General features: G+C 43.4%; 7 protein-coding genes and 1 long non-coding RNA gene across 16 annotated transcripts in view; 3 read left to right on the top strand and 5 right to left on the bottom strand.

Annotated features, from left to right (window-relative positions):
* Nucleotides 1-2,025, bottom strand: part of ltc4s (leukotriene C4 synthase) — a 5,199-nt gene extending 3,174 nt beyond the window's left edge. Inside the window, exon 1 of one of the 2 annotated variants that reach the window (XM_026184623.1) lies at nt 1,845-2,025. In XM_026184623.1, the coding sequence (XP_026040408.1) occupies nt 1,845-1,902 (58 nt within the window). In that variant the 5' untranslated portion in view covers nt 1,903-2,025. The remainder of the gene's footprint in view (nt 1-1,844) is intronic. The other variant, XM_026184631.1, reaches the window with a different exon arrangement.
* Nucleotides 2,026-10,618: 8,593 nt separating this feature from the next.
* On the top strand, nt 10,619-13,450 carry LOC113031998 (uncharacterized). Its single transcript, XR_003273835.1, has 2 exons — nt 10,619-10,743; nt 12,815-13,450. It is a non-coding gene; the product is annotated as an uncharacterized LOC113031998 (long non-coding RNA).
* An 843-nt stretch (nt 13,451-14,293) lies between these two features.
* On the bottom strand, nt 14,294-28,947 carry maml1 (mastermind-like transcriptional coactivator 1). Of its 2 annotated transcripts, none has more exons than XM_026184596.1 (6): nt 28,577-28,947; nt 27,523-27,999; nt 19,922-21,205; nt 18,482-18,706; nt 18,190-18,301; nt 14,294-16,754 (listed from the first exon to the last, which is right to left on the bottom strand). In XM_026184596.1, the coding sequence occupies exons 2-6, from the start codon at nt 27,847-27,849 to the stop codon at nt 15,769-15,771; spliced, it is 2,934 nt and encodes a 977-aa protein (XP_026040381.1). In that variant the 5' UTR covers nt 27,850-27,999; nt 28,577-28,947; the 3' UTR covers nt 14,294-15,768. The 2 variants fall into 2 exon arrangements, with proteins under 2 accessions (XP_026040381.1, XP_026040388.1); XM_026184603.1 differs by having other exon boundaries at nt 27,523-27,817.
* Nucleotides 28,948-30,005: 1,058 nt separating this feature from the next.
* Nucleotides 30,006-48,427, bottom strand: canx (calnexin). Its single transcript, XM_026184585.1, has 15 exons — nt 48,334-48,427; nt 43,892-44,116; nt 42,927-43,000; nt 42,434-42,492; nt 42,119-42,260; nt 41,918-41,999; nt 41,460-41,652; nt 41,116-41,305; nt 40,255-40,368; nt 39,909-40,065; nt 39,603-39,818; nt 38,735-38,854; nt 36,625-36,751; nt 36,468-36,541; nt 30,006-32,921 (listed from the first exon to the last, which is right to left on the bottom strand). The coding sequence occupies exons 2-15, from the start codon at nt 44,111-44,113 to the stop codon at nt 32,862-32,864; spliced, it is 1,830 nt and encodes a 609-aa protein (XP_026040370.1). The 5' UTR covers nt 44,114-44,116; nt 48,334-48,427; the 3' UTR covers nt 30,006-32,861.
* A 15,265-nt stretch (nt 48,428-63,692) lies between these two features.
* On the bottom strand, nt 63,693-189,613 carry mgat4b (alpha-1,3-mannosyl-glycoprotein 4-beta-N-acetylglucosaminyltransferase B). The gene is made up of 15 exons (XM_026184560.1): nt 189,289-189,613; nt 119,450-119,629; nt 117,942-118,085; nt 115,907-116,040; nt 109,985-110,031; nt 108,872-108,985; nt 101,238-101,313; nt 97,301-97,415; nt 84,701-84,831; nt 83,467-83,574; nt 76,995-77,188; nt 76,815-76,893; nt 72,686-72,773; nt 67,889-68,001; nt 63,693-66,735 (listed from the first exon to the last, which is right to left on the bottom strand). Exons 1-15 carry the CDS (start codon nt 189,383-189,385, stop codon nt 66,712-66,714), a joined length of 1,644 nt encoding a protein of 547 aa, XP_026040345.1. The 5' UTR covers nt 189,386-189,613; the 3' UTR covers nt 63,693-66,711.
* An 11,052-nt stretch (nt 189,614-200,665) lies between these two features.
* dgkq (diacylglycerol kinase theta) lies at nt 200,666-228,413 on the top strand. 2 transcript variants are annotated; one of them, XM_026184536.1, is made up of 23 exons: nt 200,666-201,981; nt 206,360-206,439; nt 210,593-210,692; nt 210,785-210,870; nt 212,474-212,599; nt 213,737-213,890; nt 215,233-215,310; nt 215,467-215,558; nt 216,428-216,642; nt 216,997-217,087; nt 217,247-217,301; nt 218,448-218,509; nt 220,055-220,205; nt 220,427-220,465; nt 221,917-222,032; nt 222,260-222,411; nt 223,507-223,655; nt 223,783-223,961; nt 224,848-224,948; nt 225,155-225,301; nt 225,381-225,492; nt 225,572-225,724; nt 227,965-228,413. In XM_026184536.1, exons 1-23 carry the CDS (start codon nt 201,756-201,758, stop codon nt 228,061-228,063), a joined length of 2,763 nt encoding a protein of 920 aa, XP_026040321.1. In that variant the 5' UTR covers nt 200,666-201,755; the 3' UTR covers nt 228,064-228,413. The 2 variants fall into 2 exon arrangements, with proteins under 2 accessions (XP_026040321.1, XP_026040330.1); XM_026184545.1 differs by having other exon boundaries at nt 200,667-201,981; nt 222,263-222,411.
* A 9,668-nt stretch (nt 228,414-238,081) lies between these two features.
* On the top strand, nt 238,082-267,956 carry nfkb1 (nuclear factor of kappa light polypeptide gene enhancer in B-cells 1). Of its 3 annotated transcripts, none has more exons than XM_026184523.1 (24): nt 238,082-238,365; nt 241,963-242,009; nt 243,413-243,488; nt 245,799-245,839; nt 246,992-247,090; nt 256,645-256,796; nt 256,874-257,037; nt 257,123-257,281; nt 259,550-259,654; nt 260,440-260,531; nt 260,616-260,754; nt 261,140-261,268; nt 261,371-261,490; nt 261,874-262,035; nt 262,264-262,405; nt 262,494-262,608; nt 262,690-262,891; nt 263,375-263,544; nt 264,688-264,790; nt 264,954-265,099; nt 265,177-265,246; nt 265,388-265,551; nt 265,681-265,807; nt 267,802-267,956. In XM_026184523.1, the coding sequence occupies exons 2-24, from the start codon at nt 241,971-241,973 to the stop codon at nt 267,894-267,896; spliced, it is 2,811 nt and encodes a 936-aa protein (XP_026040308.1). In that variant the 5' UTR covers nt 238,082-238,365; nt 241,963-241,970; the 3' UTR covers nt 267,897-267,956. The 3 variants fall into 3 exon arrangements, with proteins under 3 accessions (XP_026040308.1, XP_026040290.1, XP_026040299.1); XM_026184505.1 differs by having other exon boundaries at nt 243,413-243,503; XM_026184514.1 differs by lacking the exon at nt 238,082-238,365 and adding an exon at nt 238,375-238,546 and having other exon boundaries at nt 243,413-243,503.
* Nucleotides 267,957-270,528: 2,572 nt separating this feature from the next.
* LOC113031928 (ubiquitin-conjugating enzyme E2 2-like) lies at nt 270,529-277,256 on the bottom strand. Of its 4 annotated transcripts, XR_003273824.1 has the most exons (9): nt 276,885-277,256; nt 273,458-273,521; nt 273,338-273,369; nt 272,981-273,058; nt 272,748-272,853; nt 271,653-271,746; nt 271,492-271,542; nt 271,333-271,387; nt 270,529-270,983 (listed from the first exon to the last, which is right to left on the bottom strand). XR_003273824.1 is itself a non-coding variant. In XM_026184481.1 (8 exons), exons 1-7 carry the CDS (start codon nt 276,906-276,908, stop codon nt 271,494-271,496), a joined length of 447 nt encoding a protein of 148 aa, XP_026040266.1. In that variant the 5' UTR covers nt 276,909-277,254; the 3' UTR covers nt 270,529-270,983; nt 271,492-271,493. The 4 variants fall into 4 exon arrangements, 3 of the variants coding, with proteins under 3 accessions (XP_026040266.1, XP_026040279.1, XP_026040278.1); XM_026184481.1 differs by lacking the exon at nt 271,333-271,387 and having other exon boundaries at nt 276,885-277,254; XM_026184494.1 differs by lacking the exons at nt 271,333-271,387; nt 276,885-277,256 and adding an exon at nt 273,992-274,071.
* Between the last annotated feature and the right edge of the window lie 11,102 nt (nt 277,257-288,358).

Below are 288,358 nucleotides of genomic sequence, written 5' to 3'. Positions count from 1 at the left end.
AACCTTACCCTAACCCTGACTCAAGCCTTCGTAGGCGAGACCTCAATGTGAGTGTGTAAACAAATTTGTGTCCCCACAACAATAAGTAATACATGACCACATACACTGACACCCACACAGCAATATTGGTATGGCAGGGATCAGGCCCACACAATGTGCTTACACATGGCCCACATATCGCAATGAATAACGGCCCTTTGGTGGCCCAGACCTGGTTTGCCAGAGGTAATCCACACATGGGCCAGCACAAGGCCAGTTTCAGACACCCTGGTCGTCCTGTGCTGGCCCATGTGTGGATTACCTCTGGCAAACCTGATCTAGGCCACCAAAGGGCCGTTATTCATTGCGATATGTGGGCCATCTGTAGGTGGTGTACAGCCACGGGCCAGTTGTAGACACACTGCTGGCCCTGTGCTGGCCCAGAACGGTTTCAGCTCTGGCCCCAGATGTCAGCATAATGTGTACCTTAATCAAGCCATGCAATAACAACAACAACATGTGCCAGAACATGCAAAACAGTGCAAAAGTAACATGCCGAAACTCTGTTCAGACAGTGAATGGACTGATTTTTATGTAGCGCTTTTCTACTCTCCCAGATTACGCAAAGTGCCGGCTTGATACCAGATCCTGGCCAGACCTGCTTGCTATGTAGGCACTAACACACACACAGACACAGTTACTTTACCAACTGACCCCTGAGCTCCTAAGTGTCCCTCAAACCTCATTCAGGGATCCACTCCTCTACTTCACTGTCACTCCCTGAATGCTCACTGTCCTCACTTTCTGAGGACAGAAAGTGCACACTCCCTTGGTTTCCTTGCATAAAAAGTTTTTGCATCCATGTCCTGTAATTATGAGTAGATTGTAAAGTAAAAAATATTGACTATGATCACATAAATGCACACAAACACATCTCTACACACATATCCAAATGCATTATATTGCCTGAAAAAAAAAATTGGGCTAACTGCGCAGTGTTGCCTTGAGGCAACGAATGAAAATGAACAGTTTTACAGTATAAATAAATTTTAAAAAGTAGAACAAACAATCAAATATGCTTCTTAACATATTCATGCACATACAAGTATTTTTAATATATATTTATTTCACTATAAACATGTAAAATTGTGATCTTTATCTTGCCTCCTAATGGAGATGTCTCTCATGTAGTGCAGCTTGCAGAAAGGAGCCCTTCCCCCCCCCCTTCCCCAATCAAAGTCACACCACCTTCAACTCCACATTTTATTGGAAAGAGATGTGCCTGGTAGCATTGTTTGGGGGGGGGGGGGGGGAAGTTGTTGTTTTTTTTGAAGGGCCACCGTAAGGCATGAAAATGTGGTTTGTTGCCTCAGGGCAACGCTATGCAGTAGAGGGTTAATGCCACACCCTCAAGTACAGATATCCGGAAATTTTACTTTAGTAAAGTAACGAAGTACAAATACTTCGTTACTTCCCACCTCTGGTGTACGCTGACATGCAAACACAGGAATTCAAACTGCTTTAAATACCACAAACATAAAACACGTGTAAACAGAATTCAGGAAATAAGAAGGCGTAAAACAGTAACCGAGCTATAGTGGAAAAGAAAAAGATTCAAGCATCATGACCGGTTAAATCACCGTGTTTAACTTTTTTGTGCATTTATAATTTTAAAACTGACGAGGTCTGAAGACGGCCTCGACTATGAAAACAGCACCAGCTGAGCCGTTTCTCGAGTCTGCAGGCTGGAACAATTTAAAACGGTCATAAACATACAAAACGATGTAAAACTAAACAGGAAGGAGAAAACAACGTTTAGAATGATCATTTAATCCCAGTAAGAAGTCGTGTCACAAAAAGCTTACCTTGCTCCAGGACGCCCAGCAGTGTCACGGCGCCGAGCCCGACCAGCTCCTCCATCATTTACAGAGTCAGACAGGTGAGACCGACACACACCTGGTCTGCGAGGACAGGTGTAATGCCAAGTAGTTCGTCTCGATAGAATTTATCTGCGTCGGGAGCGCGCACTGGGCAGGGAGAGCGGACCCAGTCGACTCCGCCTCCATTCCAACCACACCAGACCTGGAAGTAGCGACGTTTTACTTTAGTGAACAGGTGAGTGTCGTTACATTACAGTTCAGTTTGTGGGTTACAAGAGAGGGAGGGATTATTTTGGGCTTGACTCCATCTTCGAGCATCCACAGCAGACTCAACATATTCATGTTCTCATCTATAAATGCAGACACTGTTTACTGACATCAGGTTTCTTATTTCATTCCACACTGCCAGAATTATTTACACATCTTTAAGATTATGATTAGTTACTGCTCTTGATCTTTACCTTTTTAAGTCCCCCCCCCCCCACACACACACACACACACACACGGTTGTAACAGACTGACCCTGCCACAGTCGGTTCCCTGTGTCCAAATCATGGAGAAACAGTGTCCACCATTCTTGATTTTTAACTCAAACGCTTCTTATGGCTTCTTAATTTTGGAGGTTTTAGCAGTTTTGATTCCCAGTTAGCTACACAATTGGAAGTAAAATGTCATCTCTGAACAGATGGCTATGGAAAATATTTTACAGTTCATCTTTAAAAGGGACAATGTCTCTTTTGTATCATTTACAAAAACAAAAACACCAACATTTGATTTTGTTACAGCCTTAACATTTCCCTTTTAACAGTTTAAATTAACTGTAGTCATTAGCTGCAGTAATAAGTATTTTCACAGGGCATTTGTTTTTTTCTACAGATGACCTGACCAACCTCTGTCACTAAAAAGAGAAAAAACAAAAAGACAAAAACAAAAAAGAAAACTCATGACACTGATGACAGCTGGGTAAACTTAAAACTGTTGTCAGGCGGTTACAAGAAATCCCTGGAAATTCAAGGCTGACCCTTTAAAAAAACAAAAACAAAAACAAAAAACCCAAAACAAACAAAAGGAAAAAAAACAGATTCAGTGTGACAGGTGTGTCCGCGATGGTTCCACCAGCTCTGTGTGGAAAGCGCAGCTTTCTGCTGTTGGTACATCAAAGAGTAATGCCACAAATTGGCTGGAAGTAGGTGACAAGCAAGGAGTTTAAATAAAAGTCTAATTATTTCATATTTAAGTAAACATAACCTAACCAAGAAAAAGATGATCAAAAGGTTGATGTCAGGTGGAGTGGAAGAGCAGTTCATCTGGGCCAGTTTTTAATAGCCTGCAAGACACAAGTGACCTGCATTAGCTAACACTCGACCCCCCCCCCCCTTCATAAAAATCAATATCACTTCCTGACGATACATTCTCCGGCTCTGATAATATAGACAGTAAACTGCTCAAAGTTGCAGCCAAGTTTGTGTCCCTTCCTATATGTCACATATTTAATAGATCTTTGGCATGCAGCTTATTTCCGTTGCAGTGGAAAGAATCGAAAATAATTCCCAATAATTCCCATATTTTTTGGGAACGCAGGCATCTGTTTAACCCTTGTATGGTGTTCGGGTCTGTGAGACCCGTGTTCATTTTTCTTCAAAAGAAAAATCAAACAATTAATTATTTTTTCACGTGTAAATGTGTTGTGTCTTTCCACTCACTCAACTTGATTATAACTGATTTATTTATAACATTTTATATAAAAGAAAAACGAGAAGCACATTAATTCATAAATGTGATCTAACAAAGGTAAAGGGAAAAAATTAACCATGTTTGCTGTTCATATGTCTTGTAATTGGGATGAAGTAAACATCTGTTGAGTAATTTAACATAAAATTGTTTGATAGTGTTAATTTGGAAAGCCAAAACTCTAGCGGGTCCACCAGACCCATGAACACTGGCTGAGTAACAAAAATACGAACACCACACAAGGGTTAAAGCAAATGGATTTAATTTTAACAAGTCAGGGGTGAAACTGTTCACCTCCAACTTGTTTTATTCCATACGTCATCCATCTGTGCTTGGTGCCAAGGCTGAGATAAACGAGGAGTTATCTCATAAAGAGGAACAAACAGTACTCCAAGAACAGACAAAGCCCAGCAGAAACCTTGAGGAGGAGCTCCATCTGCCCCCACCCGGGAAGAGCCTCAGAAAGGAGAGACATCTGAGGCAAGAAGAGGGGTCCCTATTTGCCTCCAACTCTCTCAACAACACCAACGACCAGGACCAGGGACCACGATCTTCCCCAGTCCCCCAAACCCCTGACAGGCCATCACCCCCATCACCCCCCCTCCCTTTCTCCCTCCTCCCCACATGATGGAGCGGGTCAATGCTGGGCTCAGATCTACCCCCCGGCCCAATCCCTTTTTGTCCCCCATAAACCCCCCACCAGAGCAGCCAAAGGTTCACCATCGAGCCCCGCCCTCAACAGAGCAATCGAAGTCACATTGCCCAGCCTCGCCCCCCTTAGTTCCTCCTTACCACCTTCATGCTCTGTCTCCGCAGTCTGATGTGTGAAGGGTCAGGGCTGCGAGGATTATGGCTGGAGGAGGAGGGGTTGCTGTCTTATTTAATGAATCATTTCAATGTAAGCAGCTATCTCCTGGAAGTTTTCAGTCTTTTGAATATGTGGCTTTACAGCTGAAGGCCCCATCCAAAGTTGTGTTTCTTAATGTTTACAGGCCTCCCAAATACTGCACAGACTTTTTTAATGACCTCAGTGAACTGCTGTCTGTGATCTGTGTTGATTTCGACTGTGTAATTATTGCTGGGGATTTTAACATCCATGTGGACAACCCTCAGGACAAAGGGACTAAAGACCTGAGTAACACTCTGGGCAACTGTGGGCTGACTCAGCATGTAACAGAGGCCACACATAATAGAGGACACACTCTCGACCTACTGATCTCCAAAGGCCTGAGCATTTCAAAGGTTACTGTGTCTGATGTGGGCCTGTCTGATCATTACTGTGTTTTCTTTGAAAGTAAAATCTCAGCCCACACAAATATATCAACAACAGTGATCACAAAACGGTGTATAACTGAACACAGTAGTGCAATTTTTAACCAGGTCTTCCCATTAACACCTGACCTGTCCAAAGGTTCAGTCAATGAGCTCGTCAATAGCTTCAATGTTAAAATGTTAAATGTAATGGACACTATTGCTCCCATTAAGGTGAAGGTTATCTCTGGAAGGAACAAGTCTCCATGGAGAAACTCCACACTGGTGAAAAATGAAAAAAGAGAGTGTAGGAAAGCTGAGAGCAGATGGAGAAAAACAAACCTCCAGGTTCATTATGACATCTATAAAGAGAAACTTCACAATTATAATTTACAACTGAGGAGTGCAAGGAGGTCCTACTTCTCTGACATCATCACTAAAAACAGCCATAATGCTCGGGTCTTATTTTCCACAGTTGACAGGCTAACAAACCCTCCTGTGCCAGTGGCAGCTGAACTTCATTCGACCATGGCCTGCAATGACTTTGCCAAATTCTTCACAGAAAAAATCCAAAAGATTAGACAAGCAATTGGTACATCAACAGTAGATGCAGGATATGTACTGTGTCCACCGAAACACTGTTTAAACACCATGAAACAGTTTCACCCTATTAACAGCAAAGACCTGGAGGACATCTTAGGTCAACTGAACTCCTCCTCTTGCTGTTTAGATGTCCTGCCAACAAGTTTTTTCAAAAAGGCTCTTGGTAAATGCATTGAGGAAATTAATGACTGGTTGTTCCACAATTTTCTCCAGCTAAACAAAAACAAAACTGAGGTAATAGTCTTTGGCGCCAAAGAAAAACGATTACAGGTCACCAGAGAACTTCAATCTATACATCTAAAAACCACAAACCAGGCGAGAAATTTGGGTGTAGTGATGGATGCAGACCTAAACTTAGAAAAACACATTAAGACAATAACAAAGTCAGCTTACTATCACCTCAAGAATATATCAAGGATAAAAGATCTGATGTCTTAACAGGACCTGGAAAAACTAGTCCATGCATTCATCTTCAGTATGCTTGATTGCTGTAACAGCATCTTTACAGGTCTACCTAAAAAATCAGTCAGACAACTACAGCTCATTCAGAACTCTGCTGCTCGAGTCCTCACTGAGACCAAAAAAGTGGACCACATCAGCCCAGCTCTGAGGTCTTTACACTGGCTGCCTGTCTGTCAGAGGATAGACTTTAAAGTTCTGATGCTGGCCTATAAAGCTCTGAATGGTTTAGGACCAAAATACATCAATGACCTCCTGACCATGTATGAACCTTCCAGATCCCTCAGGTCATCTGGATCCAGTCTTTTATCAGTTCCCAGAGTCAGAACCAGACACGGAGAAGCTGCATTCAGCTTTTATGCTCCTTATATCTGGAACAAACTCCCAGAGAGCCTCAGATCAGCTGAAACACTCAGTTTATTTAAATCCAGGTTGAAGACTCACCTGTTCTCAGCTGCATTTGAATAAAGCACCAAATCCACACTTTAAGCTTAAATTTCAAAACTTACATTTAACTACTGATTTTATCTACTGTTCTGATTTTATCTGTTTTGATTTTATATACTGTTGTTTGTTTGTTTGTTAATTAGTTAGTTTGTTTGCTTGTTTTAATCAATTTTAAATCATGCTTTTTATTTGTTTTTGTTTCTAATGTGTCTGTAAAGCACTTTGAATCACCTTGTTGTTGAATTGTGCTATACAAATAAACTTGCCTTGCCCATTCCTAAAAACAAGAATGACATTTTTAATGGTGTCAATAGCAGACCTATTAGTCTACTCCCCATTCTAAGTAAAATTGTGGAGAGGATTGTCTATGAACAAATTCAACATTACCTAACAGAAAATCAGTTACTCACTCAGCTTCAACATGCCTACAAACCTGGTTATTCCACCAGTTCAGCTCTTATTCACATGACAGATAACTGGTACAAATATCTAGATAATGGGAATTTGGCCGGGGTGGTATTTTTGGATTTTAGTGCTGCATTTGATTTGATAAATCATGATCTTTTGATAGATAAACTAAAATGTTATGGATTTTCACCAGCTGCTTTGTGCTGGATGGAAAGTTATTTGTCTGGAAGAAGGCAAAAGGTTTATTATAATGGTTATTTCTCAGAGGGCTGTGAAATGAACTGTGGTCTACCCCAAGGCAGCTGCCTCGGTCCACTTCTCTATTCAGTCTTTACAAATGATTTGCCGTATGTCCTGGAGAAATCTCATCTTGTAATGTATGCTGATGACTCCACCATGTTTTATTCAGCCAGTAGCTACTCTGAATTGACAAGCGTATTACAACTAGATTTGCTGAACGTGTTTGATTGGATAAGTAAAAACAACATGATTTTAAACGTGTCTAAATCCAAATCCATGTTAATAGGAAGTAGAGTACGCTTAGTCAACAGCCCACAACTAAATCTTTCCATAGCTGGATCAGTATTAGAACAGGTCACCCAGATTAAATTACTTGGTGTTACCATAAACCACCACCTTTCATGGTCTCAGCACATCAACTCTGTTATTAATGGGACAGGGCATAGCTATAGCTAGGAAATGCTCTTTTTATATCACTTCTTCAATTATGAAAGATGTCATTAATGCACTAGTATTATCTCATCTAGAGTACCGCTCAATCATTTGGTCAGCAGCTAATAAGACAGATCTGAACAGACTTCAGTTAGTCCAAAATAGGGCGGCCAGATTAGTGTTAAGGTGTTCATATTATACAAGTATTGATAAAATGCAGGGTAAACTTTCTTGGCTTTCTGTACAAGCTAAATTATACTATGGCTTACTTGTATTTTTATATCCAGATGAAATACATAATCATGCCACACGATTCTCAACTAACCACAATTTAGTAACTCCTCGAGTTAAAAGTAACTTTTTGAAAAACTCTGTTATATTTAGAGCATCTTTTCAGTGGAATAAGTTGCCTTATGCAATTAGAGAATTGGCTTCTATTCATCATTTTAAAAATCACCTAAAAGCCTATTTAGGCAGTTTTTAATTTATTTGTAAAAATTGTAGAGGGTAATGTCACTTGTAATGGAAATTGTGTATTTTGTTTGAGTGTTTTTTTTTATAATTTTTTAATATTTACATGTTTACATTTTCAGAATTGTAAAACCTTATTGTGGATGTAAGAGCCAAATTATGTGGACATTTTTGCATCCAACTCATTGTGTAACATTTTATTTGGTGGTATTTGATGGTTTGGGCCCCAGGAAAACTAGCAACCACTGTTGTGGAAGCTAATGGGGTTCCTTATAAATAAACAAATAAATAAACAAATAAAAATCAATGTTCCACCTTCACATTTGCAAATTATTCTGAAAACAAAAAAGCAACACAAGGCAACGTCAAAACTGCTACCATACAACCTGGCCCACAAACAAGCCAACAGCCGCACCCTCACTAAAGCCAGTTTTCTTACCACCACAAATTAAGTGGAATGTAAAAGTGAATGTTGGCAGTTATGGTAATGCATGGCAAACCAGTTTTTAGTACAGGAGGTTTCTGATAGCATAGCTGATATACAGAAGGGATCAAGCCATGTCAGCTGCAGGATAGTAAGTCTATCCTTGCAAATGGGTTCAACAGGAAAAAACAAAACAATAACCTAAGAACAACAAGTGAAAATCTACTGTGCCTAAATGAGCACCAGATCTCATCAAAAGTGCCCAACACCAAATAATGTACCGCTACACACCCACATACAGGGAGTGCAGAATTATTAGGCAAATGAGTATTTTGTCCACAGCATCCTCTTCATGCATGTTGTCTTACTCCAAGCTGTATAGGCTCGAAAGCCTACTACCAATTAAGCATATTAGGTGATGTGCATCTCTGTAATGAGAAGGGGTGTGGTCTAATGACATCAACACCCTATATCAGGTGTGCATAATTATTAGGCAACGTCCTTTCCTTTGGCAAAATGGGTCAAAAGAAGGACTTGACAGGCTCAGAAAAGTCAAAAATAGTGAGATATCTTGCAGAGGGATGCAGCAGTCTCAAAATTGCAAAGCTTCTGAAGCGTGATCATCGAACAATCAAGCGTTTCATTCAAAATAGTCAACAGGGTCGCAAGAAGCGTGTGGAAAAACCAAGGCGCCAAATAACTGCCCATGAACTGAGAAAAGTCAAGCGTGCAGCTGCCAAGATGCCACTTGCCACCAGTTTGGCCATATTTCAGAGCTGCAACATCACTGGAGTGCCCAAAAGCACAAGGTGTGCAATACTCAGAGACATGGCCAAGGTAAGAAAGGCTGAAAGACGACCACCACTGAACAAGACACACAAGCTGAAACGTCCAGACTGGGCCAAGAAATATCTCAAGACTGGTTTTTCTAAGGTTTTATGGACTGATGAAATGAGAGTGAGTCTTGACGGGCCAGATGGATGGGCCCGTGGCTGGATGGTAAAGGGCAGAGAGCTCCAGTCCAACTCAGACGCCAGCAAGGTGGAGGTGGAGTACTGGTTTGGGCTGGTATCATCAAAGATGAGCTTGTGGGGCCTTTTCGGGTTGAGGATGGAGTCAAGCTCAACTCCCAGTCCTACTGCCAGTTTCTGGAAGACACCTTCTTCAAGCAGTGGTACAGGAAGAAGTCTGCATCCTTCAAGAAAAACATGATTTCCATGCAGGACAATGCTCCATCACACGCGTCCAAGTACTCCACAGCGTGGCTGGCAAGAAAGGGTATAAAAGAAGAAAAACTAATGACATGGCCACCTTGTTCACCTGATCTGAACCCCATTGGGAACCTGTGGTCCATCATCAAATGTGAGATTTACAAGGAGGGAAAACAGTACACCTCTCTGAACAGTGTCTGGGAGGCTGTGGTTGCTGCTGCACGCAATGTTGATGGTGAACAGATCAAAACACTGACAGAATCCATGGATGGCAGGCTTTTGAGTGTCCTTGCAAAGAAAGGTGGCTATATTGGTCGCTGATTTGTTTTTGAATGTCAGAAATGTATATTTGTGAATGTGGAGATGTTATATTGGTTTCACTGGTAAAAATAAATAATTGAAATGGGTATATATTTGTTTTTTGTTAAGTTGCCTAATAATTATGCACAGTAATAGTCACCTGCACACACAGATATCCCCCTAAAATAGCTAAAACTAAAAAAACATTCAGCTTTGATATTAATGAGTTTTTTGGGTTCATTGAGAACATGGTTGTTGTTCAATAATAAAATTATTCCTCAAAAATACAACTTGCCTAATAATTCTGCACTCCCTGTACACTGCTTTGCTAAAATGCCAGTATGAGCATCAGTAACATACCAAAACAACAATGCCTACATCAACCAAAATTTCCAAGACGCCAACAAAGAGGGAACGTAGCTACAAAGCTCACAGTAAGTCACAGCAGTTAATGGTCTACAGAGCTACCAGACCCAACTACCAAGCTAAATTTTCATAACACTATTTTAGTTAAACTTTGCAACTCCTGCTTTTCATACATTCAACAGTTACACTCTGCCACACCACAAGACTCGCCCAGCCATGTGTCCAGTCAGGCCACAAACCAACAAGACTAATATACCAGTGAAACACCAGCCACGGAGTTTATGCTTCCCAGCCCTAGTTATTTAGTACAAGATGATTTTAACCCTAGTCTTCAGACAGATACCTGTGGTGGGTATGTAACAAGTGCCACCTGGCAGTTTGATGCTCTCTGCCAGGTGATTGGCTGTTCACCTGTTTGTCCATGATTAGGAAAGGGGGAACAGACTGTGGCAAGGTCAGCCTGATGGAATCGGTTCACCTCCAAATAGGGGAAAGCTGTGAGCTGACCCTGTGCAAGACTGGGGCAGAAAGACTTAAAAAGGTAAAGATCAAGAGCAGTAACTAATCATAATCTTAAAGATGTGTAAATAATTCTGGCAGTGTGGAAAGAAATAAGAAACCTGATGTCAGTAAACAGCATTTATAGATGAGAACATGAATATGTTGAGTCTAGTGTGGATGCTTGAAGGTGTAAATGTGAAACACAAACATGGAGTTAAGCCCAAAATGAGTCCTCCTCCTCTCTTGTAAACCACAAACTGAACAGTAATGTAACAACACTCACCTGTTCACTAAAGTAAAACGTCGCTACTTTCTGTCGAGAACAACTACCCGAGCACAGGTAACAGGGAGAGGGAGTAAACCTGTGGGGCCAGACGGAAACGCCTGATAGGACTGTAGTTTCCCGACAGTTCCCTCAGGCTCTTTTCTAATAATAACCAGTTTTTGTTTCCTCCAAGAGACCGCTCACTAGAAGCGATTGAATCAGAAAGGTTCAGGTTTGTTTATACCTGTAAGTCTGCAGTAGATGAATCATCTGTCCTTACAGCACATTTTCAGAGGAGACTGTTACAAGCCCAGGAGTTGATGTACTTTATTAGCTTCCTGTTCTGGTCAAATTGGACTTCATTGTTTATTTAGAGTACAGCAGAGCTGCAGAGAGCAAGTCAGGAGGATGTTACCTGTCAATAACCCAGCAGCAGCCCGTGTTTAGTTTTAATATTGTTACAAAGGAATGTAAATCAGCGATTTATTGGATTGTAAACTCTGTTTTATTGTTAGATTTACCTTTAGGTGAGAGGAAGAAACTTTTCTAAAGCTTCTAAAGTAGCTTCTGCTTTGCCCAATTAATTGAATCATTAACTGTAATGAAAAGTAACAGTTAACAGGATTAATATCACTGTAAACATGGCTTGAATAGGATGGCTGCCACCACTCTGGGGTTTGTGTACCTGCTGATTGTGTGTCTGTGTGATTGCTTTCTGCCTGTAATACTTTAACAGCTTAAAGTAAATTCCACTGGCTTTATACAGTTAAGAGACTGAAACGCTGTGTGCAGCTGCTCCTCTCTTCTGCCTCAGATTCGATAACGAAAGGGTCCAACCCAAAACTGGTGTCTTATATTAAAAACTGTGGTTTGACAACAAAGTCATCCAGTTAAATTGCTTCCAACATGCTGCTACAGGTAACGCTGTAGTGTGAACTCAGCTGAACTGAGGTATGAAAAAGTGAAAATTAAAGTGTTTGCAGCAGCATAACCTGTTAACTGCAAGGTGCTGCATGCGTGACATGGCTGGGGGCTGAAAGTCTGACTCTAGAAAACTTTGTATACTAGGGTCACATCAGAGGCAGCTAATACGGAGCCTAAAAATACAATTTAAAATGTATTATTTGTTATGATGTCTGTTATGAGCAGACAACACCGGTTCACCCTTGAGTATGGAGTCTTTTTATGCTTGAATAATTCAAAGAGTTTACAAAACAAGAAACTTCTCTGAAAATGGTCAGGTACAAGGATTGGACTGAAAATGAGTGAAAAAGCAACTAATAACCAAGACTTGACTCAAGACTTTTGCACAGCAATGTATGAGAAGGTGCGAGCATTTGTCACTGCTCATCGCAGTGACTGAGGATGGTGCTGGGTCTGATGAGCAGTGCGACGAGGTGGTGGCCTATGACACCATTAACAACCACCTATAACACAGTCATGAGATTGCACCTTGGAAGAGTCCCCACTCACACCTTGATCCACGTGACCTTGAACAAGAGGCGAAACAGCTTCATGAACTAGAAAGAGCTTCATTTCATTTCCATGATGGAGGACGGAAAACCTCCACAGAAAACTCAGGTCGTCTCATTTAGTGAATGTGTTGAATCAGGTCTAGAGAACTCACACAGACAGAAACACACAGGCAGCAGCTTTCTAAAGAACTATATTTACATAATACTCTTGTTTTACAGAGAACCATATCAAAAGTATAAAATACTTACAAAACATCCGCTGCAATATATAAAAATAACATCTATCTTCTCCAGATCATTAGGAAAGGCATACATACAAAAAATATATTTATAGACATTTACACAGAGCCTGTTTACAACATTTAACCCAGAAAACCCCGGGAGACCGAGCGAGGCTGGAAGTCGAAGGCGGGCCCAGGGATTGGCAGCGATTTGAATGGAAACACGAAACCATCCCCGAGCGACCGATCGGCGACAAAAACAGGAACAGCGCTGCCGCGAGGACACGCAAACATGGACAACAGTACAGTAGATAGGACGACCGGGTCACCGCTCCACTTTCAACGTGGCGACCCGGCCGGAGTTCCACCTTGCAGAGAACCGTCAGAATGGTTCATTCTGATTAACGCCGGCGGTGACAACTGTGTGGACACAACGGAAGATTCATCAAATGCAGATGACGCAGTTTGAAGTCTCTGAATGACAGGAACGCCAACGCCGCGTCCCCAGCACGGAGTCTGAGCAACCTGACCGAGCCCAACGACTGCAGGGATGTTTAGTTCACATTAAATTTCTAGCTTAAAACAAAGCGTCAAACTGTCACATGGAAATGTTTCGATTTTATTTTTATTTACTTTATATTTCTATGTTAAATCACATCCAGGTGAGAACAGTGGGATCTAAATCCCGAGGCCAAATTTTCTTGTACATATGAAGCAGGTGTAAGACGAGGGTGAAAACTATTTTTACTTGAATTCTGCCTTAAATAAAAGGACTGAAATTCTTCAGACTGGCAGGGCATTTTACTCTATCAGCCTTCAGACCACTGTCTGTCAGACCACACACAGGGCAAAATGTCCTCATTAAAGGGCACAAGTTTCCTGTGTTTTCCATGTTTTTCCGCTCAGAAACGCAGCTTTAGAGGAGGTGATGGATGATTTCTCTGCAGGTTCTCACCAGGCTGAATCACAGAATAACATTATGAGTGACTTAAAGGCATCGCGGTTCAGTGCGCCTGTTTGTTTGGACTCTGCGTATTCACCTGGAGGTTCAAGTACTGGACTCCGCGACAGAAACTTTCCGATTCCTGCTGCTCATTTCCCGGCGGCTTGTTATGTTTTTAAAGGACCATTTCTCTGTTTTTTTCCCCTCGATTTATGAAATCTGCTGGAATATCTGTGAGCCTCCAACAACCAGCTGGCCTCAAATTTAAAACATGACATTTCATAGGGGGAAAAAAGGCTCGATATACCAGCATCTCATTTACCTAAACAAAGAATGCGCTATTGTTAAGTTATTTAAATGTTTATGGAGAAAATAATTTCCCTACAGTATGAAAATCACCCGGCTCAAGCTGTAAAACCAGAAACAAACACATGTTGATTCAGTCCTAAAAATAAAAAAACAAAACAGACAACCAGCTGAACCCCCCCCCCCCCAAAAAAAAACCAAACAAAAAAACAGAGGGATGGTCCTTTAATGTGACTTAATGCTAACGTGGCGGTCGAAGGCAGGGACTGCAGGTTCAGTAGTAATCTTACTGCTGTTTTTGTGCGTGCACACAGTTTGTTTGTGTTTACCGTTGACTCGTGTGCAGATGTTTAGATTTACACTCCTGGTGGAAGAGAACAGAAAGTCTCAGAAACCAGTTTAATCAGTTCAGGCTACTTCACAACAATCAGGAAACCTTCAGGCAAAGGATCACAAACACTTACAGTCTTTATACGGGGAAAAATTAAACCGAGCTTCAACGCTCTGATTTCATTTCCTTTAAAGACAGCTGATCCAGTATCAGGTGGTGGGTTTTTCAGGCTTTGACCTGAATCTCGTCTGGCTGCTCTCGAAGCGCCAGTTAGTTCTTGTCCCGTTCATTAGCAGATATGCTCTGATGTTTATCACGTAATGTCCTCCAAATGTGCAATAAAAGGTCGAACACCACACAGCAGCCAATGTTTGGCCCACACCTGACTCTGAAAATCAGCATCTGTCTCTGTTGTGCCAAAGTTAGCCCAGATTAGGCCCAAACACGCCTGCTGTGTGCTCATTTCATTCCATAAATTTAGAAAGTTTGAGGACAAAAGCTGATTAGTGCCATCCTGCAGGGACAACAGCAGCTTAAAAGAAGGTGGCAATCGTTTTAGAACCAATTCTTAATATTCATATAAAAGTCCACTTTTTTTTTTTTACTCCATAAAAAACCCAATCTGCATTTTAAAACTGGTTTTATTTGTATAGTGCATCCAAGTCCAGAATGGAAGCTCATGTCAGGACTGCAACAGTAATTTTTTTTAAATGTTTTTTTTGAGGACTTTTCTACCAGGAGTGTTTTTACACACCGAGCGCTTCGTTAATCTGCTTATCTGAACGGAGCCTTCGAGGACCGCGTGGAGATGTTAAACGACAATTTTCACTCAAAACGACAATACGATCAGTTTCATAGTGGACTATCCCATCACTCTTATTTTGAAAGGTCAGTCACTGCCCCAGCCGTTCCTGTCGTGTTTCCCACAGACTCGCTCAGCTGCTTTCCAGAGACTCCATCACCTCATCTCATATGGATGCCTGCGGATCACCGCTGATGTGGGCAGATGTTCTGAAGCTGCGGTGAGCTGGGAGGTCATTCCACCTTGAACCTGAAGCAGGTTTAGCGAGGTCACCGCGGCTTCAGAGCAAGAGGACAGCCAGCTGCAGTCCGAACAGTGGGATGAGGAACTTCCTGGAAAGGCAGCTGGTTTTCTTACTCTATTATTTAAATATTTATTGATCTAATGAAGAAAGTGTGGTGTTCCCACCCGTGAATTCAGTCTGATCTGTGGGAAACCCCGGAGGAGCTCAGCTGCACGGATCAGCTGACTCAGCTGAATTGCAGAGCCTCCGAGCAGGAATGTGGCCGCTTACAGGAGCTCTGAACACTGTGTTTCTTCATCGTGCTGCAATGATTCAACGGCCAGTCTGTGTGTGTGCGGTGCTGACAGGCTTCTCTCTGACAGCGTGAGAACGTGACGCGGTCGCCAGCCTTCTGCGACTAACGCCAACACGTGGTGGCAGCAGGAAGTGGTCGGCGGCTCACTCTGCAGGCTTCGTGTGTGTGCGTGCGTGCGTGAGACTAGTGGTGGTTGGCGAGCAGTTCGTCCAGGTCGGCCATCCACTCCTGCGTGTTCTGTCCTTTCAGCAGCGAGTCCACCAGGTCGCTCTCCGCGGGGAAACTCCCCGACGCCACGTTGTATCCGAATGACACCTGATGCTGCTGCTGACTCACTGTTTGGCTCACCTGGTATCCTTGGTTACACTGTAGTCCCTGGCGACCGTTGCCTTGCGGCTGTCCAAACGCTGCCAGGTTGGGGAGTACGGCCTGGTTCTGGGGGCCCTGCTGCTGATTGGTCATTGGCTGGCCCTGTCTTTGGGGGTTGGGCAGTGCCCTCTGCTGGGCCGCTGCCATGTTTGTCTGCATCATTTGTTGTCCGGGATTCAGACCACCCATCGGACGTCCACCTGGGTTTCCGCCAAAGGGGGTGGAGCCGGATGGCATCTTGGGAATGCAAGGCTGCTGCTGCGGCGGCATGTGGAAGGCATTGGGGGGGCCGCTGAAGGACAGGCCTGCATTACTGGAAGGCGGCTGGTTGACGAGCTGCTGCTGCCAGGCGGTGCTCTGACCGCCCGGCATGCCGCCCCCCATGTTGCCGCCCCCCATGTTGCCCTGCATGGAGGCTGGGAGACGGGCAGCTCCGGCCACATGAGGCTGCTTCAACATAGCTGCATTGGGCGGCGTCTTCAGGTGCTGCTGCTGAGGCAGGAGGTTGTGCCCGTACGGAGCGCTCATGGTGGTGTTCAGAGACGTCTGGCGCTGCAGACTGGTTTGCTGGGCCAGGTGGTTGGGGTGCATGCTCATGGTGTTGTAGAGGACGTCCACGCCGGCTCCACCCCCCTGACTAATGTCAGCCTGACTCACTGTCGGGGGCGGGGCTACGCCACCTGCTGGACCACCACCCTGACCCATGTTCATGCTCATCATGCCCTGGTTCTGAGGGAACATACGGGACCCGGGGGCGGGGCCTCCCATGGAGCTGACACTGCCCATTGGCTGAGAGGAAGCTAAACAAAACCAGAAGAACAGAAGAAAACAACAATCAGGAAAACGTGCGTCAAAATCTTTTTTCAGAGTGGGCCACATAAGTGCGTCGCCCCAGTGAAGCTCCTTAGTCGCACATTTAATCCCTGAGATCTCGTAATAGAAAACATAAAAAGGATTTTGTTTGTCCCCGTAACTCTAACCCTGCTGGAGCTGAACCGCTGATCTGTTCAGCTACTTTCATTTCCCATTCAAATGAGCGGCATTTACACAGTCAGCCTGAACCCACAGAAACCAAACTCACTCTGGTTTCACTTGTCCAGGTATAAAACACAGCCGCTCGGAAACTTTTAGAACAAACACATTTTAAAGATATTCACCATAAATCTGTGGTCTCATGTTAAATATGAATGAAGGTGAAACCTGTAAGAACGCAGGCTGTGTTTTTATTTCCATGAGGAAACTCGTCACTTTGGAGACCAGACGGTCACGAAATCCTGAACTTTGATAAAAACTCTGCTGGTTTTACAAGGTCCTGATTCTGGCTTCTCTGTTGGCTCCCTGAACGTTTTAGATGTCATTTTAATATTTAATCTTTTGTGTGCTACGACTTTCTGCAGTAACAGATCATACCATTTTTAACGGGCTTTATCCTAAGGCCGGAAAACAGAACGAACCTCTGCTGTGCGTCTCCATAAACTCTATCATATTGGAAGCTTCAGCCGCCCGAGCTGCAATCTTACGGTCTTTAACTGGTTAAGGTTTATGTTTGATGCCGAATTTGTTTGTTCTGTGTTTTTTTAACTGGAATTTTCCCATTGGTCAATGATCAACTCTGCATTTTGAACCTTGAAATTATTCTTGAAAAAAAAAAAAAGCATCTTTTCAAAACATTTCATGGTCCGATCTTTCGAAGCACACGCACAACTTATACCCAAGTGTCGGCACTTTGATCCTCCTTCCTCCCGCGGATGAGGAAGGATACCAAACCAAAAAGTCCCATACCAATCCCATACCAAAAAGATGCAGAACACACATTCAAATAACTCCTACTTCCTGTTATGATTACTTAAGTGCTTTTTTGGTACTTAATAATTCTGCATTGGAAGGTGTCTGCTTCTTCTTATATTTTGTGGCCTTTGATTTTGTGATTCTGAACTGAATCACAAAGCATTCATTATGAAATAAATAAAGCAAAGTAATAAAAAAAAAAGTCCCAGGAAAGGCTGTGATCCTGCTCAGGAGCGTTTCATCTTTTTCCACCTTTTTCTTTCAAAAAAATAATCACTTTTTTGTCTTCTGTGTATTCTCCCTGAACAACCACATGGGGCAGTAATGAGCTCATTCCACATGTGAAGAAGCAGTGGGCAGTTTTTTAGAGTTGCAGCTCTGTCACAGAGGTATTCATGCCTGAGAGACCTGAGAAATGCATTGTGTGAACACTTCCTGTAGGCGTACCTGTAAACTGGTTGGCCGGCTGCTGTGGGTAAGGGTTCTGACTGGCCGTTGTTCCCGACTGGTCCTGGTACTGTGGAGGAGGTCGGGTCAGGTGTCGCTGCCGCTGCTTCTCCTACACAGACACATGGAGAGGGTTACTGTGTGGGCTTCAGATTTAGGACAGATGCGAGGTGTAACTCATTATCACGTGGCCACTGAAGGTGAGCAGTGCAATGACAATAACGGAATAAACTGACCCTCTCAGTGTTCAAGCAGGTTGGAAATGTTGGAATCACCTGCAGATGAGTCTTACCTGTTCGGCTAAAATCTGCTGCTGCCTCTGAATGTACTGCTGCTGTTTCTGTTGCTCCAGGATCTGCTGCTGATGATGTTGTTGCTGTTGTTTCCTCGCTGCTGCCTCTTTACTGGTCATGTACGCGTTACCGTGGTTACTCGGCATGGCGTTGTTTCCAGGCTTGGCCGTCATGGCGTTTGTGGGCCCCGGGCCGTGTGGAGGAGCGGGGTAGCCGTTCTGATCCTGCAGATGAAGTTTTGTGTTTTGTTACTGAAGAAGAAGCGACACTTTTTTTTCTCTGCTCTAAAAAAGCTTCATGTGACTTTGGTAACAGCGTCAGGCAGTTCTTCATGACTCCAGCGCAGAGCTGCTGTCGAGCAAAAAGTTTAACCAGAGCATCTCATAGGTTACCTGCTGCAGCGTTCTCGTTTAATAACTTCAACCACTTGTTGAGTGATCCTTCCATTCAGAAACTTACCGGTCTTGTCTGTATGAAAACAGACAACTGTTTTTCTTTGTAAAGCTCCTGATTTCAGATCTTTAAAGTGGTGAAGTTATACGGATATTTTTCAGTTGATTAATATTGTGTGTTCATTCGTCTGATTCTATGCTGGGATCATTTAGGTGTGTCCTAAAGTCCTCTTGAAAACAATCTTTATATCTGAAATTATGGAACTTGTCTTAAATGATGTTCTTTCCTGACCAGCTGTCCTTGAACAGCACATTTTACTTTCAAGAATGAAATAAAAGCAAAATAAATTAAAATAAACTTCATCTTGGTTAAAACAACATTTACAGATTAAGTGGGACAGCTTTCAAATGTGATGATCAGAGGGTAGTGGTTCTGAAATCCTCACTAACTATAAATGTAATTTTAGTTTTTGACAACACTACTAATTGTTCATTTTTCACTGCACAGAATTTACCTGAAGGCCTGCTAGTGCCCCCTTGAGGCTGAGGAGGGAACTACAGGCTCATGATGGCTGAGAATGCACGGTGCACCCTGAGGGGGGAGCTACAGGAAAGGTTATTCCATTCAGGAAGACGTATCATTGAAATTAGCTGGGAATGTTCATCTTTGAACAAAATGCAGACAGACAGCATCGCAGGAACAGTGTGTCCTGTCTGCTGAGAGGAAAAGTACAGGCAGGAGCGGCTAAATTTAAATACACAGACAAGGACAGAGGGGGGGGGGGGGGGGGTATAAAGTATGAAAGGCTGCTTTGTCATGGCCTCCCTCCCTCTGTCCGTCCACCCCCCCCGCTCCCATGGGAGGGTTAGCAACCAGCTGCTCGACCCAAACAAACACTAACAAGCTGAACAAAAGGCTGCTGCCCGATTTTACCGCCCCCCCATTCCAATGAGGAATATGGGGGGGATTTAAGTTTTTCTGTCACTGTTGGCTCTAAATCAAGTTCGGATCACGTGTGATGGCTGTGTCTCGTGGGTGCTTCTCACCTGTGGGTGTGGCATATGAGGCCGGTAGGGCTTCTCTTTGCGGCACTGCTGCTGGATGAGTGAAAGCAGGCCCACCTTCTGGTTCTGGTTAGTGGGTCGCGGTGGTCCGGGCCCCGCCTCATAGTGCGACAGAGGTTTGGTGTTGTTGTAGTTCAGCATGACGGCCGGGGCCTGAGCACCTGCTGCCGGCGCGTGGCTGAGAGGCGGCCCTGAAGTCGGGTGACCCAGCATGTTGGGGTGTCCGGCGGAGCCCGGCATGAAGCTGCTGGCACCCGCCTTTGGAGAGGCCTTGTTGGGCTGACTGGATATCACCAGCTGCTTCTGGGCATTGGGATTGAAATCCTGTGAGTAAAGGGAGTTATTTGTGGATTTGTCCATACCAAATGCACTCGCTTGTGAGCTTTGAGAGGTATTGGGCATCTGGGACCATGGAGAGGGGTGGGTGGGGTGGGTGGGGAACTTGGCTCCTGGCTGCTGCTGCTGCATATGTCTGTGGAGGTGCTGGACTCTCTGCTGCCGGACAGCCAGTTCCTGGAGCTGCTGGGCAGGGGACAAGTCTTTGGGCCCCTGAGGGAGGAGGTGGTTGGGTGGAGGCTGGATTTGCCTGGGAGGAGCAGGCTGGGAGGTGGAAAGAGCTGGGGAAGAGGCAGAGGAGGAGGCGACAGGGGAGCTAGTGGGATGAGGAGGAGCAGTCCCGGAAGGCGTGGATCTGACTTGGGGGGAGCCAGTGCGAGAATCCTGCTCGAAGACGGCAGAGGGTGGGGAAAACTCCGCCTTCACGCTCACCAAATCTGGAGGAAGTAAACCCTGGGAAGACTGTCCCCCCCCTCCTGCCCCTCCCCCGACAGCACCACCACCAACCTGAGTGGCTGCCAGTTCCAGAGGGTCTTTGCGGTCCTCAAAGCCATCGTTGAGGATCTCCTGGATGTCTTCGTAGTCCACAGGGAAGTTCAGCTCCTCCATCAGCTCTGTCCACTCCTGTTCGTTCAGTTCAGGGAACAGGCTGTTGTTGCCAACCGGGGGTGGCATGATGGGGAGGATGTCGTCTGGCTCCTGCTTCATCTCTTTCGGATGGAAGTCTGGACCCGGCTCTCTGCCACCGTCTCCCGACTCGCACATGGGCCCGTTAGAGTTGCTGATATCTGGCTTGGAGTCAAGCGGGGAACCGGCGGTAGCGCTGTTGTCCTGGCAGCCTTTCTGGCTCGACGGGAAGCTTTCATAACTGTTGACTTGTCCTCGCAGGTCAGGGGGACTGAGGCTCTCCAGCTTCCTCTTTAGAGTCTCCTGCAGTTGGAACGACAAAAAGAAGCATCAAGAGTTACTCAAAGCAAAACCCCAGACGGTTCAAACCTCAAAGTGAACCTCTGAGTTTAAAAAACAAACAAACACATAATTTACAAAACAAGGATTATTTATATCTGTAAAAAATACATTACTACATTTTATCTGACCCAGACCCAGCATGTTACACAGGGTCTGAATTCTAACCGGCTGACAAATCAAGTTTAAAAAAAAAAAAAAAAAAAAAGTGCCACTTTGTTTGGGAAAATAAAACCTAAATCAACGAAAGGCTTTAAATAAAATATTCCAACACAAGGCTGAAAGAGGAGGGCAGGGGTGATTTGGGAATGACCAAGTTACCAAAACCTTTGTTGCACAAAAACAGGATATAAAATAAATAATTGTCAATTGTCAAATTGATACTTTGTGGTGCATTAGAAACTGATACCCTGTTCAACTGCTTCTGTTTTTTGTGTAATTTGAATTCTTTCTCACTTTGGTATCATCACCATCAGTAGGCACACGCGCAGCTGAGCTGCAGGGGGTGTGCAGCAGAGAGACAGGTGCTGCTAAAATCACCGGCAGGCCGGCTTACATAAGGATATAAAGGGCAGTCGGCAGGTCTGACGGCTGCGTTCTGTCAGCAGCTCGACTCGCCCGATCGCAGCACGTCAGCTGATCCTCACACTACGCGATTGCCAAACGCTCTGAACACCTGAGGTACCCGTGATGACAAGCAGGCAGGTGGACACAAGCTCCAAAGTGCCTCCTGCTCTGGAAAGTCAAACAACAGTAGCGTCCCTAACAGATTTATTTAAAAAAAAAAAAAGAAAAAAAGATCACACTGCTTTTAAAGGGGATTTTCTTCCTACAACAAGTCCTGGATCAAAACTTCACAGATGTAAAAGAGGCAGGGTTTAGCCTGCTCTGCACCCACTGGTCCAGCCTTTGCTTTCAGATGAGCAGCTTTGGCCTTCCTTTTAAAAAAAACCCCCCCAAAAACACGTCCTCGCCAAAAAATGCTGAGAATTTCCTGATTAGCCAGAGTGAAGCCAAAGTGGCAGCATCCAAACATTCAGAGCAGCTTATCTCTGACTCCTCAGCTCCTCCCGCGACCCTGACGCTTCTCCCGGAAGCTCTGAAAACAGTCTGAAGGCCTCACGTTCACCTGTGTGGGCATTAGGGCTGCCACGATTAGTCGACTAGTCACGATTACGTCGACTATCAAAATCGTCGACGACTGATTTAATTGTCGACGCGTCGTTTGAAGCTTTGTAAGATCACAAAAGACGCAGGAATAAGTAGTAGGATTTATGAGTGTAATAACGGATTGAAACAGAAGATGGCAGCACTGCATGTACAAGGATGCCAGCTGCTGTTAAACCCCGAAGAAAAAGAAGCAGCTCTGTCCCAGAATTCATAGCGCAGCCCAGCTCAGTTTCCAACAATGGCGGCAGCTAGTTAGTTTTAATATTACTCTTTTTATTCTTTCTGGGTCACAAAATAAATGTTTAACATATTTTCAGGCGAGAATGCATCTGTGTAAACTTCAAACATCTGTTTAGTTTATCAAGACACCACATATTTTCAAAAGCGCTCCGACGTTTTCGAAGACGTCTGTTACCCACTAGCTCGTTAGCTAGCCGGGGGCAAGGCTCACTAGAGCCGGTGGGAACACCGGACTCCCGGCAAATCGTTTTCAAACCCACCGCCGCCTTTCGCTACTCAGGTTAAACATATACAAATCACTTAGATAACTTACAAATGTTATTTTTTGGATTTTTTTAGTATTTTATTTGTTCCTGAGTAAATCGGTTTGGCTGAGATTAAAGTTATAGTTTTTACACAGCTGAATAAACGTCAAGCAGACAGCTGATTATCAGAAGTGTGAGATGCTCCAGAATATACTCCGTTGTCCTGTTATATTTTAGATAGCAACGAGTTTATTAAACTCCACCGAAACAATCTGCAAATTTCATTAAAATTTAAGAAACTATCATCACGTCTTTATTTTTAGTTAGCACCTTAAACACTTAAAGCTGTAAGCTAATGATAGTTATATAAGAGCAGATGCATGCTGGTGCAATAAGCTGTACGTTTTACGTCCAATGAATGCATGATCTGATTAGTCAACTAATCGCAAAAATAATCGGTGACTAGTCGACTATCAAAACAATCGTTTGTGGCAGCCCTAGTGGGCATGCCAACACTCTCGGTTGGTCATGGCATTTGAGGTGTGTGGCGGCATGTAGGGCTGCTCAATTAATCTAATTTTAATCACGATTACGATCTGGGCTTTCAACGATCATTAAAAATGACTGAGCCGATTATTAGCCCCTCCCTCATTTATCCGCGACACCTTAAAGGCCGGTCCGTGAAAATATTGTCGGGCATAAACCGGTCCGTGGCGCAAAAAAGGTTGGAGACCGCTGATTAAGAGGACCCGAGGGAAGCTCGGAAAGCTAAGCAGAAGTTATTTGGAGAGTGACTGCCGTTGGTTGAAAAGAGAGTTAAAAAAAAAAAAAACTTCAGTGGTGTTGCACACTATTTTATATTATTTTTTTAAAGTTATTGTTAACCCTTTAAAGCCGGTCAGAGCAGCACGCTCCGTTTTGCGTAACTATTGTTAAATCCCTGTAGAACCTGAACCGTGTAAGCTAGCGCAATAATTTGTTTTGCATATGAAACCGGAGGAGTTGTACTTACATCTGATGCCATCAGCTTGTCCTCGGTCACGGTTTCGTTCCACATATAGCTTTGCAAAAATTGCATAAAAAGCGCTTGCAGGAACAAAAACATAATATTCCAGAAACACGCTTTGCCAATCCGATCAGCTGTTCGTAACACTTCCCACAGTGAAATGATGCACATGCTGTTTTCTTTGCAAATTTGCATCATAGGATTGTTTTTTGTTTTTCCTGCAGTATATAAAAATTGCTGTATCTCCAAAATAAAACTATGAAGACACTCAAAATAAATTTCCTGTGGTGGGAAACTATTTTTTGCAACTTTATTGTATTTAAAGTTTTGAGGGATAAACCTCTTAAATTTCTCCAAGTAGAAATATATGTAAACAAAACAAAAGCGATTTTCAATTTTTTTTGTAGTTTATTGCACTTTTTTGCAATTTATGTAATTACTATGGACTTAATGCATACATATTATTAAAATATGGGCTATAACAGTTGTATTGATGTATAGCAACTTGAAATGCTCCCACAAATGGCACTACAGCATGTAAAAAAATAATATAAGCTCTGGTGGACTTGGTTCTATAGTAGGTCTTAAAGGGTTAAATAAATATCGTCAAATAATCGTGATCTCAATTTCAGTGAAAATAATCGTGATTATCATTTTTGCCATAATCGAGCAGCCCTAGCGGCATGTGTGTGCATCAGAATCTGAACACAGATAAGTTTCAGTTTCCTTTAGTCACGTTCGCCCACACACTCCCTCTGTTTATAAAACTCATGATGCCTTCACTGGTGTCCGAGTCAGACAGGCTTAACATTTTTTTTTTTTTAAAGGCAACCATTTTCAGTTAATGGTTTTTATTCTTAGATTCTTCTGAGTAACTCTGCATGACCCTCAGTTCATAATAATCCTTCTTTGTCTAACACGAGCCTCTGTGAAGCTCATTAGTCCAAAATAAGATGCTTTAGCCCCTCCCCCTTTGGGAAAACTTCTTCCGTTTGGCAGGTGGGTGAGAGCGTATGCCCTCTCTGACATCATACCAATCAAAGTGTAAAACAAAACAAAACTGAAATCTACTAAACTGATACCTGAACTTCTGAATGACACATTTTGCCTCATTTACAGTTACTCTGCTCTGATCAGCTGACCAAACAAAGCACCTGTCGTACCGCAGGTGTACAAGTTTTTATGTTTCTGATGCTAATAAGATGACCATGTGAACGCCTTTAAAACCTGAAATACAGGTCCCACTCCACCCATGTTGCTATGGTTACAGACCTGGAGTGAGACTAACGAGAGTCCTTTCAATGAGACAGCCTCAACTGTCAGGTAACGGAGTGATATAACAACACATGCTGACATTACAAATAACAAAGTCATCATTGTGCTCCTGGGCACAGACTCAAACTGCTTCTTTTAAACACAAATCTACGTCCCACCCTCTGACCTTCGTAACTAACAGTGACACTGCTGAAACTCTTGGGACGGTCATGGCCACTCTGTGCATTTTTTCTGAGAGAAAATGACTGTTTCCAAATATTTACGGGGTGATTCATCCTGGAATTTTTTGACTCAGCCTTTGCCACAAAATTCCGGACTATGGGCCCCATTTCTGTCGGCCTGCAAGTGTTTTAAGGGGAGAAATCCTGACTTCACAGAGTAACCACTTTAAACAGGTTCACTGGAGTTTGGTTTGTCCACAGTCAGCTGTTCAGGAACCAGCCCGACGTCTGATATCAGGCTGGCCAACATACTCTAGGTGAAACCATCCACAGCTCGCTTTCTACTTTTAGATCACTGACGATGTGACAGCCCTACAGCTTCTGCTCCATCATCATCATTATTACCATTATTGTTATTATTATTGTTATTATTGCAGATGAATTGCTTTTTTGGGCAAAAAATGCTTGACAATTTTTTTTTTTTTTTTTTTTTTTTTTTTTTTTTTTTAAATCAGGAGTGGTGAAAAATTTACTTTTTTTAAATGGGTGATATCACTGTGTGATAAACACAGTTTTATTGTTTGGTTTAAATATGACAAAGAGCAACATGACATGCAATTACTGTATGTTCTCTGACACCACATACATGACACAGGAAGGAAGGAGGGAAGGACAACTAAATGTTTGTGTGACAGCCAATTAGAATACGATGCTCAGAACCCACAGTAAAGGCTTCGAGCACAGAACACTTTCAGGTGCTGCTCCTGCTCGTTAACTGACGGACAGAAAAACGCTCAGAGGATGCGATTACACTGAAACATCAGTTCCTCTCTGACTCAGACTCTTATCAGCCAATGTGTTGTGAAAACACTCAGTTTCACTCAAAACTTCTACACGCACACTCGGTGACATCAGGGGGAGCCAGTTGTAGCCCCGCCTCCTCCCAGCCTTTGCTGAGCGAGGCATTTCCTAACAGCGGGAGTTTCCTCTGTGATGAGTCAGCAGTTTGGGGGGGGGGGGGGGGGGGGGGGGGTTCTGCTCACACTGAGTCACCTCTCAGGGCTTTCGGGCCGCCTCACATTAATGTATGACGAAATATGAGAACACACACCCCGAGCCTCTACCGCAGCGTCACACCTTATTGATCCTGCATGTAAGCGATCAGCTGCAGGAAACTTCTAAGTGACTAAAACCTCCTCTTCATTTCATCTAACCAGAAAACGGCTGACTGACAGGAAAACAAAAACTACACTGCTGTTTGTTCTCAGGAAGCTCATCTGATCTAAACCCTTCAAAAATCTTTCAGAAGAACAAATTTATTCCATCATCCACAGGCATTTTTAATTCAGCTCGAAATTACTGCAGAAAATGCAAATGGTCAAAGGTCAGAGCTGAGAGGTGCCTGGATTTTCAGAGGCACTGAACAGAGAAGTTTGTCAAAGCGACCACAGGCAAACTTAGGGGAAACACGTCACATGACCACACAGCAACGCCACAACACACACACAAACACTCGAGTGCAAGCGGCTTCACTGATCAGCAGCTTTGTCGTGGTCTCATGTTATTGATTTGGAATTTATCAATGGCGGTGATTAGAACAAACTGATTAACTGGGGTATTACACCTAGTGAGTGATTTCAGAGGGGGTGAGGCTTGAAACACTGGCTCATTCTCAGCGCCTTAATCAATAAACTGATCAGCTGGGTATACTGTCTTTCAGCCACACCCGCCCATCATGAAGAAGCAGCTGTTATCCCAAAAGAATTTGTTTCACACCTGTAGGCTTCTTCCAGTTATTTCATTTCACAATAAATGTCCTTGTTTTATGTACTGCTGATTGGCAGATTTCATGATGTAACAAAAAACAAGGTTTCTAAAAGAAAAAATACAGTGAATCATTCATTCATTAAATGTTGGAAACAAGTTCTTTTAAAAAAATCTTACTAAAAAGAGTTGGACTTAACTGCGTTTTTGGTGTTAAACACCAATTAAAATAATGTTTGCAGGGATCTAATGAACATGTCAGGAAGTGATGCAGTCCCTGGCTAACTATGCTTATAAAAACGTGTGGAATGACACTGGTGGATGAATAAAGACTCTTCAGTATCAGTGCTGTTGTCTCTTGTTTGGACCCTCCAGCTGCTTATGTTGATTTTTATGAAACCTGTGGGTGTGCTCACTCACCAGGGTGCTGCTCCTGCTCTGCTCCCCCGTCGTCACCCCGCTCTCCCCGTGCTCCCCGCCGGTTCCTCCTCCGCCTCCGGGCGCTCTCTGCCCGGCCTGATCGCCGCTGGGCTGGTGCTGCCGGTGCTTGTTGGACCGCTTGGCTTTGGACTGCAGGCAGCGCTGGTGCAGGGCGTAGGTCTGTTGCCGGTCCATCTCCTGCCGCTCCATCATCGCGGCCAAGTAGCGCTCCTCGCAGTTGTTGTGATGCTGCCGGAACTGCTCGATCCTCCGGCGGAGCCGCTCCATCACCTCGCTGCGTCGCGGTGTAACAAAATCCGCCATCATCAATAAAGCCTTGCAGTAAACTCCCGGCTCAGGTTTCGTCCATATATTGCTGAATCTGGCGTCTACACCCCCCCTCACTCTTTACAAAGACTCCGGTGCTGGCTCCATGGAGGCGGCCTTTGTGCTGCTAACGGCCTTCAGTCACACTCACTGCCGGAGAGGAGAGGTCAGGTTTTTGGGGGCAGCACCATCCAGCCTCCTCGTCTACCTGGTCTTTTGTACAACAGCTCGTTTAATTAGCTGTGTAAAGCTACCGGAGTCCTGCTAGAGCCTATCTGGTCCTCCCTTTACTCCCCGAGCTGCCCCTGCCCTTTGCTCCTGATCATTTATACCCCAGTCTGAGAGACAGGCTGCTGCCTTCAAACTCACTCCCGCTGGGCTAACTTCGGCTAGCGCATTCCTCCACTCTAAATCAAAGTAGGAGCCTAAAATCCTCCCACCCCACCCCCAGAAAATGAGTTAAGCAGAACCTGGTCTGGAGCTAGCCTCCGTCTCCTCGTCCACCTGCCCGTTACCGGCGGTGCTCCGCTCCCGACAGCCTCCTAACGGCTCCACAACGCCCCTCAAACTTTATTCTCCTCGGCTGATGGAGGTTAGCTCGGGTAGCATGGGATTAGCTGGCTGGCTAACAACTTGTCAGCTAATGGAAATAAAACTTCACGCGCTTGAAAACAAACTGCCAGACTTTCAGGACATCTGAAGCACAGTTAGAGTTAAAGTCACTTACTGTGAGAGTGCTGCTGTCCGCTCTCCTACAGCATCTGTCCCAGCATCTGTCCTCCGAACAGCTGATCCTCCCGCTAGCCGTTAGCCGCTAGCTACTAACGCTGTTTGGGGTTCGGCTAGCTAGCAAGATAGCTAGCCTGAAACGTTTAAATGAACCATCATACTTTAAAACTATCTCCCCAGAGTTACACCCAAGGATAATCTTTCCCTCGGCTGAGCCCACGTCCGAGATGAACTGTTTGGGAGCGAATTCCTGGGAAACAGTGGGATAAGAGTCCCTCTGCGCCTCTTCTATTGTTTTCCAAAGAACAAGTTACACCGCCGCCATCTTGAAAACTTTCTCTTTTTCCCCTCCTTCATCTGCGTTACAGGAATGTCCCCGCCTTTTCCGGTGACGGACAGTAGAAACAGCCAATCAGAAGATGAGACTGAGTGTTTAAATCAATGACTGTAGAACAATACATAACAAACACACACGCGCACAGAGTGTACGATCGGTAAATCTGTTCAAGGGAGGGTTATTGGGTTATTGTACCACAAAAAAACAAACAAAAAGAAACCCAAAACAAATAAACTCAAATAAATTCACTTTTTGAATATTAATTTAACATGAATATAATTTTTTTTAATTATGAAAACCACTGGCAGCTAATTTTACTGGCAGCAGGTTAAACACTCATCAGCAGTTTGACCGCCACAATAAAGATTATTTGGGGTCATTAGCGGCCCCTGAAGGACGCTACTGGGGCCAGTATTCCTGCCTCCCCCCTCAGAAAAAAATTAATTAATTAATTAATAAATCATAGATTAGGAAAAATACAAAAATAAATACATTAATTAATACTATGCAAGAGTTACATAGAAATTAACATAGAAAAAGAAACCAAAAAATAGAAAAAACCAAGGTTGGACATACAAAAATACATTAAACTATAAATTAGAAAGAATAATATAGATATATAGCCCCCGTGAGAAATGGCACGCAGGGGTAAGTATACTTGTAGAGGGTGTCTGGTTCAGTGGTCATAGGATCTAATCTCTGCTTTTTTGCACATGATGTGATTCTATCAGCTTCATGAAGTGGTATCCCCCAGCTCGCAGCCGTGGAAACGAGAATTAGCGTTATTCAAGAGTAGCTTTGCATGATTTACGGTTCATAATAATCCTTCATCTCATACCAGGACTGCCCTGCAGTTCAGCCTCAGTTTGACACAAACTGACTTTATGATTGGCTGCTTTAAGAGAAGACAAATGTTAGATTCATAAGAAAAAATGGGGCTAAGTTTACATGAAAAAAAGTGGGGGGAAAAGTTAATTTGAGGGGAAAAAGTTAATTTCAAATAGATAAAAATACTGTTAGAGATGGCATGTTTATTTATGAGCTAAAAGAAGAAAAGCACAATAGTAAATAACCACGCTGCTGCCTCTGCTTCTGTTTCCATTTGATGTTTTTATTAATCAAATCGAGTGTTGACCACGTGTCCGCACACACATAAACACAGAGCAGGCTCCATTATCACAGTATTTCCATTGAAAGCTGGAGCTTCCTGTCAGCAGGTCCACTCAGCGTGGATGTGGGGACGGCGGCCGGGCCAACCGTTAGTACAAACACAGAACAAAATAAAAAGCAGAGTTACAGAGGCAGAGTCTCCCCCGCAGGTACAGTGTTCAGTCTACAGTCTGTTAGCGAGGCAGCTTCAACAACGCCGTGAACAACGCCATCGTGCCTAAACAACAGCATCTTCACGGCCACTACAAGCAGCAGAGCCAGCAAAATCATCCTACGAGGAAGAGGAGATGGTCGCCTGACACAAACTTTCAACACTTGCCATAAACCACCAGGCAATCACAAGCAGCCTGTCCCGACTGAAAAAAGGATCAGGCTCAGGATTCACACTGGAATCATTTTCCACCTGCTGATCGCTTCAGTTTCACCTCAGACGGGAAAAAAAACAAAAGAAAAACAAAAGGTCCTGCAGGAAGATTAGCACATAAACAGGTGATCAAGGGTTTGAGAGCATCAATAAGTTTCACAGATATTTGAAATCATTGTTACCTGCCAGGCACTTTTATTTTGGCAGTGGAAAGGAAAATATAAAAAGAGTGAAGGTTAAAGTCTGTAAAATTCAGATTTGACTGAATGAACAATAACGATTTATAATCAGAATAGTCAAAAATTACAGCAAATGATTTGATTTGAAGCATTATTAGTGAGAAAATAAATCCGGGTTGTTCTGTGATTCCCATTGATCCACCCAAACTCTGATAATCACACAAACCAAAGATGGAGTTTCTCCTTCTTTATGAAGTTTGATTTTCTACCAACAGCATTACCTCTGACACCTGCTTCATATAAGATGACTTCAGGCTCAAAAGAGAATCAAGTTAGAAAATGAAAAACAACTTTTAAATTTATTGATTTTGTGGCCCACCAGAGGGCTGCAGACGGGACACTGTAACAGCGCGTTACACGACCAGTCTATATGCTGATCACTGGTTTTACCAGTTTAAGAACGATGGTTGTTTTTTGGTAAGTTATCGCAGACAGATGAAAAATAAGTCTCACTCTATGAATAAATAACTTTTTTGCGCTACACGGCAGGACTTAAAACTGTTGGTTGGACGGCCACCAGGCATTTTCCCAGCCTGATGCTGAGGTCACGTGATTATCTTCCAGGGGTATTGGTTCTGAATTTGGCCCCACCTGTGTTCACACATGGCAACTGCTTCAGCTCACAAGATCCACTTACTCACACCACCTGACCTTTGAGCCACGCCTATGCTCCACACCCTGAAAACGACCACCAGGCGGGTTGACTCTACAGGTGGACAGCTGAGGTGTTAAGTACCTCATTGTGGTAGTGTTTTTGTGTTGTCCAAATGTTCAGAGAGCGCCACTGTTATAACAAAAAAACAAACAAAAAAAACAACTTAATTTTAAAGATTTTTTGTGTGTGTATGAGCTGAACCTTCATTCACACAACGATCATACCCGAGATCAGCTGACTGTTGCACGTACGTGACCTTTGACCTTTAAAAAAAAAAAAATTAGACGAGCTAACATATGCTAACATTTACATAAGAAAAACAAAGACGAAAAATGGAAGAAAAGGTGTTACCAGTTTATTATTTCAGACGTTAGCATGACTGATAGCTAATCAATGAACTCCACAAGCTGTTAGCAGCTAGCTGCTGTAAGCATTGGTGGGCTGACTGTGTTATAGCGCCACACAGTTCACTAGCTTTACTAGCACCTAGCTAACACCAGGTTTGAGGAGGGTGAAGAAACAGCCTAGTAGTTTCTGAATAACATCCCCAGCTCGACCGATTAGCCAGCAGGAAACTGTGGTTGTTAGTAGGATAACCACCAACAGGCTGATTTACTGTAATAAACAAGCTGTTAGCTTATAAGTTTGCTAACACGGGTACGGTTGCTAAGTTTCTTGTAGCATTCATTAGCAGCCTGGTGGATCAAATTTAAAAACAAAACCCGAGCAATGATGGCAAGCTGATCCCAAAGCTAATTAGCAGCATGTTGGTAAGCTAATTGGGCTTTTTCGATGCTTACTCACTGACTGTTGGTAACGGTTAGTCTAGCTAGCAAGTTACATTGTGTTAGCTAGATGACGACATATTGGATTAGCCAACTGTTTATAAGCTCTTTAAGGAATGAGGAAGACTTCCGGTTGGTCAAAAGATTTTAAAGTCATCCTGACTGTTGGTGTCGTGTCAGCAGGTGCTTTCACCCAGACTGCCACGACACAAGGCAGCAGGATCACGGTGGCTCAAGCAGGGTGATGCTGGGCTAAGCCCGTCCAGGGACCGATTTAGAGTGTTCTCATTGGCTGTTTAACACCCTGGTTACCTGGAGACTGTTTGACCTGACTTATGTTTTGGCTGCTGGAAGGCTAGAGACTGCTGGAAGCTCAACAAAAACAGCGTCAAGCGGGCTCTGAGGGTGGCAATGGCGGTGGACAGGATGTTGGTCCTGCAGGTTCGAGTGTTCAGGTGTTGTGAAGGAATGACGCAGCAAGTTTTAGTAAATCTCTTTGAAAAACAAAAATCCTTTGAATCTAACTCGGTACTGTTCATACACATAATCATTATTATCATCATCATCATCAGGTGTCCATGTTGGAGGTCTTGATTAGTTTCCCGTTGCTGCTTCCACTGGTTCCATTCAGGCCTCATCGCCTCAGAGTGGACGGGAAGAAGAATGAGGAGGAGGAGGAAGGGGAGTGGGGATGAAGGGGGTGAGCTGTTGAGGTCAGGGCTGCAGTCAGATTTCACTCCTTCCTGGGCTTCCTGCTCCTTGGAGATCTCCGCAGAACATCGTCCTCGAGCTTCTGCAGAGGAAACGAAGGCAAGATGACGAGTCAGTTTAAGTCAGAGAAGAAGCTCGATGTTACTCGCTCAAATCAAATAATCTGAAACAGACTGCACAGCCTCAGACGGAAAATTCGATTCAGTTTTATTCATACAGCGCCAAATCACAACAACCGTCACTTCAAGGCGTTTTATACTGTAAAAACCCTACAACAGGGGTGTCACAGTCAGCCCAGGAAAGACTCCAGTCCTACGCAATGCGCAGCTTTGGAAAAATGAGGGTTTTAAATGTTTTGCAGCTTCACCTACTGATAAAGACCTCTCTCCACCCCCCCATGACCATTCATACTACAGCAAAGTAATTACGTAATAGATGATCAATGACATGACAGAAAAGCTGTGTTTACAATCTACTGTAGAAAATTCAGGGTTTTTTTCCCCCAAAATCTACAGGTTAAAATAGAAAAAGGCTATTTTCTGTTAACAAGAACCCCTTTATTAAAAAAAATTTTTTTACACACCATTTAAAATGTAAATAATTTATTTACTACAGCAGCACCTGTTAATCATGTAGAAAAACTAAGAAATACTCATCAAATTGCTCCTCTTTTTCTAATATTCTGATATCTGACGGATTAAATGTGTAGTTAAACTTCTTTATAATAACACCTGTTTGGATCTCTCTCTCTCTCTCCCCCAAATATCGGGCAAATCAACTTGTGCGTAAAATGTTTTCAGCTGGGCGTCGTGTAAAGCCAGTTCTAACGTTTGAGTCTAAGGTTTATTTTGTGCACCTGACGGCTCTTTTTTGCGTCTCACCCGTAAACTCTCTTCACACACCGTCACATGATTCTTGTGTAGGTGGTAGAAGAGGTTTGTTGTGTTTGAGTCTGTGGTGGGGACTGGACTGCATTATACGGTTTCTGGTCAGTGTCAGACTTTTCATAACCAAACCATGTCCGTGCTACAGGGGTAGCCCCTCGTTTAGGAATAAGGTCCTGGATTTGCTTTGACTGGTCTTTCTGTTTGTCATCATTTAGGTTTATTTGGACAAATCTCAACAGGATATTGAGCTTTATTGTGAAAAGTTTATGTGGAAAATAAACAAACGGACAGTGGAGCCACACGTTGGGTTTATCGTTATTGTTGCTAATGACAACAGGTAAAAACAGTTGCTTGTCTGTCCGTAGTGTGGTTATTTTAAATATAAGAGAACTTTATGAAATTAATATAGCCAATACAGTGACCCTCAAAACCATGAAACATATTGCAGCAAGCAGTTTATTTTGCCACACCATGAAACAAACAATAGTGTAATATGAAACGATAGACATTTTCATATCGCCATCCAATATATATACAGTGGGGCAAAAAAGTATTTAGTCAGCCACCGATTGTGCAAGTTCCCCCACCTAAAATGATGACAGAGGTCAGTAATTTGCACCAGAGGTACACTTCAACTGTGAGAGACAGAATGTGAAAAAAAAATCCATGAATCCACATGGTAGGATTTGTAAAGAATTTATTCGTAAATCAGGGTGGAAAATAAGTATTTGGTCAATAACAAAAATACAACTCAATACTTTGTAACATAACCTTTGTTGGCAATAACAGAGGTCAAACGTTTACTATAGGTCTTTACCAGGTTTGCACACACAGTAGCTGGTATTTTGGCCCATTCCTCCATGCAGATCTTCTCGAGAGCAGTGATGTTTTGGGGCTGTTGCTGAGCAACACGGACTTTCAACTCCCGCCACAGATTTTCTATGGGGTTGAGGTCTGGAGACTGGCTAGGCCACTCCAGGACTTTCAAATGCTTCTTACGGAGCCACTCCTTTGTTGCCCGGGCGGTGTGTTTTGGATCATTGTCATGTTGGAAGACCCAGCCTCGTTTCATCTTCAAAGTTCTCACTGATGGAAGGAGGTTTTGGCTCAAAATCTCACGATACATGGCCCCATTCATTCTGTCCTTAACACGGATCAGTCGTCCTGTCCCCTTGGCAGAAAAACAGCCCCATAGCATCATGTTTCCACCCCCATGCTTCACAGTAGGTATGGTGTTCTTGGGATGCAACTCAGTATTCTTCTTCCTCCAAACACGACGAGTTGAGTTTATACCAAAAAGTTCTACTTTGGTTTCATCTGACCACATGACATTCTCCCAATCCTCTGCTGTATCATCCATGTGCTCTCTGGCAAACTTCAGACGGGCCTGGACATGCACTGGCTTCAGCAGCGGAACACGTCTGGCACTGCGGGATTTGATTCCCTGCCGTTGTAGTGTGTTACTGATGGTGACCTTTGTTACTTTGGTCCCAGCTCTCTGCAGGTCATTCACCAGGTCCCCCCGTGTGGTTCTGGGATCTTTGCTCACCGTTCTCATGATCATTTTGACCCCACGGGATGAGATCTTGCGTGGAGCCCCAGATCGAGGGAGATTATCAGTGGTCTTGTATGTCTTCCATTTTCTGATGATTGCTCCCACAGTTGATTTTTTCACACCAAGCTGCTTGCCTATTGTAGATTCACTCTTCCCAGTCTGGTGCAGGTCTACAATACTTTTCCTGGTGTCCTTCGAAAGCTCTTTGGTCTTGGCCATGGCTGTTTGAAGTCTGACTGTTTGAGGCTGTGGACAGGTGTCTTTTATACAGATGATGAGTTCAAACAGGTGCCATTCATACAGGTAACGAGTGGGGACAGAAAAGCTTCTTACAGAAGACGTTACAGGTCTGTGAGAGCCAGAGATTTTCCTTGTTTGAGGTGACCAAATACTTATTTTCCACCCTGATTTACGAATAAATTCTTTACAAATCCTACCATGTGGATTCATGGATTTTTTTTTCACATTCTGTCTCTCACAGTTGAAGTGTACCTCTGGTGCAAATTACTGACCTCTGTCATCATTTTAAGTGGGGGAACTTGCACAATCGGTGGCTGACTAAATACTTTTTTGCCCCACTGTATATATCATTATATCGGACAGCCCTACGTCAAAGTGGGTTGTATGGAGTCCACAATGTAAAACCAGTCTGACATCCTTGCCCTATGACTATGCAGAGCAAAGCCAAAAATCAGAGGACCCCATCTGAGCAAGCACTTGGTAGCAATAGGAAGAAAAAACTCCCTTTTAATATGAAGACACGTCAGAATATGAAGTCACCAGACTCCGTGAGGGGCAGCCATCTGCTGAGGCTGGTCAGGGGTTTCAACTCTCCTGGAAAGCAGCAGATGTTACACCTGCAGCACATTTACAGCACTCTGCAGACTGAGCTATTCCCACATTTTTACTGAATTGAAGCTTTTTCAAGTTTTCTACATTTTATGTTTCAGACTCCTTCAAAACAAATCTGAGAAAATAAAATGAAATTAAAGTTTATCTTTGCAACAAGCTTTAAAGACCGGTGTGAAGACATTTAGAAAAACAAAAAACTTATTTTTCTTGTAAAATATAAATGACTAAAAATACAAAATGAACCTTCATTTATTTATTAATTTTTACATCTTTTCAAAAGTTAAAGGAGCTGAAAAGTCACGATTGAATCTGCTGTGATGAAACTTTGCCTCACCTCATCAGCTGTGTTCTCTTTTTCTTCATCCTCCTCTTCCTCTGCAGGTTCTTCATCTTCACTCTTTTCTGTGTCTGAAAAGCAAAGATGAATCAGATTAAGAAACAGCTGCAAACTCAAAAGAAACAAACAGATTCAATTTGAAGATCTCAGTAACCTGGGCTGCTCTTCTCAGCCTTCGGAGCCTCCTCGGCTTCCTCCTCCTCTTCCTCCTCCTCCTCCTTCACATCAGGCTGAGGTTCGTCGGTCTTCTTGTACTCTGCCGGCGACGCCGAACTCTTCTTCTGCAGAAGGAAACGAGTCAGTTCAAAGCGCTCCTGTGGTGGATGCTCATACTAAACAAAGTTTGTAATAATGAATTCACTGTATTTAAAATAATCCCCTGAGCTCAGTTTATCACAGTTTTTGATGTCATACAGACAGGATATCCCAGATATGGTCACCTGAGAGGTTTGTGAGGGGCAGCCAATTAGAAGAAAGAGTGAGGTTTGCCAAATTTACATTACTTGTGGTGGTTTGCTAGTGATAGTTTTAAAATAGCATTATCTAAACTCTTGGGTAACATGCTGATCCTGGACCAGCGCTACGATGACGCAGGAACAGCAACACGATGATTTCAGGTTCCCTCAGCTGAGGATCTAAGACTGATACAAATACATAAAGGCACCGTCACATTTATGAATGGACGGTTTTACTTTTGCAGTCAAGTCACACTGCAGTTCACACCCGCAACAGTAATTTACTGTTATTACCAAACTGCCTTCTCCATGAACAAGCCAGCATGCCACAGTGGAAACAGCTGAGACGGCCAGATATGTGACATGTTCATAGGAAACAGGATTTATAGGCCAAAGTACTGGGTCACACCTCTTAACCTTTGAACTCAAACGTTCTCAGTCCTAGTCCTGCAGCACCTAGCCAGGCAGTCCAAACCTCCTCTGGCATTAACATCAGCACAGACAGTGTGTTGCCGGGAGCTTCGGTTTCCACGGCTGAGCAGCTGCTGCAGGTGTGACGTGAAGGTGGCCTGGGACTTTGGTCCATGTAGTGCAAGTTAAACAGCAGCACCGCCTTCTCAGATCCATCATTCACAAACACATCACTGCCTTTCACTCACGATTTTCGCCTACGTTTGATAAAGGGCGCCCTTTCAGACGAGCATTTTCAGAATGTGTTGGCCAATAGGAGAACAGAGTTGTGCCACCAGCAGGTCTGCTGCAAAGGATTTCACCTGATTTTCCAATATTCAGAACACCAACAAACCAATCATGAATTCTCAGTTATAATCAGTGTCAGAATTACAACCAATGAGTGACAAGGTTTAATGAAACACACAAAGACTGCACTGCAGCACCACAGACGCACACAAGCAGCACAAACACAACAACATGACATGAAGCTATGCTAGCAGCAGTATCAGTCACCGGGCCGGAGGAGGTGGTGGCAGCGCGGTTAGGGCATCCAGCGTCATTAAACTCTTTCTGCAAGCTGGTGAGACTCAAGTGACCCTGAGCTGATCCTGACGACCTCTGTGGACATTAATCAGTGCGATACAACTTAAACCATTAAATGAAACCTCTGGGTTTACAACGTGTGGGTTTGACAACAGGCAAGAGAGGATGCCCTGAGGATCAGACTGCAGGACGGACAGATTTTCTCATGTCCAATTAAAACCTTAAAACAATTATCAATAACAGTTAAAAATACAGCTTGAATTATAACAACAGTTTATATTGATTCATTTCCACCAATCACAAGAGTCCACCTGTGAGGAAATCCTCCACGACAGCATTACACTGAGCTGCCCTCTTATTCCTGACAGGGTCACCATAGCAGATGGATCTGTGTGGTTGATTTGGCACAGACTTCCATTGATCCGGGCCTGAGAACGGCACCAGGAGTATGCACGCTTGTGCCCCACAAGGCTGGGTTTGCAGCATCGAACTGTGGCTCTTTGAACTGCTGAATTTTAACTTTTAAATATCAAGTTTCATATTTTCACTACAGAAAGTCTGACAGTTAATAGGAGCTTCTCAGCTGACTGAGGCATAAACATAAAGTCATGCATTGTTACTACCAGCAGAATGTAAATGAATGAGTAACACAGTAACACTCAGTGGGGGAAAATGTCGAACTCTCCGTGCTCTGAAGAGGCAACAGCTTCACTTTTACTTCAAACAAGACAGAAACTCGACTTTCAAATGAGGAAACTTCAGTTTGATGCTGCAGGGGCGCAGACCCTGTGTGTGTCTGTGTGTGTGTTTTACCTTTCCAGTGCAGCAGAAGACAAAGATAAGGATGAGCGGCAGAGCCACGGTGAGCACGTAGACGACCCAGAGCCACGGACGCTCCTCTGCAGCACTTAGCATCTGAGCTGCCAGCCCAGGCTGCACGACCACAAAGGAGAGGGGGGGGGGGATTTAAAAACAAAACAAAACACACACATGAGGAAACATCACGGGGCTCCCGTTAACCCAGACTTCAATAAATCCACTTCACACATTTTTCCTTAAATGATCAGTAACAATATCAGAGTTGAACACCAAATCTCTCCCAGTCACGCTAATAAGTATGAAACGCATGTCTATTAAAGGATATCCACTAGCTCGGAGACATTTAGAGGGATCCTTTTATTTTTGATGACTTTGGCTAAGAGCTCATGAAACTCAGTAATCCGGTTTCTCAAATGATCAGAATATTTCCTAAAATGAATCAAATCTCCTCATGAGCCATAATCATCAAATTAACACAAAAGCAGACTTGATACATTTCACTTCATACTGAAAAATATATTAAAGTTAACCTTTCAGAATAAAATTATGGGAAAAGGATTTTGTCCTTAATATTCAATTGATTTGTGAAACATTAGTAAGGAAACGTAATTTTCTTTCAATTCTGTTGCTCAAAAATAAAATTTTAACGTGTTTGATGCTCCACCGTGAAGCTGCGCTGAGGTGTGTGAGGTCACCCTGAGCATTTGAAACATGAGGCGGTGACTGTGTCACTTCACTTTTTAAACTTTAATCATGGCACACACTTGATTTTAAAAAAGGAAAAAAAAACTCCCAAAACAAATCACAGATCTGATTTATCCCAGAAGACTGAATTTAATCTGATCTAATAACATGGACCAACCTCAGCGGCGCCCTCTGCTGCCTTCTTCAGCCCCCAGCTATCAGATGCCCAGCGTTCGGCAGCGTTGCGGTCATTGGTGATGAAGAAGTTGTCAAAGAAGATGTCAGGGGTCATGGACCAGAGTTCAAGCCCCAGGGCGCTGAACGGTGACATCTTGTAGGGGTGAAGGTCCTCAAAGTACGCCGGGTTGGGGATCTTCCTCGGCTTCCAGACGCCCTGAAAACACGAAGGGTCGGAGGTGAGGAGAGCCTCCAAAAGACTCCACCCCTCCATCTAATGATCACCTCACACTGAAGTCAGACTCACCTGATAGTTGGGGTTATCAATCATGGGGGGCTTCCATTTGCCCTTGTAGTTGGGGTTGTCAATCATTGGCCGTTTCCAGGTGCCGCAGCCGGGGGCGGTCTCACAGGCGGGGTTAGGGATCTGAGGGGCCTCCCACTCTCCATCCATGTCCTCATCCCTGACAGGCACGAAGAGTACTCTGTTATCTTCTTTATACTGGAATACAGGTTTTACTGGGACTATTTTCAGCAGTGGATTAATCCACGGGCTTTGTCAGGAAAGCTGTTCACAGTGAAAAGAAAATCTGTTTGCTTTAGACATTTCTTTCCTTCCACCTGCTCCGGGCCGACAGGCAGGTGTAACTCACCAGTCTTCAGGTTTGATGGCGTCAGGGTCTCCGATATACTCGGGCTCATCGTCCAGCCAGCCGTCGGGTTTCACTGCAGATTCATCTGGAATCTGAGCCGGAGCGTCTTCATCCCTGCAAACACACAACAACCCAAGTCTGCTGTCACAGAGTGGCAAACATGGAAGCACCAAACCTGCAGTTCCTCTAACATCCAGCAGAGGCTCCAGCAGTGAGTCAGTCCAAATGACAGGTGGACTGTGACACAGGAGCTGCCTCCTAGGGTTCCCCTCAGCTAATTGGAGTCTGAACTGAACCTCTGCACGGTTTTTGTGCCTTTGGAGCATTTTTAATGACATCATCTGACCAATAATATAGCTGCTGTGAGGTCACTGTACTTAAAGGGAAACATGAAGTAAGCCTTTGATTTTTAAATAGACATGGATTGTGTTTTTAATACATTCTGAATCTGTTACTGAAGTGTACGGTAAGAAGCAGCACAATCTCCAGATTTTAACACTTTTCACACTTACGGAGGATTTACTTTATTTTCCCCCTTTTAAATAAATTGTAAATAAATAATTTTTCCCCTTTTTAAAACTTACTTAAAATTTTAAGATCTTCAATTCAGGAAAAGTAAACGATCTCAGAAATAACTGAGCAACATAATCAGCTGTGTCTCTCTGCCATCTTTAGCCGGTATTCCTCGTTCTGAACTAGATCGGACTGTCCACTTATAAATCGAGACTGACCCCGTGACGCTTTTACTGCAAACAGGTTTACTTCAGTTCCAGTCGTGCAGCTATGGCTCAGTTTGTTTTCTTTAGGTCAAACGCCTGGATGAAAGTTTGAGCAAACTAAAAATGAAACCCTTGTACTGACCAGTCCTCGGGTTTGACGGAGTCCGGGTCCTGGATCTTGGCCCTCTCATCCCAGTCCTCAGGTTTGTGGTCATCAGGGTCCTCGATCTCAGCGGTGGGGTTCACAGCGGGGGTCATGTCCGTCAGCAGGTTGCCGCTGTTCACGACCGTCTGATCCACCAACACCTCAAAGCTGTTGTCAGAGTTCACCACTGTTGGGGGCAACAGAGACAAGTTAGGCACTCAAAGAAAAAATAATAATCAAAGTCTGCAGTTCCTCTAACGTCCAGCAGAGGCCAGGGTCCACAGAATCCCTTGTTAACATTTACAGCAGAAATAAACACGTTTGCAGCCTGTGCGTCTCACCCAGCGTGTACAGGTGAGTCTTCTTGTCGGTGAAGTATGTCCTCAGGTCGGCGTCGGGTTTCTTAGCGTGTTTCTCTTCGTACTCTCCGGTTTTGGGGTTTTTGTGCCTGAAGATGAAGTGCAGCTTGTAGTCTTCTCCACATTTGTCAGGTCCAAACATGATAGTGTACGGAGTTTTATCCACAAACTGGTCCTGCAGACACACACGGACATGTTACAGTGCTTACCTGCCTCGTAGCCTGCAGGTGTTTTTATCAGTCACTTATTAGAGTGATCAATAAGAACATTTCATAGAAATATCATAGATTTGCCTCTTTGGCTCATGACAGGAAGATGAGTTAGTGAGTTAGATCACGAGTCGAACAACATTTAAAACCTTTTTAAGTCACTGTCCTGCTTTTCTTTTGGAAGCGGCATCATTAATAAACTGAATTAACGTGTGTGGGAATCGCACTGACCAGGTCGAGGTCGGGCGTCTCAGTCAGCAGCTTTACGTAGGCGCCACCGCAGTCGATACCCGACTGGAAGTTCACCTCATACCTGAACACAGACAGATCACACTGCTGATCAGTACCTTTCAGACTGAGAACACCTGGGTGTTCACACCCATCTACCAATCAGAGTTTCAAATATGAATCAGACATCAAAGCTGTCCTTACTGGATGACAAGGGGCATGGTTTCAAAGGTGAAAGGTCGCAGCAGGTGGGCTGAGATGGCATGATGTTTGGCTCGAGACTTCAGGACCAGACCTTTGTCGCCAGGCAGCTTACTGTCCTTCATCTCCTCCACAGCCCATTTACCTGTTAACATCGTCATCATCATCATCATCAGAGACAAACACTAAAACAAGGCGGTAATCTTCGGTACAGTGGCCTTTTTAGGACATCCCAGGCTCAGCTGATGTAATATCTAATGTAAAAAACTGCTCATGCACGTCATCATGTACACAATGAGGTTACAGATGTGCACTCACCGTCGTACTTTGCGATCTCTTCGTCTGCGTCATCCTTCTTGGCGTTGGACAGAATCCACCTGAAACAGCACACAGAGGGTTACGACTCCGCCGGAGCTCTGAGGTTTACAGGTAGATGTACACGTGTGCACTGACTCCTCGGCAGCATTTTTCACAGATCAAACACCGAGGCTTTTCTTTGATGAAACTGATGATCAAATTAAACCATATGACTGTTTCACTAATCGATTGTCTTGATAACTGCTGGGAGAATAACTTCAGCTAATTGTTCTAAACTCTGGGCTGATCTGATAGGTTTAAATCAGCTAATGTTACAAACAAACCATCACTAGGTTACAGCAAGCTGGTTCTGCGCCAGTGAGGGGGTGTCCTTAAATCCTTAACTGACCAGTTGGCATGCATTAGTGTGATGCTAGCACGTGTAATAAGCTTTAAAGTAAGAAAAAGAAAACATGTAAGGGAAGGTTATGATTCATGCGTGTGTGGTGCTCACCCATCCAGTGTCCCCTTATCAAAAGACTCTGCAATGAAGTGTTCCCCCTTCGGCTCAGGAGCTTTGTAGGTCACCTGAGTGAAGAAATGAAAGTAAGTTATAACATCCTCATGTGCAGGTTAACCAACACATTTGTTTGGTTCGTCCTCGTCTTCCTATCTCAGATTGAGCTCAAAGCCTTTCAGGTGTGTTCACTTTACCTCAGCTCCACTCTGAAAAACCAGTCAGACTGGAAGTGAAGCAAACATGATCAAAACTGTGGAAATGATTCACGAGCAGGTTTCTGTCTAAAACCTGCCGACTCCAGGAAAATTCACCCGTTAAATCATTAGACTGAATTATTCTGAGGTCCGACTCTTAGTCCGGTCTGTGTCTGTAGAGAGAATGCAGGTCAGTAGATCAGCAGGGCAGATCACTACTCTCTCATCAGACCCACTTCCTGACCTGATTGGTTAATGGGTAACAGACACTTCTGGGTTAAACATTCAAAACCTCAGAATGAGCCAAAATAAATGCTGAGAGCACAACAGTTATAATCCTCACAGGTAAAAACTTCAATAGAGTTAACTTTATTCATACAACCAAAAACTTAGACAAACAATTTGAAAAGCTTTCAGAAAAACAAGAAACAAGTAACTTTTTAAAAACCTTTTTAACACGTCGGTAAATAAAAACGAAGACGTCACTGATGCATCATATTTGACTTTAGGAACTGATGGAAAATCTGGACCTGGAGATGGTTTCTGGCTGATTTAGTTTGGTGCCCCCTAGTGTGCAGACCCATGTAACTACAGCTTCTACTGAAAATAAACTTAACGACTTTATGAAACTAAAAAAAAAAAAAAAAAAAAAAAAAAAAAAAAAAAAAGATTTTCCACCATCTGCAAATTTATCATTAACAAGAATTCCAAAAAAACTATTTTTTTAAATTAATAATAAAATAAAAATAAATAAAGCTGTCTTACCTGTGGACTGGGAGGGGTTTTAGGAGCAGGTGGAGCTTCATCTTGCACGTCGTCCTCCAGATCCTCGTCCTCAGCCAAGCTCAGGTCCATTTCGTCCTCCACGTCGGCATCGTCGCCATCCAGACCGTCTTCGACCAGATCGTCAGCCCGAGAGACGGGGCCTAAACTGAGGCAGAGGAGGCCCGCCGCCAGGAGAACAAACAAACCGACCCGCTGATTCATAGTCTGCACAGAGAGGAGCAGAAAACCCGTCACATCTGGAGCGCAAGCAGGGCCGGGCCAAAAACCAGTGATCTTAGTTATACAGAGATTTCTCTCATTTTATTGTTTTTATTTTTAATTTTATAAACAACAACAAAAATCGACACAGTCGTGTTCCCCCATCATTAACAGACTGCCAACCTGTGTTTCATCTATCACCATGGTGACCAACCACAGAGCGCCCACAGGACGTGCTCCTCGGCTCCTTTTAACCCTAATGAGATTACACCCCGAGGGATTACAGCAGCACCCCGGTACAAGCAGAAATGCACACGCACACACACACTACCTTAGCTGTTTTACGGGTTATTTAACATGAGATGGTGTGTCATGACTGACTTCCTGTCGTCTTTCAGTGCAGCAATGCCGTGATTACACAACTAACGTTAAGCTGCTGTGTTCAGTGACCATCAGAATAATCAGGCCCAAAAAGGTTCTGTGTTCCTGAACCACATCAAACAACAAAAATTAAGACTTTACAACATCAGCAGGTAAAAATCTGGCAAAAAGATTTGTCTCATCAGGGCTCAGCAACCCCAACTGCTACTTGGGTTTACAGTTGTTCTTACATTGATGCTTGCCACTAATGACAGTAAAAGAATTTTAGCCTGACAAGAAAGTGATAAAGATAATCAGGGACATCGCCACTTACACTGGAAAAAAGTAAAACCAATACTCGGAACGTCTGATAAAATCACTGACGGCCGAGCTTGGTCTCCTAAACTAAACAAGCTCACTGAAATCAGTCAGCAGAAGCTGTAGCCTGCCTTCTTAAAGCTACAAATATAATCACACTACATATACACTCTGTGTATACATACATACATACTCTGTAATTCAAATATTTGCAGAAGAAGAATGTGTGCAGACACCCAAACAGAGAACCTAAATCTGGAGGAAACCAGGGAATGATGGATCTGGAGTTGATTTTGCATCTGATAGATATTAATGGAAGTGGTGCAGTGCAGGTGCAGCCACAGGCGGAGCAGTCTCAAGTAGTGATAAGACTGGTGATGTATTTAAATGAGAAAGAAAATTTAGACTGGCTGACTAATCTAAAGACAAAGTTCTCCATCATTCATCATCCTCCGTTAAATCTGAGGAGGATAAGATTCATGATCCAGATCACCACATGACAGGAAGTGCAAAACCTTCTGACCTCAAGTGTCTCTATTAATATTTATTCCAGCAGATTTGTCTCATCTGAGCTGATTCTAAAAGGTAATCAAATTACCGATCAGTCTGATTGGTGCCAAGTAAAAACAAAACAATCTGGTCACATGACAGGAAGTGTATTAAGATTAAGAAAGGCAAGAAAAGTGGATCCTGAAGTTAAGCACATCTCACTCAGCAGACTGCCAGCTAATCAGATTAGCCTTTCAGACAGATTAGCATACGTGCCAGCACTAGTCGTTAGCTTAGCATCAAAGGCGTTTTGTGGGGTCTGAAGGAGCCCGAACTTTAAAACATTTCTGTCCTTAATTCTAGTCAGGTTAGTTTTGTTTCTGTGCACGGGAGGGTCATCTGCCAGGCTGTCACTTAAATGTGTAAAATGGATATGCATACACCTTACTTTCCAAAATAAAAGGACAAAAATTTTACTTTAAGCCTTTCTTTCGGTTCCCTGCTGCACAAACTCACACTGCAGTTTTCCAGCTGCCTGTGGGCAGTAATAAGCTCTTAGGTGGCCTCTGATTGGCTGATAAAACAGCAGCTTACAATCCTAATCAGCTGAGTGAAACCAGCTGAAGTGGCTGTTATCCACCCAGACTGAAGGCTCCAGTTGACATTAGTAACTTAATCTGATCTCAGAGCTGAAGGACATCTGCTGCTCCTCACACCTACCAGTTTCTAATAATTCATCAATAATGCCACGAATTACAGAAATGTGTCAGCTTTTTCTACTCTTGGGTTTTTGTGATGTTATTAGATGGCGACATCTGCATTCAGTCATCTCAGTTGCACTGAGGCCCGGTGTCACATAAATAAGGAACTGTGAATCATGCAAAGCTGCTCTAACAGAACAAACGGTGGAGCTCAAGACTGATGCAGGTGTTCAGGTTGTGTACAGTTAAACAGCATGTGTCAGTTAAATTGTACCCAAACCGGATGGACTGGTTAGCATTTAGGCTGAACAATGAACCCGAAAAACTGAATAAATCAAGAACAAGCCCAACTCACTCAGTCTGTGGTCGTGACTTCAAAAAACAGTTTGAATTAACGTTATGATGCGTTTTGAAAACCAGAGAGCAGAAATAAGATTAAAATCCCAAATCCTGTTACTGCCGTGTCTGAATTTAAACGTGGTCAAGTTGTTTTGGCTCAATTTGTTTCTAATTTATGATTTTTTCCCCCCTGTGACACACTGTGCAGGGTGTACACCACTGGGATAGGCAGAAGCCCCACTACGAAGTGGATATGCAGAAGAGAATGGAATTATTTATGTTCTGTTAAGGATCAGTGATAAGGTTTTTATTTGTCAGGTAATTTTATCAATTAAAGAGTCACTGCGTGTAAGCCCTCATATTCTCACCAAAGATTGCCCCTGTAATCTAAGCGAGATGATGAGATGATCATATATTCCTTCAGTAAGCAAGCATGCATATGATACTTTTAAATGTGGGAACAGAAACCATCGCAGATTATGCGCCTAACAGATCTCGGGCCAGTTCGCTTTGTTCTTGCTAACTTAAGACAGACTAACTACTCAGACAATTCTTGTACCCTTTCATTTTTTCACAGTCTTGTTTAAAGAAAAAAAAAAAATCTACAGAGAGACTCTGATGTCTTTGCAGCTGCCCTTACAGTGATGTTGATCTACAGGAAGTAAAAGTCAAAGATTTCTGCAGATTAACATGCCTATATCGCCACCTGCAGACATCCTGGAGTAAACGCTACGGACAGCGGCCCTTTGAGCCAGATGTTACAATGAAAAACAGCTACTAACTTATACCAGACAGCCCAGTGTTTCCCTTTTTAATATTAACATTCTGATCTTACTTTACATATACACCTGAAAAAAGCAGAGAAAATAATTATAGCTCGGTAAGCATCAAATGTTTAGTTAATGAAGAAATGTCTTAAAACAATCCAGATGTTAATCCTGATCAATGTGATCGTGATCATTTCACAATCATGGAGCAATTCAACTTTAACATAAGACTGAGCTTTACAGCATCACCGTTTTGGTTTTTTGAACCCAGGTGTGATCTGAGAGGGGTCGATATGACAGTAAGCTGTCAATGATGAAGGAGCACCGCCCATAGTCCCCCCCAACTTCCTAGGGTTCTTTGCTACTCAGTTACCCCACAGGTAACGGGAAATTAACCAGCAACCTTTCGTTTGCAAACGTGTAAATGACACCAAACATCATGCTTAACTCAGTATCGAGCTCTGGTTTTACTTTAAAATGAGAGTCGCCGCCCCCTACTGGTAATTCTAAGTCATACTGGTAAAAACCTGTGCTTAATACCGCCTAGGATCAGCTCATTTCCATCCACTTTTTCACCGTGATAGTCTGCCAAGTTCGACCACAATGGTCACTGAATCTGCAGTGTCTACCTCTAATGATGCTAACACACCTGTGACAGCGGACAGGTGAATGGAGGTCAGTCATGAAAGCGCGTAGCTTATGATTAACTTTGTTTTCATACACCCATTTTTTTTTTTGCCAGCCTCCTGCAGGCTTTGCTACCCGGATCCTAAAGCCTTCTCTGGACAGTTTAACAGCTGATCCTAAACCCTTCAAAGACCCTAAAAAACACCGCCCACCTCCTCCAGATCCCTGCTTAGCCCAATGTTAGCATAGCACCTTACGGAACACCCGACTTTGAATGAAGCAGTCGGACCAATTTTAGTTTCGCTGTGAGAAAAAACCCGACTGTAATGCATGTTAATCAAACCAGATCACCGGGACAAGACTCGGGTTTAAGGTTTATTAACCGCTAACGGAGGCCACGGCAGCGGGCTAACGGCTAGCTGGGTTCACCTGCGGTTAATTAGCCATCAGCCCGGTGCTAACTGCCCGCAGGAGCCGCGGAGAGGAGATTTAACGGATAGAAACCGACAGCATGTAAATAACTACAGCCCGGGCGACGTGAACGGAACACCACCTGTCAGAAAACAGTTGTATTCGGCTGAGCTACCCTTTAAAATTCTCATTTATTGGCGTTTTCGCTCACCTCAAGCTCACCCGTGCGCCGCCTGGGAACTACTGAGGAGGATCACGTGGGGTCCTGGAGGGCACTAACCGCCTTCCCCCGTCGCCGATTGGTTATCCAGCGCGTAACTTTGACGTTTCCTGTCAACTGTCAGGAGCTGATTGGTCAACAGAAACTCTCGCTCGACCCGCCCATATGGAGCTGCACCTCGTGGACAGCGATGATTGGCTGAGCTGCCAGGGGAAGTGTGCCCTCATTGGCTGCAGTCATGCTTATGAAAAGGCTTAAGAATTCGGGATGAGATTGAAACTGATTTTTGTAGATTTTGATTCATAAACTGATTTAATTCGGTTCTAACCTATTAAAGACATGAAACCGGTCATTATTTCGCATATTTGCTTTATTGGATAAAACATTCTGAATTTCCAAAGCTATATATTTAATAACTTAGTTTAATTATGACTTTTTTTTTTTAATTTATGCTAACTGTAACCAAATCATACAGTCTCTGGGGAACAGTTTTATTCAGAGCAGAAACAAAGGTCAAATGTATTGTAAAAAGTATTTATTACATGTATTTCTAATCTAACAGCACCTGAAATACACATTTGGTACACAAATATGAGATAAAAAAAAAGTTACCTTTACTTTAATGAGAAACAAAAATGAATTTTCAACTGTTTTTGTGCACACAGTAAACATGCACACCGGTCTGCACTAAAAGACTGTTTGATAAAGTCTAGGGGGGGGGGGGGGGGGGGGGGGAGCATGTGTGTGTTGTTTACCTGGGAAATCACAATTTAAATGCGTGTGTAGTTTCTGTGTTTGAGGGTCCCTTGATCTGTGAAGTGGTGTTGTTGTTAGTGTGATCATCACACAAACAACAGCCAATCAAGGCATGCTGACATAGCTTTGATTAACAGTTGACAACTGAGCGGGCTCAGCTTCTTCTTTGATGCTAAAGCGAGACCTCCAGGCCTGAAAAATTAGTCGAGCTCTGAAGAGCTGGACTAATTTCAAACCCCACAAGGCTGCCCGCTGGGATTGAAATGATGGGACGAGGCGTGAGTTTCTCAAAATGGGCTCATTGAGTGCAGCATGGAGAAGATCTTGGAGAGCGCACGGCTGCCGTGAATACTCAGAACAAGACCTCTGAGTGAAAAACTGGATTACATCTGGAGGGGCTAGCTCAAATAACACCTTTGAGCGCAAATTCGATCACATCTTGGGGAAGTGCACTGCGGTCGTGAGTTCTCAGAACCTGCTCTTTGAGCAAAAAGAATGACAACATCACGGAACCTAAGTTTGGATAACACCATAGAAAGCTCACGGCTCTCCAACGGGAGATTGAGAGACCAGTGTTGGACTGTTAGAACAGCTTTGAAATTCATATGAGTTGTTCGCACTAAAGTAAAAAGCACCATCACTTAATGCGGATACCCTCTCGGCGCCAGCTGCGGTCGCAAGGCTGGAGCTGAACAAAAAACACCCGGATAACGACTGTGTTTAGACTGTTCCTTCCCATTCCATGCAAGGCCACCTGGGTTGGCTGGAAGACTGTATACTTAGCCTGGCAGGGCGAAGGACACTGTCTCAGCTGAACTCTGGACACACACACACATACATATACACTGATATGCACACACTCATCCTAGAGCTGGGCGATATGAGATTTTTTCATATCACGATATGTTTTTTTCATTTCAGGCGATAACGATATCTATCACGATATAAGCCAAATAACTATATTTGTAAGATTTAAATGTGCCGTTGCTCACAAGTAAAATGTGAAATAATCAGCAGCTTGTTTTTATTTAAATATTTATTTCCCATAATAAATTCAACAGGGTAGATGTACTTAAGGAACATGAGACTTTTTCAGATAAATAAAGGCAAATATTGCAAACTACACAAAAGGCAGCCGCTAAAGCGTTTAAGTTTCAAAATAGAACAAACGAAACAGACTAATTTGTCAATTCCACTTAGAAACAAAATATTAATTCTAAAAATAAATCTTAGTTTGTTTTACAGAATAACAGACAAAACTGACTAACTTTTGTCAATATCAAATAAACTGAGAACTAAAAGGAAATTCTCAATCTCTCCTTGTTGTATAGCTGAGCTTTTCAAACAGTTTTAACAGTTACTTTAGTCTGACAAAAGCCGAATGACGAATTAGCGCTTCCAGTCAGACACTGAAGCTACGTCCACACGTACACGGGTATTTTTGAAAACGGAGATTTTCCGTTTTCGTTTTAAAAAATAATCCCGTCCACACATAAAGGCAGAAATGAAGAAAAACGCTGCTAGGAACATGCCAAAGCAGCAGGTGGCGCTAGATTCCTAACCGTGCAGAAATGTTGGCCAATCAGAAGTCTAGAAGCCTCGGTGGGAAAAAGTAAACAAAGCTGGGGCATAGAAGCAGAACCGAGTCGTATGTGTGGACGGACAGTAACTGTGTGTATATGTAAGCATTTAAACACTGCAGAGAGTAGAATTAACAGTAACAGTATTGTAGAAATTCATTTCACCGAAACAATAACTTGGCGCAGTGTGACGCATGCACCAGTTTATTGTATTTCCAGACTTGCTTTCGGCACAATTTACAGTGCACGCTACTCTGTTTTTTGTCAGACTTGAAATAGCCGAAATACCTTCACACTACGGAGCTTCTATGGCTCTTCCGTTCGACAATCTCTCCGGCATTGGAACCATCATCTGTTTTCTCTTCGGTCACGCTCGGTTGATTTTTCTAGTCGGCACACTCATTTCCTCCATTACGCGCTGGCTCCATTACCCGCTGGCTGCTTCCCAAACAAACACACGTGCGGCTTGGCACTTGTGCTGTACGTAACAAGTCACGCGACGTGACGCTGCGGCTGTGATTGGTTCGGCTCTGCGCTACTTAGTTTGGATTGGCTGACCTTTTTTTTTTTTTTTTTTAAGAGGACAAGAGCGGCGAGGTCTATCGCGATAGCTTAATTTCTCTATCGAGTAAAAGTTATATCGCGATACATATCGTTATCGTTCTATCGCCCAGCTCTAACTCATCCCCTCTCCCTTTCCAAACGCCTTCGACGCTTATTCCCTTCCGATGCTGATGGTGGATCAAGGAGACCAGCGCACAGGCTGCAGGCCCGGATGGACTGTCTACATTGGCTGTCTCTCACCCTTTATCCACCCCTGTTGCTTGTCATGTGTTTCTTTGGTGTATTAAGAGTTTTTTTTTCATGTGCTCTTATGTGCAGAGGTGTCTTTTTCTGTTCTCAAACTGATCTCCCTGTTGGAGCTCAGTCTGGGGGGAGTTATTTTTTTCTCCTTATCTTTCCTCATGTGGTGCATTTTCAATTGTTATACCTCTCTGACCTGTCTTCCCCATGTGATGTTTTGTGAAATGTATTTATGGTCGGAGGGTAAGATGGCGCCGCCATTGTGTGCAATAGGTCGGCAGCCTTATGAAATTTCCCCTTGTGGGACTAATAAAGGTATATCAATCAATCAATCAAGATCCTCTAACATCTACCTAAGGCTCCAGTAGTGAGTCAGCTAATTGGAGTCTCTGAACTGGACCCGTGGACTGTGTTTGTACTGTTTGAGCCTTTTAGAATATTTTTAATGCAATCATCTAATATGGCTGCTTTGTGGTAAATTGAATAAACAGACCATCCAACAGGTCTGAGCTCTAGTATTGCTGAGTGAAACTCCAGGATTTTAACTGGATGTTATTGTGCCCTAATTAGTGTCATCCAGGGAAGGACGGATGTTGTTTTACTGTGCTGTATTTTAATGTGAAGTGTACTTATTTATATTTTTATATTGCATGTACTGGTTATATTTTGTGCAGTGTTTTATTTAGATTGCATGTTTTGGTTATACCGTCAAATTGTCCTGGAGAGACTCCGCCTTTCCCCATTTTTACTAATTGGACACACCTGAGAGGAAAGGCAGTGTAATTTACAGAGTGCTGAGTGACACATAAGAGGGTTGGAGCTTGGCGTTCGAGAGGACGGACAGCACCAGCGACTAGGGACGCGGAGCGAACAGGCGGACGGCAGTAGTAACGAGAGCCCAGCTTGTGCACTGCGGGAGAGCAGAGGCGGCGAGACAGCTGGTGCCGACTTGCAGTTTAAAGAAGCGGCGGGCGGAGTTGAGAGCTCTGCCCACCCGGGGTAAGTCTTAGACTTAGCCCCTTTTATTGAATGAAAATTGCCGACAAGAATAGTGACTGCCGCTCCCTCCCTTTCTTCAGCGTACCAGGACGCGGAATGCGGGGAGGAAGGCGAGGACTCCGCTGGGTTTCCCTTTTACATCACTTCGCTGGACTTTTTTAGTTCTTTGTGACTTTTATATCGTGGCGGATGCCACTGGACTTTTAACGTTGTGTTTTATTGCTTTTTATTGTGTTATCCCTTGGCCAAGGTTGTTTTAATTTATCTTACATTTTTAACTATTTAAATATAATAAATTATATTTTTAATCTTACAGTTTAAATTGTGTGTTTCCCTTGGCGGCTCCACTGCTCTGCCCGTTTTTAGGAAGGTCTCCTTCCTTTTAAAAACACAAAAACAACGTGGAAATAAAATCAGCCTTTCCGCTCCGTTACATAATTGGCGTTGTCGACATAGGATACGGAGCCAAGAGCAGTTGGGTTAGCCAGGGGAATAGCAAATATGATGATGCCTGTGTATCCCGGAGCCCCGTGGCTGCCGAAGTTTAAAGGGCCTGATCAGGATGTGCAATATCAGGAGTGGAAGGAGCAGATGCGGGGGCTGCTGGGATCTCAGGACTTGCCTGAAGTGAGGAAAGTTGCTATTGTGTTGGGAGCGCTAGCAGGTGAGGCTAAACGTCAGGTCAGTGTTCTTGAAACCAGTGAAAGAGACCAAGTACAAAAAATCTTTTCTTTTTTAGACTCCTTATATGGTGATCGTGTCCCCACCCCAGTTCTTAGGTCACAGTTTTTTAGTTGCACTCAGAACTCAAGTGAAACCGTATCTTCATTTATCTTGCGGTTAAGAGAATTATACTGTAGGTTGCGAAAGCATGATCCAGATAATGTCCCCTCTGATGCAGCCCTGCGAGATCAATTGTTGCTAGGATTGCGGGAGGGCCCTGTAAGTCAGGCACTGAAGGTTTATGTGCGGCGTAATCCAGACCAAGATTTTGCTGCCATACGCCAGGAGGCACTGCTCCTAGACTCAGAACATGTACAGCCCCAGTCTGAGGTAACCTGCCTGTCTGTAAATAAGTCTCATGCTCCTTTTAAAGTTGAACAGAAAGAAGATTGGAGGCAGGTGTTAAAACAGGAGATACTGGAGGATGTTAAGGCACAAATTAAAGGATTGGCACAAGAGCTAGTAAGGGAAATTAGAGGCTCCACTCAGCCAGCTGTAGCTACTCTTCCGCCTGCACCTCAGTTTAGGAGAAGACCGCGACAATCAAATGCTAGCTGGGATGCACAAGGTCGGCCTATCTGTCGGAGGTGTAAACAAGCAGGACATATAGCTAGGTTTTGCCAGACCTCCATGTCTTCCCAGCCAAGTTTAAACTAGATGACCCTGCTGCTGAGGTCCGAGGGGCGGGGTTTTTTGGTTCACCTAAGGAATTAAGGGCCACAGAAACATTTATTGGGCAGTGTCCAACAGTGAAGATAGTGATCGAAGGGGTGGAGCTTCAAGGCTTGTTGGATACCGGGTCACAAGTGACTTTGATACAGGAGAGTCTGTTTAATGAGTATTTTTCCCAGGCTAGGCTTGAGAAAACTCCAACCGCCTTTAGGCTGAGAGCCGCCAATGGTCTGGAAATTCCCTATACCACCTATGCTGTCCTGGACATGGAAATAGAAGGTGTTAAGGTTCCTGGACGCGGGGTTGTGGTGGTAAAAGATGACCATTGCACTCACCCACTGATTATTGGTATGAATGTTGTGACTGCCTGTTGGAATGTAATTAAGTGGCCGGAAAAGACTACTCCTGCCCCACAGCAGTTAACGAATCAGCAGGCCTGGAGGACTGCCTTCGCAACATGCAGACGGATAGAAGCAAGTACAGTGGAGGACGGAATGGTGGGGTATGTACGGCTAGCTGGCCGATGCAAAATTAAAGTTCCCCCGAGGAGTGAAATAATGGTGTGGGGCCGGACTCAGACGGGTCCGCAAGGAACAGATTATTGTGCCTTGGTGGAGGCACTGCCTGAAACCCCTGATGTGGGGGTGGCGAGAACCCTTGTCATGGTAAGGGCCGGGAGAGTGCCAGTGAGGATCTGTAACCCACACCCCTATCCTCTTTTTATAGGTCGTTACCAGAAACTGGGAAAGCTATCCTGCGTGGATGAAGCTGACGTACATGGCTCACAGGACCTGAGCCTGTCCCTTGGGACGGACGGTGTGGTGGAGGTGGCTCTGGTCGATAGTGGCGCCCCCACAGAGGAGGAGAGATTACCTGAGGAGATGAATAAACTGATTGAAAGACCTGACCTGTCTGAACTGCAACAGGGCGAGCTACGTGCTTTATTGCTTAAATGGGAGAAGGTGTTCTCTAAAGATGACGAAGATTTCGGGAGGACTGACCTGGTGCATCATTGTATCCCCACAGGTGATGCAGCTCCCATTAGAGAGAGGTATCGTCCTTTGCCCCCCGCAATGTATAAGGAAATGAGGAGTCTCTTGGTAGATATGATGGCAAAGGGAGTTATCCGGGAAAGCTGTAGCCCATGGGCTGCACCCATTGTTTTGGTGAGAAAAAAGGATGGCGCCTGGAGGTTCTGTGTGGACTACAGAAAATTGAATGCGGTGACGCATAAAGATGCTTTCCCCTTGCCACGAATAGAAGAGACATTGACAAGCCTTACTCGAGCGAAGTGGTTTTCCACCCTGGACTTAGCCAGTGGATACTGGCAGGTCCAAATGGACCCGACGGACAGAGAAAAGACTGCTTTTACGACCCCAGTTGGGTTGTTTGAGTTCGAGCGGATGCCGTTTGGTCTGTGCAATGCACCCGCTACATTTCAGCGCCTGATGCAGCACTGTTTGAGTGGACAGATTGCCGAGTCTTTATTGGTGTACTTAGACGACATTATCATTTATTCACCTGACTTTTCGTCTCATTTACAGCATCTAGATGAAGTGTTTCAGAGGCTGTGGCGTCATGGGCTGAAGTTGCAGCCGAACAAGTGCGAGTTCCTGCAACAAGAGGTGAAATTTCTGGGGCATGTAGTGGATAAGTATGGTGTAAGACCAGACCCGGATAAGATTTCTGCGGTGATGGATTGGCCGGTCCCTGATACCATCAGACAGGTCAGATCCTTTTTGGGCCTGGCTGGTTACTACAGACGTTTTGTGTCCGGTTTTGCTCAAATCGCACGCCCTTTAAATGCATTATTGACAGGGGTCCCTGTGAACAAGAGAACAGACCGTCGTAAAGTACAGTGGTCCCCAGAATGTCAAACGGCATTTGAGGCCCTCAAAGCAGCTTTAACGCAGGCACCTGTTTTGGCATACGCAGATTACTCTCTTCCCTTTATTGTGTATACAGATGCCAGTGGCCGCGGGCTGGGAGCCGTTCTGGCGCAGGTTCAAGAGGGCCAAGAAAGGGTAATAGCGTACGCCAGCAGAAGTTTACACCACACGGAACGGAATGACGCAAACTATAGTTCTTTTAAGTTGGAGCTGTTAGCCCTTAAGTGGGCGGTTACCGAAAAGTTTAAAGACTATCTGACTGGTGCACGATTCGTTGTGTATACTGATAATAACCCTGTGGCCCATTTACAGACTGCTCGCTTGGGCGCAGTAGAACAACGTTGGGTTGCCCAGCTGGCCTCTTTCGACTACGAGATCAAGTATCGTTCGGGTAAGAGCAATATTAATGCTGATGCCCTTTCTCGACTCCCCACTGTCCCAGCAGAGCACCTGGAGGGGGCTGGATCAGAGCGTGGAGTCACTTCAGCAGCCATTGAATTGACCTGTGAGGTAGAGGGGAGTGACTGGGCAGAAGCACAAGTTCACGATCCGGATATTCAAGTGGTAAAACAACTTCTGGAAGCTCAGGTCGCGCCTACAAAGTCAGAACGTCAGGCATTGGCGCATGGTGTGCGGCGACTCCTACAGCAGCAAAAAAGACTTTTCATTAAAGACGGAGTATTGTGCCGTAAAGTGTCGGACGAATATACCCAGGAGACTCGTCATCAAGTTGTGTGTCCTAGTTCCAGGTGCCATGAGGTGTGGCGGAAGATCCATGAGGCTGCTGCCCATGCGGGGGTAGATCGAACCCTCTCTCGGATACGGCAGCGGTTCTACTGGGTTAACATGGAAGTGCAGGTACGTCAGTTTCATCTGGGTTGTGTCCCCTGTAGTCTACAAAAGGAGAGGGTAGAACCTAGGGCTCCACTGCACCCTATTTCAGTCTCATACCCTTTGGAGGTTGTAGGCATGGATTTTCTGTCCTTAGGCCGACCAACTGACACTTATCAAAACATACTTGTGGTGACTGATCTGTTTACGCGGTTCGCTTGGGCTATCCCTACAATAAACCAAACAGCAGAGACTACAGTAAAGGCTTTGTGGAAGTATGTGATACAGCCGTTTGGTTGCCCAGGCCGACTCCACTCCGACCGTGGGTCTAATTTCGAATCTGCATTAATGAAACAGCTTTGTGATACCTATGGTATAGCCAAAAGCCGTACGACACCTTACCACCCTGCAGGGAATGGTAGTGTAGAACGTTTCAATCAGACCCTATTGAACATGCTCCGCTCCCTAGAATCAGTTAGGCAGAGCCAGTGGGTAGGAAATCTGCCGGAACTCGTTCATGCTTATAATAATACTATCCATAGTTCCACAGGTTATGCGCCTGCCTATTTGATGTTTGGTCGACACTTGCGACTTCCTGTGGACGTGGTGTTAGGCGTGGCCCCCCAGCAGGCGAGGCAGGATGTAAGTGAGTGGGTGTATTCTCATCAACAGAAACTCTCCCTAGCTTATCGTTTGGCTGGGCAGAGGATGTATAGTGCGGCCTCCCAACACAAAAGCCAGTATGAGAAAAGAGGCTGTACCCTCCCATTGTTGCCCGGAGAGAGAGTCTGGGTACGTGACCGAAACAGACAGGGCAAAGGAAAACTGTGCTCCTGGTGGTCTCCTGAGCCATATGTGGTGTTGGAACAGGTGGGAGATACGGGCTTAGTGTATAAGGTCAAACCAGAAAAGGGGGGTAATATACAAACTTTACATAGGAATGCCTTAAAAGTGTGCATTGCTCCTCAAACAGACTTTACCCCTCCTACGGAGGAGCCGACCACAGGCCCTTCGGATTTCCCAGCGCCAGTGTTTTATGGATTTTTACCCCTTACTGACTGTGTGTCACCTCACCAGAGTGATTCAGGTATGTCCCTTAGACGGTCCATTAGGGCCACGCGTGGGATTCCACCAGAGCGTTATAGGGAGATGGAGCATTAGCAGGGACTGCTAATGTTTCAGTGTGGGGGGATGTCATCCAGGGAAGGACGGATGTTGTTTTACTGTGCTGTATTTTAATGTGAAGTGTACTTATTTATATTTTTATATTGCATGTACTGGTTATATTTTGTGCAGTGTTTTATTTAGATTGCATGTTTTGGTTATACCGTCAAATTGTCCTGGAGAGACTCCGCCTTTCCCCATTTTTACTAATTGGACACACCTGAGAGGAAAGGCAGTGTAATTTACAGAGTGCTGAGTGACACATAAGAGGGTTGGAGCTTGGCGTTCGAGAGGACGGACAGCACCAGCGACTAGGGACGCGGAGCGAACAGGCGGACGGCAGTAGTAACGAGAGCCCAGCTTGTGCACTGCGGGAGAGCAGAGGCGGCGAGACAGCTGGTGCCGACTTGCAGTTTAAAGAAGCGGCGGGCGGAGTTGAGAGCTCTGCCCACCCGGGGTAAGTCTTAGACTTAGCCCCTTTTATTGAATGAAAATTGCCGACAAGAATAGTGACTGCCGCTCCCTCCCTTTCTTCAGCGTACCAGGACGCGGAATGCGGGGAGGAAGGCGAGGACTCCGCTGGGTTTCCCTTTTACATCACTTCGCTGGACTTTTTTAGTTCTTTGTGACTTTTATATCGTGGCGGATGCCACTGGACTTTTAACGTTGTGTTTTATTGCTTTTTATTGTGTTATCCCTTGGCCAAGGTTGTTTTAATTTATCTTACATTTTTAACTATTTAAATATAATAAATTATATTTTTAATCTTACAGTTTAAATTGTGTGTTTCCCTTGGCGGCTCCACTGCTCTGCCCGTTTTTAGGAAGGTCTCCTTCCTTTTAAAAACACAAAAACAACGTGGAAATAAAATCAGCCTTTCCGCTCCGTTACATTAGCAGCGACTGAATAAACATAAATCACATAAGACTGATTCTTTATAAAGCTTCTTTGGGCTGTTCCCTTATTCACCAGGGGTCGCCACAGCAAATAGATCGGCATGCTTGATTTTGTCAGGTTTTCAGATCAGATGACCTTCCAGCTGTCCCCAGAGATTTGGGTGACCTCCTGGACTTGAAAAGGGATCTTCTGTGTATTAGCTGAAGGTGTTAATCCCTACACTATGGAGCCACAGATAGTGATGCTTTATCATCGAAGAAAATGTTCTGATGCTTGACTCTGTGTCAGAGCAGAGCTCTAAGAATCATGTGATCTTCCTGCATGTGACCGCCACACCACATGGTGCCGTTACCCATCCATCCATTCGCTTCCGCTTATCCTTTTCAGGGTCGCGGGGGGCGCTGGAGCCTATCCCAGCTGTCATAGGGCGAGAGGCGGGGTACACCCTGGACAGGTCACCAGTCTGTCGCAGGGCCAACACACAGGGACAGACAACCATTCACACTCACTTTCATTCACACATTCACACCTAGTGACAATTTGGATTATTCAATTAACCTATCCCCACAAGCTGCATGTCTTTGGACGGTGGGAGGAAGCCGGAGTACCCGGAGAGAACCCACGCAAACACGGGGAGAACATGCAAACTCCACACAGAAAGGCACCGGCCTGATGTTGGAATTGAACTCAGGACCTTCTTGCTGTGCGGCAACAGTGCTAACCACCGTGCCGGTGCCGTTACCCTTCTAAACCAAAACTCAGTTCTCTTCCAGAGCTGGTTGTTAAAGGTACCCATCCACCTGCTGAATTATTTGTGACTTTTAAAGTGATCGTAATTAAAAGAGTTAATTTCTTTAGTGTCTTCATAAGACCCTTATGAAAAGGACATCGAGGGAACAGTTTACCCTGCCCGGGATAGGGTTACCGGGGCCCCGCCCTGGAGCCAGGCCCGGGGAGGGTGCCCGAGGGCGAGCGTCTGGTGGCCGGGCCTTAGTCCATGGGGCCCGGCCGGGCACAGCCCGAAGAGGAGACATGGGCCCATCCTCCCGCAGGCCCACCACCCGCAGGAGGCGCCATAGGGGTCGGGTGCATTGTGTGCCGGGTGGCGGCCAGGAGCGGAGGCCCTGGCGGACTGACCCCCGGCTGCCAAGACTGGCAATAGGGACATGGAATGTCACCTCTCTGGTGGGGAAGGAGCCCGAGTTAGTGCGTGAGGTTGAGAGGTACCGGCTAGATATAGTCGGGCTCACCTCTACACATGGCTTGGGCTCTGGAACCAGTCTCCTGGAGAGGGGCTGGACTCTGTCTCAGTCTGGAGTTGCCCCTGGTGAGAGGCGGCGGGCTGGGGTGGGTATCCTAATATCCCCTCGGCTTGCTGCCGGTACGTTGGGGTTTTTCCCGGTGGACGAGAGGGTTTGTTCCCTGCGCCTTAGGGTCGGGGAACGGGTCCTGACTGTCATCTGCGCTTATGCGCCGAGTGGCAGTTCAGAGTACCCAGCCTTCTTAGAGTCCCTGGGGGGGGTGCTGGAGGGTGCTCCACCTGGAGACTCTGTTGTCCTGCTGGGAGACTTCAATGCTCACGTGGGTAACGACAGCGAGACCTGGAGGGGCGTGATTGGGAGGAACGGCCTCCCTGATCTGAACCCGAGCGGTGCTCTGTTATTGGACTTCTGTGCTAATCACAGTTTGGCCATAACGAACACCCTGTTCGAACATAAGAGTGTCCATAAGTGCACGTGGCACCAGGATGCTCTAGGCCGTAGGTCGATGATCGATTTTGTAATCGTATCAGCAGACCTGCGACCATATGTTCTGGACACTCGGGTAAAGAGAGGGGCTGAGCTGTCAACTGATCACCACCTGGTGGTGAGTTGGATCAGGTGGCGGGGGAAGATGCTGGACAGACCTGGTGCACCTAAACGCGTAGTGAGGGTGTGCTGGGAACGTCTAGCAGAGGCCCCAGTCCGCGAGATCTTCAACGCACACCTCCGGCAGAGCTTCAACAGCATTCCGAGGGAGACTGGGGACATTGAGTCCGAATGGACCATGTTCAGCGTCTCCATTGCCGAAGCTGCTGCATTGAGCTGCGGCCGCAAGGTGGTTGGTGCCTGCCGTGGTGGTAATCCCCGAACCAAATGGTGGACACCAGAGGTGAAGGGAGCCACCAGGCTGAAGAAGGAGTCCTATCGGGCTTGGTTAGCCTGTGGGACTCCGGAGGCAGCCGACAGGTATCGACAGGCCAAGCGGAATGCGGCTCGGGCAGTGGCTGAAGCAAAGACTCGGGTGTGGGAGGAGTTCGGAGAGGCCATGGAAAAAGACTTTCGGGCTGCCTCGAAGAGATTCTGGCAAACCGTCAGACGTCTCAGGAGGGGAAAGCAGTGCTCTACCTGCACTGTGTATAGTGCTGGCGGAGCGCTGCTGACGTCGACTGAGAAAATTGTCAGGCGGTGGAAGGAATACTTCGAGGACCTCCTTAATCCCACTGACACGTCTTCCGAGGAGGAAGCAGAGTCTGGGGATGAGGGGAATGACCCGCCAATTTCCGGGGGCGAGGTCACTGAGGCAGTTAAACAACTCCTTGGTGGCAGAGCCCCTGGTGTTGATGAGGTCCGCCCCGAGTTCCTGAAGGCTCTGGACGTTGTAGGGCTGTCCTGGTTGACACGCCTCTGCAATGTTGCGTGGAGATCAGGGGCAGTACCTGTGGACTGGCAGACCGGGGTGGTGGTCCCCATCTTCAAGAAAGGGGACCGGAGGGTGTGTTCCAACTACAGGGGGATCACACTCCTCAGCCTCCCTGGGAAAGTCTATGCCAGGGTGCTGGAAAGGAGAGTTCGTCCGTTAGTCGAACCTCGGATACAGGAGGAACAATGCGGTTTTAGAGTGTGAAGCAGCGGGAATGAGGATCAGCACCTCCAAATCTGAGGCCATGGTTCTCAGCCGGAAAAGGGTGGAGTGCCCACTCCGGGTCGGGGATGAGTTCCTGCCCCAAGTGGAGGAGTTCAAGTATCTCGGGGTCTTGTTCGCGAGTGATGGGAGAAGGGAGCCGGAGATCGACAGACGGATTGGGGCTGCAGCTGCAGTAATGCGGACGCTGCACCGGTCCGTCGTGGTGAAGAGGGAGCTGAGTGTAAAAGCGAAGCTCTCAATTTACCGGTCGATCTACGTCCCTACCCTCACCTATGGCCACGAGCTGTGGGTAGTGACCGAAAGAACGAGATTGCGGATACAAGCGGCAGAAATGAGCTTCCTCCGAAGGGTGGCTGGCCTCTCCCTTAGAGATAGGGTGAGAAGTTCGGCCATCCGGGAGGGGCTCAGAGTAGAGCAGCTGCTGCTCCACATCGAAAGGAGCCAGCTGAGGTGGTTCGGGCATCTGACAAGGATGCCCCCTGGGCGCCTCCTGGGTGAGGTGTTCCAGGCATGTCCCACCGGGAGGAGGCCCCGGGGCAGACCCAGGACACGCTGGAGAGATTATATCTCTCGGCTGGCCTGGGAACGCCTTGGTATTCCCCCGGATAAGCTGGAGGAGGTGGCTGGGGAGAGGGAGGTCTGGGCCTCTTTGCTTAGGCTGCTGCCCCCGCGACCCGGCCCCGGACAAAGCGGATGAAAATGGATGGATGGATGAATTTCTTTAGTCTTCAGCACTTCTTGTCACCTGACTTTTTTCAGATTGAGTTGGACATAAACACACTTTTAAATTCAAATCAATTCAGTTTGATTTAGATTAGGCTCATAAAAAATCCAAAGCACATCATATTGTAAGGTAAAGACCTTACCTACAAGACTATAGACAAACATTCAGTTCTCCACCTGAAATGAAGATCATAGAGTCTGTGTGATGAAGCAGCTCCTGCAAAAAACAATGAGTGATGCTGCCATTTCATCATTTTTGTGATGAAACGAAGTTTCCAGAAAACTACTCGCCTCTTCCACATCACCCACCTGACAACTCTACAGCCAAATATGCGCATACCTCAAGTCCTTACTGACATTTGGAACAACCAAATGTCATTAATTTCATTCATAGAATCATTTATAATTACTGCAGTATTAAAATGTTCAAAAGTGATGAAAAACCCTATTTTCACTCTATTTTATGACTGAAGTGTAAAAGTAAATAAAGTAAGTAGAAAAAGATGCTTTTTAACACTTAACCTCATAACAGCACTCCTGTGTCATATGTATGTATGTTTTTTTGTCCTGTTGTAGTACAGATACAACGGTGCAGAGCAGAAATTTTCTGTTGTTGGATAGTTTCGATGGAAACAGCTCTGCTGACGAAGTTACTCTTCATCCCATTTATCAATCAGTTCATTTAAGAGCAGAACCACAGCACGATGATCGAGTTATCACCCTGACTGAAATTCACATTGATGATGATGACGAGCAGTTTGTGCTTCACATTCTGGTCTGTGAATCTGTTTCTTCACCTTTACAATAAATACTGGTGTACCAAAAGGCTCAGAATAAGGACCTGTGTTTTTTACTGAATCTGCTCAGAATGCTCAGTTCCTTGGAAAATGTCAGTTTACATGCAGATGATGCACTGATTTATTTTCCTAATTAATCCTACAGTTTCCTTATTTGACTCACACTTGAACGTACAAACATACAATGAATTTTCCATCATGAGAAGCCAGATGATGTCAGATACACCCCTGGAAAATGTCAGCTTTCATCTGAAAAGAGTAGCCAAGACCTTTTTAATATATTCTGTAAATATTTTCACAAAACGTTCCTCCATACCTTCTCCTTTTTTCATGTCTCTATGTCAAAGTGAAGTTTAGTTTTCGTGACAGTGTGAAGTAAATTTTTTGAATGTGAATTCCTCTTCATTCATAAAGCCTGTCAATTCACCTCATTACAGAAACGTCAGTATGAATGCATTAATCTGATCAGAAAATGACAAAAACGAGCAAACATTAATTATTTAGGAAGCTTTTTGCTCAGTTTTAACAAACCTCACGGGGGGTGGAATCTGGAAAAAGAAAGACTTTCCTGCATTAGAAGAGATGCTGAAATTAAAAGACACGAGGAAACCACTTAAATTTCTGTCTTTATTACAATTCACAGATTGGATAGAAGTTTAAGCTCATTTAAATAGAGTTTATCTAAAGGATACAAAAGACACATACAAGATGATAGCAATGCATTCCAGTGCATCTTTCAAAGAAAATAAAAAAAAATAAAATCCTGGGATGTTTCCTGAAGCTAGAGTTAATTTAGCCTAATATCACTGATCAGCTGACTTCACATCTGAAAATCTGAACTAGTGACAGTTTGTACAGGAAAGAGAGACACATCTTAATGCAGGAGAGTCTCGATAAACTGTTCCCGTGGTTCATTTACCTCCTTTACTTCACTTAGCCTGTTCCTGTGGATTTCTGTGAGCAGATTATAGACGTCAAAGCTACATCCTGTGGTGTTTCTGCATATTAGCAAGCCAATTTGTACTGTGTGAGCAGCTAGAATCAGAGAGGAATGTGATGCTATTCCTCTTGAAAAATTCCAGCAGCCGCTCTCCTCAGTGCCCAGATGTTTACAGACTGTTGTTCAAAGAAGAGGAGATGCTGCACAGAGGGAAATGTGGCCCTTTTTAGAGACGTGTTACCGCGTTTTCAGTGTTTTACTGTGAATAAAATACGGTTTCATGTTTCAGCTTCACTTCACTGTTGTTGTGTGTATTTGAAGACATAATTAGTACAATAATAATGGAAACAAATTAGAATTACTGGGTATGTTTTGTTGTTTCTTATGAGCGACTGCACTGAGTGCAAAGGCAGTGCACTTCAACACATCCACTGGAAGCTGCCCAGTATAACCGCAGCGTGACAGGCATCAAAGCAATAACCTTCGAGCCACACTCGCACTTCATAACATGGTTTAAAGCTCCCAGAAGTGCAGAAATAACGGGTGAAATTAAGTTAAAACAGCATTAAATGTTACAGAAGGAACAACACACTAAAACACTCTTTTGTCCTACATTTGTGTTTTAAAGGCAGATGACAGCACTTAGAACACCACATATTTACTCATTGTTAAACCACAGAACCACTAGAGAAGGAGAGAGCCTCCGGACGGCCCCTCGCTCTTCACTTTAGTCCAGTTCAAGACCTCAAAATGTCCAGAACCCAGGAGATTAATCAGAGCCCTGGCCATTATCCACCTCGAAAACCCAAGAACGTAAGTCCTTAAAAGTGATTCTGGAGTTTTAATAAACTTTGACAGGATGTTCATTTCGCTCTCGGTCTTTCAGAGAGGTAATGTGGCCCCTAAATCTGACAAATGTGCTCATAAATCAGTCGATCCAACATGAAGTCAATTAAATTCAGTCGGTCCAAAGTTAGACGCACAAAAGAAACAATGATAATGTCATGAATTACGTCACTTTAAGGCAGCTGTTCGGGGAACAGATTAAAATCTGCAAACGAGGGAACAATTTATCACAAACTTCTCTCCTGTAAGACGACACTGACACCGTCGCTCAGCGCGAGACAAAGAGCCGAAGGACGACGGCGTCTGCTCAGAAAAACTAAAAATCGACCTGTGGAGAAGACACAAGAAGGAAAAGTACCCAAGTGGTACAACAGAGTACATCAGAGTACTACAAAATACATCAGAGTACTGCAAAGTATCTCAGATTAGTCCATAATATCTCAGAGTCCCTCTGAGGGACGGTTCTCTGATTATTTTTCAATACTCTCTGCAGTACCCTGATTACCCCAGTGTTCTGAGGCACACTGTAGTAGTACTGCATAGTACTGTGGAATACCTCACAGTACTGCGAAGTATTTAAGAGTACTGCAGAGTAAGACCAATGCAGAGTAATCAGGGGACTGTTGAGTACTTCAAAGTACTGTGGAGTGTACCTCAAAGTATTAAAAAAAAACAAACCCTCAAAGTACTCCATGGTACCTCAGGAGACTGTGGAATACCTCAAAGCATTTTACAGTCTTCTGAGGAATTCAGAGTACTGTGGAATATTTTTGAGTACTCTAGACTATTTTAATGTAATTAGAGTACTGAATAACAGTCAAAGTGATGTGGAATATCTCAGGATACAGTGGCGTATTTCAGAGTACTAATGAGGAACCACAGAGTACCAAAGACTCTCAGAATACAATGGAGTATTGCAGAGTAATCAGAGTACTGCAAAACACAGAGGAATACCTCAGAGTACACTGGAGTATGTCAGAGTAATCAGAGTATTACACAGTAATCAGAGTACTGCATGGTACTGAGGAATACCTCAGAGCACAGTGGAGTACAGCAGAGTAATCAGAGTACTGCATGGTACTGAGGAATACCTCAGAGCACAGTGGAGTACAGCAGAGTAATCAGAGTACTACATGGTACTGAGGAATGCCTCAGGGTACAGTGGTGTACTGCAGAGTAATCAGAGTAATCAGGACACAGAGCAGTCAGTGTGAAGGCCTCGGTAACTTAAAGATGTGGTCATGAACAGAAACTCGTCGGCGTCTTCGTCAGTAGTTTGAAACCACGATAACGGGAAGAAGGTCCGAGGCTGCAGCAGAGGATTCTGGGTATTTGTGGACGCTACATGTTGGGAGGCGGGGCCTGTTTGAAGTGACTCTGCTCTTTGTTAAGGCAAATTGAAGGAGGGGAAACGCCTGCAGCACACACATCACCACACGCAGCGAGTGGACGCACATACACGGGTACTGTGGGCGGGGCAGGAAGGTCCCGTCTGCAGACAGGAAGTCCCAAAGCAGCAGATCAATCATCAGAGGTGGCTCGCCGCTCTTGCCACAGCCTCCGTGATTACCAGTGTTTCAACATTGAGCTTACTGTATGTACACATAAATACAGGATGAGGAGTAATGACATCACTCCTCTGGGTGGAGACAGGTGAGCCCACCTGTCGCTGTGTCTCAGTCTCTGATCTGTTCAGTCCTGCAGCACCGAGGTCCTGCCAGGCGGCGGCGCTGTGGCACCGCGGTGGGGATCTGGTGAGCGGGACGAGGCAGGACGGGAGCAGAGGAGCTTCTGGTCAGCTCGTCTGAACGCCGCTGAGGTAACTTCGAGGGGGCGGAGCTTTACTCGGCTTTCTTTATGAAGATCTGAGAGAGGAGAGACGGCCAAGGCGTGAGTCACAGAGAATCACTAAAATAATAACGAGACAAACCCGCCTGACCTGCTCAGCATCAGCTGCTTTGCACGATCACACAGGAAGTATGGTGGGGGTCCAAACCTGCCGCTTTTCACTTATATAGCCTATCTGACCCCTCGTAACTCCAAATACAGGGGATATTCAGAAGATATGATAGATTTATTAAAGTTTGAATAAACTTTAATGAGAGGAGCAGAAACAAGCGCGGTAACCTGGATGTTTGATCAGTTTCTGAAAAAGCAGGTGGCTGCTCAGAAAAAGTGAGAGCATTCATCACAAGCTGTGCCCAGTTTCACGTGTGGCCCTGCATCTATAAATCCAATCATTATCGAGACTGATGCGTCTGCAGCTTTGCTTCACAGCTGATGGGCGAGCTGCAGCACAGATTCAAGCTGTTTTTATTTTCAGCCACGCTCTAATTATCGTTCCATCTGGAGACTCACAGGTTGCTTTCCCGGTGTGTTGGCCGCATTACTACAGGAGAGCTTTCAGTTAATATTCACTGTGCTGTCATCGTTTGTGCGTGGATCTTATCTAAGCTCTGATAAGACATGACAACTGTCGGCCTAATAGTCAACTTTACTGCAGTCTGTCACTAACTGGAGCTACTGTAGCTGATTCAGGGCACAGCTCTGCTTCCTGAACTATCAGTCCAATGAAATAAAATACAATAAATTTTTTTTTTTTTTTAAAGAAATCTTTCAGAAAACCTGCTGGATACTGACATCAGTGGTACCAACTTTCTGTCTCTTTCTGGTGAATATACCTGAAATTAGTTCTTAGATTGGGCACTGGGACCACATTCACTGAAAAGGACTTAATATACTGGACCAGTTTGTACAGACAGAGTAAAGAAAGGATTACAGAATACTTTATTTATTTATTTATTTAACCTTTATTTAACCAGGAATGTCCCGTTGAGATCAAAGACCTCTTTTTCAAGGGAGTCCTGGCCAAGAGGCAGCACATTATACCCCGGAGACTTCAGAATCCTCTCCAAGGACTTCTTCTGTCAATACTCAGCAGTAAGTGTGGATAAATGTCTCAACAGAACACTGTCTTTTGGTTAGTTTTAGTTTGATTTAACTCTGAGGCGATCTCACCTCGCTGAGGATCACCCAGACTGGTGAGTCCGTGATCACTGAGAGACGCATGGCCTCCAGGGGCCCGAAGCTGGGGTCCACCTCCCCCTCTGCGATGCCATTATGGAACGTTCCTGGAAAAGATGAAGATCAACAGGCTCAATAACCTGACAGGAGAAGTGAGGATGGTTTCAAACAGAAGTGCACTGTGACAGCTTTTTAAATTTACAGAGATTTCTACTGTCATTTTATTTAATCTGCCAGCGACCAAAGTAAACACAAGGCAGTTAATGGTGCAGCATCCTCTTTGCGATCTATTTCATCCATTTAAATACAGCAGCCTGCAACCACATGCCAACTGCTCAAGGGATACACATTTTTCCCCGGTGACCTCCCTGCCTAGGTTTTCTAAAGTCTTGTTCTTTGCTGTTTCCTGTTATTTTGGACATGTCACTTTGGTGATTTTACTTCCTGTGTTGTCCCTCTGTTATGACTGTCTGCTCTGCCCTCATTGGCTTCACCTTATTATCCTGGACCCTGCACTATGAAATGAGATCCACATATCCACAGTATTTTTCTTTTATCTGGATTCATTTACTCTAACATCAGTAATCAGGATAAATGGTCACATGAACATGGCAAGTTAATCCACGGTTTCACTCATAGTTATAGATAAATGTACTGACAGCAGACAACTAAGTATTTCCAAACAATAACAATAATAGCAGATAAAAACATAATAAATGGTTTAGTCCATGTGTAAATTTTATATAAGTTCAAATAGCTGCTCTGTTTTAAGATGAGACATTAAATCTTATACAACAATAAAATGACTGTAGAGTTGTTTGGAGGGAATAAAGTTACTGATCATCAGGGAAATGCGAATACAACAGAGCTGTACTCATTTTACATTTAAAGCCCACTTTGATCTTAAAACCCAGACCTAACCCAAAAGTTACCCGGGTCAGAGGAACACATACTTCTGTTCTTCATTATGTACTTTCAGTCTTTGTCAGGCTTCTTCTTCACTTGATTTGGGTGTGCTTTATTCTGTTTTGTCTTTCTGTACCCTTGAATAGAATAAAACTCACTTTTTGTTTTGGTCACTAATTTTTGTGCCTGTGTTTGGCTCCTGCATGACAAAGAACATGCTTCACAAAAATACTGGCGGTGGGCAGTGCTCACCTCCAGCCTCATAGTACATGCACCTGTGGTATAAATGTGGTATAACTCCTTTTTGAGATATTGCGCCTGAAAGCTTTTCACTGAGATTTTACTAGAAACACCTATAGTATAGACTTTAAAATCCTACATTGCCTCGCTCTGAAGTTATTGTGTTCACAAATTGTTCACACAATTGCATCACCCCGCCCAGCCGCCCTGGTGGGACGAAAATACCCCAAGATTTTCACACTGAGGGGTAAAAACTGACCTCTTGATATACCTACTTTTGGCTCAGATAAAACATCTTATCTTTAACGAAGGTTTATTTGAATCTTTAACCTGCTTTTTTAGCATTTTAAAAGGGATTTTGAAGTAATTAAGGGATTGTTATGCTTTCTGTGCAGATTTACAGGGTTATTAAGACCCATTACGTGTTCCCACCATCCATTTATTGACCCCTGTGGTTCCAGCTTTCTCTGAGCCTGACTATCAGGAAAAAAGCCTCAGTCTCCATCAGACCCTCTCTGGCGTCCTGCCGGTATCGGGTCTTCCAGCAGAGGTTGGTTTCAGGGCAACTGAACCTCAACAGAGCAATAATCCCTCAGAGGATTTATTTACTAGGATTATCATGCTGGCAGTGATGCTTCCAGGTAGCGACTGTAATCCTGACAGAGAACAGCATCTGGGGAGCGTGTTATTGTTTATCACAGGGAATTATCTGATATTATTGTGGGTATTATGGTTTTCACTCAGTATCCAGACTCGTGTATACGGCTGTCTGAGAGCTGTCCCCAGAAACACAGATCACACAAAGGCTCAGAACATAGAGAATAAAAAATAATCAGACGGCAGTTCTTGGGCTGACATGGGAGCTTTCTTTTTGTTTCTCCTACAATAAACGCCGACAGAGGCGGGAAACAAATCTTTTAAGAGGATGACATTTTACACTTTCAGGCAACAAACAGCAGACTTCAGGTCCACTTCAAGTCTAGATTAAAGCACAGGAAGCAGAAAGGAGGATGAATAGAAATACTCGGGTATGAATTCTCCAGAATTCTTGAGCTTGATTAAATGAACTGAACCAAAGTCCATCCCAATTGTCTGATGGGTGATTACATTTTTAACTGAAACAATGCGAGCCTCGTGGTGGTGCTAGAGGAAAAGTGAAAACATCCAAGTTCCCATGCTTCCCCCTCAGGACTGATCTCTTTGTGAAGGAATTTTCCACAAAAATTCAAAGCGTGTTTAAGATGCCGAGCTTCTCAAAAATAAATTTATACAAAATAAAGTTTGAAGCGCTTAAAAGTTTCTGTAAACTTTTGATTTCTGTGGAAGTGACGGGAACATTGACCTTTCCAGGACAGAACCACGTGTTTGGGCTCTTTCAGGCTCGATGCTGGGACATGACAGACTGGAGGAGGAACCTGAACTTCACTGAAATGAAGTTCCCTCCTTTCTGTAGCCCACCCTCCTTCAAACATGCCGTTTAGTCCTGACTCTCTCAGACGGTTAATTCTCACACAGAAGATCTCACACACTGAAATTGGATGCAGGTCTCCTGAAGGCAGCACGATGAAATGAATAGAGTGAAGGAGCGCGGCTGGATCGATCCGCCGACTCATCTGAAAAATTGATGAAGGGGATAAAGAGCTGCTGGTAATTTATGATGTCAGCCCACACTGGCGCTCCTTCCACCTGCTGTAGGCCAGTATCTTCTTTCCCTCTGAAGTCCTGATTCCTTCAGGTGGATTCAAACATGCACAAAACAACGTCTTTCATGCAAATAATGAGAAAGACAAAAAGACGACTGTGGTCCAGAATAATCTAAAAGAGTAGATGAGCTAAATAGGCCAGAAGCTTCAATGTTTGCATTCATATAATAGAAACTGACCAAGGATGCTCGGTGCTCCCGATGCAAAGAAAATGAGCAGATTAATTTTGTTCTGTTGGTTTTATTTCAGTTTTTATTTATTTTAAGTCAAATAACTTCACACAGCATGTCAGGGCACCTTAATTTATTTACTGAAGGTTCCAGTTAATCCTGCTGAAATCAGCCCAGCTGGAGAAAAAACAAATTCCAGTAATGAAAAGATAAATCTGACAGTCTGCCAATGTGTGTGAAACCCCGAGGCTACACTGAAAATCCAACCTGTGACATGAAATCTATTCCCGGCGAGTTTATTGATCGATTGACTGAACGCACCTACGCACAGTCTCTAACTTTTTCTGCTTATTCTTTCATCTGCTCATTTTTACTTATAAATAAAGTTTACATTTTTACGAGCATCATCCTGCAAGGCCGGATTTCTACCAGATGGAAAGCGGACTGATGTAAGATCTCAGCACGATACCTGCCTCTTTACCTTCTCACATCCACAGCGGAACCAAGTTTTGGCCTTCAGCCTGTCAGTTTTTACAATCTAATGCAAAGTTTTCATAACAAAAGTTGTTGTTCAGCTCTTAAAGTTTGGAAAACACCAAACCTGTCAGGCTACGTGCTGGTTAAAGATGTGCAGAACATCACTGTTAAATTATTCAATATACAAAAATAAAGGAGGAGAAGTTTGTGGGTTTTCGCCTTGTGAATCACGAAACCTCCACGAGCTGAAAAAATACACCAAATAAAAGCGCAGCGCCAAAGCCCGCAGTTCCTCTACTGTCCACCAGAGGCTCCAGCAGTCAGCCAGACCCCATAGACCACCATGTTAAAACTTTACAGCAGAAATAAACATGTTTAGAGCCTCATACAAAAATGGTTTTGGTCTCTGTAGATAATTTAATCCTTCAAAGCAACGGTACAGTTATAAGTCACCTGTTAAAATATTATATAGGGTTAAATTATTATGCTTTGTTAGGGGTGTGGCTTCTTTGACTGAAAGGTGGATGGAGACACAGGTGACTGTAGCTGCTAGCTGTCACCTCAGATCACTGGAGTCCCTGAAGTGGACCTCTTTGTGCTGTTGGAGCATCTTTAATAACATCATCTGACCAATAATATGGCTGCTGTGAGATTACTGTACTAACTGACTGTCTGAGATTCCAGTTTTTTTTAAAAATTTATTTTATTTGGATGTGACTGAGCGCTAATTATCAGATGTGTCCGTGTGTGTGATATGCCCACAGGATTTAAAATGGAAAGACTACAAAGCAGCGAGTGAACAGTCTATGGTCACAAACACAGATCATTCCTGAGAAAAAAACTCAAAATATAATCAAAAATCAAATTAATGTGACTTTTTAGCGCACAGGGCTCAGATATTTGAAAGATCAGCTGTTCCAAGGTGCTTTCTTTACAATAATCCTTGCTGGGAGGTGAAATATTCAGCACTGAGCTCTGCTGATTGGCAGTTTTGTGGAGCTGCTTACAAGTACAGGTTCTTAAAATGGAGAACAGCCGAACTCGATCAGCTGTAAAGACTGCGTGTCGAAGTTCACTCCACAGCTCAGGAAGATAAAAGAGTAAAAGGAGCGTTTTCCCTCCCTGCAGATGTAAACTGTGACAGCTCATGTGCAGGGAAAGAGCTCATTACAGCTCCTCAAATGCAGCAGTCAGTCGCACGTCCTCAGCTGCTGCTACACCCATCACTTCATGATGATCGAGGAAACTCGGTGAAGCTGCACACAGCTGTCTGCTGTCTGTGTGCCATCACTCACCGATTCTGATGAAGCCGTCCTCGGTCCGGTGGTACTTTGGCGTTTTCTCCTTCCCTTCTATCAAGGCCTCTTTCTCTGCCTGGATATTCTGGAAGCAAACGAAACACCAGCCGATCAGTTAATCAATTAGATTATTTGACTCTGTGTTTGTATCGTTAGTGTGTCAGAAAGAAAACGCCTCATCATTCAATTAGAAATCTAATCTAAGGCCATTCATTGAAAGCTGGAGAGTCTCAATTATAGTTATAATAAGGAGAAAACTCATTTTTATCATGGATCAGTTACATGTGCAATAAAAGCAATAAAAAAAAAAAACCAGCTCCTCTCCTCCAGCTATGTTTAACTTTTCTATTTAGATTCAGAACTTGTGTTTTCTGCAGCTTTGGGCTCATTTTACACACTAAAAGTTTAATAACTTCTCATATAATGGGGAAGGGATAGCTCAGTAGGTAGAGTGGTGGCCCCGTGACCGGAAGGTCGGGGGTTGAATCCACTGAACGGCTACCCTGAGGTACCTCTGAACAATCCCTACAAACTGCTCCCCAGGCGCCCAATGGCTGCCCACTGCTTCACTGAGTGAATGGGTTAAATGCAGAGAGGAATTTCCCCACAGGGATCAATAGAGTATACATTATTATTATTATTATTATTATTATTATTATTATGAATACAACAGCACCACGGTTAAAGCATCACACTATACTTGTAACATTAAATCAGGATTTTACTTGAAATAATGCAACACTGAGTACCCTTTTCTGAAAAACTTTCACTTTTTTCAGAACCTCATTTACCTCCTTAAACAATCAAAGCACTGTGGGGTGCATGTGACACACCTCAGGTCAACTGGATTTGTTTAACTTTAAAAAAACTACCAAAACTCTCCATTCTGACAGGAATAACAAAGCAAGGGTGTCACACATCCCTGAGGATAGCTCGTTTCCTCGTTCCTGGTAAAAAGCACAGTTAAATTCTAAGGTATTATGCAGAAGGGTTTCCAGGAGAAAGTCTTTTCTCTGTAAAAAGAAATTGCAGCACGGTTTAGATTTGCAAAGCTGCTTCTGAATAAACAACAAGACTTCTGGAAATCTGTCCCACAGCTAAAGCTCAGACCAAACTGGGTCATTAACAGGACAATGATCCAGAGCAGCGCAGCAAATCTGCAACGGTCCACTCAGAGTCCAGACCTCAACCGACTGAGATGTTGTGATGGGACCTTCAGAGACCTGTGCATGAATGAATACCGCAAACCTCAATGAACTGAAGTAACGCAGTATAGTGAGAAACTTATAGAGTCACACAGAAAATGATTGTTTCAGGTTACTGGAAGGACGTTCTGCTGAGTCACAGGATCTGTCTGAAGAAGCAACAAGAACGGAAACACAAACGCGAGTCGTTGACGAGACACAGGCGGAAACACTCAGAAGACAGACAGGAAATTTGTGGGAGCCAAGTTAAGATAGTTCATATGTTTTAGTATTTATATTTCGCTGTTGTTAAGCTTGTTTGTGTAATTAATAATTTAGGAAGTAAATGCATGTTTATGGTGGAACTAAAATTATTTTATTGCTGTGTTGGTTTGGTTACGTAGTACCATGAATACATGTGCCTTAAAGACTCGTGTTTATAGTAAAATCCGGGCATCACGGATGTATGCAAATTAGCGCATGCGGTGCGGGAGGGGGGAGAGAGAAAAAGAGTTAATACGGCATAAACTATACGCGGCAGCAGGGTAGAACAGAGCCACACGGTTTTCCTACCGTAGTAGGTTATTTTGTTGAGGATAAGTTAAACCTGACCACTCCTGTAAGATGCAAACTGTGAAATAAATTTTTTGTTACATCTTTTCACATCAGAGTCCCGTGGAGTTCTTTTTCCTCTTCAAACTGACGTACGCGAGTGAAGCACGGGAAAACTGGTCTCACGGCTTATACAAAATGAATGTATAGGCGACACAAGAAAGAGCAACATTAGGAATTAAAGAGGATATTTTTTTAAAAACTGCACAGCTAAACTGAGACTGCAGTGCCGTTTGTGTCGCTGTTAGTGAAATACGACTGTGTATCTGATCAGCACTGCCACCGAAAGCCCGAACGCATCACCCCTCTGCACTTTATACATGTGTTTCACACCTGTTACCATGGTGATCTAGCCAGGTAAAAGAAGCTAAAGGGAGATCCACCAGTGAAAACTCTGACTTTAAGCTGCTCACTCATTAACATTGCTGCTGTTTCTCGTGCTTCCTGTGCCGGAGTAACAGTACTCATAAAGGCTCTGGAGCTTTCCCATGTGCGCACACACCTGCACTGTTTCCTGTCCTCGCACAGACTGAGACGCTGTCCCGGCTGCTGATCAACTTCTGAATGGAGACGCTGCCTAAAGACGCACTCTGACATTTAAACCAACATCATTTTACCTGCTCTCAGCTGTCACAGCGATTATTCACACCTACAGCCTCAAAAAATCAAACAATACCGCCGGTTCAACATAACGGTTTAAATGATCACATTACATACATATTAATATGATAATTCAATGACCTTTTCACCTAAAATTAATTCTTTTCAGCTCACCTCCATCATCCTCTTATCAGAACAGCTCAATTACTGACGGCTCCACTGACACATTCACATCATGTTTGAATCACAAATGAAAAAAGAGATAAGTGTGAATGAGAGGGAGGCAGGTGAGTGTAAATACGTGGGGTCAACCATCCAAACCATGAGAGGTGAAGAAAAGAAGGGGGTGGAACGGGTGGAGATGAGCATATACGGATATACTGATGGAGCTGCCAGGTAGGGGGACCTCAGAAAGGATGTTGTGAAGGAGGTCATGCAGAGGGTTGGTGTGACAGAGGGGGATGCTGGGATAGGAGGAGATGGAGGCAGAAGAAGACTGATCATTTTTGGACTCTTCTCAGGCGATGATCTGATGATAAAACTCGACTGCAGGTTTTCTGGGCGTTACTAACTCGATACACAGAAAAGCCGAAGCCCTTTGATGCCTTTACAACAACAGACATATGAGCTTCATATGAACTAAACCGATTCAGCTCCACAAACCACACTTTGACATGTTTCGGCCCCGGGAGCAGCCGCAGCATGGACGATGAAATTTCTAACAAATTTAGCATTAATCGTGTTTTGTGCAGCTACGTTTTCTGGCGTGTACCTGCAGTTTTTAGGGCCATCATCCAGTCCCACCCCCTCCTTCTCCTCCTCCCTTCCTGCTCTTGGTCAGCATTACTGCAGCAACCGCCTCCCTCCTCCAGCTCTGGTCTGCACGTGTCTGTGTGCTCAGCTTCCTGTAAGCGCGTACCGATTCTTCTCCTCGTTTTATCTCTCCTGTTGATCTCGGTAGGAGCTCCTCTTCCTCTCAGCCCACCTCTCTCTGCCCCGCTGAGGCTCTCGGCTTCATTCAGCCTTTGTTTTACAGTCGACCACAAACAGAAAGTGGCAGTGATCCATCACTCTGCCTCCTTTTCCACAAACCACAAACTGAATCTGTTCTCACTTATAGCAGGCACTCATGGCAGAGTCCGATATGGTCTCCTGCTATAGATGGAAATTTATCTCTCGGTTAGGGGCTTCCTGGATTACTCCGGTTTGTTTCAGCCTGCCTGCCTCGTCCTTGATGTTTCTAAAGGCTATGTTAACTTTGCACTCTCATCCTTTGCTGTCATTGTGATGGATACTGGGTCAAAAAGCAGAAATTTCACCCATCTATCCATTAAATGAAAACCTCATCCAATTCAGTGCAGGAGCCTATCCCGGCCGTCACAGGCTAACAGAGACAAAGACCAAATTAAACTGAACCTCACGCATGTCTTTGAACTGTGCTGGAGGAAGCACATGGAGAACAACCTCCTCACAGAAAGGCCTTAGCCTGGATTCAAACCCTGGACCTTCTCGAGGAGAGGTGATGCTGCTAGCCACCACACGAGTGGGCGAAGATTGTTCTCAGTTGACCCTCTGCTGGACCGCACCGAAATGATCTTTTAAGAAAGTAAGCACATCTAAAAGATTTTAAACTTCTATACTTTTACCCAAAACAGCTAGCAAAGAAGCATGTGGACACTTTAAGGCTTCCCAGGATGCCCCACCCATTAAAACTGTATCTGAACACTCACATCGAAAGGCAGAACCTCCACCGACGTGTTGAAAAGTTTGTCTCCTGGATGTTCGATGTTTCCGCTCCGGAAGAAAAACCTGAGAGAAAGAGAGAGAGGTGATATTTCAGTAAGAGGAGCAGGGACGGAGGGAAGACTCTAACCTGTGGTACTCCCCCTATCCCGTCCTTCGTTACTGACCTTTCGATGCGAACAGGTGTGAAGAATCGTATCCGTATGAAATCCCCCGCCACCGGGGTGAAGGCCCAGAAGAAGTCCTCACCCAAGTAGGCCTTCTCCAGGGTGAAGTGCTGGTAGGTCTTCAGACTGGTCGTCACCTCCGCCAGCGGGTTGGCGTGACCCTTATGGAGAGTCTGTTTCCCAAAGTCCTTATCCTAAAAAATCCCCCAAACAAACAGACATCACATGACTAAATCATTTCTTCAGTCTGAAGTCACGCCTTGCTGGATGCTTCTGCAGCTGCACGTCTGAATCACTGCACAGCTGACGCCACTGTGCAGTGACCAGAAGATAATTCGAACCGCTGGTATCATCGCCAGACGCGCTCGCTGTCCTTGATGACTAATCCACTTTCGCTTCAGTGCAGAAACCCTTCCGAAGAGCAACAGAAGCATGATGTCATGCTATTCTGGTGCACTTACAGAGACTTTTCGTATTCTGGATATCATTCAACAGCAGCACTGAGTGACCACGCACCGACCTCTGAACCTAAACTCATAACGCAAGACTGCCGCCAACAAAACGAGAATGTGATAGGATTTTAACTGCACAGACACAAACAGCAAGAAAACAGACTCAGTCCATCAGGATCTAATTCAATCCGAAGCCTTTATTAGATCACAATATGCTGTAAAAATCCAGCCATGCCACTCTGCTACCATACCACCTCGTCGTGGATGAAACATGAAATATTCACAAAACCTTTTCCACCTTTAGATTATTAATGAGAGCATTTCCCTAGTAGAAATAATAAGATTCATCTAATGAAGAAGAATAAACACCTCTGTTAGTTTTGGAGTTTAAAGAATGAAGGCGACAAAGCAGTTAAACCTGCATTCTCATCAAATGATGTGGCATCCTTTCACTAACACCTTGCCGAGCCCATATCAGTACAGATATGATATTCTTCCTCATAGTTTTACAAAGGCATCACGTCAGCGTGGATACAGCGTCTATGTCGTTGATGCAGTTTGTTAACAGAATAAGTTCAGTGTGAGCAGGCACCGTGTCTGTTATGCTTCTACACTCCAATAACGTTACTCTCTGTGATAAACATGCACTGGGAGGCACAGCGCCCTTTGTGGTCAACATTTCATTACCAAATATTTGTGTTACAGGTGAAATGACAGCAGCAGCTGCAGTTCTGACTCCTGTCAGCAGTGGCGGTCCTAGCCCGTTTGGCGCCCTGGGCGAACACTCCCTCTAATTGTTATTGATCCCTTTACCCCTGGTCCTAAAGAGTATATTTATTTATTTTCTTACCTTTCTTATACTTATTGTTTGTTTACTTGCACTGCTGTAACTGGAGCCTCGTCCTCTCGTCTCTCTATATACTGGACCTATATAGCGGAGATGACAAAGTTTACTTTGACTTCAGCAGCGAGCACAGAGGGCTCTCACGCTCACTTTTCACGTATAGAATTTCGAAAAAACATTGGTGCAAATTATAAGTCTGTATCATAATGTCTGGCGTTTTCGTGTTTGGTGGTTTGTTTTTATTTTGCCAGTTGGTTATTAGATGCTGCTCCAGCCAGCCAGAGAACCCCCGCTGCCCCGCCCTCTCCTCTCTGTGTCGCAAGCACAGTGTTGGGAAGGTTACTTTTAAAATGTATTCCACTACAGATTACAGAATACATGCCCCAAAATGTATTTTGTAACGTATTCCGTTACGTTACTCAATGAGAGTAACACATTCTGAATACTTTGGATTATTTAATATATTATCTGCTGTTTACAACTACATGAATGTACTATTGCTGTGTGATTTATTACGATTACTGAAGGTCCGCGGCTCCCAGCTGTGGTAAAGGGACCTCTGGCTAATAGTCGGTCCCGTGTCGGCTTGTAGCCGAAAACTAGCTTTACTTTGTTGTCTGGGTCAACTTTGCTAGTGAGAGACAGAGAGAGGTGTTGAAAGGCTGCTCCAACGGAACTTATTATTTCGGAGAAAAACACAAACACTGTGTACAGTCGAGTCTTAATAGCTTACTTACAACTGGGCTCGTCAGGCACTCTTCTTGGATGCAGTGGTTATTATTATATTTACATGCTTCCAGCTCCCGTTTCTGTTCGATGACAACTTGTACTTTTCCACTTTTCTCCCTCCTCACGCTCACAGACACATAACGGGTATGGCGGTCCATTCTCCCTGCAGCACGGGCTACACCGCCCATGAGGCTACGTTCTTTAGGGCTATGCCTGTAGCATTCTGCCTATTAGCTTAGCACAACAACAACAACAATAAAAAGGCGCTCTCTCACCCAGGAAACACAGAGAGAGAGCGTCACCCTGTAACCATGGCAACCGTAACGCTGCTGCATGGAACAACAAAACAACAGCACAAGCAAAACCCAAACAGTCCTGACCCCTGACAATACGAAACAGGAAAATACCGCTGTGTAATCCATTTATTTCAACAAAGGTGTAACTGTAATGGAATACAGTTACTCATATTTTGTATTTTGTAACGGCGGTACGTGTGTTCCGTTACTCCCCAACACTGCGCAAGCAGCCGGCGCACGTCGCAAACGGAGGGCGCCCTTACTCCCAGCAAATGGGCGATAGAAAACCGATCGGTGCTTATGCCATTCCCACTATGCGCTGGCATGACTTGGGGCCGCATGAGTATGAGCGTGTTTTTTTTGCCGATGCCCGTGATGCCGCCCGTATCAAAAACCGCTACTGCCTGTCGGGATCAGTAATGAGGAACAGGCAGGCAGAGCAACTGCTCCTCAGGTTTGCACAACTTTGTAAATCCTGCTGGTCACCTTCACAAAGCTGGAACAGGTGTGATCTGCTTTTTTTAATGTTACCTGCAGGGGAGCATTGGCGTTGTCCAGGTCCTTCATCCTTAGCTGCCACAGTAACCACTGTAATGTCACTCAGTACTTTGTCGATCATACCTCAATGTCACCGTTTTTACCACCACCATGTTGAGTTTGTAGAACCAGAAGTGGTGCTAAGCTATCAGCTAATCCAGCTAACCTGGTTAGGAAGCCCTCCACATCCACAGTCACATATTTCTAATTAGCTAATTAGCAGTCAGTAGCATCCAAATAAAATCCTAAAACTGGAGCGTAGACTTCTCGGACAGTCTGTTACTACAATAACCTCACAGCATCCATATTGGTCAGATAATGTTTTTTTTTTTAAAGGCTCCAACAGCACAAACAGACGCCAAGTTCAGGGGCAACGATTAGCTGAGGTATAAGCTAACAGACAGCTAGCAGCTACAGCCGCCAACAGAGGCCACGCCCCTAACAAAATAAGGCTTAATACAATTTAAAGTGGTGAGTTATAATTAAACTCACACCTGTGGTGTGTGGAAGAGTTAAATTATCACAGACCCCAACTTAGTTTGTGTTTTAGGGTGTTAACATGTTAACATGTTCCAACTATTTATTTATGAGTGACTTATGTATGTATGTATGTATATATATGTATATATTGTACTATTCTTAGTTAGTGTATTGTCTGTCTTGTCTTAATGTTGGTTTAAAATGGAGCACTGTAACAAAAAATAATTTCCCCCAGGGATCAATAAAGTATTCTGATTCTGATTCTGCTGTAAAGTTTTAACTTGGGAGTCTATGGGGACTGACTCGCTGCTGGAATCTCTGTTGGACGTTAGAGGAACTGCAGCTTTTGGTGCTTCATCACTGGTTTCACCTCCAGAGGCTGATGCATTTGTGTAACAGTTGTGTGACTTTGTCTTGTTGTGGTCCTGTTTATGAAACTTGGTTCTCTCAGACATTGTAGAGTACAGATGTTAAAACACATCCCATTCAGTTTGCTGTTTGTGATGTGCGAAATGTTTTGGCTTTGTTCATCCGCTGAATGTTCTGTCAGAATATTTTTATCGTTTATTCTGCTTGATTTGAGGTTTTCTGTCTGAGCTCTGCCTTTCTGACCCTACCTGTCACATTTCTGTCAGGAGGATTTTATAACGTTTCTGTTGTTTGTGAACAAATAATAAAAGAGAAACTCAAATCTGAAGCTTTTCCCTTTTATAAACTTTTGCAGCTCAGCATCATATCAGGTTTTAAAAGAGCAAGTGATTGGTGATGTCTGAGACTCTCTTATAAGAAGCTCCTATTTTCAGATCTTAAAGTGGACCCGCTCTGCTTCTCAGTACTTCCTGTCATAGATCTGCTGTTCTAGCAGAAGATGTTCACATTAAACACGAACAAAGTTTATAATAATGAGGTCAGAGGTCAGGCTTTACTGTGCTTTAAATGCTCAGCTTCAGCAATTTTTTTCTGGCTGTGTGTGAGGGTAACCAATCAGACGAAGATCTCCTTAAAGGGGTGGAGCTAAACCAGTTTGTTTCAGACAGTGAGGAGCTGCAGCAAGTCTGGTGTGAGATACAGAAGGATGATTCTGAACTGTGAATCATGCAAAGCTGCTCGGGTGGAGCTCCAGACTAAAAGAAGTGTCTGAAGATAAAACTGAGGGGATGAAAAGAGGATGATTATGAGTTTAAACTCCGGTTAAAGGAACGGTTTGGCCTTAGAAATAATTCAGTCGTTCTCGCTGACAGTCAGTGAACAGATATTTGTTCAGTGATGAGTCCTTATACAGCAAACCAGCAAACTCAAACACCGTTACAGCTGAGTGTTAAAGTCTCTGCAAGCAGAGGTCAGGGGTTAACTCAAGACATTTAATGACTTTGGAGAAATAAAACTCTGAATCAGTTTTGTTATTTTCACTCCGTCCATGAACAAGTCTCCAGACTTAATTTTCCCTCTTAATTACATGACTCTACAGTCGAATAAATCCGACGTCCACTTCAATTCCTCCCATTATGACTTTAATTTTAAAACTCTGGGATGATTTTCTCTCTGAAGTGGTGAACAGTTCAGGCTGGAGGGTAATAGCGGAGTTAGCCTCCATAGTTACACGGCCCCATGCAGCCGGCCTCTGCGCTTCAATCCCCACAGCGAGGAGGCTCTGGGACGGGGCGGCCGGATCGATATCCAATTGATTAGAGCAGATTGCAGCACCAGTCAGCGGGCTAATATCCACCGCGCTTAACACAGTAATCAGAGGCATTAAACGGAGGCGCTCGGGCCGAGCTGCTGGCAGGAAGTGAAGCTGCGAACGACTGCAGAGGCTTTCAATCTTCATCTCTCCAGAGACGCTGGACTGAACTCTGACTGAACCTCACCCCGCTTCAAGCTCAGGAAACTCACACTGAGGCCGTCCGGGTCAGAGCTGAGCTTTAGAACAGAAGAATAATCTCTAAAATAATCTGAAATGACACCACGGGTGGCCACGCTGCCTCATTATAGCTTAAATTATAAAGAATCTTTAACTAAAACACGACTGAAAGATGTCGCCTGCCCCTTGGAAACAGATGAAATAAGCACCATTTGTCCACCAGCTCCACAGCGTGGCTGTGAGTCTTAAATAGATAACTATTATATCTGATATCATATCTCACAGTACAATAATATTGAATGGGTTGCATTGTTGTATTTTGTCATGTTTCTCAGGTCTTTGTCTGAATTTCTACGAACATTATTGCTAAGGATTGTCTTATTGCATTGGAGTCACACTGGGTTAAATATGTACACTTGGGTTTTAAGGGGTATTTATTATTTTCTTCTTTTTTTGGGGTTGTATGGAAGCCCCAAACGCAATTTCATTGTTCTTGACAATGACAATAAATAAAAAAATACTAAATACTAAAATACTAAATACTGAGTCTACCTGAGATTCCCCAAAACAGACGTGACAACAAATCAAAGATCAACATTCACAGGACGTTTGTGCCAAACTCTTCTTAAAGGGTCAGCTGGTGCACTGCAGCAGACTGCAGCAGACTGCAGGCACAACGGGATTCGATTGTTTTGTTTTGATTTATTGACTTATTTCTGTCCTTTTTGAGACGAATCCTTTATTCGAAAATAAATATTTTAAGAAATTTGGATGGGGCTGGAAATTAGGTTGTAGCTCAATTCCAGTAAAGTTATGAGTTGATTCGGGAATAAGAGCAAAATCAGGATGTTAACCATGCTGCAAAAAGGACAAAAAGAAATCATTGGGACGCTCGACTGGTTGCCAGCTGGTTGTTTTCTGGTTATGTTCCTGTATTAAAGTGAGGCTGCTGAACGACTGCAGTAACTACGTCACGATTCATGGAGGAATTTCTGAATTTATGCTTCACATTTGTGAGGTTCTGGTTTTATTTTGAAGGTAAGCAGTTAATATGGATTTGTGTTTATGCAGATAACAGCAGTTTTGTGACGGGAGGAACAGGAAGACAAGCTGGAAAAACGTTCCTGATAAGTTTTTATATTCATGGATGTTTCCGTGTGTCTGCTGCTAATAGGTGTTTGTGGTCATCTTCGGGAACACGAGGCTCACAGAGCGGCACATTTCCCGCCGTGATATAAATACAGCTGCGCTCAGAGAGATGCTCAGTCATTACCTTGAGTTTCTGAATCTTTCCAGCCAGGGACGAGTGGGTGCCGACATGCTGGAAGAGCGACGGCTTAAAGCGAATCCTCAGGTTGGCTTTCTGCCTGTCACAGTGTTTCTGAAAGACAGAGAGGAGGGAGATGCAAACAGGGATATTTACAAACACACAATCCTCCCAAATCTTCAACTACAAAGCATCCGTGCAGCAGCCCTGCAGTACGAACGCTGTCACGTTAAACCGCTTACTCTCAGGCTGGAAGCACGACTCACCCTGCTGTTAGTAAGGAACGAGGGAACAGGTACGCTCCAGTATTCACTGAGGAGACGTTAACCACTTTTAGTTTGAACTTTGCCCTTAGTACATTACAACTAAAAGTTAACTAAACTGTAATAAAACAAAACAAACCATAAAGAAAGGAGAAATCTAAAATACAAAGCGTCATTAACTGTTGTGAAGGAGTATTTTTTTTAACCCAGATAATGTTTAACCCGTTAGTAAAAAGTAATCAGCCAATGAAAACAAAGTAAAACTAAGCCTTCTGACTAATCCCACTGACACCCCTCCTCCTCCTCCTCAGGATATATTCATTTATTTCCAAAAATTCATGTGAGCACAGTTTGAATTTCACACTTTAACTGTGTTATTAATTACCACTGGAAAGGTTTCGGTTTTGAAAACCAGCTTTGAGTTCAAATAAACTGTTGCCACTTTGTTCAAAGTTCTGTTTCTCAGTCAGGAATTTGTGTCCATCGACAGAAGCAAATCAAACTGTGACTTTTTCACTTTTTTCCAGGAGACTGAGCTGAAACACTGCACACACTCTTTGTAACGCCAAAGCTGATTTTACATTCTGACTGAAAATCACACAAAGGCAGCAAAAACACATCAGTCACTTGTTCGCCACCAATATGCCCCACTACCGGATCGCTAACACATGACGTGCTTAACAGTGTGACACAGGTGCCACTCAGAAACAAAACAGCCTCATATGAAGCTCCGGAAAGTTGGAAAATTGTCAGGGCCAATAACAATCTGAAGCCTTCATCGATGAAAAGACTTCAAAGTGTTGCTGTTATCATACTGATGCACATGTGAGAGGTTTGGCAGCTGACAGAATGGTTAAAAGTATGAGTTTTTTTGTTTTTCTGGCTGATATTGTGTTATATACAGTAGATATCATGGTAAACCCTTCATTCAGTATTGATCTCCTCTGTTTTTGATGATTTCTGTTGGATCCACTCACCGCATCCTTCTCAGGGTTGCACACTTTGACCCACATGATGTGGTCCAGCAGCCAGTCGATGGGTTTGTCTTTGTAGAACATCAGCATGAACTCCACGATGAGCGACAGGTCCAAAGACTTAAACATCTTACCTGCACAGAGAGAAGCACAGCTCAGTGCAAGCCCTTCATGCATTTTGGTTCATCGAACTCTTTGACTTACACTCAGATATTTAGATAAGCAATGAGCTCCCCAACAGAGCTGCACTCAAAAAGCATGTTAGTGAAAAGATGCAGTGATTCAGAAACAGTTTGCTGGTGAGATTCTGGGACAGTATAAAAGCTCTGATTCCCGTCATCCAGCAGCAAGAAAGTCAGAAGTGAGAGGTCACAACAGCGGCGACACATCAAGATGGAGCAGTGACCTTTATTGTCATTCATCAGTGCCATACTTATATTTCATACTGCTGCTCTGTTTTCCTATGCCCAGAGGAAGTATTCAGATTCTTTATTTTTAGCACGAGAATCAAAACTACAAACTAAAAATATTCCTTTACGAATTAAAAAAGTATGAAAACAAGAAAAAAGAAATACATACAGAAGTAAAAGTACTCCCATTGCAGATAATGATCTACCTTAGCTGAGGCAGCTAAAACAAGACATTTGTCATATTTGTTTTAAGAATTTCAGCGGATCCTCCCAGTTATTCGGTCCATTTTGTTTTTCACTCATTTTGCTAATAGTGTGGGGACTCATGCCGGAAAACTTAATACTGTCACGGTCCTGGGTCGGGTCGACCCAGTATTTTGAGTTTCTTATGTTTTGGTTTATTTTGCATTATGGATTAGTTATTCTCTGGTGATACTGTTTTGATTACAATTATATTCTGATTCTTTAGTTATCTGATGATGATGTTGATGATGATTATTTCTGGTTTAGGTTTTGTTATCTTGCCCTTATGTTTGGTTTAGGTTGCCTGTGCTTAGTCTTCTCTGCCCGTATGTCCCTCTGTTTGTCCATGACGTCATTATGCCTGTTTACGAGTCTGTCTCTGTCTGGCGTGTGCTTCCTGTTTTATTTTGTAGGTCTGTGCCCTTTGTCAGTGCGTTCAGCTTTGTGCTCTCCCTGTCTCGTCAGTGTAATCAACGTCAGCCGTGTCTCCCAGCTGTTTCCTCTTTGCTCCGTTCACCTCTTGTATTTAGTGTCTGTGTCTTCCCCTACTCGGTGTCGCATCGTTAACGTCTGTTCACCATCACTTGCTGCGTGTTTAGGATTTCCAGTCCTCCTGCATCTCTTTTTAGAGTTTTGTTTGCTTTTGTGAGTTTTATTTTATCTTGATGTTCTGCTCCAGCAATAAAGCTGCATTTTCTGTTTAAACCTCGTGTCCTGAGAATCCTGCATTTTGGGTCCACCACTCCTGCCTGCCTGCCACACAGCCGACCATGACAAATACCAACAAATTCAATTTGTTCTGTTAGTTGGTTTACTAATAAACAGATTTCACAGTGTTTCAAGTAACAGACATTTTGAATCTATGAAAACATTCTAGGCTCTTTCTTAAATAGAACAATCTAGCTCTTTTTGTTACTAGGAGAATGTTACAAGGTTCTTTTTTGAGAACATTCTAGGCTCTTTTTTTTTTTTTTTTTTTTAGATCTATGAGAACATTCTAGCTCTTTCTTGAATCTATCAGAACAGTCTTATTTTCTTGATCTATAAGAATATTCCAGACTAATTTTTTGTAGCTGTGGGAACCTTCCATCAATATTTTACAATTTTGCATTTTGCACTAAAGGGCTGCATAATGAAATCAAAATATAATTGAAATGACCTGAATGTGAACACTCTTCCAGTGGTCTTCAGAAATGCAAGTCACCAAGTGCTTTACAAAGGCAAAAAACAGGCTGACATACAGAGACTCCTTCATTTATTTGAGAGATGCGTTGGGTTGTGTATTGCTGTAGGTAGTATTTTGTGTGTTAAAGTTGGAGTGGTCATAACAAAGAAGTATTTCCACAACTACGAAATGAAACTTTTGAAAGCAACTTAAGTAAAAAGTGCAACTCCTCCTTTCCCCGAATTCTTTATGACTTGGGTCAACGCAAAGCTAATACGAACCACAGAGACCCCGTAAACACATTAAACACATGAGAAACATGGAAATTATTTGGGGTTTTTAAGGTTTGAATGGTTCTTTTTCCAGGGTGGAGTGATTGCACAGCATTCATCATCAATGACTTAAAAAAAAAAAACGAATTTCTTTTGTGTTTTCTCAAATCATTAAACATGCTGCTGTATAATCCTTCCACCCTGGAAAAAGAGCCATTCCAAGAGCTCACTAAAAGCCCAAATTAAAACGATATTCATGCTGTTGATGAGTGGATGCAAAATGCTGACCACAACTCTAAATGTGACATACCAGTTAAAATAAAAACTGGAATCATTGCTTATTTGCTGTTCCTTTTGGTTACTTTTTGGTATCTGGTGGACTAGTTGCTGCCTACAGACGAATAGCTGTGCTATTCAAAATTAAAGCAGCCTCACTCTCTCTGCCTGATGATTGCTGATTGGTTTATTTTCAATAATTATCTTGTTAGTTTCTGTTCAGCTGCTCCTGAAATCTGAAGGCATGTTAGAATAGTGCAGCAGGGCTGCTTATCCTTCAGATTTATCACATTTTTACTTCACCTCGCTGCGTGAGGGGAGCTGGAGCTTTATGCCACTGCCACTGTCCAGTTCATCCAGCTGCCTGAAATAACTTCTCGTCACTCAGCTCTTCAGTCTGCTTGTTTCTGTTGTTTTCTCTGCAGAGTCAGGCCGAGCTAAAGGAAACCTTCTCCACAAATGAAAGGTCAGAAAGTGAGCCGCACAGTCTCCACAGACTGAAACAATGACGAGGGCGAATTAAAAGGCCAGCAGAGAGCTCTGCCATGCTCCTGCCCCTTCTACTCCGCCCTGATACATTTGGACAGTTGAACCTCTGGAGGGTCGGATGTTTGACGAGGCATCGGAAAAAAAACTGCCCCCTGCAGATGTGAACGAGGCTGAAGAGAGGCTAAACTTAGCAAATGCAAAACCCAAATTCAAACAGTTGAATTAGAGAGCAGCCCCGCAGCGCCACAGCTCTCCCTCCGTCTGATTTAATTCAGTGAGTCAGCTTCACCCTGATGAATTTATTAAAGCAGCCGATGCTTGCAGGCGACTCAGGGTCAGGGAGGATTCGTAAGGTCGCAGCCGAGGACCAGAGGGAGGCCCGGAGGTACGAAGAGGAGCAGGAGGAGGAGGAGGTCTGTGATGCTCAGACAGTCAGAGATGAGCACAAACATCCAGGTGTGAAATCAACATCATCCACCTCAGAGATGAGACTCATGCTGTTCTCCATCACACACGCCTCCCTCTGCATTCACCTCCATCCCTCTTTCTACTTCTGTAGCCCTCGCTATCATTTCTCCATCAAATCAAATTTCGAACGAGCCAGCAGGAGCAGGAGGCGAAACGCTGCCAAAATCCGTTAAAGACAGGTGAACCCTGTAACCGATTCATTCAGAAAACAAACAGACTGCTGCAGGAAATGTTAGAAACACCAGCTCCAAATCCTCCCTCCTCCCATCACCGCCGACTGCTTCTGCCTCTCATTCTGCTTCATTTCTTCTTCTGCTTTGATTTATTCTGGAGCATCTCAACACACAGCGGCATGCTGTTAAAACACCGACATCAATCTCAAGATTTCCAAACAAATCTAACACCAAACTATTTCCTGTTTTGTTTTTTCTAAACACTGGCAGATAGTAGCCTCAGCTCTCAGTGCTGGATGTTGCTGGTTAGTGACTGCAGTGCCTCTAACGTCCACTAGAGGAAGCAGCAGCATGAGCAAGTCCCTATAGAAATAAACAGGCTAATTTCATGTGAAGTTTACAGTAATGATAGCTTGGTTTGGTGTAATGGTTACTGGCATTTATTCAGATTTGTGACAGAATTTAAGTCGTCCTGAAGCGGCAGAGCAGCCCAGACCATCACACTACCACCACCATGTCTGACTGTCGCTGTCATCTTTCTATGAAATGCTGTTAGTTTGATGCAGATGTAACGGGACTCAAACCTTCCAGGTCTCATCAGTCTCGTCAGTCCACAGAATATCTTCCCAGAAGTCTCGGCGATCATCCAGATGTTTTTGGCAGATGTGAAACGAGCCTTCGTGATCTTCTTGCTCAGCAGTGATTTTTTTCCTTGGACTCTCCCATGGAGGCCATTTTTGTCTCTTTCTCATGGTGGAGTCATGACCTCTGACCTTATCTGAGCCGAGTGAGGCCTGCAGTGCTTCAGTGTTGTTCTGGGTTCTTCTCTGACCTCCTGGATGAGTCGAGCGCTCTTGGAATAGTTGGAATAAGACCGGCTGCTCCTGGGGAGCTTCATCGCGTTCCAGGTTTTCTCCATGTGTGGATAATGTCTCTCGCTGTAGATCACTGGAAACCCAAAGCATTAGAAATGGCTCTGTAACCCTTTCCAGACTGATAGATGTCAGAGACTTTGTTTCTCAGCTGTTTCTTTAGAGTGTGGCATGATGTGCTGCTTTTTGAGATCTCTTAGTCTGCTTTACTTTGTCACACAGTTTCTACTTAAGCGATTTTGTGATCCAGCAGTGATCTGGCCTGGGAACGGCAGTGAAACTGTGTTTAATCACAGTTAATTCATACTTTAGCAAGGTGTTACTTTGGATATTCTTTTTTACCTTTATAGAAGAAATAATCATTTCAATTTTTTAAATTTATTTTATCTTTGAACCCTAAAAGAGCTCATCACATCGGCCGTAACTAATCAGACGATAATTGTTTTTGCGGATATGAGGAAAGAATTTAAGCAAAGCAAGTATGACGAAAACTGTAAAACCTGTCCGGAGATCCAATTGTTGAGCACATGATTAAAATCTGTTATAACGTGAGAAAATATTTCAAAGAAACGGTCCGTCTTGGTGTTCCTGTGGCAGATGCTACATGAAAAGTTTGGGCTTCTAAAAGCTTTAAAATATTCAAAATCCTCCAAACTCTGATGATGTCTTTTTAAGACCTGAGGCATAAATTAAATTTGAATAGAAACTTTTTTTACTTTCACAGCCAAGAAGTTTAGTGAGCGCATTGTGTTGATGTGCTTTTACCGAACGCCCACAGACACCTGCCGAAATAATGAAAGCACATCATATCAGCTTATTCTCTGTTATTCATACATTATAAATAAATACATAAATAAATAAATAACAATTTCAAACTAAATGTAGTGGCACACGGAGCCAAAAATCATGCAGACACTTCTGAACCACATCGTGTTTTAATTTTAAATAATTATTGCACTTGTTTGGTTTAATGTGTTAATCACCTTCATTATTTCCATTATTATCAGAGGCTGATGCGAGCGTGTCCCTGAGCTGGATGCTCTTCATCACCTTCTGTTGCCCAACACAGTTTTTCCTCTTTAAAGAGAACAAAGGCCGTGTGATGAAGGCACAGAGCGACTCTCACCCCTTCATTAACTTCACTGTCACACGACCCACAAAGCAACAGTTTCATCAGCCTCCCGCAGCAGCAGGATTACATCTGAGGATTTCGCTTAATGATGTCCCCGTGCAGCGCAGACACACAGCGACGTGAGTGTACCCTCACCTACAGCACGCTCCACTCTTAAATAACAGCGTTAAAGAGATTTTCATCAGAAAACTTTGACGCTCCTGTTGAGCCAAGAACATAAATCCGTTTGGATTGTTTCCTGCGTCCCTCTGGGTTTCATAACACACATAATGATAATTGATTGTTTTCTGCTCTGCAGTTAGCACAATCAATAATTCACAAGTAAAAATGTTTAATTTCTTTTGATGGAGAAGCTGCGCCTGAAGCGGAGACGAGGCGGCGTTCCGATGACTGCAGAGCGTCTCCGTGGAGATGGATCTGTCTGGATAAATACTGACGTTCCTCCAGAGATCCTGCGAAGCAATTTAGTCCCGAGGCTTTGTATTAAAATGGGGGACAGTAAGAGCGAGAGGATTTAACACATCAAAACAATACGGCTCACTTTGAAGGCTTCAGCAAAGCCTGCCAGCTTTTTGTACCGAGCTGTATCGCGCTTCCTGAGAAACGTTCAGACTCGCCGACACGTGTACAAATCCACTTTCACTGCGCATCAGCATTTCTTAACCGGACTCATGAAGGAATCTGTCAATGTTTCAAGCTTAATGTGGAGAGGACCCAAAAGCAGAACTCTTCCTCTTCTTCTTCTTTCAGCTGCTCCTTTCAGGTTTCACCACAGTGGATGATCTGTCTCCACCTCCTCCTATCCCAGCATCCTCCTCTTTCACACATCCTCCTTCATTGCATCCATGAATCTTCTCTGAGGTCTTCCTCTTTTCTTCCTGCCAGGCAGCTCCAGTATATCCACTCTTCCTGAGCTGTCCCTCTTATGGACACATTTCTAATCCTGTCCATCCTGCTCACTCCCAGTGAGCATGTTAACATCTCCAGCCCAGCCTCCATCATCTCCAAAACATCCATCAGAGCAGGTCTCATTACCATCTTGTAAACCTGCCCTTTCACTCTTGCTGATAACCTTCTGTCACATGAAGTAAAAACAGAACCAAACGCTGCACAGCATCATAAATACTCGGGGTCAATAGAAGAACAATGATGCAACAATGAGGATGCAGCTGCAAAATGCGAGATGGGAATAAAAGTTTTGTGCAGCTGTGTGATGTTGCTGATATTTTTTATTAGATACCTAAGTCAAAAGAAAGAATCTGACATAGAGCCAGCTGTGGTCAACAAGCAGTTTCTGTAAAGTCACATTCAGCAATACCCAAACACTTCACGTGGAGCTGTTCATGAACATAATGTCTTCCTCTCCACTGAGAATGAAGACGTCTGCATCCGAACCAGAAAAAAAGGACTGCAGCAGAAACAGAAACATCAGGAGAAATTTTTTATGCTGGTCCCTGTACATAGACGTAATGTAGGAAAAATTTACCCACAGTGTCTGTAATTAAGTCCTCAGTCACACAGTCCTCAGAGACCAAGTGTTTGCTGGGAGCTGCTACGAAATCAGTCACGCAGGCCTGAAGATGGGCCCGTGACCCGTGGTAACCTGTGGTTGCTAGGGAAAAATGAGCATTCTCCAACTCGTTGATGAGTGGCTGCTACAGGTTGTTGTCATGGACTCTGAGAAACTGGTTGCAAAGTGGTTTGGAGTGTGTTTGTATGGAAGACACTGACAACGACAACAACAGTCACCTCAAGGTAGGGCTGTGCGATATGACAAAAATCTCATATCCCGATATAAGACATTTATCGTCCTGACAACGATATAAATCACAAAAATGTAATATTTTCTGTAAATTCTGTGAATCTCGGGCAGCTCGACTTGCGTTTAGTTTTTCCAGCTGGGCGTCCTTTTCCTGGATTCGAGTGTTTTAACTGATGTATGAAACGATACATTTTTAGACTTAAGTTGTAACGGCCACCATTTTCTCTTAAAGTTTGAGTCTAAAGGTTTTTTTTTAGCACCTGACGGCTCGTTTTTTGCTTCTCATCCGTAAACTCTCTGCATACTCTTTCATGTGATTCAGTTTATTTTGAAAAGTCTCAACAGGATCTTGAGCTTTATTGTGAAAGGTTTACGTGGAAAACAAACAAGCGGACAGCGGAGCCGCGCGATGGTTTTACCGTTTTATCGTTGCTAACAAAAACATGTAAAAACAGGCACTTGTCCGCCCATAGTGTGGTTATATTAAATATAAGAGAAAGAGAGAACTTTAACTAATATAGCCACTACAGTGACCATCAAAACGATGAAAAATATTGCTGTAAACAGTTTATTTTATGACACCACGAAACAAACGATAGCATAATAGGAAACGATAGACGTTTTTATATTGTCATCCGATATACATCGTTATATGAACAGCCCTGCCTCAAGGTGCTTTATACTGTAAGATAAAGCCCATATAATAATACAGAGAAGACCCCAACAATGACATAAACCCCTATGAGCAAGCACTTGGTGACAGTGGTAAGGAAAACTCCCTTTTCAGTGAGTCAGGAAAGGTGGCCATCTGCAAACATTCACCAGATACTCGCTGGGCTTCGGTGAAACATGTGATGCCTGAAAAGGCAACCCTTTGTCTTCAATGTAAAAATTATGCTTTTACTTTGAAGGTTTCACTACCGCTCAGCGTGTTTTCAGACAAGCTGGTCTTCCCTGTGGGAATCTACTAATGACCAAAGTAATCAAAAGGATGTTTTCAGTGTAGCACACTCTGTGCGACCAGTTTCACCCGGCAACCACTTGCCAACCAGTTGAGGACTGGTTTCATTTTTCTGGGTCACTGTCCGCAGCATCTGCCTGACACTGGCATCCTCACGACGCTTTGCTTTGTAATGTTTTTGACTGGTCAAACATGCGTTTGTCACCATCTTGCTCAGGATTTAGAACTGTAATATTCAATTTAACATTATAACTGTCACAGATACTGTCCACATGGGGTGAGCATGTTGTTTATTCCTATTTTAATGTGCAGCATTTGAAAACACCCGACTCAGAAAACCTGGTAAAAATTCAGTGAGTTATGATGATTTTGGATCTGGATTAAGATAATTATGGATCGACCTTCTACCTCAGTCCACCTCAGCTGTATTTTTATGTATTTATGTTGGTTTGGAAAGACTGAGCTTGGGTTTGATTTTCTTGAAATTAATTTATGTGTCAGGTCTTTTGATATAAATCTCCATGGAAGTCCTTATTTCTAGGTGTTTTTTCTTTGTGTTAATTGTTTTTAATAATATAAATTTACTTTCAGGTTTTCCATGCTCTTTGAGCTGCGAGGGCCGTGGGAATTTATCACATTAAATCACACATGGATTATTCTCAGCAGCTGTTTCAGTCCTGATCAACCATCAGTCGAAGCAAATTAACGGCGGCTCTGGTTAGGAAGGAGAGTTTACTTTTTGGGCACTGAAGGTCTGAACTTTCAGCACAAATACACAATTAGTAGGTAGCAGCTTCAGGATTTAATTACAGAGCGTGTTAACGTGACGAAACCTCTGATCTCGCGATTTCAGGTTCTGTTACATCGGCTTATCTGTCAGCGCTGGAAACAGTTCTGAGGATAAATCCTGACTCTGGTTCCAGGCGAATAACGCCGGTGTTCCATGTGCCGCCGACAGCTGATTGGATCCAGGAAGAATTCATTGATTAGACCTGACAGAATAATTAGAAGGCAGATCAGATGCAGGCTGATGCCTCAATTAATCTGCTGGATTTAATTCATGAGTCAGATGGAAACTTCACATCCTGTCAGAGGCAGTGAACCTCACTGCTTCCATCATCGCCTCAGTCGTGAAGCTTAGAAGGTGTGGAAATGTCCGGCCTCCATTGTCTGGCCACTCAATCCCTGAAATGTGCTCTCTGGCAACTTTTGTTCTTATATATGTGTGAATATGTATGAATCAGTATTAATTACACTGGTCTGCAAAAACCAAAGCTAAATATTTATTGTTTATTGCTGGAAACTTCAGACTGGCTCTTTATCGGTTTACACAGATATGACTTAAGCTTCCACGTCATGGTTTTGAGCTACAGATCATTGATGTTTACACTGACTGGAATTTTAACTTTTCCTGCCAAAATAATTTAAAATGTTTGCTCTGAAAAGAAATCAGGAGAGACTTAAAGCAAATCTCTGTAAATTCAGACAAAAATAAAACGAGGTCAGCGTGGCCGAAAGCGTTGCTCACATCCGTGTCTCTTTTCAAAACCCAACAGTAGCCACTCTTCAAGCTCAGATTCAGTTTTCCCTGATATCAGTTTTCCATCACTTTTATATCTTGATAAAGTCTTTCTCCACAATGTCATCGCACGATGACACGGCACGATGTCATCGCTCTTCGCTGACATCATCCCGATCTGGTGGGAAAAAGTTGAGATGAGACTGCAAAAAATATGCAGTGATATTCTGGCATTCATGTTCTCAGCAAGCTCAGCAAGACAACCGGCACGAGCGTTTCCCGTTACCGCGGACTCAGCTGGATTCAGCTGTCGTGTCCTGGGTCGTATTTGTGAGCTTTGCATCTTTCTGGCCTGTTCTTTAGTGTATTTAGTCTGTTCCTAGTTCCTGGTTGCTTTAGAGCAGGGGTCCCCAATCCCAGTCCACGAGGGCTGGTGTCCTGCAGGTTTTAGATGTGTCCTTGATCCATCACAGCTGATTTAAATGGATAAATTACCTTCTCAACATGTCTTGAAGTTTTCCAGAGGCCTGGTAATGACTAATCATGTGATTCAGGTGTGTTGACCCAGTGTGAGATCTAAAACCTGCAGGGACACCGGCCCCGGGGACCAGAGTGTCAGACTTGTTTTACTTTGTGGGCCACATGCTGCCCACTTTGAGCTTAAATGGGCCAGATGAGTCAAAGTCGTTCTCTCAATCTAAAAACGTTTAATTACACATTTAATCCCTGAGGTAACTAATCAACTGTAGCAGAAATCTGTTACTTCTTTACTTTGGTGGTGTCTGAATGGCGATGGAAATGCCAGTATAGTATGAGACGCTGTAAAAATCTAATCCCTCCTTCACTTTTTCCACAGTTGTCCAGTCGGCCGAATTAAGACTCTTTGATGGGCTGATTCTGGCCACCGAGCCGACTGTTTGACACTCAGTGCTTCATCCTACTGTGTCATTCCTCCAGTATTAAGTCCATTCATGTGTTTTCCCAATTTGGTTATCATTCTTCCTGCTTTATTTTGAAAGTCAGTTGTTCCTTGTACTCTGCTTTCACTTGTCCTCCCCTGTGTCTTTTTCTTTGATTTAGTTCAGCTGAGTTTTGTTCTCTCAGCTGTTTCCACTTCCTCTTGCTTATGTTTATATAGTCGCCGTCTCCTCTTGTCCGTCATCAGAGCGTCTGTTCTTCATGCCCCAGAGTTTTCCAGCCAGCTGTTTTGATCATGGTGATGTCACATGCTGCTGTGCTGAACTGCAGAACCGTCGCTGTGCTTTCCTCCATTTAAAAAGCTGAGAAAAGTTTAACTTTTAAAATGCAAGCGCTGTTCAAATCAAACTCAAATCACGATATTCTCATCCTCTCAGGGGTGGATGTCCTGAGAGAATGAGCTAGTTCTTGTTCTTGGGTACAGGAATAAAATTTAGCAGTCAGCTAGTCTGGATCACGCTAATGGCTAATTAAACCTAAATATGATGACGTGTAAGCAAAGACACCCCCGCAACATCAGGCCTGTAACACCTACGTGTGAATCTGGCCTGAGAGAGAAGCGAAAGAGGATTTTGCAACTGAAGCAAACCTGGCTGACGACAGAGAAACAGAAGGCACGGCTTTTTATTTAGAGTGACACGGCTTATGGAAAAAAACGGAGGTTTGGGCAGCGAGGTGGTGAATGCATTTCCCTCGAGACTATGACTCAAAACAAAGAAAAGGACTGGCATCAGAGCTGAAACAGAAAAATGGCAAAAGAAAAAGAAGGACGAAGGCGGAGGACGAGGAGAGCCCGGCATGTCAGCCCAGGATGAGAAACTACGATTATTGAAAATAAAAAGCATCCATCAGTGCTAATTACAACTTATAAGTTTAAAATATTAAAGAAACGAGAGTAAGTGGAAGGCTGAGAGCCTTTTTAAAGATGTAATGCATTTGCATTTATGGTTTTTTTCTAATCTTACTGACCACTCAAAGCACTTTAGCCTACAATCACATTTTAACCATAGACTCATGCAGCACTTTGTTCTACATCACTGATTAACGCAGCACTCATGTCTGTCGACTGTTTATGGGGACAGGCAGACCTGAACTAGCCTGCGATGTCTCAGCGCTCCAATGTACAGACATCATGTCACAAACGGAAAACTGACTAAAACAAGAAGCACATTAACCAGTGAAAGCAGAGGATTAGACACTACTTCATCAGTGCTCTATTGCTGATTTTTATGCTACTTATAAATCTTTATGAACAGTTCCTTTGATAATGTCTCTGACTGGAGTAGGCAGCACAGAGCAACCTCCACCAACCACTCCCCAATCGGTTGGAGAACAGACCTTTTTCCCTAGTAGGTAAGTGTCATTTATTTATACAGCACATGTAAAAGTCAAAGTGCTTTGCGATAAAAATAAAAACCTTGGGGGTCATGAAAAATTTAAGTATTTACATAAAGTAACGCAACGATAACCTGATCCAGATAACAGCCAGGGTACATCGCTCTAGTGGTTCCCCTGTGTCTGCCAACCAGTCGCTGAGCCTGTGTGACTGAAGCCTGGCAGAGCGAGAGGATCACCACCCATCAGCTCTGACTGAGGTCGTACGTTTTATCAAGCCAGCTAACTCACAGAAAGCTTGGCTGTCGAAGGCGTTTGGCAGCGACACACTTTGTGCGCTGTGCTGACCGTGCGTTTGTAACTGCACGCTGTGTTTCAGGTGTTTGTTCACCTGTTTGCTGTCCCTTCAGAAGCTAAAGGAGACAACACCGGGAAGTTCTCAGAGATGACCATTGAATGAACAACAGACCCTCCTCTCTGCTCCTCTGCCATCTGGGGAGGGGGGGGTGTCTCCTCCACCCTTGATGGAGCCGTGCGCTGTGACTCACCGATGAAGCCGAGCTGAGAGAACTCCAGGATCATCCAGTCCTCCGACGGCTGCTGCAGCGCAAAGTTCTTCATGGTGGTGAAGAAGTTTGGGCGAGCGACTATATCGTCCTCTAACTGCAACAGAGAGAGAGAGATAGAGAGAAAGACACAGTTTAGTTTCCTCCTTTAACTGTTTGTGTGTGTGTGTGTGCCCTCCAAAACAAAAAACAAAAGCCTGCTTAACGTTAACACGCACGAAATGCCAAAATGAAAAACCGCCTCAATGAACTCCTCAGATGAAGATCAAAATAAATGTGCTGAATGTGAAGAAGCAAGAGGGGAACAGAGGGAGAGGTGAGGTGGAAGCAAGAGGCAGATCATTTAAAACCCTCCAATCAGACATTTTCACAAGAAGTCGGGATCTTGCTTTTTTATTACTTATAACACAGATAAACATCCATAAACCTGTTCAGGACATCACGGAGCACAGAGCCAGAGGAACTCTCTGGAGGTTTGTAGCATTAAAAGTCAGTCACAGTTCAAAGATGCAAACATAAACCGGTAAAAGACAAACGGTGGCTCCAAAAACCATCAGACTGTGAGAAACTCTTGAGTTTTTATTGTTATTAAGAAATCGATGCACATGCAAACTTTAACAGGGTTTCCGCCTCTCGCCTCGTCTCAGCGACGGAATCAGTAAGACTTCAGCAGAGAAGCCAGACTCAACATTTCTGCTCCTGATCTCAAACCAGCAGAAGACGCTCCACAAACGCCAGCCTCCTGACACACGTCTTCCCGTTTCGTCCCCGGGGGAGTCGACAGAGTAATTACCTCCTCCACCCCCTCGCCTCACCGCTGCTCCATGCAGACAGCGAAAACTCTGCAAAGTTCAGAGAGAATTTAGGTGTCAAAACAGCGTGTCGGCTCCGTGTTCCTGTCAGAAAGCTTCGTGTGGGAGCAGCCGAAGCTCCGCCGCCCCCGGCTGAGATGATGTCGGCGAGACTGCTCCATCACAGGAAAGTAGCCAGAAAAATAACCGGGCTCAGCTCCGGCAGGCAGACCAGCGTTCAAGTCTGCGGCTCACAACAGCCCAGCGCACAGAGCGCCACATCCATCTGTAGAGCTTCCTGCTCGCCATTCTGTCCGAAAATGCTGGAAAATGCAGATTTTATTTGCTTGTCACAAACACCTCCCGCCGGCCTCGACCTCTGACATCACCTGTCTTCAGGTATTCTGCTGCGTCTTTGAGGAAAATGTCATCTTTCATCATTTCAGTGGAATTTATTCGTCTTTGTGATGGTTTCACATCTACTGGTCGTCACTTTCTGTATTTTCGTTCAGTTGCTCTTTGGTTGACATTCGAACGCCGAAGTAGGCTGGTTTTATAATTCAGCCACATTCAGGAACAATCAGGCTTTGAATAAACAACATTTCAACAGCATTTCACAGACGTCACCTTTAAGCAGTAAAAAGTGTGCATTTTTCTTTAGTTTTTACACCGATTATTTTAAACTAACACTCAAAACACTCAATAAATTCACCACGATCACAAGCAAGCCTCGTCAGGTGAGGATGAGGAGGGCAGGAAGTGAGAAGTGACCAAGAGAATATGATCCACATTCAAAATAAAAGCCCTGAGAGCCGAAAAGTCAAACAGAGCTTCTGAAAGTGTGATCTGATGCTCTGAACAGAACAAAAGATCAAAACAGAAGAAGCCGTGAAGAAGAAGAACAGAAGCCAGAAAGAGGAAAAATAAGTAAAGAGGAGAAGGAAGAAGAAGAAGAATCCAGGGAGGAACCATTATGAATAAGAAATGAAAGAGAAGAACAAAAAGAAGGGAGAAGAAGAAGGACAAGGAGATTAAAGGGCCGGGAAATGTAGGATAGTTTGGTGTGCTTTTAAACGCTGCACTTCTCCTCTGCTGCTCCGCATCAGCAGCTTTATCATCAACGAGCTCAGATAATTAAAGGTTAGCGAGCGTAACGAAGCGGACGGCAGAGCCAAAGACATGAAGCCTGCGCTTTTAGGTTTCATTTAATTTTTATTAGCATGAGAGAAAATATCAGAAGCAGGACGTGACACGGGACGCTTTTAATTCATGAGCTGGTGAGACGCACCTGAATGCAACACCGGCTTCAGTGTGAAGCCGGTCGGGTCAGGCTGTTTAATTTCATATATGTTTATGAGGTGTTTTTAAGACCTCTGGAGGACGCCGGGTTGTCTGCAGGTCGCGAGGAAGCAGGTGAGCTAAAGATCACTTCCTCTCATTTCCTGTTTATTCAGATAAACGCCTTTCTGTCCCACATGTCGAGGAGGAGGACGAGGGACGAGTCCTTCTTCTTTTCATCTTTAAAGGGAACAAAGGCTCTGTGACAGCGCCACAGTGACGCGTCCATTAGTCTACCCACAATGCAACAGTTTCATCATCATCTTCAGACACCAGCAGGATTACATCACAGAGACCTTTTATCTTAAAACTTCATCGCATTCAGAGCGCGACTCGTTTTGTTTCTGTGGAGAGACGACTGTTTGCTGAGAGCTCACGTGAGGTCACGTTAACGTTCCCAAGGGGCTGCACGAGGGACCGCACGAGGAGCTGAGACTGATGCGAAGGGCCGCACCAAGAACCTTAACTCAGTTCTGCTCATTATTAATCTTATCTTCTTACAGGCTTATTGCCGTGACCCTCTATAACAGTCCCATCTCCTCATGTGACCCCTCGGGAAATTAACCGTCCACACCCGATTTACTCCGAGACTCGAAAAACAACCAAAACGTGACGTCCGTCAAACGCCTACAAAGAGACACAGCCTGACCAAAATCTGACCTGAATCAGAAACATCAAACAGAAAGTAACCACAATGTGTTTCAAAAGGGTACGAAGGAACACAAATGACCAAGATGAGGCACAAAACAATCCCACAGCGATACAACTGGACTAAAAAATGAGACCTGAAATGACCCAAATACACAAAAACAAACAAAATGTGACAAAAAAAAGGACAAAGACGATAAACCTGAGGAACACGTGTCCAAAAATCACCACCAAGTGAAACGACAGCCTGACCCAAATGTGACCAGACGACGAAAAATGAACTAAAACAGACAAAAAGATGCAACCTGAAATGACCACAGACTCTTCTTCCAGCTGCTCCCTTTAGGGGGGGGGGCCATAGCGGGTCATCTGCATCTCCTCCCATCCCAGCATCCCCCTCTGCATGTCCTCCTTCACTGCATCCATGAATCTCCTCTGAGCTTTTCCTCTTTTTCTCCTTTCTCCAGTTGACCCATCCTCCCTCCTCTGCACATGTGCAAACAATCTCAACCTCTCTGACTCTGAGCTGTCCCTGTGATGGACACGTTTCTGTTCCCCTCCACGATGCTCACTCCCTGTGAAAATGTGACCTCGGCCTCCGTCTCCAAACCAGACATCACAGCCACAGACGCCAAATCAACCAAAATCTAACGAAAAATTAAACCTAAAGACCAAAATACGGAGTAAAGAGTGAAAATATGCAAAATGATTAGAGTTGTGAAAAAGCAAAAAGGAGATCAAAGTCCTCCCAGGAGCTCTGCAAACACACGAGGACGTGTCATCTGAATTTACACTTACATGATCCTGATCATTTCTGAGCACGCCCCCTTCTCCTTAATCCTGCTTTTCCAAAAGCAGACTAGTTTTAAAGGAAAGATCCAGCAGTGAGCATAATTTTTATTCACCACACAGCAACGAATCATTTACCAGAAAATCCACCGATAAACACGCAGCGTTCACTCTGACGTGAAGCGGAATGAACAATTTATCTCAACTGTCAGCTTCATTCATTTATCTTTGGCCCCACCCCCAGGATTTTGGCACAAACACATGAAACGACCGAAATGCTTAAAAATAACCACAGACAGAGAGAAAGACCAGCGGCTGCTCGCCGAGCTTCTTCTTCTTCTGTTTCTCTTTACCTGGACGTAGTAGGTTCCTTTAGACTGAGCGTACATCATCAAGAAGCAGTAGTCCAGGTTCTGCTTCGTCCTCCACCTGAAGAAGAGGGGGAGGAGTTAATGTGTTAATGCAAGTATACCTGCACCTCTTCTTCTGAGACACACACACACAGTTACTGCACATGCACACACGCCATTGTGACATCATCCATTGGTTAATGGGTTGCTATGGAGCTGTTGCTATGCTGGTGTTTTAAAGTTGGATGTTACGGTCGAAACGAGTGTAAGCGACTTGTAGCTCCGCCCTAAATCACACTCTGCTGTTTCATCCTTTCTCCCCTAAAATCAGCGACTGAGACCAAAAGGAAGACTGACCAGAGGAGTCGCCCCCTGCTGGACATTAGAAAGACTGCACATCCCCTGTCCACATGTACCACGCCTCCCCTCAGAGAGTAAAGCAGGACATCTCCATCGCTGAGCAGAGGTGGAGGGTTACACACACAGATCAGTCTGTTTCTGTTTGAGACTGCTCACAGCCTTGTGGATGTTCTCGAGTAACCACATGTTTTTCAAGTGTATTCTTTGGGCTCTTCTACGGATACAAGCGCCATTTACTTTCACTGTAGTTAAGGAAAGTCAGTTTGGCAAAGCTAAGCAAGTCAAACACGACTGTGTTGGATAAACAACGCTGCAGCCCAGAGGCAAAATATGTAGATGTGATTTTGGAGTGAACCTCTCCTTCTCAAGTACGTGTGGTCTTATAAGTGGCAAAGACAAGGCAGCGTGTATTTGTTTCTTCATGAAAGTCAATTATCCAACGAGAACCACAAAGGTCCACAAAACAACCACAAATGCACAAAAAAGCTACAAAATAGAGAAAAATAAGACAAAGAGGCAAAAACAATGAAAGAATGAAAATAAATGAATGAATGACCAGAGGGGGGGAACTGTTCCCTTAATCGTGGAGCTGATCTCATCGTCTGTTCACCTGTAAAATGCCTGTTTGTGGAATAAAAAACACTGAATGTTTGTGAGTTTACGCTGCTCACACACACTAAACAGGTAACAACTGTCTCTGACACACACAGAGGAAGCACATCCAGCAGGATCAAGGTTGTAGCTCTGCAGGTTTCCATCGACGCCTTCGGCCCGCAAGGTGGGAAAGAGAGCGCGCCGCGAGTTTCAGGCGCTCGCAGAAACAGAACAAAGCAATCAGCGGTGAACTGAATCGGTGTGTTCACAGCTCGATATTTACAGAGCGAGCGCTCAGCTGTTTGAGGTGTCAGAGCTCAGAGGGTTCCTGCTGCTGCATGCGAGTTTACCGCCGTCTGTTTAATGCTCGATAAGTTCTCAGGAAAAAAGAGAAATCGATACTGAATTCTTTATTTTAACAGGGAAGTCACTAAAATCTGATTCATAACTTATACACTGGTAACGGTTTATATGTTGACACTTCATCAGAACAGGGCGGAGTGATCAGTCTGCATCCACAGACCGTGTGACCATCACACAGATACAGACACCTGCTAATCAGAGCTCAGTGATGATGTCATTAAAAATGCTCCAACAGTAACAACTTACTAGTTACTGTTACGTCTCTCTAATCACCTTTTTCTGAGCCTCAAAGACAAAGGTTAAAAATCAAACCAAAGGACTTGTTTTCTTCTTCTTCTAACTTCTCCCTTTAGGGGTCGCCACAGTAGATCATCCCAGCATGCTCCTCTGTCACGCCAACCCTTTGCATGTCCTGTTTCACCACATCCACAAATCTTCTCTGAGCTCTTCCTTCTGCCTCGCAGCTCCATCTTTAACACCATCCCTCCTCTGCACACATGCAAACTTCCATCCTGAGCTGTCCCTCCCAACAAAACTCTCCAGCTCGGCCTTCTGTCCTTTTGGCAGTGCCGCCGTCTCCAAACATGGATTACTATTCAGATTTGGACATTTTAACATGTTGTTTTCGTTCTTTCAGTGATATAGTTTGATGCTTGAGGGTAAAACAGAAGTGAGGTTTTATGTTAGTGCGTTTAACTTTTTTGTGTCATTAAACATATAAAAGCAGAAGGATGGTGCAAACAAACGAGGTCAGATTTGTCCAGAAGCATAAAAGCTCCTCATGTGTCCATCCACACTGACCAGTGGAGGTCTGCAGCTTTGTGCAGTGAGCAGGAGCACATGATCATAGTGCCAGAAAAACATCCCACACATCTCAGGGTCAAAATTAAAAAAAAAAAGCATTAAAAGATGCAATTTGTTGAAGGGGTTTGTGCAGCATGTGATAAACACATGAGGTGCCACTCCTTCAGTTAAGAAAACCCATCCACGCCTCCATTTTCTCTTTATTGCGCCATAAAAAAACGATCCACGCTCATCTCCTCACGCGGCACTTTAAAGGCTTATTTTTACTGTTGGGAGTCAATAGACTTTTTATAATCCCACCGAGGTCTAAGAAACAATCCCGGGAAAAAGAGGCTTTTATAGCAAAACAGTAAAGTTAACACAGAGGCTTTCTTGTCTCGCACTCCCTCGCGGCGATCGGCGAGGCGATTTAAGGCGACAGGGAGAGTCAGCTGGTTCTACACGCAAAGACTCGAGTGTTTCCCAATAAAACAGAAACGATTCTCTGGCAGCTTCTTTCACAAAAACAGCAGCAGCGTGACCAAAGAGGCATCACTGCACTTTCACAGTGCTTCCACGCTGCGTTCAGTCAAAAAGGCCAAACACACAGCTTCTGAGCAGAGACGTCATTCATGCTTAACATCCTTTAAAGGTCAAACCGTAGAAGCTCACGTCACTGAGATTATTCTAAAACAAACACGACAGACAAATTAAAAACTAAAAAAACAAACTTAATGACGCCTTATTGCAGCTATAATCACTTATGATCACATATTTACAGCTAAGCGTTAATCATGTTTACTCTTTACTATAAATTCTCCTGTGAGAATGTAACAATATTACAGCTCAGGTTATTATATTATTATTGTTATCAGTTTACACACTAGGGGCCAGCAGTCTCAGAGCTCCAACAAGCTTCAACAAGTTCTTATGTGAGTAAGAAAAACTGAAGTTTGTGCTGTGTTCTTGAATCAGCATCATGACCATGTCAACTCCTCTAAAGCAGGGATGGGGAACTCCAGGCCTCGAGGGCCGGAGTCCTGCAGGTTTTAGATGTGTCCTTGATCCAACACAGCTGATTTAAATGGCTAAATTACCTCAGCATGTCCTCAAGTTCTCCAGAGGCCTGGAAATGAACTACTCATTTGATTCAGGTGTGTTGACCCAGAGTGAGATCTAAAACCTGCAGGACACCGGCCCTCGAGGCCTGGAGTTCCCCACTGCTGCTCTAAAGGACTTCCTTAAACCTGACCTGTGGTCATGTTTATTTATGTATTTGAACTTTATTGGTAACTGCTGCATTTCAACACAAAGATCTGGACTTTCTCTTCCTTACACTTTCCAAACAGAAGTGTGCAGTCATGCACGATGCCAGACTCGTGCTGAGCAGCTGTGGTGTTCATGGTCAGAGTGATGTCACAACATCTGCTTGAATTGAAGGAGACGATACAGATACTCTGCCAGTCAGCCACGATAGCTCATGTAACATCGTCTCATATCTTGTTGAATTCAATTGTTTAAATCCACAAACACGAGCAGCACAGCTCAGCTGGTCAAAGCCTGATCACAAAGAAAATGGAGCTCATAGTTGAAACGATTGTCACTGATTTATAAGCGATTCCTTTTCCCACGCGGCACCGCTAATACCAACCTTAAGGTTCCCATAACTGCTGAATCCTTGTTAACTCTTCTTCACTTTTACTTGAGTAAAGAAGTTAAATCAGTGCTTTAACTTTAACTGGAGCATTTTTAACACATTTATTGCTGCTTCGACTTAAGTGATCATCGTGAGTGTTTTTGCCACCTCTGCTGTGATTTTTGTTCCTTCTCGTTCTGCATCCTTGTTTATAATCGTGGATGTTTGAGAAGTTCAGAAGTAAAAACACAACTTCCAGGTGTTCTTTTTTTCACGAAGCAAGAGAAACAACAGCATTTATCCGCTGCTTTCTATTAATAAAAGGTTTCTTATCGAATGCATGAATGATTGTCCTTCATTTGAAGAACATAAGTGGACAAGACAATGCAGTTTTTGTTTCCTTCTTCATGAAAGTCAATCATCCCATGACAAGCACAAAGTGTCAGGAGTGGTGACGTGAAGAAGACCCGAATGCAGGACAATGAGGCAGCTGACATGAAGATAAACACATTTTTATGACCAAAGAAAAACACCCAACAACCAGGATACTGAATACAAGTCCACAAATACACACAAGGAGCTAAACTGGGGAACGAAACAAAGATGGACAAAACAGAAGGGAAGGAAAACTGAGAAAGACTGTGGAGACTAATGACAGTAAAATTAAAGAAAATTATATCATAGACTAGAAGTCATCTTAAGAACAACAATAACGTTACCAGAGTCACAACTTCAACTATTAAAACAGCAGAAAAATCCAAAAGGAAACTAAACGCCAACATTATAAACCCACAGTCCAAAACTCAAAAGATATACAAAGGGCGAAAAAACAAGTTTTAATAGCATCAAAAGCCCACAAAAAACTAAAGCAGTGATAAAGAGAAACAAAATCACTACAAAGACACACAGAAAGACCAAAAAATACACAAAATATCCACAAAAACAAACAACAACAAAGAACCATGAAAGAAGCACAGAAGACATGGAAACAACATAAAACAACCATGAAAGCACCACAAAAACAGACCCATCAGCTTCATACTGTACAAAGTATTTTCACTGTTGCATTGATTGGATGTAATCAGAGTTTTTCTGAATTAAAACAGGCCTCTTAACCTTAAAAGCTCCTGTGTGCGTCTAAATGGAACCATAAATATGATCAAATAAAGGTGCCTTTATTGTGAGCGCACAGGTGGAGTGTTCTGGGAGATGAACTGAATGAACAGCGGTTAGCTCGCGAGGGTGGCCGCCTGACTCGCGTCACCATCTTCCTCTCACACCGAGAGCATCGGGCCTTCGGCGGGAACCAAATTACGGCGGCTATATGCTCGCATGCAAACTGCGTTAAAAAGGAAGAGTCAGCGCAGACGTGTTCGTCTTTTGCTCGCTCAGACTCTGAAGTGTTTAAGGAGCAGACAAGTTCTGCATATTAAAGTCCATTTTCTCCGAATCATTAAGTTTTCAGACTGATGTAGTCCCTTCCTGACAGCCGTTCGTCTCACTTAAACTCTGAAGAGCGTGGACACAAATCCATCACAGCTGATGTATTAGCTTCTGTTTGCAGGAACGTTTCACTTTGCGAACTAATTGCTCCCATGATGCTTTAGGGTAGAGGCTGGGCTGATGTGGTAAATCTGTACACTTCTCTAGTGGTGCACAGGTGAACAAACTAATTTCAAACACCTAAAACCAAGAACTCAAACCACACAAAACAAGTTTTCGTAGCTAAAGCTAACAAAATGTAAACCTATCCTTGTGATTTGTAATATGTTAAGTTAAGTTTTTGGTACCTAAACTTAACCAGTGACTGAAAGAAAAAAATTAATTTGCAAAAAACAAAACTAGATGCAAAACATGAAGGCCCAAATCTGGATGCTAGCCATGCAGGAGGATGCCCAGAAAGGAAACAACAGGTGGCATGAAGACGACCAGTGGTGTAATATAACATAGTCTAACTTTACTAAAGCACAGTTTAAATGTACTTGTAGTATTTATTACTTTTCATTCTACTAGTATAAGTCACTGTCCTAATATAGATAAACCTTCCCAGCAGACGTTTAGTACCTAAAATCATCACTAGCTGACATATACATTACTGAAGCCGTAGTTCTGATTATAGATTATATGAATATGAATTTAACTTAAGAGTTTTGTAATATTTGTTTCACATATTTGGTCTTTAACTCGCGCCACCACCACAGAACTCTTATTTCATCTCGTCGTTACTGAATCTAAAAACCTGTTTTTGTGTTTGTGTGTTTGGATTTCAGGTGTTGTGACTCCATGTTTGATGAAAATGACAGCAGTCTATCTCTCTGAGCTCCAACAGCTGGCAAACTAAATCAACTCGTTCCTGTTGTTTGAAGAACAAGTGCATCACTCAGCCCAGGTCTCAGCTCTTCTCATCAGTTAAGACTTGCAGCCCAGGTTCTGTCTGACAGATTTTCCTTCTGCATCGCATCTCTGAAAGCGGATATTTTCTAGGAAAGAACTGAAGATGATGTCTGCAGACAGAACGAAATCACAAAATCAGAAGATCTCCTGGTCTCTCTCTGAGATGAGTCCCAAAAGGGAAGAAGAACGCTGTTTCTTCGTCTTCCTCTGCAGAGATGTTACAGTCAGCTACCCGTCGCCGCCGTTTTCACACCAACTCGCTCCAGAGCGTGTGTCACAGAGAAAACGACTCCACAAGCTTCAGATTTCAGTTTCTTCAGAGGCGGTGAATGAAAATAGCTCATCAGCACACAGACAGTGAAGAAGAGGATGAGGTGTTTCTTTTTTTCCTTCTCCCTTCCAATCATCTTTTCTACCTCCCTCCCTGTCCAGTGTTACCACAGGAACGGGGCCAAGGGGCGGAGCAGCAGTTCATTAAATAAAACGATGTCACTTCGAGCTGTGTGTGTGTTTCCTTTTAAGATGGCTCTCTCAAGGAGACAGGAAGGCGAGAGGACCAACTTAAGTGTGTGTGTGTGTTCAGTATGTGTGTGTGTGTGTCTGGTTAGGTTGCTCAGAGACTCATGAATTAGCCACGACAGGCTGACAGATGCCTGGGGAGATGTTAAACACACGCACACACACACACACACACACACACACACACACACACACACACACACACACACACACACACACACTGACTGACATGCATGCATAAATACAAATGATTAGAGACACCCACCAGTACCAGCTTTCTCTCATTGCTGGAGCTCATAAATCACATACAAACGCACACCTGATTGGACTGTAAAGTTGACTATGTGGACTTGCACACCTATCTTTGTGGGGACCCTTGTGTGAGGACATTGCTGAGATCCGAGGACAGATTTTTTTAGAAGCAGGATCTCTACAGTCTTTGGTAGATGAGAATTCTCCAAACTGATTTCTATTCAGGATTTACTGAGTGTTGTATCCATTTATATAACATGCCTCTATTAATGAAATCCAGAAACAGCGTTATTTATATGACCTGATCCAGATGCTCTAAATATGTCTGGTTTTCAAGAGTCCACATCTACTTAAAGAAAGTTGTGGAACACGTGCACACACACACACTCGTTTTCATATCTTAGTGAGGACATCTATTTGAAACAATGCTTTCCCTAGTCGCTTACCCTAACCCTAACCATAAAAAATTAATGCCTAACCCTAACCCTTACCCTAAACCTAACCATAACCTATTTGAAACCCTGACACTAAAACCACATTCTGAGCCTCAAAAATGGCTTCAAACTCGTGTGGACGGGCATTTTGTTCCCTTAAGGGCTGTTGGTCCCCACAAGTATTGTAGCATGCCAATTTTCTGTCCTCACAAAGATGTCTAAACATGTACAAAGATATACACACACACACACACACACACACACACACACACACACACACACACACACACACGTTTGCTGACCTGACTCTCTCCTTTGGGTCTCCGAAGGACTCTCGGAGTCGGGAGAAGTCGGGGTAGAAGTGGACCGACGGAGAGATGACCTCCAACAGACCCGACTGAATCTCTGCTGGAAAACTGAGAAACAAACGATCAATGTTCACACCAAACCATGAGCTCCCTCTATGACAGGAGTAGGCAACTCCAGGCCTCAAGAGTCAGCGTCCTGCAAGTTTTACATGTGCCCTTGATCCAACACGGCTGATTGAAATTGCTAAACTACCTCCTCAACATGTCTTGGAGTTCTCCAGAGTCCTGGTAATGAACTAATCATTTGACCCAGGGTGATATCTAAAACCTGCAGGACACCAGCACTTGAGGCCTGGAGTTGCCCGCCCCTGCTCACAAGCTAAGGACAGAAGAATAAAACAAACATGCACATACATAAAGCTGTTCGGTGTTCACATTCACAACTCTACACAGAAACCAAGATTCCCTGAAGTCAGCTATGGGGCCAAGCCTGACACAAATAGGTTCGTATGGGATATAAATTCATGTTGCTCTGTGTTCACTAGGCCAAGCTAACATGACATGGTCAGCAGTTTGGAGGTGCTCCACAAATACAAAGTCAACACATTCCAATATGTTTGTTTGTTTGCAGTTTTTGACTTAATAATGCAGTCAAGCTTGTTGACACGACTGATTGTGGGCTGTGTGCGCTATAATTTACTGTCATGAGGCAACAACTCATTCACACAAGACAAAGATTTATTTATACAAACTGTAACTTGTCCACTGTGAACAGTGACTTGATCCCACAATACAATAAGTTCACATATTTGAATTTCAATATATAAATATTCATGATGATATGTAGTGTTTCACTAATAAACACTAATCCAGAAGATTAATATTAATCAGCATATCAATCTGTTATATTTTATTTTCAGAAAATTAGGAAAGCGGCGTTTAAATCCAGCCTGATGTCGTCTTATACATGCAGGAATAGTTCCAGTCCCAGTCTACTTAACAGTGGTATTGTTATCTCAGCTGAAAATGTCCATAAAAGGGACGACACACACACACACTCATGTTGGCTGCAGTAGTAACAACATCCTGTCATGCAGGTTGACTTACAGGCGCTTCAGGTTGTCTGCTACACTGCTGGCGTACTGTTGGTCAGCCTGAAAACACAGAAAAGCAGTTTAAGTCTTGATGTGAAACTCACAGCTTCGAAGCATCAGATGACTCATCAAGAGTGATGAAGTCAAGAATTCATCCATATAAGCTGCACTACACGCTCAAGTTACTTTAAGGTAAAGACTTTATGAATTTAGAGAGAAACCCAAACAGAGAAGCACTTCTGGGGTAAGAAGGATCTGAGAGGAGCAGCCATCTGCCAGGACCGATTTGGGGTGAAGAGAAAAAGGAGAGAGAAAGGAACAAAATACACACTATTTATTGATGTGCATCAGTGGCATATAAACACTTGGATGGTAGAAGGAGGAAGTTAAAAGTGCTCATACATCATAGGCAGGCTCCAGCAGCCTGAGCTTATAGCAATTTAAATAAGATCCAGTCCTAACTGTAAACTGTTGTGAAAATCAAGGTTTGAGCCCTTAAATCCCAACTGGGAGGTGTGATAGCTGAAGGCTCTGCCTCCCATTCTACCTTCACAAACTCTAGAAACCACAAGTGAGCCTGCAGCCTGAGAGGGAAGTGCTCTTTCAAGACAATAAGAGAAACAGTGGGGCATGATTATTCAGGTTTTTGTACATGAAAAGAAATATTTTCCTTTAAGAAAGATTTCATATCCAAGTGCTGTTCATTCTCTTCACTGCCCTATAATAAGGGCATAAAAGCTCAGTTCCATGCACTGCTGCAAGTGTCTCTCTCTCCCAGTCATTAATGCAGAATGGGTCCAAACAGTAAAGGTTACCATTTAATGAAACCATGGAGAGTAAAAACACAGCATCACTTCGAAATAGTTAGTCAGTTATTTCATAATGAGGCGCACCATGAAATTAATTTAATAGCTTAATTGTTGATGTATTTGCATGTTTAAAGTGAGGTAATTTACACTAAAAGAGCTCAATTTAAAGAAGTAGACAGCAAACTGAGAAAACTATAAACAGCAGGAGTCATAATAAGTCTAGTGTTTGGTGTCTCTGCAGTTTCGTGTGATTTTGTAGTCTAGTTATCGCTCTGTGGTCTTCAGGCCTGTCTCTTCGTGGCTGTTTAACATCTGTTTACAGCAACTGCTCACATGTGTGAAGTAACTGTGCATCACTGTACAGCTGTTTTATGTTGTTTAGCATTTCTCTGCAGCCACTGTGTTAACAGGCGGCACCGAAACACTTTTCCTGTCTTGCAGAATCATGCTCATGCCCAAGTATCTCCGACACGCAGTGTTCAAGTTCTCACTTTTTCTTGTTGTGCACAATAACACACAAATGCACACACTAAGTGTGCATTTGAATGTTCACAAATACACACGGGAGGCTGAGGTCATCTCAATATTTTAGTTTTTTCCTAAAACACACACACACACACACACACACACACACACACACACACACACACACACACACACTTGTTCAAGCTCAAACATCAACAAGTTAAGAAATCGGTAACATCAGAGCTCGACCCAATCAGGGCACAGATGGACTCCCTGTGGGACCCAATCATCTGGCTCTGAAGGTCACAGCACGGTCACATGTATTTCCAGCGCGCTTTTCCGAGAGTTTGTGGTTTGTTTTGGCATCCTGGAGGTGCCAGCTGGGTGGAGCTTACCGCAGAGCTCAGTGTTAACGAGAAGCAGACGCCATTAGAGCCTCTCGCTGATGAAACAAACACTAAAAGTATGACACATATTTTTATAGGACCATATTTTATTAGAAAATGAAAGGGAAAACTTCTCCACTATAAGAGAGGCAGGAAGGGCTTGTTAAATCGATGTCACTGACATGGAGCCCACAAAGTCTGAAATAAAAACTGGGCTGATTAGAGAACGAGACTCAGGTGGACAGTCACAGGAAACCACGACAGAGAGCTGATCTTTAAAGGTGAACAGAAAACAACCACAGCATACTAATACTACAGGAATCTGAACAATTAGCAAGAAGTACGACACAAGGAAACTGTACTTATCACAAGAAACCCTAACCAAAGGATCCATAACTCATAAGAAAAGATTAATAATAAAGAAATCAAAACAGGAAATCCAAACTCAGCCTAACAACAATCCAAAAAAGAGGAGTAGAAACCAGGAATCCCAAAGTGACTCAAAACCCTGGGACCACAATCAAGAGACCATGACATAATTATGCAATTTTCCAAATTTTGTTGGTATAAATGTTCTGGTTTACAGCCGACTGCTGTGTCTTTTCCATGTTTATCATAGTGGCCTAGGAGCCTAGTCATGACACCATTAACTGTTATCGTACATTAAATTGTAGTCACTTTAAATGGTAAAGAAAACACCACAGACTCTGATCTCTGACGCTGAAGCTAGAGGATCTTTTCATCTCTTCTCAGCCGTCTCTCTTGTATTACCTTTCAGCCCTATTCTGAGTCAGGTGACAGAGGAGATGATTGCAGACCTGTTCGTGTGAAATAAAGGATGTGTGGTGGATCTGTCGGGGGCCGGGACACCAGGTTGGGCTGTGTCACATGCTCCTCTGCATTTTGAATGGAACATGCTTTGGTCATGCAATATTCATGTTACACTTCTTTAAAAGCTTTAAGTACTTTCGTTCCTTGTTCGTCTGCATAAACAAACCCTGCTGAGGCGCCATGTGACGAGTTTATCCGAAACCCAAAACCCCGAACCTGAACAAAAGTTAAATTAAAGCCAAGTTTTTAATTTTAATTTCAGCCTGAATCCAGCAAGTAAAGCTGAAATCTGTGACTATGAGATAAAAACAAAAACATTGAGAGGATTTTAAATATTATATCAGCCTGGAGGAAAAACAAACACAAGCATCCAACTGAAAAACAGATAGAAATTAAATTGCAGAACAGAAAGTAAAGGAAAAATAGCAAGATGGAAACAGCAGAGCAGAGAAATGTAGCTGGCTCTGAAACTGATCTGAGTTTATAAACCAGGGAGTCTTCAGCGGCAGCTTATAAACTCTCCAGTCAGTCTACTGCAGTAGATGCTTGCACAACTTTGAGCTTTAGTCTCGGTACAGTGTCCTCTACCAACTCAAAGCTAGAGGTGTTTTTGTCCCAAAGAAATTTACATGCCAAACACTTTGCCTCTGGGGCTCTATTCTGCTTCCAGTATTAACTATTGTTAGCTTAAAAGTAGACGACAGCTGTATGCAAAAATGATCAAATATATTTTTCCCAGTTGTAGGTACAAGGCAGGGATAACTCTTCTTTTGTTGTGCCAACTGAACCACTGGCTCCATCTATAAACCACTGCCTTTATACAACTGAAAGTCTTCTTGCAACCACAGGTGTCGCCCCCTGTTGGCCAGTAAAATGAATAAAGATTTAGGACACTTCCTAGTTGGTTTCATGTTTTAACATCTGTAATCTACACAGTCTCTGGCTGATATGCATGAATTGAAAGCTATCTCATGGAACTGAAAGTGCCAATTCATCCAAACCCCCCCTGGTCATTTATAAATTAGTTTAGCTAACATGCAAGATAGCCAAGTTATAAAGCTAGCCCTAACTTGATGTCCATGTGACCTTTGTATAGTATATACACTGCTCTCTAAGTTGTTGTACAACTTACATGATAGACAGCACATTCAGACCAACATAGCATTAATCTGACTCTTGCTCATGCAAACAACAGATTGATGGCTGGAAGTCGCATAATGGGTGCAGTTAATAATGATGGTTTTCTAGAAGTTACAGTGAGCTCCTTTAAAGAGATTATCACTACTAATGGGCTTTCAGGTGAATTTGAAGAGATGCCATAAAGTACTGTGAGATTAACCAACACAGTATTGGATTGGATTTGCACAAATGAGATTTGACAAAACAGTAAGAAGAGATATGAACTGAACTAACATGAGATGAGAAGCTGTGAGTGGGAACAAACAAAGACAGTATAAACTGTGACCTTCATCACTGTAAAGACACAAACACACTGACTTTATTTATTAAAAGAGCATACAGCATACACATTTCGCAGATTGACTTTAATGATCTAATGTGTGAGCGCGTGCTCACACACACACACACACACACACACAACATCATTGCTTTACCTCCCTTGGGCAATTAGAGGTTACCATTAGCATGGAAGCTAAACACGGAGAATCACTGACATTATCGGTGTGTGTGTGTGTGTGTGTGTGTGTGTGTGTGTGTGTGTGTGTGTGTGTGAGGTTCATTAGCTAAACCACTGGCCTTTAGAAACCATGCAAGGAAGCTCACGCATCAACACACACTCACTCTGATGGCCAATTATCCACGCACGTGTTTCCATCACTTCAGAGGACATCACTTGGACTTAGATTCTTTCTCAGAGAATGAACTGAACATAATCAAATCAATTCTGTATTTGATTTTCTTTTAATATCATCGCTGTAATTGAGGTTGGGAGGTAGTGCAGTAAAGTAATGGGTGTGGCAACACAGTTTTTGATGCGCAACAAAGGTACAACCAGCCAGTGTATAATTCAAACATACTGCAGTTATAGCACGCAACCAAATCTAGCCTTTAGCTTTACCCGAAGATCACTTCATGTTTTTAACAAAAAACACAGCACAACAGGACAGAGGTTTTAGTGCCAAGGCAGGAAGTCAACATATGCTTAGACATACATATTAACACATACCCCCATCGCCCGATTGAGGCCGGGGAGCCATCCGGCCGAACCTACTCCCCCACCGCCAGTGGGAGAGGGAATCAGCCCGGACAGCTGGCACCCCCAGGCCCCGGCCAAGCGATGGGGAGGTGAGAGTTCAGGCGGCCGCCCGCGAATCCAGCGGCGCAGGCAAAGCTGGTTCGGAAGTCAGACACGTGACAGGTGCACCCGGCGCGGCCGGCACAAGCGTGAGCCCCAGCTCACAGGTGGCTGGGCAGAGGTGTGGCGTGTACAGGCCTCTGGTGGTGGTGAGGCCGGTCTGGCGAGCACGGCGATCTCAAGCGTGGCGCCCGCCTCGCTCGCCAGTTCCACTCGAGCAAGCTCCCCTGGCACTGGGACCTCCAGCTCCTTGCGCGGCCCCTCCGTCACCGCTGTCACTCCCTGCTGGAGCAGCCCATAGCGCGACTCCTCCGTCACTACTGCTCCCTCCGCCGCCACTCCCGGCTCGAGCAGCCCCTCGTGCAGCTCCTCTTTCTCCAACCGGCGCAGACCCTCGCGCACCTCGTCTGCCGCCTCCGGTTGGAGCGGCTCATCCACCACTCCCGGCAGGAGCAGCCCTTCACCTGGCTGTTCCCCCTCCTCCGGCAGGCGCAGATCCCCGCGCGCCTCGTCTGCCACCTCCGGCTGCTGAGGTGCCTCACGCGGCTCCTCCACCGCTTCACTGTCCTCGGGACACACCTGTGGGGGTGGCGCCCAGGCCCAGAGCAGCGCCGCCAGCTCCCCAATCCTTTCCAGGTGCCGCTCGGACTGGTCCTGCAGCTCTTCCTGCTGGCGACGCACCTCCGCCGCCTGCTCCCGCTGGGCGGCCGCCATTTCGGCCACCCTCTGGGCCAGCTCCTCCATTCCCTGGCTCCGATATGGACCCGCCGTGCTGCCTCCTGGGTTTCGGCACCAATGTGGCGTGAATAAGACACGGCGGGACCACGGAGCAACGTTCAGAGTCATCTTTATTTACATCTCACCACACCACAACACCCCCAAACCCCTGAGTCCCCGTGTTTTTAACTAGGCGGGCGTGATTAAGGATGCCGTGCAGGTGCGTCCGCCCTCCCTGCACGGCACCGCAGACCACGCCCCACCACATACCTATTTCACATAAACCTTTAAAGGATAAAGATTTAACTTATGGGGACTTTCGGTCACATTAAGGAAGACAAGTCCCTAAAGTGTGATTGTGATTAGGATGCAGGTCCCCACAATGTTAGTTATACAAGTTCACACACACTGACCTCGGCAATGAGGACCACGATGACGCAGTCGTCTTTCTCGGCGGCGCTGAGCTCTGACATCAGAGAGGTGAGCGTGTCGGTCAGATAGGAGTGGACCTCCCTCTTCACACTGGGAACCCCCATCACTATGGAGACTACACACACACACACACACACACAAAATTTGAAATGTTTGGTGAAGATTGCCTGTAATGTCCCACAATATGAAAGGTCCAGATGGAGAAGCACTCACTGGTAATACCAAGCAAATAGACACTACCAAGGATTTAGGAGATCCATTTATTTTGCAGGAAATAAACAGAGCCTAAAGCAGCCAAGGAGACCTAACATTTTCCCAAAACATACACAGAGTCAGAAGCATTGATGCTGTAAATATTTCCAGCAAATACACAGAGCCAGTGGTTTAATTAAGGGATCTAGGAGCACTGAGTATTTCCAGTATGTACACAGAGCCTGGATGTGAAAGAGTCTTAGGAAGAGAGACTGGTTAAACATAAATATTCACAGGAAATAGACAGAGACAGTGAGTAGACTGACATTTCACAATGAAAAACATTTCTAGGAAACACATAGGTAGTTCAAGGACTGTAGGAGTGGAGAATATTTCAATTCCAAGAGCCTGGGAAATTTTCAGTGTTACCAACAAATACACAGAGCCAGGCCAAATATATTGGGATAGGGCTATATATACTTCCTGTTAAGCCATTTCAAATTAAAAGATGTTCAGGAGGTTTCTTATATTCATTACATTTGTGTTGAACATAAGAAAGAAAGAAGAAAGAAACTTCATCAAAAAAGACTAGACAAGGACACACGCAGGCACACATACACACACGCAGGCACACACACGCAGGCACACGCACGCAGGCACACGCACGCAGGCACACACACACACACACACAGGCACACACACACGCAGGCACTCTCACACACACACACACGCACACACACACACACACACACACACACACACACACACACACACACACACGCGCACACACACACACACACACACACACACACACACACACACACACACACAGGCCATATTTCTGCACATTTAAGTCTTTCAGTTTTAGTTTAATATGTTTTCCTCCCCTTGATGCTTCAGAAAAAGAAAACACTTCGTGCTGATCCTGTTTTGTTTCAAAGCTTTAACATATAAATCAGATTTGTGTCTCTCTCTCTCTCTCTCTCACACACACACACACACACACACACACACACACACACACACACACACACACACACACACACACACACACACACACACACACACACACACACACAAATAAATATATATAATTTCCTTGCTGTGTTTCTTTTCTTGGTGGTTATCTCTGTCCTCTGCTGCACCATAAAGCACTTTCCACACGACTAACCCGTTTTAGTCAGGGCATCATAAATTTATCTGACTGCTTGTGCGCACGCACACACACACACAGAAATATCTTCCATTTTCTGATGTGTTTGTTCTCTGTGGTTTTATCTGTATTTATGTCGTCTGTGTAAAGCAGAGTTGTCAGAAAATGGTTTACTAAGCAGAAAAAAAGCTTTAAAAATAAATTAGGCTTGACACACACACAAACACGCACACTTCAGGAGTGACCTTGGTCAGCCTGTTTGATCACAGCTCTGTATTTATTCGCCAGAGGATGTTGGGTTTATAAGGGGGCCTCGGTGAGCTGCTGCCCCAGGAGAGGAGCACAGTGCCTGGGCTGTTGGTTCAGCCAGGACCCCTTGGCCATAAGAAGGCTAAGACAGTTTTACCAAAAAGACTGAGATCCATTAGACTTATGCCTATGTACCTTTATATAAGGCTTAATTTTAGGCTCTGTAATATTAACTTTAGATCTTTTTATATAAAACAAGATCTTGCCTTTATTTAACCTCAAAGTTTCTAAAGATTTAAAATCTTTTTTCAACAAAATTCAAATCTTCTTCCAAGAAAGCAGGCTATTTGCAGGCTGTGAAGATTATTAAATCAAACAAACTCCATGCAGGTGTGCTTAGAAAAAGGTGTGATGGATTTTACCTCCAGTGCGTCCCTGTCCCAGGTGCACGGCGGGCTGTAGGCTGTCCTCTCTGTTCAGCAGGTGAGGAAGATGATGGAAGATGGAGGGAAGCTGCAGCACGTTTTTACTGCTGCTCACGTTCCACAGCTTCAGCCTCGTCTCCTCTGCAGACACACAGAGGCCAAACCAGGAGAGATCAGGTCACGTTTATTCAGGTCTCCCCGCCGCCAGCTTAAACCGGCTGAATCACACTTTCATATAAAGTACTTAGAAACACGCCTGCAGTTGGAGTGAAGTCGGAGTAAACTGAGCACGCTAACAGATCAGATTGAGCTTTATCTCCTCTGAACACACACAGAGTAAATTACAGCAGATAAAACAGATCAGTTTAAATGGCTTACAGAGGATTCTTCACATCTTCTGACTGAGCACATTATTCAGTTTTTGCTTCGTGGCAGCGAGACGAGGACAGAAACGCTGCATGCTGAGTGACTGCATGACTTCAGGTCTCAAGGGCACCTGATTTATTTTAAATGTGGGGTCCAACAAAAATTGCTTTCCAGATCATGAGAGATGAGAGGTGTGTCGCTGGAGCAGACTGTGCACTTTACCAGCGCAGTCTATCCCAACACTGTGAAAGGTATGACACAGGACTTAGAGTGTTTCACCCAAACCCCTAAAAGTGGCTCTACTTAACCCTCGCCATCAATGGCAGACCTCAGACAGTGTATGACTGCAGTGTTTCTTTGTAAGGGAAGCAAACTGGTAATGAGATATTGTTAAAACTTTATGTTTTCCTTGAGACATCTCAGCATATTTTTAAAATAAATAATTAAGATATTTTAAAAATGTACTGAAACTTCTTTATACCAAGAAAAGGGAACATTTGTAAGGTGTTTTCTGAAAAGCTGCAGTATAGGTTTAATGGTTCAGTTGTGAAGTAGAATGAGTTTGACACCCCAGAAGGTCGAGACTGTTTAAAAGAGAAGTCAGTATCACAAATTTAATCAGGTCAGCTTTTGATTTTTATTGGTCGACTGAAGGAACAACACTTTAATCAGAACTCGTGTGAAACGACCTTCAAAATCAAATAAAGTGTAAAGATAAAGGAAAAAATGACAGCACTAAAATAGCTGTAGATGTCAGTACGATGATGGGAAAAGGCAAATTCAAGATATAAAACACAGTCCCGATCAAAAGTTTAAGACCAAAAAAAAAAAAGGTAAATGGCCTGTATTTATATAGCGCTTTACTAGTCCCTAAGGACCCCAAAGCGCTTTACATATCCAGTCATCCACCCATTCACGCACACATTCACACACTCACACACTGGTGATGGCAAGCTACATTGAAAGACCACTTGAAAAATGGCAAAAACATCATATTTTGCGTGGTTGGAACTTAACAAGGTTCCAAGTAGATTTTCAACATGCAACAAGAAGAAATGGGAGTGAGACAAAAGTCATGCAATTTATTGATAACAACGCTTAAAATGAAACAGGCTGTTTTACAGCTGATCAAAACTGACCCGAGAGACTGCTCCAGGTGCGGTTGATGTCTCTGAGCGCCTGCTTCTCGGCGATTGCCCTCTTGATCTCCTCCAGGACCAGGTTCAGCTCTTTGGAGCGCCGCAGGTTCTCCTGCTCGGCCGAGTGGAGGCGCTCCCTCAGCGCCAAGAACTCCCTCTGGTAGATATCAACCACATCTCCTGCATACGAAGAGGAGAGGAGGGGACGAGGTTATTACATGAGTTCACCTGAACACATGTAATTAAAAAAAGAAAAAAAGTCCCACAAACAGCAAAAGCAAGAATCCACTTGATGCCTTTCTTTGAAAAAACAATAAATTGCAGTAAAAGCAGTTTAAGTCTGTCCGTCCAAACTCGCACCATTGATGTAGTGAAACGTTGACATGTGGACATCAGAGATCAACATCTCAAACTCAACATCTGACCAAACACGGTCACAAACAACCATCAACATCCAGGACCAAAAAAATAAAACTAACGACGAAGCAAATAATGATATCTCGCTTGCACGGTATGTACGAAGACTTACAATCGGCTTTTTAAATGTTTATGTTGCACACTGTGGGTCAGGTGGAAGCATGATGTCCTGCAGGATTGACCATGAAGTTGACTGAAAGGTGCCAAAACCTGCAGTTTCTCAAACGGCCACTTCAACCTCCAAATGGAGTCGGCCCTCATTTTGCTTTTACAGTAAAGCTGACCAAGTGTTCATAATTTCATCCTACTGGATATTTTGATGGAAGTTTGAGAATTCTTGCGTTATACAAAACCATCTATTCCAAATTTAAAGAAAGTTCAGGGTCTGCAGGGCTAACAATGGAATGATGCTTTTTTCTGCCGGATTGGACAAACATCAGGTAAACTTGTACTTGCTGTGGAGTATTTTTCTGCATTGTTCTTTTACAGGATATATTTCAATTTTAGTCCTGTGTCTATAATGAAGCTGTAATCTGACTCAAGCCGTGTGCAAACACAAGAAGTAAAATCAATACGGGTTTATTAATGGGCGCATGTCCCTGTTTTATTACACTTGTGCATATTCTCCGTCAGCGCTGAGTGGCAGACAGGAAAACAGAGACAGACTGAGGCTTCATGGGATTACTCTGAAGGCAGACAGAGCGTATAGGACTGTGCCAGATCGTCATCATCAACAGGTAGGAGGGAAAAAAGGACATAATCTGGGTAAAAACATGGAAATAAAAAGCTAAATCCTTCATCTGCCACAGCAAATAGCATCCGGCCGTCCATCATCCTGCCATCATCCCTCGCTGAGTTAATGCTATGTGGAGGTAAAGCTGCACTAATCCCTTTTGGGCTCACACGCAGACGTCCCCGTTCACTTTGTTCAGCCCTCCAGCTGTAATACATCCGACTGAGACTCCAAAATTAAGAAGTGTCAACATGAACAGCTTGGCCTCAACTTTTCTCAGCCTGAGCCTGCAGATAATGAGCTTTACACATTTTAATTTAACAGTTTTACTGAATTCGATATACAGAAGACGGAGGGCAGTCGGTGCGCTTACCTCGTCTACAGACAGAGACACGCTGTTATTTTGAACAAAGCTTCACACAAAGTGTCACCTGTTCCTATTTTTGTTTTGTTTTGTTTTACAGGAGACACTTTTCTATGTTAATCTTATCAGTTTTTTATTCATCATTTTATCGCCAAAGAATCAACAAAAAGGAAAACTGCATGAAGAGAAAGAGCTCACGTACTTCCTGACACGCCCACAGGGTTCACGTGACTAATTATTCTGGAGGAAGAGGCGCTCGCTCTTCACAAAAAGCTTCATTTTATTCTGTTTTTATTATTTTAAATCTAGAAACACAAATCTAGAAACAGAAAAAACCTCCACCTCAAACGTCAAACACGAGATAACTTCGACAAACTCAGCCGTACTTCCTCTCTTTTACATTTTCAGTTCATGACGTTTGTTCCAAACCATCAGTCGCAGCAGTTAGGACTAGTTTATGATTAGGTGTGGTTTTACTCAGGTGTTGCTCGTCTCCTCCATTCACCTGAATATCACTTTTATCGTTTTAATGTTTTTTTTATTCTTTGGCTTATGACACAGTTTGACCCTGATTTTACTGCTTTAATTTAATCTAATGTGCCGATTTTATTGTTTTAATTTAAGTCTTTTGTCATGTCAAGTGTACAGCACTTTGCTTTCAGCTGGGAGTTGACTGAAAGTGCTATATAAATAAATTGCTTGCTTGCTAATATGAACCTGAGCATTTGCTTCAGTTTAAAACACACTAAATTATTTTCCCTTTTTTCTATTCTTTCAGTTTTGTCTCCTGATTCTGTCTTAGTCTATTTTTTACCTTGTTTATTTTTTATACTTTCATGCTTGTTTTTTTTTCCATTTACCTTATGTTTTTATTTATTTATTCTACTTTGTGTACTATTATAAGGTGACCTTGAGGGTCTTTAAAGGTGCCTATAAATAAAATTTATTATTTTATTATATATTTTTTTCTGTTTTGGTAAAAAAAAACTATTTATTTAAAATTGAAATCTTTGCTGATGTTGGTATTATTGGATAGTAAGAGAAAGTTTGTGTTCAATCATTTTAAATTGTTTAATTATTATTCAATTACAATTGATTTTTTTTGATTTAGAGAGAAGAAGATCAAAGAAAAACAAAATCAGCAGGAAACTCAAAATCCCGATCTCTCGCTCCAAACGTCTTGACTTACTCAGATAAATGTAAGTGGCTTAAAATGTTTATATTTAATAAACAGGCTCCACTAATACGTCTGTCTTCCTGAGCATCTGTTCACAAACATTTAGGCATCAAATTAGTGTCCAAATTGTTGAATTAAAAACCAGAGTCTGTCCGACTGACCCTCTTCTCTCCATGGAAACAAGGTCCACATCTGTCCACAACCCCGACCAGCTTAGAGGAGCTAACGCTGTCATGAGTACACCATGTGGATACTACTGTGGTAACCACGCTTCACAGGATAAACAGACTCATGCACAGAAAGCTCTGAGTGTCCTCTGAGTGCCAGCGTTCGTTCGGCCTCAGATCAGCTTGATCCGAGGGATTCAGCAACACCTGATTTTTAATGGTTCAAATTTCCTGACCCCAAAGCTCAACCCGCCCAAGCTTAACAAGCCCCGAGCACTTCAAGCTCCCTGTAGAGTAACGAAGAAATGAAACTTGGTGATAAGGGTCAGGAAGTGTTTACAGCCGACACTTCAGACCTCACAACTTTTTACCAGACTGGTCTGGACGAACGCTAACCAGAGCTGTGCTGCAGTTTGTCTGTCAGCTGAACTTTAATAGCCGGAGAGTAAAATCACTCAGAAAGCGCCTCATTTTGCTGTAATTATTCCTGTAAACCCTCATTAATGAGAACAATGGTCACATCTGTTTGGCTGATAACTGCAGTGAATTTATGAGCGCGCACACACACACACACACTCCTCGCTGATGAGTTTTTAATGATGCTGCTGCCCAGTTATTTATCTGCGCTGATGAAATAATCTTCTTCCTGCAGCAGTTGGTCTGTTAAACAGTGAAACTGTGTTTCTGCGAAGGCTTTTGTTCCAGCAGTGGTTTCACATCCTTCGTAATATTTAATAACTGTAGAAATTTTGAGAAATATTTTCCGGGCACTATTAGACCAGGAGTTTGTTAGAGCCGACAGTAAACACCAAAAAAAGCTCAGTTATTAAAAGAGTTTATATTTTTGTGTAAATGGTTAAATTAAGCAGCACAGTAAACTCTATTGCCGTCTTACTATCGGAAGAGACATTTTAAACCCAAACAATCTGTATGGATACAGATCGCACAATGCAGGTGACACAGACTCAAACCTCAACACTACAAACAGCTGTAAATTACATCTATCACGACATGTCAGGACAATGCGGTGGTCTAGCTGGATGTTGTCACTGTGTTTATTAAACCTACAGTAATTCATCACTTATTAATGAATTTATTTATTCATTGTTTACTTTTATTGCCATGAAAACAACAAGTGTAAAGTGAGGGGAAATAATCTGTTAGCCTTTTTAGCCTAACTTTAAGCTACACGGGCAACTCTGAGTCCTACCAACAATAGTAAAAATATAATAGAAAGCAGCTTAATGGCTTTAAAAATGGCAAACGTGAAAAAGAAATGAAAGTAGGTGAGCTTCAGCTCAGTTTTTTAGGAAAGTCCAGGTGCAGATCAAGCATACCAGTGATGCCTCAGTCACACGGGCCTAGATACTGGCTGGCAGCTACTGGAAACAGAGGCTGCACTCATCACGGGGCGACCGTGGCTCAGGGGGTTGGGAAGCGTATCTGTAACCGGAAGGTCGCCCGTGTCCTGGTCGTTGTGGGCAAGACACTTTACCGCCTACTGGTGTTGGCCAGAGGGGCCGATGGCGCGATCTGGCAGCCTCGCTTCTGTCAGTCTGCCGCAGGGCAGCTGTGGCTACAACCGTAGCTGCCTCCACCAGTGTGTGAATGTGAGAGTGAATGAATAGTGGCATTGTAAAGCGCTTTGGGTGCCTTGAAAAGCGCTATATAAATCCAATCCATCATTATTATTATTATTATTATGCAATCTTGTGTTTTAAAACTACCTCTTCCCATGTATGTATGTTACAACATGGTACAAAACCCAAAAAAGTAGACTGCTAATCCAACTGTAAAGCACATGAATACATGTTATTATGATGTGCCATATATAAAGCCATTCTTTGCTGGATAAATGTGAAACATATAAAAGCAGCCAGACTCTCCGTCTCAGTATTGTCTAATATGGGGGAACCAGTGGAAGAGCAGATGCTCCATCCAAAGGTTGAAGCATACAGATGTTGTCCTTTAAACATCTGTATAGTCAAAATTCTTCAAAATTATGACGTTTGGTCTGTTGAAGAACTGAGGCGTGAATTTAATAAGAACAGCATACATAGATATCAGAGGTTTATCATCTGGTTACATCCAGCAAACAACGTTGAATTAACGAGGCACAAAACTCGGGACATGGGGCATTCACGTCTCACCTTTGACCCCCTCCTCCTCTCCAGTGACTGATGTCATTTGTGTGCTTGTTTTCTTTCAGTAATTAATCAATGCAAAAAGATCAATAACAGGAAACAACACGGAGGCACTAGTCTGAACACTGCAACAGCCTGAAAATGTCCCCACTTTGCACACGTCCTCATGCGAAAGGTCCCAAAACTCCCACGTGTCCTCACAAACATATATGTACAAGTAGATGTTCACACTTTTTCCCTCTATTTAATTTTTAAGCCTAAAACTGAAAAACCTGCATTACGAGTACCACACCGATTCCCCACAATGTGATTTCTGTACCCACAACTTTAGTAACACAAGAACATGCACAGAGAGATGGATAAACTAGGGCTGGGTATCGTCACTGATTTCTAGAATCGATTCAATTCCGATTCACAAGGTCCCGAATCGATTCGATCCACGATTCGATTTGATTCGATTCAATTCGAATCACTTCGATTCGAATCTGGGAAATTTTGACAGTCAGAAATATTATAATTCAGATCAGTACATTTACATATTTTTGTATCTATAAAAAGGAAGCTGACACACGCAAGACTTTATCACAGGTGTAAGCGTCACAGCAGATGCCTTTGTGTCAAAGTAGCTGAAGATAAAACACAGAAAAACATGAAGGTGGTTTTCCTGGCCTGGGATTTTATAAAAATATTCTGCAGTACATCAAAAACGAAAGAAAACCATTAATCAACACATGAACATTACGTCTGAAGTTACAGCGGTTTTATTATTTATAGAGACTCACGTCTAAGCGTTTTGCATTTTGCATAATTTTAAAAAGTTTGAATTTGTTCAGTATTGAACGGCAGAAATTAGGTTTTCTTTTCGGAAGAATATAAAACGAAAAAGAAAAAAAAAACGTCGGTCGACAGCGCTGTAAACAACGGCAGACTTGTGCGTAACAAGCAAGCGAATAATGAAGAAAACAGATTTTTAGACGGGAAACTGTTCTTGAAGTACAGAGAGAGAGAGACCTGTGCATCGTGGTCGAAGCAAAACAGTAAAAGTCAGAGTGAATACATGACGATGTTTATGTGAAGCGTAGTTTGGATCTTCTTTTGCTGCTGGTTTGGTCAATATTGTCTGGAGAGACATCAAACTAACACCTTTAGAAACAGCGCATAAAGGGCGTGAACACAAAGCGCGGACCCGACAGCGAGCCGACAGCTCGCTGATTCTGATCTGTCGGCTTTCAGCCCCGACTGTGAGAAAGGCGACAGATGACACCACCGTCATTGGGCTCATCTCTGACGGGGATGAGTCTACCTACAGGAGGGAGGTTGAACGTCTGGTGTCCTGGTGCAGCCACAACAACCTGGTGCTGAATGCCCAGAAGACAGTGGAGATTATTGTGGACTTCAGGAAGCACACAGCCCCACTCCCCCCATCATCCTGACTGACACCCCCATCACCTCTGTGGACTCATTCCGCTTCCTGGGTACCACCATCACCCAGGACCTGAAGTGGGAGCCCACCATCACCTCCGTCATCAAGAAAGCCCAGCAGAGGATGTACTTCCTGAGGCAGCTGAAGAAATTCAACCTGCCAACACGGACGATGATGCAATTCTACACTGCAATCATCGAGTCCATCCTCACCTCCTCCATCACCGTGTGGTACGCTGGAGCCACTATCAGGGACAAACAGAGACTGCAGCGTGTTGTGCGCTCTGCTGAGAAGGTGATTGGCTGCAGACTCCCATCTCTGCAGGACCTGTACACCTCCAGGACACTGGGGCGTGCAGCTCGGATCTCAGCTGACCCTTCTCACCCTGGACACAGTCTGTTTGACCTGCTCCCCTCAGGCAGGAGGCTCCGGTCCATTCGCACCAGAACCTCTCGCCACAAGAACAGTTTCTTCCCCTCTGCTGTTGGACACATGAACAATAACCACATGACTGTCCCCGCCACTAACACATGACCCTACGCTGTGTCACTGCATCATTTCATGTCTGGCACTGATCACCACCTGCACTCATGTATATATCTTTCTACGTAGCACTCATAATTCTTATTCTCATGTATATATGTTTGGCACTGATCACCACCTGCACTCATGCATATATCTTTCTACGTAGCACTCATAATTCTTATTCTCATGTATATATCTCATGTATATCTCATGCACATATCTTTCTTTCTACATAGCACTTTAATTCTTATTGTCTGCACTGAAGCACCGCAGCAATTTCCTAATGTTGTAAACCTCAACATCTGGCAATAAACCCATTCTGATTCTGATTCTGATCTGATTCTGATCCGTGGGTCGCGCTGTGTGTTTAAGTCTTTGTGCAGAATCCATGTTCCTGCTCTCATTTACTGTCTTAGCTGTTTGGTGGTTGTTGAAATTTTGTGATCTTTCACCTGAGATTCTGGCATTTCGGGCAAAATAAATTTATATTAAAAAATCGATTCAGGATTTTAATGAATCGATTTTACGTCATCCAAGCCAGAATCGATTTTAACCGATAAATCAATTATAAAAACCCACCCCTAGGACAAACATCACTAATACACAGTAATCCTGCACACTGTAATACCACAACACACACAATTCTGAGCAGAGTGTGGAGGGCAGACAGGTTGAGTCATACTGTAGTAATGTGTGTGTGTGTGTGTGTGTGTGTGTGTGTGTGTGTGTGTGTGTGTGTGTGTGTGTGTGTGTGTGTGTGTGTGTGTGTGTGTGTGTAATAGTATAAAAGCCACCGATCACAGGTAATGATATTACCCTATACACACACACACTCACGATGACTCACAGTTAATGGCCTTGTGGTTCTTTTAGCGAACAGGAAGAAGTACGAGGACTGAAAATCAGTTCAGCTGTTCCTCACTGATCAATCAATACATTAAATGCCAATCATCAGTCTGACATTTATCAGACCCGGATCTATACAGACCTGTATGTGTTTAAACGTGTGTTCTTAGGTTCTGAGGTTTAAACACTCCTATAAATATAAGTAGGTTCCATCATCAAAGAAACTAGGATTATTTTATTGTTTTTTTTACACGTTTAAGAGAAGATAACAGCTGACAAAATGTCAAAAAATGTGACACTAACACGGTGCCCTGCGGTGTGTTCGTGTAGTTAAAATATGTGCTTCAGCCCCGTAATCCCCAATCCAGCAACGACCTGAGGCTGAAAAACGAAGCCAACGTTTAGGTTGCAAAACCTGCAGCTCCTCTAACGTCTAAGTCCAGGATTCAGTAATTCAATCATTCTGAGCAAAATGCAACTGAAATGTATAAAAACAAAGGTTTATGAGTCTGAAGAAGAAGCTGGATTTCTTCTCCTTGAGTGCAACCAGCGCTTGCACCTTGCTGTGAGCGCTCTGGATTTACAGTTATGATTGCAGAGTTTGATGACGACTCGCCTCCCTCCTCGAGAGTGCTGTCAACTTGGTTAGGTGTTGTAAAGTTGTTTCTCTGAACCATGGAAATAATTCTGTCATCATGCACTTCGGTTGTCGTCTGTGGACCTTCTGGTCTTTTGGTGTTGCAGTGAATTTGTTCCTATCAATAAAAGAACCAGATTGCTCTTAGTCTCTAATGGGTTTATTTTGTTTGGTTTGCTACAAAATAATGAGGGAACAGGCCTCGCTTGGCCATGAAACTGCCAGTCAGTCAATCATCCAATTGCTGTATATAAAAATATAACAATGGCTGAAATTCATTTCTGTTGAACCCGTTGAATTAAAGCTGAATGTCTGCACATCGGGCACATCTCGACCGTCTGATTTAAAATGATGTGCAGAACAACAAAACCTATCGACTCTGTTCAGGTCCAGCAGAAAAGACCTTTTTTTTTTTGCACTTAGCATTTTTTACTTCGCTTTCTCTTCTTCTATTCTGTGCTGTAAAGCTTGACCCACTCAGAAGTCACCCTGACATACGTCCACTTCCAAACCTCAAAATCAAATTAACTTTTAACAGTTCATGCACCAACTCGTGCTCCTTTCCCCTTTTAAATGCCAGACTGTGCAGGACCTTCTTGGAAATTTCCTGTCATTTGAAACTTAATAGCGGCAGTTTGTGTTTTTTAGGAAATTTCTGATGCGGGCATCCAAGAAACGGGGAATAACAGGACCTGTGTGATGGAGTGTTACAGAAACAGAAAGCCTCACATGCAGGGTTAAACATTAAAAGTTGTTTTTACTGATAAATGTGTTTCAGCTGAGCTTTTACAGTCACTCCCGCTGCTTTCATGTTATGAAGTGGAGACGGCTGAGGACTGCTAATAAAGTTTTTATTTTTCAGTGAGTGTTCGGTCTCGTGTCGTGCTCACAGAGAGAAACTGGGCGATGCGTTCACATGGCTGAGCATCGCGGACAGATTGGTCTGGCACTTTTTAACGAGGTCCCTAATGAAGGGTCTTCCGGCCCGCTGGCCCCTTGTCTTCCTCTCTCCATCCTCACCCCCCAGCAGATGGTGTTTAATCAGCGAGTGATAAATGAGGGAATACAACCGTCAGCTGTCTCTGCAGTTCCCATCATTTGAACCAAATTAACAGTTATTAGCCCTTCATACACGATGAACACATTATTATTATTCCAACAGGAAGAAAGTCAGGTGGAAGAGATGAAACAGGAAGAGCACTTCTCCAAATAACACTCTGACACACAGAATGGACCCGTGGGACCCCCAAAATGTCGAACGGGATGTCAACAGGACACGAAGGACAGCTGACAGGAAAGTGGCGCTCGGTGATTTGCCTTCTGAGTCAGACTGATGTGTTTATTAGAAAAAGAAGAGGAGGGAAGGAAATAAAGCTGCTGAGTCAGCCCGATGTGATGGCAGGGTCGTGGTCCCAGAGCGGCGTGATGGCAGTTCATTATCGACAAAACCACTGAGCAGCTCGGAGAGCAAAAAGAATCACGCACATGCACACAGAGTGCTTCGAGGACAAATAACCCCGAATGCAGGAGAAAAACAATGTACTTTGCATTTATGTGAACATAACTGTCCGACCGGAGCAAACATCATCACGAGCTCCAAGGTCATTCCCACAGAGCCACCCAGCCATGGGGCCACAAATACCACGCTCGCATTATAAACCACCTTATTGCAGCTTTAGCGTTACAGCGGCACTGCAACAGTGACCATGTTTGTTGATAAATGACGAGTTGGGAGTGACTGTGCCATGAGGTTCGCCGCCATTAGGACAAGATGGTGCCAAGTGACACTCTGGAGACGAGAACAGGCTGAAGCAAACACCCGAGAACGGCCCGACCGCGGGGAATAAACCTAAATATGTGAGTTTATGAGAGATGCTTCAAACTGAGAGCAGATTAGTGTCACGCTGTTTGACTTTTAATAACAGCTCCATCATGTCAGACTTCACTGGAAGATCCAAGCTAACCTCCCCGTCCTTAGTGTAGTCCTGTTTGTCGGACAAAAATAACGCACAGACTTAATAATCCATCAGCGGCACTTACCCTCAGCCAAACTGAGCTTTAATTCCAAATCGAGCTGAATGCACCGAAGCCCCGGCTCACTCTCTGAACCTCTGCAATTCGTGCCTCATCACTGCGTTTGTGTTTGGAGTAAACTGCAGTAATCCATGTGCTCTTACAGGGGAAGGCATGTGTTTGTGTTGACTGTGTAGTCTCTACTGCTTCGGTTACAAATATGCAAGTGAAGAGTGAGACCACACCAAAGGACACTTTGATTTCATCTGGATCCAGGGTAAGTTCCTGGACCTTGTTGCGGAAGCCAGTGGAGTTTTGTGATGGGGTGTGTTCCCCACGAGGGGAGCTAGGACGTTGGCGAGGTGGATGGAAATGCTGTTGTAGGATGAGTTTAACTGCTAACAGTAGGTCTGAGTGGGTCTTTGTGGATCTTTGGAAGTCCATATATACATATATATATGTGTTTGTGTTGTTGTGTGTATCTGTGTTTGTGTTGTTGTGTAAAGGCCCTCCACCTCCTTCTCCGAGTGAACAGAAGAAGAAACAGCTGGAATGCGTCAGCGAGAATAAACAGGTGTCAACCTGTGATTTTCAGTCAGGCAGTGTCACAGGAAGTCAATTATCCCCCTCCACACTCTCTCTCACACACAAACACACATACACACAAGCAGGAAAGTATGTGAGGAATGTTAACACACTTGGCAAGTCAAGGCTGGAGCATCAAAATAATGACATCATCCAACTGCCAGCTTTAGAGTGAATGTGTGTGTGTGTGTGGGGGGGGGGGGGGGGGGGGGGTTTCTCAGGAGAGAATGAGTGATTCATTTTACACAAGCAACATAGAAACTACTCACATTTCATCTCATCAGCTTGAAGCTTTGCTCAAACAATAACCACTAAGGCCCCAAAATGCAGTTATCAGCTAACGCTAGCTAGCTTGGTTATCAACCTGCATCCACAGACTGTGTTTGACTTGATAATCCCTGTTCAATAAAACCAAACTTAACTTCCCTCGCTGGAACTGGAGCTCAGGTTCTAAGATGGTTCATTAGTCTGCCAGATAAAGAGCTCTTTAAGCAAAACCTGCAGTTCCTCTAATGTCCACTAGAGGCTGCAGCAGTGAGTCAGTCCCCATAGAAGAAATTTTACAGTAGAAATAAACATGTTTGCAGCCTGATACAAAAACTGTTTTCGTTGCTATAAATAGTTTCCCCCTTCATAGGAGCTGTATAGGTGGTGAATTTATTTTGCAACTTGCCTTTTTAAATTGTATTAACACTTAAAGTTTGCATTATTAGGGGCGTGGCCTCTTGACTGACAGCTGCTGCATTAGCATTAGCTGATAACTTAGCATACAGAGCATTCAAATACGGTCCGAATACGGTTACTCGTGCCTCCAACAAATCCGAGTTCCATGTTGCAAAACTATGACATCACAACAATTTGATTGGCCACTTGCAGTGTTCACGTTAACATACCTTAGTGTGTGAGACAGCCCCCTACGTTTGTGTGATGCCCACAAGTGTATGGTCACAATTGTAATTTGTTTGTAAATTGTTTTTTGATGTAAAAGGTCTTATTTTATGGTGGTATTGCACTTTCATTTAAAGTTAGGGATGTAATTGCGTGGCATTGCTACAAGGGGGAGACAGTGGTGAGCAATGTTCCCTCTAATTTTTCACGTGTCTGAGCGAACACACAAACTCCCTGAGCGGTCCCTTGGATCACTGTGAGCGACATCAGACGTGCGCACTGTGGTCACACCGGCATCTAATCCATCCAAGTTACATGGTTTATTATAATAATCAAATTACAGGATTTACATTTATGTTAGACTACTTTTAATTAACTGCTTTAGCCCACTTACAATGAAAATTTTAAAAAATCTAGTCATTGACCTGTGTAGTATGTTAACACTATTGGAAGTAAAAATAACCTGAACTCCAGAACTTTACAGAACAATCAGCTGTTCTGCGTCAAATCTGATGCCACACAAATTATTTGTGCCACTCCAAAAATAATTTCTGTCCACTATGAGATAAAGGAGAACAACAGCTTGATACCTGCAGGCCTGACAACAGGAGATGTGTCACTCCTGTAACACCTGTAACATTCAGCAGTCGCCTCATTGTTCTGACACACACAACAAAACTGAAATCGTGCCACGTCGTGACCTTCTGCATGAAAATAAATCCACATTTCAGATGTTACAGTGACTCCAGACAAGCTGTTTGGTCATCATGACAAAAACTGAAATGAAAAAGTTTCATGAATAACCAGCACCACACCTCTTTTTCAAACATGCTCTGTTGTATATTTGAACACAGCTGAATAAAAATTTTGAGGAAAGTTTGAGTAAAGTGAGGCAAAGTCTAAAAGTTCACACCTCGCCTGTGATTTTTCACACAACTCCCACAATCCACCTCTGCTGTTCACACAGATTTATAAAGTGAGAAGTCTCCCTCTCTCTGTCCTTGGTTCACCTTCTGTAAAGTCAACCTCATGCCAAGATCCCGCACCTTATCTTTAGTTATGAACAACAGCAAATATCTGCCAGGATCGTGGCTGTAGCAGCGGTGATGGAAAACAGGAGGAGGTGAACAGAAACTACAGCAGAACGAACCAAAACAAAGGGCTTTTCTTCCTTTCTTCCATTAATTCACACAGATCAGAGCAGCGGACCGGTAGGAACATTAGCACTCGAGCCAGACGGACTGAAACTCTGAGAGCTTGATGCCAAGGGGAAAAAAAGACGATGGAGCAACTGAAAAAGCAAAAAAACCATCAGAAACTAAAGAGCAGGCAGACACAAAGAGGCAGAAAGCTGTTAGGAGCATTAGCACACTAGCCAAAAACGCTGAAATGATGACAAAAGCAAAGGCGGCGTCTGTTTTCTTGCTCCAATTCTAAAGACAGACCGACGGAGGAAAGAAGACAGAAGCAAAGTCTTAAAAGGATCCATCTGCTCAGCCAGGTGTTTCTGTCAGGATGACTTTAAAGAGCTCTTTCCGATTTTACACCAACAAGAAGGAAAATTCATGCTTCTCATCAGGTGTCCATTTAAGTCTCCAATGAGCACACCTTGCACAGATGCTGCCGTCTACGGAAAATGTGATTTCAGCGTGAGATTATGGAGATGCCATATGGTTTGACGTTTGTGAAAAAAATGGATATTTTTATTATGGGCCTCCACCACAGTAGCTTAGCATGATTCATAGGTCAAAAGTTATGCCAAGTTGTTTTAGCGCCAATCTCTTCACAACCTCTAGCGAGTTCTGGTTCTCCCTCGGGGGTTTATTCTAGCCTGCAAAACCTAAAGAGGGAGGTGCCATGGAGGCATGCAAAGAAGCAACAACTTCACCCAGTGGAGAAGCCCGAGCTCCTCGCCACATCTCTGATGGTGCATTAACCCAAAGTGAAGGTTTTGCACGGTGCAGTTGCAACGTCTGTACATTAAGACGAACTAACACAAATCTGCACCAGGAGACACAAAAGGAGGTGAATCTGGGATTTGCACAGCTGAAAATATTTTAGCTTCAGCTAAATGTTCGTTTCACGCTCACCACAAATGCACAACAGCTGAGACTGTCGCCACCGGCAATGAGAAATGGAGGAGGTGGTCACTGAGGCAGCGCGAGGGAAGCTGTTTAGTGTATCAGCAGTGTAGGGGAGTAACGGAGTACATGTACCGCCGTTACGTATTTAAAATACAAAATATGAGTAACTGTATTCTGTTACAGTTACCGTTTAAAAAGGTGGTATTCAGAATACAGTTACTTTGTTGAAATAAATGGATTACACACTGTGGTCTTTTTCTGTTTCATATTTTAGGCTATGCCCTCTCCATTTTTGGTAATTCTCAAACAAAACACGCATTAAGAGGCTCAAATGCCCGTGTCTTAATCTTGCGTCTCATAATGACGAGAAGAAATATTTTTAAAAATTACTGTTCAAAAAATTATCTAATATGAAGGCAATAAGAGAGTGTTACAGGCATAGCCCTAAAGAACGTAGCCTCATGGGCAGTGTAGTCCGTGCTGCAGGGAGAATGGACCGCCATACCCGTTATGTGTCTGTGAGCGAGGGAGGGAGAGAAAGGAGAGTGGAAAAGTACGAGTTGTCATCGAGCAGAAACAGGAGCTGGAAGCATGTAAATATAATAATAACCACTGCATCCAAGAAGAGTGCCTGACGAGCCCAGCTGTAAGTAAGCTATTAAGACTCGACTGTACACCGTGTTTGTGTTTTCCTCCGAAACAATAAGTTCCGTTGAAGCAGCCTTTCAACGCCTCTCTGTCTCTCGCTAGCAAAGTTGATCCAGACAACAAAATAAAGCTAGTTTTCGGCTACGAGCCCGACACGAAACCCGACTATTAGCCAGAGGTCCCTTTACCATGGCTCGGAGCCGCGGACCTGTTTTATATACGCGCGGAATAGTTTTCTGTACGAGATCTCTGCAAAAAGCGCAGCCTGTTACGAAACCAGTTTCACCCCGGTTCTTTTTTATTCCTCGAGGCATCCAGAGACGGCACCGGACTCAGTAGTCATTTCACAAAACCTTTATTCATCTTCAGCTAAGCATGCATCTTCTAGAAGGGAAGACGTGCAAGGCCGGTGTCCCTCTGCAGATCTGCACTCCATTGTCTGTGAAACAGTTTTGTAGAAGCGACCCTACCATAAAACCCCCCATGGTGTCCTGCAAACTCTGTGTCTGTGTGTGCGCGTACCCGTGTGTCTATGTGAGTGCACGTGAGTGACTGTATGCGCGTACCTGTGTGTATGTGTGAGTGCACGTGAGTGAGTGTGCATGTGGGTGTGTGAGTGTAACAGTCAAAGCACTGTGTGTGTGTCTCTGTGTACGTGACTTCCTGCGGGTCATAAAAGTAATCTCCTCACCCGAGCTACACCAAATTCCTCTACACAACATAGAAAACAGAGTTAACATATTACAGACACTGAGACCCCCACTCTGCATCCACTGGCCATTGGCCTCTCGTTGTCTTACATTTACATTTAAGGTGGAGAGTCTCCTGCAAACCTACTTCTAAGTTTATAACAATTGTGAGTTTTTATTAAAGGTACAAGCATCAGCAATCCCCACCTGTAGCTTCCTGTCTCCTTTTATGACAGGCAGACCCCCAGTGTCCATAAATTCCTTTCCCTCTAAACAATTACACACACTCTCAGGCCACAGCTAAGCCCAAAATATAACACGCAGACAAATCATTCCTTATTCCTCTCATCTACAGCTGGACCCTCTTATCTAAGCAAATTTAACACATTGTATTCTAATAATTGTTTTCTTGTACTCACAAGCCTTACCCAACGTCAACCTGCTGTTACTCATTTTATATTAATATTTAAACATCTAGTTGCTATTGGTATGGTGAGTAACCCTCAGTAATAGTAATAAATCACACAGCAATAGTACATTCATGTAGTTGTAAAAAAGCATGATAATATATCAAGTAATCCAAAGTATTCAGAATACGTTACTCTCATTGAGTAATGTAACGGAATACGTTACAGAATACATTTTGGGGCATGTAATCTGTAATGGAATACATTTTAAAAGTAACCTTCCCAACACTGTGTATCAGATACGAAAAAAAGGAGAAGGTTTGGAGAAAAGTGATGAAAAACTTCATAGAGAGTACTGAAAACGTTTTGCTATGAAGGTCGGGTGGATTGCTCTTCGTCTCATTGGCTGTTAGAGGCGACTGTTTGTGTTTCACTTCACATGTGGTGTGTGCACCATGAGGATGAGCCCAGGCATCCCCAGAGTTCATGGCCACACTTTGATTGGTGAATGGAAAGCTTAGAGATACACTCAAGGAACGATTTTAAAACAATCATGCTGGATATCTGTACTGATATGGACTGACTAATGTGTTAGGAGTGAAAATTATCAACCAGCATGCTGCTAATGAGACGACAGATGGTGTCCTGGGGGGGGTCCCACCAGCGGCCTGCTGGAGGTAATTTTGTAGCTCTCACACCGCTCATCCTCTCCTCCTTGCACAAAGAAGCAGATACCAGTCCCAGTAATGAGTCAAGGACCTTCTACAGCCCCGTCCAGCTCTCCTACAGTAACCATCCATCCCCTTGAGACTCTGCTGAGAGACAGCAAATCTTCTGCCAGCAAGGAGCCATCCTAGAGGAGTTGGTCTACCTGTCCAATCTCTGACCCTAGCCAAATGCAAATTAGTGGAAAAAATAGCCAGAAATATGAGAAGGGAAAATATATGAGTGTCCTCCACCTGTGAGACCATTCCTGTTTTGGGGGTGGTCTCATTGTTACCCCTCTAGCACAGCTGAAACTGATTAACACTCTCCTCTGCTACTTAACTGACCCGATCAATGTCCCAGAAGTTTAAAAGACCTGATGTTATACTCTGATTACAAAGTGTTGCTTTCATTTTTTTGAGCAGTGTGCTTAGTGTACCTCGGCTGGGGCAAAATCCCACCTCCCCACCCCAGAGGAAACCGTGGCCTCAGATTTTGTAAGCACTAATTCTCCTGCCAGCTGCTTCCCACTCGTCTGAAAACCACGATGGGGTTGACATGTTGACATGATGAGAAGCAGGGTTATAACTCTCAAATCACCAAGACGGATACCCTCCTCATGCAGGCTGCTTCTCAAACTCCATTAACATCATAAATGCTGATGCAAAAGTTAATTGTGTTTATTTTGAACGCCTGACCATAACTGCTTAGCAGAGCACAATTCTTAAGCTTATTTTATTTTCCAGCAACCTTCTGCAATTATCATGTTTCAAGATCCCAACAATGGCTCTGGATGCATGTTAATGAGCAGTGGTCCTCATGGGGATTCACTCCAGGATGGGAGGGATTCATCCCATGAAAAACTCGACTACAGCTCCGAAATCAGCCCGGCTGCTCTGCACGGAGAAGTCTGCAGATCGATTCTGCACAGGCCTGGATCATCTCCGAGGAGCAGAGTATCATCTAATACCATGACTTCATCATATGAAGAGAGCGTGTGTGTGTGTGTGTGTGTGTGTGTGTGTGTGTGTGTGTGTGTGTGTGGGTGGATACCACACCGTCTGAGCTCTTGTTTCAGTCGATGTGTCGAGTGGATTTGTGTTTATTTGAGCCTTTAGTCAATACTGCTGTTTGTATGAGTGTGCTTGAGAGATAGTGTGTGTGTGTGCGTGCGTGTGTGTGCGTGCTGAGATGAATGAAACCCGGAGACGGTAAACTCACAGAGTCATTACCATCATCAGACACGCTCGCTCTCTGTGTGTGAGCTGGTCAGCCTGGCAGTGCTCACATATTTTCACATGCCGCTTCCTCTCAATATCAGCTGTCACATCCAATCGGAACAGAGACAAAGAGACGAGTGGAGCAAAGATCTGGCGTCTGTGAGATCACACCAACTCAGTTTGAGCCTCACATTCTGTTTTCTGGACCGTTATCGGTTTCTGACAATTAACGTGCATGCTTTTATCTAACATATATGTTTGAGATGACACAAAAATCTGAATTTTTCTCCTGTCGCCATTAAGCTTTCAGTGGCACCCTATCAGCCGAATTATGAACTCTTAGATCTGTTTCTCTTTTGGCTCCTGAACAGTTTACAGAGATTAAAAACATCCTTTCTCTGTAGCTGAAATCAAAGGTCCAGACTGCTCCAGTCTTCATCTTCAAGTCTTCATCATCTGCATCTTAAAATGAAACCTTTTTCTTAAATGCTAACAACTTGAAACCTGTCATCCAGATTTATATAAGTCCTGTTTAAATAACAGTCCAAAACTAGTCGTCAGCATTCTTCCACTTGTTTCCTGCGTGTAAAAAACACTGATGCTAGTATGTTTCGTTTTGCCACAAGTGAAAACCACAACAGTCCGCTACATGACTGCTCCATTCAGCTTCAATTTAAAACACAACAAAAGGCAAAATCAGTCCTGTTAGTGTCCATAGAGGAGCTCAGATTCATGATCACATCCACGAGGCTTGATCATAGAGTTCGGCTACTGGACACATAGACAGCAAAAAGCTTTATATCCGTTTTCCGTCTGGCTGATCTGCACCTGAAAGTTCGTCTCTCTTCGCATGTGGTCGCTGTTTTAAATGGCTGCCTAGAAGTCTAATTTTGACCACTTGCACATGCCTTTCTGCAATTTCAGAGTAAATAGCTTCATTTTTCAGCATGGCAATGATCCCAAACACGCTGCCAGTGCAGTAAAGCACAGCTGGATAAAAACATTTTTCAGCCTCCCCAGAGGCCAAACTTCAACGTCATTTAAGCAGTGTGGGATCATCCTGACAGAAACCAGGAGAAGAAGAAGCTTGGAAAACGATTCCTAATGAAAAGAAAGCTGCCTCACACCAAATATTGACTTCCAAGCTTGTGAGAACTGTACAAACTCTTGTTTTTGCCTTTTATACTTTATTGCCATGTTTGTTTTTCCATCTATACAAATAGTGCTGTACCACCAGGCTGTATGAAGACTTCTACTTGTGGTTTAACTGACCATCAGAGTTAACTGTATTAACATCAATCTTCCCGTTTTGCGACTTCCAGACTAAATGTCAGCTGATATGCAGATGATGCTCAGATGTATGTTCCTATCCTACCAGCAGAGCCTGATCATTAAGGGCAGGGGTCATCAGAGGGGCAGGGATAGCTCAGTAGATAGTGTGTTCGAATTCACTGAACGGCTACCCTAAGGTCCCCCTGAGCAGGGTACCATCCCTACACACTTCTCCCCGGGTGCCCAATGGCTGAGAGGAATTTCCCCATGGGGATCAATAAAGTATACATACATACATTAACTCAAACTTTATTGATAATGAAACCTACAGTTTCCCTCAGCTGCATCAAACCTGCTCTTTAAAAATACAATTAATTTTACAGGAAAAGTTTCCAGGTTGTGAAGCCAGAGGATCTCCAGGAAAACATCAGCCTTCAGCTGCCGAAAAGGAGAGCGGAGCCATGACTTCCATAAGCTGATGGAGGCTTTAGAAGTCTTTATTAGTCCAGAATCAGAGCTACTTAAAAAAATCCCCCTCAGCTGTCCATCCACACTCGACAGATCACAGAGCAGAGTGCATATGTGCAATAACGAGGCTGCAGTAAGTACGAGCACGATTGCTGATTATGGTTACAGCAGCGTCCTTGTGTTTCAGAGCTGCTTCGTTTGAACAGCATTTCTTATTTCTGCATTGTATTTCACATATGTGGTAATTTGTAATTTTCTAAACTACTCTGCAGCTCGCATGTACAAACAGAGCTGTTAACATTCTCTGAATGATTAGGATCAGCCTCGTGAGTCTCAGGGCACCTCTAAGAACCTGTGTTTTCTACCAGCGCTGTGTGTATTGGTATTCTGAGGACATCGCATGGACCACGAGCACACACATACCAAATACGTCTAAAGTGTGAGGTCATAAATTACCTGTACAGAGTGAGTGAGTGAGTGAGTGAGTGAGTGAGTGAGTGAGTGAGTGAGTGAGTGAGTGAGTGAGTGTGTGTGTGTGTGTGTGTGTGTGTGTGTGTGTGTGTGTGTGTGTGTGTGTGTGCGTGTGTTTATCATCACAGGCTGCAGCAGAGGGAGATAAAGACACGCTTCACAGTCTAGAGGACATCTCACCTCGTGTGAGTGTGTGTGATTGTTGAGTGATTGGTGTCAGGTCAGTTCCTTCAGTCTCACACACAAACACACACACAAAGAGTTGTCATGGTAACACAGTTTGCAGCAGCAGGCTGACAGACAGACGGACGGCATGCTAACAGGCGGTCATCCTGTCTGACTGTCGCTCTGATGAACACCGAGTCTGTTTTCTACCAGCTGTCTGACTCTCAACGCCTCCGCCGCCTTGCTGCTCCTCTGCCTGCTGCTTTGTTTTTAGCTTACATGCTAATACAGTTGCCTTGATGGTAATCTCTAAGAAGCCAATGAAAGTGGACACATGTAAACACTCTGGTGTAAACCTCTTTACAAACATTTTCTCCAGCCTCTGAGATATTTTTCCAGATTCTACATTTTGAATTTTCATTCAGAAATTTTTAGCTCTGTCGCCTCACAGCATAAAGCTTCTGGGTTCAAATCCAGCCTACAGCCTTTGGAGTATGCATGTTATTCCCACAAAGGGTTTCCTCCCACAGTCCAAAGATACGCATGGGGTTAGGCTGACTGCCATGGGAGTGAATGTGAGCACAAACAGCCGCCCTGCAATAGACTGACAGTCTGACACAGGTGCTCCTTACCCCTCACCCTATGACAGCTGGGTAGGCTCTAGCCACCCCACAACTCTGAATCACATGGGTGAAAGAAAATGGATAGATGGATGAATGCTTTTAAGAAACACAGGCATAATAATTAGCTGGACCAGTACAGTACAGTTACTCCACAATGCAGTGGTCATACATTTAACTTTGCTGTTGCTGGAAATATAAAGGCTAAACCCGATTTATCTTACCGCTGACCTCGAGCTTTGAACATTTCCCCGGTATTACTATAAATATCGTAGCCTCTGAAATGAGGCTGCACCTGAATAACTGGCAGCATCATTCCGAAACAATGGGATGATCCGATTGTCAAATAGACAAGGTCTGCAGCTGACGAAACGGGACTGGAAACAAACTTCAAAACATGCACAGATGCAAAGCAGCTACACAAACATAAAAAGAAAACGTCATGAAAATGACCACAAAAAGAAAACCAGTGATTTCTAAAAGAAGGAAGTAACTTCCCTCTCCACCTCTGAAGGAGTGCAGGGCCATTTTCTTATGTTTACACCTGCTCCCAAGGGCCATTAGTTTCATAACCCATCCACTCTCCACGATAGGTTTCCTGTCTATACGTTAGGGTGAGTGGCTTCCTGTCTGTATGATAATAGTTTCCTGTCTATGAGAGCTCTGATGTTGATCAGTTGTCTCATGCAGAGGTCATACGGTAACATTTCCTCCTCAACTGTTCCCACCCTGGTCTGCATCCACTCCTGGCCTTCTGGGAGGAGAAAATAAAAAACCTTCCCCATGTTTATGCATTCCTCCCTGTCATTATATGACATGTGACTTCATAGCGCCTCATTAGCCTGCAGTCACTGCATTAGAAACACCTGCTGTCATGGGGCATCCACCTCTTAAGCTCACAGCAAGGAGATCGGCCACATAAATCTGGGAAGTCATCATGGATGGGAGACTTCACCGTCAGCGGCGGTGATCAATCTGAACCAAGATGCAAAGCAAAGCCACTCACATGATCACTACACCTGATGTTTTCACAGTTTAACTTTCTGTTCTCGCAAATCTACAGCTTGACTAGTAAATTAAATCACATGTGTATAATGGTTCGTTACCTTTGGTGCACTTGTTTGGTTTTTGTTGTAGCAAAGTTGTCAACTCCGGGTTTTTGATCATGAGCCTAATTAGCTCAACAGCTCATTTTATGCTCAGAATGAGAAGATTCCTGTGGAGCAGTTGCCTCGAAACCTGCAATCTTCTTTCAATTTTCATCCCGTTTTCAAGAGGAGAAGGAGTTTTTATGTTTTTGCACTGCAACAAACTACCTTTATGTAAGTATTATTGATGCTAGAAACAGAAGCAGGTGTATGCCATGCAGCATTTTGCACATGAAAGCCGCACAGCTTGCACTTAACCCAAATATAACTTCTAAAGTGGTTGAATTTATCTTCTAAACAGAGGATATAACGCTCTCTTAACTACTAAAATCCTCAATCTGGGAGATTTAACCCTTTAAGAACTACCATAGAACCAAGTCTGCCAGAGATTACTTTCTATTTTTACATGCTATAGTGCCATTTTTGGGAGCATTACATCAATACAACTGTTATAGCCCATATTTTAATAATATGTATGCATTAAGTCCATAGTAACTACATTAATTGCAAAAAGGTACAATAAAGTACAAAAAAATTGAAAATAGTTTTGTTTTGTTTTTTTACATATATTTCTACTTGGAGAAATTTAAGACACTTTAAATACAAAAAAGTTGCAAAAAATAGTTTACAACAACAGGAAATTTATTTTGAGTGTCTTCATAGTTTTATTTTTGAGGTACACCAATTTTTTACAGACTGCAGGAAGAGCGAAAAAACAATCCTATGATGCAAATTTGCAAAGAAAACAGCATGAACAGCAAGAAAACAAACTATTTCCAGCAGTGCAATTTGAGTTCTAAGCATCCCAGAAACTATTCAGAAAAGCATAAAGTCAAACATGACTTATAAAAACACCAGTATAGGCTTTTAAGTCCTACAAATAAAAAACACAATTTTCCACGAAAATGACGTCACTTCCGGTTTCGGGCAGGTAATGGCGGACATGCAATCGTTTGCGCTGATGTCGGTTTCAATGTGAGAAGTGTTACAAACAGGAGATCGGATCGGCAAAGCGTGTTTCTGGAATATTATGTTTTTGTTCCTGCAAGCGCTTTTTATGCAATTTTTGCAAAGCTATATGTGGAAGGAAACCGTGACCGAGGACAAGCTGATGGCATAAGATGTAAGTACAAGTCCTCCGGTTTCATATGCAGAAAAAAATTATTGCGCTAGCTTACGTGGTTCCGGTTCTACAGGGATTTAAAAATAGTTACGCAAAACGGAGCGTGCTGCTCCGACCGGCTTTAAAGGGTTAAAGGAGCACAAAGCTGTAATTACAGCATTTGGCCAAAGAGGTCGCTGTTGACATTGCTGTGCAAAAGTTGCACGATGTGACCTTAAGCAAGTTCAGTGAAACAGAAAGAGGAGGTTCAATAAATCTAAGAAATGAAAACACATGCCACTGTGTAACTGGAAGTACTTATTGTTTATGACTTGCAGGAAGGACGATTCCGATTCTGATAAATTTAAAAAAAAAAAAATCCTGAGAAAACTTGTGTCCTTGTTTAAACAATCTGAACGTCAAACAGCAGAGCAGTAATACTCCATTAGTACTGCATCCGCCCTGATGGATTTACTCTGCAGCCAAGCAAATGCCATTAAGACTCTTAGCCGAGCTCATAAACATGGTCCTCTAAGCTTTAATGTTAGACTGTTAAATCAACAGCAGACAGAGGCAGCGTGCAGCAGCGGGACAAAGGTTCACTTCTGCCCGAGTTCCCCCGGATACAAAAAAAGTTCATATCTTACGTGAAATTACAGAGCAGCTAAAAGAAGCCCTGAGGTGACCAATAAGAGCCAATTAAAGATTACACGGACCAATCAGAGAGAGAGAGTTAAACCCTCGTTAAACAGTCATACTTTCATGATATAAAACAGATTATAATACACTATTACACTCATAATGTTCCACCAGACACCCAATCAAAGCTTGAAGCAGGTTAATTACTCTGCCAGGGCAGTTTGATATCACACTGTTACATTGTGTTTATTTCACTCTGTCAGTTCATGTCAGCTCATTTTTATTTCTACAGCACCGATTCACAGTCGCAGTAATAAACATTTATAAACAAAGTACAAAGTAAGGTGATGATACTACAACATGACATGGCAACACGGTCCCCAGTGAACAAACACTTGGCAACGGTAGGAAGGAAGAACTCCCTTTTAACAGGAAGAAACCTTCAGCAGAGCCAGGTTCAGGGCGGGGCGGGGCCATCTGCAGCATCCGGTTTGGGTGTGACGGGAAAGAGAGGGCAAAAAAACAGAACAAAGTTAAGGACATGCAGCACAAACACAGGATGCTTGGTGCATCATGGGAAATCCCCGCAGCTAAACCTAAAGCTTTATCCACCTGGTCCAGCTCTAACTATAATGTTACGAGACAGGAAATTTTGAAGCCTGAAGAGTGTGTGTCTGCTGAACCCAAGCTGGGAGCTGGCTTCGCTGCTGCACGCTCTGTGCTCTGAATATTTGCACTTGCATGAGTATACAACATGTTCAGACAAAGTCAAATGAAGCTCTTTTATTTTCTAAAGTGCAAACGCTGCAAAGAGCGCCGCGGTGAACTCTGAAGTTAATACAGTCAGTAAATAATTCATGTCAGCAGATGCACTCGGCGACGGTTTGAAAGATGCTTTCAAAATATCAGAAAGTCAGCACTCAGTATGCTAATGTTTCTTTTAATTGATGTTAACATACGATGAATGTAATGCACAGAGTGACATGTATTCTTAAAGCCACATTATTCCAAGCTAATACGTAAATTAGTTTACTGTAAAACTTCATAAGTTGTCTTTATGAAATGAAAAATGCATCAAATAAACTAACTGCTCTCATCTTATAAGAGCTTTTATTTTTTAGTATCTCGATATAATCGCATTAACTTTACGGTAAAAGTAAAAGAATTTTACTAGAGTTTGATAGTAAATAAGCTGAGATAGAAGTCTAAGAGTTTGTTGTTTCTGTGCCTCGTACAGCGCACAGGAACACTGGGCAGGAGTCATTAATCGCCGCAGGAGTCTCAGTCACGGCGCCTTGTTAACAACTTAACCTTTAAACAGTCCTTTGGCCACAAACGCTGAGATGAAACAATTATGAGAACACACTAAGTTTAGGATTTCAAGGTAAACATTAACGGTCCGGTTAGTCTTTGCAACTTGCATAGCAAAGGCTCTTAGAAAAATCAAGTATTAATTATTCAGCGAAATGAGTGTGCACAGCTTTACTTGTCAACGTGCAGGTACAAAGTACAGCCAACTCAAACCTCGCCACACCAAAAAAAGAAAGAGTTAAAGTGCAGAATTTTGATGACGTAGGGATGTTGTCCGCATTTACAGAGAGAGGTTATTCCATGAAAAACCAGTGAGCGCCTGACGAATGTTAACGTCTGAGGTCTAAGTCGTGACCAGTGACGACCTCAACCCCAACTTTAACTCTAGGCATTCAAAATATGGAATTTTTGGTATTATGAAACTATTTTCTCAGGTTTTAAGAATCAGGGAACAAGAAAAACTCAAACACCAAAAACTAAAAAGTGTGGCCTCGCAAGCCTAGAGTCTGGTCGGCGACCGCATGCGGGAGTGAAACTGTGAAACATTCAACAGTTGCCTTCAAAGTAAAAGTTGCGCCTTTTTGTAATGTCTTGGTTTCAGCAGTAATGCAGAACTTTGGAAATGAATGTTTTCCGAACGTTTTCCATGCAAAGCACCGGAGATTGCTGCAACCTGCTGGTGACCAACGCACTCACCGGGAGGTTTTTTAATGCTTCACTGTAATCAGTTTCACACTGACTGGCAACAACCTCCCCCAACTGTGCCAACCAGTTGTGGAGTATGCACTTTGACCCAGTGACCGGAGGTTACCAGGGGGACAGCCGGTCTCTCAGCCTGAATGACAAAGGTTATCATCTATAATGAAAACATTTTTGACCCACAAGGAATCTTGACTATAGGATGATCCTGTAGGATCAATGTAGGAAAAAAGAAGTTCTTTCCTATTTTCTAACGTTTCTTTGAGGAGCTCCCGATCTCATGTCACGATATGAGCAATAAAAGATCACACACACACAACTTTCCAATACTCGTGCTCACAGCCGGCTTTATGCAAAAATCACACAAAACAAAAACCAGATTTAGTCTTGAGATTGTAAATCTTTGAGTGGGAATAAAAATTCTCAGTTTTTCCTTTTTAAATAAAGTTTAAATGTATTCTCCAGCTGTGGCGGTTTCATGTGAACATGAAGTCAAGAGGACTCAAATGTGTACATGAGGGGGCATTTAGGGGGCCGGTGCCAAAGTCCTGTGAGCTCGTCCTGATCTACATTTTATATGTCCTTCATTTACTGTGTAGCTTCTTCTGTTGTCATAAATGTGGAAAGAGAGAGATGGAGGGAGGCAAGCTGCCAGCGCAGAGAGAGATAAGCTGTCAGCAGAGAGCCAGTTAGGGTCAAAGGCCACAGATTGTGGTTTGTTGACACTCTAAAGCACTTGACCTGACCTAGTAGTCAGGTGGTCGACGTGCTGCGGTTCCCGCTGTGATGCTTTCAGACCGTCCTCGTCCCATCAGCAGACGTTTAGTTCACAAATTATTCATCACATTCTAATTAGTATCAAATACAGAAACTCTAATTAAACACCTTCCCAGTAAGAGCGCAGACGCTGTGCTTCCTAGATGAGTTATTAACACTGGGCCCAGCATAACCTCTGGAGCAGTTATAATGTAACCAGGCCTGGATCAACCGGAGGATTTTAAACTGTTAACACATCAGTGAGTAAAATCATTTGCAGCATGAGCAGCCTCTGCACTGCAGATCACTTCACAAAATATCATTTTTTTAATGTTAATATTGTGATTTTAAAATGTTAATGTTATCTAATTGAGTCAAAATTAAACTAGGTTTAAATATGAAAACCTCCGGCTTCCTCCCACAGTCCAAACACATGCAGTCAGTGGACAGGGGTGGGGAACTCCTCAAGGGCCGGTGTCCTGCAGGTTTTAGATCTCACCCCTGGGTCAACACACCTGAATCAAATGATTAGTTCGTTACCAGGCCTTCAAGACATGTTGAGGAGGTCATTTGGCCATTTAAACCAGCTGTGTTGGATCAAAGACGCATCTAAAACCTGCAGGACACCGGCCCTCGAGGTCTGGAGTTCCCCACCCCTGGGTTGGCCTAACTGGTGATTGAATTGTCTATAGGTGTAAACAGTTGTCTGTCTCTCCGTGACAGACTGGGTGTACCCCGCCTCTCGCCCTATGACAGCTGGGATAACCCCTAACCCTCCAACTTCCTCCTGCTAATTTATTTATATTAGCCTCAGCAGGTAGCCCATCATCATCTGCCAACGAGTCCGACGGCACCACCCCTCCAAACATTGCTGCCTTTTTATGTACAAAGTTAAAGCGCAGCAGTAAGTGTTGGTTTCTCACTCAGCTAAACCTCGTGAATCCTCTTCTTCACATTTGGTTGTTAAACAGCTGAGAGGACAGCCACTCTGATCATCTTATGGGAACTCAACGAGTTTGACCTCTCAGTCTGTTTGATGTTGGAAACTGAAGGAGCGTTTGGACCTGGAAACTTGCAGAGATCTCAGACTTGACATGCCGGTTGTCCTCATTAAACAAATGATGACTGACTCTAAAACGTTCCTCTTAACAGGGGGAGGATTGAGTTACACTCAATGTTTTATTCAGTGTTTTTTCCAGTGGTGGATGTGTGCAGACATCGCTTCATCGCTGAGGCTGTGATAAGGGTGAGAGGACTGTCACAATATTAAAGCCAATCAAAGCAGCAGCATTTACAAAGGACCCATCATTGTAAACATGAACTGTTTCAGGTAACGCAGGTAATGAGTCTACCTGACGGTCCTCACAGACAGTTCAGTAACAAACTCATATCCCTGCTGCAGCAGTGAAAGGGACAAAAGACACAAATCCTTTGGTCATTTATGGTCTAATCATTAAATATTTGACATTTTTACAATTAAAACTAACTGCTTTAAATATCGAGGCATCGCGAGCAGCAGGCTATTGAATTTCAAGTTGACACCGACTTTGGTTGAATAAAGCGTGCAAGGAGAAATTAGTGCGTCACAAATGTATTGGTCATACATGTCCAATAAAGAAACCTGGAGTTATCAAATAAAACAGCTCCGACCTTCAGAGCTTCAGTGTAAGTCTCATGTTGAGTAATACTCATTAGTTTGCAGCCTTTGACTGAAAACGCTGCTTTGTTTGTATCTGAAAAGCTCAGCTCAAAGACACATTTGTCCAGTTTTTCCCCGTTTTTAGGGATTTTTCCTCGTCTGAATGGAAGCAAAGAAGATGTTTTCTATAACCAAAAATACACTGACTTGATTTGATGGGCATTTAATGGGTATTTTACTTTAACAAGCGTTTTCTGTTTACTGGAGCCGAACAGGCCAGAAATTTTCCACCTTGAATTTCTGCTTGTGGATTTTTCCAGAAAAGGTAAACAGACCTTACCCTCTGTGTGTTTGCCTGTCTTTGTGAGAACCAGTTTGGGGTCAGCTCTCCTATCTGGAGTCACTGAACTGGACCTCTGGACCGTGTTTGTGCAGCGGCCCCCAACCTTTTTTGCGGCGCAGACCGGTTTAATATCAGACAATATTTTCACAGCCATTAAGGTGTCATGGATAAATAAAACAAAATAAAATGATACGACCAAGACAAAAAAGCTGTAAATATAATAATAAATGCAAATTCACTGTTTAACTGTGTAACTTTATTAACACTGAGAGTAACGTCCTCCTCTCTGCCGCTTAATGCTGTCTGGTTGCTATGGTAACATGTAAATATTTATTTCAAAATAAGACACACAACTACAACACGGGAAACGACCCAGGGAAACCCAGTTAATGATAACAACCCTGAAAACCATCAATTTCACACCCGAGTCTCAACTCTCCCGGCCCGGTGCCGAACGACTCAAGGACCGGCCTGGAGGTTGGGGACCGATGTTTTAGAGCATTTTTAATAATCTGACCAATAACACAGCTGCTGTGACATCAATTATAGTTACAGGAAGTCCTCAGCTTAAGCAAGTGAAACACTAGGATGTTACTCATTAGCAGATATCTGTATCTGTGTGATGCTCCCACACAGGCCGTGGATGCAAACTGATAATTAAGCTAGCTGATAACTTAGCGCTCCACCTTCAGGTGCAAATATATGCAATCCCTGAATAAATGTGGAGACTTCAAAACGCAAAGCTCAAATCTAAAGTTGAATGCTTGAATGCATCTTTTATATACAGTCTATGTATGCAAAGGTCAACCTGTGGCCAGGAAAAACTGGCCGCAGAGATCAAACTAAAGCTGGTTTTTTTCTAGAAGTTACTCGACAAAGCAGCTCGGGTTATATCTCACACACAAAGGTCTTTAACCCGCTAGCTCCTGACTACAAAGTCTGTGTTCAACAATGTCCAGCTGCACCAGCGTGAGAATAGCACAACAATTATCTGGTGAGTAGGTGTCCTGTGTCCTGCCTCCTGCACGCTCTGTTTAGAGTACTTCCATCAGTTAAATTCAGCCAGCGTTACAGAAGAGAGTTTCCATGTGACAATAACGAGTGCTATAATGATGTAAAATGAGCACAAAGAGACAGAAAATCCTAAAAAGTCTTTAAATAAAAACGGTTTTGTATGGCAAAGAAGGACCACCCTGTACGGCAGGTTTAAGGTCGAGGTAAGAGGATGTCAGCGACGGCCCTGTGTGTGTGTGTGTTTGCCTGATGGCCTTCAGGGTCAGCGAGTGGACTTTAAACTGAGCGATCTGTTGTCACACACAAACTCATTCAGCTCAAGTATCACTTCTCCTTAAACAAGGCAGCAGTGTGTCTCTTCTGGCAGTGTGTGCATGTGTGTGCGCGTACGTGCGTGCATGTGTGCGCGCCCTCTGTAACATCTCACTTCGTTCTAGCGCTCTCACACGTTACAGACAAACATGTGCGAGAGCAGCAGCAGCAGCCATGAGTATCTGAGCTGATGTTTTACATCTGCAAACACGGCTCCGGTCTGCTGTCACGGATCAGAGAGGTGGCACTCAAATAAAAACGCGGTTTCATCGGTTTCCCTTTGTGCAGTTTTAAGAGTCAAGTATCGCATTCATGAATCTGAGAGTATCTACGACCTTGTTTCCTCTGACACATCAAGGGCTGAAAGGTAAGCACTACAAGCATCTGGCTGAGAACAAGAGGTCGTTGGAGCAGATGGAGGGCATAAAAAGCACTTGAACCTTTAAGCAGAGACCTCACATACATGTATATATGTATTTTTATTTTACATTTATATATTAAAGACCATATTAAAGTGTCTGTTTTCCGAGCCCTACACTTTACTGCCTGAAGTCTGGTTAAGGAGATAAAGCACCCCTTTGGTAAACACCGAACCACCTCATCTTCTTGGGGACTGGAAGGTAGGGCTGCCACGATTTGTCGACTAGTCACAATTACGTCGACTATCAAAATCGTCGACGACTGATTTAATAGTCGACGTGTCGTTTGAAGCTTTGTAAGATCGCAAAAGACACAGGAATAATAGCAGGATTTAAGAGTGTAATAACGGACTGAAACAGAAGATGGCAGCACAGCATGTACAAGGATGCCAGCTGCTGTTAAACCCCGAAGAAGAAGAAGCAGCTGTGTCCCAGAATTCATAGCGCGGCCCAGCTTAGTTTCCAACAATGGCGGTAGCTAGTTAGTTTTAATATTACTCTTATTATTCTTTCTGGGTCACAAAATAAACGTTTAACATATTTTCAGGCGAGAATGTAGCTGTGTAAACCTCAAATATCGGCTCAGTTTTCGGAGACGTCTGTTACCCACTAGCTCGATAGCTAGCCGGGGGCTAGGTCACTAGCGCGGTGAGAACACCAGACTCCCGGCAAATTGTTTTCAAACCCACCGCCGTCTTTCGCGACTCAGGTTAAATATATATGAGTCACTTAGATAAATTAAAAATGTTGTTGGTTGGCCTTTTTTTTTTTTTTTTTTTTAGTATTTTATTTGTTTCTGAGTAAATCGGTTTGGCTGAGATTAAAGTTATAGTTTTTACACAGCTGAATAAACGTCAAGCAGACAGCTGATTATCAGAAGTGTGAGATGCTGGAGAATATACCCCGGTGTCCTGTTATATTTTAGATAGCAAGGAGTTTATTAAACTTTACCGAAACAATCTGCAAATTTCATTAAAATTGAATAAACTATCATCTTGTCTTTATTTTTAGTTAGCACCTTAAAAGCTTAAAGCTGTAAGCTAATGATAGTTATATAAGCTGTAGTTTTACGTCCAGTGGATGATGATCTGATTAGTCGACTAATCGCAAAAATAATCGGTGACTAGTCGACTATCAAAATAATCGTTTGTGGCAGCCCTACTGGAAGGCATTCCCAACAACATCCTACAGACCCATGTCTAAATTACCATTTCTTGTACAAATATTTTCAAGCAATTTCAGTCATTTTTAAGTTCAATCAACTCAGAGTCATTGCCAAGGTAAAGCCTTAGCTCTTGCAGAAGGACCTGGAAAAAGTTCTTCATGCTTTTATCTGGACCACTCTAACTCCCTAAACTTTGGTATTGAACAATCATCTTGACAACGCTAACAGTTAGTCCACAATGTGGTAGCTGTGCTATATAAAAAAAACTTTGCTGACCTTTGCAGAGTGAGAAAATCCTTCAACTTAGTGGCATTAACTTCCACTGCTTTGCATCTGCATGCAAACTACCCCAAGACAAATGACAGTATCATCTGCAAAGTAAACAAAGATCACCATCACTTTCACTGCACATTACATAAGAGTTCAAAATGGAAGGACACAAAGTGACTCTGCTAAAGTCCAACAACTGCAGGAAAATAAGACTGACTTATTTGCTTGTAATGCAAACTAAGTTCTTCCTGGACAACTCCAGGTCCACAAATTAACGTAACCCTCGAGTACACTGGGAACAAGCACAGGAAGACTTCCACCAACATTATTGAGACATTACACGACAGCCAGGACATCCATGCACTCATTATTCGACTGTTACCAAGGTTAGCCTTCACAGATAAATTATACAGAGATTTAATTGGTCAGATAGAGAGCCAAAGACCAAACATGGTGCTCACAAACATTTTCAGCTAAAGTTGATGTTTATTTCTCAGAAAGTTCACCTTTAATCCAACTAAAGTGTTGCAGGTGTAATCTATGTTCAAAGCAGAAGCTTCAATTTAGTGTATAAATGTGCAGTGGACTGTAAAGCTTTACTCACTAATTCAGCTTAGTTCAATTCAGTTTTATTTATATTGCACCAAATCTCAAGGTGCTTTACATTGTAAGGTAGACGCTACAATGATACAGAGAAATCCCAACAACCAGACAACTCCCAGTGAGCAAGCACTTGGCGACAGTGGAAGAAAAACTTCCTTTTAACAGGAAGAAACCAGTGAAAAAGTGAGTGAAGAAGAAACACTCAGTGCATCGTGGGAAGCCCCCAGCAGCCTAGGCTGACTGCAGCGTAACTAAGGGCGGATTCAGGGTCACCAGGGTCAGCTTTAACTATATGCTTTAACAAAAACTGCTTTTTATTTGTAAATGCTGTTTATTCCAGAGCAGTTTACTTCACAACCACGCCTACATTTGGCTCCCCCCTCAGTGTTTATTCAGGAGCTACTGCCTCTTGAGACTTGACCTGTTCCCAAAGACTCGAGGCCTGACTTCTGTAACAGTTACACTTGAACTTTACTTGGAAACCCTCTGCAGATCCAAGAATTCAATACAGCCCCTAAACTCTAGCTGATGCTAACAACATTTCCTGTAAAGCTCCACATTCACTGTGTGTCTGTTTTCACCCTAATAGGATCAGCCCGGCCTGAGAATAAAAACACTGACCGCAGAATCCAACACGGACATCTTAGTATCCCAGTGAGGGCTCCCACTGGCAAAACACAGCACATTCTCTGACTCTGACTTTATCCGAGTCGGAATGTGAACATTAAAAACAAAAGCGAGGCCAAACTCTGAAACACGCTATTAGAGAGCCGAGGACTGAGCAGAAACATCCTCCGGCTCAACATGCTACCCTCAGAAAGTCCTCGCAGAGGCAGGCCTCCCCGGCTCACACACACTCTGTTCCCATCCCCACTTTGGGCACGCTGACTGGAAACTTTCCCATCTCTTTGAAATGTGTGTGGAGGGGTTGAAGTCCAACAGGGGGAAACGAGAGCTTTTGTTACCGTGGGAACAGACGCTTGACAGACAGGGTGCTCAACTGTTGACGTGGTAACGAGATTCTTATCTCTGTGAACCAATCAGCTTCTTCCCAGGGGAGCCTGCATGTCCTAGGACATTATATATAGGTCACAGGTTCGATCCCTGCACAGTACTTAAGGTTTTTCTGAATAAGACGCTCAGGAGTTAATTTATGTGGTTTTCTGCTTCAAATAAATCCTATAAAAGGTTCTAAACAGGTAAAAGGTTTTCTTTAAGTTTTAGGAAGGACCTTTAAGGTGTGGAAATTGCTTGGTACTTCCTTCAGAAGTCTCAGAGAGTTTTAAAAAAAAGTCTTAGTAAGGGTCAATTCTTGTCCTGGAATTTTAAAAGATATAAAAGATGTTGTCTGGGGGGGGATCCAGGTATCCTATAAAAGGCTCTATGAAGGTTTGTGGTGGTCATGGTGTGTGTGGAGGGGGTGTTCCCTCAGGAGTCTTTTCAAACAGTCCAATCAAACAAGTCCTAATAACCTTTAAGAAGATTACAGAACTCTTAAAGTAAAAAACAGAGCTCCCTTTTCTTAAATAGTATTGTAGCTTTCCTCTTCTTCTTTGTTCAGTTTTTTTTTTTTTTTTGGGGGGGGGGTTAATGCTTCAGTGGTTTCAGTGGGTCGATCCTTGGGGCAGTCATTTAAGGACCCTCAGAGGCTATGATCAGTCCCAGTCTCACCAGTGATATTTAAAAAGGTTACAACACTCTCTCTAGGGAGGTAAAAGGCTATTTCAATCTCTGATAAAGGCTTCTGGTGATGTTTATTTAAAGATATAATACAGGAGGGGCATTCTTGTAGGTTTGATTAGTCCTTGCTTTGATTTTGGATTTTTAGGGCAGCATTCCCTTTGAGCATCTCAGAGATACAGAAAAATGTCCTAATGAGGGACAATCCTTGTCCGTGAATTAGTAAAGATGCTTTTTAGGAGAGTCTAGGTGTCCAAGAAATCTTCTGGTTGACTTTCAAAATTTTGTTTTGGGGTTTTTTTGTAGCCCTTTGATGGATTGTTGTTTTTTTTTTCTTAAGGAGTCTTTAAGAAATAAACAATTCAAAGAGGTTCCATCATTATCAGGAAGGTTAGAGGCCTATTACAGGAAGTAGAAGATTGTGTTTATGTCTCATAGTAATACAACATGTCCTAATAAGAAGTTTTCAGAAGGATCAAAAGTTCCCATGAATGAGTAATGGTTCTTGTACAGTTTTGAAATAATACTTAAATACTTTCCTCAGCTTTCCAATGGGACAATTCTTAAAGGGAGTTTCAACAATCCTTTAAAAAGGACCGTCCTTTTAAAAATGGTTTCTAAATAGTTTATGAAGCCCTTACCTGCAGATATGTGACTAGACTAAAGCACCAAATCTAGAAAAGGTGAACTGGCAGACTCAGACTGGGAAACGTGAGCAAGAAGGATAAATAATGGTCCCCTGATGTAACCTCTTCGGTCTTTGACGACACTGACTGGTTATCAGTGACCGTGTTTGGTCTGTCAGAGTGAATCATCCGATCAAACAGCAGCTCACTGCCAGCAGGGTAATTCTGATTAATATACAGCAGCCATGTTGGCTCACATCCCCACCCCTGGATCTAATCTGATTTAACTGAACTTAATTTGAGTGTAATAAGGGAATTATGTTATGATTAGGGGCTTTATTTCCCAAATCAGTGTACCAGAGAAACACACTGTGGGAACAGCACCTTCATTTGACATACTGTGTAAAATGACAGTAATTTATGAATAAATTCTAACGGTGTAAACCTGCATCAGTACTTTGCTGACAATGATCCAACCTTAAAAGTAGAGTGATGGGGTTTTTTTTAACAGAAACTCATGTGATGGACACAGGATGGAGGTTTTTTTTTCAGAATTGGTTTGTAAAAATGGTCCAACTTCAGTGATGTGGAACTGGTTTGGCTTTCATCCGTCAGAAACACACCAAAGCACAATTTTTGGTAGAGCATGCAAGTGGGCCGTTGATATTACCGTGTTTTTCAGGAAATAAGTCGGTTTTAAAATCCTTTGATTTTCTGAAAAGTCGACAGTGCCCCTTATAATCCGGTGCGCCTTATGTATGAATTCTGGTTGTGCTTACTGATCTCGAACTGATTTTATGTAATACACGGCGCTCAAAAATCTGTCAAAAAATGTTTTAGTACGACTTTGCTAAGCTACGAACCTGCACCGCTTGATGGATTGTCTGAGCATTACGGCTACCGTAGTCAGGAGCCTCGTGGAGTAATATGTACTGTGCTTCAACATAATATCACTGTATTGTGTGTGCAGAACCTCTTTTTAAGTTGTGTGGATATTATACATGGTTATGCTCAGGATATCTCAGCCCATTTCCACTGGAAATGCCTCTTGGTTAAACTGTCAGCAAGGAATTTGCATTAAAAAAAACAGGTGCTTGTTTAAGTGAAAATACATTGATGGGTTTTGGTTTTTTTTTTGCACTAATAAAGTTGTGGAGTTGTAAATTATTTTGTCTCGCGCCAATGATACCGTGAGTTATATCGTTCTTGCAAATTTCCAAATATATATCGTGATAAATATTTTTGGCCACATTGCCCTGCCCTACTCTGGCAACAAATTTCAATCATAAAGTCGCAATAATTTTGGTCATTTTTCTATTTGAGACTGTAGTTCAGGGATATTAGCCTAAAAAGTCCTCTAAATACAAATACCAATAAATTACCAGCTTGTTTGGTGAAATTAGCTAATTTTAGCCAACACTAGCTAAATCTTCTCTCTATTGTTTCTGGCTAAACTTAATAAAACTGAGGTCCACATCAGTGGGGCAATGACTTCATGGAGGGACAGGGTGGCTTTGGGGATCAAATCCAAATCAGAGTTCTTTTCACTAATGTTAGCCCGGTGGCTATCCTACAAGTTATCCGTACAATAACACCTACAGCCAATTCAGAATTAGTTAACCAGTTAACCTAACACATCAGTCATTGGACCAACTAGAAGCTGTGTAACTTTGAGCAAAACACTGTTTCGACTGTTAAAGGTCAGCCAGTTCTTATAAGCTTTATTTGCTAGCTAACATTATTTTAACTGAGTTAAAATGCTAGTTGGCTTTAGCTTTCCAAATTACCAAATGGCAGCTGAGGTGATTCTAAATGATATCTTATGCTAAAACGATATTGATGACAATACAGAACAATAACTAACAACTTGTTTTCTTTACAATAACAGCCAACAGTAATGCAGGACAAAGGCAATTAATTTCAGATGTTTTGTGTTTCGATTTGCAGGCATAAAATAGACATAATCAAGTGTTTGTTTCCATGAAAGCAAAAACAGGATTTGTAAAAATGTTAACTATTAAACCTAACACTAAACCTGCCTTACAGGCAGCTGGGTGCTCTTTGTGTAGCTGCCCAGGTGGAAAAGTGAAATCTTAAGAGCCAGTTTGGGTCTATGAGGAGCCATAAATGTTATAAATATTGCTCAGAATATGCGGAAACAGGAAGAGCAGACAGGGCAAAGAGAAGGACAGTGAATACAACCATTTGAGAGGTTTTCTTATGACAGAGTCCGGACCTGGTCTGAATCAGCCTGGATACGGGATACTAAGGCCCAGACGGCGTCACCCCTCCCTCTTCCTCCTGTCTGGGAGCCGGAGGTGAGCAGAGTCAGGTAGCAGCTGAATGAGGGCATTTGTGGAAAAAGACTCGAGCAGTCTCCAACACAAAGACAGCATTTAGAGAGTGAGGGGCCACATCTGGAGGGAAACTCAAATACCAACCAATTAACGACAACACCTCATCCTCGCTGTGGACAAAGGTGTCGTCAGGTTTCAGTGCTCCACTTCACCTCCGTTATTCTATTTGTGCTCTACCTGTTTCAGTTTCACAAGCAGAATTTCCTCACCTGATATCAGCTGTGTTCACACACTTAATCTCTTACATGATTTTATATAAATAACTTCTCGTTTTTTCCATAACAGTCAAAAACCTCAAATATATTCAGTTTGCTGGATATCTTAGCAGAGGAACTAGACTCAGTGAGTTTATAAACATTAATAAAGTTAAAAAGCTGAAAACATTCTCACATTAAAGATTTATTTGACTTGATTCTTGAAAACAGAGTAAATTATTTGATGATTAAAGCAGACTAATCGTACCTCCCGACTGCATGGAGCCGGTGCTCATTTCACCTGCTAATTTACATTTTTTACAAGACCTTTTTCATTTTCACTAATATTATGTATATATATATATATATATATATATATATATATATATATATATATATATATATATATACACACATACATATATATACACATTTCTGTCTTTCAAAGAGATTTTTATATATTTAGTAGGGGTGCAACGATATTCGTATCGATATTGAACCGTTCGATACAGTGCTTTCGGTTCGGTACGCATATGTATCGAACAATACAACATTTGTAATTTATTTTATCAATTTTCCTTCTGACGATGCTGTCTGTGTTGAGCGCTCAGTGAATCTGTGTTCGACTACTCCGCCTAGGCTGCACTGTCGAGCGCAGATCCACTGAGCGCTCAACACAGACAGCATAGTCAGAAGGAAGAGCGCAGGGCAAGCTAGCGAGACAGAAGTTAAGCTCTCATTGCAACAGGCAAATTGAACGTCATTCAGATCTGGCGTTTGGAATTATTTTGGTTTTCATGTGACGTATGACCCTGAAGGTAAGCGAGTCATGGACTAAAGTAAAACAGTATGTTGGATGTGCCATGCAATGCTCAATTACATTGGTGTGAACTAGTGTGTTAGCGCAGTTAGCTCGTTAACGTGTTGGCCGTCTAGCCCCATGCACGGAGTGATCGGCGGTAGCTCGTTAACGGAGATTTGCCGTGTTGTGGCGTTAAGGTAATTTCAACGAGATTAACCTGAAAGCACTAGCGGGAACACAACGAATATGACTGCACATTTACGCCGACATCATCGTAGTGCAAAGACAAGTGGAAGCAGACAAAAAAAAGCAAGCATGCTACTAACTTTAGCCGAGTCATTTAGACAGCTGTTAGCACATGATTCTCCTTATGCTGCTGAGAATATAGCCCAGAAGAAGCGGATAGTATAGCTTTTATTTTGGAAAGAGCCATTTCTCTGTAATAAACTCTCTTTTCCAAAGATGAGTGATTCCTCAATCAGATACAGGGCTTACAATATCGCTAGCCCGACGTCCCGGAGCTAGCGATTTTTTCAGTCGGGCTACCAAAATCTATCTCTTCCCTGCCCGTCGGGCTATTGTAGGAAAAATATATGTCAATGCTTTTGCATTCTTTCGGAAATGTAGCTGGGTAATTATGTCATTGGCATCGGTGAGCCACTGTCAATATGTGACATATTGAAGTCGCGTTTGAATTTGCGCTTGTTTTTTTGCTTTCACTTTGCAATCGTGCGAACTGTGTATAGAGAGCGACAGCACTGATCTGTGAGTGAGGATAATTTGTGCACCAATTCCTCTGACATCGTCTTATTAATCGTTAGCTTACTATGCAAACATGACAAGTGAAATCTCCCGCAGCAAGCTTAAACATGTGAGAGGTTGATCGCGCAGAGAATCGCTGAGCTTATGTGAGTGAGTGTGTAAAAGCATTTCAGTTCTGCTGAGCCAAATAAGACAGGTCAGGGTGAAGAAGTGACAGCCAAAGAAAAGCTTACCACAAAACGGAGAAGTTATGACAAATCAGACTATAAGGCAAAAAGAAAGTGCAGCTTTATGGTTTCATGGACAAAAGAATTTCTGTGGCTGCAATATGACGAGCTAAATAACCAGGGCTGCACATAAGTGGTCCGCAGGTGCGCATTCGCTGTCAAAATAAAAAACACGCACAAGGGTTAGGGTTAAATTCAAAAACTGTACTTTTGAGTTAAAATATATATTTATAATTTTAATAAATGACAAATTAAAAATGCATGAACATTTTTTTGTATCGAAAAAATATCAAACCGTGACACCAAAGTATCGAACCGAACTGAACCGTGAATTTTGTGTATCGTTGCACCCCTAATATTTAGGTCAAGTTTTTAGTCCTTTACCCAGTGAATGATGCATCTCTCGCACAGTCACAACATCATACACAAATCCTGTACACGGCATTATGCACAAACAGATTTCTTTCTGTCCCCTGATATCCCCAGAGCAGCCTGCTAACCAGGATATTCATGCCCTGTGAAGCATACTGTGATGTTTGTTGGGCTCTGAGCACCGCAGCTGAATGGATGCAGTGTGACACGGACAGGAACCAAAGTGCTGACGAGCCGCTTTCACCACACAGTCGGCGTGTGGACGCCGTGTTAAGAGCTGAACTCTCTCAGGCACCGTGCATGTGACCACCATTTAGAAAATCATCAGCTATGTGGGCTATACAAAAATGTATTCCTTAGTTTCATTGCATATTTGAAAATCACACTTACATCTTTCTGATCATCAAACATATTTTAATATTACACAAAGTTAACCAGGGTAAATACAAAATGTAGTTTTTAAATCATTATTTCATTTATTAAAGAGAAAAAGGCTTTCCAAACCTGGCCCTCTCTAACAAAGCAATTGCGCCCTGTTAAATCATGAGTTAACTGTGATTAACCACATTTAGTTCAATTTCACTGGTCACACCCAAGCCTGATTATTCCCAAACCTGTTTAAGCAGTAAATCACTGACACAAGCTAAAAGACCTCAAAAAACAACACAACATGCCACGGTCCAAAGAAACAGCCATTATCCACACAAGGACAAAATCGAACAGTGCTGAACCTTCCCAGGAGCAACTGGCTTGACAAAATTACTCCAAGAGTGAATCGATGACTCATCCAGGAGAGCCAGAAACTGCTGCTGAGAAATAAAAACCCACAAAGGCTCGCCTCACATCTGCCAACAAACATCTGGATGATCCCTGAGACTTCTGAGAAAATCTTCTGTGGATTGACAAGACAAAAGCAGAACTTTCTGGGAGGTTTGAATCCCGTTAACACAGCATTTCATAAAGAGAACATCACAGCAACAGTCAGACATGGTGGTGGTAGTGTGATGGTCTGGACTGCACTGCTGTGGACTGCTCAGGACGACTCGCTGTAACTGATGGAAACATGCATTCTGTCTATCAGTCCATGAAGCTTAAGTTCACCTTGGTTCGCCAGCAGGACTACGATCTGAAACACGGCAGCATGTCCACCTCTAATGGCCTTAAAACCAAAATGAAGGTTTAGAAGTGGCCGAGTTTAAGTCTGGACGTAAGTCAGACGGAGATGCTTTGACCTTAAACAGGTCGTTAATGCTGGAAAACCCTCCAACGTGACTGAAGAGTGGAAGAAAATTCCTCCACAGCGATGTGAAAACCTCACTGAAGTTATCACAAATGCTCGACAGACTTCTTGCTGCCGAGGTTGGCACAACCAGTCATTAGGTTTAGGGGGCAGTTACTTCTTCAGACAGGACATTTTTTGATGATCTGAAACGTGTGTCAAAAAAATATAAATCAGGGAGGAAGCAAATTTCACAGCACTGTAAATCAAGGCCACGGTAACAGAGGACAGTCACAGCTGAGGCCAACAGCGATGGCTGGATAGTTTTTGGGAGCTCGTCTCTGTTAGAGTCAAAGAACTGCAGGACGTTAAAAAGGTCGAGAGACTCGACCGAGGAGACGCTCGAATCGGAAACACAGTCGATACGTCAGAACTTAACAAGCCGAATGATTAACGACTCTGGGTTTGTTTCCCCTCTGCGACTCTGCTGAGTTAATTTATAGCTTTTCCAAGAACATCCAGCTTTGGCATCTAGTTATTTTTTACCAGGTTTTGAGACGCATCTTCCAAAGCTGGTTCAGGGATGCGCCTGTATTAAATGCAGGAGTCTGGTGCCTCTTTTGGACATTATAATCCCCCGAAGAACTTCTGTGTTGACATCTTTTACTTATTTTGACCTGTAATGTGTATCACTTGCTGTCAGTATCCAGGCAGAGCTGCCTGAACTTGATCTGAATGTGTGTGTCAATGAAGCCGGAGATTTAAACGTCTAATCTAATGAAGCGCACTCCCGTACAGTACACACTCCCTGCTGCCCGGACGCTCACATTACTCATTTACAGTAAATGAGTGGCAGAGCTGAACACGCGCACACACACACACGCACACACACTGTTTCTGGTTGACAGATGGTTCGCTCTGTGTGAGGAAGCCGATCTGATTCAGTACAGAGACCCCCCGTCACCTCCTCCCTCCTCCTCTTCGTCCTCCTCTTCACTTTGTACCTTCTGCTGTCGTCTCGTTTCGGTTTCCTCTTCTCGTGTTTAAATATTCTCCTCGTCTGTCTTTAGTTACCTTCCAGATTTCTCTTCTCTCCGTGGACATGTTTAATGGGACTCCAGGATCCTGTTTACTGTTCTGTGGAAATTACACTTCCCTGAAGATATTACGCATCTTTAATACATTACACGTATTTTTAGTGTTTTGTTGGGGGGGGTTTAAACAGCAGAAATCTACTTTTAACCTTTAAACGCATGTAGACTGCATTACAGTGTCAAACTCAAAATCCGAAAATGGTTTTAAATCCGTACACATTGGAAATTCCTAAATCCAAACACAGTGACAGCAGTTTGTCTGACTAACGGTCTAACTGTCTGCCTAAACTAACCAAGTAATCATTGTGATTCACCCTGACCCGTCAAACTGAGGGTTACACCAGAAGTTCCCTCCCAAAGCTTCTGATTCTGCTTTGAATGAAACTGATTCATTCAAAGCTTATAGCGCGTACGCCTCATTCACACAAGCACTTTTTTTCTGCTTCTAAGTGCTTTTTACCTGACATTCACACTCCGATGAGCACATCGGGAGCGACCGAGTGTTCCGTGTTTTTTTTTTTAATGACACTGTGTGTGAAACAGCAACGTGTACACTCACAGGACACTTTATTAGGTACACCTTGCTAGTACTGGGTTGGACCCTTTTTGCCTTCAGAGCTGCTTAAACAAGATGACAGAAATATTCGTGTTCACATCTCAAAGGTGCTTGTTGGATCTGGACCTGCTGACTGCGGAGGCTGTTCGAGTACAGTGAACTCATCGTCATGTTCAGGAGTCATAAAGGGATGGACGCAGTCAGAGAGAAAGCCTAGGTGCACTGCGGTGTTTAAACAATGACCACAAGAGTGGCACTACCTTCGGCTAAGAACAGGGAGGAAAAACGATGCCTGGTCTGTCTCAAGTCTCGATTTCTGCTGCAACATTCGTAGAGTCAGAATTTTACCAAAACTGATCATTAACTCAAACGTACTGCAACTTAAGAAAACACCAGCAATAAGAAAAATGCTCCAAAAGCACACAAAACACAACAGAAATAGGAAAAAGGGAAATAGGAAAAAACAGATTTCCAAAAGCAGAGGGAAGTGTTTCTGGGGAGACAATAACCTGACGGACCAGTTGCAGGAACCAAAATATGCTAAGGATTGCGCTGGGAGACACTTAAAAGAAGTGGAGGATCCATCGGTTTTGTGAGGAAAGAAAAGATGAGAGGTAAGTGTGTTAGCCTAACTATTAGCCTAAATATCTGTCATCAGTATTATATGAATCCTGCGATTAAAACACACTTACCTAGCATGTTATGGTTCCTGCAACTGGTCCGTCGGGCTAAAAAAAAAAAAGTCAAGTGAGGAGTTTCTGTGTACATCTCACCCACCAACACAGCGTGTCATATAGTGATGGTAAATTTGATTCTTTTTACTGAATTGAGTTTTAATGAGTCACTCATCAAAGTGAATCAGGTTTTTTGAGTCATTTGATTCACTGAGTCAGTTGACCAGAGAGTGCAAAAATTTTACATTTTCACTCGAACTTAATTTGTTTCTCTTTTCATGTAAATCCCACTGCTAAGATGAATGTCATGATCCGCGGCCCGGCGTCCGGGGTGCTGTTGGGATGCCCACGCCCACGGGCGTGGCTGCTAACCCCACACCTGCATCCCATCCCAGGCGATCACCAGGTGGACTATTTAATCCTGCCCTACCTGCTGCTCCACGCCAGTCCGTAGTCGCCTCTCAGCGGTAACGTACTCCTGCGGGAAAAGCCCTTTTTGACAAATTATCCATCGGAACTAACTCTGTTTTACCCTGTGTACTCAGATCACAACTCGGCGTTTTTGCGAGCCTCCTGCCTGTCCACCTGTCCGCCTGAGATTCGGAGCACTATCAGCCTCGCCGTCTCGACCCCTTTGGAGCTCCCCCCCCTCTGGTTCATTCAGCCCGGCTATCTCCGTAAGACGCATACTCCACCTTCCCTCGTATGCTGCCTTTTTTCCGCACCCCAGTAATCTGTTTCTCTTTTTGTTTTGCAGCTTCTCACAGCCCCGCTCTCGGCGTTCCCTGCGCGGTTCACCTCCCCAGTCCCTCGGTTTCTTCTGGTTTCACACGATTGTTTTTTCGGCTACCCTTACGCGACACCTTTAGTTATAATAAAATTTGCTTTCTTTATTCTCTCCTACCCTGGTGTGTGTGTTCTGCTTCTGGGTCCAGCTTGCGCACGGAACTTCGGTTCATGACAATGAATGATTCTAAAAAAAAAAAAAAAAACTATTTTATAGAGCAAAAAAGAGCAAAAACATTTCTAAAATTAAGCAATTTCCTATCAAAATTGCTTAATAAACATTTATTTTGTTTATTTTTATTTTATTAGTATTTTCCTTAAATGTGTTAAATATATATTTTCTCATCTAAATGTCCACTGAGCTGTGAGCCAGGGGGCGGTAATGCGCCTTAACATTGGTTGCCAACCAAGAAGAAGAAGAAGCTGTGAGCCACGAGGGCGGGGGTGAGTGAGTGAGTGATTCGTTCGCTCGCTCTATGATTCAGCACAGGAGGGAGGGGGTGAGCGAGTCCTGAGTGATTCGCTTACGCTTACGATTCAGCACAGGACGGAGGGGGTTAGTGAGTCCTGGGTGATTCGTTTGCTCTATGATTCAGCACAGGAGGGAGGGGGTGAGCGAGTCCTGAGTGATTTGGTTACGCTTATGATTCAACACAGGAAGGGAGGGGGTGAGTAGCTCAAATGTGCCGTTAGCATGTTAGCAGAGCGATGCTACTGTGAACCGAGGAGCTATTTTCTTGATGTGAGCTTCTACTCAGGGTTTTTTCTTCCAGTTCAGAGCAGAAATGCTTTTGTTAAGAAACTGGCTGTTGTTTCCCCCCCCCACAATTTAAATTATAAGTTAGATATATTTCTACTAAGCGAATTAGTTTGCTAACAGAAACAGGGATGAGTCAGTGAGTCAGTTGGGCTTGTGAATCATGATTCACGAGTCAGTAAAGTGATTCTCGAGTATTGAACGATTCGTTCACAAATCGAACATCACTTGTGTCATATAAAAGCGGTAAGATAACACGGCCTCGTGCGTGTGTTTGATCTGTATTTGTGTGGAACTTTTCAGTTAGTTCAGTTTTGGGCCTAAGATGTGTAGAAAGATCCTGCTAAGCAGTTTTTTGTCCATCAGATTCAGAGATAAGCAGCCAAAATGATTTTTTGTTGCATTGATGGAGAGTTTCCTGAATCTGCTGGGAGCAAAGTTAGCACAGCACACAGAAAAAAAAATCAGCACATTTCTGATAATAAAACTCTGCTGAAACTCTTCAGAAAAACTGAAAACAATTCACAGCCATGTTCCAAAGATCGTCTCTGTCTGTGAGGGAGATTCATTTCATTCATTCCACAATTTCGTTGTACATGTACAATGACAGCAAAGGGCTGTTCTTCTTCATCATCTGCACGACGGTGGGTTCTTAAGCAGCTGATTGAACACCTCAGTCGTCTGCTACACTGTAAACCAATCTGTGCGGGTTTGTTTGTGTGTGTCTGTCTGTCTTTGCGTGTGCATGTGAGAGAGAGGCAATCATACACATTCAGCTGCAGCAGCCCGAAAATAAAACCAAAGTTTCAGAAAGAAAACTTGTAAAAAAAAAAAAAAATTAAATGTGAGACATTAAAGTAAAAACAGTAAAATGGTTCTTTAATCTAACGTGGACGTCACAGAGGTAACAAACAGAGTTAAGTTCAGCCAATCACAGGGCTGGTTTAAAAAAGGTGCTGCTGACCTTTGACCTCATGGCTGCAAACGTGGCATCACTGCTTTCCCTATACACAAGTTTAAGACGCATGCGAGCTGCGCGCATTTTGTCATGATTCGAGTTTTGAGGAGAAGACAAACGACTGCATGGTCTCAGTAGATGTCAGAATAGTGATTTTTATGTTCAGCGAGAAAAACCTGCCTAAAACTACATTCTCTCTTTTTTTTCCGGGAGGGGTGGGGACAACTCTGGTGTCCAGCCGTGAATTTTTAGCCAAAGCTTGGCCTGTCTTCTGCTGCCGTACTCAGGTTTCCAGGTTAAGAAAAAACACCTGTATGAAGACACTAAACATACATTTAGTATTTGTATAAACATAACTGCCTAAATTATTGAACTCTTCAGGAGGGTTGATTTCAGAATCAGAATCAAAATCAGAAACTTTATTGTCATTGTCATGAGAACAACCAAATTAAGAATGGTCCCCGATCATTGCATCATCCCTAGCAATATCAAATTATAAATAAAACAATAAAATTCAATAAATAAAATAGATAGAATACTTAAAATACTAAGTCTTCCCACACACATGCTTCAGACCGTGCATAGATTAACACAAGAGTGGCATGGTGGACATTTTTTGTAGTATTCAGATGTGTTATTGCAGTTGGATAACAGCTGTGTTTGAGTCTATTAGTCCTTGCTCTGATTGCCCTGTACCGTCTGCCTTAGGGCAACAGTTCGAACAGGGAGTGGCCAGGATGTAAGGTGTCTTTCATGATGTTTTGGGCCTTTTTAAAACAGTGGGCGTTGTTTGACTCTTTACTAACTTTAAACCCCACCATAACAATTTCTCACTCACAAACTTCTATGCATCCATTTAAACATGCGAAGGCAGCACAAATTCACACTCATACCCCTACAGCAAAGCTTTAACATAACCACAATCCAACTCCTCCCTTAAACGGGAGAAATCACCCTGAATCAACCAACTCTATATAAAACGTCAAACAAAAATAAACCACAAACATTTCTACACTTCTATGTCTTCCACGCAGCACAATAGGCAGAAAAACACCGATTACTCACAGTCTATTGAATTTATACTTAACTTCACAACATCACAACAAAAGAAAAACCTGCTCTTTTCACAACTCTCACTAAATATAGTCAAAACTCTTACCCAGAGCCTCTGAAATAATAAAAAATCACCAAACACTCGGTTACTCTTTTCACTCGCTCCTTCCCACTCCCTTCTTCCTCATTCTCCTCTATACAGCATACACGCTCGCTCCCGCGGACCCGCTCGGCCCCGCGGGCTCACTCGGCCCCCACCTTTTTTCTCTCACAGAGACAGAGAGAGAGACCCTTTTCCTTTTTTCTCCAGCACACATACACACACACACACTCTCTAATCCCCCTTTCAAGTGTCATGATTCGAGTTTTGAGGAGAAGACAATCCAGTCGACGTCCATGATTCACAAAGGCCGTAGTTAATTAAATGTGTAGCACTGAGAAATTGCAAACGCTACAAGGAGCACGAGGCCTAGTTGAGCAGGTTGTGGTCTGGGAGTGACACACTAACTTGGTGACTTTTACTCTGCGCCCAGCAACAAAGCTGCTGTGAGCAAAACAAGAAGTGCTGTAGGTCGGGAGCGTTGGAACTGCAGGTCGGGGGCGTTGGAACTGCAGGTCGGGAGCGTTGGAACTGCAGGTCGGGGGCTTTGGAACTGCAGGTCGGGGGCTTTGGAACTGCAGGTCGGGAGCGTTGGAACTGCAGGTCGGGAATGTTGGAGCTGTGGGTCGGTTGGAGCGAGAACATAAAGCAGGGGCATTGCTTTCCCTTGTACATCAGAGCACTCACACACGGGACGAATATGCAGTTCGTGGTGACCGACAAGCCTGCCTGGTACTCAGATGAACAAAAGGACAGTCGGGCGTTCACATGCACCGACACCGTTGGTTTATTCGACCAGGTAGCCGAAGCCATGACAGTGAAAGAGTCTATGTTATCCGAGAAAAGCAAAGCGTTTCAACACAAGACGACACGGAAAATCGTCAGAGACATGGTGATCGAAGACATCGGCCGTTTCAAACAAAACCCTTCCAAGTCGCTTTTGACTGCTTTGATGGATATTATGGACTTGCGAGCCGATGGCTTAGAATGTATGTCAACCGAAGACAGGGCCGGTATGAAACAGCTAATGTTGGCTTTGAAAAACTACACCCTCTTTTACATACCCTCTACAGCGTTGAAGTCCGTCGCAGAGGACCGCGTTGTCATACCGGTCGTGACAATGTGGTCCCAAACGGACAAGGAGTTAGAGCTACGGTTCTGTGACAAGCCCAGATCGATGTTGGGCACGTACACGGTGAATTTGATGAGCGGGAGCGCTGCTTATTTCATGCAGCAGGTCCTAATCGTGCCGGGTGTCCAAAGCTTAAACCTGTTAAAGGACATAACGGGCGATAGATATGAGTTCTGGGACATGTCTCTAGAAGTCCCCACTCATCCGGATGCTCTCACTCCATCGTTCAAGCACATACAACCGATGCAGTTGTTACGCAGCGGAGAGGACAATGACAGAACGTCTGCTACGCAGACGTGTGGGGAAACCGGAGACACCATTGCTGATGTGGAACCCATGTGTTGTGTACTGGACACTGAGTCAGCTGACCTGCAAGTCAGTAAACGACCGGGAAGCGTGGACTGTTTCTCGGACGTGGACGTGATATGCGATCTGTCGAGATTCACGTGTCACGCCGGCGTGGCCAAAACTGTGTACTTCAGACGCACGGCACGCGTGGTGGGCCGTAAGCGAGGTAACATGACACCGGTGGTTTCGTTGCGCGACCAGCAGAAGGACAAGCGAACGTTATACATATCTACCACCGCACGCTTTTGCAGGGCCTTGAAACACTCCTGCGTAAAAGGTAGCGGAGAGCTGCTGCAGTGTTGCTACACACTGCTAAACGAGCTCAGCGGCAGAGAGACTTTCCTGGCCGGACCCGAGTTGCATCAGGACATAACCAATCCTGCGCTTACCGCGTTCCTAAAACGGGTGAGCCCTCCCACCAGCAACTGGTGTAACTACACCCCAAAACACGTGGCCTGCGCGATCGAAGATCCGATAATGTGCGAGATAGTGGATCTGGGCATCAAGCTAATGGACGACAGGGTGCCCAATGCGTTTGCTGTTGCAGAGCTGTTATTGTGTAATACGCAAAAAGCCAATCAGTACGTTCGAGCCTACGAGTGGTACAACGAAGACGGCGCGTATCGCGCGCAGATTCATAGGAACAACATTGCTTTACTGCAGCAACAGTTCAAGGAAGACTGGCGCGCCCTGGCCAGCATCGACAGGCGGATTAGAGCGTCGAACAGCGGTGTTATCAACAAAGCGCAAAGGCATGCAACGAGAGACCTGTTCAGGAACTTGGGCACCCACAACATAAACGACACCTTTAAGAAGTGGCAACAGCTGATAAAAGACACACCGGCTCCGAAAGACACTGCTAGAGGCAGAGATTATAGCAACATGAAAGTGCTCTTCCACAACCTGAGGGTGTACCACAACAAAATGAACAAGCTGAAGAAGAACACCAAGACCGCCGACGATATCGACGACGACAACGACGACGACAACGACGACAACAGCAACACGCCGCCGGACGACGGTAACTCCAACCGCAAAGCGTCGAACGTCTCAGTCGGATCTGCCTCGCCTAGGTCAGAAAAAGCGTCGAGACGCGACGTCGACGTCGCAACCGGACCGGTATCACCGTCCCAAAAACCCTGGTGCTTTTCTATGATCGTGCCTGACAACCCCCCTTTGGGCACGTGGGTCAGAAACATAGGGACTCTATTACAAAGCGCAGCTTGGTTGTACGCAGATAACACAAGACGAGAAGCTGTGTGCAGCGTTCTCGGCTTGGAGAAAACGCTGCTGCACGAGAAATACAGTTCGGTGTTGGAACAATGGGTGTCTAGCAATCCCATCGTGGTAGAACAGCTGAACGCCCACGGTTTACAAGATAAACTGAGTTTGGCTCTGATCGACCGCTTGGGCGCCATATCGACCAAAAACTGGATAAGCAAAATCAAACGAGCTTTCACGCGTGCACCCGCAACAAAGGCCACAATTTCATCCGAGGCAAGAAAAGGCAAACGAGCTTTTGCGCGTACACTCGCAACAAAGACCACGCTGGTGGACCGTGATCAGTGCAAGAAAAGGAGAGCCAACAAAACGTCCCGCTCCAACGCTGACAGAGAAGAATTGCTTTGCCAGGAAGCAATGAGCTGCGAGGATGACGCCGATGAGGAATCTGGCCAGGACGAAGAAGAAGGGGAGTACGATTACACAGCGGCCCAAGGCGAAGAGTTGCTGGCCACGGAGGAGTATGACAAGGATGAATTGTCGGGCAGATACGATGATGACAAGCGTCTAGATCAATACGACTTGGAGGACGACTTCATTGATGACAGGAGCGAGGACGATTACAGCATCGTAGAGAGTGACTCTGACGCTTGCGGCCCTGTGAAACAGATAGCCTTCGGTCGAATTGACCGCCGCCGTCGCGCTGACGACTCTGACGCTGAGTCGGACCACGACATCCCCGAACACTCTGGTGTGCATAAAGGCGCGTTATTTTCCTCTGACTCCGAGGAGGAGGAGGAACCCGCCCCGGCGAGAATAGAAAAACGACGACGCACTTGTGTTATGAAACACCACGGCGATGAAGATGACACTGATGGTGACGATCGACCGACGACAAGTGCAAAGTTCACTAGCAAGTCGCCCGCAAAGTCTCCTACAAAGTCACCACCTAGAAAGGTAAAGGAAACGCCGATTGATCGCTTAAGCCGTAAGACAACAACCAGCAGGAAGAAGCAGCACAAGGGCGATCGAGCGAAAGGTCCAGGCAAGCGTCGGAGAAAGTCACCTTCTTTTCATTCGGATTCGGACGCCAGTAATCCCGAGAGCAAGTGCAAGTCTCCAAAGATTAAACGCCCAAGACTGAGCTCAAGCACGGACGACGGGTCCAGTGCGTGTAAGTCTCCAGAGATTAAACGCCGAAGAACGAGCGCCCCTACAGAAGACGAGTACCCCTACAGAAGACGAGTACATCGAAGACGAGTACATCGACCACGCTGCTGTGGATTTACATCGCCCTGCGGAAGACCCAGTGGCACCCGTAGAGTCCGACGGTGTTCTAGAGGACAGCGTGGACTTTTGTGGACACATCGTTGCTATGTGAGCCGGGTCGAGGGTGTAACTACAAACGCCTATTGCCCCTGTGACACCGTGGCCACTATGTCAGCCGTGCGCAGAAAAGAAAAACCGTGCCCTGGTCCTCAAAGTAGCGTCATGATCAAATATTTAGAGTCGCTGGCAAAAACAATCGATGTCAGCCAAACACTGCAACCTTGCTCTGACCGACCACCCCTCGCAACACATTCTGATCATGGCGAGCCCGCCGCGAAACGTACCCGTGTGAGCAATAGCAAAGGTACACTGTTGAAATATTTTGACAAGAAATGACATTCGTTTGTAGGCCATGTTATGTATTCAACACACGTGGATCATTGTACCGCTGTGAAACTGTGTATGTTTGTTGCCATGTCACAATGCTCTTTGCTCTTTGTGTGTATTTGAAACAATGAAAAATAATAAACGAACACGATCACTTTGCTCAGTGTGATATGTTATTTATTATACATATAACCACTATATGTTACACCTAAAGCACTATATGTTACACCTAAAGCCCCCACTCCTACTCCAAAATAACAAGGTGGCCGACCTACGGCACCGGCCGACTTAGTCAGCCGACCTGGATACATTATGCAGCCTACCCAGCCACATTATTCAGCCACATTATTCAGCCTACCCAGCCACATTATTCAGCCGACCCGGCTACATTATCCGGCCGACCAGGCTACATTACCCGGCCGACCTGGCCCAGCCGACCTGGCTACATTACCCAGCCGACCTGGCTACAGCGACCGACTGGGATTTACACACAAGCTGCTCCATAATCCAGATATACCAGCGGCTAGTAGACGGCATCAGCCTTATACAGCCGTCGCACGAGTAGCCGATTGAGATAAGTAGCCAGCTGAGACACAGTAGCCGACCAGGAACGAGTAGTCATCACAAGCTTTCTAAGGCTAAGCTTGGATCGCGAACATGAGCCTAGAGAAACTCGAAGCGTACAGGCACGACATAGCCGAGTGCTACGAATCGTTATCCGACATAGTTGAGGACGCCTCGGAAGCGTTCCGAGGCTACCGCTTGGAGTGCAAGTTACTCTCCACCCCGAACCTAGTGAGGAAAACCCGTACGATCATCGATCACTGTTTGGAGAACGAAGAGCGGGCCGCTAAGTTTCTTCGTATAGTGCAGACTAACAACAAGGAGTTGCACCCTCTTTCTGCAGCTCCACTGACTGGACTAATTTACCCTGAGTGCTACAACACACACACACACACAATGGTTAACTGCCATCAGTGTGTGAATCAATCTCCACTCTGCAGCAAAAACATGCCTTCATTTGGAAAGGATGGAGATGTGTGTGTGTGTGTGTGTGTGTGTGTGTGTGTGTGTGTGTGTGTGTGTGTGTGTGTGTGTGTGTGTGTGTGTGGGGGGGGGGGGGGGGGGGGGGTGATAAGGTATCACCGACCGTTGTTTGACTCGCTGCGTAGAAACCACCCAGGATATCATCACATGTGTGGAGCTGCAGTCTGCAAATGTTTCATTTTTTATGGTGACAGACGACAGAAAGGTGAACGATGTGGGTGTTTGAGCTCCGACTGGCTAAAGCACAGAGAAAAAACTGGAACAAGAGGTCAAAGGTCACACACACAGCCCATCACATGCTGAAGGCAGTGGGTCACATGCTGTCCTCCTCATACCTCTGACACACACACGATGTCAAGTCTGTGCCGCCGAGCAAACACTTGTCAGCGCCTTTACTTCAAACAGACAAAATGTGTTTCAGCAGCACTACTCTTACTTTAGTTAAAGTTATAGTAAAAGTAAAAGTACAAAAGGGCAAAGAACTGAGAAGTGAAAATACTCCTCATGAAAAACAGTCCAATTTAGAGTCGTCTTGGATTAGTTACCTTTAACAGTATGAATATATTTAAGGGAGCAAACAGTCAATTAATCCAGTTACATGTGTCACAGCTATACTGACAGCACGTTTGAGCCTAGTCTGGCTCACAAATGGCACAGCTGGCTCAGGTCTGGTACTGAAAAATGAGGCGGGGGCGGATGTGCTCCAGAAGTCACGAGCTTTAGCAACAGGAAATCTATCTTTGTATTATTTAACTGGTTACAATCTCTGAGATGCATGTTTAGTGCTTTTTCCTGTTACTGATGTTTGGATATAATGATTGTTGGAAGTAAGGGAAGCTTCAGAAAGAACAAATGGAAACAAGTTTTTGTTTTGAAGCCTTTTAAAACAGAAAGTGCGTAAAAGTGACTCTGACAGCTGGGTTTAAACCTTTCATGATGATCGTTATAACTGTAACAGGCGTGCCATGGACCACGGTCCTGCAGCCGCACCGACATATGCGTGACGTTTTTTCTTCCGATCTAAAATCTGATTAAAATTTCTAAAAAAAATGTGATAAAATCTGAACTGAAGACTTGACGTGTGAGGGAGGTAATCTGCGGTTCAGGGTCTCTTACACACAGAGCAGAGGTTGTCAGGCGAGCCGAGCAGCTGGAGATAAACGACTGCAGCCGTCAGTCTGCTGACACGCTGCAGACAGTTCAGCGCACACATCAGTGAAACATCAGACACCTGCAGTGATGTCGTGTTTCCACTTCCTTCAACTAAACTTTATCTACACGCCGCTGCAAACCTGATCCGGAGCGGCGGTGGAAGGAGCGCTTGGGCCTTTCCATCAGCTCATCGCAAATTTCAAAGATAAACGAGTGCGCGTGTCTCCAGTAATCAGTTTGGTTCCTGCTCATGGAAACTTCAGCAGAGATATCTGATAACATCATAGCAATGAATAACTGTCAGTGCTGATGAGGGGCCAGTTTATAAAACAAATGTGTCTCAGTCTGTGAACTGTTACGAGTGTTGCTGTGAGGATCAGCTGAACCAGTTTTATGGGAGCTGGAATAAAAACTCTAATATGGCAGAAATGGAGGTCACAGCTGCGTTGAACTTGGCTTCATCACAATAATCCAGCTATGCTCAGCTTCTTCAAAGTGTGGCGTGGAGTTCAGTAACACTTATACACACCTCCGACTTTGACCCAACGGTGGCGGTAGAGTGCTTGAGGAAAAACATGTAGAGGCTACCTGAGACTCCACTGGCAGAAGAAGAAAGGGTATGTGGGAACGAGCATCAACCTCTGGGGCTTAAAAGCACCAATGGTGCAGTTCCTCCAACACCCACTAGAGGCTCTAGCAGTGTGTCAGTCCCCATAGACTCCCATATTAAAATATCCAACTTCAAAGCAGAAATAAACACGTTTACATCCTGATATAAAAACTCTCTGAGGCTCTACAGATAATTCCTACCTTCATAACAACTTTACAGGTGTCATTGTTTTTATAACTCACCTGTTTAAATTGTATTAAAGCTTAAGAGTTTGCATTTTTAGGGGAGTGACCTCTTTGACTGACAGGTGCATGGTGACACAGGCGACTTTAGCTGTTAGTCATCTGCTAGCCCTCACCTCAGCTAATCAGAGCCACTGAACTGGATATCTGAACCGTGTTTATGCTGTTGGAGCATTTTTAATGACATTACATGGCCAATAATATGGCTGCTGTAAGGTTACTATACAAACAGACTGTCCAGGAAGAGCTCCAGTGTTGGTGAGTAAAATTCTAGGATTTGATTTCTTAGCATTAATTCGCTCCTGTCTGTGCCAGTGGGAGCTCCTATACAGTTTACAGATGCAATTTGCTAACCTAGCTAGCTAGCATTAGCTGATAATTTGACACTTCACCCTGGTGTCCTGATAAGGTCCCCTCTGGCCGCAAAACCCAACATGGTGGCCATAACGCGTAGAAGCTTCAAAATGAGCCCAGAAACCACTGGTTGCATCAATCTTTTACATACAGTCTATGAAAAATGCTGCTACATCTGTGAGATCTTTGACAGAAAAACTCAGACTTGTGTTCGTGAATCTGCTCTGTGTTGTCTCAGTTACACACTCAGATGATTGTACATTTAAATGTAGACTCAGCAGTTCACATGTGCCTGATGGACCCATTAAAGATTACTTTTAAATCTTCTCTCCACACATGAATGAGGTGAGCTTTGTTCCCTGTGCAGCATGAAGGCAAGGACGGTTTCTCTCAGAGTGCAACCTGACCTGCTGGAGCTCCCATCAAATATTCATCAGCTCCTTTCACAGCGTCTTGGACCCTCCAGGAAACACACAAACACGAGACGGTGCGTGCGTCCGCATGATCTCATTGCATCAGTGTTCATCTCTGTTTAACACATTATCATCCCATTATGCTTCCATAACTAACGATGAAACAATAAGGCCCCATTGATGGTGGGTAATAAACTTTATTGCTCACAGTAACACGACTAACACATCAGGAACAGGAACATCTGCAGGACATCTTTGCAAAAGTGCGCATTAAACCTGAGCTTGGTTTCTCTCATCGAGGTCCGATGGATTTAGTACTTTCTGCCCTGGTCAGTGATCTGAATCCAGTCCAGTATGAGAGTAATTTCACCTCATTACTGATAACAATGTCAGCTCAAACCGCCTCCAGGATTTCATGAATGTGGATTCTGTAGGGAAATCACTAGATTATGACTTTTTCTTTTACTTTAAAAACTGCCGAATTTTATTAACTCAGAAGAGTTTCAGCCAGATTTCACTCAGGCTCAAACCTGTTCTCCTCTGTGTGTGTGTGTGTGTGTGTGTGTGTGTGTGTGTGTGTGTGTGTGTTTTATTAGTTTATCTTGAAAAGGATATTTTTATCTCAAGAGTCTTATTTTCTTGGTTAAATAAAAATAATGTAAGAATGAAGGATACGCCGCCTCACTGAAGAACACAATTCAGTAACACTTCATAACATAGCCGTTTAATTCCTCTGTAATTAAACAGAGTTTAACTGTATCATATTTTAAGTTACAGCGTAATTAGATTTACCTACAAATCATTAAAGGTAGGCAACAGTAACAAGTCAGGTTAATACAGGATACAAATACATTTCCATACTGTAAGTACATTTAAGTACTGCGTAACTAGTTTTAGGTAGTGTATGAGTAAGTTTACGTATTCTGTAACTTTAAATAGAGTTTAGACATCTTGATTTGTTTGACAGATCTTCAAAAGGGCCTGTGTCTACCTTTCAAAGTCAAAGTCAAAGTCAAAGTCAACTTTATTTGTCGATTCTGCCACATGTACAGGACATACAGAGAATAGAAATTGCGTTACTCTCAATCCCTAGATAAATAGCAAATGAACATTTAAATATATTTAAATATAAAAGTGATTAAAAATGCAAGTAAAATAATTAAAAAGTAAAAATTTAAATAAATACAATTTTACATATAACAAGAAAGCTATACAATATACAATATAATGGGTAAGTGACATTGAGTGTAAACCAGGCAGAGTAGTGCAAATAGGCAAATAGTGCAAATGGAGATTTAGTAATGTACGGTAAGAGAAAGTGTAACAACAAAGTCTTATGAGGTAATGGCAGTCCAATGCTCCACAAAGTGACTGGTAACTGGTGCAGGCCAGTGAGTGAGTCAGAGAGTGTGTGTGTTTTCACAGTAAAGGTCCATGACATGTGCACCATGTGACAGCTGTAGTAGAGGAAACTGTTGCTGAAGGACATCAAAGCATTTTAGAACAGATACCAGATTGAATAACAGAAGGACTGAATCAAATCTTATCTTTGACTTTACAACTGAACTCCTGCTGCCAAAGAAACTCAAAGCTTCACAGCAGGTCACACAGAAAAAGCAGTAAAAACGAAATTTTACTGTCCACATTTATTCCAAATGTCCCTCTTACGCACACACACAGAGTTGGCTTGCAGCCGAAACCACCCAGCAGTGACAGATCATACCATGACAACGGTCGACAGGGGTGTGTGTGCACTTTTTTTTTTTTTTTTTTTTTTTTGTTTAAATCGGGCGGTGTTTGTTTGGGGGGGGGGGTTGAGGCTATGTGCCCCCTGGGGCGAGGGCAGCAGTCAAGGTTGCAGGCTGAACAAACACGCAGGATCAGAGCGTGCCCGGATTGAATGTTTCAGCCTCGAGCTGTCAGGTGGACGTCAAGAGGAAAGTTTTTATTTTCAACACTTCAAACCTCAAACTTCAGTTGTGCCTATATTCACCCAGAGAACACATGAAGACTTAAATCTGATATTTGTAATAATCGTATGTGTTTGTAGACATCAATCCTTTAACATGTTTCCTCCTTCACTTCCTTCAAAATAAAAGACCCCATTGGAGTATATAGAGCATCATTATGCAACACGGTCCCTATAGAGGACTGAGGGTTTCCATGGAGACGATAGCGGCTCCACTTCGATTCCTCAATTATAGGTGTGAAATCTTTATTAGTGAGAAACACAAACACACACAGCCGCCTTTCTTTTACCCCCTCAGAGGGTGTAACCCGATTTTCCAATAGGAACATCCATCACAACATTCCTGCTCCGCTTTTAACACGACATGATTAAAAACCTCCGTTAACCTCTAATTATTAATCAAAGTGGAAACGAGTGGCTGTTTCCTGCGCGGCCACGGATGTGGGAACGATGAGAGACACGAGCATGATTAATCAGCATTTCTTTGATCTTTTATAAAACTATTTAAAAAAAGATGTCACCGCAGATGGCGGGAAACTTTAGCGCACATTTTTTTTAAATCCTATGTTACAGTTTTCCGGTTCAGTGATGAAGAAATGTGTTACATCATTGCCAGAGGATAGACTCAGACTTATTTTGGCTAAATAATCCACACCTTCAGCAGGTACCTGAGCGTGTCTCTGGTCTGCACAGGAAGGACCGAGCCAACCGCCGCACCACTCATTCCAAAATGAAAAGTGTGACACATGGGGATAAATGACCCCCCAATTAACAAGACCATTTAAGGAGTAATCTTATTGCCACGCTGTCCAGCTTACTTCAGCCTAAACCTGCTTGGAGAAACTCAAAAACCTTTAAAACATTTAAAATGGGCCGAGGCTGAGCGAAACTTAGGGAGTGATCCTGCTAACAAAGCAAACTGCACCCAGAAGGTCGTCAACTGAGGTCACACAGACAGTAGAAAACCTGAAACCATCACTGACCCTGACAGGACGACCCCAAATCAGACCAAAGTTTCCGCAGGAGCACGATTCAGTTCCACACGGCGTGCTGACCAAAGCACGTCAACACTGCCGAGGACCGATTCACAGACAACAATTCGTGCTAAACTTCGGTACCAGAGAACATCTGGGCTAGAGGAAGAAGCTGAGCGAGATCATGTGACGTCACTCCATCGACATGTTGAAGAACAACATTCGCACAGGGCAAAGACGGCGGTGGCGGCAGGCTGAAAGCGGTCACCAGTGGGGTCATACTTTCCAAAACTTACAATGGCAGCACATCTGATCTGAGGAAACATCTGCTTAAACACTAAAGCTGCAGACTGCACCGTGTTTGACGGCCTGAAAGCCAAATTCGCCGACAGTAGGCTAAATAATTACTGAGTTGTCATAGAAACGTGTTTTTCTTTACCGTTTGTTCACATTTTAAGTGAGCATTTCTACACCGGCTGGACTGAAATGTCAGAACGCTATTTATGCTCGAGACGTGTAAGACGTCTGAAACCTCAGAATGAACAGGAACCAAAAACAGTCGAGCATCAGCGGTGTGAACGCTGCCAGACCGAGGCGGCGTCAAACGTTTCAGCCAAGAAACATTTTCAATCCATAATCTCAAAACGAGTTGAGTACCAAAGACAGATACCGCTGGCTGTGATACCAAATTCTATTCTGAAGTTTATCGGCTCAAACAGTAAACGGGAAAAAGCTTCAAATGTTTGCTGTCGATCAGCATCAGGCCTCCTGCTGAGCTCTTCAGGAAACAGAGCTTCGGTCAGGGACTACCTTCTTCGGCGTATTCTTACATGTGTGACCTCTGATTATTATCAGCATTTAAATTTTAAACAGTGACACCGTGTGAGTGAGATCGAGTTTACCTACAGATTATAAACCGATAAAGTTTGTCCCACACACACACACACACACACACACACACACACACACACACACACAGCTACAGCCGTTAACAGTGTGACTGACACCTCAAACTGCAGCTTGTGTAACAGATCACACAGTTAATCTGGAGCTCACATTACACACACACACACACTTAGACTCTCAGTTCTCATATTGATCACACTGTCAAACATCCTCTCTCTCGTTACTACACTAAAGCCAGAGAAGAGGAGGAAGAGCGAGGAAATAAGGAAAGGAAACATAGACATAGGAAGCAATAAATGATGGAAGGAAGCAGAAGGAGAGGAAGCTGAAAGACAGGAAGTCAGAATAGGAAGATAAACACCAACGAGGAAAAAGAGAGGAGTCTCCTCTTCTTCTCTGGTTTTCTGACTGACAACAGCAGCTCCATCAAACCACGGAAACTACATTTTCCTTTAATCTGTCACCAGACTTCACATCTTTAAAGCTGGAACCACCTCGTGACCAGAACCAGAACCATCACCTGCAGATAGGACACGTCATTACATTTAAAGCTGTTCTGCTTTCACACTGTGAGCTCAGAGCTCAGGCTGCAGATGCTCCAAACTCTCAGTGTAGCACAGTTTTTTCTACTCTTGGATCTGCATGATGCCATAAGGAGGGATATTCCTAATATAGTCACATCAAGCATAGAAGCCCCACTGTTATGCGTTTGCAAGGGGCGGCCAATAAGAAGAGAGAGTACTTAAAGGAGGAGGAGCTAAAATGTTTCTAGCTGAACTTGGAGGCTGATGCAGACAGACAAAGACAAGAAGGATTATTCTGAACTGTGAATCATGCAAAGCTGAACAGAGTCTGAACAAATGACGCTCAGTCATCTGTTATTGATCTCACACACACACACACATGAGAAACACACACACCTTTTAATTGACTTTCTCCTTCAAACTGAAGGACAGGTTAATCAATACAGAAAATCGTGATTTCTGATGCCATTAATGGTTCACTTTCAGGCTATATTTTATATGGAAGACACACACACACACACACACACACACACACACACACACAGAGAACGATTAAACCAGAATAACTGAACAGACGTTTGGATCAGTTCTAGAAACAGAAACAAACTGAACAGAGGAAAGTAAAAGCCAAGGTTGTCACTGCTGAACAATGCCAGGCAGGATGTGTGTGTGTGTGTGTGTGTGTTTGTCCGTGTGTGTGTGTGTGTGTGTGTGTGTGTGTGTGTCCTGAGGACAAGACAAAACATGTTCACTTCGAATCTGATGCGTCATCTAATCACTATGAGTCGTCTGCTACACTGTAATCCAATCTGTGCGGGTTTGTTTGTGTGTGTCTGTCTGTCTTTGCGTGTGCATGTGAGAGAGAGGCAATCATACACATTCAGCTGCAGCAGCCCGAAAATAAAACCAACTGCAGGTCGGGAGCGTTGGAACTGCAGGTCGGGAGCGTTGGAACTGCAGGTCGGGAGCGTTGGAACTGCAGGTCGGGGGCTTTGGAACTGCAGGTCGGGAACGTTGGAACTACAGGTCGGGAACGTTGGAACTGCAGGTCGGGAATGTTGGAGCTGTGGGTCGGTTGGAGCGAGAACATAAAGCAGGGGCATTGCTTTCCCTTGTACATCAGAGCACTCACACACGGGACGAATATGCAGTTCGTGGTGACCGACAAGCCTGCCTGGTACTCAGATGAACAAAAGGACAGTCGGGCGTTCACATGCACCGACACCGTTGGTTTATTCGACCAGGTAGCCGAAGCCATGACAGTGAAAGAGTCTATGTTATCCGAGAAAAGCAAAGCGTTTCAACACAAGACGACACGGAAAATCGTCAGAGACATGGTGATCGAAGACATCGGCCGTTTCAAACAAAACCCTTCCAAGTCGCTTTTGACTGCTTTGATGGATATTATGGACTTGCGAGCCGATGGCTTAGAATGTATGTCAACCGAAGACAGGGCCGGTATGAAACAGCTAATGTTGGCTTTGAAAAACTACACCCTCTTTTACATACCCTCTACAGCGTTGAAGTCCGTCGCAGAGGACCGCGTTGTCATACCGGTCGTGACAATGTGGTCCCAAACGGACAAGGAGTTAGAGCTACGGTTCTGTGACAAGCCCAGATCGATGTTGGGCACGTACACGGTGAATTTGATGAGCGGGAGCGCTGCTTATTTCATGCAGCAGGTCCTAATCGTGCCGGGTGTCCAAAGCTTAAACCTGTTAAAGGACATAACGGGCGATAGATATGAGTTCTGGGACATGTCTCTAGAAGTCCCCACTCATCCAGATGCTCTCACTCCATCGTTCAAGCACATACAACCGATGCAGTTGTTACGCAGCGGAGAGGACAATGACAGAACGTCTGCTACGCAGACGTGTGGGGAAACCGGAGACACCATTGCTGATGTGGAACCCATGTGTTGTGTACTGGACACTGAGTCAGCTGACCTGCAAGTCAGTAAACGACCGGGAAGCGTGGACTGTTTCTCGGACGTGGACGTGATATGCGATCTGTCGAGATTCACGTGTCACGCCGGCGTGGCCAAAACTGTGTACTTCAGACGCACGGCACGCGTGGTGAGCCGTAAGCGAGGTAACATGACACCGGTGGTTTCGTTGCGCGACCAGCAGAAGGACAAGCGAACGTTATACATATCTACCACCGCACGCTTTTGCAGGGCCTTGAAACACTCCTGCGTAAAAGGTAGCGGAGAGCTGCTGCAGTGTTGCTACACACTGCTAAACGAGCTCAGCGGCAGAGAGACTTTCCTGGCCGGACCCGAGTTGCATCAGGACATAACCAATCCTGCGCTTACCGCGTTCCTAAAACGGGTGAGCCCTCCCACCAGCAACTGGTGTAACTACACCCCAAAACACGTGGCCTGCGCGATCGAAGATCCGATAATGTGCGAGATAGTGGATCTGGGCATCAAGCTAATGGACGACAGGGTGCCCAATGCGTTTGCTGTTGCAGAGCTGTTATTGTGTAATACGCAAAAAGCCAATCACTACGTTCGAGCCTACGAGTGGTACAACGAAGACAGCGCGTATCGCGCGCAGATTCATAGGAACAACATTGCTTTACTGCAGCAACAGTTCAAGGAAGACTGGCGCGCCCTGGCCAGCATCGACAGGCGGATTAGAGCGTCGAACAGCGGTGTCATCAACAAAGCGCAAAGGCATGCAACGAGAGACCTGTTCAGGAACTTGGGCACCCACAACATAAACGACACCTTTAAGAAGTGGCAACAGCTGATAAAAGACACACCGGCTCCGAAAGACACTGCTAGAGGCAGAGATTATAGCAACATGAAAGTGCTCTTCCACAACCTGAGGGTGTACCACAACAAAATGAACAAGCTGAAGAAGAACACCAAGACCGCCGACGATATCGACGACGACAACGACGACGACAACGACGACGACAACGACGACAACAGCAACACGCCGCCGGACGACGGTAACTCCAACCGCAAAGCGTCGAACGTCTCAGTCGGATCTGCCTCGCCTAGGTCAGAAAAAGCGTCGAGACGCGACGTCGACGTCGCAACCGGACCGGTATCACCGTCCCAAAAACCCTGGTGCTTTTCTATGATCGTGCCTGACAACCCCCCTTTGGGCACGTGGGTCAGAAACATAGGGACTCTATTACAAAGCGCAGCTTGGTTGTACGCAGATAACACAAGACGAGAAGCTGTGTGCAGAGTTCTCGGCTTGGAGAAAACGCTGCTGCACGAGAAATACAGTTCGGTGTTGGAACAATGGGTGTCTAGCAATCCCATCGTGGTAGAACAGCTGAACGCCCACGGTTTACAAGATAAACTGAGTTTGGCTCTGATCGACCGCTTGGGCGCCATATCGACCAAAAACTGGATAAGCAAAATCAAACGAGCTTTCACGCGTGCACCCGCAACAAAGGCCACAATTTCATCCGAGGCAAGAAAAGGCAAACGAGCTTTTGCGCGTACACTCGCAACAAAGACCACGCTGGTGGACCGTGATCAGTGCAAGAAAAGGAGAGCCAACAAAACGTCCCGCTCCAACGCTGACAGAGAAGAATTGCTTTGCCAGGAAGCAATGAGCTGCGAGGATGACGCCGATGAGGAATCTGGCCAGGACGAAGAAGAAGGGGAGTACGATTACACAGCGGCCCAAGGCGAAGAGTTGCTGGCCACGGAGGAGTATGACAAGGATGAATTGTCGGGCAGATACGATGATGACAAGCGTCTAGATCAATACGACTTGGAGGACGACTTCATTGACGACAGGAGCGAGGACGATTACAGCATCGTAGAGAGTGACTCTGACGCTTGCGGCCCTGTGAAACAGATAGCCTTCGGTCGAATTGACCGCCGCCGTCGCGCTGACGACTCTGACGCTGAGTCGGACCACGACATCCCCGAACACTCTGGTGTGCATAAAGGCGCGTTATTTTCCTCTGACTCCGAGGAGGAGGAGGAACCCGCCCCGGCGAGAATAGAAAAACGACGATGCACTTGTGTTATGAAACACCACGGCGATGAAGATGACACTGATGGTGACGATCGACCGACGACAAGTGCAAAGTTCACTAGCAAGTCGCCCGCAAAGTCTCCTACAAAGTCACCACCTAGAAAGGTAAAGGAAACGCCGATTGATCGCTTAAGCCGTAAGACAACAACCAGCAGGAAGAAGCAGCACAAGGGCGATCGAGCGAAAGGTCCAGGCAAGCGTCGGAGAAAGTCACCTTCTTTTCATTCGGATTCGGACGCCAGTAATCCCGAGAGCAAGTGCAAGTCTCCAAAGATTAAACGCCCAAGACTGAGCTCAAGCACGGACGACGGGTCCAGTGCGTGTAAGTCTCCAGAGATTAAACGCCGAAGAACGAGCGCCCCTACAGAAGACGAGTACCCCTACAGAAGACGAGTACATCGAAGACGAGTACATCGACCACGCTGCTGTGGATTTACATCGCCCTGCGGAAGACCCAGTGGCACCCGTAGAGTCCGACGGTGTTCTAGAGGACAGCGTGGACTTTTGTGGACACATCGTTGCTATGTGAGCCGGGTCGAGGGTGTAACTACAAACGCCGATTGCCCCTGTGACACCGTGGCCACTATGTCAGCCGTGCGCAGAAAAGAAAAACCGTGCCCTGGTCCTCAAAGTAGCGTCATGATCAAATATTTAGAGTCGCTGGCAAAAACAATCGATGTCAGCCAAACACTGCAACCTTGCTCTGACCGACCACCCCTCGCAACACATTCTGATCATGGCGAGCCCGCCGCGAAACGTACCCGTGTGAGCAATAGCAAAGGTACACTGTTGAAATATTTTGACAAGAAATGACATTCGTTTGTAGGCCATGTTATGTATTCAACACACGTGGATCATTGTACCGCTGTGAAACTGTGTATGTTTGTTGCCATGTCACAATGCTCTTTGCTCTTTGTGTGTATTTGAAACAATGAAAAATAATAAACGAACACGATCACTTTGCTCAGTGTGATATGTTATTTATTATACATATAACCACTATATGTTACACCTAAAGCACTATATGTTACACCTAAAGCCCCCACTCCTACTCCAAAATAACAAGGTGGCCGATCTACGGCACCGGCCGACTTAGTCAGCCGACCTGGATACATTATGCAGCCTACCCAGCCACATTATTCAGCCACATTATTCAGCCTACCCAGCCACATTATTCAGCCGACCCGGCTACATTATCCGGCCGACCAGGCTACATTACCCGGCCGACCTGGCCCAGCCGACCTGGCTACATTACCCAGCCGACCTGGCTACAGCGACCGACTGGGATTTACACACAAGCTGCTCCATAATCCAGATATACCAGCGGCTAGTAGACGGCATCAGCCTTATACAGCCGTCGCACGAGTAGCCGATTGAGATAAGTAGCCAGCTGAGACACAGTAGCCGACCAGGAACGAGTAGTCATCACAAGCTTTCTAAGGCTAAGCTTGGATCGCGAACATGAGCCTAGAGAAACTCGAAGCGTACAGGCACGACATAGCCGAGTGCTACGAATCGTTATCCGACATAGTTGAGGACGCCTCGGAAGCGTTCCGAGGCTACCGCTTGGAGTGCAAGTTACTCTCCACCCCGAACCTAGTGAGGAAAACCCGTACGATCATCGATCACTGTTTGGAGAACGAAGAGCGGGCCGCTAAGTTTCTTCGTATAGTGCAGACTAACAACAAGGAGTTGCACCCTCTTTCTGCAGCTCCACTGACTGGACTAATTTACCCTGAGTGCTACAACACACACACACACACACAATGGTTAACTGCCATCAGTGTGTGAATCAATCTCCACTCTGCAGCAAAAACATGCCTTCATTTGGAAAGGATGGAGATGTGTGTGTGTGTGTGTGTGTGTGTGTGTGTGTGTGTGTGTGTGTGTGTGTGTGTGTGTGTGTGTGTGTGTGTGTGCGCATGCGTGTGGAGGTGTCACATCAGAAGGATGGATGAGTCACAGCAATGTGTGATTCATCGGAAATTCAGGTCTAATCAAGGTTTTGGCATCAAAACAGTAAAATGTGTATATATATATATATATATATATATATATATATATATATATATATATATATATATATATATATATTATAAAATGTTTGTAAGATTTTCCCAAAGTGTTGTAAATAACATACGAAATAATGTAATATGACAAAAGGTTTATAAAAAAATATAAAATTTATGAAGCGTATCAGTAAAATTTTCCCCAAGTAAAAAAAAAAAAAGGAAAGGAAAGGAAAGAAAAGAAAAGAAAAGAAAAGAAAAGGAAAGGAAAAAAAATGTCTAAAAGTTGTTCATTATTTACCAAAATAAATAAATAACTCATCTGAAAAATCTGTGAAATTTCCCCAAAATATCTAAATCTAAAAATGTAGGTCAAAAACATTCACAGCATGAAAAAAATATATAAAATGAACCAAATCTAATTTAAAAAAATCACATATTTTCTTCATCGAAATTTAAATATATTACTAAAATCTGAAAAATATGGAAAATATGGAAAATGTGCCACAATAGAACATCGCTGAAGAGAGTGTGAATGAATTTTATGTTTGAGATGATTTTGTTTGGAGAGCTAAAGCTCCTGAAGGTCCATAAATTCAACGATGACACAGTTGTGACATTCAAACCTGATCACTCAGTTATTAACAGCAAGGCAAGAAAGTGAAACTATACGCACATTTAATTCATGCCAAACACGTCAACGTTTAAAAATATTACTAAAGATAAAAAAGAAAATAAACCAATCTAAAATATTTTTTAGTGCAACTAAAATAAGTCCAGAAGAAGAAGAAGATGTGTGTTGTGTGTCAGAGTGAAGTGTGTCAGTGGTTCAAACCATGTGTATGTGTGTTTGTGTGAGCGTGTATTGATATCTTTGTGGGGACCAAAAACTGGAAGTTTACTATACTTGTGGGGACCAGGATTTTGGTCCCTACAAGTTTCAAGGCATTTTTGAGACTCAAAATGTGGTTTTAGTGACAGGGTGACATTTGGTTATGGTTAGGTTTAGGGTAAGGGGTTAGGGAAAGCATCATGTCAGTTAGATGTTCCCACAGGGTTTGAATACCCAGTGCGTGTGTGTGTGTGTGTGTGTGTGTGTGTGTGTGTGTGTGTGTGTGTGTGTGTGTGTGTGTGTGTGTGTTTGTTCAGATTCAGGGAAAAAACTGAAACAGATCAGAGACGTTGAAGCCGAACGGACGGATCTGAACATGTCTGACTCTCTGATACTACAAGTGTCACATACACGCACACATAAACAAACACACACACACTCTTCTCCTCAATTCAAATCAAAGTGAAAGTACATGAAAGCGCAGCTGCGCACATTTAAAGGATCGCTCCGTGTTTTCTCAGCCGGCCCGAGGCGTCAGCGGCTGTCGGAGCCGAGGTCACGCTCACTGTCAGTGCTTGTCAGCTGACTGCAAACACTTAGAGAAGAATTTAAAATCCCTCTGAGGCTGAAAGGAAACAGGAACGAAAGGCGGGATAAAGGTGGTGGGTTTAGCTGGGGGTGGAGGCACCGCATCAAATTCTGCTTAAGGCCCCACTAACTGCAAACTGTCCACGTCAGACACAGAAACACCAAAAACTGATGTTTACACGAAGTGCAAAGTGAAGGAACCTAAAGCTGCAGTTCCTCTACTGTCCACCGGAGGCTCCAGCAGTGAGTCAGTCCCCATGGTTAGCATTGAAAATGTTTGATTTCTTTTACTAAAATAAGTGGTTATAATCATTTTCATACATTTACTGCAAATGTGCTCATAATGAGTTGGCACTCAGTCTTCTGAAGGTCGTAAGCTTTGTTCAGCGTGACCGTCCGGACTGATGTATCCAGGGGTGCACATAAGTGGTCCGCAGGTGTGCATTCGCTGTCAAAATAAAAGACGCGCACCGGATAAGCAGTTGCAACGCACGTTTGCATACATAAGATTTTCTGGAGGAGGACAGACATTTGTTTAGAACTCTCAAAGATGTCGAAGAAGCAAGCTCCTTTAAGCAATTACTTTGGTGTTCCTCCAAAGAAATGTCAGAAGGAGTCCGAACTGCAAAAGAAGTGCGTATTTTCGAAAAAGTGGTTGCAGGAGGTGAGCTGGCTTCAAACAAATGATGAACGCACAGAGATGTGGTGCAGAATGTGCAAAAATAAACATGTTTACAGCCTGACACACAGACTGGTTGGTCTCTGTAGATAATTGAATCCTTCATAACACCTGCACAGGTGAGAATCTATTTTATAACTCACGTTTTTCATTTATAGTAAGTTTGCGGTATTAGGGCCGTGGCCTCTTTGACTGACTATCAGCTGTTTAAATCACCAGATATGTCTGCTGATTGTTCATGTTGAGATTAAAGTTGTTGTTTCCTCCAAAAGTCCTGATGTGGACGAGTTTGTAGACGACTTTATGTCTTGTGATACGACAAACATTGTCTATACTGGACGAGGGTGTAACCATCACTATCCTTGCATCAATCCAGTGTGAGCTCTTTCATTTTGCACGAATCCGTCCAGCTGTGGTTCTAACTTCTGACCAGATGCCAAGTTCTGCACCAGCGTCCTATCACCACACCGTGCTTATGAGCTAAAACAGAAATAACAAGGAGAACACCCGTGGTGTTCACGAAAGCAGACGATCCATGACGAGCAAAACTACGACTGCTTCCCTTAGTCTCACGCCCACCCACCAGTGTGCGCCGTGATAAAAAGCAAGCGTACAGATGCTGAGCTTCCAGCTGTTTGGAAAGCTGCTGCACTGTATCGCAAACCAAGCGCCCCCTTTTACCAAAGAGGGTCTCACGCCAGAGAAAAGATCATGTGAGACCAATCGCAAACTGAGCACTCCTTTCACAGCAGATACTGATCTCAAACTCCACCCCTCTTGCAGGCTGGAGGGAGTTTCGATCCAAGCGCTCCTGTGGACCCACAGCTGCAGCTGACAGCTGAGCCTGCAGAGCTCCTGGGAGCAAACACCCACAGGTTAATAACTACGTGCACACACACACACACACACACACACACACACACACACACACACACACACACACACACCAGGCCTGCGTGTGTGTGTTAATCTCCGCTTTGTTTTTGTCCCTTTTTTTTTTTAAGCAACCCCTAGATCAGTCTACTCACCCCCAGTATAAACCAAACGCACCTCCTCACAAACATGCCATCACCTCAGCTCACAGCGCTCCTTCCTCTGACCTCTGAACCAGCTGTACTTCCACTTCACCTACCACCACCCACCTTTCACTCTCTCTTTCTCTCTTCTAGCACATGATGGACAACAAACCAAGCGCTCTTTTAACTTGAGGCTCGACTCTGGCAGACTTTCAGTCCAAACTTTCATCATCATCGTCACATTTTTCTGCTCCTGCACAAATAAACACAGCATCAGTGTAACCACAACTAAATCAAACCAACCCCACCTCTCATTTCCACATCAGATAGAAAACAAGCGCTCCTTTCCAGCATCCAAAGCTCTGTCCTTCCTCATTCTGAAGCTGTCAGATGGCAGGTGTGAGTAGTTGTTTTCCACAAAGTGCAAGGCGGGGCTGAAACAAAATTAAACCAAGCCCACTGTCCTCCATCTGGAACCCCACCCATCCATCCAACCATCCATTTACTTCCACTTATCCAGTTCAGGGGTTCCAGGAGCCTAAAAAAAGAATCAAGTGCTCCCTTCTTTACCCGTTCCTCTTGCATGCAAAAGCTTTAAGGTTTACTCGAACTGGAGACAGACCTGTAAATAAATCAAACCAACTCCTCCTCTCAATGAAATAAACCCCTTTTTTCCTCCAACCTGAGCTGGTACATGGTGCAAGTGCTCCTTTCCAGCATCCAGCACGCTCTTCCTCCTCAGTCTGAAGCTCTGAGATTGCGGTGTGACCTCACAAATCAAGCGCTCTCCTATATACCACGGAAGCAGGAGCTTCAACTGATGTTCTTCTGTTCCCAACTGTACTTAATCTGGTGTGTCATGTGTCTGAAATCAAACACTTCCCTTATCTAAAAGCACAAAGTGAAGCTGTAATCAACTCAAACCAACCCTCCACTGTCCTCCACCTGGAAGCTCATCTCTCAGCTGAGGGATAAATCAATCAATCAAGCGCTCCCTTCATTATCTCTTCCTTTAACCTCGACGTTCAGGAAAGATAAAGCTGAAACTAAATCAAACCAACCTCTCCCGCAGTGCCCTACTACACCTGTATGTGGTGTATGCATGCACCCCATGTAACCTGAATGAAACCCCCTCTTTTCCTCCATCTCCAACCTGAGCTGGCATGTGGTGCATAGGAAACCAAGCGCTCCTTTCCTTATGCTCTGGAGTTTCCTTCACCTGCAAAGCATCCTCTCTGAAACACAGAGAGGGGTTGCAACAAAAATCAAACCTACCCCTTCTACTCTCCCCTCTTTTTCTACCTCTGGCACGTGGCACATCACAAACCAAGCGCCCCCTTAGATCCTATAGGTCGCCTTCACATATTTCAAAATTGAAAGTACAACAAAATCAAACAGTCTCTGAAACATTATTCACGCCCCGCCCCCTCCCCGCCCCCGTCTTCTTATAGCAAACCGAGCGCCCCCTTCTGCCTCTCCTAATGAAAAAGCCCCCCCACACCCACCCACCATCATTTCATCCTGGACCCGGACTCCCCTGCTTGGCGGGGAGGCACAAGCGCTCCCCTCATTGCCCTCACGCTTTCTGCAACAAAATCCCCCCTCCCGGCCCTCCCCTCTCGTGGACCCTCTCCTCTTGCAGCTGGCACGTGATGCGTCTCAAACCGAGCGCTCCCTGCACCTCCAGCCTCGCATCAGCACACCATCATGCGTTTTTTTCCTGCAACATCCAAAACCAAACGACCCCCCGCCTCCCCTCCACTCTCTTTCCCCCTAAACAAACACGTCATCAACACACACGTGCACGCGCGCACACACGCAGATGCGCACACCGGGACACACCGGCTCTTACCTCTGGAGCTGCTGAAGGCGGTGTACCAGGACAGGGAGACCAGCCCGCACAGCCCGAACAACAAGACCGTCAGGAAGGAGACATTTCGGAGCCTCATCTCCGGAGCCCCGGGAGCATGTCCGCACCGAGAGGGGGGAGCAGGGCAGCGCTTGGATGGAGGGAAAGGGGGAGGCAGGCGGAGACAGGTAGACGGAGAGAGCCACAGAGACGGAGGGAGACGGAGAGACGGGCGGAGCTGTTGCTGTTTTAGCAGCAGCGGAGAGACTGAGGAGAGGGAGAGAGAGGGAGGGAGGGAGAGAGGGGGAGGAGACAACCAGGTAGAGAGACGTGAGGAGAGAGAGGGAGTCAGAGGTCTGAATTTCTCCGGAGCTCGGAGTTATTCCGGTGGTTTCCTCACAGGCAGAATCATCGTAAACACGTCGGGTTGCTTCATCGTGTCTTACGTAATGACTCATGTAACGGATTGAAAGGGAGTTTCCACCCGGCGTTACTTCAAAGCGCCGGCGTCCCGGGGAGAGGCTCAGAGTTCAGCTTTATTCACTAAAGCACGACCTCAGGCCCCTGAAAATGACTCCGGCAGTGACCTGTGAGCAAGGGCTTGGCAACGGCGGGGAGGAAGAACTCTCCGTTAACAGGAAACAGCCCAACACAAAACAAATGATCATCAATTGAGTTAAAAAAAAACAAAAACAAATCCTCATGCATCACGGAGCCGTTAGCAGCTTTACTGAAGAGCGTTAGAGAGTTAATGTAGGTTTTATTTTATTTCATTTGGACTTTTTGTCTTTTATTCAGTTTCATTGAGTTTCCAGAATGGATTTTTTTTTTTGTCTCAGTATAGTTTTGATCATTTGAAAATGCTTCTTTTCATTTTATTTATTTATTTATTATGATTGTGTTTTGTTTTTTTTTCATTAGGGACGTCCATCAAGGCAAGCTGAAATAACATTATTACTCAGGATGTTTCCTCCGTTTTGTTTTCAAAGTTCACAAAATCATTTCATTTATATTCGATTTTATTAAAAGTCCAGTTTTTATTTGTTTTTCAGTTCAGGGGTGTCCAACAGCCACACTGAAGCTGTTCAGTAATAGATTTTTATTTATTTATTTTAATAAAATGAAAATTCCAGTTTTTTCACTGCTAATTAGAACTTTTTTTTTTATTGTTCCAAAAAAAAAAAGAATTTTGTGTGAATTAACAGAAACTTTCTGTGTTATAATTAGAGGACAGTCTGGGCAATGAGCTGCTAGAATTTTCTCTAGAAATTTTACACATTTCTTTTTTATAAAATTAAAGGGAAACAGTCGTGCTGGAAAAACTGAGACATGTTGTTGAAATTGGCTTCTTTTTAAGATGTGGATCTCGTTAAATTAAATTAAGTAGTTAAACTTCTTCACAGTGACAGAAAGTGAGGTTTTATTTAGTGGCCCATGTATGGTCAAAGGGTTTGACGTCCCTGTTTTAGGTAACTAAAATGTTTTTTCACATTTAGTTTTAGCCAACAGTCATAACTTTGGTTCAGGGTCACCTGATCCAGCCCTAACTATATGCTTTAGCAAAAAGTAAAGTTTGAAACCTAATCTTAAAATTAGAGATAGTGTCTGTCTCCTGAATCCAAACTGGGAGCTGGTTCTATAGAAGAGGGGCCTGAAAACTGAAGGCTCTGCCTCCCATTCTACTTTGAAATACTCTAGGAACAACAAGCAAGCCTGCAGCAACCATCAGCTGATGGTCTTTTTCATTTCCAGCCAACATATTTCTGAAGTTAAAGTTCCCAGCAAACATGGCTGAAACATTACCCTTCTCTCTTGAGTCAAAGCTCGCCGCAGTGCGACGGTAGAAACCTCAGTATAAACAGATGAAGCCCAGCGGCCCGGTCACACAGCTCCTCACAAAACAATCATCTCCCCATTAAAGCTTTAAGATCTCTGTTTCAAGACAGACCGGGCAGAGAGGGCAGCAGAGGTTACAACAAACACAACAGAAGAAGTAAAGCTAGAATTAAACTGATGCTCAGTGCAGAGTATGGTCAGAGCATCCAGAAGGATGAAATTTTATCGATTAAAACAAAATGAAATCCAGAAAAGATTCTCACCTGACAGAAAAGACAAAAGTACTCCCCACAAGGACATCTCAGAGCCCTGACCTCTCTCTCCGAGTTCACTTATTATCTCACTGAGCACGCTGCCCTGCGTATTGATTCAGCTGCACCGGGGCTTCATAACGCTGAGCTGGGGGAAGAGAGGAAACTCAGCATGCAGCAGAATTTATACGCAAAAAAACACAAGCAGATTCAAGCTGTTTGTAACAGTGCATCCTAACGCTCCGACAGCCACAGCCATTACTCAGACACACACTGAAACTCCATCCAAGCCCACTTTCTTCTGATTGGTCGGCTTCAGGAAGCCTGCTGAGGGGTGTGTCTATACTTTTTGTGCTGCGTGCATTTATCAGACGTCCATTCAGCTTATTATGGGAACGACAGACGCAAGCCTCATCAATCACTGAGGTGTTACAGGTGGATGTTTGGTCACAGGTGCAGATTACTTCACAATAAAAGCATTAGTTAGTGAGGAAAATTGTGAGGGTTAGGCCTGTTTTTCCTTATTAATGGCTCATTTTTGAACCCCAAAAGCATGGGTTTTGACCAAAACAAGGCACAGGAGGCACACAAGGAAGAGGAAAGAAGGGAGACAAAGGCAGCAGGAGGATGAGAACGTAGAAATACAACAAAGAACACAAGTTTGTTCAGAACGTGAACCAAATGTCCAATAAAAAAACTTGATAGTCTGAGACCAGAGTCGATATCAGGTTGATTATTTTCTCTGTGAAGCAGAAATGTTTCATTTGCTGTTTTTTGTGGTTTTTTTAGTATGCAAAAAGGTTTAATCTGGAGCTGAAGGTGTGCTAAAAGACAACTGAGCTGCTACGACCAGGAACAGGTGAAAGCAGGTTGGATCCCCAGCCACAGAGATGTAAACGCATCCCGATATCACGGAGAACTGTAAACCTTTTATACTCATTCATGTCTGGAAAACAGACATGAAACAGAACGAACCACATCTCTGTGTGAGGACAGACTCAGTTGGGAAAATGGTAAATGAGAAGAATTGTGAATAACTGATGAAAAACCATGAGAGTTATCCTTTCAAAGTAAAACTGTGAGCTTCAGTGCAGGTGAAGCACCATCCTGGTTCAATCCTGGTTTAATCTCAGTTTAATGTCATCTTAATCCTGGTTTTCAGTGTTTCAAAGGTGGTACATCGCAATAGTAACTAATGCTGCAGGCCTAACCTGCTCTGGAACAGGTTATGTTCACGATAAAACTCACCAACTACAGAAGCTGTTTCCTGGAAAATAACCAGGAAGGCACTGACTGGTTCTCTGGTGGGTTTTGAGAGATTCTTAGATCTTTTATTCTTTGTCCTTTCCTTTTGGCTGGCTCCGAACAAATTTAAAGTCAGTGAACTGCTCTCTAAGCCTGTACACAGAGATCTGAGGCTAACATAGAGCCTCTACTGTAAGCCTTGCAGCTGAGCCTGGTGTGAATTCAGTGTTTTAAATACCATCAGGCTGTTGGAATAAGGCTGACACTGTCTTACAGAAACACATCACGTCTGACTTCAAACCTGAGTCACACTGCTTGTATTTGTCAGACTCTGATAAGAACTTCAGGAATCATCGTGTAACGTTGTTCTGTGTAAAGACAAAGATCTTCGGTTATTCTTTGCAGTTAGGCTTGAACCCCATGATATCAAGTGAGATTTGCTGGGTTTCGCTTTTTTTTAAGTTTCTACCTGCCCCACTGCAGAGCACCTGTCATCCATCAGAGCCTTTTTCTGGGTCTGCTCACCTATAAAGTCAGCACTTTCATGGCTATGTGGAAAAGAGTCTCCATCGGATGGCGTACAGGTGCTGTACAGGAGGATGTGTGAGCAGGAAAGAGATGATTAGAGAGATGTTAGAGTGAACTATGGATGCAGTCAGAGCATGCTCACTGCACAGAAAGGGACTCCTGGTTTGGGTTCGGATTTGTTAATCTGCAGCTCCCCCTGGTGGTCAGGATTGTTACCCATGAAGGATTTTATTTTATTTTTTATTTAATCAGTCAAACATATAAAGCACGCTCCAACAAAGCAAACTACACATTAACTTACAGGCTGTAATTTAATGTGTAGTTTGCAGTTTTTAGCATTTACTATGCTAAAAACTGCGTCTGAGGCCTGCAGATGGTTATATGCAGACAGATCTGTTTAGTGTCATCAGGTTTTTTTTGCTGAGGTTTCCCACGATCGCAGTGCTGCTCGGTCAGCAACGCTGGGCTGAAACCTCGACGCACAGCAACAATTCTAACTGCGATTTAACCGAACACGCCTCCAGTTAGTTTATGAAATCCATCTAAGCGAAGAAGTGGGAAGAAAGAACTCTTCATCGGTAACACAAATGACACAGGAAACGTCTGGAACATTTGTTCTTCCTTTAACATCTCAGGACTTTTTTCTACCCTCTTTAGGGCCATCAGATCACCGGTGAGCCCCTCAGAGGTCCGGGAGGGGTTTGATTACTGTGTCACACTGACATCTAGCGGTCAAAGATAGCAAGTATATTTCAGAGTGTTTATTTTACTTTGGTTCAACCCTCATTTGACTCACTCCATCCCTCCATTCTTCACTGGCACACTTGGGTGATAGGTACAGGTGTCCCATATGCTTGATTTCTGGGTCATGGTGAAAGATCAGAGGCTGACCATGAATTCTGGAGCCAGGACCATTTAATGTCATTTAGAGTTAACACCTTGAATGAAACGTGCTCCAGACTGAGGTTTAAAACTCACTTTTACTGAACAAATCTACAGTAATAAGATTAAATGTTGTCCTCGTGTCTTTTTAAAGCAGTGCCTTGCCTGCTGTCATTTGGAATCTTGCATTTGTTCTACAAAACATGAGAATTTGCTGAGAGCAAAGAGAAGGACAGATGAACACAGACAGAGATTCTCAGATGTATTTGTGAGATTACTAAGATGTTGGCTTCTTTTACAAATGAACTGAATTTAATTAAACCACCTTAAGCTTAAAGAGAGAATCTCTCACCAACTTTTAAATGTGAAAATGGTCTACAACCAGCTCAGAATATTTAACTATACGTTCCATTTGATTTGGTGTAAAAAAAATAAAAATAAAATAAACTCTTATTATGGTAAGTAACTAGATGTAATTGTTGAAAATTACACATAGTTACTTTTTGCCACTGCCGTCACTTAACGAAGCAGTGCGGTACACTGCAGCCTTTGTTATTTTGTTCTTTAATATTTTCCGTGGTTCTCTAAATCTTGATTTTTTTGTTCACCTGCAGCTTCTTTACTTTTACTTTAAAACTTTTGCACCACATCAAAGCGGATGTTTCAGAATCAAGCCTTCAGTGAGGAGACACTGAAGCCGAAATTTGATCACAGACTTTCACTTTGCATGTTTCGTTCTCATAAACTACTCAACGTGAAAGACTGAGGAAGAGAGTAAAGAAAAAGAGGAAGGAAAAAAGCATCAGGAGGAAGGAAATGAGATAAGAAATAAATGCTTTTAGGAAACCGTCATTCAGTGAGACAGGGAAGAGACTCTGTGATGAGGAGGTAGGGAGGAAGCGAAGGAGACTAGCCCTTGTATTATGTTGAAAAAAAAATCACAATGATTACTCAGAATTGTCAAAAAACTGCAATAGAACAATAGCAACTTTATTTTCCATTAGATAAACATTTAGAACACAGACATACACCAGTTTGAATTTCCGGAACTATTTCCAAGAACAATTTAGTAAAAGTTTTTCCTTCTTTACAAACACATTTCTTTCGAACTTGCCCGATTTTCTCAATTTTTCAATGCTCAACATTTTCAATGTTGTCCACATGATGGACAGAATGTAACTGTGTTCTTTCTGCAGATGCAGTTCTTGCATTTCTCACAAAAAGTGCTTGTTTTAATGTCCATTTCTTCCGTTTCTTTACACCTGTATCCACTGCAGATTGGTTGGATGGTGCACGCTTGACCTTTTCAATGACAGCTGCTGCTGCTGGGGGTCAAGCTGGTCTGACTCGCCTCTGGATGTTGGAAGGGACAAAACTTTTGCCCAGTTCTTCCAGGAAAAGCCAACATCAGTACAATTTGCCGGCATTCCAATGTTGGTTGATTTCAGTCCACGGGGCATTGTAAGCAGACACATCTAAAATGTTGTAGAAAATTACCAAGGGCCAACAAGCTGTCTTGTGCTGGTAGCTTTATGTCGCTATGACTTTGTCAAGATTGTCTACTCCAGGGGTCGGTAACCTTTCAGATGATGAGTGTCATCTAAAATTTCCTCAGAAGTCAATTTAATAACGCTCTATATTAACAGTTACACACTATATAGAACAACTTTAGATTATATTTGTTAGCAGATGTTGGCAGCTATCAGTGAATAGTAATCAGCTATTTTGAAACAAAAAAAAGAATTTTTATCCATAACAAGAAATAAATAACAGCAAATTAATTGTACAACAGAAAATACAAATGCTATTTATTGTCTCCTCACAACAATGATAAGAAAAATAAACTGGGCCAATATGGCATGTTTGTTAATACAGAGATACACATGTTAATGTGATCTCTGGTCTCCCACTCAGAGACACAGATCTCCGAGTGTCCAGCATTCAGACGGCTACCCGAGGACACTCATGAGAGAAAACCTGCTCACACAGATATGTAGAGCCAAATACTGTTAATAAGGCCTCTGCAATGTTCTGAAGACAGTTAAACTTGTCAGGTAGTGATGTCCAGCAGGTGAAAATACAAGCTCCATGAACACGCACAGCTATGGATTCCAGCTTCCAGAGCTTTTCAGTTCAATCAGCTGCATTTCGATGTCCTCTCTGTCCAGCCAGTTAGTGCGAGACAAATCCAACTGCTCATTAAAGCTTTCTGGTTTGATCAGAAAACAAAACATTGGTCCATACACCTGAGAGTCCAGAAAACACATTATGAATTCAGTCTCGAGTCTACGGATGTATCCGAGTATTTCCGCGGTGCTGATGCTGTGCTGATCGGAGAGCTCCTGAAGCATTTGAAGTGTCGGAATGTGGAAATTTCAACATCGCTTGAAAAAATTGCCAGCTAGCAACGTCCCTCTCACCGGTAGGCTAAGTGATCTTTAGCCAATTACAAGTTGAATCTGGTAGTTGGGGTTGGAAGCTAAGATACCGTCATTAAGAAGAGGCACAACTAATGTGTCTATGCGAGCTAATTTGCGATGTGCACCGCTCGCCTGGCCATTTATTTTTTAATGCACCTTCTCAGATTAATTCACTGCGTGTCGTGCCCAGGAATGGACTGGGACAAAAAAATCGACCCAGGCATTTTGAGTAGAGCCCGGCCCACCGGGTATTATAGGAAAAACTATAAAGCCTTTGAATGAAAACAAACGCTGTTGGGACAGTGGTGTACACTGTCTTGTTGGTATATGTATGATTTCTATACATTTTACATCAGATAAAAACTTTGATTGTAAGATTCAGATATTTTTTTTATTAAAAGCTAGACGTTGTAAATGAGAATAAGAAAGAAAAGTATTTCTTTGTGCCCCCCTCTCCCTGTTAATGCCCTGCCTGTCAGCTACATAGAAAAGGATCCTGGTGTTACTTGTCTCTCAGAAACAGTTCATAACTTCCCTTCAACTCATTCATGTCACCTAAAAGGTAAACCTGTTTCTCCATCACCTGTTCAGTAAACATAAACTCCACCTAAACTTGGTTTATATCTGACCCAGACAGACTGCAGGTCATAACTTCTTACCTGAAGTTCAGTTCACCTGACACTCGGACCGGCGGCCGCCTCGGGTCTCTGCCCTTCCTGCCTCCCCTTTCCCTCATCCACCTGCTTCTGTGGAAGCTCCACCACAGCCACCACCAAACTACTCAGTTATTTTTACACATCGGCCAGCATCTGGACAATCCACCGCCTTTCATTGTTTATACCGTTACTAAAAACAACCAAACAAACAAAAAAAACATTGGCCCATAAAAACGAAAAATCACCCTATGGTCGTGCCATCAGTGGCACGCGTGCCCAGGATTGCCGACCCCTGCATTAGAAGATGACAGCATGCCTTGACCTCGGTGTGGTGATAATGAACATTTTATATTATCATCTTCAGATGTCCCTGTCTCCTCTGTGGATTATGATTGCTGCGTTCCTTGGTTTTCATTTGATGTAGAGATGGCGGCACACTCCTCCTCAGAATCCTCCTCGTCGTCGGACAATTGGCAGTCTGGATCATCAATAACATTGTCCTCGGCCTCTGAAAGATCCTCTGTCTCTGAAACATCTACACTGTACACAAACACTGCAAAGACATTCCAGGACACATCAAAGTGTCCATATTTAAACACCAGTTTATGACCCCAGATAAGGAAAAGTCATAAACTTTCATGAAGAAAAAGAAAGGATGACCAGTACTTTGGTCACCACAAAAAGTGGTCGATGAGAGTTTGTTTTTTAACGAGTCCTCATTCAGTACTGTGCAAAAGTCCTGAGCCACTTCCAATTTGAAGGGGCTTAACAACCCAAACTTTCCTCAGGGAAATTGTGAGGTGCAAGGACTGGACTGAAAATGAGAGAAAAAGCAACCTAATGTCCAAATAAAACTATTGATTGCTTTCTCAATAAAACAGATGATACATAACTATGAAAGGCCTTAATAGATCCTGGAGAACTACTGATGAAGACCACTTTAAAAACTGAAACTCCTTGTAAGCTAAAAGAAAGAAAAGAGAGGTTGCTCAAGACTTTTGCACTGCAAGCAGAGGAGATGGGTCTGCGAAACACATTTAAGGTCAGCTAAAAACTGCATCTGAGGCCTGCAGATGGTTATATGCAGACAGATGTGTTGAGTGTCATCGGGTTTTTTTGCTGAGGTTTCCCACGATCGCAGTGCTGCTCGGTCAGCAACGCTGGGCTGAAACCTCGGCGCACAGCAACATTTCTAATGGTGATTTAACCGAACACGCCTCCAGTGAGTTTATGAAATCCATCTGAGCGGTGCCTCGGTGGGAAGAAAGAACTCTTAATAGGTAACATAACATGATCACTGGAACAGGAAACGGGGCAGAGTCTGAAACATTTGTTCTTCCTTTAACATCTCAGGACTTTTTTCTAACATCTTTAGGGCCATCAGATCACCGGTGAGCCCCTCAGAGGTCAGCGAGGGGTTTGATTATGACCACATGCTCAACAAGCACAGTTCCAGAAATGAGTTACCGTTCAAAACAAATCTCTTACATGCATTTGACCCTCTATTATGTGATTTCTGTTTGCATGCACCATATAGATGAAAATCCCATACAAAAGAAGAGCTGTGTTGCACATTAGTAAGTGTTGCATTTGATATATTTTAAAGTGAAACCACTGAATAAAACCTGTTTTTTCAAAGTGTAACCAGTGCACCAACATAAGAGTTTAAGTGTGGAAAGTAGGAAATTATTATGACAAAAGTTAAGGAAACAAAAGTAATTATTAAGGTGGGCGTCTCTTTTTTTCTACCTTTGACCCTCTCTGTGGTCTACATTCATTTTTACTGTGTCACACTGACATCTAGTGGTCAAAGATAGCAAGTATATTTCAGAGCGTTTATTTTTACTTTTGCTCAACCTTCATTTGACTCTCTCCATCCATCCATCCATCCATCCATCCATCCATCTATCCATCCATTCTCCTCTGCTTATGCAGTTCACTGGCACACTTGGGTGATAGATACAGGTGTCCCTGGGCGATAGGCGGGACACACCTGGACAGGTTGCTAATTTTCTGCAAGGTTAACACAGAGAGAGAGACAATCTACACCTACAGCCAAATTAGAATCACCACTTGAGCTGACTGGCATGTCTTTGGACTGTGGGGTGATGCCTGGATTCAAACCCACAGCCTTCTTGCCGAGAGGCAATGGAGTAACCTCTCCATTAGAGGGCAGAGTATCAAAATTAATTTCAGGAGTTTTGTGACAATAGAGAGAAATTGTAGAGGAAGTCCTTTTAACACACTGTGGTCAACATTTATAGGTTCAGGCATTTCTGATCAGATGGGCGTGATTAAAAAACCCAGAATCATCATGTTTACACTGTAGTTTTTAATCCAGGGACTCAGTAAATGCTCACACAGAGCTCCACTGCAGCCGTGTTTCATGTTTCAGGTAAGTTCATGGACAAAACCAGTAACAGTCGAGGATTAACACTAATTTACATATGCTTGATTTGTGGTTCATGGTCAGAGGCTGACCATGAATTCTGGAGCCAGGAACCAAAAGAGGAAATATCTGTTTAGTTTGAATGCATGCAAATTCATTATGAAGGTCCCCCCCCCCCCCCCCCCCCCCCCCTTACTTCTGCCATCTAACTATGAACTCAGAGGCAAAACAGAGTTTACTGACTGGGAGTCATCACCTCCTTCCTTTGCTACAGTTATTCCAACGAAGCAAATGCACACAACCCACAACATGTCATTAAAATATTAAAATAAATACACTCCTGTTTTCAGCGATGCATATTCCACCATGTAAGATCTTCATATCATTAATACCTTTACTGCAGTGTAATGTCATTCAGAGTTAACACCTTGAATGAAACGTGCTCCAGACTGAGGTTTAAAACTCACTTTTACTGAACAAATCTACAGTAATAAGATTAAATGTTGTCCTCGTGTCTTTTTAAAGCAGTGCCTTGCCTGCTGTCATTTGGAATCTTGCATTTGTTCTACAAAACATGAGAATTTGCTGAGAGCAAAGAGAAGGACAGATGAACACAGACAGAGATTCTCAGATGTATTTGTGAGATTACTAAGATGTTGGCTTCTTTTACAAATGAACTGAATTTAATTAAACCACCTTAAGCTTAAAGAGAGAATCTCTCACCAACTTTTAAATGTGAAAATGGTCTACAACCAGCTCAGAATATTTAACTATACGTTCCATTTGATTTGGTGTTTTAAAAAAACAACTCTTATTATGGTAAGTAACTAGATGTAATTGCTGAAAATTACACATAGTTACTTTTTGCCACTGCCGTCACTTAACGAAGCAGTGCGGTACACTGCAGCCTTTGTTATTTTGTTCTTTAATATTTTCCGTGGTTCTCTAAATCTTGATTTTTTTGTTCACCTGCAGCTTCTTTACTTTTACTTTAAAACTTTTGCACCACATCAAAGCGGATGTTTCAGAATCAAGCCTTCAGTGAGGAGACACTGAAGCCGAAATTTGATCACAGACTTTCACTTTGCATGTTTCGTTCTCATAAACTACTCAACGTGAAAGACTGAGGAAGAGAGTAAAGAAAAAGAGGAAGGAAAAAAGCATCAGGAGGAAGGAAATGAGATAAGAAATAAATGCTTTTAGGAAACCGTCATTCAGTGAGACAGGGAAGAGCCTCTGTGATGAGGAGGTAGGGAGGAAGCGAAGGAGACTAGGGAAGGGGATAAAGCGCAGGGAGGAGGAGTAAATCAGTGTTGGAGACTGACGCGGAAGAAGAATCAGCCTCGGAAAAGGAAGAAGAAACCCGAAATGAAAGCAGCCCCCCCGTCAGGGGGACTTCACACTTGTTGATTGTCGTCGGTCTCCAGTACTGAGGCGCTTTTTGGACTTCTTTTCCACCGATTTGTTGTGTCTTTCTGTGGGCTTGGACCGGCTGTTTTGGGGGTGCCTGGCTGGCTGAGTGATCGCTGAGACTGAAAAGATCACCCATCCATTTCACAGACTTCACGCTGCTGCGGACACACTCGGCATCCAGTTCTGCCCGATCGATATTTCATCATTTATTCATCCACCTTCCTTAGCAGGGAGCTTCGGGAAAGTGGCCGAGCAGGGCGCCCTGTCCTCCGCGCTGCGCCGCTGGGTGGCACCGCTGTCTCCGGGCGGAGGGTCTTTCTGATCGCGGGGATCGAGAGCAGCAGACGCCGTCGAAAAGGATCGAAAATCCAGTATTAATCTCTCACTGGAACAGCTGTCGTGTATTTTGGAAGAGTGGCTGGTCGATAAATGTGCAGGGAGTTTGTTTTTTAACGAGCCTGTGAGGCGGGATTCTCAGACAGCACACCGACCTCGGCGCCCTTTCCGCCGGGCAGCACCGCTGGCTCCAGCCGGTGCGATGACCGACCCTCCACGGGGCGACACCGACGTCACAATCGCCATAAACTAAGCCGTGAACTGGTGGCCTGTTGTGTGTTTTGGGACCTGGATAATTATCTTCCAGAGCGAGGGGGAAAGTCCAGGACACACACCGAGCACGGCGCCCTTTGCCGGGCTGCGCCGCTGTGTTTGGCCCGGTGGGATGTCTCTCCACTACGGGTGAACTACTTCCTAGACATCCAGCCCTTTTGGCACCAGGAGTTACCGCTGTTGAACCCCGTGTTGTCGCCCTGCTGTTGGGAAGTTTTTATAAGAGGGCGGGCAGGAGGACATGGCGGACTCCGGCCGGCCCAGACCGGCGGACCCTGATGCCACAGAGAGCCGGACAGCGAGCCCGCTGGCCGGGAAGAAGAGGGCGCAGCAGTCCCCCGGACTCCGGTCCAAGTACCAGAGCTCTGCACCGGGTCACTGCTTTAAGAAAGTCACCCTGACCAAACCTACCTTCTGCCACAGCTGCAGCGACTTCATCTGGGGGATCATCGGCTTCTTGTGTGAAGGTAAGACAGCAAATATGCTTTATTTATCGGGGTCATTACTTATGCACGAGATCAAAGTTCAGCTCGTGAGCTTCGCAAGCGCACATGCGGTTCTCCCCGCGGGAACCGAACCAAGCCTGAGCTGAGGTGTGTTTAACAACGTGATGAACCCGACTTACACCGATACCTGCCCCGGACACGGAGCTGATCCGCTTGAGGAGGCCAGGCTGGATCCCAGACCGTATCCCAGTCCGACCTCAGGCTGCAGCTGGAGACTTTTACAGGATAATGTGTGGTTGCTCTAAAAGTCTGTCTGCATGCACCAAAACATGCAACATCTGCAGTTAACCAACACAGACAAGGGCCCATTTGTTCCCTTTTTCCTTTCCTGTTCATTTTCTTCCTCCTTTCCTTCTCCTTGCCTCCTCTTTTCCTTTCGACACATCTTAATCATGAATTGGGAGGAGAATCAGAGAGTACATCCAGCACACCAACACAATTCAGTCTGCCCAGTAACACACTGGTTTTGCATAGTGTGTATGTGTGTGCACTTAAGTGTGTGTGCATGTCTAAAGGAGGCAAAGTGTCTATGGCACAATTGGAGCTTCAGTCAAGTCGTGATTTACTTCCTGTGGTTGTCATGGCAACAGGAGACTGGCAGGGATGCTGGTTGTTGGAGGGGTGTGAGTGTGTGTGTATTTGTGCGTCTCTGTGTGAGTGAGAGCAGAGACCATCCTCTTCATCACAAGCAGCATCAGATGCATTAAAATGTGCAGCAGCGCTTCTGCTCGCTTACGTAACCTTTCTTCTTTAAGCCGTCACTTGGATTAACACAAACCAGTGATGTCATCAAATTGCCTAGTCCGCTGCGTTGTTAAAAGCCCATTTTCATGTTTCCCTTTACCTTTATGTAAAAGGTGAACCGAGTGGACTCTGACCTCCGTAGTCTTTAGTATAGAGGTCACAAGGTCAATCAGGTGAGCTACAGCGGCGCCCTGGAGATGACTTCTTAAACCTGCATTTGTTTTAATGGCCAGTGGGGAGGGGGTGGGGCTGCATGACAATCACAGTGATGGCGTGCAATCGAGTGAATAAGACATCAGTCACACAAGCTTGGAGAGCGGTGGAGTGGTTGATGGCTGAAGCCTCAGTCACACAGGGCTGCAGACCAATCAGTGACCCCCTGGCAACCACCTGTTGCTAGGGAAAAGCATGTATTCTCCGACCAGTTGGCCAAAGCCTGGCTGTGATTGCTTTGGTAGCGAGGATATTGCTGCAGTCACTGTTTGATGGACTTGTGCATAAACACTGCCCAGCTGCTCAGGAGCAGGAAACTGGAAACTGTGAACACAGGAAACACGGGCTGTTTACCTTCAGAATAAAAGCTCACCTTTTCAAACATGTTGGCTTCAGCGTTGAGGCACAATTTTAATTTCTGTTTACTGCCGCTCGGCATGTAGTTGGCGAGCGTTTGCAGACGGACGTGAAACCTGCTGGCAACCACACAAATCATCCAGCTTCACCCAGCACGGGCCAGCAACCTCCAGGAGTCGCCGCCAACCAGTCACTGAATGCACGTTTCCATAACAACCAGTGGTCTTATCACGTCCAGGGTCATTATAAATAATTAAAGTTGACATGAAATAACATTTTTGTTGAGTAAAGTTTAAACAAACGTAGAGGACCTCTTTGTATCTGTTTGGTAAAAAAAACTCTGTAGATGTTTAAGGAAATTGATGCTTGGCTCCTTTGACCTTTAACCTCAGTGGACTCTTTCCTGATGAGTTTGTTGTCTCAGTCACTGTTTTCAGCTTTTATTGAATAAAACATGAAGTTTATTTTGTAAAGTGGAGTCCCATCAGAGTCAGAGAGCAGGATGCGTGTGGTTTACTCGGTTTCTCAGTCACATCTACCCCTCGCTTGCCACAGCCAGTTTCAAAACATCAAGATGGCTGTAGAACAGGACTTCACCAACCGAAGGGTGATGTCACAATGGCCACATCCATCTTATATACCATATATGTCCGTTTACGGCTGTGACTGCAGCAGTAAGTGAGCTAAAAGCAGAAAAAATAAAGTGAGCACAGAGCACAAAGGGCAGCCTGGATTACTGTACATACACTGAGCTCATTATGAGAAACTGTGTGTAACAGGAACGGCCACTGCTGGGACAGGAGTACAGATCAGAATAGATCCCGTTTTGGTTACGTATCTCGGTGAAAACACGGGGCCGCGACGGCGGCTGTTCCTTTGTGACCAGAGCTGCTGCGAGTGCTTATCACGCACTGCTGTAATTTACATGTTTCCAGCGGCAGCACCACCAGGAGCCACGAGCACCGACTTCTTATAAAAGACGGTTGCAGCCACCATGTCACACACAGGTTTGCACGCAGCATTCAGGAGCCTAAACTTTGACCTTTTGGCTGCTACCATGTTAGTTTGTTGGAACAGATAGAAAAGCTATAAAAGAGCAGGACACTGATCAAACGTTCAGGCTGCAGAAGGTTTTTTTTTTTTGTCTGTCCAACATTTAAAATAACTGACTGATTTAAAATCAGTCAGTGAAGCTGCAGGAAGCAGAGAGCGACTGTCTGATAAGAGTCAAGTATGAACGTTTGGATTGACATTATCATCAAAAATTCATTCAAACTGCTCCTCATCAAACACATTAAAGTTTTAGCTGTGATATCGTGGACTCTGAGCAGTCATTGCTGAGTCACCGGCTGTGAGAAAGTGCCTTCATCGGGGCTGTTAATGACCCGCCGGAGCTCCTGGACAGGAAAAACCTGACTGATCTCCTCTGGCCTCGGTCTGCCACTCTGTGCTGGTTGTCTGGATGGTGTGCACAGACGTGCTCGCCTGCAGCAGGTTTTATTGTTCAAACTGGCCAGAGTGAACATTTGAGGTTTACCACAGTGTGACAGCACAGGCAACAACACGCACACTCACTAAATGTCACTTCAGCACACACAGCGAGAGCGGACGAGGTGCAAACGTGACCAGCAGTCATCCAGCTGACAGCTTCCTTTCTTCTTCCAAACACATTTTTATTGTTCGCTCTCACGGTGTCACGGCTCCACGCCGCATCTCTTCCACCGGGCGCTCGAGTGAAAGCGTTCTTATCTGAGCGCTGCAGGGCTGCGGGGTGGATGGGCGGGTGGAGTATTGGAAGTAAAAGCAGCAAGAACAGATCAAAGGTTTCTGCTTTTGTTTAACTCTATTTAACTCGGCTGAATTTGGAGGCAAATACAAGTCAGTACCTGAACTCTGACCCCCTCAGAATCAGCTGATGTTTTTTTATGTGCAATATCTTATTTACTAAAGCAGCTCAAAGGTTTACCCTCATAGTGTGAGTATTTTCAGAGTCGCGGGCCTGTGAGGGACACAGAGGGTCCAGATTTGATGATTTTTAATTGTTTTCAGCATTTTTGAGCTCTCATAACATCAGGAGATATCCACGAGGTTATTTGAGGCCTGAAAAACAAATTTAAGTTGGGTAAAAAAAACCCAAATCAACTTTTTACTGATGGGAATCACCAGACACCCCACGGTGGGACATTATCACTGTACGACTGCAATACTGTCAGTTATTTTTTTGCTTTAAAAATTGTGAAGCACAAACAGACCGAGTTTATAGAAGGAAGGAGGTCGCCGTCCTGTTTTTACTCGCGTGATGAGCTATTAGCTGCTCTGAATTCAGACTTGTCTTCGTCGAGCTCAGCGTGTCCAGCTTTGGATGGTTTTTCAGTTGTGGCAGTTTGACGTAAGGCTATCTCAGGACACTGGTGCATGAGACGAGCCCTCTTGTTTGTAGTTTTATCATTTGGTGTCCATCTATCCACACGATATGACAAAATATCACGATACTGTGCTGATTTTTCTTTTACTTTTTACCCACTCCAAGCGTCACAATCTGAAGACAAAATCAGTCTTTTTGTTCGGTGCCGCTTTGTCTGCCTGTGAGCATCAGTATCGTATCATAGTTTCAATAAAAGGCTTTAAAAGTTTAACGTCAGGCAGAGGAACAGAAACAAGCGTCGGTGCCCTGCATGTCCGAGCTGCTTTCTGAGAAACCCCCGAGGTGTGCTGGAGGTAACGTCAGCTGTAATGAATTAAGAAAATCGTGCTCCAGGTGAAAGTGATGGTTTGCAAAATTGCACTGAAACTTTTTGAATCTGTACCTGTTTAATTCATGCCGTGCTTTTTTATTTTTTTTTATGTTTGTGCGACGGCTGTATTTGTGTTAATGCCTGCTGCACACACGGTTTACCACTGAGATGCAGAGATTATCATATAAATATCATAAGAAAAAGCATCTCTTTAACAACAACTCAGAAAGCCGAGAGAAACCCCGACAGTGTTAATGGTCTCTGACTGTGCTCCTCTGTCTCCTCCTCAGTGTGTAACTTCATGTGTCACGAAAAATGCCTGAAGACGCTGCGGAAGGTTTGTTCCTCCATGACTCCGTCTCTGGTCCAGGTGAGTATCCAACATACGCTCATGCTCCAAACTCCAAATGAGCCAAAATGCGTCACTACAGACACGGGACAATGTTGGCCCGATGCGTCTGGAGTGGGAGCAACGAGAGTAAAAACAGGAGGAAGGTGCTGTGTGAGAAAACAGAGAATTTACATTTATTTCACAGCCAGTTACTAGTCCGTACAGACATTTGCACATCTATAAAACCTTCCTGCATTGAGAATACAAAGCAAACGTCGCTACAGGATGTTTTCTGTAACATACACGTGGTAGTTGGTTCGGAGTGGAACCGCACCGAGACCATCTCCTCCAAAATGTCTCAGTGTCGTTGTTTTGGTTCGCACCCGTTTTAAACAGACTAAACACTGCAGGTGAGGAAACACCTTTACTTTAATCTCTGGACCCCAGTCCGGGAGCCAATGGGACGAAGGCAGGGATCCCCAGACGTGATGAGATGGGGTTTATTTTTACACCTTGCAGGGCTGAACTTCTTTAGGCATTACCCATCAGAGAACGAGAATGCAAACACGATCAGATCAGACATCAGCCGGCCTTTAACCGACCAGCTCCCCGGTCCAAATGCAATTATGCTGATGTGCTCAGCTGAGAGTCTGGTGCATTTACTTGTAGAAAGTAGGCGCCATGTGCGCTGCCTCCTGCACACTACACCCATGCATCCACCCGCATCTAAACCACACAGAATATTTCCAGTAACATGAAAGCATCTGAAGAGGACTATTTCCTGCTCGCTGCTGCATGTGAGCGAGGAAAACTGGAGAATATTCCAGTCTGATTCTCACAAATGTGTCATGAAAAGTTCAGCTGCGAAAGTGGCTTTATTGTAACCTCTAAGTGAGAACTGACTTTTTATGTAATTGTGCAAACAGGAGACTAAATCACACTGTAAGCCACAATAAGACTAATAAGCTGATGTTACACGGTTACACGGTATACCGTGTATACACAGTAGGTTAGGATCTTTGGCTTTGTGTTCATAGCTTAAAGAAAAGTTCAAATATTTATTTAAACTAACAAGTAAACAGTAATTTAATATTTCACAATAAGGATTTCCAGCAGTCCATGTTTGTCAGTCCGCACGCTCAAGTGGTTCAGAGTCGCTTAAGTTCAGGTGTGTGTGTGTGCGTTTGTGTATAGCATTTATTGTTAGCAGTACTACCCAGGTAGTGTGTTATATTGAGCTCTCATAAGCCAATCTGTCCAGAAGCAACGCAGCTTGCATCACAGGTGGATTAATTTGTCTTACTCGCACAATTTCATTTGATTTAATTCACATTTTCTCGATTGTGAACAGCGGCCACATGAATCCACCACTTACTGAATTGCGAGAATGCAACTCATTGCTACAAAACGTGGCTGCAATGTAATTTATACAAAGACCGCTTGTACAGTACATTAAACTTACTTCCTAGCTTACTTAGTACTTAGAAGTACTTCCTTCCTACTCTAAGCTCACAAGTAAATAAAAAAAAATAATAATACAACACTTAAAAGAAAACTAATAGAATTTACATACTTAGCTAACAGGACTTAGCTAGCTGTTAGCACTTAGCTAACAGCTAGCTTGTTATGCTAATTATCCTTAAAAATAAAAACAGAGGTATATCTGGATCAAAACAAAAAGTGTTCTCATTTACCAACAAGCAGAAGAGTAAAAGCCAACTTTGTATCTTCAACCATAACTTTTTAATCAGGACTAAAGAAAAAAAAAACTCCAGATGAGTTGCTCCAAGAAGCATAACTAGCATCAACGTTGTTCTCCTGCGCAACTCAAATTCACAAGCACCACACAGTGTCATAGTGCCACCTGCTTGCATTCCTTGAGTTAATTTTATCAGGCAATTTTTGTGAGTTAGGGTTGAAACAAAATGCTTATTTTCAAATCCGGACCTGAACCTCTCACAGACCACCTGTCCACTCTTTAATAAGTATGTCTGTCATTGTCTCAGGATCTAAGTGACATTCAGAGCCCTCAAAGAGTCTGTTTACTGTAAATAACAGTTTAGAAACCAAATCAGAGCAGGGATTTAGCTTCTGCTGTGGACTTTATCACTCTGTATTGTAAGAAATGAAAAGCTGCAGAGACTTCATTGCACTGAAACAAGTGGATAATTGTGCTTCCAGTGAAGGTGACATTCTAGAAATGGCCCATGGTGAGTGAACAAACTCTACCCAGCAGAACAAACCAGACATAATCAGCCAACAAAGTTATAAAATGAAAGCAGCAGACCTGCTTTGTTCTGTCAGCTTCACAGTTTGCTCTCCAGCCCTTCTTTTTATTGTCTCCTTCACTTTTGCCGCCTCGCTGAAACGCTACACACGCGCCGACACGATGTTTATCGATCAGCACAGCACTGATCACTGAGCTTGACTAACTGCTGCACCGATCAATAGCCCTGCAATAAACACGAGCAGGCGGCAGCAGTGGTGTTTTCTCCTCACCTGCTTTTAATGTGAAATATCCTCAGGCTCCTTATTATTGCTCAGGCAGCTCTTGGGTCAGGTTTAACTAAAGAGCGTTCAGTATTTCTACCCTCCGACCTGACAAGCAGCAGCTCCATTATAAGCACAAAAACGGCGCGGCACAAAAATAATCAAACAAAACACAAATGGAAAACAACAGCTCAGAGTGTGGTCTGTGTGGTGCTTCACGTAACATACTTTCACTAGACACACTGAAGTGTGATCCAGGAAGTCCAGTTTGGAGGTTTGGACACCAAAACACTCAGCTTACAGAAATATGATGGACAGTTACCAGATTATTATTACAGAAACCAAAACCTGAAGGCAGCAGGGCCCCTCAGAGGTTTCCTACATGACAAGTATCATCATGATCTTCTTATCACCTCTGATAGTTGACTGGTATCTGTGCTCAGTGCAGTGTTTGATGTTGCTGGTCACAACATTGTAATGAAGAAATTAGAATACGCAATTAGCATTAAAGGAAACGCACTGTACTAGTTTGAATTGTATTTATGGGATACTTCCTGGTATTTTGCATGCAAATTTTGTTGGAGATTTCCTCAATCACCTAAGGGTCTGTGCTGAAGCCAAACTTTTTACTTTATACATGCTTCCCTAATGTAATATTATTAGAAAACTATATATTTATATGTAGATGATAACCAGTTATATTCATCTATGACATCATCTGACACAAGTCAAATTGTATTTCTCTCGATAATGAAATGTCGAACAGTAGAGATGTGCCATAGCAGAGTAACAGAAATGTGGTTTTACGTACATTCGGTACAAGTTTAAGATCATCTGAATCAGCATAACAAAATAATATGGTATCATCTGCGTATAACTTTACATAACACAGTGTCATCAATATAAAAACTGGAAAAACAACTGAACCCATAACTGAGCCTTGTGGGACACCGTTAAGCATTAGTTATCATTAATGTCGCCGACATCTCTTCCCAGCTCCACGGCTTTTCATTCGCACATTCGTGGAGTAGAATTAAAACTTAATGTAAATACACTGTGAGCTGCCATACGGCTGCGTTCACGTTGTTCTGGGGTGTTTGGCTCTCTTGGATGTGATGCAGCTGCAGGCCTTCACTCTGCCCCTCATGTTTGAATGTTATCTTCTTACATAACCTGTCATGCCGCTTCAGTGGTGGCTCATTATAAATAAAGGATTTGGAAAAATGCAAAACTATAACAGATCCCTCTGTCCTGACGGTCTCTTTATTCATTATAAACATTTCCACTCGGTCATTACAGTAAAGTACACAAGCGACACTGAGCGAGGAGCGTTAAAGTGAAGGAAAAACAGAGCAATAAAATGCATTTAATCATTTCTTTTTAAGAAATGAAGAGAGGTCATTGGATCAAACATGGCAATTACAACAACAACAACAAATAACAGCCATGATATTTACAGCAACATTTGTAAGTCAACATAAAAACTGCAGCCAACAGCTGTATTTTGATGGGGACTATTTTAATCAGAGGAGCAATGCAGATTTACAGACTGTTTGGAGCAGCAGGAGCAATGTGCTGTTTTGTTTTTGGGATTTTGTTTTTTTAATTAAGCTCTGTATTCATGGACAGCCAATAGGCTGGAGGCTCAGTGTTGCGTTTACTTTGTCTGTTTGTTAACATACATTGCTGCTGCCCCCTGCAGGTGCCGGTGGCTCACTGCTTCGGTCCCGCCGGTCAGAAGAAACGTTTCTGCTGCGTCTGCAGGAAACAAACAGAGGGAAGCACGGCGCTGCGCTGCGAAGGTCAGACCAGCACCATCACCAAGTAGACCAGTGGATTAAATCTCATGAGTGATTTTTTTATTAGCGTGTGTGTTTGCGTGTGTGTGTTTCAGTGTGTGAGCTGCATGTCCACGCTGACTGTGCCATCTTCACCTGTGCCGACTGTCGCAGCTGCCAACTGGACGGGATTCTGGAGCAGGTATCGCTTTAAAAAATATCAGTATAAATATAAAGTGTTTCCAACAGTAAGCTGGACTAAAACTACGTAGGCCAATGCTACAGTTTTCAGTCTGACCTCATGGGGGCGCTACTGCCTCATGTTTCTTGTGCCTAAACTCGCAAACAGTGACACAGAAATGTCACTGAAGATGAGGACTTTCTCTATGACGTTCACAATCAGATCATAAAAGGGCCGAACCAGAGAAGTTCAGTCAGTTTGGTTAACAAACGGGCTCTTCTTAACTGGCACAGAGATGCTGTGTTAAGGCCGTGTGTTATGTTGTAATGCACAAAAACACCACCAGAGGGCAGGCTCTATAGGTGGAAGATGCAGCTGAGCTCAGCGAGCTGTGAAACATGACTGCTGGAAGTAGTTTAGAGTAGACTCCAGCTACGTGATCTATCAGTGAGCCGTTTGGCACATCGATCGCTTTAATAATTATTTTAGGTAGTTTAATAGTTTATTCTGATCCCTCACATCCATAGCTATGACGACTTTATTGTAGATTTTTATTGTATTTCTTTTTAAAATACTGACTTTGTTAGAAGTAACACAAGGCCTCTGAATTTATTCTCTTATACAATACCTGCTGCTCTCTGGTGCCAGCTGAACCCTCAGCGTCCACTCATCTCACGGTTTTGGTTGGTGCTTGTGCAAACCTGAAACTGTGTCTAACTCAGTTAAAAACACAAACAGGAAATAAAGCAGTCGTGGTGGTCGTCTCAAAGTGTTCTGCATCAGTGTTCTCCATCTCTGTGCTCCTGCAGTGAGCGATCACTGAGACGTGCTGAAATGACCTTGTCTCTCACGCTTCATCCCTTGCTTTGCACGCGAGGTTACCAAAAAAAACGGGCGCATGGCAGGGATGCTCTGTCCTCTGGCATCTGTGACATCATTTTTTGTGACAACAATGAAAACGATCAGTCAGTCCTTGAACTGAAGAGCAGGAGCTTGAGAAAGTTCATGCATCAGTATTTTCCACTAAAGGAGAGGGAAGTGTCACCAAATGCAGACTTTGTGATTAAAACTGCTGTGAATATTGAAGTGTAATACCATGTGCACAAGATGAGATAGTAGATATTTCCACCTTAAAAAACGAAAACAAAAATAATTGATAACTGAATTCCTACCTGACAAATTTTCTATAGTTTGAAATGTAGGTAGCGCCCACTGTGCAGCTAGTCTATAATAGAAACTGGGCTCTGTGAAGTAGTGATATTGATCAGGTCCAGTCAGTCTGACTTTAATCAAAGACGTTGTAAGACACTTCAATGAGGATGTCTGCTGTCGGTTCAGTGTGTGTAGCTCGATCAAAACCCATCGATCGCTCACAGTCTGGATAAAAAGTGAAAAGCATGAAGCTGATCTCCTGCAGAGCTGATGATGGCAGACAGGCTGACAACAACCCCGGGAAGCTGTCGTCGGGTTTCAGCCCATCTATTCACACAGTGCACTTTTCTTTTTCGGTGCTTTCCTCCTCACAAATATGACATTTCATTTTTACATCCTCCTCAATTAGCTGCGGCTGATGGGGACTATTTTTAGCGCTGGACTGAAACTCATTCTTTTCTTTCTGCTCCAGGATACATACCACCACCACTGGAGGGAGGGAAACCTGGCGTCAGCGGCAAGGTGTGAGGTTTGCCGGCGTTCGTGCGGGTCGTCTGACGTCCTGGCAGGGATGAGGTGCGAGTGGTGCGGCATCACGGTGAGAATCAGCGAAAAATGTGTCAGTGTTGATTTCCTCTAGGGTGGGGTTTAGGTTGGGTTTCAAGCAGCTCAAGTGCTAAAACATGCAGTGCCTCTAACGTCCAGCAGAGGCTCCAGTCCAGTCATGACACCTGTACAGTTGATGAATTAAATTCCATTAAGGTTTAAAGCTTCACCCCAGCTAACTGGAGTCCCTCCATTCCCAGACTATTCTCTTCCTAAATTTAAATTGAACCTCTTTGAGATCATTTAGCTGTCTCTGGTCCTGGTGATACAGAAACTGTTAACAAGTAAAGGTGATTCCTGAGTCTCCACAGATCCACCTTACCCCATAGACCAGGGGTGTTGAACTCCAGGCCTCGAGGGCCGGTGTCCTGCAGGTTTTAGATCTCACCCCGGGTCAACACACCTGAATCAAATGATTAGTTCATTACCCTCTGGAGAACGTCAAGACATGTTGAGGAGGTGATTTGACATTTAAATCAGCTGTGTTATAGGAAGGACACATCTAAAACCAGCAGGACATCGGCCCTCAAGGCCTGGAGTTCGACACCTGTGCCTTAGACTGTATATATAAGTTTCTGGACTCAATATGAAATTTCAGCTGTAGTTTTTTGTGACCTCTTTGGGAACCAAGAGCACCCATATTTGGATCAGAGGGTGGCATGCGTTATCAGCTAAACTACCAGCTAATGCTAACTAGCTTGGTTATCAACCTAATTTACTTACTTAGAAATGCTCCAAAAGGCTCCAACAGCACAAACACAGTCCAGAGGTGCAGTTCAAGTGAAGCCCTGCTAGCAGCTAGCTGAACTGTCAGTCAAAGAGGCCACGCCCCTAATAATGTAAATTTTAACACTGTACAGGTGTTATGAAGGGGGGATTAGCTACAGATACTAAAGCAGTGTGTGTATCAGGCTGTAAACGTGTCTATTTCTGCTGTAAACTTTTAACATGGAGTCTGTGGGGACTGACTCGCTGCTGGAGCCCCTTGTGGGCGTTAGAGGAACTGCAGGTTTTGGATTTGTCTTCCACCCTCAGACGATGAGGCTGATAAAACTCTGAGATCACGGGTGTTACATGATGTTTCACTTCCCTGAGCTTGTAAAGTGACATGTTGCTTTCCCGCCTGCAGAGCCATGCAGCATGTTACCTCGGCATGCCGGCAGAGTGCACTCTGGGACGTCTGCGCTGCATGCTGCTGCATCCGGCCTGTGTCCGCCTCGACTCCAGAAACTTCAGCAAGATGCACTGTTACCGCATCGCTGAGAGCTGCAGCCACGAGCTGGGTATGCACACAGTGAACCCCGCCTTACAGAAAATGTTCACACTTCAAAAAAAATAAAGATTTACATCATCGGGAGTTAATGGGAGGCAGGTCTGCACAGCAGGAGTGAAACAAACACACATATGCTCCTCCAGACCACATCCTTTGACGCTACTGACACAAACTGTGTGAACCGCAAACGCTCGGCTCGTTTCCTGACAGCTTCACTGCTGATCTGAGCTGTGAAACTGAAAAAAGATGTTTTTAAAGAAGTCAGGATGTGAATAGTGCAGACAAACATCCAAACGCCGAGAGCTGAAACACGAGCCCCTGCAGGTTTCAAAGGGCCAAATCGCAAAATTCACAAAAACACTTCAGGGTGTTTCTGTTTTCCAGAGAATTCTTCCAAAATAAAACTCTTAACAGCAAAACAAATTAAAGTCAGAGCTCAGGAGGCTGCGCGTGAAGAAAGGCAGCAAAGTCAGAAACAGCCAGAGTTCATTTTCATCCTCCAGACGATCTCCAAAGTCTCACAAGATCTGAACTCACTTTTCTACTCTGTTTGTAGAAAGAGTTGAGACACTGGAAATTAAATACAGAATTTGATGATTTTAAAATCTGTATTTTATTCACAATAGAACACAGAAAACATATCAAATGTGTAAACAGAAAAATAAGATATGAGCTAAAACTCACAGGTTGGTGAATCTCTGCCCATCGTTAATTCTGAGAAACTCTGCCTCTCTAAGATGCTCTTCTTATACCCGCTGTTTCTTTTTAGTATTACTTACGTTTCCAGCCTTTTCTTGCTGCGTACCAACATTTTGAGACTTGTTTCTGCCATCAAATTCAAATTGAGCTTATAATTTTTGGGAAATCTCTCAGTTTAAACATTTGTTCAATTGTGAATAAAATATGGGTCTATGAGATTAACACATCATTGCTTTGTGGTGGTTGGTGTTGTGCTTCTATGCTGAAACACCAACTGTTGTGGTGCTGTCAGAGTCCTTTTGTATTTTTTAATTGATTGCTGATGCTTTGAGTTGATGCACCTGTATGAAAGGTGCTGACAAATAAAGTCAAACAACAACTAACAGTAATAAACATGGAGCTGAGACAGACACAGCGGCCTCCTCACAGTGATTGTAAAGACGTTTGTCTTTTTCTTTCTTGGCTGGTGATATTCTATTACTTGACAAATCCACAAACTAAGATTTCAGACGTCAGGCTCTAAATGAGAATAAGGTGAGCTGCTGATCTGGGTCTGTTTCAGGTTGTTCCAGCTTGTTGAAATCTGATCAGGAAGTTCTGTGTCCAGTAAACTGTCTCACCTGACCGGCTCTTTTCCTCCATGTTTCCATTAGATAACTCCGATGATGCTGATCTCTCTGCTGCAGCAGCGCCAGCGTCCAAAGACGGTCAGCCGGCTGCCTCAGAGTCAGGTCGGTTCACCGTATGTCTGTATACAAGCTCCCTTTGTGTTTCAGAGGTTTTATTAATGACCGACTGGTGGATGATACAGCTGTGGAATAACATTTCTGCTTGCAGATGTTGCAGTCACATCTGGTTGTGTCTGGTTTGTTTACTGTGACCCACAGGTAAACAGTTTCTCAAGGTGTTTGATGGCGACGATGCAGTCAAGCGCGGTTTCTTCCGACTGGTCTCAATCACAAAGAATGAGGAAGTGGTGGTAAGGGCTCTGCTTCCTCCCAAAAACCTGACACACACACAGACACACACACACCAAGACAGGTACTACTACCTCTTCTACCACCGAAATCTCACACAACTTTCATGGAACACAACTTTCAAAATAAAAGCAGTGAGCTATAATTCTGTAAAAGCTATTTTTAGTAATATGACACAGAATGGTGTCAGAGGAATATCCCGAAAACCGTGACTAATCTTGCTTCTCAGTAAGACTGTGTCTAACTTTGACCTTGGTTGGATTTGAATATTAATTAAGGAAAGATTATGAAATGAAAAACCAGGATTTACATAATTAAATAGTTACAGATATGAAAGGCTTAAAACCCCCAAACTTATGAGTAAAGTCAAAATTATGGCGTAAATGGTTTAAAAACTTTTCATATACAAATTAACAATAAGTTACAATAAAAACAAATCAAAATTTGACTCAAACTTAAAAGAAAAAAACAAATCAATAAATTAGAAGATGACAAATGATAAAACTAAAAAAAAATAGTCAAATTTCTTTGATTAAAAAAAGTAAGAATTCTTTAAAAAAGTTTAAATTTTGTCCCAAAAACAGGAGAACAGTCAAAGTTCAGATTTTAAATCTTAAGTAAAATAAATTAAATAAATAAAATTCATAACTGTCAAATGAAAAGTCAACATTAGGTACAGCAATAATTGAGAATATGAAAAAAGATTATGAGCTAAAGAGTAAGGCTTTTAAGTAGTGACAAATTGAAACCAAAATAAAGACTGTAAACTAGAAAGTGAGTTAAATGCCTGAAAAAATATACTTCTTTTTAGGCATTTAAAAAAACAAACAAAAAACCCCCATAGCTCTATGATACCTGTGTTGTCCTGCAGGAGGCGGCGCTGAGGGCCTTCTACCTCCCCGACGACCCTCAGGACTTCGAGCTGCACGAAATCGGCGGCCCGCAGCGTCTGCACAGCGACGACATCCTGAACCGCAACGGCAGCCCGGACAACAGGAACTCGCTGAAGGACGGAGGCGACTCGTGGCTGCTGAGGGCAAAACCCCGAGTCACTGAGGTCATCAAGGTGTACACTGACTGGCCCAAGTGAGTTTAGTCAGGACTCTGTCCACCACAAGAAAGCAACCTTTTGTCATGTACTGTGTATAAGAGATGAACGTAGCCACTGTGATGTCACCCACTGGTTGAATCACGAGGTAGCCCCGCCCACTTTGATTGAATCAAAATTTCTGACATGATCATCGTCCTGTATATAGTCCTTCAAACGAATGACTAATGAGACCATAAACGTGTACAGCCACAGTTGTTTGCAGCCAGAGGAGTCGCCCTCTGCAGGTCATTGGATTTAATGCATATTTAAGCCCATCAAACCTGGAAGCTACGTCCACCGTTACACATAGAGTCCCTGGTTTTTGTCAACTAACTGTTTTTGTGTTTCAGGTCAGGCGTTGCTTTCATTTCGGTTTCCGTCTCAGACAGCAGCACGACGTCCTCGGTCCTCGCCGAGGTTCTCAGTAAGCTGGACAGACAGGTAAAATTACAAGTGTTAGACGCGTCCAGGCTAATATTAATGCCTGAATGAACATGAGCAGGACATTTGAGCAGTTTATACTTCAATCGGCAATTTGAGCTGTTTATGTAAGTTCAGCCCTGAAACCACTGATGGTGTCGATGATATGTGCGGTTTCAGGAGGAAGATCTATCAAAATTCTCTCTGCTGGAGGTCTGCATGAGCAGCAAGCAAGGTGAGAACTACCCGCATGAGGAAAAACAAAATCACATTTTGGTGACTGTGAAGAAAAATAACCCAACTTGCAGCTGACCTGGAAAACGAGTATGAGCACTGCGGTAGAGCACATATTAATGCTGACACGATGATGATGCGGTGTTATTCATATGTCCCTATTACATCGTTTATCACGCCTCTTTTCTACAGCTCGACCAAGCAGGACCAACTACAGGAACCATATTGTTCTTGTACAGATTTAAATCTTATTTTATTATCACTATTAATAAAAACCATTCATAGATTTAAGTTTTAAAAAAAAAGCTTTGTCTAGAAAAACAATCACTGATTTCAAGCTTTTCATAGAGTTCAGCATTCTGATGTATGAGCCACACCTATACGTCTACAATCTTTTATTTAATACTTATTTCTGGCGAAACTTTACACCGGAGTACCAGTATGAAGGTCAGAAATTGCAAGGGTAAAATTTTAATTGCAGATAGTTTAGATTACAAATTTATTTATGGTGAGAAAAAAAATTTAAGTCACCGATTAATTTAATATAATATAATATAATATGATATAATATGAATAAGGTCTTACAATCTTACTTAAATCTTACTTTGTACAGCCATTAATAAACAATTATTGAAATAGTTTTTTAAATAGGCTACACCCATATTTGTTGCATTTCTGACCACGCCCCCTATTTTGAGATTGCCTTTAAGCCACACCCAATACAGCTTTTGATTTTCTTTTGTTTTATGTTAAACTTACTTTTTGAGACGCTCAGCCAATATCAAATTTCAGCCATGTTCTCAGAGAACATGCACGATCACAATGAAATACATTAGGTCTCTAGAACACGTCAGAGTGGGGTTTTTTTGTAGATCCATTTTTGAAGTGGTTCGTGGTCAGCGTGGAGCTGCTTCTGGCCCATGAATATTTTCAGCTCAGTTTAGTGTTTTGAATACTTCACCCACACCTGAGCTGCACACAGTACAAGCCGCTGTCATTCTCTTCATTTTAAACATTACGCACCTTCTTCAGCGCTTCTAAAACCATAAACCTGGACCTTAGAGCAGAGCGTGGAGTCTTGCCATGCTCTGCAGAAGCTCTATGTGATACCGGAGAAGGTCATGACCTTTCTGTCTCTGTCATCCAGTGCAGAGACAGACGCTGACTCCTCAGGAAAAGCTTCGGGACAAACTGCGGGAGATCAGGAAGGTAAGAGGACAAACAAGATTTCATGAACTTTCATAAATGCCAACGCTGAGAATAAGTGATGCATTTAATTGTTGCCTTTTGCACATCCAAACATTAGTGACTAGCCACGTGTCTGAGGTCAGATTATATGAATATATTCGATTATATTCACCAAGTTAGGGTAAGGTTTTGGTAGCGCCTGCGTGTCATTCTGTCTGTAAACACGATAGCACAAAATTTTTTGAATGAATTCTGATAAAACTCTGTAAGAGTGCAGAGTGGGCTGGTGTTGGCGGTCCATTAGAGCTTGGCTTACATCCACTGAGGTCTTTAACTTCATGATTAATTGGTGGAAAACTGACTTAGAAAACATGGTTCAACATATAGAAGGTCTCGTCCAACATAATTTGACCTCTGACCTCTCCTACAAGGTCAGTAGATTGATGTGAAGGTCACAGTGGTAACAGGAATATTTACAGCTTTCTAAAGCTACGTTTCCATTGTTGATTGTGTTTATGGTGGAGTGAGTACTGTCAACAAAGAGGATGAGCTGCATAGTTAAAAGTATTCTGCAGTATAATGTTGTATAAAAAGTTCTGTTTATTGTCCTGTTATTTACAAATCAGTATTTATTATCCGTTACCAGCTCCTACATAATGTTTGCTACGCTCACCACAAACCTCTTGAAGTATGTTTCATAAGAACAAAGAAAAGAAGTGTTTATGAGCGTTTACAGCTCAAACACAGCATGAGGAAGAAGTGCACCGCAGCCTGCTGATGCTTGATGTGTAGACAGATTTAGCCACACTGACCTCGGGGTTGTTGGTACACAGCATCGTTTCACTTCTCTTTTTTATTTTGATTATACGCTTTTAACACCCAGCTTTAGTCTGGAGTTTAATTTTAGTTACTGTAGTAACTCTGACAGAGACACGTGTCACTAAAATAAACATCACTTTTTTTCTTCTTCTTTTTTTTGCATTATTATTATTATTATTATTACTTTAGTTGCAGGTATATAAGTCTGCTAAGCTGGATATCCGAGCTGCAAATATAAACATTTTTACAGTATAAAAATAATGGTTTCTGCAGAGGGTGACACTCTTTGGTTTCTCTGTGGCAAAGCCGCCAGCATCAGGTAGCTGATTCTGCTTCTTTCGGCGTCTCCTGCTGTGCGTGGTTAGGATCTGCAGTCCTCGCAGGGATTTCAGTCTCCTCTCGCTGTCAGACGTTTCCATGTGTTAGACAAACGTGTTAACCACTCCACTGTGGAGCCACTCGTTATTCAGTTTGCAAAATTCATCTGCAGGTGTTTACATAATCTTTTATTTTGTCTGCATGTTTTCTGTTTTTGTGACCATCGAGAGGGAGAGGGAGGGGAAACGTAGAGATGACGGGCAGGTAAAGGTCGGGGACTCGTGGTCTGCATCCTAACCGCTTGCCTCGAATTCAGTGAGCTTTGTGGTCATTCCTGCGTAGTGCCTCAGTTAGATCGTAACCATAGTACAGAATAAAAAGATGGTGGACGCACCCTGACGTGGTGATGTGGCGTCGCGCTATGTGCAGGTGTCTCTGCGGCAGATGAATCAGACTCGGTTCTACATCGTGGAGAACAAGAACCGGGCGGTGCGGGTGGAGCTGCTGATTGGAGGGCTGCCCCCCCTGCTCACCACAGAAAAGTACACGCAGCTGATCGAGGAACACCTCGCCATCAAGAGTGAGTCGCTTTAAAAAACGCATGCTTTCCTTCTGTGGCGCCCTCTGGTGGGTGGATGTGAACCAAACGTGATTAAAGCGTGTGACGAAGTTAAAAAGTGAAGCTCTGTTGTGTTTTTATTCAAACCGAAGTTTTATGTTCAGGCTCATTTCCCCTTAACTGTTAATTTCAGGTTTAATTCTGCCGCTCTGACTCACCTGTCCTCCTCTTCCTCTCTGCAGGTCACCTGGTCACCATCAGCAATTTCTATCTCAATCAAGGTGAGTCGTCCGTCATGAAAGCAGCCTGCTGGGCAGGTTTGAGGACACATGTAGTCTTTCCTGGCCTCCTCCTGCTCAGATCACCTTCTGTAGTTTTCACACTGGTTCTGTCCCACGAGGACTTCTTGTGTCCTTATGGGTAAATAAATTTGAACACATCTTACTGAATTTATGTCAGAAGAAATCTGTGAACTGCAAGCTAACCATGGTGAGAGTGGGAAGCAGGACTCGAGCGTCGCCTGATGGACAGAGACGGATAAATACATGTTTCTAAAGAGGACGGGACTCTCTCTGAAATGCGCTGCTGTCCAGATCAGTTAAATGGTCTTCCTGACTCACTGACGCTCACTTATGAGGTGTGATCAGAAAGTTCTGGGGAGTTTTCCATAAAAATCTAAAATCTCTTTTTCAAGGTCATCTTCAAGTGCAGCTGAACTCCTGTGGTTTGTTGAAATGGTGACTCTTCAGCTGTATTTTTCTCTGTGCTCAAAGGTGCAGTGAGGTAAACCTGCTGAGCAGGTAGGGTGCGTTGAACACTGCGTTGAGTGGTGGCATCATTGGCGTCGTTTCCTTCGGTTTTCTCCGTCAGAAGTCTGTGTTCGCTGTGCAACCCTGGGGGACAAATATTTAAAGAAATGATGATAACGCTGACGGTCACACTGCTGGCCCGATGAACCTCAAAACCATGACTTTGTATTATTTAAGAGCAAATTCTTTCTGATCACACCTGGTTTCCTGTCTCAGTGATGAATGTTCATATTTAACACAGTCAGAGTTTCTAATGATGAGCTCAGTGCGTACAGATCCCACAGCTCAGCCTTAGTATGCTCTAAACACTTGGTTTCAGTTGGCTTTTTGTACCATTGGCTCTATATGATGTCACAAAGAGTTATATTCCTAATATGGTCATCTCAGACCTACATGCTCCACCCCCTTCTGTTTAAACCTATAAGGTATGGCTGTCTTAGAAGAAAGTTAGCAGCAGCTGATTTGAGATAAACTGAGGGTCTGAGACATCAAACTCAGATTTTTCCTCTGTGTGTGTGTGTGTGTGTGTGTGTTGTAACAACCCTTTTGGGTTATAGCACCACTAGGGGGGGTTGCCCTACTGTTGTAGTAGTTGTGGGGGTCTCCTAGTGGGTGTGTGTTGTTAGCGGCAGCCATTCCATGCTGCTCATGTTCCATTGTCCGAGGAAACACCTTACTGTTGTAACGGCCTGGCGCCGACGACTACCGAACCCCGCACATGTATGTATGGACAGAGTAGAGCCGTGGAGACCTGGCTTGTATGGTCTTATGTTGCTGATAATGAATAAAGGTCTGTTGTTTAATTTAACTGACTGGCTTCGAGTTATCCGGCTAACCTCCACACCACATGCCCGCTGGACCTGCTAGCCGCTCCTTCCTTGCCAGACTGCTGTTACAGTGTGTGTGTGCGTGTGTGTGTCCAGGTGCGGTGGAGTTGCAGATCTCGTGTTTCGCTGAAGCGGAGAGGATCTACATGCTGACTAAAGATACTTCGATCAACAACAAGACGCTCACCTCGCTGGTCATTCCGGCGATCACGGTAACTGTTGTTCAAATACGCCTCATTAAACTCAGGCTCTGCGAACACACTCTTAGCACGAGGAGTTTTGGTGTCTTCTTACCGAACCGAGCAGATGTAATGAGGCTGTGGTGCTTAAAGAGCTCCAGGAAAATCTCTGGAAACAAGCACACTGAATAAAACCATTCAGCTTCCAGATGTCTCTTACCTCTGCCCAACATCTCACCAGCATCGGGTTTTCCTTTCAGCAGAACACGCTGGGAGCAGACGTGTGTCCTCTGCTGGTGTTTGTCAACCCGAAGAGTGGCGGTCTGAAGGGGAGAGAGCTCCTCTATGGTTTCCGGAAGCTCCTGAACCCTCACCAGGTCTTCGACATCATGAACGGAAGCCCGCTGGCCGGGTGAGGACAACAGCACACCTCCTCGGTGAAAGCAGAGGATTTTCCGACGCCGTCACTACTTATTTTATAGAAAAAATCATCACTGTAGACACAGCAGTGGGTTTGCAGTTAGCAGATCTCTTCTGATTTCTGGTGAACTTTTCGCCTCACTGGAACCATAACCAGCAATAAATTTACTTAGAGACGAATTATTGTTATGTACCCCTTCATAACACCTGTACAGGGGGACGTTCTATAACTCACCTTACAGTTTAATTATTAGGGGCGTGGCCTCTGTGACTGGAATAAATGTGCTGTTGGAGCCTTCTGGAGCTTTTTTAATGCAGTTATCTGACCAACCTGCTGTGAGGTTAACTATTTCTAGGATTTTATTTGGATGTTTTTTTTGTTTATCTGTGTCGTGTCTAATTCAGCTAGCTATCATTAGCTGATAACTTAGCTCCACTTCTGGGAGCCAAATATTGAGATAATATTAAGGGTTCAAAATGGTGGAAACCAGTGGGTTTCACATGTAGTGTGTGACACTTACTGGCAAACCTGGCAACATTTCCATCAGTATGCTGCAGACCGGATTTATCACCATCAAAGTTAAAAGGTGATACAAAATGACGTTTGCCTGTTTATTTATGATGTTATTGTTATAGTTTGTTAGTAATTGTTTAGGTTTTAACCTAATTTTTAAAATTTGAAACAGAAGAAAACTGAAGTGGTTGTGCTTTCTAGAAAGAGTTGCAAACAACCTCAACGCCATGCAGAACAACTGATAATAAATATAAGACTGCAGGGGGATGCGACAGAGTACAAAGAGATGAGAAATTACCACAAAAAAGACACAAAACAGCTAACGAGAGCCACAAAAACCATTGCCAAGTAACATAAAAGCATCTCACGGAGCCACAAAAAGCTGAAAAAAAAAGCATTGCAGATTCAACCCAGCAGCAAACAGTGAGGCTGCTTCCAGTCTGGGCAGGTAGTCTGTGGAGGGGTACCAATCTCCTAAAGACATTTGTGAAGTTTCAGTCGGTGTCAGAAATGTTCACCTCGTTTTAAATTGTGGTCATCGCAGTAAAACTGTCTCTACTGTTCGCTCTGCAGCCTGCACACGTTCAGGGAGGTTCCCCGGTTTCGGGTGCTGGTCTGCGGGGGCGATGGGACGGTGGGCTGGGTGCTTGGAGTGCTGGAGGCTGTAAGGCACAAATTGACCTGTCGCGAACCGCCCATCGGCATTGTACCACTAGGAACAGGTGAGACCAAACGCTGCTCCTTTTATTTGTTTTCTAATGCAGAGACGAGTTCCTGTTGAGTCGATTTGGGCACTTGGCAGTTTTTAACTTGCTGGTAAACAGTTGAGTTTGATTTGTGTCCTGTCAGGTAACGACTTGGCTCGTATCCTGCGGTGGGGTCCAGGTTACAGTGGTGAGGACCCTTACCACATCCTAGTGTCGGTTTATGAGGCTGATGAGATTCTGATGGACCGCTGGACCATCCTGCTGGACGCCCAGGATGTCTCAGAGGATGGCAAAGAGAACGACTTCTTGGAGCCACCCAAGGTCCGATCCAAAAGCATTATCATTATTAGATTAAGAGATAAAACATAATTTCCAAAAACCTGAAACATGTTCGTGGTCTAGACTTTACAACCAGGCAAAAGTCCATGAACTAACAATGGTCATGGTTAGTTCAGATGCATCTGTAACAGCTGGAACAAGAAGTTCCACTGACTGCTTCCCGAAAGCCAATCAGCTGAAAACATCCTGCAGTCTGGTCATTCTCCTGATGCCAGAAGTGAAGTACAAGCTTGTTGTTGCCATTTGATTCAGTTTCAGCTGCTCACAACTTTCCTTTCATACAGAACAGAAAGGATCTGGACTTCCTGGGAGTTTTGTTCATGTTAATTTGTTCCAGCTATCAGCTGAACTTTGGAGGGAGGTGGTTTTTCTCCTGGTGTGTAGAGGGGCTATGATGTCATCCAAAAACACTCCACTGATGTTTTTGCACAGCTGATGCCAGAGCGAGTTAGGAAAAACCCATAAACCCAAACAAACTGTTTGTTAATTTTAAGGATATCTATGAACTCCACAAGCTATGGTAGTTTCCGCTGCCAAGGTGGAGCCCAATGGTGGTCGATGATTGTTTGACAACAAGATTATGCACAAATTTCACAGAACCCGAAGGGAGGTGGACAGGACACCTCCCTTCAAAGTAAAAATGTAACAAGCCGTTAAATTTTGGGATCACTTTAGAGAAAAAGTGAAATAAATCATATTAGCCTCGGTGGAGATCTCGGTTCTCTGGGTATCCCTGTAGTTCTTTTTGTTTTCACAAGTTAGGGTTGGTTTAACTTTGCTCAGGTTGTGGATGTTTCCGTTTTTTATACAGATGCTGTGGTGGAAAAAATGGATAAAAGTATCATGGAAGTATCTGTCTTTCCCTCAGATTGTCCAGATGAACAACTACTTTGGTCTCGGTATCGACGCGGAGCTCAGCCTCGACTTCCACCTGGCTCGAGAGGACGAACCCGACAAATTCACCAGCAGGTGAAAATTTATGAGAGAGCCAGAATTTTGTGGTCGATTGTAATTTCCCATTAAAGTTGACGCTTTATGAATAAGAGTTACGATTGTTTTCTAGTTGACATCTAGTGGTCATCAGTGGTATTGCACTTTACAGAAAGTACTGGTGCGTGTTTCTGACAGTGAAGACCACGTTTCCAATCAGCCCTTTTGCTTCCTGTCTTCCACAGGTTTCATAACAAAGGTGTGTATGTGAAGGTAGGCCTGCAGAAGATCAGTCACACCAGGAGTCTCCACAAAGAGCTGCAGCTTCACGTGGATGGGCAGGAAGTCCCATTACCCAACATAGAGGGGCTAATCTTCCTCAATATACCAAGGTAACACACACACACAGACACACACACAGACACACACACAGACACAGTCTTGACCTCACGTTCATCTTCTTGTGTGTAGTTGGGGTTCAGGTGCTGATCTCTGGGGGTCAGAGGTCGACAGTCGCTATGAGAAACCCAGCATCGATGACGGCCTGTTGGAGGTGGTTGGGGTCACAGGGGTCGTCCACATGGTGAGACAATTTAGAGTGAAGAAGTACAGACTGGTTTTATCCAGAGGGTTTACCACACTGTGTGTGTGTGTGTGCGCAGGGCCAGGTGCAGAGTGGTTTCCGTTCTGGGATTCGCATTGCTCAAGGGAACTACATCAGGCTGACATTGAGGAAACCGATACCAGTCCAGGTGGATGGAGAACCGTGGATCCAGCCGCCGGGACACATCATCATCTCTGCTGCTGGACCAAAGGTACACTCCGTTTGTCCCTGCACGGCTTCCGTAGTGTTGGTTTTTTTACTTTAGTGAGTGTTTTTTTCCATTTTTATAGAAAATAACATTTGAACATAAGACAACAGAAGAAGGACCGACCAAACAAAAAAACAGAAGGGGGATTAGGCCATCTAGGTAGAAGTTTGACATACACAAGGTTACAAGTTGAAAATTATGTACAACTCAGATACATATTATTACCAGAGGTAATACAAAGGAATACCACAAGGCTCTAGAGTAATTTCTCAGTAAGAAAACATTTACATTTCTTCCAGTATTTTTCACATTTTTCTGAGGACAGTCTCAAGGAGGTTAGTCGCTCCATAACGTGAATTTCGTGTGTTATTTCTGTCCAGTCCGAAACAGTTGGAGGTTCCCCATTCAACCACTTGCGTATTATAGCTTTTTTTGCTGGCTTCCTGTAATATCTGTAGCAGGTATCTGTCCTGTTTCTTCAGTCCAATTGTTATGTTGCCTAAGTAAATGACACTGAAGCTCCCCTCCACCTGTAACCCAGTTATCTGCTTGGTTCTTTCAACCACTTCTGTCCAGTAGGGGGAGATTTTAGGACATTCCCAAAAAATATGGAAGTGGCCTACTGAAGTATATCCACATTACCTCCAACATTTACTATGTTCAGCATTTTTACTTCGGAGTTCTTTAATCTTAGGGGTGATTTAAAAAAAAAAAGAGAAGCTCTGAGTATTTTTCAAAGCCATGAATCGGAGCTTGAAGTAGTGGCTATGGTTTCACATATATTAGACCAATCTTCTTCAGATAGGTTTATTCTGCCTCTTTCTCCCATCTGAGTTTAATGTAAGTGGTAGAGTTTCCTTTCTATCTGTAGTATTGAGTAGGTCATAGAGATTTGTTTTTTTGTCAGTTTCCCTTTACATGCATCTATAAAAATTTGAACTAAAGGCTTTCTCTCCTTGGACACAATAGCTGTATTAAAGTGATGTCTTAATTGGAGATATCTAAAGAAGTCACCCCTCTCCAGGTTGTTACTGTCTGACATTGTTGAAAGGTATTTAAATCTTTTTCAGATGATATTTTCCAATATGCAGTAATGCCAAAGTTGCACCAATATTTAAACCTACTATCAATTTTGCAGGGGTGAATTCTGTGTCATATGCTGGCCAGTGTAGTATTCTTGCATCACTTTCAAACATTTTGTCTCTAAGTAACCTGAGCCAGATCCTCAGTGGTACTTTTATGCAGTTTGATACTTTGCAATAATGGTTTATCCCCGAGAATAGCCGGGAGAGGAACATTCCGTAGTGTTTGAATGTTTTTGCTTTGATGTCTCTTTACTGAAAGAAAACAAAGTTTTCTCGTTGTACTACGTATTTTAGTTTATTCAGGATGTTTGAGGCATGCACTCTTTGGTCTTTCGTAGTTAATTCAAAATAAAAAGCAGCTGGTTCTTTGACTTTTGTTTCTAAATTCACAAACTGAAATTGAAAACCGTGACTTCTGGAGTCATCCTGTTCCTCAGTGTTTACAATCACACCAGGGAAATCGTAGCCAGAGACTGTGGCACAACCAAAATTATTGTGACCGCGTGCAAAGAACTCACGATCTCGTCGCCTTTGAAATGGTTGCTTCAAAGACGGGGATCAGGTCTGCAGCTAGTCGCAGTCAGTTTCAATCTTGAAATCATCAAGATGGCAATGAAACAGCAATTAGACAGAGTTATCTCTTATCTGCTATCAGTCTGTGATTGGATGGGGTGAAGTTGGCAATTACATGCAATCTTTTTGTGAAAATACAGCGATTATTGTGATAATCGGCAAAAACTGCAAATTAAACTGCAGAAATTAACTTAAACTATTAAGTCCAGACAGATCCTCATGGATGCTAATGATTAATTCATGTGGTCTCCTACAGTTTGCATAGAAGTTACTACTCTCCCGATGGTACTTAAACTATTAAAAGTGTGATGCGAATGGGAAATGGGGAATGTCTTCAACGTAAAAGTAGAACCTTTTGTAACATGTTAAGTTCTATGGTAAAGAGCAACTTTACTTTGGAGATGATCTTTACAGTTGCATTTCCTGTAGTTTACCTTTACATGTAGCTTGTTATATATTATGTATACACCTGTAGATGATCTGTGTTTTAGTTTGGAGCCGCTCCTTGAATATGTTTGTGTGAGGAAAAAAACTTTGTTTGGGGGTTTTTAGGGTTACACTTCTGTTGTCTTCTGCTGTTTGTAGGTTCGGATGCTGAGGAAGTCCAAGCAGAAGCAGAAGAAGTCATCAGCTAACATGAGGGACGGACACTCGGATAGTCCTTCTTCCAGAGATGGACACTGACCCGATCACCCGATAATGGCCATCCTGCCTGTTATCTGCCTCCTGCTACTGCACATGGGTAACCGTTTTGGTGCCAGCAGCCAGCTGTGAATTCACTCATGTAGTTTTGCAGCGACACTAACGGGCCGCAGACGGACCACAGACTCGTGGACGTTTACCGTCTTGCAAAGTGGGAGAAAGTCATGGATCACTTGGGATTGCATTTCATGCCTACTGTCCAGGCGCCGACCATTTACAGAAATCACAGTAACCGTGGTTAATAATTCCACTCCTAACTTTTTTACTTAACAGTAAATAACTCACAGCAAGATGTCTGCATAGACTGCAAAATAAATTGTGTTGAATTTTGACCATTTCTCAGTATGAATAAGCTCTGCGCTGGAAAACAAATCTAAACAAGTATTTAAAGTGTCTGTCCGGACGTGACTGTATATGTGCAGTAAGTAGCAGTACTCAGTGTCAGCTGATATATTATATAATAACTTTAGTCGTGAAAAATAATGTGCAGCTATAGAATAATTATGACCTCAGTGTTGTTCTGTTTGTCATCAGAAAATATGAAGAAAGCGGATGCTGAAGACAGCGACGGGCAGTTTTTAAAAAAAAAAGCTGTTACTACATAATGTTTCTCGAAAGCAGTAATTTCCTGGGAGGCCCCACTACCCTTCTTCTTCTTCTTCTTGATTTCTTGTGTGAAATCCTTTAGTAATATTTACACACAGTGTAGAAATTTTACACTATTGAGCGTAATTAAAGTCAGATCAGGGTGAGCTATGCTAAGCAGGGTTAGCTGGAAAGAAGAACTGTTTATTTTTGACGCTCACACAGATTAGTCTTGCAGTAAAGCTTGTCTTACATAGAAATGTGTTTACTGGAAAATATAAAACAAGAGAAACTCCAAGATAATTTGGAATAATTTTAAAAAATACCAAAGGCCACCTAATAATTTAGTTTCAATCAGCAGAAGAATATATATATATATATATGTATATATATATATATATATATATATATATATATATATATATATATATATATATATGTGTATATATATATGTATATATATATGTGTATATATATGTGTATATATATGTGTATATATATATGTATATATATATGTGTATATATATGTGTATATATATGTATATATATATATATGTATATATATATATATATATATATATATATATATATATATATATATATATGTATATATATATATGTATGTACAGTATAACATACAAGTGCAGATTTCTTATAAGAACTACAGAACATCCAGTTAGGATAGCATTAAAGAGACAAACATTTTTCTGACAGGAGCCTGTTTTGATATTTTTGATGTTTTAATTTTTTACGTTTTTTAATTTTTATTTTACAGAAGTGTGTGATGGCACTTGTTCAAGCCCTCAGGTTATTTGAGATACTGAGAAACAACCCAAACAGTGGCCATTTAAATCAATTTAATTTTGAAAATTGTGTACCAGATACGAAAATTAGCCTAATAACACTCCTGTAGCAGTTAGTAACTGTGCCAGCTTGTTAGCTAGTTTTTTTTAATCAGTTGTGTGCATTAAGGCACATTGAAAGTATGTTTACTAAACAGGATTTTTGCTTTTGTTCATTAAGTTAATTTGCAGCTAAACAAAACACAAACATCTTGAAGATGCAAACTAAGTGAATGGTTACTTAGCTAGCACTAATCTTTACTTTTGGCTAGTGTAAAAGCGTGACTAATATTTTGTAACCTGAAAATGATTCATTTGAGTCCGTTTTTAAAATGCAGAGGTCAAAACCACTCAATAAAAGTTATTTTAAATTTTTAGACATTAGAAAATTAACTCACTGTGTGCCATTTTAGTTACAGTTGCCAGCAATTATCTAGAAGACCTGTTACATTAAAAGAGCTTACTTCTAAGCTAGTTTTCTCAATAGTAAAATTATTAGCTTAGCAGGCTAGTTAGCTACTTTAAAAAAAAGTAAGCTATTCAAAGATTGAATTTGTTCATTGTCCATATCAGGAACTAAAAACTGAAATAAAACTCTGTTTTCATTTCCTGAAAATTGAAAAAAATGTAGCTAGGTAATGTAAGCTTAAAATATTAGCTAGGGTAACTAGCTATAACAGAACTTTGCTATGTGTAATAGTAATATTAGGCTACTTATTTTATAAGTCAAATTGAGGGTTTCAGTTAAACTAACCTAGATACTATAGTGTTAAGCAAGCTTATAAAGATAGCATATACAAATGAAATAACAAATTCAATTCGTCTGAATGTTACTGAAATAGAAAAGGTAAAAAGGTCAGTGGTAAATGTAACCAATGAGGTCAGGTATAAAGTAATTCAAATATTGTGTAAGAGGTGTGTTGACCTTGCACAACAATCTAATAAATCGAAATATTTCATTTTCAGTACCACTTTGTAGATGATGCTTTCGTCCGATCTAAATTCTGTATTGCTGAATTTATCCAAAAATCCCAACTTAATCTAAACCAGACCTAAAACAACAGAGCCAGCAGAGTCCAACCTTAACTTTTATCTCCCCCTTTTTGCTGAGTCCTGCTCTTTAACCATAAAGGAAGGACTCAAAGTTGAGCTCCATTTGGCATTTTAAAGACTCTGAGAGAAGGGACTTAATGAAAGGGGCACTTTGTTCATATTCCCAGAGTATGAAGTAGCTCAAAACTTTGAAATAGACTAAAGATCCTATGCTGAAGGTTCCAGCTCTTGATGTAGCCTCAAAAACATTCAATAACTGTACTTTGGCTGTAACTTGTACACTTAAAATCAACGTGTGCTTAATAGATTTATTTTCATGTTATTTGGTGCTAGAAGATAAAATATGTATAGTTGTTCTGTGCTTGGTTTGAGATTCGAGGATGTTGTTTTTATTTTCTAAACCTTAAAATGAAGTTTATGAAATCTGACTAATGAAGGTGAAATACCTCTCGATGGCTTCATTCAACCCTTTTCTGCAGTCGCTCTTTTGGCCAGTTTCCACCATTCTACTGTTTTACATGTTACCCGTTTTTTCGTTTTTCTGTCTCATGCAAAGTTTCTGCATTTCAGTGTTGTTAGATATTCATGTTAAATATCTCCAAAACTGAAATACTGAATTTCTATTCAAGTCAGTTTTATTTGTATAGCACCAAATCACAACAGCCACTGCCTCAGCTAAACATATGTAAAAGTGATTGGAAAAATTAGCATTTGTATGCCTGAATTTTTTTTTCTTTATCAGTTAACCCGTGCATGGCTACAAAGTACAGCCTGAAAGCTCTATTAGCTGCCCCTTGGTAGGCCTCCTTAAAGTGGCCAATCAAGAGGAAGTGGCTTTTTAGCTCCTCTGGAGTCTCAGAATAAAAGTATAGAGTTTGGAAATAAGCAGAATAGGTCTCCTCTGATAACATCACATGTGGTTAGTATATAAAGATAAATTAGTTGTTGTAAATGTTGAAAACCTACCAAATTATGATTTATAACTCTTTAAATTTCACATTTCCTGGTTTCCCAGACTCGTCGTCCACAAGTGATCCAGACATCAGCTTGTAATAAAAAGAAAATGAAGGGTGGGAAGACACTTTCATACACAGCAACATTTAATTTTGGTTCACCTATTCTAGAGAAACAAACTGCAGAAGCTGGTGGACACACCAGGAGGCGCTGCAGAAAAAGGATTAATAATGAACAACAGCGAGGGTTTCTGGCTTTAAACAGAGGTGCAAGTCGACCTCTGATTGAAGTGCGTTCAGGCAGGTTGTGTTTTCCTACACTTGATGCTGTGTGTCTACTGGCAGTAGGATGTAGCTGTGTAACTGTACACTTATGAAGTACTGTCAGAGTGTTTGTTACATGAAGTACTGTAGCTTTGTTCCATGTAGAGCTGCGTTTTTGTGCTTTTACAGCAGCGTTTGAGCTCGTCTTCACTGATGACGATGAGTAAAACTGCTGCAGTCACACCTTTGAAACACTGCATACACCCACCAGTCTTAATGTGTTACCACGTTCTTCTGGTCAGTGAGTCCTCTGTGTTAACTTTTCGTTAAAGGTGGTTGATTCTGTTTTAGTGTCTCCACAGTGGGCAGGAAGTGTAACTTCTCTGCAAAAGAACTACACCAGAATTCATCCTTAAAATGGATTCACAGTTTGAAAGAGATCAAAACCAGAAGACTTGTTTTCAAAATTGATGATAAATATGTTTAATTCTGCTGATGGGCAGAAGAATGTCTCGCACATGTTTTGCTTTGAGTAAAGAGTTATGGAATAGCATTGGACCAAACCACTGTGAGGCCATGGGGGGGGGTGTCTATAGTTATATAGCTATATAGTTACAGTTACAGCGAAGCATTGAGAACAATGGGAGTGACTATCTGGATGTGACGACACTTTTGAGAAGGGCCTGGTCCCCACCGCCCCCTTCGGCCACACCCTGTCTCCTTTAAAAACAGTTCATCGGCATTGTTTCACCTGTTTGGTCTTAAAGAAGGTCCCAGCTGAAAGGCATGCAGAGATTTTGGGTCACTTTCTCACATTTCTGGGGAAGCCTTCATTCATTTTTGCCACACTGTAATTCGCACCGTGCCATACGAGTCTTTCTGTTGTGTCAAACCTCGCCGCTTTGACTTTCTGCTTCTCTGCATCCGCCGTGCCTCCGTTGTAGTGTCCAAAGTATCAGACACCAGGCCGAGTTCAGCGTGGCCTTCGCGCCTCGACGCCCTGAGTGCGCTGATGTTTAACGTGTGTGTTTCCTGCTGGTGCAGTGGTGTGTTCACTTCTGAGCTGATGTGCCTCCAGTTTTCTGTTGCTGTAATTCTCTCTGAATAGATGATTTGTCTATTTTTGCAGACAGAAGCTGTTTTTTTAAGTTTTAACTGTAAATTATAAATTGCACTAATTGTTTTACAGATGCTCTTAGATGTGACGTTCAGGTTATTATGAATGTTGTCATAACTAAAGCTAATTGTCTAGCATATATATATATATATATATATATATATATATATATATATATATATATATATATATATATATATATATATATATACATACGAGTTTAAATTATGTGTCTAATTGTAATAAACTAAAGACCGACTAAGAACTAAGCTTTGGTGGTTTGTCTGGTATTTGAAGAAGAAAACTGTGAATAAGAACCTGCTGATTTTGTTCCACAGAGTTCACACTTTAAAGATTAATAATAATAATACTTTTTATTTAAAAATAGCGCCTTTCAAAGCACCCAAGGACACTGTACAACAGATAAAAACACAGAAACTGGAAATATACACAATAATAAGAATAACAGATAAAGTTAGAGCATACAGAGGTTTAAACATAAGCAATTTTAAACAGATGAGTTTTGAGGATGGACTTAAAAAGAGGGAATGAACTAATATTTCTGAGGTCGGGGGGTAAGGAATTCCAAAGTCGAGGGGCAGAGCAACTAAAAGCCCTGCCCCCCCATTGTAATCAGACGAGCGGAAGGAATAGAGAGAGAAAGAGAAGATGAAGATCTGAGGCACCGGGATGGGAAGTTCATCTGTACTAAATCGGAGAGGTATGGTGGAGAGAGAGAATGAATAGCCTTAAATGTATAGAGGATTATTTTAAAATGGATGCGAAATTTAACCGGGAGCCAGTGAAGCCGCTTCAGGATTGGGGAGATGTGGTGGGTAGAGGAAGTCCTAGTAAAAATACGGGCAGCAGAGTTCTGGACACGTTGGAGCTTGTTAATAGATTTTTGTGTAAGGCCAAATAATAGTGAGTTACAGTAGTCAATTCGAGAGATAACAAGATTATGGACGAGAATGGCAGTGGCATGAGGAGTAATAACACAACAGAAGACCATTTGTGATTCTCCAGGCACAGGTAAATATGAAAATCAGGGAAATTAACATTTTAAAATATCTTTGAATTTTGAGATATTTTGAGCAGAACCAGGCTCAGGGAGAAGGAAGCCAAGGAAGGAAAGGAAGGTCTATTAACACATAGTGAGTGAAGAAGAAGCACTCAATGCATCATGGGAATCCCCAGCAACCTACACCTATTGCACCATAATTAAGGGAGGATTCAGGGTCACCTGACCCAGCCCTAACTATATGCTTTAGCAAAAAGAAAAGTTTGAAGCCTAATCTTAAAAGTAGAGATAGTGTCTGTCTCCTGAATCCAAACTGAATATTTGAATCCTGTAAATCTGCATCTAAACCCATGAATATTCAGTTTCACATTCCATTAAATGGTTTTATGTCTGTTTCTTATATAATGCTCCATTCTCGTCTGATGGAGCATTCTAGTCGAGCTAGAAAAGCACGTGATCATTTAATCATTATAAAGAGTAAATGTGACGATTAGCATTAGCATTCATTTTGTAAATCAATTTTTGCTTTTTCATGTCACCATCCACCTTTGAAATAAGAGGCCACGCCTCTAATAATGCAAACTTTAAACCTTAATAAAACAAACATTCCACCTCATACAGGTGTTAAGAAGGCAGAAATTATCTACAGACCCCAAAACAGTTTATGTATCAAGCTGTAAACGTGTTTATTTCTGCTGTAAATTTGAAGATTTTTAACATGGGAGTCTATGGGGACTGACTCACTGCCGGAGCCTCTGCTGGACATTAAAGGAACTGCAGCTTTTTTCTGTTTCTTTTTGTTGTTTTTTTTACCTTTGGCGCTCTAGTTTTGGCTTCATTAGTTGACGCCTGTATTTCATGTGTGCTGGTGTCAGAGCGGCAACTGTGGTGATGCTTTGCCTGACCAGCAGGGGGCAGGTGGCGAACAACTCATCAAAGATGGCCTGCGAGGGAAACGATTGCTCACTCTGCACTTCTACTTCTCACCCCACATTATGAAGATTTTAATAACAAGCCAAGCATGAAATCAGCACCACAGTTCATGAAAACAGTGCAAGTATATTAACACGAGTAAGCTGCGGTCGTTTCGCTTGTGTACTAATACACGATGTTTAAAAGTTGGAAAAGATCTCCTGTAAGAGTATTTATACTAATACACGTGCACTCCAATTTATGTAAAACTAAATGTAGGAATGACAATATCTTTGTTTATTTGTACTTATGCATTCTATACTATAAGTCATACTTTATACTATACTTTATACCTTGTTCTATATTGGTCATTAGTCATATTTTGATAGATTTGTGTAACTTTACTTAAATAGAAAGTATACTTTGAGTACTTCTAGAATGTGGTATTGCTCATACACGTGAACCTTTTGTAAAATTACCAGTTTCAGTATATTTCTACACTGAATGTGTTATTGCTAATACTAGTAGGTATTGTTACCCTGTAATAGAGTATTCCTTCACAGTATCATTACAAATCTACATTGATAGTTTTTTTATTTAAATAAAACTTCAAAAGCATGATTTATAACAGAATTATAATTATATATATTATAACTACGATTTTAAAAGTCTTACTTAACACTTTTTTCAGAATAAGGTGTTACCAGTACTGTGGTAAATTTGTATACTTTAAATGCACAGCAAAGCTTGTGTTCATGAGTGTGATGAGACAAAGTTCTTCTAGAGGAAAGTCCCTGTACTCTGTCTCTTTTTAGGAACACCTCTGGGCACTTGTTTGATTTATTTTGAAGCGTTTTTTAACCTGATTTGAATTTCTTTGGTCTCTGGAACATCAAACTTAGAACAACTCAGAGATTTTGCCCCTAGATACGTTTTTTTTTTTCCGCCCTCAAAGTTATACTTTTACCATCTTTGCCACAGAATTCTCTCTAAAGTCTTATTACTAATATGTGTTTAAAAATATATGTTTATATGCTTATCTGTGTTTCTTCACTGTGGTACTTTTAATTTGTTACCATTTGCTACTGTGCTTGTACACTTTACCTGTTTCTTTGAATTTTTTACACCTGCTGTGGTTTTGTTCATTTGTACCTGAGTATTTATGGTGTCATTACTAATACTTTGGCCATTTTTGTACTTTAATAGGAGGGTTTTTACCTGTAATGAAGTAGTTTTAGTAATAAACACACTGCTTTTACCTTTTTCTTTTTTTTTTTAAAGACGAGCTAAAACCGAACTTTAATTTTTTCTATACTTACGAAAACTATTGGATGGATATTTTTTATTTATTTTTTTTGATGGACTTTTCAAAGTCCAGCCATCTCGGCAATACCTGTGGGCACCTATTTGGGAAGTTATCTCGAAGTGTTATATAAGTTTATATTTATTGTCTCTGGGAAGGAAAAACACAGAAATAAAATTCAGATTTTGCCTAAAACCACATTTTAAAAAGCTTTCTTTCTCCCCTGTAAGTTACTTTTCTGCCATCTCTGCTTTTACAGAATTCTTTTTTATACATATATATCTGGTAATGCTAATATGTCCCTATAGGGTTTCTGTACTCCTACTTGCACTTCACACTGAGGTACTTCTTACGCAGTAGAAATGAGCTTCATTCAAGGGGTGCCAGGACTCTCTCAGAGCCTGCAGAGCTCAGTCTTTCGTAGGAGAGAGGAAGCCCTACTCCACCATATCAACTGCTAGCAAACCATCTGAGGAGGGAAAGCAGAGCTCCACTAAAATGGTGTATAGTGGAGGTGGGGTCCTGCTGACTTCAACTAAGGATACAGTCTGGTGGTGGGAGCCAGCCTTCGAGGATCTGCTCAATCCCACTGACATGTCTTCCGTAGAGGAAGCAAATTTGGTGACGAGGGGAACGGCTCGTCCATCACTGGACCAGTTCTTTATCCTCGAAGATACTTGAGGGCGTTTGTCCAACCGGTCTACATGTGCTTTGTGGACTTGGACAAATCATTCGACCATGTCCTTGCAGGAGTCAGAGCTGTATGGCCCGTTTTTATGAACCATTCTGTTCCTGTATGAGCCACGTACAACCACATTGCTGGTAATAAGTCGGACTCCCCCTGAGCGGGTGTTGTCACAGATTCAGTTCATAGTTTTTATGGACAGAAGTGAAACACGACAAATGAGAATCGGCACCTCCAAGTCCAAGAGCATGGTTCTCAGCAGGAAAAGGGTGGAGTGCCCATTCTGGGTTAGAGACCCAAGTGGAGAACTTTAAGTGCCTCAAGGTGTTGTTCACAAGTGAGAGGAGGGTGGAGCGGGAGATGTCTGTGATGTGGACTGGTTTGTACTGGTTTGTCATGCAAAAGAGAGATCTGAGTGTAATGCCCATTTACGTTCTTACTTTCACCTGTGGTCACAATCTCTGTGTAGTGACTGGAAGAATGAGATGGGAGAAATGGGGCTTTCTCCAAATGCTGGCTGGGCTCTCCCTTAGAGATTAGGAGTTCAGCCATTTTGAAGGGACTCAGAGTAGAGCCAGCTCAGGTGATTCAGGTATCTGATTCTGAGGCCCTGGGATAGGTCCAGGACACACTGGTGAGATTATGTCTCTCGGCTTACCTGGTAACGGCTCGGCGTTCCCTCGGATGAGCGATAGGTGACTACAGAGGGAGGTCTGGGCTTCTCTGCTCAGACTGCTGCCCCTGGTATTTTCTTGTACCTTTCCTTAAGTACAGCATTTATAACTAAAGACGATCTAGACGGAAGTCCCTGCTCATAGTTGCCGAATCAGCTCGAAGAATGAAATAAATTAATTTCAATTCCAATTATTTCTGAGATGTAAAACTTAAAAAAAAATGTTTTTACTGTTATTATTGTTGTTATTACAAAAGATCCCTTGAAGTTATACTTGTACCACCGTCTGTCCTGTAGCAAAACCTTTCTCATGTGTCTCAAGGCTAATCCGTCTGTATGGAGTTGGAGTACTTTTGTAATGTATTACTGTGGTATTTCTAATGCAGGACTGAATTATTACTAACCTATGTGTGTAACTTGAGCTGTTACTGTGTATTTCAACGCGTTTTGCTTTGTCTGGGCTCAGTTCCTCTTTTGAGGTGAAACAGGAGGACTCGGTTTCTGATTCATATTCTTCAGACTGTGTTTTCTTCTCGAAGTGAGACCTCGTGGTTTTCCCCGCTCTCTGCCTCATTTGGACGTCACAGGGAATTTCCAGTGGGGAAGGAAATCAAGTCAACTTTATTTCAACTGACAATCGTCAGTCAGTGTCACCTGCGGGACTGCTGTCGCTCCCTCTGGATTATAATCCCACTCGGATTAAAATTGTTCATTAAAGTTGTTAAAGTGTAATGACGCGCCCGTCTCGCGTCATGACGTACTCCGGGTAAAGTGGATGGATCGGTAGCTCAGCATGGCGCAGTGATGTGCACAAGTGAAGCGAACTGAGGAGGACTGTCACTCAAAGGGAACTCTTCACCTGACCGACCGAAACAGGTAACAGCCTGGTTAACTAACCAGCTAACTAAACTAACCAGCCAGCTGCACGTTTCCATTCATAATCACAACTTCAGCGGGACCCGTTACAACTCTTTGGCAGCTGGCTTTGTTTTGCTGCTTACTTCCTCATTAGCCAGGTAACTGTTAGGACCCCGGGCCAAACTCCATGTTAAAAACGGTAAGCTTTTATTTTCTGTAATGTCAGTAGCCTCGGGAATATTTCACGTCACCGTTAAAGTGCATTACGTGTTTGTAACACCCACCAGCTAATTCGGCCACGATTAATCAAAAATCAAAATCTCGGCTTAGTGAAAGTTTGAACTTTAATCCAACTTTTAATCTCGTTTAACTCGCTCTGGTCTTTGGTAGCCAAAGGGCAGAATGGTTAAACTGACAAAATAATTAAAACGACATTTTTATTTACACCGAACTGCTGTGTGGATTTTAGACTTGCCGAATACATGACTGGGGTCGGCTGATTCTGGTATCTATTCATTTATATCGCAATGTTCAGTGTACCGAAGTGAAGAGCGAAGGACGGTGTAACTGGCAGATTTTAATACGAAGTTTTGTGTTACGCTCTCCGCATACGGAACCTACGAGGCTAGCTCCCGGGCAGCCAGGACAGGCAGCGGTTAGCGAGGACGGGGCTCGCTTTGACTTGAAGCCCGAGATTAGACCCGAGCTGCACTGAGGTCGGTGCTGTGGAAGCGCCGGCCAACAGCCTGCCTGCTTTAACTTTAGCCACATGAACAACAACAACAACAACAACAACAACCCGGAGGAGCTAATTAGCTGTTAGCCGCAGAGCTAACGTAGATCACACAGGCACGCTCGTGAGAACGAGGACGAGCGATGCTGCTGACAGGTAACAAGTGTCAGCGATCAATAATCAATAATTATTATCGGGTTTAAACGACTGTGTATTACAAACTGTGTATCACCGAAGGTTAAATATATATTTATATATATAATAAACAAAGAGTGAATTCCGAGAACAGAAAACTCAGTTCACAAGGTATAAAATTAATAAACTGACAATAAAAAACGACAACAGCCAAAAAACATTTAATAAGATGGCCAAAAAAGAGGCAAATTTATGAAAGACCTGCAGATTCACGAGAAAAATGTGCACTTCGCAAATCCAATTTTTGAGGAAAAGGATAAAAATTGATAAATATAAGGAGAAAACCCAGGTAAACTCACGAGAAACACGTGCACAAGCGCAAGAAAGCAAAAATGAGGAAACCTTCAAAGGTGCTCAAATTTCAATAATCGTTGAGGAAGTTAGTTGCTGGAGACACCTGGCCTACTTCTGCAGGTTAGTTCTGGAGGTCTCACAGTGTGATGAACTGAGATGGAAGTGTTTCCCTCCATAGTCACCTTTTTAGAAGTCAGCAGGTAAATTTCTCAACGGGACTAAAGCCCGAGTGTTTACTGCCGTCATGTCAACTGTTTACATTTAGTTTTTTGCCTGCATGTTTCACAGCTTGCTCAGCAAAGTTTGAATTAACAACCTTAATACATATTCCTCATTCTAATGCAATAAGGAATTTCTCCATGTTTTTCTTTTCTGCTTCTTTTTCTTCTTCTTTTTTGGTACAAGAATTTCCAAATTCCCTGAAATACTCTAATACATAGGTGTCAAACTCTGGCCCGCGGGCCAAATTTGGCCCACAGCCTAATTACATTTGGCCCGCGAAGCCATACCAAATTACTATCAGAGCTGGCCTACTGGTATTATACAGCTAATATATATATTGTTTAGTATTAAGCTTTGCTTGTTCCATATTCAGTTTTTTAGCAAAATGTGTTTGAGTCCATAAGAAAAGATTCATTCTTATATCTGGAGGAATAAATATAATTCAATAAATATTAATGTTAGCCCGCGACTTTGTTCCAGTTTTGAATTTTGGCCCACTGTGTATTTGAGTTTGACACCCCTGCTCTAATACAAGACCAAAGCCGTCTTACCAGCTTAAATACTATGATATTAGCTCTTTATTACTCCTTATAAAGGACTTATCAAAGCCTTATTTAGCATGACTGAAACAGCAAACAAAAAAGTGGCAGTGGTGTGTCCCCCATTGTGAAGTGAGGTGCAGTTTCTAACAGATTCACTGGTAGTTTGACGCTCATTAATCCACACAGCTCCAAAATAATGATAACAGCCACTGAGTTCCAGTTAAAAATAACAACTGCATGCTTGTTTAAGCATCTAAAAACTGTCAGGTGAAACCTGTGCAGCAGGTTTATACCTCCCACCACCAAACCAGCCCCCCCCCCCAGCTCCTGTCCAACAGCATGCCTTCAAAGACCATTTACTGTGTGATCGGGCTGTTGTGTGGTTTCTGGGCTGCAGTGAAAGCAGCTTAGGTGTTAAGTGAAGGAGGAAGTGACATACAAGCGAAATGGCCTTCACTCTAATATCGGTCGAAAGACTGCATTAAGACACACAAAAAGGCAACTTTTATAAAGGCCTCTAGGTCAGGCCTCTCTTAGTCAGGGGTGGGCAACTCCACGCCTCAAGGGCCGGTGTCCTGCAGGTTTTAGATCTCACATTGGGTCAACTTACCTGAATCAAATGATTAGTTCATCACCAGGCCTCTGGAGAACTTCAAGACATGCTGAGGAGGTAATTTAGCAATTTAATTCAGCTGTGTTGGTTTAAGACACATCTGCCCACCCCTGCTCTTAAGTGGTCAGGTATAAAATGCAGTTTTTAAGAACCAGTTCGTTTACCATTTACAGGCCTATATGCATCATGAAAAGGGATGCACCAGTTCAACTTTCAACGCCATTCATCGGTACGCTAACATCAGGTTGAGCCTTAATGTTGCTTCTCTAACTTTCTAAAATAAAATATACCAAAAAAGAAAAGAAAAGAAAAATGCTTTTACAAATGTATTCTGTATTTGAGCTGAGTGTGAGAGTCTTTACTGCTGGTACTCCTCCTGTCCCTGCTCTCAGTCTCGCTGTGGGTGCACCTCCTCACACACGGAGTGGAGCACACAGAGAAACAGGAGAAGAGAAATAGTATTATAATGCCACTGTTCTGTCACTGCAAGTGCACAAAGGCTTCCCAACATGTGGGAAAACGTAACGAGAGAGAGGATGGAAAAAGCTGTCGGCAGTTTCTGGTTAAATTAAAAACTTTAGCAAATGTTCAAAGTGACTGCTGACCTCTAAAAAGGCCTTTAACCCTCAAATAAACGGTCAATAAAGTTGCTTTCAGTCAATTTTCTGTTGCTAAAATAAGAGATTAACCATTAATTGTTGCAGTTCTGCAGTTGATCGTTTTTAATGGTCGCTTTGAAAAAAGAAAGTTGTGAATGAAGTAGTTGTAACAGAAAGTAGAGTATTTAGAGAGTAAGTCACTTTACTCATATAGAATTCTAATTCAAGGTGAAGACGGTTGTTTAGAGGAGTGCAAATAAAAAGCCTCAGTTATAATTAAACGTGTTGTGATGAGCAGAAAACATAAAAATAAGAAGAATGAACAGAGCACTTTTGTCATTCTGGTCTCTTACTCATAATAATAATCGCTGATGTCACTCCGTGGGTTTAACTGACGTGTTGCTCCACCTTTTGCAGACGCCACCATGGCCGGAGACGACCACTACCTACACACTCCCAACCAGGTAAACTCACCTGGGCTCAGCCTCCATGTTTTTTTATAATGTCCAGCTTATAGTCTCATTTACTAATTTTAAGTCGTGTTTGACCCAATATGATGATGATTTGGTAAATTATGCTCCTTTTGTAGTCAGAAAGGGAGACAAAGCAAGGGCTGTTTTAGGATGTCATTGACAAGATGATGACGAAAAAAGCAGCAGGTTCCAAAAACATGACTTTAATAACCAGTGGGAGATGTCACAGTTTCTGCAGGCTGACAAATAACAGCCCATATTTCTGCTCTGAAGGAGACAATCTCCCCCCTTTTTAAACCCTTTGAAATACTTGGATCTACACCAGTATCAAGGTATCACAACCTTTTTAGAAAAGCCGTATTAAAGTGGGAAGTGCTCACATGTGTGCATGTAAATGAGACAGTATCAATATCGATCCTCAACATTAGGAAACTGTGCTGCTATTTTTGTTCCTTGTTCCTCGTGAACGGAGCCATAAAAAAGGCTCTTTGAGTCACTTCTGTCCAACATCATGCAGATTATTGAAGAACGTGATTGGCCAGCAGCTTTGTTGTTTGATTACCTGTGCTGATCATCGAGTCTAGTGCACTAATACTTTCTATTGCTGTGTTAGACACAAATGTAATGTGATTACAGTAACTCATTTCTTTGGAACATTTTCCACGCAGCACTTTTCAGTTGTTCTTTAGCTTTTTTTGATCATTACTGTTTCTGTGGTTCTCCTCTGATCTTCTTCTGATCTTTTCCTTCCTGGTTGTCAACTTCAACTCCTTCCTCCTCTCCAGCTTCATCTTCCTTGTATTTCTTGGTCTCTGTATAGCTCTTATTGATTATATTCTTCATCTGCGTGATCTTCTTCTCGATGTTCGTCTATATCGTCACCCTCTTCTTGTTATTTCCTATTCTTCTTTTTCTTCTTGGCCTTAATCTTCTTGAACAGCTTCATCTTCTACTTGTCGGTCTTTGTCTTCCTCGTGGTCTTATACCTGTTCTTCCTTGTCTTGATCTGTCTCTTCTTCTTGATTTGCTTGTATATTCCTGATCTATGTCAGTGCTTTCTTTTCCTTCTTTGTCTTCTTCTTCTCGTCCTTCTTATTGATCTTCCTCCTTGGTCGTGGTTCCTTTGTGGCACCGGTTCATGCAGTCTCTTTGAACAGACCATGCTCTTCTGCTTGAACCCTGAGAAGCACTGATGTGGGGCTCTGATCCGAGCTGCTGTAAATAACTGTCCTGTTCTCGTTAATGGACTGTTGTTTCTTTGGTATAACATGAATTATTGCAGTTAACATCACTCAAGCTGCACACATGTGAAGAACAAGAACTAAATAATAATAATGTCTTCCTGTGTTTATTTAAGTCTAAAGTCAGACTTCGTGTTTTTGTCTTTACTGCAGATGTTTGATAACATCATGATAGACCCGTCATGGGAGTTTCCACATTTTGCGATGCCTCAGACGTCTCTGCGGACAGGTGAGAGTCCTGCAGGTGTGTCCCACACCATCAGCTTTATCTTTAAAATGGGTGTCTTTGGGTTTCAGACTGCTGGTCCAACAAGAAGACGTCATGTAGTACTTTCCTGTTGGCTTGATTTGACCTCTGTACTTTCAGAGTTTATTTACTTTGAATGTGTTGTGTTGTTTTTATCTGGATTTCCCCTTTGTTTCTGAACAATAATATAATTTCTGAAGAAAAAAAAGAGCAGCCATGGGTGGCATTAATCATCTCTTAAACTTGTCATTTTGAGATGACGGCTTAATCTTCGTGCATAAAAATACCACACTGTCACGCAACCATCACGCCTGTCTCTCCTGCCGTCCCCACAAAAGCTGTCAGGCCTTTTGTTTTCAGACGGTTTCCTTTGGTCTCACTCACTCCGCCATCCTGAGGTTATTACTGTGTGGTTAGCATGAAATAAAAAACACGCAGGTGGAGATAAAGTATCTGCTGCCCCATTTGTGTAATTGTGTTGAGCTCATACTTTACATACTCGAGCCTGATTGAAAAGCAGTTTAGTTCTTTTCCTGTTGCAGTGTTTGCTTCCTGACACTCGTCGTTTGGTTGACTGTGGTCGTTATATCCACGCGTATCATTGTTGTTTAGGTAATACTCAAAATTTAAAGGGACCCACTAAGACTTATGTCACTGGTATTCCCTGTAAAAAAAACTATTTACCAAAAAAACCCCAACAATAAATTTCATGTGTGATTTGGTTTAAAGTTCCAGGAAAAGTCAGACAAATGGACTTTGACTTGGACTGTTACGTCAGACAATGAGAGCTTTATATGGACCGTTACGGCATGAATGAAGCCTTTGTTCAGACAGAAGCTGAAGGCTCTATAACATGTGTGAAAGAAACATTAAAACCACACACAGGTTGAACAGATGCCGCTGGGGAGGAAAAACTTCCGAAACTCCACTTTCTTTTTGCAAAAGTGAATTTCTGTTGAGGGGGAAAAAATGAAGGTAAAGTGAAAGAGGAGTTTCATGACGTGTCCTCTGTGGTGGCTGTGGGACGGCAGCTCAGCTCTCACTTCCCTTTAATATCAACACATCGTTTCTCTGAGTAGAGACAGAGGTGTAGCTCGCATGGGGAAACTGGCTCCTCTTTACATTTACATGTGGCTACAGTGGTACGCAGAAAGTGGCGATTACAGCATTTCTTCTTTTAACATGTGGAAAAATACAACCGGTCTCTCCTGCACATATGGATGGTAGAGGAAACGCAACAAGGGCGACATTTCACAGTTCATATTTCATGTGAGACAACATTTCACCGACATTAAACAGAATCTCACATGACGGGAAACCTGACATGAAACACAAAATGTCGCAAAAGACATTAAACATAACGTGACATTTTAGAAAATGTGTCATCAAACAAAACTGAATGAAAGATGACATAAATCTCAACGTTTTAGAAAATCGATATTGCGCAAGATGCCCGCGTTACGAGTTTTACAAACGACAATTCAGGAAAGGATCACCGCAAAAGACATTTCAGGTGGCACGAAATTTCAATCGAAGCGCAGACACTCGAAACACTGTCGCGTACAGATTTCTTGAAAGCCGTTTTACAGGATGTTGATAGCAAATGAGACGAGATTTCAGGGAAGATGTTTTACATTCTCCTACTTATCAGATGCATATTTTAAGAAAAACTGATGACATTTCAAAAAACACAACAGAAAAAAACATAAAACATTTCTGAAAAGAGAGTTTAGAAAAAAATGAGACGCCACTACAGGCGATGACCTCACACAAAACATTTCTTATTGCACATCAAAAAAGTTTGAGGTTAAAAAGGAGCTCAAACTGAAATGTTGGTTAAACACTCTTTACGGTCTACTTATCAGTAATAATGACATAGTTGTAATAATTCTTAAACCGTGGAAACCTCAAACCGTGGAAGGGAGTTCCCCTCACTGTGACACAGTGCTGCTCACAGGAGATTGTTGGGGTTCTCCCTCTAATATTGATGGTCTGCAGCTCAAAGAGTCTTATCACTGAAACTGAATAGGATTGGTTAGAGCACTGCTGGTCAGCAGATGGTTGTCAAACCAGAGACCAGACCCAGGGTGAGGGGTGACAGATACCCCAGGGAAACTTTGTGTAGAGAAAAGCGTAGCTCGGTCTTTATTTCATGTGTAAGATATCTCAGTTCTCTGACACCTCTAAATGTCTCGATTGTCTGAAACCCCAAAACGAATTTTCAAAGAAACAAATCAGCTGTATGAGAAGGTGTTTGAATCTGAGTCTGAATCTGAGTCTTTGTGGTTTCAGTGGACGGACCGTTCCTGCAGATCGTGGAGCAGCCCAAACAGGTAACACTCACCTGTCCCGTCTTATCAGAGACGACTGACCGCTGGGTTTAGTTTATTTTTAAATTGGTTTTATTTAGAATTAAAAAAGGGAATTGACTTAGTACAGGATGTTTGGCTGTTTAAGTCACACCTGTAACTACTGCTGTTTTCTTTTCCTGTCTTTTGTTGCTGATGGTCACGCTGACTGTAACGGCACTCTGACCGTGTTCTGATGTCACTTCCTTTAATGCAGCGGTCCTCAACCCCTGGGCCGGTACTGGTCCATGAGTCGTTTGGTACCGGGCCGCCAGAGTTGAGGCTCATTGTCGGACATAAACCGGTCCATGGCACAAAAAAAGGTTGGGGACCGCTGCTTTAATGGACAGTAAAACACAGTTAGGCCGTAAGTTGTGCAGCAAAGTGGAGCAAAGACTGAGGGGGGGGTCAATAACAGGGTCCCCCCTGAGTCATTAAAGAGTCAGTCATTAAAGTGAAGGATGTTAAGGTGTTAAAAGGTCCTGCGTTGAACTTACAGGTGTTATGTTTAACACTGACGGAAGAAATACATTTAACGCTCATAAGACCTATTTTAGTGACCGTCTGTGGTCATTAATGATCTCTGTTAGACTTTAAACAGGAAGTCTTTATTTAACGTGCTTCTCATGGTGCTGCTTGCTTTCTGTTCAAGCTTGTATTTACAGTCAAACTGAAGTATGTAAATTTGGATGTAGCCGTTGGCACGTTACCCATTGATTTTAAAGACTCATCATTAGCATTTCTGTCACCGCCATGATGTTTTTGGACGAAAGGTCAAAGTGTTAGCGGCGCTGTTTATCCCGGGAGTGGGAGGGCACTGACTTGGGTGGAGTATTTCCCATTAATTTTTGAGCTTTGAATCCTAAACATTTACACCTTTAATCTAATTTCACCCCATAAATGTCACACCCTCCTCCCTGCCTGTATATATTTATTTGATGACAGAGCTCCTTTAACTTCAGCTGGATTAACACTGATGACTCAACAGGAAGAAAGGGAAGCATCGCGTCTCAGAGTTGGATTTCACCCACCTGTTTAATGAATAATCACCTGAACGTGTGTTTAGAACAACAAGGCGACTGATTGTCAGCTGATGCATTGATACAGGTGTGCACTGTTGTCTTTTTTTTTTTACAGCGCGGCTTCAGGTTCAGGTACGGCTGCGAGGGGCCGTCTCACGGCGGTCTGCCGGGGGCCACCAGCGAGAAGAACAGGAAGACCTACCCCACCGTCAAGGTAACGCTTCCTGTCTGCGCTTGTTCTCCAGGTGTCGGACGTGCAAATGTAAACCTCGTCCTGCGCACTCGCTACAGTCAGCTGACTCACCTGCAGAGCGCAGCGTTTAAACTTTCTTCCAGTTTGTTGGTCCAGGAAGTGTTTGAAGCACACAGAGTGAGCACTAAAATCAGATTGTGGTTCACTTCTGTCTGCAGCGGCAAGAGGAAATAAAACAGTTTCCTGCAGAGACTTTAATACTGCTGAGGCATCGGGCCGACTGTTTCTGTCGTTTTGCTGATTGAAGTTGTCAAACTGACTAAACCTGTTTTGAGCTGAAGCTGAAATATGAAAGTAATGCCGTAGTGCGATTGAAGCTCTGGGAAATGATTGTTTATATCAGTTTCATCGCAGTGATTGTTCAGTGAGAGTAACACAGAGCTCCTTTAACTACAGTTATTAATAACACACGCAGCCATTAAATGAGTTATTCATCACACTGTTTCTGCTTTCACAAGCTAACACAGAGTAAGACCAGCGATGAGACCCAGTCCTGCTCTGCTGTCTGTGCTGTATACCCGAGCATCAGTATAATGACACCGAGCTCACCTGGATGTTTGGAGGCCGAGCGGTCCCTCTGTGAACTGACTGTCCTGCTGATGTTGAAGCTCACTGTTTGTTGAGACGAGCCTTATTGGATCAAACCAGCTCCCTTTTGGTTAATTTTGGCTGACGTTATCTTGCCAGTTGAAGTTTTTAGTTGTAGGAAAACAAAATCAAAGCTAGTTTTAAGGTCATGATTATACGTGACGCGGACTTGAGTCCATAAATTTCATCATCAGACGTTGATGACGAGCATCCGTGTGGATGTCCACATGCTCGCCTGTTTTTTCTTTTTTTACCGCACAGACTCACAGAATTTACATAACAGTGCACCAACTACACGTGTCCCAGGCGGCAGACTTCAAGCAGCCTTCACAGGAGTATAACAGGACTGACTGCTTGGCTGTCGGGTCTCCAGCTGTCGGTGTTTGTGTCCGTCGGCCAGCTTAATGTGGCCTTAACCTCTTCAACTGAAAAACCAAACTACACTGGACACACTGAGGCCATAAAGGCCTGTGTTCACTTACAGGCGTGTGACACCATCATACAGCTTAAAGCAAGGGTGTCAAACTTATGGCCCATGGGCCAGAGTCACCCCACTGCAGACGGCTTTGGGAAATGTGAAGGAGGTCATAGATTTGACTTTGAACTGTGTTTCAGTTCGGGACCATCGAAGTAACAAAGTAACAGAGTAATACAGAGTAAACAGTTAAATATCAGGTACTCTTCTATCTACTGCAGAAATTCCTTTGCTTTATTGTGATTTCACATGTTCAAGAGAGAAATGGGTCTATAATAATTAATATATACATTCTTATCTTTACCTTAATAGTGTGAAACAGGCTTCGCAATGACTGAGGGAGAGATCCTAGTTTAAAGCAGTCAGTGTGGGTTGGACTAAGCTGTGCAGACAGTAATGTAAAGACGTGTTTGTAAAATTCCAAAAGGAAACATTTCCGATCGGAGCATTTTCCAGATCAAAGCTTTGGCTGAGGACACTTCCAGCTGATACATGGGTTCATGCAACCCTGTTTTAAGTTTTGGTGGAATTTCAGGAATGTTAAGTTTGGCTAGAAAGTCATTAATTGTGTTGCAGTTAGTTTGTGATCCTGAGGTGTAGAGCTCTGAGTAAAAGTTCTTTAATACATCGCCAAAAGTTGGTTCTGTTCATCTGGATGTCCAGATGAACAGAACCAACTTTTGGCGATTTACTTACCCGGATGATTGAGCATGCATCAGGATGTCCCTGAATACATGATTCACTTTTTCATGAGCTGTGAAAGAATACTTGGCCCTAGATACCTTAAGAAGACTTGGCAGTTATCTATCAGGTTTGTCGCCGTTCAGTTGAGTATGTTGTTTGTAGGTCAAGCCTCGTTTTGAGTTCAACATGCTTTTTAAAAATTGTCTGTTTAACCTGTTGCATTAACATATTTTGTTCATGAGCGGCTTGTTTTTGCTGAATAAGTAGTAATTTGGCCTTAAAGGCATCCCATACAACAAGGCTGGAAGTCTCTGGGGAGGAGTTAGTAGCAAAGCAAAAGCCTATCTCATCTTCTGTCATTAAACAGAAGGGTTGAGTTGAAATCCCGTTGTAGGTGGGTGTGAAATAACTACACAGCGATTGGCACAGGAGTGGACCTGCTGCAGGCATTAAGTGTCAGTGATAGCGTAAACGATTCTCCAATACGTGTGGTACACGTGTGAGAGGTCTCTCTCGAGAGCTGAATCAAATGATTAGTTCATCACCAGGCCTCTGGAGAACTTCAAGAAGTGTTGAGGAGGTAATTTAGCCATTTAAATAAGCTCTGGTGGATCAAGGACGCATCTAAAACCTGCAGGACACCAGAACTGGGTCTAACCAACAATTAAAATCATCCCCCGGGATGAGAGAGTACTTATTTAAGGCAGGTTTGAAGAGAGTCTCGTCATCTCGTCATTCGGAGCATAAACATTTACTAGAGCGACCAAAGTGTTGCACAATTTCCCACTGACTATAACAACTGTGCAGATTTGTGTGCGACAACAACCCGGGCCTCAAAGGGAATATTCTCGACGATCATATCGTGCTTTAGCCTGGAAACGTGAGTGGAAGCACCGGCACCTCCACCGTGGGAGGACACGTCCAGTATTTTTACTTTTCAATTTTTAATGAATATTTACTGCATACCTAGGATGTTTGTGGATTCCTGGGGATGACTAAAGTATCTACTTAATCTGTCTAATGTAATCTGAATAGTGTTTGTTTTTTCTTGTATGACGATTCAGTGTGTGGTTAGACGTTTTCATGCTGACATGAAGGGGAGTTTCACGGGTCTGCCCTACTTAAGGTCAAAGTGGGCAGCATGTGGCCCACGATGTGAAACGAGTCTGACGTCCGTGTCTTAAAGGGTTGCATTAACTTGTAACGAGTTTAAAATCACAAAAATGTTGTGTTATGAATGTGTCGTAACAATATCATAGACTCAAACCTCTCTTGGGAGTCGTCTTAAGGATCCTGTGATTTAGATATTTGAGTCCTCAGTGAAGGTCTCGTTTACTCGTTTACTACACGTGGGCAATAATGCATTGAGTATTTAAAGCATGTAAAAAAAAGAGAAGAGAAAAGTTGCATAAATCACATTTAAAGGAAGTGTGCAGGGTTTGCCCCTGCTTACTTGTGATTTAGGAACCAGCTGTTAAACAATGCGTCGCTGCGTCTGCTTGAACAGGTCAAAACGAGTCGCGTGAAGCCGTCGTGTCGGCGGCGTTACAAAGCTGCACGGTCTTTTCTCGTGAGCAGGGGAGAGGCTGGTGTTTACTATTGTCTGCCGAAGGCTGGTTTTGTTTCACTGTGGTTTTGGTTGGAGGTGACCGTCGCTGGCTTTAGAAGCCGTGGCGCTCTTGTTTCCACCCCGCGCTCTGTATGAGACTGACACAAGCACACGAGCTCGAGTTTCCTGCCGTGTTGTTTCTGTTGATGTTTAGTTTGGAGTCTGAAGCTCCCACATGTTCCGACCAAACCAGAAAACATGGGAAATCCCCAGATTCCTGCTTCTGTCTTTGTCTTGCTGACATTAAAACTATATGAAAGCTGATTAAAGAGATCCAGACTTTCAGACACAGGTCAGAACAGGAAGTGTTCGTTATAAAAAAAAAATCATATGAGCTCATTTGTTTTCTGTACGTAGTCAAAACAGTTGCGTACGAGCTGAGAAGGACACGTTTTTTCTTGATGTAGAATCTGAATAAAAATGATTCATTTTTGGACACAATGGGCTAAAAGAAGTTTATTTCAGTCACGCTTTGCTCTCTGCCCTTTAACTGAGTACATACAAAAGATGGACGTAGAACTCTGACAGAACCTCCTGGTTTGGGAAACGCTGGTTTAACGCCTGGCATTTTGACTGCCGCCATATTGTTTTTTTTTTAAGCTTGATCTTTTCCTTCCTGGTTGTCTTCTTCTTCTTCTTCTTTTTTTTTTTTCTTAATCTTTTTGATCTAAAGCCCAAGATTGTCTTCTTATTCTTGTCTTTCTTGGTTGTCTTCTTCTTCTTCTTCTTCTTCTTCTTCTTCTTTTTTTTTTTCTTAATCTTTTTGATCTAAAGCCCAAGATTGTCTTCTTATTCTTGTCTTTCTTGGTCGTCTTCTTCTTCTTCTCCTTCTTCCTAAGTCGTGGTTACTGTGCGGCAGTGATTCACGCAGTCTCGTAAACTTGATGTTGTCAAAACACCTTTTCTGCCGTCATCGCAGCAGCCGATGGTTTTTGACTTTGTTTTAAAGTCGAGGGATCTTTGGAGGAGCTGCAGCTTTTGTTGCTTCAGCGTTGGCTGATGCTCAGTTTGTCACGTTATGCTACGTGTGGAGAAGAAGCATTTAAAAGGAACAGAAGGTGACCAGTGGTACACCGAGCGCCGTAACGTAAGGACAACATGGGCTCATATGCATCAGCTGGGTGTACGATAGGCATGAATGAGATGAAGTCACTGACACAAATGAGGAAGTGTTCCTCCCACTCGCCGTGTTTGATCTGTGGGTCGTGTTAGAGAGATGTTGATGATGGTGAGTTTGCATGTTGAGGCTGCAGAGTGGGAAAACCCCTCCAGCTCTGGCAGGACCAGTGGGACGATGACTAGTCTGACTCACTCGACTCACCCGCTCCATCTCTCTGTTTTTTTTTAATTGATAAGGCATCTGTCACCTTCACTGCCTGCGTCCCGTGGTGTCATGCTCTGTGTACGTACTCTGCTCTAATGTGTGCTCGTGAAGTTCCCCTGAAGTTTCCACAAGAGTTTTTGTTTTTCTAAACTACTGACTTTTCATGCCTGTAGTTTCTTAAAGATTTCTAAGGAAGTTTTCTGGATAAAATTGGAATTTCCCTTTAAGGTTCTCGCAGTGATGAACATTATACACCTTTAAGACTTTAAAGTTTTTTTTTTAAACTCGAGCAGAGATCTACTCAAGCAGCTTAAGCCACGAGTTATTTTTGTGACTGATGATGGTGTTAATAGTGGAACGAGGTAAATCAATGTGCCCTGAGTCATTCCTGCTTTCATGAACATCAAGTTTTATTCAAGAGGATCTGAAAGCAGCGACTGATGGACTCACTGGGGCAATCATCGAGCCTGACAGGTGCTTTACCTGGCACAGGATCATCCATGCCACAAAGTTTTGAAGAATAAAACCAGATTTGAAGCTTCAGCTTCATGAATCCGGATGTTGAGTTTAATCAAAAACAGCTGCAACAAAAAGTGAGGAAACGGCCTGTTTTATTCCTTAATACCAACATTAAAGTGTTTTATGCATTTTATTTATGCTCGATGCATGAAATCCACCGGAATAAAAAACACTGTGATAGAAATATTAGCGGCCTGCAGTGTGTGATGAATGTGGAGCGCTCACGTTGGAGAAGAAAACAGGAAAATGTCTGAGCGCGTGTTAACCACAGGCCTTATTTCAGGCGAATCAAACTTGTAGAAACGGTGAGTGCAAAATGCAAACTCATTCAGAAAGTTTATTTATTCAGATCAGAACAGGCTCTTTTTTCCCTCTCGCTGCCTCAGCCCGGCCACAGCGCACACACCGGGACAACTTGGTGAATGTTTGGATTTACTAAGTGTCTGAACCAACTTTGGCATCATTAGCGTAAAACAAACATCCCCAGTAGCTGCACGCAGACTTCATCCCACAGCTGCTTTTCCTCACAATATTCCTCGAGACTCCGATAAACACTCGGAGCTCCTGCACGGATCGGATCTGTGCTCCGAGCGCTTTAGTTTTCTGACATCAGATGAAGTTTCAGCAAAATCTTCTGCTGGCCCGGACCTGTCCGAGAGCTCTCTGCAAACCACACACACACAAACACACCTCTGCTGTGTTTCATGTCTGTTGGGAATTTCCTCTCCTTGACACCCACATGTAATTACAAGGAAGTGGAGTTGCGTCACAAACAGGAAAGGTGCCGAGTTTCAGCTCGCAGATGAAAGCTCTGCATCCAGAGGTGTAATATCTGCGTTCGCGCCCACTCTGGCCCAGAAATACTGACATATTTAACCCTTTGTTGTTCACTCGTGGTCGCACAGCGGTGCTGCACAGACTACAGGCTGCCTCAGCGGGTGAAACTCATCAGGTACAGAGAGACCGAAACAAAAACACATTCGGTTGTTGGATTTAAATTACTGTCGTCATTTTGCACTCGGAGTCACCACTTTGAATTTTCCACAGCCTGATGGTTCATGACATTTCATATTTGTGGTGATGTAGATTAATCCCGAGCTTCACTTTCATCGGTTATCAGACGTTATACGTCTGCTCACTTGACTTTTCTGCTTCTTTATGAGGGCTGAGAGTCTTTCATATTTATTGAGGACAAACCTCCAAAGCTGAAAGCTAAAGCTGGTGTGGAAGTGTTTGAACATTCCCCACAGAGCAGCTTGGTTTGGTCTCTGTGGATAGGTTCCCTCTTCATAACGATTCTCTCATCCCAACCAGTCGCAGCAGATGGCCCCGTCCCTCCCTGAGCCTGGTTCTGCGGGAGGTTTCTTCCTGTTAAAAGGGAGTTTTTCCTTCCCACTGCCGCCAAAGTGCTTGCTCATAGGGGGTCATATGATTGTTGGGTTTTTCTCTGTATGTATTATTGTAGGGTCTACCTTACAATATAAAGCCCCTTGAGGCAACTGTTGTGATTTGGCGCTGTATAAATAAAATCAAATTGAACTGAGTGGGTGAGTTGGGGCGTGGCTACGTTGATTGACAGAAGCCAGATGGATAGATACTGAGGAAACTTCTGTTACGGCAGCAGGATGATGAATAAAAATGGTGCCATCCACAGTAAACAGGCGCATAGTGAGGGCCTTTTACTGCCAGAGATGCAGAACATTTACACTTGTGATGGCTCCACCCCTATATTTATTTGGAATTTCTATTTATAAAAGACTCGACTAGAGGAGATGAGGTTTCAGGTGAGTACATAATAAATAATTATCTCTTCCCCCGGCATTCACAAGCTTAAATCTCGACCTTCACAAGAGACAGAGGTTAAACTAAATCAAACCAACTCCTCCTAATACGCCTGCTCCAATGAGTGAAATCAAGCGCTCCCAATGACATTTAATATGTAAAATAACCAAGCCCTTTGTCTCAGTGTGGTCCAATATGGGGTCACCAGGAAGTGTAGGTCCTGTGTTTAATATTTGGTCCTCCAAAGGGGACTGGACCCAGCCCTGCAACAACCCGGGAGGCAGCTGAAACTGGCTAACTGGTTGTATCAGCTGACCTTTCAAAATAAGAGAGAGCAAATTGTCCATCATTAGATGTTTAAATGTAAAAATCAGTGCTTAGATAAACATGAGTGCTCAGGTTTCATTATGGGAATTGGCATTGCACATCCTGCCCTCCTCTCTGCAGTTTAGCTTCATCGGGAGCAGTGAAGGCTGATCACTGAGCGCTTCTCTGCAAACTCCACTTGGCTGCTTCACCGTACTGGGAACGTCAGAGACCTCAGGTACTTAGTGTGAGCGTGTTTGAACCAGGAAACCATCAGACAGCAATGCTCGCTGTGTTTCTAGGAACTGGGTTTGTCTGCCAGAGCGCTTCGAGTGGCCCACAGCACCGGGAAGAGGAAGTGGGCTAGTGTTTATTTACTGCTGCAACGTTCCTGCAGGCAAATGTCTGCAGCAACATCATTTGTACATGCACACGTGTGTGCACGGTAGAAACGGGAACAGATTTCCTTTCCGCAAACTCAGTTTACCTCAGAGTGCAATTAGATAGAGAGATAACTTTTAATTTTGGGTGTGGAGAAACCTCAACGACAAAGTGAAGGAAATCATAACGAGAGAAAAAGCTACAAGTTGAAGTTTTACTTCCTCTGAAGGAATCTTACAGATTGTTTGGTTTTGGTTTGGCAGATTAAGAAATGCACTCTCGGTTTTTGTAGTTCTGGAACAGGAACAGTTATCTGGATTCAGGCTTGAATGTCTTAAATGTGACTTTGAAAAGGATCCTGACCTGATCACAGATAAAGTTTTTTTTATCAGAGATAAAATGTTTCGTAGCTCATTCAAAGTTTAGCTGCTTTCACACTGTACGAAATCTCCACTGATGTGTGCGCTGTGCTCAGACTGAACGAGCTTTCAGCCACGCCTCTAATGACTCGGCAGTATTCTCAGGTATCGATCAGCTCCAGCTGGCAGTGCGATGCCTTCACATGTGTCTATAGGTTTCTATAAGTTACTATGTTGCTGTTGAATTGGGTGCAGCAGCTCTTTGGAACAGAAGGATGCACACTCGTTAAAAGTGTGCAGGGTTTTTTTTTTTAAATTTCACTGGAAATATGGTTATTGCAGGTTTCCTTGAAAAGCTGTGAAATAATTGGAAGGCTGTGCCCCCCCCGTACAGTTGGGACTGACTCACTTTTGCAGTCTGAATTGGACTTTAGAAGAAATGCAGGTTTTACTTCAGGGAAAACTTCAGTTATATTTCTCTAACCTCGTCTCTTCGGTATAAATATAGATATAAATGAGGCATTAATGAGCACCTGTGTGTTTCACAGCTGAAACTCATAAGCTTCAGACTCGTTTTTATTTTACAGAATCTGTTTAATGTAATCACCTGATAGAGATCAGCGCGCTTTCATGTTTCTGTCTGATGTTCGGACAGGGGATGAAAACACGTCTTTGCGAGATCCGTTAAAAAGGAGGTGAGGCGGCATGAAACTGCGTCCGCTGAAGTTTGGCTGGTATCGTGAGTCATCCGTACCAGGAGAAAGTTTTTTCTGAACCGCAGCAGAGAAGCGCCGAGGGCAGAAAAATCCAAAGTGCCCTGAATCTGTCACCGTGAGTCATCTCTGGATCTCCGAATGACTTCTCTAAAACCACATCCATCCAGTCTGACCTCTCCCTCATTTGACAGACTCTAACAATCCACACCGAGCGTCCTTCAGCACAGCCACTGTTTAAGGTTCAGCAGAAGCACATTTCCTCTCAGACTCAGTGTGTTGGCGATAAGCTGGTCTCCTGATTTGAAGACCAAAACATGGCAAAGATTATTTTCATGCATCAGCGACAGATGACAGATGAAGTTCCCTCTGTGATCCAGAACTTTGCAGGATTCAGAAAAACTCTTAAACTTGATCTGATCGGCATTATTTCTCCATTTCACAGCCAGGAGCCACATTCAGATGTGATTTATAAGAATATTAGAATATCAGAGCTGGAAGGCGAGTCTGGGATTGAATTGTAGGTTCATCAGCTGATCCCACGTGCCGATATAAGCCTGGAAAGTTTACCCATAATGCACTTTTTGAAGTTTTCTCCAGTGGATTATGGAGATCAGATCATCCAGGGTCCCATCAGTGGTGTCTGCTGCTCTGCCTCACAGACATTAAACTGATGCTCACAGCAGGTTATAGTGAGCCTGGTTTAGTCTTAACACTGTGAGTCTTGGAGTAAAGTTGCAGATATTTATGGTGGTTATCTGTGCGTGTGTTTCAGATCTGTAACTACCAGGGTCAGGCCCGGGTGGTGGTCCAGCTGGTGACGGCGCTGACCCCCGTCCCTCACCTGCACGCTCACAGTCTGGTGGGAAAACAGTGCGATAAAGGAATCTGCATTGCTGACCTGCAGTCCAAAGACTCCACCATCAGGTCTGCATCTCTCTCACACACACACGCAGTGAAGCCTGTAAAACGATCGTATGTGACGCTCAGTTTATTTCTCATAGCTTCCCGAACCTGGGGATCCTCCACGTGACGAAGAAGAACGTGGCAAAGACTCTGGAGGAGCGGATGATCGAGGCCTTCAAGCTGGGATACAACTGCGGGGTCTCCATCCACCCCGACATCGACAGTGTTCAGGGGGAGGTCAGAGTCCCTCGAGAAATCACAGGTGAGTGAGACACATAACAAAGTTTAAATTCGGGATGTTTTATCTGTTTCATCGTTGACTCTCGCCCTCCTCTCTCTGTCTTCAGAGCACCACCTCAGTGTGATCAGAAATGCTGCCTCTTCTCAGGCCAAAGAGATGGACCTCAGCGTGGTTCGGCTCATGTTCACGGCGTTCCTCCCCGACAGCGACGGCGGCTTCTCCAGGCGGCTCGAGCCCGTGGTGTCCGAGCCGATCTACGACAGCAGTGAGTCCAGGCATTTCTAATCTTCTCCCTCCAGCAGGAAGGTTTGCAGGTCCGTCCACGATGCGTTTAGGGCTCGGAGGAAAGTGTAACTTTGACTGTTTTTATCTCGTGAGATCTGCTTTGAACCACATGAAAGATGTTTCGTTTTCGCTTCAGTCCCATTTTGTGCTTGCTTGCGGTGTCGCTCTCAGTCTCATTTTTTCCACCTGCAGCTCGAACTAAAACCTGAGCAAACTTTACAGATGTGCGAGATAAGATTCTGGTTGCTGCACTTTGTCCCTGAGGTAGTGACAGTCTGTGTAATGCTACAACGGGGATTTATTGAAGAGCGACTCACAGAGAAACGGTTTGTGTGGCGGGACTTTTTACACGTGTACTTAAAGATGAGGAGATGAAGATTATTAAGGTTTGCAGAGGCAGTTTGCTGCCATTTCCTGTACTTCTCTTTAGTGTTGGATCTGTTTCACATTACTGAAATGTCCGACTGAATGACCGATGATTATTGCGAGTCTGACAGACCTGAAACAACCTGGATGTAATGCAGTTGGTTGCCCACAGAATTCTTTCCCTTGACTTTAATAAATGCCTGCAGCCTCACCAGGCATGCAATAAAAAAAGAGTGAGGTTTGGTCATAATGCTCCAAGTTCTGCAAATCCTGCAGGTCAGCTGTTCCACATCTCGGCTGTACAAACATCAGACTTACCTGCTAAGTTATTGCTAATGCTAATGCTAATAAGGTTGTGTTGATTATTGAAATGATAAAGCTGCTCATAAATTAGTGCTCTTTGGGGCACAGGTGTAGACCACCTGGTTGAGTCCTTGTCCATAAAAGCCAAAACTAAAAAAAATGAATCCATTATTTGGAGCTTGTCCTCAAAACGTTCCCGTTTCCTTTCATCAGCTCTAATCTTGTCATTGTAACCTGACCGTGTGTTTGTCAAAGTGAACAACCCTTCAACCGGTCGGAGCACACACCTGCAGGTGTCACCGACAAATTGAATTAAAGCCCACAGAGAAACGTGTTAGATGTGCAGACCGAGCTGCACACGGACTCGACGCCTACTTCAGTTTGCTCCGATCAGTTTTAAGAAAAATGAAAACGGGTTTTAAAGTGAAGCTTTGAGTCTTGGTCTGCGCTGAGAGATGATCATGTGTGAAGTTTTGTGTTGGACCGTAGATTCGATGGATCATTGGTTCCTACATACTGAACCTCAGCTCCAGGCCCCATGTTTCGGTCTGAAGTGTTGAAAGTATATGAAGTTTGTCATTTATATGTGTTGGATTTGTGGTTTGAAAATGTTAAATGTAGAGAAACAGCTGAATAAAGCGACTGGTCGGAATCGGAGGATCGCTCTGGACTGAAGATCGGCGCTTGCGTCTCGTCAGGCCGCTCGGTTTCGTTTCCCTCTTCCTGCTGAAGCTGCTTCGCTCTCTGTGCTGCACTTCCTCTCAGAGGACTGAACTCGACTCCGAGTTCATCGTTTCAGCCCCGCTCTGCACTTTCATTTTACCGGCAGGAAACATTTCACACACTTTTCTCTTCTCGATTCGCCAGTTTTCACTCTTTTACTTTTGGTTTTTGGACTTATCATTTTTTTAATTGCTAGACTTTCCTTTACCAGTTGCAGTAGACCCGCAGCGTTCAGGGTTCAGGCCAGCTTCAGTGTAATAGTAGTGAGCAGGAGTGGATCACCTGTTACAGCTACAGCGTGCCAGCGTTTGCTGTGCATCTGCAAGCTGCTTTGAAACCCACCTCCACCTCAGCTCCTTTTCATCCAGTTTCCACTTCCTGCTTTCTGTATGAATCCTGCTGTCCTCTCCTCTCACAAACCTGTCCACAGTCATGGACGTACCTAAACTACCAGGCCCCGTCCTGGCCGTGATTGCAAACTTCACAACTTCCTGTTGACTTTGTCTAGGGGAAGCGGCGCGTCTGTGATCTATTTTAGCATCTGTGGACACGTGCTCAGTGCCTCTATTTGATCTTACAGTGTGCTGTGGTTTGAAGACCTCAGCCTGTCCAGCACAGACAGGAACCCGTTCACAGCCCCTGTAACTTTGTGTTACAATTACACTTAAAACCCCCTCATGGTGTCTTTTCTGGCCCTGATCTCGAACACAAACCTTTGAGTGATGTAAAAGTGTGGTTACTTTACCTTAGAGTGATGGTGCAAAAAAAAACCCCTCCCCTTTGAAGATGCGTAGCTCTTGAGGAAGCCTCGGGTAGGTAGATCTCTGACAGCAACTGTTTCTCTTTTCGCCCTCAGAGGCTCCGAACGCCTCCAACCTGAAGATCGTGAGGATGGATCGGACCGCCGGCTGCGTGACCGGAGGAGAGGAGGTCTACCTGCTCTGCGACAAAGTCCAGAAAGGTGAGCTTTCCGAGCAGAGCTGTTTTCTGTTTGACATATATAAGGTCAGGTGCGGGACGCTCATATTAAACATGGACGCAATTTAAAATAATGAGGTCAGAAGAAGCACAAAGGGGGAGGAGCTAAAACACGGCATGCAGAGCTGCTCCAGTAAACAGCTGGAAATGAGCACGGCTGTTTGGAAGGCTGGTTCTGGTTTTTAAAGCACCTCGGAGCAAACATGCATGCAGGTTATTTTAAGGGCTGCTAAAAAGTCTCTCAAGTAGTGATTTTTTTCTTTTTCACTTTATTTGATGATGTTTCCGTGCAGTTGAGTGTAAGTGAGGTGAATCTGAGCAGTTTTTCCTGGTTGGAGCTGTGTCAGTGCTGTTGGAGGAAGTCCTGCTTCAGGGAATTCCCCTCCAACGTACAAATCCCACAGGAGGAAGAGTTGGATTCGGGCTGCCGCCTGCTCCGCTTCCAAGGTTTCTCTGAGAGAACCGATGTGCTCTGAGATCACGGTGGTCTGGCCTCCAGCAGCGGGGCAATGTTATTAATTATCAGTAGCCTGGTCCGGATCTCGTTATGTTGATGATTCTCCATGACGTACACTGCACAAAAGGTGAAAACCAGGATTACCCCTGAGGTTATCACAGGCCTCTGATTTAGCACGATCAAGATCTGAGAGCTGATTTTAAGCCACGTGAACAAAGGTTGATCTTTATGCAGTGCATCTGAGCTAGAGATGCTCCCAAGGCCTGAAAGCGAACTATGAAACCATGGTGACCTGATGTTTGCGTTTGCAGATGACATCCAGGTTCGGTTCTATGAGGAGGATGACTCGGGTCTCACCTGGGAGGCTCTGGGAGACTTCTCCCCCACAGACGTCCACAGACAGGTGAGCATTCCTGCATTCGGAGCTGCTACTTTGACCTGCAGGTGTTGGGAGTGTCATTAACCGTGCCCGTTACTGCGCCGACAGTTCGCCATTGTATTTAAGACGCCGAAGTATCGAGACCAGAACCTGCAGAAACCGACGTCTGTGTTCGTCCAGCTGAAGAGGAAGTCCGACAACGAGACCAGCGAGCCTAAACCCTTCACCTACCACCCCCAGATCTTAGGTAGGTCACATGACCCCGGTCTTCCTCTGGAGTTGGCCAGAAATGAATCAACTCAGGTAATGCGTTACCTGCAGGTTCCTAATACTCCTCTCAGGCCTTTATCTCTTCTTCTTCCCCCACAGCCTGATTTTACTTTCACTTTCAACAAAAAGAAAATTAATAAAACTCCAAATTATTTAAAAAAAAACACTGGAACGAGCCCAAGCAAATCAGCTGGAAACATTAATAAATAGCAGTGGAAAATTTCAATATTTATATTAATGTTTTTAGTATCTGTGTCCCAACACTGCCCCCTGCTGTTTGATCATCATGATTGATTTATTAATGATTTTAAATGTGGGATGCCACAGAGGTTAGCATGGCATGAACACGTGTGTGTTTTTAGACAAAGAGGAGGTGCAGAGGAAGAGGCAGAAGACTTTACCCAACTTCCAGGACTTCAGTGGTCATGGAGGAGGAGGTCTATACAGAGGAGGAGGAGGTCCGGCTGCTGGAGGAGGACCTGGATCCACAGGTAGAGTCTGTGTTCTGGTCTGCTCTGCGGTTTAACACATACCTGAGGGTGACGTTATGTGATGTCATCATTAATCTCTGTGTTTGGGTGGATTTCCCTCAGGATACACAGGATACCAGGGCTTCACTACCTACAACTATGGAGGAGGAGGTGGAGGAGGAGGAGGTTTCTCCACAGGGTACTCAGCGGGTCTGGGAGGAGGTGGAGGAGGGATAAAACACGGTGAGGAGCTACGATGAAGTTGTAGAGCCATTCAAAGTAATTTAGGAGCTGGAAGAGGTTGAAATAATCTATGATAATCTATAATACAAATAAAGTAACAGATTTAGGAGCGTGACCTTTTAACCTTTAACCTAGTTAGGAGGAAGAAATAAATCATGACTCAGTAATCTCGGATAAAAGCCAAGAAAAGTTTTGGAAGTCATTAATATTATTATTGATATTATGTGAAATTTAGGTGACGTCTAAGACAATCTAGTTATAAACCAGATTATAAAATCTCCATTTATGAGAAAATTCCATCTCTGAGATTATAAATCTGTAAATTTATGTGGAAAAGCTTGAAAATCATCTGAGAAAACACAACAAACGCCGTTTGTTTAAAGCCTCTCAGAGCGGCGCCGCAGACAACGACGGTGACGACAACGACCCGGACGACGACTCGCCATCAGGAGCCGTGCTGCGAGCTCTAGCCCGGCCCGAACCCGTGGAGGTCAGCGAGAGGAGCGAGGAGGGAGGGGTCAGTGTGGAGCCTGAAGCAGAGAGAGGTAAGTTATTCTAAATTTGGCGGAAGAGTTTGTTTTTCCCGCCTCGGTGTTAGACCTGACGCTGCTGCTTTCTGGTGACACCGGGGATTATTTCCTGCGTGGCGCTCCCGGGTCCACTCAAAGATGCTCAGATCACACTGACGGCATCAGAAAGCTCAGGATAAATTCAGTTTTTACGAAGCGTTCAGGCGTTCCACACATCCGATCAAGTCTTTCTTTCTCTTTCAGAGTTCGACGCCAAGGAGCAGCTGGATCAGGTGATCAGCAGACTGCTGGAGGCCATCTTTCAGTACTCGGTTACGGCTGACTCGGCGTACCTGCTGGCTCCACAGCGCTCCCTGATGGCCGCGCAGGATGTAAACGGAGACACGTCAGTAAACGCATCGTGATGATCAGATGTGCGCACATTAAAAGGTTTTATTCGGCCGTGTAGTGACGCCTCCTTTTTCTCTTCTCAGCGGGCTCCATTTGGCTGTTCTCCACAACCAGCAGGAGGCGCTGAAGAGTCTGACGCAGGTGGTGTCTGCCCTGCCCGGAGAGGAGGTGCTCAACATGAGGAACCGCCTGTACCAGGTATGGAGCTCGTCGTCTCCAGCCTTACAGAGCCGAAAGCTTCAGGTCACGGAGCTAAAGCACCCTCCCTCTGTTCCCCAGACTCCTTTGCACCTGGCCGTTATCACGCAGCAGAAGGAGGCAGTGGAAGCGCTGCTGCTGGCTGGCGCCGACCCGACGCTGACGGATCGTCACGGCAACACAGTGCTGCACCTGGCAGCTCAGCATGAGGGAGAAGGAATGATCCAGTTTTTACTGCAACACAGAGAGCTGAGAGAGCTGCTGGACCAAACCAACACAGCAGGTACACACACACACACACACACACACACACAGAAAAACACATTTTTTCTTGTATTATAGGTGAAATGAGTCTTGGTGAGTTTTCAGGTTTAACAGACAAAGACACGGGCACGTCACAGAGAGCCTGATCAACTGTACACTTCCTATTATCCTTGAAAACTTCCCAGAGTTACTGAATGGAAATATCCTGAATAGCTTCACAGTCGAGTCCATTAATCATAAACGTCACCAAATGTGCGGCTCCAGCAGGGTTTTGTCTTTGTGGAGTTCGTGTTGTTTGATGAAGGTCGGTGTCATCGATCTGCGAGTTAGCACGACTACTTGAATCTGTAAAATCAGAAAGTCGAGGTAACAGCGACTGTTTTTGTAAGATTCCTGTTTTTGTCAAAGAGACAGTGCGGGGGTGTCGTTTTATGCAATGCTGTGTCAGACGTTATCGTTACTGTCATCTCATTTGAAAACCTACCGGTAAACATGTTTGCAGGTCTGTGTGCGATCCACCTGGCGGTTCTGGCCAACCAGCTGTTTTCTCTCAGGGAGCTGCTGGAGGGCGGGGCCAACGCAGAGGTCCAGGAACGCAGCTGTGGCCGAACGGCCCTCCATCTCGCCACAGAGACTGACAACGTATCGCTGGCGGGCTGCCTGCTGCTGGAGGTACGCCTGGGTTATTGGGCAGACTGGGAGCTAACAACCAATCAGAGCAGAGACCTTTGCTGAGGCTTTGCTGGCTCAGCATCAGAGCTGCAGCAAATCATTATCTCGTTAATAAAGTGGTTACACATTCATATAGATGCACAACTGTGAGAAAGAATTTTCATACAGGTGATGCACAGGTGAAACTAAACGTTTAATGTCGTCAGCATACAAAAGCATCAAAACTTTCATCTGTAAAGATTTAAAATTCTATTATAATTATGAAGTTTATTAGTTCAGCAGTGTGACGGTGCTTCAGAATAACACAATAAAAAAGTCACACAGGCGGTAGAAAGAAACCCATAAATTCCGATCAATTACAAATCACTGATCGCAGAGACATGCAGGACTCGAGTGCAACATAAATTATGACATACAGTCAGTCTAAAATATGGGATGGTTCGGTAGTTACACATAAATTACATGAAATGTTCTGGAAGATAGAGCACTGAGCATCGTCAGCATGCACGAGCGCTCAAAACTCTCAGTATAACTTAACCTACACAATAAACACACCCACACAATTTAAAAAAAGATAAAATACAAACGAGATCCTAATGTGTCTTTAAAAGTGACTTTAAAAGATACTGACAAAGAAATCTGGAGTTCTTCAGCCAGGAACCACAACCTCCCCTAACAGCAATGATTAGGAGTGGTAACTGTTGATTGGACAGTCCACTAAAGCTAAAGTTATTACATATTTTTCTGATATCTAAAGCTGTCCGTTTAGCTTCATAGGCTTACGTGGGTCCAGCTGACTGGGGAGTGTAGCCTCGTCTCCAACTCCTCAGAGTGGACAGCAAGGCCTTCCTAAGTCAGCCAGGAGATACAGTCTCTCCAGAGTGTCTCAGTTGGACATGCCTTTAACACCTGAACTGATCAGGTGGTCAAACAGTCCTAAATAAGTTTTTTAATGTTATTAAGAAGAAGATGCTGATGTTCTCTCTCTCCTTGATTTGACTTTAACTGATGAAGGATCAGATGACCGATGGAGTGTATGACGACCAGTGGTGGGCGTCTCAGTGCTGAGGAATCTTTGTGTGATGTAACTTCACCTTTGAGTTGCCTTTGCATGAAGTGCTGTTTGTGTGTTTCTGCCATCAGGGAAACGCCAAGGTGGACTGCTGCACTTTTAATGGCTCCACCCCCCTCCACATCGCTGCGGGTCGAGGCTCTGTCAAGCTCACGGCTCTCCTCATGGCTGCAGGTAGATTTTTATTAAAGCTCAGAGTTCTTTTGTTCACCAGGAGCTCATTTACTAGCATCCACCTGAGGCCCCATCGTTTCTTACGGCTTCCTTTCTGAAGAGGACGAAGCCTGTGAGACGTCCTGATCTCGTGTTTAATAAGTTCGTATTTGGGTCTTTTCAGGTGCAGACCCACAGAAGGAGAACTTTGAGCCACTGTTCTTCAGGGAGGAGGATGAGGAGGAGAGCTGTGAAAAGGAGAGCGAGGAGGAGGAAGATGAAGGTTACATCCCAGGGACAACTCCCTTCAACATGGCTGCCACCCCTCAGGTACACGTAGCTTCTGAGCCTCTGGTGGACCTCACGACACGAAGCAGGTTAATGAACCCGCAGGTGTGTGTTTGCAGGTTTGGGATCTTCTGAACGGCAAAGAATACAAACCAAAAACACCTCAAACGGCCTTCGTCCCTCCTCAAGGTGAGCTCCTCCCCACACGTGGACACTTTATTACCCTGTGATTGACCACCGTGTTAGACGTGGTTCATTGTTTCATAACCACGAAATACAAAATCATGACATCGGCGCATCGGTTTGCTGATGACATGTTTGCGTGTGTAGGCGACCTGGCGAGCCTGGACACAGAGGTGAAGCAGGCGCTGTGTGGCACTCTGGAGAGTGAAGGATGCTGGGAGAATCTGGCTCACAGTCTGGGTCTCGGGATCCTTAACACGGCCTTCAGGCTGAGCCCCTCCCCCGCTAAAACCCTGCTGGACAGCTACGAGGTAACGCACACACACAAAACACGATCTCACACACTCCGACACACACTCCAGCATCTGAATGTTCTCAGAAACCTGGGAAACGCCCCCTCGAGGATTTTGTGGATAAACTGCTTCCCGTCTCTCCTGCAGGTTTCCGGTGGAACGATCAGGGAGCTGCTGGCTGCTCTGAGGTCAGTCGGCGAGTGCAGAGCACTGAGCGTCCTGGAGGAGGCGCTGCACGAGAGCGAGGAAGCGCCGGCCACCAGCGCAATGAGTGGTGAGCATGCGCACATAACGTGCACGTAACACCGACTGCCAAGTTGTGAGCGATTTCAAACTCACTTTTTAAAAAAGGTCTCATCTCTTAAGTCCTCCCTTCCCCCTGCTTTATATCCTCTCCCCATTCCTGAGTGCATTTCAACTTTCCACCAGTTTGAGCCTGTGTCACTTTTGACTCTTAAGCGGCTAGTTGCTCAAATGAATAACACCAATACTGTGCTTGACATTCTTCCATCTCGTTTAGCTAAGGACTGTTTTGATGTAATCGGACCTAGTATCCTATTTCTTATGAACTTTTCCTTGCTCTCAGGCTGTGTTCCTTTGTCCTTTAAGCATGCTGTAGTCCACCCGATTCTTAAAAAAAGAAATTCTGACTGTTATGACCTTTCAAACTATAGACCGATCTCTAAGCTTTCGTTCTTGTCCAAGATCCTGGAGAGACTAGTTCTCTCCCAACTCCAGGCGTACTTGGACACGAACAATATTGCTGAGAAATTTCAATCTGCCTTTAAGCCATTGCATAGCACTGAAACAGCGTTGGTTAGAGTTCTTAATGATATTCTTGTAATCACTGATACTGGACGCTCTATGGTCCTAGTTTTACTGGACCTCTCTTCGGCCTTTGATATGGTAGACCATAACATTTTATTACTAAGACTTGAGCACACTGTGGGTATTAGAGGCACTGCCCTCGACTGGTTTAAATCATACCTCGCTGATAGATCCTTATCAGTTCACTTAGGCACCTTCTCCTCTTCCTCCGCTCCGGTCTGTTGTGGTGTGCCTCAAGGATCAGTTTTAGGCCCTATTCTCTTCTCATTGTATTTGCTCCCTCTAGGCACAATCTTTGAAAAATACAATATCGCCTTCCACTGTTATGCCGATGACATACAGATCTATTTTGAACTTACTGACGACCTTGCTGTGTCCCTGCACTACTTTCAAGAATGCATGCGGGAGGTCAAAGAATGGTTCCTGAGTAATTCCCTCGTTTTAAATGATAAGAAGACTGAGATTGTGGTGTTCAACAGTAAAATCCCTCGTGCCCAACTCTGTGCTGCCCTGGGTTCCTTTGCTAGTTTTTCTTGTGACTATGTCAGTAACTTGGGTGTACTGCTGGATAGCTCGCTCAAACTCAATAAGCAAGTGTCTGCTGTAGTGAGATCTAGCTTCCACCAACTGCGCCTTATCTCTAAGGCTAGGCATTATGTTCCGCATGAGGACCTGGAGAAGCTTATTCACGCTTTTGTGACCTCCAGGTTGGATTATTGTAACTCCTTGTACTATGGTCTCCCCTCTTCTCTTCTTCTTAAACTGCAAACAGTCCAAAATGCAGCAGCCCGCCTTTTGACTGGTACCAGGAAATTTTGCCATATTACCCCTGTCCTAGCTAGCCTGCATTGGCTGCCCATAAAGTACCGTATTCAATTTAAAATATTACTCCTTACTTTCAAAACTATTAATAAATTAGCGCCAAGTTATCTTAGTGAACTTCTCAAACCACATACTCCTGCTAGAACACTCAGATCTGCCACTCAACTACTTCTGACCCAACCCAGATCTCGACTGAAGTCCCGGGGTGACCGTGCATTTGCTCTGGCTGCCCCGGTACTGTGGAATACCCTTCCTCTCGACCTCCGCGCATCTGACTCCATTGCACTGTTCAAATCACGATTAAAAACCCACTTATTCAATCTTGCCTTTCCCTCTAGTTAATATTTCTTTTATGATTTTATATCATGCACTTCTATGCTCATTTAAATTCTTGTTTGCTCTGTACCTGTTGCTTTCCTATGTATTAGTGACAGTTATCTGTTTGCATATTTAGTACTTGCTTTAGTCCTATTTCTATTATCCTCCTCCTATACTCTATTTTACTTGTTAAGCACCTTGGCATACCCTTGGTTTTTAAGTGTGCTTTATAAATAAAGTTTATTATTATTATTATAAGTCAAATGACCACGAGTCACTGAGCTGCGTTTGTGTTCGCAGGCGAGCTTCTGTGCGCTCGGGTTCAGGAACTGAAAGTGGACACTCGAATCGACAGCGGGGTCTGCGACAGTGGGGTGGAGCTTTCCACGGCGTAATGATCTGATCGGTCCACCTCCAGCTGAGTCCATCCATCCACCCGTCGTCCCTCGACTCGCTCTGGACCGAGTGCGACGCTCGTCCTCGTGATGGGTTCAGGGCTGAAAGTTTCTCTGAGCTTTTTAAACCAGTTTGTAGAAAAAAAAGGGTCAAAAGAAAACTTGATTGTAGCGCGTGAAAACAGTCAAACTCAACTTTTACTTTTTTTTTTTTTTTTTTGGCCACGACACTCCAGCAAAGACGGGGAGCAGCTTCTGTTCCCGAGGAGCCAATAAAGGAAAAACATACCAAAAATCCCCCCCGCCTTGGTAAGCTGACGTCTCCTCCTGAGGCGCGCTCTGTTTTCTGTGGATTCGATGGTAAAGTTGTGGATTTGGGGGGTTTTCTGTTCACTTCAACCGCTGAACGCTTCGCACAGTTTGTTCTTTCTGCAGCCGCCAGCAGAGAAAAGGTGCTACGAAACTGAAACGATTGTAAAGGATCAGATGTTCTGTAATCTGTTACTCGTCTGGTGTTAATCAGAGGGCAGAAACGCGCTGTGATGACACCTCAGATTAAAGAGAGGTTTACCACAATGGTGATGAAACTGGCCTCTCATGGGTTGATAACTTTAATCCACCTGCCACAGCCATTGTACGATGTGAGGATCTTAATCTTATTTTTCCTGTTGGTTTACAGCTACAGTTTACTCGCATAGGTGTTCCTAATAAAGTGGTCGCTTTGGGCAGCATGAGCAGACTCTTCACGGACAGATTATCACGCGTGTTTTATTCAGACACCCCCCCGACATCTGAAACTCTCCTCCTGGCGCTTTTTTTTAAAGTATTATTTACTCTCTAAAATTTCAATGACGATATGTTTTCCTCTCGTGACGTCATCATGAACTGAACCTGGTTTTTATTTCGTGATTTTATTCTGTGGCACGAGTGCTGAGGGGAAACTCAGAGAAACGAAATGTAAGGCATTGTGGGAAAGGTAGTCCAGAGCTGTGGGTAGCTGCTGTTCCTGTTTCTGTAATCCAGCAGATGATATTTATGTTCCTGCCCTGCACTGTACAGTCAAACATGAGCTTTTAACCTTTTTTTTTTAAATAAAATCTGATTGTTTTTTTAAAATAAATATTCAAATTGTGATTTATTTCCACTCACCTGCTCAGCTGTGGAGTTATCCAGAGAAGCTGAGATGTTGTGTTGAAAAGAAAACATGGTAAGAGTTTCTGATAATGACAACTGTGTGTGTTGGAGACTGCTAAACACTCAGTATATCACAGGCTCAGTTTGAAATAAAGGATTATTTTGAACTATAATCATGCAAAGTTTAACATCAGCTAACCCAGCGTGACCAGACAATGGTTAGGTCCAGTACCTCCAGTTATACTGAATATATCCCAGATTCATCCTGCAGCAGGACGATGAGTCTCAGCATCCATCCGGAGAGATAAAGGACCGGAACAAAAACAACTTGTATTGAACTTATGGAGGTGTTTATAAAACTGGTAAAACCTCCTAAAATCACTGAAGATATCAGCGAAACGAGAAGAAATAACCACAAAGGCTTTACGTCCCAAACATCTTTGATCTGTGATGAAGAGATACAAACTAGAGTTAAAACACTTTGTACCACAAGACGGCGCAGTGAGTCCAGGGCGATGCGGTAGACCTGGGGTAAACATTTAAACACCGCCCCCTGGTGGTTAAAAACATGACATGTTGAAAAGAAACGCTGAAAGCTGAGCTGCGATACGAAAAAAAAGTCTGAACGTCCTTCAGCTTGAGTTAAATTCTTAAAATTTTCTTTCTGAAACATTTCAGATGTGCAATTATATTTCTGTTTCCTTTACAATTTTGTGTTCCAGCTACTCTGAAAACAAGAAAAAGATCAAATCACTGTGCTGTTTTTGTTCGTTATGACTCTACATCACTCTTTTGTGTTTAATCACAAAGTCCGAAGGAATCCCGAGTAAATCTGAAGCTTCATAAATCCACAGTGATCATGATCACCATGACTGATCATCACCAAAATGATCAGTTTGAGATTTTTTGGCTAGAATTGAGCAGCTCTGCTCTGTAAGAAAGACGTTACATTGGAGTTTTTAACATGTGAGATGTTTTCACTCTATTTTGTGAAGTAATTACATAATAGCTCCTGTTTTTTTATTCTTTAGTTGTTTTGTAATTCCTGGGGAGTCTGGCTAATGAGCCTCCAGAACCTTTTTTGTCATTTTACACTTATTTAATTTAAGCAGCATTTCTTCATTGTGTAGAAAAACTGTGACATTATGTTGAAATTGCTCTGTATTTCTTAATGAATGGGATTTAATGTGTGACTTATACTGACAGAAAGTCCAAACCACTTGTGATCTGTCTGTTCTCTCAGTGTGAAACGATTTTAACCTCCCTGAGCAGGAGGATTAATTTCGCTGATAACGGCGTTCATGTGACCTCTGAGCGTGGCTGATGATGTCAGGGTAGCGGCTCCTGCTCTCAGAGTCCGCTTGTGTTTGTGACGAATAAAAAGAGTCTGTTTCCATTCTTCCACCTGTGAGCAAAGCAGAAACAGACTTTTTTATTCATCAGGAGGAGTCTCAGAGCAGGATGTGATTCCCTGGAATGAAAACAGGACAACAGGAGCTGCAATTTGTTCAGCTTTATTGAGAAAAACCATCACGGAGCTATTAGTTGATCGATCAGCCGCGGGGAGCTCGGTTTGTGTTCCAGTGCAAAAAGAGGACAACAGTGTTGGATGATGGATGAACTAACGGCTCTAACGGTCTAAAAACAAAAGAAACCAAAAAGCCTTCTTCTTCTTCTTTTTTAAAAAGCGGTCTCATCTGCAGGAGCAGTGAGTCCGCTCTGCTTCCTGGTTTCTCAGTTGGCACGTTGACGGCTCAGAGTCTCAGCCCTTCACCCGGAAAGCAGAAAAAACCCAAACAGACAAGCGATAAAAATCAAAGGATGGGACGGGAAGGAAAGGTGAACAAATTGCTGTTACAGGTGGATGAGAGGGGGCGTGGCCACATGAGAAAACAGCAGGAGGCAGATCACATGGCGTATTTCTGAGTCCAGTCCTGAGCCGTCTTGTTGTACCTGCAGGGAGGGAGAGAAAAGGTGAGGAGGCGGGAGAGGCTGCAGGACGATGCCATGCCTGAGAAACACAGACCAAAATCCACCTGCAGCCATTCACAGGAAACAAAACATCATTGTCACCGCTTTACTCCCACTCGCCACACGTGCAGTTTACCCCAACTGTTAAACACAGGACGCCCCTCAAGCAGCAACACCTGCAGTTCCTCTAACGCCCACCAGAGGCTCCAGCAGTGAGTCAGTCCCCACAGAAATAAACATGTTTACAACCCGATACACAAACTGTTTGGTCTCTATAGATAATTTCCCCCTTCATAACACCTGTACATGTGTGAGTGTTATTATATCTCACGTCTTTAGGTTTGCGTTATTTTCTCTCCCTGTGACGTCCGCCAGGTCGTCCCTACCTGCGCTCCATGCAGTGAGAAAACTCTGCAGTCATGCTTTATTTGCTTCAACGTGCGTCTGAGACACAGAATCAGCAGGCAGCTCAGGTGAGCTTCACTCTTACCCTCACAGCATGGCATACTTCTCTGTCCACTCCCTGGCTAGTCTGTTATACCTGAGACCAAGCAGCAGGACACTCGGTTATAAACCTCCCGCTAGGCTAGAAGCCGCTCTCCTCGTCCTTTGAGCAGCCGATTACCTGCAGGTTAACAGGTGTGGACTCACCTCACAGGGTCTGTTTTGTAGATGCGGGCGATCTCTGGCACTAGCGGGTCGTCGGGATTCGGGTCACATAACAGAGAACAAATGGACAAAAGGACTGCAGAGAGGGAAAAGAGAGAGTCAGAGCAGCTCTGAGGTCTGCAGCGTGCTCCTGCTTTTCACACATGACTGAGTGATTATGAGTCTGTATGGGGGACAAAAACTGCCAACAAACAAGCAAACACATCACATTATAGGCAACAATTATTATGAAAATGTGATGTATTTATTATACTGATTTCATTTGCTTCATTATTTATTATTTACTTCTTCTTTTTTTTTTTACTTTTTTAAATTTTAATTGTTTTAGTTTTGGCAGCTGTGGGCCTCCATACAGACACACCTGCAACGACAGCAAGAAAACAAAGAAGAAAAGAAAGAAAAGAAAATGCATATGTTCAGGGAAATGTATATACAGGAGCAAAGCAAAAGTAAGATAGTACATTTAAAAAATAAACAGGAAAATTATTTAAATTAGTTGAAAATAAAAAACTGTAACTCTTAAAAAATAAATGGAAAAATTATAATATTAACAGAAAAATAAATTAAAGTAACAGGAATATTTAACATACATAAATATGAGTAAATGGAAATATAATAGCATAATAATTAAAAGTAATATTGCGCATAAGGTAAAAAAATAAATAAATAAGGATGAAAATGCTTTAAAAATCAGATTTCAGCGTCAGGTTCAAACTTTATTTTCTGCTCTGTGAACAAACCTGTTTGATGTAAATATCATTATTACCTGTTACAAGGTGAAACTACAACCAAACAGCTCCACCTACTGGTCAAGACCTGTACTAACAGTAAAGAATCACTGCAGGACAGAAGTTTTTAACCATTTGTCTCCCTCTGACGGGAGCGTTAGAGTCGCTATCTATAAATGAGATGCCTAATTATAGAATCTTTATTAATAAACTACAAGAAAATTAAAGCTAAAAAAAATATATTTCACACATCTTTTCATTATTCTCACCAAAGGGGAGCAGATTTAAAAACTCAATTTCAGGGTTACAGAAACAGAAACATTTGGCCGTTTATATGAATGTTTCTTACCTTTAGAGATAGTTAATGCTGGAGACCACTGTGATCTCAATATATCCAAACAGATGCTGCCATTACTGTTTATATTTGGGTGATAAATTCTCGTTGTAAAGGCGACCTGAGCGGGGAGAGGAACCGAAACGATTTAGCATCACTTCAAAATCTCAGACATGTATTCAATTTTTTTATTTTTATTTTAATTTTAAGGAAGTTAAAAGGCTTCAAAGGTTTAATAAAAATTTTACCTTGGGGGGTTTGAAGGGATAATCTGTAGGGAAATGAATAGTCAGGAAAAATACGCCGCCCTGATAGGGACTGTCAGGCTGCAGTTAAAAACAGAGAGAGGTTAAACACTCACATGCTCACACCACGTCACTGCCAACAGTTTGTATAAATATCAGTGAAACGGCCCCTGAATCGGCTCGAACTCCGGCGCCGTTACACCTGCAGCAGTTCTGTGGATTCAGGTTTTACAAAAAACACGACTGCAGCGTTTCCCACAGAATCACGCTCAGCTAGGCTTTCAGTTTGTGCTTGTTTTGACAAACTAACTGCAGTTTTTAGCTCCAAACTCTGAGGCAGAGCAGCTGTTTGATACTTACAGGTCCCATAATAGTAGCTTGCCAATGAAACACTGTAAAAAAGAGGAGACGAGGGTTAGTGCAGCACACTCGTTCCTCTCTGTGAACTTTTGCGTAAAGAAAACTGAAAAGTGGTCTTACTGTCTTCGCCGACAGGACCGGCGGAGCACTGAGCCGGAGGATCTCTGGACAGGTCGGTTAGCTCCTGCAGAGGAACGACAGACGTTAAAGCCCTGCTGACTGACATCAGCAACGAGGACATTTACTGATGTTGGTCACGTCGAGTTCACAGCTGTACTGGAAATGTGATGAAAAAAGATAATATGGTAATAAAAACCCATCAGCAGACCCATGGGTTTCTAACGACCAGATGGCGAGTGGCTTGCAGTGGTTAACGCCGTTTACCAGTCTGTACACCAAAAACCTCCCCGCAGCCAGTTTGGTTGGGAGGAGGCTGCTGCTGCCACTCAGTGTAAGAAAAAAAGAAACTACATTTTTTTAAAATGTTTTGCTTGCAAAGACTTGTTGACGTCCTGCTCAGAGCCGTCGCCGACATGTTGCCAACTGTTCACCGAGCACGCTCAGCTGACTGATTAATTGCATTTTAATTTTAATGAGGAAGAAGTGTAAGGTCTCGTTTTCTTTGAGTTCCTTGAGTTTTGGTGCGAAGGTTACCTCCAATGGTGTTTTTACAGTTAAGCGGCCTCTTCGTGTGTCCTGTGTGGAGACCAGGCCTTTAAAGATGTCTGAATCCAGCAGTCAGGACTTGAAATAGCCGCGGTGAAGTTGTCAGGTTACGGGCTAAACTTGGCCAGCGGTGAATCAAACTCTAAATGTTACTGCGTCTGTGTGAGAGTTCAGAAACCCGCCGAGCGTTTCCTTGCTGAGATCTGCGATCATTTCTGATGTTTCTAATGCAAGTGGCTGTTGAGCTGCTTTAAAACGACTTTTTATTCTTCTAGCAAATAAGTAACTGAGCGTGACCACAGCTTTATTCTGAAGGAAATAAATAAGAGGCATTTACTTTGAAAAGCCTGAAGGTTGGTCTCCTGTGTGAAGGCTGCATTAAAACACTCGGACACACTCAGGCTTTTATTGATGTGTAAGCAACAGAGTCTATTTTTACCGTTGACAGAAGAGCCGAGAAGACACACGGCTGTCATAGGACGGGTGGTTTGTGTTTCCAGCCTGAAGCCAAACTGCCGTGTGTGTGTGTGTGTTGGTATGTGACATACAGGCGAGGCGCACACGGCTCGTCTTTCAGGTTCGGCCGAGTTTAGGAGGCGAGCACAAAAACGCTTCCTTAAAAACTCCTCACTGCCTCCATTTTTATTTATTTATATTTCCAGTTATTCTACTTATACTTAACTAAAGTTAAGAACAATTATTTTGAATGAAATAAATAAACAGTGCACCAGTAACACTAAAAATACTTTGAATAAATTTTATGCTGGATTTAAATTTAAAAATGGCAAAATTAAAATAAATAAAAACATCTGAAATGCTGTCGACATTAAAACAAACAAGTTTTAAAAAATTATTATTTATTTAAAATTGTATTTTTCTAAATTTTAAATAGCCTACAGATACACTAAATTTACAGTGAAAATAAAGAGTAAATAAAATAAATTAAGCTAAATATTGCTGGATAAGGTGCATTTAAAAAATAAAATTATCTTTAAAATTGCCCATAAGCACAACAAGAGTATGAAGCAGAGAGCCTGATTTAACCGAGTACAGCAGTCAGCGCCGCTGGGATTCCCGTTGTCACTGATCTAAGCCTGGCTATGTTAAACACATTTAACCTAACAGCAGACCCTCACTGAGCACGCTCAGTAAAAACAGCCATTATGTCTAATGAGTACTGTTTTCCCCTGTAGAGATGTTTGTATGGATTTCCTGATAAGCTGAAGGGTGAAGACGCGACATCTTGGTTGGTCAGCGTCCACCTCTGCGTTTGTAGTTTACGCTCGCCATCGAGGGCGCCAGGCTTTGGTGTCGTTTCAGCAGCCATGTTGAAGACATGAGTGCACAATCATGTTGGCCTTTACCACCATTTCAGTGGAGCTCAGTTATTCCTCTGTACAATAACCAGATTATACAGAGAGAGCCACTGCGACAGCTGGAAAGACGACTTTCTGGGAAAAATCCTGCGATTTCTTTGCTTCCTGTTTTCATCGCCTAACATTTCAGATTTCCTAGCAAACGAAAATCTGTTTATGTTATTGTTTTATAGAACAAAATGAAACAAAATATATAGAGAGGAGGAAGGAAAACAGCAAAAAAAGAATTAAAACATGAAGAGCCCTGAACTCCAAAGACTGACTCTCGGGCAGAGAGAACTGATTTCTGACGTTAGGTCCGTGCATAGAAGTCATCTCAAAAAAGTGAGCTTTCCTCGTTTTGCGGTCTCACTGATTCACATTCTGTATGGAAACACCAACATCTGTCCATCTACAGCTCAGCTTGTGCCAAAACGTGATCGTCTGTATTTAAACTGCTGTAAACGACTTGTTGACCTATAAAATGTGAAACATGTAAAATGCATTCCTCGTGAATGACGTCAATATTTCTTGAGCTACAAATAACATTCCTGTCACAAGGTAGAAGCCACAATAAGTGACTTTTATATATCATTTATCGACTTCAAAGGTCTCATTTACATTAAAAATATATATTTTTAAAAAGAGATCTGGCAACAAGTATAAAAATAGATCTATAAAGATGTTATAATTGACCAAAAATCATGGACTGGTTATAATGTAGGTAAAATAACACAGTTGTTAAGATTCTTGCAGATAATTTCTTTCTTTTATCTATAACCCCTTTGTAAATCCTGCTCACTAACGTCTATTTACCAACATTGGAAATTGGCAACACCGTCACACTGTGAGCACTTTGTGGAGATGAAGGTATTCAGGATGAGGGGTAGAAAGACATCTGTCAGCATCTGGACTGAAAGCAGCAACCTGGAGGTTAGCGTCAGCTGCTCTCACCTGTCCAAACACAGCAGGGTCCCTCGGCCCTGACGGACAGACCTGCAGAGATGCACTTTAATGTGAACACAAACACACATTTACAAACTCTTCGTGTCTGTGGGTGAAAACCATCAACTGTAATCACAGCTGCCGGAGAAATGCAAAGGAATAAAAATGTGTATATGTAAATGTGACGGAGAGACTAAAAAAGAAGGGTTAGTAATTGTAATAACGTAATAAACTGTGACAGCTAATGAGCTCAGCGGAACCGAGCAGGAATCACGGAGAAGAAACCAAGTTTATTTTAAAAGGAACCAAAGAGCAGAGCAGCTTCAGGCCTGGACCATCGTTAGGTCTGAACCCCGAAAGACCCGCACTGAGGCTGATTCTCGGCTCAAACCTGCCCCCGAGTGCGGCTGATTCCAGCACATAAAACACGACTCACTGTGCGGCTGCACGGAGCTGCATTTCACCTGGTTTAATGCGAAATGCTGCAGCTGCAGTGCAGAAGGCAGGCTAACTGCTAGCTCCCAGCACACAAACGCCACACACGATGTTAAATAAACGTGAAACAGAGGGCGGTGTGTTACCTTAGAAATTCGTTTTAAAGCCATTATGTCTGCGGAGAAGGGACCGGTTGTCGAGGAGGAGGTGCAGGAGGAGGAGGAGGCCAGCTAGGTGTCGCTAGCTAACTAGCATCTAGGAGTGTGCTAGCTGTGCGGCTGTGAGCTAAGCTAGCTTGGCTACACAAACTGCAGCGATGTTCCGTTAAAGCTCGACTTTTTCACGTCGCAGAGTCCAGCACATCAGCCCCGACTTCAGGCTGACACTCCGATAACGGCCCCGGGACCACCGAAAGCTCAAAATGTCTTCCGTTACACACCGAGCAGCTGTCAGACAACCGGGAACAGGAGGTCTCACTCCGACCTTGTTTCCGGACACCAAATAAGAACCACCGATAGGGTGGAGGTCTCACTCCGACCCTGTTTATTATCCAGAAGACCTACTGGCATCAGCAGGGCCGAAGCCACCTGCTACAGAGGTCTGAGGCAGTGTTGCCAACTCCTCAGTAAGGAAAATCGCTATTGGCTGTCCTAAAAGTTGCTAGAAGTCGCTAAATGTGTGTGAATGTGTGTGTGAATGGGTGGATGACAGGTTGTGTAAAGCGCTTTAGGGTCCTTAGGGACTAGAAAAGCGCTATACAAATACAGGCCATTTACCATTCAAATGACGTCATCACCTAATTTGCATAATTGGTCATGCTAATGTAATTGTAACCTACATTGTAGGAGAGGAAAAATAACATCGTGGAAGAGACATAAAGTGAGTAAAAACGTCCTAAATGCATTTAGAATTTATTTAGAACTACAAATAAAATTTCTTTTAGCAATTATTGTATGTCTAATGTCACAATTCCAACGCAACTCCTGTGGTGAGTAGTAGTAGGTGACCTGAAATAGGCACTCTGGTTGAGTTACTTTGTGTGTGTGTTTATAAGTAGTGTTAAACCTTGTGATCCACAAAACAACATAACAGTAAAATAAGAACTGACTGCTACAGTCAGCGCTGGAGCAGCGGCTTCGCTCATGCGCGATTCATTTGCAGTTGGGGCGCATAGATGTGAACATCTCCTGCCCTGATAGCAGCTGGGGGAGGACTATCCTCCGCCCGTGAGCGCCTTGGCACCGGCGAGGTGCCCACGGCAGCACCCGCTGCTTGTTGAGAGTAAGAGCAATATGTGCTTTCACGTCAAAAAGTCGTCATAAATAAGTCTCCAATAACACCAGAAAAAGTCGCTAGTCGCTTTTTAGAAAAAAAGTCGCTAAGGGGGTCCTCCACACATGCCAACAAAGGCAGTTTCATTTGCGTTTACTAATATTCAAGAAAAGATTGTTTGAAAATGGGGATTATTTTATTTACTTTGTTTTAAAGGAAACATATATTTATTAGTTGGCTTATTTTATTGGTAATAATGATAACTGCTGGTTGCAACCTAACACTACAGAAATTGTTAATTATTACTGTATTTTTGTTAAAATAAATGTCTTTATTTAAGTATGATCTGCTCATTCACACAGAGAAAAAGGTTTTATATGGAAAATAAACAACATTTCAAATATTTTCACAGCAGTTAACAACAATCATATTTTCTGCTGTTTTTAAAAACATTTATTTCATTGAAGTCTGAGGGAAAAAAAGCCCGTTCATTCAAATTAACAGAACAAATAAAATAAGTTATAATATAAGTTATAAAAGGAAGTGGAAGTATTAAAAATTCCTTGCTTCTATCTCCACTTGACTTTAATTTTTTGGGGAGTTGAGTATTCTGTTACATCTATTGATCACTATTGTTCCAGATGGTTATTGGCCGTTTAATCACTGAGTAGTGATGTGTCAGTCCTGAATGAAATGGCTCTTAGAGCCGACTCTATGACGTGAATGAAGCGAGCCTGCTCCTTATCGAGAGCCGTGGGTTTTATTTCTTTCTCTCACTCTCTCTCGCGCTTTTTTTCGCTTCACTCTGCACGTGGGGCAGAGGGGGGCGGGGCGGTAGTTACACACCAGTAGCACAGGAACAGAGCAGGAGGGAGAGAGAGAGAAAGAGAGCCAGGGACAGCAACGTCACATTAGAAAGGTCTAGTACAGTGGTTCTTAATCTGGGTTCGATCGAACCCTTGGGGTTCGGCGAGTCGGTCTCAGGGGTTCGGCAGAGCCTCCACCGTGACATGCACGGCTAATTTTGTGCACCAGTAAAAACATATCTATGTCTTGAATTTGAAAATATCATATTTTATTTTTCACTAAAGAGGGGTTCAGCGACTGCGCATATGAAACTGGTGGGGTTCGGTACCTCCAACAAGGTTAAGAACCACTGGTCTAGTAATCATTAGTGATGGGTCGTTCCCGAACGAAATGGCTCTTAGAGCCGGCTCTTTGACGTGAACGACGCGAGCCGGCTCCTTATCGCGAGCCTTCACGTGGGTTTTTTTTTTCTTTCTCTCTGCCTCTCTCTCACACTTTTTTTCCGCTTCACTCTGCACGCGAGCCTTGTGCTTTACGCTGGGCAGAGGGGGGAGGGGCGGTAGTTACACTCAGTAGCACAGGAACAGAGCCAGAGAGAGAGAAAGAGAGGCAGGGACAACAACATTAGAAAGGTATAGTAATCATCCACAACTATTTTCGGTTGCAGATGATAAAGGATTGAGAAAGTTTATTCATGCAGGTCCATATGACAGAGAATATGCATGTTCTTTTAGTTTTCATATTATAATTTATATTTAATTGTGTTGTGGTTTGCAGTGTTTTGTGTTTTTTTCATTTTAAATTTGTGAAAGGAAAAAGCTGAAAATTTAAATAGTTAAAACTTGAAGTGTGAATAGTTGATTTTTGTATTATATGATTTATTTATTACATTTTATGTGGAGTGAATAAATAAAAGTATATTTACGGTGGCCCCTAGAGACAAAGCACATACAAACTTCAAATCACGTACGAACTCTGAAGCATGTACAAACTCCAAAACACGTAAAAACACGTACAAACTCCAAAACACGTAAAAACTCCAAAACACGTAAAAACACGTACAAACTCCGAAGCACGTAAAAACTCAGAAGCATATAAAAACTCAGAAGCACATAAAAACTCAAAACACGTACAAAAGACAACAGAAGTGCTCCAGGATGCTGGGAGCAGTGTTGAGCCTTTGTTATCTTGTGGCTACACAAGCCAGCAAGTACCAACGACCGGATTTGGTGTGTGGTAATAACAGGTAAATGAACTTTTTTTTTTAATTATTTGAATATATATATGAGTGCCTGTGTATAAATACACAAACAATACACACATGCTTTCAATTGTGTAATTTAAGTGATCTAGTAGCTCTGCTTTGGAAGTTCAGTTCATGCTAGAAATGTGTTTTGGAGTTTGTACGTGTTTTGTCTCTAGGGGCCACCGCATATATTTATATATAAACATATATAAATAAAACCACTTGTTTTTATGTTAGTAATTCCTTTTGTGCATAATTTTATATTATTGTTAATAATAAATTAATTAAAGCAACAAAACAACCTGAAGAGCCGGTTCGGGGCCGAAAGAGCCGGCTCTTTTTAGTGAGCCGAACCGAAAGAGCCGATTCTCTAAAAAGAGCCGGAAATCCCATCACTAGTAATCATCCACAACCATAGCTGGACTGGCCAGCGCCTGGCGATTTTTTGTTTTTATGGGCCGATCATTTTTTTTTTTTTTTTGGAAGGGTATAAATAATGAAAGGTGTTGGATTGGCCAATTGGTCATGATCGACTCTGGGCTGGACCAATTACAGCCGAGGAGGTCGGATGCACCCCTCCCCCTTGTTTAGCAATCTTATAGACGAACTAAAGAAAATGGAGAACAAAAAAAGGAAAGGAGGTGCAGAAAAAATTAGGGCCAAAAAGAAACAAGCCCTTCAGGCAGACGCTTCCAAATGTGTAAAAATAACTGAATTGTTTGGCGGTAGCTATGGCATAGCTTCCACAGATTTAGCAACATCAGCAAGTGGTGGAGGCCAGCAGGTGGATAAGGGAAAGGGGAGGCAAGAGGAGGAGAGACCCGAGGCGGCCGCCGGTCATAGTGGCAGAGGAACTGAACTTCAGGTAAGAAGTTATGACCTGCTGTCTGTGTCAGATATAAACCAGGTTTAGTTGTAGTTTGTTTTCGTTGTGCTGACTTTTTACAGTCGCTTAGAATAACTGGTACTGCGTACTAGCTAGCATGACGGAGTTTATATACTGCTGGGCGGGTGCTATGAAGTTACTGATAGTAAATTTTATTTTATGCTTAAGGTTAGTTTCTCAAACTCCTCAAAATCTTAACAAATTGTGCCAATCCTTACATGTTGCACCAGGCTGATTTATCATCAAGTGGAGAAGTCTGTGACAGAGGAGACAGAAGAGCAGCAGAGAGAGATGGAGCAAGAGAGAGAAATAAAAGCAGGAGAGAGCGATGGAGATGGAGAGATGACTTTATGTCATCCATGAGGGATGCATTTGACATATGTTTCACATATTATAGCCCAACAAGTTACTTATAGCAATTTAAATACGAGCAATCAGTTTTTGGCAAATACCGGAAATCACTTTTTGGCACAACACCTGCTATTTTTTGTGTTTCTTTTTATCGCTGTGTAACTGAGTTCAATTGAAAGCCTGCATGGGCTAGTACCTCTTGCCACAAGTTACCTCTGAATGACGTCACATTTTTGGTGGGCCGGTCTCTAGTCAAAATGCCCGGGCCGATTTTTTGTCCCAGTCCAGCCCTGTCCACAACTATTTTCAGTTGCAGATGATAAAGGATTCAGAAAGTTTATTCATGCAGGTTCATATGACAGAGAATATGCATGTTCTTTTTGTTTTCATATTTTAGTTTATATTTAATTGTGTTGTGGTTTGCAGTGTTTTGTGTTGTTTCACTTTAAATTTGTTTAAAAGGAAAAAGCTGAAAATTTAAATAGTTAAAAGTTGAAATGTGAATTGTTGGTTTTTGTATTATATGATTTATTTATTACATTTTATGTGGAGTGAATAAATAAAGGTATATTTACGGTGGCCCCTAGAGACAAAGCACATACAAGCTCCAAAACAGTACAAACTTCAAAACACGTACAAAACACAACAGAAGTGCTCCAGGATGCTAGGGGCAGTGTTGAGCTTTGTTACCTAGAGGCTACACAAGCCAGGAATTACCAATGACCGGATTTGGTGTGTGGTAGTAACAGGTAAATGAACATTTTTTTTAATTATTTGAATATATATGAGTGCCTGTGTATAAATACACAAACAATACACACATGCTTTCAATTGTGTAATTTAAGTGATCTAGGTATTTCTGTTTTGGAAGTTCAGTTAACGCTAGAAATGTGTTTTGGAGTTTGTACATGCTTTGTCTCTAGGGGCCACCGCATATATTTATATATAAACATATATAAATAAAACCACTTTCTTTTACATTAGTAATTCCTTTTGTGTATAATTTTATATTATTGTTAATAATAAATTAATGAAAGCAACAAAACAACCTGAAGAGCTGGTTGGGAGCCGAAAGAGCCGGCTCTTTTTAGTGATCCGAGCCAAAAGATCTCTAAAAAGAGCCGGAAATCCCATCACTACTAAAGACCCAGCTACTGTATTTCACAGGTAGAGAAAAGAAAGAGCTAACTTTAGTCAGAGATGGAGAAAGATAAGAAAGACAGGAGAGGAAGAAAAGAGGTTAGATTTAAAGTGAAGGACCGCTCATTTAAAGCTCACATGTAAGCCCTCATGTTGTTAAATCACATATTGCGTCTGTACATGTGAGATTATGTTGTTTCATATTGTGAAACGTACTAGAAATCAAACTGAGGGAGACTAACTGTGTTATTTAAAGGCTTGAATTCATTTGTGTACATCCACAAAGAGCAGCAGGTCAGCTGATCACAGCCTGCACACTAAGAAAATCTACTGGAGCTCTCAGTAGAAGTTATTGTGAGTTATGATTATTTTTCCCACACTGAACCATTACAACCAGTTTAGTGTTCTCCCACCTGCTGAATCCACTTTAACCCCTGACTACACACATTTTCCTGTTTAGAGGTAAAATGGCCCTCTACAATGGAGGCAACAGGAGATAGAGTTACTTTTACTTTTCTTCTTTTTTTCAGATTGAAGCTGAGTATAATTATAATAAAAACATTAGACTAAAGTCTGTATTTACCAATATTAATTTATCATTATGTTAATATAGAGCAAGGTTCAGTTAGCTTTGCACAAAATAGAAAAAACCTCCAAAGAGCTACTTTTACTTTATTACTTTGGGTACATTTAAGAGCCTGTACTTTTTGGGGCAATCGTGGCTCAAGAGTTGGGAGTTCGCCTTGTAATCGGAAGGTTGCCGGTTCGAGCCCCGGCTCGGACAGTCTCGGTCGTTGTGTCCTTGGGCAAGACACTTCACCCGTTGCCTACTGGTGGTGGTCAGAGGGCCCGGTGGCGCCAGTGTCTGGCAGCCTCGCCTCTGTCAGTGCGCCCCAGGGTGGCTGTGGCTACAATGTAGCTTGCCATCACCAGTGTGTGAATGTGTGTGTGGATGACTGGATGTGTAAAGCGCTTTGGGGTCCTTAGGGACTAGTAAAGCGCTATATAAATACAGGCCATTTATCATTTTTTACTTGAGTAAAGAAGTTGAATCAGTACTTCAACATTCACTGCAGTTTATTTTTACAGTAGTATTTGTACTTCTACTTAAGGACAGAATGTCTGTACTGTGGTGCTGGGAGAACCAGCCAGTAGCTCTGCGTGTCTGATGTGGCAGAATCAAAGCAGAAGGAACCCCTCAGTCTTCTCTCAGGATTGAACCTGAGATCATTCGCTTGTTCGTGGAATGTTTAAAGCGCTAAACTGTGGAGCCACTGCATAAATGTGTAACTGAGTCTAACTGATCTAAAAAGTGCCAGAAAGTTTGCTGTTGAGAGTTTACACTGAAACATGTACGGGTCGATGTGAGGATGTTAATGCTCATCAAAAGCTTCATTCACTTTTTTACCCAGGATAAATTTTGTTTGAAATATTTGAAATGAGTTTTTATTTGAAATAAATATTTGAGTCCACTGAAATAAGCAGACCCCTGTCATGGGTATGCTGAGCGTGATAAATTCATCGTCTGAGTCTCATTTACAGGCACACAGAATAATCACACACGTGTCTTTGAACTCTGCTTTATCTAAATGCACCGTGATGATTTAGCACTGATGTTATTAATGAAGCAGGTGGTTGGTGTTTGAGCGGCAGTGTAATCCACCCTTCTGTCCAACAGATGGCGCTCCCTGCCTTCAGTTGGTGAGGAAGGCCGCGTGATGGAGGCCAAATGCCTCAGAAATAAAAGAGATTACGGTGAAAACATCTTTTATTAGGGAACCTGAACAAACATGCAGCATCCAAATATTAAAGTTTTGCTCATAAGCAGCTCTGATCCAGATCAGTGCAGTTCAGAAAGCTGAGAGGACGACTCACATACTGTACAAGCTGTGAAACTATCACAGATACAAGGAAGAAAATCTACTGAAACTGGACAATAAAACCTATAAGAGAGAAACCAACATTATGAAATATGAGAGTAAAAACAAAGAGACTAAACAGAATATGAATAATAACAATGTGATTGCAGCTTTGCACTAAAATGTCCCTCATTTAGCATGCAGTGTGTATTTATTATTTATTCCTCTGTTTATTTGTTTGTTTAACAGGATCACGATGGATAGTTCTGGGTGGATTAGAAATGATTCATTTTGCAGTCCAGGAGTTTTTGGGAGGATTCTTTACCTTTGACGTTTGGTATCAAGAAAAATTAGCAGACATGAATGTGTCTCTGTATTATTTGTAGGTAAAACTGATCCAGTTCACACTCAATAAACCTATAAATGGCCATTATGTGTAACTCTTAATTGGTTAATTGACGGTTAGCTGGATTTTCTGTGGGTTTGGATTTGAGTGCACTGGTTTTTACATAGAGTCCTTTTACATGGATTCACCCAATCAATCACACATTCATGCAGCTCTTTATTCTGCACTGTGTATCTAACACACCCTCACAGGTATGCAACAGGAGCGATTTGTGGTTCACCGTCTTTCCCAGAAATCAGAGGATGGAACCGCTGAGCTTCTCCTGCTTCCTGAGACACAGAGGCCCCGGATGAAGGATGGAAGAGGTGAGAAGTAACAGGAACATCCGCAGCTTTCTGTCAAATAAGGTAACACACTCACTAGCTTCGGTGTAGGCTGACGGATTGTGCTGACATGCGTAGTCCTGCTGGAAAACCCTACAAACCCTGCTCCTAAAATAATCAGGATGCAGGAGTTTAGGGGGGGAAAGTGGATATTTGGTGTGATATCCTCACAAAAACATCAAACTGGAATAAGAAAAACTGGGAGTGAACGTTATGATGTTCCCAAGGAAGTATTCTCTTTCTGGATCCAGGTTCTCGGTCCATGCACGACGTGGAGGGAGGCATGCGGTCTCAGGCTGCTCATGTTTACCTCGTTTATTCGAGCCTCAGAATTCAGTAAGCTGCAGACAAACTTTGCAGGAAATCTCAAATCTGCTGCTGATTTTCCAGCTGAAGTCTACGAGATGAGGAAGTATAAAGTATCGCTGCAACAATCAGAGGTGGAAAAATGCACTTTAGATTACTGATACAGTGAGTTTTACAGTTCATGCACAGTTCTCAAGTGCATCGGTTTTCTTTCATGTTATTGTTGCCGTGGTCACACTCTTGGATCAAAAATACAATCAAAGGAATAAATGATAAGCTGCTGGCAGATATAATTACAGGTCTGCCTTTGAGTTTTGGTTGAGGTTAGCAGGAACTATTAAAGCCACGGAGAGGCTGCTGTCAGCTCAGTCTGCACAAACCAGCCAAACACTGCGACTCTGAGGAGGCCTCTGATTGGCCAGAGAGCCTATGGACTGAGCCCAGACCAGGTGCTGCAGTAAAGTCACCTTTCAGACCAATTAAATGAAGGCATTGTGAACAGCTGTGATGTCAAACTTCACGAAACTAAGTGACTATTTCATGTCTCTGTTTGAGTTTCTTTTTCTCTGAAAGACATGATAGTGTTCTGTAGGGATTCGTTTTGTTTTTCAATAATTTTTATGTAAAACTGAGCAAAAAAATATCAATTATATGCAAATCCTCATCTGTTGCGTTCTCACAAACTCGTTACACTGCTACAACATTACAGTGACGTCATCATAGTCGGGATGTTTTTTCATCTTCTTTTATTTCCATGCTTCTGTTTCAGCCTAAGTCTGAAAAAACAAACAAACACGAAACCCCCAAAACATCTGGATTGCAGACCTGGAATAATTTAACTATTTTGTTCAGAAACACTCAAAATATTTACATTATTGAAATCTTTGAAAATGATTCAATAACATTCAGTAATGTTAAAAAGCACACAGCTTTCCATTCCTCACACTCCCCTTTGACAAATTCCTATTTTTAGGATTAAAAACATCACAGCACAGTATGCAGTGAGGATTATAAATGACGCCACTCAGACATTTGAAATATAATTTGAAAATATCAAATAAACGTGCAGAGAAAGTGCACTTTTCTTTTTGCAGTGTGGGGAAGTTCTCGTGTAAAGTGGATCAAACACTCTCTGAGGTGAAATCCTGAAGTTTGCCGTGAGCGTACTGAGTTCTGGTTTCAGCAGCAGGCGGCGGGTTAGCACCGAGTGTGTTGCAGGATATTTAGGAGGGTTTTAGGGGCACCTCTGAGGTTAAATGCCCCTCAGATGGTTGAAGTGGTGTCATGACCCCTCCCAGCAGGAGGTCTGCAGGCTCCAGGATCCTCTGATCCACCGAGCCTCGATCCCACTTCAGAGGATGAAAAGAAGGATTTGTTTGGATTTTCCCATTCTGACTGTGCATGTGTGTGTCCATGCGTGTGTGTGTGTGCGCTCTTGGATGATGCCACTCCTTCCAGCCCTCCTTGCGTCTTTATTTAAACATGAACAGAAGGAATCCCTCAGTGCTGGTTTACAGTCAGATTAAACAGACGTGTTTTAACCCAGTCTTGGTTTTAAGTTTTTGAATTAAACTAGTTGTTTTCTGTGACAGTCTCTTTCTCTTTTCAAGCTTTTGCTTTGTTCAAATTCGACACATTTACCTTATTAAAGAAATAATTTTACACCTCTGGAAAATCAGAACTCCATGAGAGCTGTTTCTGTATGGCGGCTGACAAAGACATTAACGCCATCCGATTCTTTGGAACCACCGCAGTCGTGTGTTTGAAGGAGAGTTCTTTTGGTTTTCTTTACTTCCTGGTTCTTATATCCTGTTCCGGTGGTGCATGCTGATATTAACCATGAATAAATAACAACGTCAGTGAACATACAGTAAACCCTGTGAGCTAAAAACTCAGACTGCCAATCATAAAGACAAAATCTTTTTTTTTTTTTGTTGCCATTTTTGGATCTGCATGATGTCATGAGGAGGACGGGCACCTCAGGCACAGTAACCATATTGATCATCTATTTGCAAAGCATGCCCAATCAGAAGAACGTTTACCTTTAAAAGGGGGAGGGGCTAAGACAGCTTGTTTCAGACAGATGATGAGCTGAGGGACCCAGGATAAGATAAAGAAAGATTAGCTTGAACGGAGAATCATGCAAAGCTCTCCTGGTGGAGTTAAAGCGGAAAATTATGGAGATGGAAATGATCCAATGGGTCTTTAATGTAAATCCACCTTAATGTGTAACACTGGTTGGCTTATTTACCCACTCAACATGATTGTGAATGTTTGAACCCTGAATTTCACGCACACACTGACTGTGGGTCAGTTTTTAACTTGGTCAGAGAGAAAATGAATGAATAATCAGAAGTTTGAGAAAAGTAAGTGCTGCAGTAACGAAAGCTCAGCGGCTCACTCAGACTAACCAGTCAAACTTACTGTAACATCCTGATGTTAAACATCAGCAGGCAGACAGCGAGTTTGGATAAAAGTCCTCAGTGTGTGTCATGTTTTCAACATTAAAGTCTGATTTATTTTATTCTGTCCAAAGACACACGCAGCAGTTTATTCTGATGCACTCACAGCCGAAACGTCACCACAGCACCAAACAGTGAGCTGAAATGATGAAGCTGAAGTGGATTTAAGGTGGAAAGTTGTATAGAAACATTCTCTTGTAATGAGAGAACTTAGTAAACACTTCTTCCTGGGTTCGGTCCCCTTCAGGGATCACCATCTCCTCCTATCCCAGCCTCCTCTGCGGTCACACCAACCCTCTGCACGTCCTCCTTCACTACATCCATGAACCTCCTCTGTGCTCTTCCTTTCTTCCTCCTGCTCGCTCCATCGTCATCATTCTTTCCTATCGGCTTTCCCTTTGCCAGCCATAGTTCCTACATTTAGAGTCCCTGCTCTCACCTCCACGCTCCAGCCTTTCCTTCTCTCTCTCTGCCTCCTCCTTCTCCTCCTCTTCTGTCTTCCGCCGGTGCCCTGCTGGTCAGCAGCACCAGTGGCGGCCGTTGTTAACTCATGCCCCGACTG

Source organism: Astatotilapia calliptera, chromosome 2 (assembly GCF_900246225.1).
Source record: "Astatotilapia calliptera chromosome 2, fAstCal1.2, whole genome shotgun sequence".
Taxonomy (NCBI): Eukaryota; Metazoa; Chordata; class Actinopteri; order Cichliformes; family Cichlidae; genus Astatotilapia; species Astatotilapia calliptera.
Note: the sequence above shows the minus strand (reverse complement) of the source record. Positions and strands in the feature narration are given on the sequence as shown.

Excerpts from the sequence above, each read along its gene's own strand:
- dgkq (XM_026184536.1), top strand. The coding sequence starts at position 201,756 with ATGGCGGACTCCGGCCGGCCCAGACCGGCGGACCCTGATGCCACAGAG. Across the intron at positions 225,302-225,380 it reads ATCTTCCTCAATATACCAAG|TTGGGGTTCAGGTGCTGATC; the intron begins GTAACACACACA and ends TCTTGTGTGTAG. Across the intron at positions 225,493-225,571 it reads TCACAGGGGTCGTCCACATG|GGCCAGGTGCAGAGTGGTTT; the intron begins GTGAGACAATTT and ends GTGTGTGCGCAG.
- nfkb1 (XM_026184505.1), top strand. The coding sequence starts at position 241,971 with ATGGCCGGAGACGACCACTACCTACACACTCCCAACCAG. Across the intron at positions 247,091-256,644 it reads AGACCTACCCCACCGTCAAG|ATCTGTAACTACCAGGGTCA; the intron begins GTAACGCTTCCT and ends CGTGTGTTTCAG. Across the intron at positions 264,791-264,953 it reads GGCTCTCCTCATGGCTGCAG|GTGCAGACCCACAGAAGGAG; the intron begins GTAGATTTTTAT and ends GGGTCTTTTCAG.
- maml1 (XM_026184596.1), bottom strand. The coding sequence starts at position 27,849 with ATGATGGCGGATTTTGTTACACCGCGACGCAGCGAGGTGATGGAGCGG. Across the intron at positions 18,302-18,481 it reads AGCAGATTTTAGCCGAACAG|GAGAAGCAGCGGCAGCGACA; the intron begins GTAAGACTCATC and ends GTGTCTGTGTAG. Across the intron at positions 16,755-18,189 it reads GCCGGCCAACCAGTTTACAG|CTTCCTCTCAGCCAATGGGC; the intron begins GTACGCCTACAG and ends GGTTTTGTTTAG.
- canx (XM_026184585.1), bottom strand. The coding sequence starts at position 44,113 with ATGAATCAGCGGGTCGGTTTGTTTGTTCTCCTGGCGGCGGGCCTCCTC. Across the intron at positions 42,000-42,118 it reads ACCATGCCCCTTGTCATCCA|GTATGAGGTGAACTTCCAGT; the intron begins GTAAGGACAGCT and ends GTCTGTGTTCAG. Across the intron at positions 40,066-40,254 it reads GCCATCAAACCTGAAGACTG|GGATGAGGACATGGATGGAG; the intron begins GTGAGTTACACC and ends CGTGCCTGTCAG.
- LOC113031928 (XM_026184481.1), bottom strand. The coding sequence starts at position 276,908 with ATGGCTTTAAAACGAATTTCTAAG. Across the intron at positions 272,854-272,980 it reads ATCCCTTCAAACCCCCCAAG|GTCGCCTTTACAACGAGAAT; the intron begins GTAAAATTTTTA and ends CTCCCCGCTCAG. Across the intron at positions 271,543-271,652 it reads TACAAAACAGACCCTGTGAG|GTATAACAGACTAGCCAGGG; the intron begins GTGAGTCCACAC and ends GCTTGGTCTCAG.
- mgat4b (XM_026184560.1), bottom strand. The coding sequence starts at position 189,385 with ATGAGGCTCCGAAATGTCTCCTTCCTGACGGTCTTGTTGTTCGGGCTG. Across the intron at positions 118,086-119,449 it reads CACCTGGAGCAGTCTCTCGG|AGGAGACGAGGCTGAAGCTG; the intron begins GTCAGTTTTGAT and ends GTGTGTCTGCAG. Across the intron at positions 108,986-109,984 it reads GCAGACAACCTGAAGCGCCT|TTTTCCAGCAGAGATTCAGT; the intron begins GTAAGTCAACCT and ends TTTGTTTCTCAG.